Source organism: Mchenga conophoros, linkage group LG18, assembly GCF_057382185.1.
Source record: "Mchenga conophoros isolate Kocher_MC1m ecotype Shallow Benthic linkage group LG18, M_conophoros_male_GT1.1, whole genome shotgun sequence".
Lineage (NCBI taxonomy): Eukaryota > Metazoa > Chordata > Actinopteri > Cichliformes > Cichlidae > Mchenga > Mchenga conophoros.
The window spans coordinates 32,501,222-32,789,579 of record NC_140543.1 but is presented as its reverse complement, the minus strand read 5'-3'; the positions used below and the strand labels follow the sequence as shown (position 1 = coordinate 32,789,579).

Here is a 288,358-nt window from a genome sequence, read left to right as displayed (position 1 = left end):
GCTGAGACGCAGCGGAGCGGAGGTGGAAGTGCCTGGCTTAAAACAGGACATATTAGCTGCATTTAACCTTCAGTTACTCTTTATATAGTTAGGTAGGAGTCAGACCATGTTTCTTTTTAGCTGAAAAACATTACACCAGGTAACCTGCAGTGTTGAAAACGTGTTTCCCGACTATGTTTGCTACCCTACAATCCGTCCTGCTCTGTAGTAAAAATCAGCGACATTTGACCGTCCTGTTGCTCCCATTGAAATGTATACAGCCTATTTAAAATCTAAAACTTAACATTGTCCGTAGCCTGCTGTTGTTACCACTGTCCTGTTTGAAATGGAATGAGAGAAACTGGTTATTTTGTCATATGTGCCGATATTGAACCCAAGGTACTAACTAGCTAACTGGCTGGATGCCCATTAACCTTATAACTCCTGTGTGTGTGTGTGTGTGTGTGTGTGTGTGTGTGTGTGTGTGTGTGTGTGTGTGTGTGTGTGTGTGTGTGTGCAGAGAGACAGCCAGGTTCATAATGGATATGAGGAAGTTTTTTCAAAAAAAGGAGCCACATTCAGGTAAAAGTGTAAAATCAAATGATCCATCATTAAAGGATAATGTTGGATCAGTGTTTCAATATTTGTATCCTTTATTAGATGTCCGTGTGGTTTGGTTATTTGCCTTTTGGTTGAAAGTACACTGAGAGAGGACTTTTTTATTAGTGATCTTAATAGTATTTTTTTTAATCTAATTGAATACAATCTATTTGTGTATGATTGTCAGTCCAAAGAGGGAGAGAGGAAAGAGGGGAACATGAGGACAAAGTCAGGAAGAACCAGGTAAGAAAACAGACAGGGAGTACTAACAGGCAAAACAGGAACTGTTAAACTGGCAAAGAAAAACAAACAAACAATTTTACTCGTACAATCTGGAAGTTGTGTTCTCCCTATATCAAAGCTGCTATACAGAATCTGCAAAACAAACTGGGTTGTCAGCCCTGGCACTGCATTACCATATTGAGCTTCAGTCAGAGGAAGTCACGGTTGGCAAAAACTTTTTGAAGCTCAAGAGTGAGGCTGGTGCCATTCCAGATATGTTAACATTGTACAATCTTTTGGATAATCAGATCTTCCCCAAACTGAAAACTATTATTCAGGTTGCCCTAACAAACCCAGTTAGCAGCTGTAGCTGTGAGAGGTCTTTTAGTGTCTTAAGTCAGCTCCATACCTGGCTGAGAAGGACCATGGGTCAAAGCAGACTCCAGCACCTGGCTGTGATGTCAGTTGAGAAAGAGATGCGTGAGAGACTTGACCACCAAAATGTGATAGACAGATTTACCAACCTCAAGGTGAGGGGACATAGGTTAAAAGAAAAGAAAAAAACTGCAGAGCCATAGTAGTATCTGCAGTAAAGATCTTTTCATACATTGTATACATTGTACCAAAGGCTAAGTTGTCTCCATTTTCTAATTTTTTAATAATATTTTGTATATTTCAAGGACTCTTCTATGTTTGGAGTGTATTTTTTATGTATCTGTATTGTATTATACAGACACATTAAAAGTGAATCTCTGTCCAAAAAATGCACAGAGTTTACTTTTTACTCACTGTGAGCATCATTCATCATTTTCCCCAGTAATTAAGGTTAGGATATGTATTGCAGCATTTAAATAACCTTGATCAGATTTGATGGTTTTGTTACAGACTTTTCAAAAAAGTGTTTTGCTTTTCTTTCACAAATGTGGGATTAAATTGTGTTAAAATGTTCAAAACAATGATGTCATGTTTTGTGACGAGGACCCAGGCACAGAGAGACTTGATGAATTTAAGAAACTTATGATTTAATAAAGAAATTTGCAGACTTGCACAGAGAGGGTAAAATTATGATGACTGATAATGGAGATGAAGACAACAGATGATGAGGACAGGGAGGAACAGGGGTTTAAATGCACCAAGGAGACACTCAGAGGGAACTCGGGACAACTGGAGACATTTAAGGACGCAGGGACTGAGAGACAGGGAAGAAGTCTCATCGTGATGAGTAAAGTTTACCTTGCCTGGATGGGCAGCTCAGGTTCATTGGCTCAATCAACAAGCTACCTACAGTAAGTTCCAGTCCACACAAAGATCTTGGTGTGATCTTTGTTGCACACTAATAACAGAGATTCAGTGATTCCTATAAGCTCAGAGTAGACTAAAAGTGAGTGAGGCTTTCCCTGAGCATCAATGACTTATTGTCTTCCCCGGGCTACCAACTGATGCCTTTATTAGGGCACAAAATGTCCAGAAAGGCCTCGCTTGGTGGTCTGTTGCTGTAGGTACTCCTTCATTCATCTAGAAAAAAAATGAAAGGGGTCAGAGGTATAGTTTATTATGTTTTGGGGCAGGGGTGGCAACCTGCGGCTCAGGAGCCGCATGCGGCTCTTTAGTCCTTAAAGTGTGGCTCAGCGTGGTTTTGGGAAAATAAATTAGAAGTATTTAGCTGAAGTGTGATTTATTTATGTTAGTTCTTTTTAACTTGTAGTTCTAAATTGGAAGATTATTGTGATAATGAAATATAAAAATATAATTATATTCTATTATTTTTTCATCGCTCAAAATAAGCGTCACACTCGCGGAAGCTGGTATACCCGCAGAAACGGCATTTATCGAGACTTTCAACCCCAGGTAGGTCAATTATGGATCTTCGGATCCACATTATGTCAGCAGCTGTTCTCCACCGTGAACTATGTTAAAAACATACAGCGCTCACGCCTCACAGACGACAGCTTACAGTCCTGCGTAAAGATGAAAGTCACTTCGTACAGCCCCGATCTGCAGACGCTGTGCGCAGAGGTTCAGGAGCAGAAGTCCCATTGTAAACATACCACGGCAGACCCGACGATGTTTCCATGAACACACTTTACAGCATCTCTTTACTGACCACTTTTCAGACACGGCTGCTGTACGCATACAGACGGCTGTAGCTTTTCAGCTCACAGCCCGACACATACCAACAACAACACAACAGCAGAGAGAGCACAGACTTTAAGGCGGCGAGGTGTGATTGCGGGTGCCGCTCACGTGCGTCGCCTCCCCTGCAGCGGCGCTGCAGACCACGCCCCGCCACACACATTAACCAGGTAAAATACATATTTAGGCAGAATTTAACAAATATCTATTTTTAAGTTTTTTTTAGCAGCATAGTGCTTTTTACAATTATTTTTTAAAAGTCAGGTCAAGGCAAAGGTTGTATAAGGGTGGCGGCTCACAACAATTTTTCTTTGTTACATGGATCATTTTAGTTCAGCTTTCCTTTTTTTATATTTCTTTAAGAGTTCAAAATGTGTTAATTACCATAAATAAAATGTAATTTTCTCTGTAGCACTTCATGGATTTCATAAGCAACACACCTTGTTCACACAAAGCATAAAGGTAAAAACAGTATATACAGTCTTATCTTCATTTTAGATGTCAAAAAGTATCTGTGGCTCCCAGTGTTTTCCTTTGCGTGGAGACCGGGTCCAAATGGCTCTTTGGGTGTTAAAGGTTGCTTACCCCTTTTCTGGGGCATATTGATCCGGTTGGTGTTTGTTACAATCGGTCCAACGTAGCTTTCAAAGGAAAATAATTCTTTATACTCTTCTAAATAAACCTATAACCCTTAACCTTTCTAAAGTCACACACAAAACACGTGAGAAGGACTTCTAAGGCTTTCACATAGCAAGAGTAGTAAATATATGTCTGTCAATCAATCATTGCACCCTGCTTTCAAAAGGACTTCAAGTGAGTAATATAGGTAGTGAATTGCTCTGTACACTGCAGAGCACAGAGTGATAGAACAGACCTTTACCTGACCTTCACAGCTGATGAGGCCTGCTTGTATTTCAACATGCCCCTCTTCTGTATATGGCCCCCACACTAAAATCAATGACGCTGCTATCAGAGTTTTTATGTGATTCTTAGAAACCTGCCAGCAGCAGCATTGAGTGATTTGATTCAAAGGGACTTTAGGGATTAACTAATCCACAGGTAGCAAGCCGCAACCTATTGGAGCTCTGCCTGGGTGCAAATTCAAGAAGGTATTCTTCAGAAATCCTACTTGTGTGAGTTACAGATAGGGTATACGTGTGTGTGCTCACTGATCTAACATTCACTGCTGCCCTCTTGCTGAGCAGTGATAACCCAGTTTACCCAACAGAAGAATGTATGACATTTTCAGGTGGTGTAAAAAACCCTTTTACAGCCAAGTATTGGCAGTCTTCAGTTCCTTGCCATTAAAATATAAACAGCATTTTAAAATGTTTAACTTGCAGTCACTTTTCTCCTAAGGCCTCTATTTTGAATCTTTAGTGCAGCAGATAACATTAAACGTAGATCTTTGTCTACACGGGGGTGTAGTGATAGAGATAATACTTTTGTTTCCTGGATGAACACCTGGCACTCCTCACTGCTTGCCCAACTCTTGCTTATACAGCACACCTCACTTGTTTAGTACAGGTTTTTTTTAATTAGACTCAATACTTTAATCGTCTTACAGTCAGCATGTTGAGGTGTCTATGAGCAAGAAAAGCTATTGAACCCCAAACTGCAGTCAGAATAAAACATTCAAGAAAAAGCCTTTGACTAAAAACTAGTTCTGTCTGCTCCTTTATTTACAAGGGGTCACCACAGCAGGTAGCTCTGCATGTCTGATTTGGCAGATTTTTGCCAAATGGCCTTTCTGATGCAACCCCAAAAAGATCTGTGTCTCCTCTCAGGAGTGAATTTGGGATCTTTTACTTGTTGGTGAGTAATTGACTTTTATTAACCTTCTGTTGAGCTCCTGAAGATAATTGACTTTTTCTTACTCCTTCTGTTTAATGAGTATCGAGGAATTTTTTCTAGTAATTCTCCTGCACTGTTAGCTACTGCATTACATGGTTTATCTAATCTCAACATTTACTGAAAAGTATTTCAGTAGACAGAAAGCTCTCATTTGCTAAGAAGGCTTTTATTTTTGAGATAAGTGCAGGAACTGTTTTAGGAAATAAACCAAATAAGATTATCTAATGCAGTGGTTCTCAAACTTTTCACAATGAGTACCACCTCATAAAATATATGGCTCTTAAAGTACCACCTTTATGACCGACATTAAAGTACAGTAGGATAGGACTATATTTAACACCACATGCAGTTTACACAAGACAATTTTAAAAAATAAATGTTATTTATTTCAACTGTCATAAACAGGATGTGACAAGAGAAAATAATAACAACTGCACTGCATTAAAATATTAAAACATTTTTTAATGTTCAGATTAAGCCTCTAAAAACATTAAAAAATGCCCATGCAGCAGTATATTAATATTATTAATATTATATTAATATTATACCTTCTACTGGGGATGGATTATCTCAGTTGTTCTCCTGACTGAAGTTTGGTCCATTTACATCATCCCAACATGTATGACGTTATTTTTGTGCCACTATTCTGAGCGCACGTAAAAAACATTTGAGCGCACGTAAAAAAAAGTTTGCAGGTGCAAGTGTTGCATTTTGAGGGGAAATTTATTTTGAGCAAAGAAAAGCTAAATTTGAGTGAACAAAATTCATTTCTGCGTGCAACAAATGTATTTCAGTGTTTGCTATTATCCATACACACACACACACACAACAGCAGCCCCTCTCGCTCAGTTTTTGCATTTGCGCTTGCTCGCAATGTGTTGCTCGCGCTCTCAACATTTCTGCCCGTGCGCGCTCAACTCTTTCTTTACACCGTTATATTTGTGCCACAAAACCAGCCAATCGCAGACTTGGATGCAAAAAAATCTGATTGGCTGTTTTGGTCTCCAATCAGCTCGAAATGACAAAATGCAAAATCCCAATAACAGGCATCTCCGAAGCTAGATAGATATATATATATACTAAATGAGAAAGATGATCAGACAGGAAGAAGGCAAAGATGAGGTTAAGAGATCAATGACTGTGTAATCTATTTATAAACTTTAGAATTTATAAAATTTTGTCTCATGTAGTCTGGAAGATGAGTGGATGGTGGGGTGGGTGCAGTTTTCTCTGTGGTGGGGTTGGGTGGACTGTCCCGGGCTCTGTGGGGCCGGGGGGCGCTGCTGCACTGGGTCCCGGTCTGGATGGGCCTGGGGCCCCTTTCCCTGGCGGGTCGCGGAGTATGGGAGTGCCTACTGGGGTCAGCGAGGGAGCTGGCCCCAGGGAGGGGTCACCTGCCCCTCCCTTCCTTCCCTCCCCATCTCCAGCTGCCTCCCTCTTCCCGCTCCACCACAACCACCCACACATGCAGGGCCTTGGAGTAGGGGTATGTCACCAGGGTGCAGAGGAGGCTACCCCCCCCTCTGTCCCCTTCTGGCTGCCTCTGCCTCAATTTTATCCCACAACTTAGACATTCACATTACTCACACTCTCATTACACATACATATAGGATCTTGGGGGTGGGCACGCTACACGGAGTCCAAATTACCATCAGGGTGTACACCCCACCCCTGGCGTCGTTGCCCACCTCTCAATTTTGAATACACGTAGACATTGAGGGCTATCAGGAGGGACTATGCGCTTACCTGCTGTTCTCTGGCAGGTAGCTCCATGCCCTCCTGGGTTTTAAATGCACCTTAGAACACACATGCATCAACAGTACAATGAGCGGGTGGAGGGAGGTTTGGAGTCTTCTCTCACCCCCGTTCTCTGCGGCCTGCTGGAGCGGGGGGCTAGGAGGAGTTGGCCGTCCGACTGTGGTCTGGAGTGTGGGGCCTCCCTGCTGCTGCGGAGTCGGGGTGGTCTGCCTCCCCCCACCACAGGGAAAAGGATAACACCACCTAGGTCTGGGTGCAGTTCCCCCCCCTCCAGGGGCAAGGGTACCTAGACCCGGTTTGTAGAGTACGCTTGGGGAGTGTGATCGTGTGTACAGCGTCTCTTTATGTCTGTCTCCACGTTGGTTGAGTGTGGAGTGAGTGCATATGAGAGTATGAAGGTGGGAATGGATGTTTGTGTCTGTGTGTGCCTGTATGTCTATGTCTATATGTCAGGTTGGGTGTCAGGCGCCACCTCTCTGGGGACACCTCAGGCCCTCCAAGGTTTGGAGGCCTATCTCCACCCACCACCACTTCCCCTGCCAGTGGCGGACTCCCTCAGGTGTCGGTGCGTTGGTGGTTCTTTGTGTCTGGGGGTGGGCGTCCGGGTACACACCGGCTCACTCCTTGGCGGCCGCTTATCAGGGCCTGGAGCCTGGGGCTCGCTCGGGCCACTTTGGATGTGGGGTGCCCCCGGCCTCTCGGCCTGGGGCTCGGTCACTCAGGCACAGCTGGCTGCCGGCGGAGCTCACGGGCGCGACACTGCAACTCCCCCTGGCTTCTGCTCCGCGGCTGCTGAGTGAGCCCTCATCTGGGACTCTCCTCAGCTCTTTCTGGGACAGTGGCGCGGCTGCCCCTCTGTTGGTCTTCCTTGGTCTCTTGTGTTTTGGGGGCCTCTAGATGTCTGGAGTTTTGATCTCCTCCATACCTGCTTCATACCCTGAAGGACGGGGCTGTGGCTCCCCACACCCTCTAGCAGATCATTACATGAAGGAACCTTTGGAATGCAAGCATGCTGATCCACACAGGTATGCACACAGGTGTACACGCGGGTATTCACAGATGCAGACTACAGCTTTCTTGGCTGCTGCCTCAAAGCACATTGTGCGCTGTCTATCTTGCGTGCTGCACAATATCGTTTATTATTTAGTATCTACTGATATCTACTGCTAGCTAGTTTATTGTGATGGTGCCGTTTTTTTTTTATTATGTTGCTCTTTGTTGTTTGCTTTCTCTTCTGTTTTTTTTCTCCATACAGGTGACCCAGGTGTTTTTTTGTTTGTTTTTTTTCTTCCCCCCCTTCTCACCGTCTCTTCTCCCCTTTGGTTTTCTTTCTCTCCCTCTCTTTCTTTCATTCTTTCTCCCTGTCCTATCCCCCAGTCATGTCTGTCCCATTTGAAGCAACTGAAAATAAAATAAATTCATAATTATAATAAAGGTCAATCAAATGGACCAATATGGCAAGACCATGATGATCCACTTGGTAAAATAAATCCGCTTGGCATCTTTCTTGGCCTTAAGACAACAATTCTGATGGCTAAAGATCCAAACGGGACACAAAAAAAAAAAAGAAAAAAAAAAATAGAATTTATAAGATTTAACATGTGAGCATAATGTCAGTTAGGTACAGCAAGTTTTTTTTTAATGTTATTTAATGGCATGGAAACAATTTTGTACTTATAAATATATATATAAATATATGGTGATTTTTCTAGTTTGCATCTAAAACTACTGCCGACAAATTCTAATTAAAATTAGAATTAATCCATTTAAAATACATAGGAGGAAACCTCCATGTTTGCCTGCCATCTTGATTCACCCCTGCTCTTGCTCCCCCTCATTTACACTTCATCCTCTTCCTCCTCACCTCAAGGCTCATCTCCTTAACTGAAGTCAGGGCTCTAACACACAAAAACGTGCACGAGCATATTCACTTCTTTCTTATATTGTTGCAATGAACTCCCAAAAGATTTCACAGAAACACTCCCATCTCCAGACAGTAAACAATGAGCTGGCTAAACAACAACAGCAGCAGGTTAAAAGCTACTATTAAACCAGCTAATGTTAGGGTAAAGAGCTCACTTCCCCTCTGATAAACAGGTTTTTTCCATTCTCACATTAAGAGTTTTACTAAGTGTTTGACTCCAAGATTGTTAAATCGACTTTTCAATTCAATTCAATTCAATTTTATTTATATAGCGCCAAATCACAACATAAGTCGCCTCAAGGCGCTTCATAGATACAGAGAAAAACCCAACAATCATATGACCCCCTATGAGCAAGCACTTTGGCAACAGTGGGAAGGGAAAACTCCCTTTTAACAGGAAGAAACCTCCGGCAGAACCAGGCTCAGGGAGGGGCGGCCATCTGCTGCGACCGGTTGGGGTGAGAGAAGGAAGACAGGATAAAAGACATGCTGTGGAAGAGAGCCAGAGGTTAATAACAGATATGTTTCAATGCAGAGAGGTCTGTTAATACATAGTGAGCGAGAAAGGTGACTCGAAATGAAAAACTCAATGCATCATGGGAATCCCCCGGCAGCCTATGTCTATTGCAGCATAACTAAGGGAGGATTCAGGGTCACCTGGTCCAGCCCTAACTATATGCATTAGCAAAAAGGGAAGTTTGAAGCCTAATCTTAAAAGTAGAGATAGTGTCTCTCTATTCTACTTTTAAATACTCTAGGAACAACAAGTAGGCCTGCAGAGCGAGAGCGAAGTGCTCTAATAGGGTGATATGGTACTACAAGGTCATTAAGATAAGATGGGGCCTGATTATTTAAGACCTTGTATGTGAGGAGCAGGATTTTGAATTCAATTCTGGATTTAACAGGAAGCCAATGAAGGGAAGCCAAAACAGGAGAAATATGCTCTCTCTTTCTAGTCCCTGTCAGGACTCTTGCTGCAGCATTTTGGATTAGCTGAAGGCTTTTCAGGGAGTTTTTTGGACATCCTGATAATAATGAATTACAGTCGTCCAGCCTGGAAGTAATAAATGCATGAACTAGTTTTTCAGCGTCACTCTGAGACAGGATATTTCTAATTTTAGAGATGTTGCACAAATGGAAGAACGCAGTCTTACATATTTGTTTAATATGTGCTTTGAAGGACATGTCCTGGTCAAAAATGACTCCAAGGTTACTCACAGCATTACTGGAGGCCAAGGTAATGCCATCCAGAGTAAGAATCTGGTTAGATACCATATTTCTAGGCTTTTCAGGGCCAAGTACAATAACCTCAGTTTTATCTGAATTAAGAAGCAGAAAGTTAGCGGCCATCCAGGTCTTTACGTCTTTAAGACATTCCTGCAGTTTAACTAATTGGTGTGTGTTATCTGGCTTCATGGACAGATAGAGCTGGGTGTCATCTGCATAGCAGTGAAAATCTATGCTATGTCTTCTAATGATGCTGCCTAAGGGAAGCATGTATAATGTAAACAGAATTGGTCCTAGCACTGAACCCTGTGGAACTCCATAATTAACCTCAGTGTGTGAAGAGGACTGAAATGTGAAGCTCTGCTGCTACGTAATTATATAAAAAGATGTAAATTCTGTTTCAAAGTAAGTTTGTACTGTCCCTTATTTTAGATCTGTATACGGAAATTATAAAGCCTGTAATTACCTGAGATTAGAAAGCAATTAAAAAGGATCACTGTTGTCCCCAAAGCACCTAAAATCAAGTGGATACAATCTGCAAGAAATGTCTTGCAAATTAAAACAGACATGTTTGTGCTAGAATTGAAACAGCAGAATGTTAATTAACACAATAAACAATCAAAGCAATCATTTGGGAAGATGAAATAAACAAGAAGTGTGAGCCATGAATCGTCTCTGATGGTTTGATCAGCGTTAAAACCCACAAAGGTTCACACCGAGGTGTTAAAATTTTCCAAGGAATCTCTTGCTTTGGCTCTGGATTTGGTCCGTGGAGTACGATTGGCACTGTTAGGAAGCCAGTGAAGGAACAAGTTCTTTTTGAATTGTAGATCTTTAATCTATATCTTACATATTGTTGAAGTACATGCAGCTTATGCACTCTCCATGGTCCTGAAATTAGTTAAGTTAATATGTTACTGTTTATTTGAGCGCAATAAAACGTAAAAATGAGATTTCCCATGTCTGACACCCAACCAAGGCCTGATCTTTTTCAAGGGAGGGGCCAAAGTCCAAGTCTTCATCCCTCCATTCGCTCCATTCTGGCTTTGAACCCCCATTATGCAGGCTATTAAATTCCTGCCACAGAGCCACAGCATGTAAGAGCTGGAAGAAGTTTAATTGCTGCTGGTGCTACATTGCTCCGTTTTGGTTGGAGGCTTGATGTCATCTCTCAATTTACTGAGCAAATTTCAAGTTGGGTGGCTTGGTAAGCTGTATATTTTTGTTGTATTTTTTCTGGCATTCAAAATAAATTGAGTGGAGAAAGGTCTCACTCTGGTAGCACAGGCTCTTAACTCTCTGTGATGTCTCCTCCGTGCAGCAATAACTGCTGCTACATGAAGCACAAAAATAACACGTGCTGTTTTTTGTACTGTTTAATCTCAGTGCAATTAGCAGTACACTGCACGTTACAAAGATTAATAAATAAGTATGTGCGCTTAAATATTTTCCACACCATAACGTTGTGCCTTGAGAAATTACGCATAAAATTACTTACATTTCTTAGAATTACATATGCAAGAATCTGTGAACTCCCTCCTCTTACATGCCATCATGTCACTCCGCTCTCTTTGTAAGTACAGATTACTTTTTTGTGCCAAACCCAGTGTGTTTGTGTGTGTGTGTGTGTGTGTGTGTGTGTGTGTGTGTGTGTGTGTGTGTGTGTGTGTGTGTGTACTTAGTGAAAGTGAAATTAGGAAAGAAACTGTCTAAGTCAAGTGTGCACCACCTGTTCCCAGTACAACCACCATTTGTTCAATACAAAAGCTTTCTTGTAGACCTATTATGAAAGAGTACTGTCAGCTACACTTTAAAAACATTATACTTCCCAGCGGTGTCCACAGTACAGAGGTAGCATAGTTCTCCACAATTCTCGGAAGGAGAGAGAGTCCAAATTTATTTTTCTCAGGTTTCAAGAGTATTGTGTGTATTATGATATATTATTAATGCAAAAGAAAAAGTTTTGTGTGAATACTGCAGACAGAAGAGCTTACAGCTCCCCTTTGAGGAACCAATCCAACAGTGAAGTCCTTTCAGACACACTAGTTATGTGAGGCACATGGCCTCAGTCCAGCAGCTCTTCTAATAGTGCCTACTGAGACAACGATAATATGATTATAAGAAAGATAGTTAATTGAGCACAGGTGTCGTTCTTCTTGACTCTTCCTAGTCCTTCATCGTCAACCAATCAAATCCTGTTTACAAAATAAAAGGAAAAGAAAAGAAAAAAATTGTTGAAATATTGTCTGTAGATAATATTTTAGTTCTGCACAGAAGGATCCCAGAGCAACCAGGAACAACTTTTTATACATCAAACAGCAGTTGTACTGCAGTATAGCTGAGAGCCAAAGCTGTTGCAACAGCCTGAGCAAAGCTCAGTGTAGCTTTATCTGTAGGACTTTTTAACCACAATAGCTGCAGGGCTCAAGGGATTCCAGTGTGGGTGTGTGAGTCCTTCACTTTGGTCCAGACTGAAGTAGCTGAACAGATTTTGGATGTTATTTTGTACACATAATCACATGATCCCTGAAGGAGGGCTCCTAATGATGGTGAATTCCTGGCTTTTTTCTCATCACTCATTGAGTTAAATCTTCATATTCTTTCTAATAGCTGTGTGTTCTGTTGTACTCTGTCATACTTTTTCCTTTCGTTCTTTATCTTAATGCTAGTGATTACATTTTTTTGTATGTAATCTTTAAGTCTTGTATTGGTGATTTTTTTTCTTTCTATATATTTTTCCTCTCTTCTCTCAACTGTTCATGGTGGCTCTTTCAGTTTAATTCCTGCTTTTTTTCAAGGTTTATTCATCACGTCTAACCTGCCTCAATATTAAGTTCATGTCAGATTGAGTTTTCTTTTCATTAAGAATAAAACATGTTTTTGTTAAAACAAGGTTAATTTCATAGAGACTTGTGGTTCTACAGGATATACAGATAGTTTCAATGTTATGGTGCCACTGTCCTGTGTCTGTGACCCAGTGTTTTGACTTTTGTATTATTATTGATTGATTTCATCATGGTTTTTGACTGCTACTGTTTTGGTTTCTGTTTTGTATTTCTAGCTGTCCAGTTCTTCTTGATTTGTGATTTCTAGTTCTTAGGTTTTGGTTCCTGTGCCCCTCATGTTTAGTGTAGGTCTAGTTCTGTCTTCTTCTTCCCCAGTCAGTCGTGTCTCATGTCACTCCAATCCCTGTACTCTGTGTGCCCTCTGTTTACTATCAACTCCGTGCCTCTGTGCCTGTCGTGTGTTTTCTGTTTTACTTTGAAAGTCCGTGTCCTATGTCAATGTATTCTGTTTTGCTTCCTCCCAGTCTCGTCTCATCTGATTAGTGTCAGCTGTATTCCCTGCCTGTCTGCCATTTCCTTGTTTCCTCGTCTGTGTATATATAGTGGATGTGTCCAAATTCAGGGGCTGCATCCGAGAAGACTGAGAAGGCCGGAAGTGCGAGGCTGTGAAATGGGATGGTCTAGCCTTCAGAGTTGTCACCGCTGTCTTGGTGGAGTTTAATAAACGCAGCCATCTGCTCCTTGCTATCTAAAGTATATCAGGACATTAGAGAAAATTCTCGACAGTCTCCCACTTCTGTTTGATCAGCTTTCTGTTTGACGTTTATTCAGCTGTGTGAAAACTAACTTTAATCTCAGCCAAACTGATTTACTCACGAACAAATAAAACACTGAAAAAAGCCAAACAATAACACTTTTAAGTTATCATGTTTGACCTGAGTAGCAAAAGACTGCACAGGGTCTGAAAACAATGTGCTGGGAGTCCGGTGTTCTCGCCAGCTGTAGTGAGCCTTGACCACCCGGTCAGCTATCGAGCTGGTGGGTAACAGATGTCTCAGAAAACGTCAGAAGTTTACACAGCTACATTCTCACCTGAAAATATCTGCAAAGTTTATTTTGTGACCCCGAAAGACTATTTCAAACTCTTTAGCTGCCATTGCCACATTTGAAAAGTATTTTTTTCTTATTATACAAATATTATAAATAATAATTTAATTAATAAAGTATTTAACAGAGTAATAAGAGTAATATTACAACTAAGTAGCTGCCGCCATTGTTGGAAACTGGAATTGGCTGGGCCACACTATGAATTCTGGGATAGGCTGGGCCACAAAGGATACACCTGACCCATCCTTCAAATTCGGGAAAATAAAGGGCGCATTTGTCGGCCGTGTTTGGAGCAGCCTTCGAATTAGGACAGCCTTTGTCGCGTCGCTGTGACGTAATCAGCCCTCAAATGCAGCCTCCGAAGGACGCGGTCCTTTAATTGAGACACAGCCATAGTGTGTGTTCTCCTTTGCTCCTCGTCAGTCCGTCTGCTTGTCATCTCCTGCATTTCTCCTGTGGTATTTCTCCGTGCTCCAATGCTCCATGTTCCGTGTACCCTGTCTCAGGTTTTTCAATGTTTTATGTCTCAGGTTCCCGGCTTTTGTTCCTTCGTATCACTTTTTTAGTTTCACCCAGTTTAAGTTTGTTCAGTGTAGTCGCTGCAATGTTCAGTTTTTGTTTGTATTTCATTTTTGTCCCATTGTAAATAAAGTTAACTCACAATAAGTAGTTCGTCAGTGCCAGCACTTGGGTCCTTTCTCTCATTCCTTCCACGCCGTCTGGCCGACATATGGTTTAAAAATCAAAATCCCTATGGAGAATTTTATGATGGATTTTTTACTTCTGGAATCTCACTGTTGAGCTCTGAAGTTTGATATTGATTGGCATACTTGAATAGTTGGTCCTGTATGAAATAAATGAATAAATATCATTTTTTAAGAATACATTGGCAGTTGTCAGCTGGCAAGTCTGCACAAAAAAACATCAGTTAAATAACTGCAAAGAAAACAATTAGCATTTAACCACGTAGATATAAATTTTTTTCCTGCCCATTATGCAATAAAAACATCATCATTTAGCAAATTATAATAAACAATCAACATGGTATTGAAAACTTACATTTGTTTAGCAGTAACAGAATAATTAACAAAGCATATCTTTAAAGATTCCCTAATGAATATTTTTTTATTTTAACCCAATGTTTGAAAATACCTCAGCTCTGCAGAAAGCTCTAGAATGATTTAATGCATTGTTTTGGTATTATAGCCCAGAGATCTACTGCCATGGTGCACTTCTACCACTCAACTATCCAGTTATCCGGATCTAGAATTTCCAGAATGGTACTTTTCTGTCACTTCAAAATTGGGCATTTGGTTACAATTAGAAATACAAATATTAGAGATATTAATGCATGGTGTAGACATTTCAGCTTTGGTCAACTTCTCTTGTACATCTATGAAATAACCAAAATGTGTTATCATCTGTGGTGTTTTATCCAGGTTAAGGTTAAGTTATCTGGCCACTAAAAGATATATTGGTCACTTGCCATATTAACATTAAAGGGTAATGGTGCTGTTGAGTGCAGTAGCACAACACTGACCTACAATAACATTTTATCTCTGAGCCATAAAATCTTAAACTGCACAAAAAGAAAAAGCAAAGAATTCTTTCTTAAAATATGTTTGCTTTTGTCATGACCTGTGGCAGCAGGGGGAGTCAAACGCAGGACTCTGAGGTAAAAGTTCACAGGTTTATTTACAACAAACTAATGCAAGGAATCTGAAGGCTTTCCTGCAGTCAGGTTCAAGGCCAGTCAGACAGGGACGTCTGCGGCTCCCATTTTCTCCAAACAATTTTCCAACCTTATCACTTTGAGTTTCTGCACAGAAGAGAGGTGAGTGAGTCCAAAACACAAGGAGTAAAAAACCCCACCAAACTGTTAATCCTATTAACAGCTAGGAGTGGCACTTGATGTGGTCTGGTGCTGTAGCCCATTTGCATCAAGGTTTGATGTGTAGTGCATTCAAAGACGCTCTTCTGCATACCTTGGCTTTTAAGGGTGATTATTTGTTACTGTCGCTTTCCTCTCAGCTCAAAGCAGTCTGGCCATTTTCTTCTGACACTCACTGGAACTACCGAGGCGTGTGTCTGACACAACAGATCAGCAGTTTCCTCTATCGGTAGCAAACGATTTCAGCTCCCTTTCCCATCCCTGTAAACAAACGTTCTGATTGGCTGCCCCTCACAAATGAAAGGTCTGAACATCAGATGGGAGGGGCTGCTGTGCCTGAAATAAGCACACTGAGATGATAAAGAGCCAAGAGCAGGAAAAAAACTGACATATTTGTACATTCATTGACCTCATCATTTAAAAATCTGGCCATCCAACCTAGTAACAGTACATATATAAGATAGAAAATAAGAAAAAGAATAACCATCCAAATATTCATCATATATATACAATGTAATACATATTTTTTTAAAAAATATAACAACAACTAAAAATCAAGTTTATAGAAAGCAATAAAGGTAAAAACAAAGCCACCACGTCTGAAATCATTTTAAATGCATGAACAAATGAAAAAAATATCCTTATATTTATTTAACAAACATGTAGTTGTAGATCTGTTTATTTTAGGTTTGTTCCTTGTTATCCAGTTGTTGTAAGAGTTATTCTACAGTTTCTTGTTTTGATCAAAGTCTTTCTAATCTCTGTCTTTTGCTTTATATGTGATTACATTTTTACTGTCAAATGAAAAAAAAAAAAACATGTCATCTGACTAATTTGCCTTGGGGTGGGTGGGCAAGAATGGGATGGGAACATAGATAAAAATAAGGCTGAACAAATTTTTGTAATGTTATTGGTCACACTTGGACTACACTGTCCAAGGACTTCTGTTGGAAAGAGTTTAGCCATGGAATTTGTTACTATGTTTCAAAGTAGCATACAGTGTAAGGCCAAAACTGGCCTCTGGGTGAGACAGTTTCACTGAGTTTTTGTTAATCCAAAATTAATTGTGCTCTGAAAATGTACCAAGGTTACACTCTGGAATAATGAACTGCAAAATCTGGCCAATTATTCATTCCACAAATGTTATATGTGCACTATGTTTTGTGAGAAACAAAGAGAAGGGAAAAAGGAGAGAAGAGGCTTTTCAAGCACCATCCTTTGTGCCAAGACACTTCTATTCAGCTCCTAAGTATGCACTGTTCCCAGAGTTTGAGTTAATTTTGACAGACATTTCTATCCAAACATGTTCACTTCAAAGCTGAGAAGGCAGAGAGATTTTACTGAATCAGACTTGCTCGTTTTTAATGAATTTGTCTCCCATCTTCTTTTAGGATCATGAAGTCTGACCATGTTACCCAGATAGCAGAGTTTAAATATTTAACATATACTCATATGTCAGATACGAGTGTCTACTCTGCGTCTACTCACCTCATTGACATTATTATGGAATAATAAATATACTCTGACAATAATTAAATTCAAAGCATCATTATCTTTTTTCAAGTCAAATAAAATGTGTATATCAAAAATGTGTGGATTTGTTAAGCCTTTATGTCGTGTATCGAAAAAGCTTTTAAAAAGCAGTCAACTGCAGGGTGAAAGGCCTGGTGGATATTGATTACAATAAACTTTAGCACGGCATTGAATAAAGCCTACTGGTAGTGTAACCGTAGGTGGGAAAGGATTAGCCTGTGGTCTCTGACACATATGTAATATTAGAGAAAATATCAATCACATACTGTAGCTGATAATCATGTTGAGAAGTTAATATGCAACAAAAGCATTAGTTTGGCATAACAGATGAGTGTGTAATTCAATGTAAATTTAGTTACAGTTCTCACAGTTCTGCACACTACACAGCTCCCAATGCTTCTGGACAGAAGATTTGATAAACACAGGGGCTGAAGACACAATCGGAATCTAAGAAACAATGACCTATAAAGGCAATCTAAGCATAATAGAAATGAACTTCGATAATCTAATGAACTTAAATATAAACTATAAACATCGAAATATATTAAAACTCAAAATGCTGGGTCAAATGACCCAGATTTTATGAAAAAAAACAATATAAATTTCCTTGGTTTATTAGACAGTCAACAGTTTAAAGAATGGAATAGCCCTTTATTGTCATTGTACATGCACAATGAAATTGTGGGTGCTCCACACCAACTGAGGAGAAATAAAATATAAATAGTAAGACAGCAGAAACAAAAAACTAACAGGAGAAATATATACAATATATACAAACAAGAGAAAGGAACACATTAGAGGACAGGCTGCAAAGTGCTTGGAAGTACTTGGTGTGAGTAGAGTCCATGTGTGAGTGACCTGAGTGATGAGGGTTACTCAGACCACGGGCAGGGGTGGGGTGTGGGGGCGGGGTAATGTTTGTTAACAGTCCGAATGGCCCAGGGGAAGAAGCTGTTAGTGAGTCTGGAGGTGTGAGACCAGATTGATCTGAGGCACCTAGCAGAGGGCAGTGGGTCAAACAGGTGGTGGGCAGGGTGCAACAACTTAACAACCAGGCAAGGAATACACTTTATTTTCCCCTCATGATGAGTATTTGCCAGATTGATGCTGACTGGCCTTGTGTAACTGGACCCTTTGGTTAAATTATTAAGCATTTATTTAAGGCAGCTGCTGCCTTTTTACCAACAGAAATTTTGACAGCTTGACTCTGAACAGCTAGGTTGATTGCCTGTTAGTGTGGATGGTTGCCAGGCTCTGCCAGCCCTGTGGTTGATTTGCGAACTGCTCAGGGTGTACAAATTCTCTTGAACACTATTACGTGGGATAATCTTCTGTGAACATCTAAAAAGAAAAACTGGTATTGGTAATGGATAAATGGATAAAAGTACCACAGCAGGAAAAGCACAGCTGTAACTAACAGTAATATCATCCAATATCCCAGTAAAACCATTATAATGTGACAATGAGCCAAGATGCAGAACCCTAAAATTGAAGCAGATAATACAATTGGACCAGTATTATATCGTTACACCTGTGCTTTTCCTGCTGAGACATATTAAAATTTGCTTCTTTGAAATTGGCGTATTACACTACCTGGCATAATTTGGTAATTTCACCAACCGCATGGCCTGTGATTGTTCATTGCTCTCTCTCTCTCTCTCTCTCTCTCTCTCTCTCTCTCTCTCTCTCTCTCCCTTTTTTTTGCAGTGGTTTCACTGGAGCAAAGGCAGATATTTTCTGTTGCACAAAAATAAACCTCACATTTACATATGAATCATTACTGTAAGCTGCCCCTGTTATTTACTACTTCCCATGTCTGTGATGTGCTGTAATTAGAATGACATTTAAAACTTTAGGGAGCAGTGTATTCCAAAACCTGCATCCAGTTTTATGTGCAATCATCACAGGTACATCCAGGAATGTAAAGGGGTGGGGGTCAGAAATTGTGGTCACTGGGTTGAAGCCAGTATTACATGATATCCAACATTCAACTGCTGTTTTCGACCCATAACTGTAACTCATCTTCAAGCTTCCAAGCTGACAGTGGTGGCCAAATTACTGACCATCAGGTCTAGGCCTTGAGCTCATGTCTCCTCTTTTAAGCCACAGCCAGCAGGAGGCTCTTTATGCTGCCTCTCTAATCCTGCTCACAGCTGTTTTCCTCCCTCATCTCTCACTGCACCTCACATCATTTGTCAGTGTGCTACCTGCACAGCTAAAGACTTTCAGGAGAAGTAGCTGAAAATAAAATGTGCTCTCCCAGCAACAAGCTGACCTACCACCATTACGACCCACCTAGCTCCAATCTGTATCACTCTTGCAATTATTGTACTATTTTCCCTTTGTGGTGCCTTAAATGCAATAGCTAATGGCTGACTAACTATCAGTTATCTTTTAATCTAATTATAAACAGCAATTTAAAAAAAAACCAGATATTCGTATTTCCTTTGATGCAATTTGAGTAGAATGATTTTACGATATTTTATATTCATATTCCATATTTCTTTTTTAATGTAAGTTTTACTCATTATGCTCTCCAAGTGTTTTCTAATGAAGATATTTTTGGCCATTGAAATACTGAACTACTAATGTAATAGCATATGTATAGTGATTTTTTTGTCCTACTGTCCTACTCTTTAACCGTGTATCCATATAGCACTTCATTCTGCAGTCTTCTATATAAATATAACATCTGCATGACTGCAGTGTTTTTAAGTATTTGTCCTAACCTGCTGTCTCTGATTATGACGTTTAGTTGATCTGGGTCAAACCCTTGTGTGAGTTCTCCAGTTCCAAATGGACTTTGGAGGAGAGGTTTTGTTCAATTAGGAGGACACTAAAATCGTGGGTCTTGAATTGAGGATGAGAGCATAATGCAGTCTTATGTCAGTTTGTGAAATTGTGTTCAAGAAAACTATTTCTCATGTGTTTGGTCTCACATGTGACCTGATTAGAAATGGTGTTGTAACACTTTCCAAACTGATCGGTTTTTTGTTGAATTCTGAATTGTTAAGAAACTAGAACACAGTGTTTTGCTACCAGGAGATAATGTGTACTGTGTCCTTCTTTCTACCAAAAAAATTTGTACTAAAATGTACACATATATTTGACACATTTGTTTGTTTGTTTGTTTTAACCAAGGCGATTGATTACACTCTTTGCATACAGAATCTTGAGTTAGAACAGCAGGCAAAGCATGCATGCATGCCACACAGCATGTAGGAAAAAATGCATAAATATATACTATCATAAATCAACATAAACAAATTGTAATAACATGTAGTTGCAGATAAATGTGATCTGAAGCTGAGGTTAAAGTAAAGCAGCCCCAGAAATGTGAGATATTTTGAGTCTTAAATATGTAGTGTGCTGTAATCCATCATCCAGGATTAACTGCAGAGGCAGTAAATACTTCTAAAGTTTGCTGCTCAGACAGCAGTCGATCACAAACTAGGATCAAGTCTGTCAAGGCTGAGACAGATCGATGAAGAGCAAGCAACGATTTCATAAGCTAAAAATACACATGGGTGTGTGTAAAAATGAAAGACCATTAGCAATGGTTCTGTGTGATACTGAACTTTGTATGAATGCTAAGAGAAAGAGTATTTAAAACACCTACTTTATGCTTTCCAGATTTCCAGTGTTATGTTTTTTTATTTAAAGAGCGAGCAACTTTAGAAACAAAATATTCAGTTAGCAAGAATGCAGGTTTATGGATTTCTGCTCTCATCGCTCTGCCTCGGTGGAGCTCATTGCAAGCTTCCGCTTTTGGCTCACACAACTGCTCCTAATCACGCACCGGTGATTCATCATCATGTTTCCTGGCCATTTCTTAAGAAAGTGGCTGTGAGCTCCTCGTCCCTGGACTATCGAGTTTGACACGTTAGTGTAAAATCCGGCATTGTGAGTTCTAGTTTCTTCGCGTGTTCCTATTCGTGACTATTGTCTCCCTGTAAATACATTCTCCGGACCCGTCTTGTTACCCCGAACCTTGGAACCATGAGCGTGGATGGAGCAGAGCGAGCGACTGAGTATGTGGAGCACTGATTTGGCGTATGAGTGAGAAGGACCTGTTTTCCTTCCCCAAACCTTCCTGTGGACCCCTGGAATCCCTGGCTTCTCCCCCCTGTGTATATTCTGCACCTGGTGTTTTTGTGTGAATAAAGAACTGTTAATTTGTAACTTTCAGTCTGCACCAATCCGCCTGCCGTGACACTATAACTGTGAAAAAATTAAGGCAGCAATATGCAGCAGACTTGTTTACTCATCATAGTAGTCATTAGTGATTGCCTAACTCCATTCACATTTAAATTGTATTATGGCTCACTGCTATGGTTTTATGGGAGACATTAATGCATTCCTAAATAAGTGGGCTCTTGACTGACACAGGGCTGTAAAACATTTGCTAACCGCCAACAGGGACATAACACATTACAGCAAAAAATACAAATAAAAAAAAGAAAGAAACTGAATAATTACAGTATGTACTTTAGCTTGAAGGTTTATTCTTGACCTTCAGAACACATTCAGTGGAAAAAGTGCATTCCAAAGTAGTCCGAAGTAAGACTTTTGTTGCAGATAGTTACAGAAAACAATAAATTATTAGTGGAGTAAATGTTTTTAAGTCAGTGTGAATTTTAAAACTGCAACTTTTATTGTTAGTGTGAGAAAATAGTGAATGTGAGCAAATTGCTTGGAAAAGGCAGATTGCTAAGGGATGGATCAGCGTTACCTGAACCCTAACTATGAGCTTTATCATAAAGGACAGTTTCAATCCTAATCTTAAAAGTAGAGAGTGCGTCTGTTTCCATCCATCCATTCTTTTGCGCTTATCCTTGTCAGGGTCACCCTGCCTTTGACCCTACAGTAGCTGGGGTGGCTCCAACCCCCCGTGATTGTCTAGGTGACTTTCAAAAAGAACATCCAGCAGACACCAACACTGAAACCTAACTTTCAGCTTGGTACTATTTTTCAATCAAGACTAAAAAGATGGTCAGCCACGGTTTCTTCAACCCAAGGGTAGAAATGTTGGTATGTTAGAGCTGTAGACTAAACACCAACATTGCAATGACTCAGTCTTTCACTTCCATCATTCCTCAAAATGCTAAAGGAAACAAAAAACTTGAAGAAATAATCGCACAAAATCTAATAATACAGCATGGATATTTATAAGCATCTCATAAATGCAAAACAAAATAACCTCACACATCCCATAATTTACACAACAGAGAACAGAAAAAACAGAGCAAAAGTTGTAGCCAGTAAAGTTTTTGTGTCATTTTCAAATCACAGACAAAGTTTGTTTTGGCTGGCTTAGACAGTACAGTGACAGTAATAACGAATAGCATCGACAAAGACAGAATATGTTACCATGTGGATATTTTGGTTACTGGCGGTGCATGCGTGCAGCTGTGTTTGTGTCACAGGGCCTGCCTGACGTACTTATTGTTGAACGAGCTGATGAAATACTGACACGCCAGACAGAAAACAAATCATGTCAACCCAGAAACTAAATGACAGACACACAGCTGTCACACTCTAATGACTGTTAAAAAATAGATGTTGAAAATTGTTTGGCTGCCATGGAAATTTATGAGACTCCATGTGGCAATTTCCTTTGAAAAGTTTTTTTTCTTCCCCTGCAAAGAGCTGCTGGGAGAAAGGAGTCTGATAATAGAAATGATGATGACGATGATAAAGAGAAGTGATTTAATAACTGTTTAGCATTGAATGGCACTTTTCTGCAGTTGTTTATTTTGACACGGTGTAATTAGTTTGCACGTGATGGGGGAAAAACAGCCCGCTTTAATTTCCTTTTTTCTTTATTTTATTGTTGACCATAAAAGTGTGTCTTTTGCGTTTCACACAAAGATTTTGATTTATGAATTTCCACGAGTCCTGCTCTGTCCTTGTCTATGCTTTGACTGGAGAACATGAAGAATATTAATGCGGAGATAAACAGGCTACATATGAAGAAGCTCTTATTATGAACTACAGCCACAGGTCACGGATGAATAAGTTTGTTAGATGGGAGCTAGTGATGTCACATTTAGACAGGGCAGAAGTAACCCTAGTAACATTAAATATGAAGTCATCTTATTCATATTCAACATGTGAAACCAAACACTTGACCCAAATGATCTTTCCTAAGCACTAAACAAGTAGTTTGGTGCCTGGATGTAATCAAACAAGTGAAAATTCAACTTAAAACTACATTCTTATAATGCCAATGCACGAAGCGCCTCGGCACGAGAACCTTGACAATCTAGTAGTGGTATTTTTGGTGTTTACAAAAGAAAATGTCTGTTTCAGCGACCTAAAAAAATTGTTGGAGGGTGGTGGTTGCTTTTGTTTGCTATTTAGCAGAGTGACGTCTTTTGTATGTGATTTTTGACACCCAGTTTTGGTCCATTGAAGGGGTTTTGTAAGGATAGGCAATGTCTTTTTTTCTACATCTACTGAACGTTTAGTGTTGATGTCTGTAAGAACTTCATGTATGTCCTATTTATAGGTCAAATGTGTTTTCAATGTCAATCATAGACTAATTTTAGACATAGTTTTTCAACTGCTTCTGTTGGCTCTTTAGTCCCTTTTTTCCAGAGGGTGGAGGACATGTCTTCTATAGGCAACCAGTTAATTTTTCTGTAGTTTTGGTTACACTTTTATAGGCGTCTCCAGTTATTATCTGCGGCTGAGATAATCACTGAAGTTACTGAAGAATGATCGGGAACAGTATGACACCTTCTGAAATGGGACTACATCATAACAGTTATGTGTGAAGGAATGCAGAGTGATCAGCAGACATCTCCAACATGGCGTGGACTCTTGATGCTAAAATAAAAGCAGCTACACAGTGGATTAGCGCTTTACTTAGTCCCTAAGGACCCCAAAGCACTTTACAAGACATTCAGTCATTCACCCATTCACACACACATTCATACACTGGTGACAATCATCAGCTCTGTACAATAAAACAGGATATATATACCGACACACATATAATGCAATGTAATATTTCAAAACATTTTAATAAATAAATAAACATTTAAATTTAACCTGGTTACAAACAAACTTGATTAATTGAAATAAATAAACTATTTAAAGAACAAAACGGAAAATGTAAAATTACCACAAAAACACACATGCATATAATAAATCGTGTTTGTTTTTACTGTGTTTGTAATCTTTATTCATAAGTATCATGTTGATAACAATAATGTTATCACCCCTGGCGTCGTTGCCCACCTCTCAATTTTAAATACACGTAGACATTGAGGGCTAGCAGGAGGGACTATGCGCTTACCTGCTGCTCTCTGGCAGGTAGCTCCATGCCCTCCTGGGTTTTAATTGCACCTTAGAACACACATGCATCAACACTACAATGAGCGGGTGGAGGGAGGTTTGGAGTCTTCTCTCACCCCCATTCTCTGCGGCCTGCTGGAGCGGGAGGGCTAGGTGGAGTTGGCCGTCCGACTGTGGTCTGGAGTGTGGGGCCTCCCTGCTGCTACGGAGTCGGGGTGGTCTGCCTCTCCCCACCGCAGGGAAAAGGGTAACACCACCTGGGTCTGGGTGCAGTTCCCCCCTCCAGGGGCAAGGGTACCTAGACCCGGTTTGTAGAGTACGCTTGGGGAGTGTGATCGTGTGTACAGCGTCTCTTTATGTCTGTCTCCACGTTGGTTGAGTGTGGAGTGAGTGCATATGAGAGCATGAGGGGGGGAATGGATGTTTGTGTCTGTGTGTGCCTGTATGTCTGTGTCTATATGTCAGGTTGGGTATCAGACGCCACCTCTCTGGGGACACCTCAGGCCCTCCAAGGTTTGGAGGCCTATTTCCGCCCACCGCCACTTCCCCTGCCAGTGGCGGACTCCCTCAGGTGTCGGTGCGTTGGTGGTTCTTTGTGTCTGGGGGTGGGCGTCCAGGTACACACCGGCTCACTCCTTGGCGGCCGCTTATCGGGGCCTGGAGCCTGGGGCTCGCTCGGGCCCCTTCGGGGGTGGGGTGCCCCCGGCCTCTCGGCCTGGGGCTCGGTCACTCAGGCACAGCTGGCGGCCGGCGGAGCTCACGGGCGCGTCACTGCAACTCCCCCTGACTTCTGCTCCGCGGCTGCTGAGTGAACCCTCATCTGGGACTCTCCTCAGCTCTTACTGGAACAGTGGCGTGGCTGCCCCTCTGTTGGTCTTCCATGGTTTCTTGTGTTCTGGGGGCCTCTGGATGTCTGGAGTTTTGATCTCCTCCATACCTGCTTCACACCCTGGAGGACGGGGCTGTGGCCCCCCCACACTCCCTAGCAGATCGTTACATGGAGAAACCTTTGGAATACAAGCGCGCTGATCCACACAGGTATTCACACGGGTGTTCACTGCTCGTAGACCCAAATTACACCTTTCTTGGCTGCTACTTCGAAGCACATCTGTCCTGCGTGCTGCACAACAACATTGAATATTTAGTATTTACTGCTGTTTACACTTAGCTAGATTAATGCGATGGTGTTGTGTTTAGTATGTTGCTTTGTTTTTTTTTTCTGCTTGTTTTCTATTCTTCTCTCAACAGGTGATCCAGGAGATTTTTATTTTTCTCCCCCCCTTTCTCACTGTCCCTCTCCCCTTCTGTTTTTCCTTTCCTTCCTCTTTCTTTCTCCCTTTCCTATCTCTCACTCATGTCTGTCCCGTCTGTAACATCTGAAAATAAAATATAATAAATAATAAAAACAAAGATCAACCAAATGGACCAATACGGCAATGCCACGATGATCCATTTGGCAAAGTAAATCCATTGGGTATCCTTGTTGGTCTTCAGACAACAATTCTGATGGCTAAAGAACCAAATGGGACAGGCAAAAAAAAAAAAAAAACAATAATGTTGATATTTGTAAATAAAAAATTATTACATTTATTAATCATGTAAATCTCCTGCACCTGTCATAGACGTCCACATGACGTCCAAACAAATTACCCAGTCCAAAGTTTCAAAAGTTGAAAGAGGTACATGGAGCCCTAGCAAAATCCAGTCATGTGTCTTTTTGTGAATGCTGTTGCATCATGTATCCACTCAGAAGACAATGTGTTTATACAGGCATTACAAGTGCAACACAAACAGTGTCTGTAGATGGAACAGCCGTCAGCAAACAGGAAGCATCCCCTAAGCTCTACCTCTTCAAAGAAAGCGTCCTCGCCAACACAGCTGTGGGTGACTGTGCGGCACCAGCTCCCTAAATACGGGCTTAAGCACAGATTGACGTTAATTTTTCAGTGCAGAAATAGTGATTGATTTTATATGCACACATTTTAGTGACAGGAATGGAAATCAAGTTTGTAAACATGTAGGATGTCAAAACATTCCAGGACAGTGAAAGCCGACGGACGAACGATACACCTCGAGCTGATTTACACGTGTGTGATGCTCTACAAAATGAGCCTGCACAGCTTTCTGTGGGGTTGAATGACTCTGGTTGCACAAGTCTTGATGACTTTATATCCACTTCCACATTACTGACAGACTCCAAGACACCTAAACCTCCACTGTCTGAGCTCTGGCTAAAATGCACCATTGTCTTCACCATCACCTTTTCATGTTTGCAGTGCAATTTCCTGCAGATGATTTCATCCCCTGCTAGTGCCAGTGAGGGACTCTGCATTTTATATAATAACCAGCGACCCTGGGACACAGGAGTAGGGAGGGGGTGGCTTTTGAAATGTGCAAATGAAGGAAACCGAGCCTGCAGCCACCAGCAGGACTCAAATTTCTATTGCGTGCGCACACACACATACACACACACACACGTATACAGTATATGCACACATACTATCTCCCGCCTTACAGCAGAGACAGACAGGCAGAGGGTGGCCTTATTTTCTATCACGATTTACCACCAGGATGTGTGGGTTGTCTCCTTTTCTATCCTTCTTTTCTTTTAGTCTGTCTCCTGCCATTCCTCTCTTCTAATTTACCTTGCAGTCACTCTCGGGAAGTATTTTTTAATCCATTGCCAATCTATTTCTGCGATTCATTCTCTCCTCGTTCTGTCTCGTTTTAAAAGAAAGCGCTCTTCTGTGTGTTTTCAATAACTGTACCATAACACCCCTTCTTATTACAATGTGCCACCGCACAGGTCTTTCTTAAAGTTCTCCTAAATTAGTCAACGTTTCTAAACTTTGAATTAAAAATCCCCTGTTTGTTTGTTTTTCTAACAGTTGAGAACAAATAGATGTGCATTTGCAATGGCCATTCAGTATCTTTCCCTGAAGAAAAAGAAAGGGTTTGTCTGATGTGGTTAGTCATCTCTGCTGATTACAGTTATTGTGGGAGGTTTTGGGTTTTTTTTGCCTTTTTAATGAAACCAACATTTCTTTCTTTGGAATAAATACGATACTATCTAATTTAAGTAATGTCTGGAAGTTTTATTTTAGTTCTAAATGAGAGTGGGTATAAGTTTTCCTGGAGTTCTTGTATTAAATCAAAATAACTTGTCCCTTCCAAGGGCACTGTTAGCCACCAGGAAAGTGGCTAAGTAACATTAAGATGGTCCCAGCAGCTAAGCAGGAACAGTGGTTCACCAGCTTGCCCAGCAAGTAGTCCCTGCTGAAGAGGGCAAAGTCACAGCAAGCCAAATCTGGCAAGCAAGGCTGAAAGGTGAGTAATGATTATGGTGTTCTGTCGCAAAGAGACAAACACCACAGTTTACGTTCTTTGCTTTACAATGGAACTCTGGGAAATTCAGACTGTTGTGGATGAATTGATGCTGCACAACAATTTTGTAAACCAAAACACCACGACGGCTCCCGATGTGGCTCCCATGGCCTGTATAAAGAAGGACATGGGTCCCATGATTTCATCCATTGGTTTCTGAAATCCCATTTTGAAGCCTTGAGATTAACACTTTCATCATCACCATCTGTGTTTCAGAAAAACACATGTGTTAAAGTGGGGGTGGGTCTGACTATGAAAACCACTTGCTCATTTGTTAACGACTTCTGAATCAGAAGTCATTAACCAGCAAACATAACAAAAAAACCGTGACAAAAAAAATTGTTTTCATTCAAAATGACCCAAAAGGAGTTACTGAGCTCATAAACTGAGCAGGAAAGTGTTTACAGAGGTCAAGTCAGAAAGCTGTTTTCCCATTTAACCTCTGTAGGACCAGGAGTCTTCTCGCAACCACAACTATCACCATCTAGTGGCCATCAAACAGAATGCAGGGTTAATGTATTACTGTATGGCTTTATTTTTCTAACATGAAACCTAACTCCTTGTTTGCACTGTCTGTGGTGGCTCCTTATCTGAAGTGTTTTCAGGTTTCAACTCTGCTAACTCTTTAATTAAGGACTGTCCTCTGGTTTCTGGGTCATAGCCGGTTGTCTGTCTAAAGAGTACAGAAAGTCCTTATGATTTCTTGCTGCCACTTATATATTTTTAGAGGTTGACAAGTCTTGGATAGCAATGCTTTTAAACTGACAGCTTTTGTCATTTTTCTAAGAAAACCTCCAACAACACATGAACTAAATCTCCAGCTAAAGTGAGGCAGTGAGTGATGATGTACAGGATGTGATATTGGGTCAGTATGAAAAATTATTAGATCCACCTTGTCATTTTAAAGTAGACATCACTACATATGGCTTCTAACAAGCTATCTCTGTCACTTCAGCTAGGTCTGTGCTCTCTCCCATTATAACAATCTGAAAGTTCAGGTTGAAACTTGAAATTGCTCAGGGTAAGGTAAGGCAAGCGCTTATGTCTCATCTCACCCAATTGACACCCACAGTTTAAAGCAGAAGAAAGGCTGGCTGCTGCTGTCATGCTGCTTTTTTCTTATTCCTTAATGAGAACATTCGAGGGAGAGGCGGACAAAGAGACAGAGGGAGCGAGGGAGGAAGCATCGGTGTGAGCTTGTAGGCCCAACAGCTGGTATCACAAAATATGGCTCCTCAGGTAGCTTGGCAGTTGGATCCTGCCTCAGTAACAAGACTAGAATAATGAGCTCCTTCACCCTCATCATCCAGTTCTCGCAAAATGCAAAAGTTAGCGTTCACGTCCCAGCCACACAGGGAAATATGAAAGTCCTACAGCACTCATCTTACACTTATACTCACTGGCTGGTATTTATCTGGCAGTTTTTCTTCTCACAAATACAAATGTGTGTTAATTTTTCTTCCTGATATTTATATTATTGAATGTGATACCAAAATTAGAATCGCACACGAAAAGTTCCGTTTGATATATCTCAAAAAAGACCTTACTTTACTTCATATCTCCGCTTTCATACTCACTTCTTTGCTCCTCACACTGACAGAAAGCACCACTTTAGGCAAAATCATAACTCAGCCAATGCTGAGGCAGATGTGTGAGCATTTTTCCACAAAACTATGAACCTCTTAATAGCTAGTTACTCTTACACCATTGCAACTGGGACAGTGTGTGCTGTGGATTAAATCCAAGAAAACGGAGTCAGTTTCCAAAGACTAGTGTAAAAGTGTGCAATTTCAGCCATGAAGATTGTATTTTTACAGCACAGTAGAAAAAAACCATTTGTTCATGCAGATTTCTATTACAGATCACCTGTAGGTGGGTGAATATGGATATAGCTAAGGCCTAAAAATAATGTGTAGCCATTTTTTTTTGATTGGTCACCATAGTCAATTCCTGTATCCCAAGCTTCGTTTCTGCCATTTCCAGACATTAAACTGGACTTCTACATTCTATCTGTGATGTTAGAGACTAGCAGATAACATGAATTCTAGTGTGATAGAGCCCATCCACCTATTCTGTGCTTCATTCTTGGTAAGTGAATTTCTCTTTATTTGAATGTTATTTAACCCTTGTGTGGTGTTCGTATTTTTGTTACTCAGCCAGTGTTCATGGGTCTGGTGGACCCGCTAGAGTTTTGGCTTTCCAAATTAACACTATCAAACAATTTTATGTTAAATTACTCAACAGATGTTTACTTCATCCCAATTACAAGACATATGAACAGCAAACATGGTTAATTTTTTCCCTTTACCTTTGTTAGATCACATTTATGAATTAATGTGCTTCTCGTTTTTCTTTTATATAAAATGTTATAAATAAATCAGTTATAATCAAGTGGAGTGAGTGGAAAGACACAACACATTTACACGTGAAAAAATAATTAATTGTTTAATTTTTCTTTTGAAAAAAACTGAACACGGGTCTCACAGACCCGAACACCATACAAGGGTTAATATTGATTAGCATGTATTGTTGGTTACTGCTTTCTACTAGCATTAGCTCAATGAACTCTCCTGGCTAAATACTCTCAATAATGCCTCACAAAGCGGTGGCCAAAACCTTAACACAATCACATTTATTCCCTATATTTGATTTATTTTTGCATTTGCACATATATAAAATATGGTGTCTTGGTGTCTGCGTTTCTTCTTATCTGGTCACAACCAGATAAGAAGAAACGCAGACACCAAGACACCAGACACCTGCTAATCTGAAGCTCTGCAGCAAAAAGGGTTTTTACCTTTGGTTAATCTATGATTTAATCTGTGAATACACTTTTTAAAATATTGACACACACCTACTTAAATTATTGCTTAAATGTTGTACTTAATAAAATTTAAAAACAAAATCAAAAGATTGCTCCGGTGCTACTGGTAGAACCATTGACTATTTCAAACTGGTAAGCTTGGGGGTGTAACCATATGTGCATTCAACCCCAGCTATTTTATATTTGGTTCCATCCAACCATCCTAAATTTTCTTTTGATTCTCCAGTTCTGCCTTGAGGGGGTGCTGGAGCCTCTCCCAGCTGTCATGGGGCAATAGGTGGGGTACAACCTGGACAGGTTGCCAGTCTGACAGGGCTAACACAGAGAGACAACAGCTACTCGTTCATACACTTACAACCAACTGACATGAACTAAATGGCTGTGATTAGGTGAATCACCAGTTAACCTAATCACAGCTAGAATAGCTGAAGAGAACCCAGAAAGACACAGCAAGAACATCCAAACTCTACACAGATGGAGCCTCAAGTGCATGTTACAGCGTCTTACAGTAGCTAGGCCATGTGATGGACGATGTACATTTTTCATTGACTATGATGTGTTAACTCACACAGCTCTCGAAGACTATTTAAGTTGAGTTTTAATTTTCTGCAATTTTCTGGTCACACTGTCCAGGTCCAAAAAAGAACCATTGTAAAGAACAGTGGTCCCCAACCTTTTTTTCGCCACGGACCTGTTTATGTCCGACAATATTTTCACGGACTGGCCTTTAAGGTAAATACAACAAATTAAAACCAGTACTGGTACCAAAAACAAAGAAGATCTATTTATAACACACGGGAAAAGACCCAGGGAAACAGAGTTAACAATAAAAATGACAAAAATTACCCATAAAAACCCTGAAAACCATAAATTTCACACCCAAGCCTCAACTCTTGCGGCCTGGTACCAAACGACTTACCCCTCACACTGAGGGGTAAGTCTGACACTGCACGGTTGGCTTCAATTGTTCATTTAAGTAAAATATGAAATTTCAATTGTCTTTATGGGCATATTTATTTTATTTCTTATATATTTGATAGTGGACAGTTTAGTTTTATCTTACTGACAGTTGCAACACTGTCAGTGTCATTGTTGTTGGACATAATATTATAAGAATAGTAATCAGTTTCTCTTTTCTAAAACAATAACAAAATAAAAAATATTCTGCTTGTAGAATCTGATCAAAATCAAGCTGCAACTTCTGGGGCTAAAGATGAAACCAGTGCAGAAGTGAAGAAATCTCCAGTCACTTGAAGCTGGCATCAAAGGCATGTCAGTCTCCATAAAAACCCACGTTAAACTGCGTTACTTCACATGAAAAAAAACACGTGTACAGCCTGGTAAGATTTCACTCTCTATGGACTTTCCCCCTTAAAACAACTGTGTGGTCAGTGGGGGTGTATATAATCTCACCCATTTGAATAGTCTTAAGGCTTAATGATAGGGGTGTAGCTGCTTTCATTGGCAGGTGTAGCCAACTGCTTTGTGATACAGTTTTTCCAGGAAGTGCGTACAGCTGAAATCCTAATCTGAGGAAAATGCCAGTATATTTGTATTTTTATCAGTCTGTTACTTGGCATTAGCATTATTTCTGGTTCAGAAACCAGCCAGCCTGCTGCCATCTTTTACTTAAAGTCTTTAAGGTCAAACCACCTTCAGATAATTTGACTTGAATCAACTAATTAGTTGTACACTTTTAAAATGTTTTAAATCTGTCTAGAAACAACATAGTAATTATCACATGAGCACAGAAACATGCTTAATGCAAATACATGATCATGTTTACACGGAAGGATCACTTCTTAATTCTTAGTGTGCTTTCAGTGCAGGTGATGGAGCATAAATGTTACAGCTGTCACTTTGTGCTGAAATTAAATGATGACACCACATTACAACTGCAGATTCTGTATCCCATCACTTATTCTAATCTCATCTGGCTGCCTGACTGTTTTTGAAAGCTGTGGTGTTATTTTGTAATTGTAAAAATCTGTGCATGCCATGTCTCTGTTTTTTAATTAGCAGGTTGGTGATAGTTGAGGAGGTTTTGTTACACTGTGGTGAACATGAAGGGTTGTTGAGGCGGCAGTGCTGCAGAGGAATGCTAGAAAATGAACATTCAAGCTGCATCTCTAAGCCTTAAAATTCCCTAATCCACCTCCCCCCAAAGCGCCATCCCATCTTTCTATGTTTAATATCACTGGCAAAATCATTACACAAGTCTGAGCCAGGTGATTAGCATATAGCCCTAAAGATGAATTGCTGCAGTCCAGCCATTACAACATTATAAAATTGCGATCTGTAAGCTGTAGGCTGCAGCTTCTTGTATAAGAATTTTAACGTATGTTGAAGGACTGCGTGGAGCACCCTTGGGAAAAGTATTTAACCTTCAACTGCTTCCCTTAATGTCACTCCGTCCCAGATAAGGGCCACAGCAAAACAGAGGGAGAAGAGCAAAATACTGTGGTGCAATGATGCCCCCATATGGCGGCAGAGAGAACAACACAGGCAAAAATACTGGAATAGTCTTCCTGTAAGGATTCTTCCTCAGTTAAAGGTAGCAACAAATAATGTGGGGCACACATTTCAGTGACTGCAAACAAATCTTACAGATTTACATTAAACAAATAAAGTAGAAAATAAAATTTTCACTTCCCTTTTAAAGGGTTAAATGTAGATGTAAATGTAGCCTATGCTAATGTTGGGGTGGGGGGGGGGGGAGATAGCGCATATTGCTCATGAATAGTATAAAAGAGCAACATGTGGAACATACATGTAGGATCAAAACCCACTGGTTTTGAGCTTTTTGAAGCCTCAACATTTTGTGTTTTGGGTGTCACCATGTGTTTTTTTGGATCAAGAAGTTACCCTTACACTGATAAAAGACAGGAGTGCTAAGTTATCGGCTAATGGTAGCCAACTACTTAGCAAGCTGCATACATAAACTGAGGCGATCGTGGCTCAAGAGTTGGCAGTTCGTCTTGTAATCGGAAGGTTGCCGGTTCGAGCCCCCAGCTCAGATAGTCTTGGTCATTGTGTCCTTGGGCAAGACACTTCACCCGTTGCCTACTGGTGGTGGTCAGAGGGCCCAATGTAGCTTGCCATCCCCAGTGTGTGAATGTGTGTGTGAATGGGTGAATGACTGAATGTAGTGTAAAGCGCTTTGGGGTCCTTAGGGACTAATTAAAGCGCTATACAAATACAGGCCATTTACCATTGGCTAATTGGCGCTAAGACTAATGAAACCCCAGAATTTCACCTATCCAGCTTTGGCAAATATATGGGATGGTCTGCAAGCCGTGCTCTTGATCAAATAATAATAATAATGTATTATACGAAGCATTTTGGCTTCAGTGTTGAAGCCAAAATGCTTCAAATGGCTTTAACAAACATACACAGAGTAGTGGACGAGGCTGAGCTGAGGAAACTACAGGGCTACAGCTGCTTTTTTATGTATATAAAAAAAAGAAACATTATTTTAAGGAGTAGTAGTAGGAAAAGCACAATAGATGTTGGCTATACAAGTGTTATAAAGGCACAGTGCTACATACTAAGTTTATTCTTAAAACTTCCTAAATACAAAAGGATTTATACAAGAGGTTGTTTTGGGACTGTGACTGATGGTGGGTGTCGCTTTCTCTTTCAATTAGGTAGTTTGGACTAACAGAAGCTATTTTAAAACTCATTTGGCCAGAAATTAATTTGCTGTGCCTTTGTAGAGTTCGGTGTTTGTACTTCCCTTTTACCTTCATCTTTCATGTAATCAAACGTTATGCTTATGCTCCCTTTTTTGGACAGTTTATCAGTTTTACTCAATTTACAGTACTGTGCAGAATTTTTGAGTCATCCCTCATTCCTTTATATTTTGCTTCAGAAAAGTCAGACATCCTTGTAATTTGTTTAAAGTGGTCCTGAGCAGTTCTCCAGTCTTTCTGAAAGTTTTTTAAAGTTTTAAAGTTAACATCGACTGAGTAACATGCATAAAAAGGCACCAATGAACCAGTGTTGTGTCTACACATAATGGACAACATAGCAGAGAACCAATTAAATGATATTTTGTCTTTAGGCACTTTATTACCAACAGCCTGTTGTAAAAGCACATTGTTTGCACCCATTTGTTTAGTTGACTCTGTGACAAATGTCCAAAGATAAAAAAGTTTGACAGATAATAAAATAGTATTTAATTGTCTGGTCGTTAAGAAAGAGGGGGAAATGATCAGTTAATTCATCTAATGTTCACTGAAGCCTCAGCAGAAATGGTTTCAGTAGAAGGGTAGCTGTCACAAACCTATTGTTAAGGAAGGCAAACAGAAAGCAAAGGCTCAGGTATACCAAATTACAGAAGAACTGGACTGAAAATCAGTGGAAAATCCCAATTTGAAATTTTTGGTTTAAATCATCCTCAGTAATGTGCAGAGAAGGTCAGGAGAGAGGTACAATAGTGTCTGCAGTCTGTAAAACACAGTAGGGGCCCTTTCATGGTTTGGTGGCTACATTTCAGCCAGTGGTGTTGGAGATCTGGTCAAAACTGGTGGAATTATGAATGCATAAAAGTACTGTCATGTTTTGATCTGCAATGCAATATAATCTGGAAAGCATCTGACAACTTAATTTTACAGCAATGACAATGATTCCAAGCACATTGCCAATACAGTAAAAGCATAAATGGATTAAAAACAACAACAACACACAATTATTTTCTCTATTCCCCTGTTTGCATGTTTAAGTACATTACTGTGCCTATTTCCAATTTTCCTAGTGTAAGTGACTCAAGACTTTTGCACAGCACTGTATATCAACTTGTGTATGTCTATTGTTGGGTTAAGTTTCCGTACACATGTGAATCATGTTGGTCCCAACTGAGTTATACAGATACCCCAATACCTCAACATGACCCCATTACATTTCTTGAGAGAATGTATTTTTCTTCTTCTGCAACTTGTTTCCAGTTGGAACAAGTTTCAAAATGTCCAAGGTTTGTGAACTGTCAAAAGACTGTAAAAATATCTCACTGCATTTGAAGTAAATATAGAATAAGAAGCAAGAAGACAGAGTTGCAGTGTTTTATTTGCCATTCCCTGTGGAAAGGATTAGTGAAATAACACAGACTGCAAATAATAACCTGTGGAAACTCTCATGCATTCGCAATGTGAAATATTTACAAAATGTGATTTTTATATGGATATACAGTGCTGAGAGTGAGAACCAAGAGTTACTCACGTCAAACATATTATAGGCTGTGTGAATACATTGGCCTTTAGTTGTTGGCAGGGTAAACTTACCCCACACATAAACACTGTCATGGAGCAGATATGATTTGCAGTGGCAGAGCTTACAGAGCTTTGTACAGCTGCTCTGGAAAAAAAGCTTATAGCAGCTTTCAGTGGCAGCCCCATTAGCATCATAGCCCTGTTCAATAGATGTGATGGAGGAATTTTCATCTGGATGCAAGCTGATCTTCTAGGCAGAGTGCCCGACAGACACGTCAACATGACATCGCCAACAAAACCTGGGCAAAGTCTTTTTTTTTATCAAAGCTGCTACATTTCAGACACATTCAGCAAAATGGATCCATTTGTCAAAGTTTGTTTCATTTAAAAGAGACCTTACTGAAAATATCTGATCTCTTTATTCAGAATCACAAAACACTACTTAATTTTTTTTTTCCTCGCTCAATTCCAAGAAGAGAAATACTGTTCCCTCTGCGGAGGGTCATAAGTTCCAGTCATAAAGTCTTATTAGGCAGAAACCACTTATTTATCCAAGTCAATGTTGCAAAGTAGTTTTTATAGTAAGCGATCTTACTTGCATTTCAAATGATTTGTGAGGAGGCCTGAGAGGAAATGTGAGATCCACTACTTCCTGCAAAACAGTTTAGACAGGAGAATGTTTCACTCCTCCCAAATTGTCGATCAATTTCATTACATTATCAATTTCAATTGCCTTTATCCTCTCTCCATGTGAGGAGGGTTTGCTTCTTCTAATGTAGCTAGAGCACTTGTCATTGTCTCTTTGCTTGCCCCATACTGTCTCTGTGGGCTGTCTTAGTTCTGGACTTATATATATAAGCATATAATTTATAAAAACACATCATGTACAAGTGTAATATGTGATTAAAATTAAGACATTACATGTAAGTGGTAAATTTGATGTTCATCAAGCAGCCCTTTATATATAACCTTCCTTGTCCTCTCATTCTTCTCTTTCTCCATGTCTGAGTGAAGTTATCTCTCTTACTTTATTCTCCTACTGAAGTACAGCAGCTGGACCTTCTGTTTGTTGAGCTGATAGAAACGTTGAATTTGACATGCACCTGCCACTTAAAACAGCATCACTCCCTTCATGCTTCCTCCTCTTCTGTAGAGCTAGCTAGATTCGGAATTACCACAATCACAGATTAATGCTATAAATTATACCTTTTAACCAAAAGTAACGAGTCAGTTTATTAACCTTAAATATTTGTAGCAGCAATATTCATCCAAATAAAATGTTTTCTACAGAATGAGTACATTAACATTTGGTATTTTAAATACAGTTTTCTGGTAAGAATTGTATAGGTTTCCATAATTTTTGATTGCATTGTTTCACATCTTCTGTGGCAGACGTGGAATGGAGAGAGTGTGGACCCAAATGCTGACAATGTAGTTGGAGTGAGGAAATTTACAAAAAGCGAGCCTTTATTTGGGGCTGCACAAAACTACAAACAAAAGCAGAAAACGACAAAGACTAAACTAACAAAACCTAATCTGGGAAGCAAATAAAAAACAAGCACATAGAAACTAAAGACCAGAAAACCTGAGACATGGACCATAAGAAACACAAGTGCACATATGCAGACGATCCAACAACAGGCAAAGAAAGACAGGGGACTAAATACACAAAGTATAATGAGGGGATGGGAAACAGGAGGGAAACACAGCTTGAGACAATCAGACAAACAAGACGGGGAAGAACCAAAACTGAACACACTGACATGGGACGTGAGATTGTCAAAGTAAAACAGGAAAAGTGAGACACGCACACACTAAGACACGGACTTGACACTGAGACTGGAAAAAAAAGCAGACATGAGAACGCAGGCAACTGGGGAAGACAGAAAGGTAACACAGAAGGCATACACAGAGACGATACACAGGCTAAGATGAACGCTGAGGGGGGGAGAGCTAAGATCACTAAGAACCTAAGACATAAAGATAAATAAAACCATGAATAACAGTAACCAAAGAATATTTAATCACAAACACAAGCTCTGGGTCTCCGGACCCAGGACTATGACATATTGTTTGCTGAAGGAATGAGCTTCTAAAACATTCTTCCACAACTCATCATCATTGCCTAATAGTAAATATGCAGTAATAGCAAATATTTATTTAGCTATAGACGTGATGACATTTTAGAATTTTTCAGTCAAGAAGGAGTGCAGAGGGGTGAAGCTGTCCTGGAAGAGTACAGCAGGCTGCAGGAGGTTGTCGACATTTCTGAAAGAATAAAAGCAGGCAGCACAAAACAGCATGTTTTAAACTTAGACCCCCGGAGAGCAGTCATTTTGGTTTTCTACCTTAGACCCCCGCGGAGTCATCATTTTGCGTTTCTACCTTTAAAAGCCGGAGAGCAGTCAGTCAAATGCTGGAGTCATTCATATGTATATTAGGTCGTTACCTAGGAATTCTGGAGGGAGGGGAGTGGGGGTGAGTGATTGAGGGGGTGGGGGAGTGGAGTGTTTCAGTTTGCCATCTTAGGGAGAAATCAACACATGTCCTTTGTATGTCCTTTGTTGCTGACATTTATTGATGAAAACAGTACAAAAAACCAACCATTTGTACACATATTTACAAATAATGATAAAAAGTGAGTGAGTACATTTCAACATTTTCAGCAATCACTCACAATCCTGGCACTGCCACGGTATCTGTCGTCTGCATTTACCACATGTGTACCTGTAGCAGTGAACACATCGCACAGTGGCCTGATTTTTTTTGCATCTGTGTTTGACCTGACACGTGGCCCTTTTTCCAGGGCTCGGTGTGGAGGGGTTGTGTCCGAAGCAACTGCTCTATGATTGTGCACCAATCATAGAGCACTGTGACGGGGCACTCCCCGCTTAGCGGGGCACACCCAGTGCTCTAAGCGGGGAGTGCCCCGTCACAGTACCCCGCTTAGCGGGGCACACCCAGTGCTCTATGATTGGTGCACAATCATCTCTATGATTGTGCACCAATCAGAGCACTGGGTGTTTTTTGTACTGGGTATATATATGACACAATCTCACTGCACTTAGCCTAACCCTTCATTGCCCTGAAGAATTCTGTGGTGTACGGACCTCCTCTCCAAGGAAAGAAAATGCAGAGAAGACTCACTACTCAGCAGGCGTTGGAAATGATCCTGACGGAAGTCGACCCTTGTGACTCGGATGGAGAAGACCTAGAAGTTCAGCCGGATTCGGACTCAGAGCTGTCTGATCAGTCTTCCGGTTAGTTTCATTTCATGTTATTTCCTTTTTCATTTCAAACAAGTAAGTGGATGTAGTTAGTAAGTTTGTTTGACCTTCCCATTGCTCACAATTTGAATTTGTTCACACTGCAGATGAGGAGACTGCTTCTCCACCGAAAAAGAGAGCTTGTTTGGGGACTGAGACAGTGAAAGATGGCACAGTGTGGCGTGAAGAACATGTGGGGACCCGTCTCCCTTTCACCCCAATAGAACCGTACGCTGCAGATGGAGAGCCAACGGCTAAGGCCAGGAGAAGTATCTCGAGTCGCCTTCAGAGCTTCCTGTGTTTCATCACTCTTGACATGCTTCATAGCATTCAAGAATGGACTATTCAACATGCACAGCAAACGGAGCATGTTCATTGGTTCATGGACCTCCCTGAACTAATGGCATTTATTGCAATTGTCATCTTGCGGGGGGTTCACAAGGTTCCATCTGTAAATGACTGCTGGTCAGCAAACCTGGGAAACCCACAGATAATTGGAACTATGGCACGAAACCGCTTCCAAGACATCATGCAACACCTACGCTTTGATGACAAGTCCACCCGCAGTGATCGAGCAAAGACTGATAAGTTCGCTGCAATTTCCAGTGTGTGGGGATCATTTGTCACCAACTGCATCACGTGCTACAACCCTGGTCTACATATCACCGTTGATGAACAGCTTTTCCCATCAAAGACTCGGTGCTGTTTCCTGCAGTATATTGCAAGTAAACCGGACAAGTTTGGGATCAAGTTTTGGGTGGCCTGCGACCTAAAATCCAAGTACATTTGCAATGTCTTCCCATATCTTGGCAAGGACCCCAATCGTCCCACTGGGGAGAGACTTTCTGAAAATGTAGTAATGAGGCTGATGGAACCATTCCTAGACAAGGGCAGAAATGTTACCACGGACAATTTCTTCACATCGCTTTCACTTGCGCAAAAACTTCTTGGACGGAAAACCACCATCCTCGGCACAGTCAACAAGATTCGCAGGGAAATTCCTCAATCCACTAGACAGACAGATCGCAATGAATTCACCACTCAGGTATGTTGCAGGTCTTTTGTGGTTCTATGTTTATGTGTTTCATTGTGTGTAAAAGGGCTATGGAAATAACAATTTATCTTATTTCTTAGGTGTTTTCAACCTCTGCTGCCACGCTGACGGCGTATGCGGCCAAACGGAAGAAGACAGTCTATATTCTTAGCAGCATGCACAGCGTGGTTCAGACTGATAACACTACCAAAAGGAAGCCAAACACTGTCACCCTTTACAACAAAACAAAGTGTGGCGTGGATGTGATGGACCAGATGGTTCGGGAGTACACTGTCCGCAAAGGAACACGGCGCTGGCCAGTTGCCGTGTTTTATAACATGATTGACATGGCAGCACTGAATGCACATGTGCTGTATCAAGCATGCACCGGGACGAAGGAAAGACGGGTGGACTTCCTGGTGGAGCTTGCAAGGGAGTTGGCTCACTCTCATGTAGCTGCGAAGAAGGCAAGAAAAGAACAGTTGCTTCGGACACAACCCTCCACACCGAGCCCTGGAAAAAGGGCCACGTGTCAGGTCAAACACAGATGCAAAAAAAATCAGGCCACTGTGCGATGTGTTCACTGCTACAGGTACACATGTGGTAAATGCAGACGACAGATACCGTGGCAGTGCCAGGATTGTGAGTGATTGCTGAAAATGTTGAAATGTACTCACTCACTTTTTATCATTATTTGTAAATATGTGTACAAATGGTTGGTTTTTTTGTACTGTTTTCATCAATAAATGTCAGCAACAAAGGACATACAAAGGACATGTGTTGATTTCTCCCTAAGATGGCAAACTGAAACACTCCACTCCCCCACCCCCTCAATCACTCACCCCCACTCCCCTCCCTCCAGAATTCCTAGGTAACGACCTAATATACATATGAATGACTCCAGCATTTGACTGACTGCTCTCCGGCTTTTAAAGGTAGAACGGTAGAAGCCTGGCAATCCCAGTTCAATTGTCTGATCAAACAGTGGAGGAAGTCCGGGGTAGGGGCTTCAGGGTCTCTGCTTGCCTTGCTGTAAAAGTCACTACACACCACTGCCATTCACTATAGGAATGCCTTAATTTCATGTAAACAGGCAACTGTGAACCTAATACTCAGGCCACTAAATGAATGTGACCCGGTGGATATTAAGAGGTTAAACCATCAGATGCGAGGATTTGCTTATTATCTCTGTTCAGTGTTGCTGTGAAGTCACTATCACAGGGATATGGACTAGAAGCCTTACAAGAGAGATATGGTACTTAAAGAACGGAATTTTATGGGAGAATGTTGATCCTTTATAAGCTCAAGAAACACAAACATGAAACACATTCATTACTCGAGTTTCCTGGTCACTAACCAGGTGCTCTTTTAACTTATGAATCCTCTGTTTTTGTTTGTTTTTATGCAATATTTCCACCATCTAAGTTTGGAAAGCAAAACTTTACAGTATGGTTAAGGTCTGGGCCTGTATGTTTTATTCAACATTAAATGATTAAATGTTATTTATTGGGGTGAAGTTTGTACTTTGCTAGATCTATGAAAGATTAAGTACTGCTATTACACTGATAGATATAGATATGTATTCTAATTTTTGCGTCATAACTTTTGCACTGTCCACTTCCTGCTGTGACAAAACAAATTTCCCACGTGTGGGACTAATAAAGGTTATCTTATCTTATATAATCACTGTGGGCAGCACAGAGGTTAGCACTGTTGCCTCACAGGAAGAAGGTCCTGAGTTTGTGTGGCCTTTTTGTTCTCCCTGTGTTTGCATGTGCTCTCTCTGGGTACTACGACTTCCAAAGTCCAAAGACGTGCATTTAGTCAGGTTAGGTTAACTGGTGATTCTAAATCATCATAGTTGGTGCCCACCCAAACACTAATCACAATCCTAACTCTAATCCTTTGCAGTGTGAGTAAGTAATTTTGCTTTTGTTATGTCATTCTCCAAAGTGTTGCTGGGGAACATAAAAGCTATTCTTTGTGACACACATTAAAATGTATTTTTGTTTTTTTTAAAATTAAAATAAAACAAGAGAGGTGAGGAAGAGAACAGAGTGGGTAAAGACGACTGTTAGGGGTGATTTGTGACCTGCTATTATCAATGCCTTAAAGCAGTGGTTCTTAATCTGGGTTCGATCGAACCCTTGGGGTTCGGCGAGTCGGTCTCAGGGGTTCGGCAGAGCCTCCACCGTGACATGCACGGCTAATTTTGTGCACCAGTAAAAACATATCTATGTCTTGAATTTGAAAATATCATATTTTATTTTTCACTAAAGAGGGGTTCAGCGACTGCGCATATGAAACTGGTGGGGTTCGGTACCTCCAACAAGGTTAAGAACCACTGCCTTAAAGACAGTGGCACCGACGAAAAAACAGGACTAAGAGCTGGAGGTGGCAGAGTTGAAGATGTTAAGACTTCCGCTGGGAGTCATCAGAAGGGACAAGACATCAGAGGGACAGTTCAGGTTGAGCACGTTGGAGACAAAGTTGGGCTGAGACGTTTGGATATGTGCAGAGGTGGGATAGTGGATATATTGGGCAATAGGATGTTGAATATGGATGTGGATAGGGTTAGATGGACGCAGATTATCAGCTGTAGCTACAGCCAAAAGAAGAAGCCCTTCTCCAAAACATAGGGTCTGAGAAAGGAAAACATAGCTTATGTCCAGGTGTGACAAGTTAATGCCAGCCTTTCAGCTATATCCAAACTTTTCTCAAGTTAATGCTTCACTCCTGTGTAGAGCCTGGGTGTATCTGTGTGCCTGTGAAACCAACATTGCAACAGTGTCACATACATTTTCCAGTTCCAGTGTCTTGAGCACATAAGAAAAGCTGCTGTTTCCACAGTGTTGTAGTGCAGCAGTCCCCAACCTTTTTTGCGCCACAGACCGGTTTATGTCCGACAGTATTTTAACGGACCGGCCTTTAAGGTGTCGCAGATAAATACAAAATAAAACCAGTACCAAAAAAAAGAAGATTTATTCGTGAAAACATTAGAGCACTTTTGCAAATGTGTGATGTCTTGATAAATCGAGCAGATATTTGAAGTTTACACAGCAAGCGCAAATACAAAAACTGAGCGAGAGGGGCTGCTGTTGTGTGTGTGTGTGTGTGTATGGATAATAGCAAACACTGAAATACAGTTTTTGCACACAGCAATGAATTTTGTTCAATCAAATTTAGCTTTTCTTTGCTCAAAATAAATGTCTCCTGAAAATGCAACACTTGCACCTGCAAAAATTTTTTTACGTGCAGTCAAAAAATTTTTTACGTGCGCTCAGAATTGTGGCACAAAAGAGGTTTGCAGTTACATCATAAGTTAGGACAGAGATTTCCCAGAGAAGTGTTTCCTGTGTATGCCAGCTTCGTCATCATAGGCTAACATCATCTCAAGATGGTGACCTGACAGATAAGAATATTATTACCAGAGTCTTTTACTTTTATACAACACTCCTTGCAAATCCCACGTGTCATACCCATCTCTGTCATTCTATCCTTGTTTTTAAAACATCCCAAATAAGTCCATACTTTTAGTTTAAATTTTTTAAATTTTATTTAAAAAAAAAAAACCCTCAACAACACATAACATCTACTGGACTGACAAAGCCATTAATTGCATTATTATGCAGTGACAGTCAAGAATTTTGCTGAGCCTACTGCATCGTTACTTCAAAAACTGTAGCTAAGCGAGGTCAACTCAAAGCTGTTCTCAGTTTTAGCTCTATAACTGTGGCATGAACTCCCCACTGAAAACATTGTTGGTGCATTACCACCTTTCATACTAAAACCCAGACACCCCAGGCAAGCACCAAGCTCCATTTTACTTCCTAACCTCTTCAACATACATGAAGTCACTGGCGATGTATCTAGTATAACTTCAAATCAATTTATTTCAGTTCAATTCACATTTATTTGTATAGCGGTAATTCACCACAACTGTCACTTTAAGGGTAGGGTTTAGGATATGCTAACGTCAAGAATGTTTACCTGTTTAAAACATCCCAATGCAAAAGTTTCTAACAGAAAAACTCTAATGTATGAATAATCATATATTTAATATTTCAAGCAAATTGACAGGCCTCTCAGGCCTATTTAGCTATCCAATTCCAGTAACGAAACCTATACCACCATCAAAAGATCTATAGATAGATAGATTGATTGATTTACTTCTATTTTCTCCTGTTTCAAGAAGCAAGAAAGTTGAACAAGTTTGTTGATAGCCCACAAGGACTTGTTGTTTGCTGGTATCAGGTGTGTGTTCAAGGCCACAGGCGGTAGTCCCAAACAGAATGGTTCTGGGAAGATGAAAATATTCTGCTATTCTCTTGCCTCTGTGTGGTGCTCCTGGTTTGTTTCAGCCCTATGTACGTAACTGCGTTTGCTCTGTAAGTGTGATATAACTGCACATGTGTTGAGCCATGTGCAATGTTTTTATTATGGGGATCTTTAGATGGTATAGGTTTCTAAATTGCCAATCTATGAGGTGCAAATGGAGTTCATAAATTCATAAATGAGCAGAATGTAATGGTTAATATAGGTACAGGAACACATTATGTGTTTCATGGCATTATGGAAGCCAAGCTGCTTTCTTCATTGGTTGCAGTCATAATATCCTGCAGTGCAGCGCTATTACATATACTGTTACATAAACATGTATGTGTTTCACACGTATTCTGGTATTTATAGGCTTATTATCAGAGGCAGTGCTGATTACACGTTGGCATGTCACTCCTCCCCCGATATGTACTCACACATCAGCTCTCCTCATTTCTCACGTTATTCTCTGACAGAAGAGTGGGAGGACTATTCATCTACAAAGAAATGCATGCAGCCTGTTTTTAAACTAGCAGTGTATGGACCACAGCTTGGCCAAAAATATTGATGTACCAAAAAAACCCAAATGTAAATGTTCAATCAGAACAAGTCACTTATTCCAATTTTATTTGATTATCCTTTAAATTGCACGTCTGAATCATGTAGACTGAATCTGCTTAACAGCAACAACAGCATAAATGTTCAGTTTGCATTGAACAAGTCATGTCTATTGGCCTGCATTCATGTCATGTGACTGTCACACAGTTGTTTCTTTTTACAACTTCTTTGTAGTTTCAGAGAGTTGAAGAGCCACAAAGACCACATTTGTAATTACATGATTTATCCTGTCTGCTTTTATTATTATTGTTGTTGTTGTTTATTGGGGGGGGGGGGGGGGGGGGTTGTCTATTGTTTGTTTTCAGTTTATTTAAGTTGCTGTGAATTAGCATGATTCTTTTTTTTAAACACGCTTTTGATGTTTTCAGTTGATATTTTGTTTAGAGTCAAGCAATAAAATACTTGATTATGTCTAGGAGAAGATCATGGCTCGAATAGATCCTTTTACGATGTTCGTGTGGCTCCTCTAAGCAGTAAGTGGTTGTTGTGAAAAGCTCTGCTTCCTGTAAGCAGCACTTTGAGGTGAGGGTGTGTCTCAAACAACCTTTTCATGATAAAATGTTTTTCACTAAGTGTAATTTCAAACATTAGCATCCACCACTTTAATACAGTCCTCTACTTTTCTTTTTCATCCAAAAGGATTTCATGCACCATAATTGGTCCACGATTTCCGTCTCAAATACATCATAAGACTACATCCAGCGTATCTGAATCCATCTTTCTTAAACAGATGGGCTTAGCAGATATTTTCATGTTTAGCAGGAGAGCACTTGATATTTTCAATCTTCAAGTTTGAGTTTCATTTTCTCTTGGAGAAAGTTGTTGTCCGGTTTTAGTTGTGGATTGTAACCAGCAGCTTTTAGGGGGACATTGAGTCAGTTCTTTCTATTCAATGATCTCAAAAAGAGCTGCTTTTGGAAGTTTTCATTGTTCACAAGAATTTTCCTGCTCCTTCTTCATGTCTTTACAGAAAGGAAACTTTTAAAGACTATTTTTCAATATAATTCATTTTAACTGTATAATGCAATATCACAACAACATTCACTTCAAGGCACTTTATACCGTAACCCTAGAAAAATACAGACACAAACCTGTCTGAGCAAGCACTCTGCCAGGTTCAGGGAGGGTCAGCCATCTGCTGTGACTGTTTGGAGGTGGGGGTAGGGAGACAGGACAACAGACACACTGTGGAAATGCAGAATGAAAAAAGGGGTAAGTATATTGTGGGAAGCACCCACCAGCTTGCAGTGTAACCAAGGATTCAGGGTCATCTCATCCAGCCCTAACTATAAAATGGAACCAAAAGGAAAGTTTAAGCCTAATCTTAAAGTAGAGAGGGTATCTGTCACCTGAATCAAAGCTGGGAGCTGTTTCCACAGAAGAGGGACCTGAAATTAAGCCTGCAGTGCGAGAGCAAAGTGCTTTTTGGGGGTGATATGGTAATACGAGGTCTTTAAGAAAGAGATGAAAAGCCACGGAGCGCTACCGATCTGTGAGTCGTTTGGTACCGGGTCGTGAGGCTCAGGTGTGAAATTGATGGTTTTCAGGGTATTTTATCAGTTTTTATCTTTAGTTTTTATTGTTTTTATCGTTAACTCGGTTTCCCTGGGTCTTTTCCCGTGTGTTATGAATAAATCTTCTTCAACGATTGCACAGCATGTGCTTTTAGGCTGCAACACAGGAGGATTTAAGTGAAAAGGCCTAAAATGTACTGTAGTTGAGTTTCTGACTGCTGACATAAAGCGGGATGAAGTGAACAGCGGGCAGAGTGAATAAATGACAGCTTATTTTGGTAGCGGGGTTCTTATGAGATGTGTATTTGTTGGAGTTCACTACAAACGGGTTAAATTCCAATTTGGTACCCTACATGAAGTCCTTGTGTTTTAATAAGGAGTTTCAAAGATTTGATCATTTACACACCAAATGCTGCATTTGAATTTCCATCGACTTACTGCATGGTTCTCAGAGGCTTTACTAAGCACAAAACAGCAGCCCTGCTGAGAGACATCTGATTAAAGAGCTCACATTTGGTGTGTGTGTGTGTGTGTGTGTGTGTGTGTGTGTGTGTGTGTGTGTGTGTGTGTGTGTGTGTGTGTGTGTGTGTGTGTGTGTGGACAGTGGGCTGATTGAGGATCCTTATCATCTGTTTACCAGGACAGAATCTCTGATTGCAGTACTAATAGTAAATGTGCTCCCACATCCTCAGCCATAATGGAAAATAAGTAATGGGGAATGCAGAGTCAATTCTGTTGAGAAGGAAGTGATTAAACTTTGTGCTGCAAATCAGCGAGTATTGAGATGCCTGTGTGTGCACAGCACAGGCAAAGCATTTCTCTGTAAGCTCAGAATCAAAGTGGACACAGAACTGAGGTATGTTCTGTTTACTCTCCTCTGGTTTTTGACTAGAACATCTCCAAAGGGAGTTGTCTCAGAACTGAGCAGTCGCCCTCTATTACAGAGGTTAATCTTGATTCACATGCAGCCATATCAGACATTTTCATCTGCTCTCTTTTCTCATTTGGGAGTTTGTGGTGTGAAGTGGAGGGAAAAAAATGCTGGGTAAATAATATTAAGTGAAAACAAACAAGTACCCATCCTGACCACCATCATCAATCGTCATCATCATCAATAAATCCAAGCAAGAAGGGCCAAGTTCTTGTTTTTTGGAACAGTGACCACCCGTAACCCCCAACCATTTGTTTTGGTGAAAAGTTTAAACCAAAACTATGAGCTAAAAGAGACCAAATGATCTGTGTAGAAACGTGTAGAAAAAGCTGGAGCTGATATTCTGCTGTTGTTACAGACATGTAGAGTTTATGTCATATACTCAGAGTGCTTAAAACACAGTTTATAAATCACAGCTGCTCTCCTGTGTATTTTGCTTTGTCTCCATTTTTTGTTTTTTTAGAAATGTATTTTAAAAACTACAGAATGAGTTGAGTGGAACTCGGGAAGATCAACACGGCAACAGATTGTCTGCATTTGCTGTTTGTTCCTTCCACATCTGTGCTTCCTTGATTTCTGGGAGTTACCTCACTCTGGATAGCACTTCAAGGTAGACAGCTTATCAAGATGACAGAGTGTTGGCAGAAAGCCTCAAGGTGAAGTGTTGCATATTGTTCCTTTCACTCGTTTAATAATAAACCTTTGAGTGAACATCTGAAGGGCTGACTCACTTTGCATTAGTCAGTGCGTTCCTTGTCTAGAGGATGTTAGTGCATATGGTTGTAATCCAAAAAAGCATCATATGAAAAGTCAGTAAAAAAAACAAATGTAATCATCTGTGTGAGACAGAATTTTATTATAGCAGTTTGAACTATTATTTTAATGCTTACAGAGAGCCTTATTAACCACTGTTTTTTAGACTTAGCAGCTCCAGGTCATGCTTTTTTTTTTTTTTCTTTTTTTACAATGGGACCCTTCAGAGGGCGTTCCTTTCTTCTTATCATCAACGCTGACCCAGACCAATTTGCAGCAGACTCTCTCTAAACCCTGAGGAGAGCCCACTCCATAATCAGCATGTCAGTATAATCAGCACTCATCACTCAGTGACCTTCATGATGTTTTTGAGAAGGAGAAGCCAAGACCAAATCCCAGGAGCTTGTCTGCAGCTAACTTTTGCATTGGATAAAAAATTAATATTTTCATATTTGGTAATGAAAGAAGATAAAACCGTATCAAGGAAAAAGTTTGTCAAATTGAATATATACAATGTGTTCTCAAAAGAATTTGCTCATCCACCCTCACACACATGAATTTGAGTGTTATACCATTCATAATCCATAATGTAATATGATGTCGGCCCACCTTCTGCATCTGTAACAGTTTCAGTTCTTTTGGAAGATTTTCCACAAGGTTTAGGAGTGTGTTTATGAGAATGTTTCACCATTGCAGCATGTTAGACAAGAAGGCCTGGCTCACAGTCTCTGCTCTAATTCATCCCGAAGGAGTTGTTTTGGGTTAAGGTCAGGACTCTGTGCAGGCCAGTCAAGTTCTCCCACACCAAACTCACTCGTCCATGTCTCTGTGGATCTTGCTTGTGCACTGGTTCACAGCCACGTTAGAACAGGAAGGGACCATTCCCTAACTGTTGGGAGCATGAAATTACCCAAATGGCGGCATGCTTTATATAGCTGCCTCCAAGCTTTACATTGTGCTTGTTGATGTAAAGCTTGGAGGCAGCTGCTGGGCCATGGAAACCCATTCCATGAGGCTCACTACGCACTGTTCTTGACCTAACCTGTAGACCACAGGAAATTTGGAGGTCTGTAGCGATTGATTCTGCAGAAAGTTGGCAACCTCTGCACACTATGTGCCTCAGTAGCCGCTGATCCCTGTTTTTTTTTTTTTTTTGGATAACCTCAGAATCAGTCAGCTAATTATAAGTTTAATCTATTTTTTTCTGAGGTCCTTTAAATAGCCAATATTATATAGTGCTAACCTGCCTGGCTTCTCTAATTTTTCTTAAATAACAGCCATTTCAAAAGCTTGAATAATTTTACTGTGGACTGAATGACTACCAAGGCCAGGTAGAATAAAAAGCTGATTATTTAAAAACTTTAAAAAAAAATTAAGTAATCAAAGTGTTGTAACTAAGCTAATGCTTCAGTCTTTCTCATGACACTGTTGGGTAGTGATGTCTCATTTGTTTTCACCACTGATCTGCCACTTAGTGTGTAATGTATTTTAGCAGATCTAGTGTGGTAGGTTATAGAACAGAGGTTTCCTATATCCATGATGTTTTTCATATATTGTTTGTTTGGCCTGGTGGCCTTGTTTGACTCCACCATCTGCCTGGGGATACACAGAAACTCCTTTCTGTGTGGAGTTTGCACGGTCTCCCTATGTTTGTGTGGGTTCTCTGTCTTCTTTCCTCCCTCTGCGTGTTGTAAATCTCAGTGCTTCACCTTGGTCATGTTAGACCAGTGTCTAGACTTCAGGAGGCCATGCTCTGCTACAGTACGTACATTTATCTAATTGCCAAATATCTTATTAATCAAATTCTGTATCTCAATGAATCATGTTCAGTCTCCGGATGCCTTTTTGCCAACTGCACTGTTGCCAAAAACCCAGTGTCAGATGGTCAATGTTCCTTCCTGCTGTATAGTGTCTTGGTGCAGTTGAGAGAGAACACTGGGTACTAAACCCTAAAATGTGATGCCTCCTGTTGTGCACCTGCTTACCTGCTTAGAATTTTTTGGAAGTGGCCCAGAGGGGCACAAGGAGAGAACTTTGAAGGGGAATCAGCCAGATTTAAATGAAGTATGATTTGTGCTTTTTAATGGGAGCTTTTTGTTGCTTTCTGATCACACCCTCCAAATATGTGGAAATCCTCTTCATTTTAAATGTCGCAGCAAGACAGTAGCACAGACTAATGCTACAGTCATGATGAAGACTTTTGATAATTTTTTTTAATTCACATTATTCCAAAACCCAAGTTGTTCTTTGCATTGCAAAGCTTTAGTAAACTGGATTTTCTTCTTTCTTTTTTTAAGTCTCTCATAGCTTAAATTATGAAGAATGGCACATAGCAAACAAAGCAAGAAGAGACTTATGTAATGCCTAATTTATGATATGGGAATATACTGTTTACCCAGCCAGGAAAATAAACTTAACTTTTACACCCTCAAGAGTTCATCTTCTATTCAGATATTCTCTATGGCAGAGGTGGTCAGAAACACGAAAAACTAGGCAGTGGATTGTAATTCTGGCTCAATGTTTAGGTTATATCTGCCAACACAATGCTGTAAAACCCCTGTGACACAAACATATACAGTATATACACTGGAGCAGAAACCAGATCCAAGTGAACCACAAAACAACATAAGTGCAATTGAGATTGTTTGGCATTGTGCCCAGAGCAAAGGTTTCATGGTAAGTGTATATTTTAGAGTTTGGGTGTGTCTTCTGGGACAGAAGCAGTGAACCAACGATGATTCAGTAAAGAATAGCCTGCAGCCACTGGCCCCGTATATATTTATGAGACAGTAAAAGGAGAAAGAGAAAGAAAAAAAAGCAATACTGTAACAAAAGGAGAAGCGAGGAGCAGTGATGTGTGTACAGTAAGTTCTGTAAAGTAAAAGTAAAGTAAAGTGTGCGTGTTAGTCCCCATAGGGAAATAGTTCCTCTGCATTTAACCCTGTCTTGTCTGACTGTGTGCTTGTAGGGGTGTCAGCTATCTGTCCATCTTTAGCTCTCCATGGCATGGTGTTGCTTCTGTGTTGCATGCTTTTCCTTTTCACTCACATACCTACCTACAATATTTGGACTGCAATATGGTTGCACATATGAAACCGATGCACAACAAAAGAGGAACCTTTATATTCAAATAACTCAGTAACCTTTGGCACACACTAATAGGAAGTCTCATTACATGAACTTTAAAGTGTATTTCTGTAGAAGAGAAAAGCACTCTGGAATTTATTACTTCAACTCAAAATAGGGGAAGGATGAACAGTACTTTGTGTTGGACCAGAGAAACAACACTGAACATAAAACATGTTCTTCTCATTTGCAGGTGTGTAGGCTTCACTAGTATCACATCATCCCCACCATCCTATCAGCTGATTTTAGGTTCAATGCAACAGTGTTTGAGTTAAAGCATATGTTCAGTTTCACTGCAGTGAATATGTATTTTCATGCTTGACAGGAGAGAAGTTAATCCGGCAGCCTGCTGGGAAACTTTCCTGTGGTTTGTCCAAATGCCTTCAGTAATGAATCTGTACTCGAAGCTGCCAAAATGAGTTTTAATGTCAGAAATATTATTATAAATGTATTGAGTTCTTTAGAGGGCATCTCAATGGATTTCCTCTCCAAGATATTTTTCACATATTGCAATTTTAGGCTTAAAAAACAAATCAATACTCTTTGAAGGCCAGACAGTAAGAACACAGTCTGCAAGCCTTGAGAATATTTTGTTACCTGCTGTGAAGTTAAATTGGAATCTCGCTGAGGAGCAAATTTTTGTTGTTGTTGTTCTCCCAGTCTGCTTCCCCACAAAGAAGAGCTACCCACCAGCTGATAAATATTTTATTTCTTGAATATTAATTTTCCTTAATGGGGCTCAAATGAGACAGGTGTGCTGACACAGACAGCAGCCGTCTGCTACACTTCAGCTCCTCTAACTCAAGTCAGCCTGACCTCATGAGCATGTTTGTGCCTTTAACTCACAAGTAATGCGGCCTGCTATGCAGCTGTATGACACTCTAACAAGCCTTTGCTTAAGCAATTCATTTGTTGTATTTTATATTTGATTTTTATAGATAAGCAGTAGACATGTGTCTGGGCACTGTACCCATACATTTCCATGGATGCTGCTTTACAAACCAAGGTTTCTAGCAGTAGTGTTGTGGAAATGCTTGCAAAACTTTAGGATAGTTTTAGAACAAAGCACAGCAAAGTTATCTGATGTTGTAACATTCACTAAGGTCTCTGTTATATAAACTGGATTCTTGCATAAAGATATTTTCCTGCAAAACCTCCATGAAAAGTGTCCAATGAAAAAATTGTCATGGTTCAATAAAGTTAGTTGAGTTTAATATATTTTATTCACCTGATTGATAAATTACATATCAATATGTTATATTTTTATAATTTAATACATAATTATCATCAATGGAGCTCCAGTGGAGAGGGTGCAGTCCTTCAAGTATCTTGGTGTCCACATCTCCTCAGACCTGACATGGGCTGCCCACATTCAGGTCCAGACCAAAAAGGCTAGGCAGCGCCTGTATCACCTACGACAACTGAGGAAGTTCAGGGTCTCTCCAAAGATCCTCAGGATCTTCTATACAGGCGCTGTGGAGAGCATCCTCACACAGAACATGACATCGTGGTTCGGGAACAGCTGTGTGAAGGACCAAAAAGCTCTCCAGAGAGTGATCCGTACAGCAGAACGCTGCTGCAGGATTGCTCTCCCCCCGCTTCAGGACACCTACACCAGGAGATGCTGGACTAGAGCAGCGCAGATACTGAAGGACCCGTCCCATCCTGGCAACAAACTGTTCCAACTTCTGCAATCTGGTAGAAGGTTCCGCATCTTCCGGGCAAGGACAGAGAGACTCAAGAGGAGCTTCTATCCCCAAGCCATCCGTGCCCTAAACACACACACCCGCCCTCTCACATCATCTATAACTGACTGAGACAGGACTCTTCCAGACACTAAACCAAGGCACAATGTACATTTCAATTCCTTTAATTTTAAATATGTTGATATTGTCTATCATGTAAAATAGTCAGATATCTATTCATATTAATGTACAGAATTCACCTGCTTGCTGCTACTACTGCACATTCACCCAGTGTATGTGTATGTATGTATATATATATATATATATATATATATATATATATATATATATATATGAACAGAAGTGAGTGGTAAGTGACGGAAGTGACGGACAAGGTAAGCGACCCATGTTGTAGGTGACGTCAGAGATTTTGGCGGAGAAAAAGCAAATGGTAGCATAGAGTTTAACAAAGGTTTTTCAAGCTTCAGTATTACCAAATATACTAATCAATTGTCATATAACTAACAACATCTGTTTTATCATCTCTAACACCCTGGAGGACAACGGGGAGAGTTTAGACGCTCTCCAAGATTACATCGACCGCTGTTTTCAAGATTTAGTAATGAAGAAGGCCCAGAGTGCATCTTCCCCGAAGAGATGTCGCCCGGCAGACTCCCCCGGTACAACATCGCCTGCCGGCAAAGACATCGCAGACATCCTGGAGTCAATCGACAAGCGATTGTCCAGTTTCGATGCGAGGCTGTCCCTGGTGGAGATTTTACACCGGGAATTTAAATCTCTGAGAGAATCCCTGGAATTCAGCCAGCAGCAGGTGGAAACGCTTGCCGCTGAAAATGCCACGCTACGGGAGTCGGTCAAATCTCTCACCGATAACGTGACCCAGCTAAACATTGAAAATAAAAAAAAATAAAAGAGTCCGTTATCGATCTACAAGCCCGTAGCATGAGCATCTTGTGTTTTCTGGTATTCCAGAAACTGCCGGAGAGGACGCAGAGGCAACGGTGAAAAGCTTCATTAAAATCCACCTGAAGCTGCCGGAGGACACCGTAAAGAACATCAACTTCGATAGAGTACATCGCTTGGGGGGCGCGCGGTCGCGGACCGGGAGACCACGGCCTATTGTGGCCAAATTCGGTCAATTCAAACAGAAGGAACAGGTGAAGAGTCGCGGCAGAGAGCTGAAAGGAACGGACTTCAGCGTGAACGACCAGTTCCCCAAAGAGATCCTGGAACGACGCAAGGTCCTGTTCCCAGTTCGACGTAGCTTCATCCAGAAAGGCTCCCGTGCTGTCATCGCTGTGGACCGGCTCTACGTGGACGGACAGCTCTACCGCGACCCCGGCACCACACCGTGGTTATATTGACTGCACTCCAGATAAGAACCCGCTACACTCTTTTCTTATTCATTCACACTTTCTCTTTTAACATGGGTTTAAGCTAGTAATATCAATATGATGTCATAGCAGATATAACACCGTCACCCTCCGTCATTGCTTTAATTGGAATGTTTCCGTTTCGTTTTTGTTGTTGTTGCTCACAGTTCATGTGGTTTCTTTCTTTCTCTTGTCTTTCACTGCTGTGATCACCTACTTCCCCACTCACCTACAAACAACACCCTCTATTTCTCCATATTTTCACACCACGATCACGCAAACACATCCGCTCAACGGCAGCACATTCACAACAGCCTCACAGCACGCACAGACTTGCAGGACACATAACACAAGCCACGCTTGTTCATATTAGTGAATATTCACACACATAGTCAGACTTATGGAGCCTCTCACCACACTTCTTTTTCTCTTTCTATTTACAAACAAGTGATGTTTCCATATTCTCTCCACCTGTCTAAACGAAACACCCAGCGTACATCATTAGACATACACGCACAATTATGGGCATGCTGAGGTTTGTCACATGGAATGTAAATGGAGCTGGCACCAGAGGAAAGAGGTTAAAGCTATTTAACCAGCTTAAAAAAAAAACTACAGGCAGATGTTGTTTTATTACAAGAAACTCACAGACCTGTCACAGGTTTAAACGAACTTAAAACACCTGAGTTTCCTAACGTGTTTGCAGCCTGTTATAATTCTAGACAAAGGGGAGTAGCAATTTTAATACATAAAAATGTTAATTTTACAGTACTCGATACAGTTATAGATCCAGAGGGTAGATTCCTTATTATTAAATTATCAATATTGAACAAAAAACTATGTATTGTAAGTATATACGGTCCAAATGTTGATGAACCCTCATTCTTCCACGGATTTTTTAGTGCACTCTCTGAACACCTTGATTGCACACTCATTCTTGGCGGTGACCTCAACTTTGGACTAAATGAAGACATGGATAGGCTCAACACAACAGGAACTCAGCGCAATTGGCAATCCACAAATATAATCAAACAGTATATGAGCGACTTTGGTCTTTGCGATGCATGGCGCTCTCTTCACCCCACCAGTAAGGAATATACTTTTTTCTCGCATGTTCATCACTCTTACTCTCGTCTGGATTATTTTTTGGTCAGCAGCTCACTGCTGTGTGACATTTCAGACACTGAGATTCATCCTATAGCTGTCAGCGATCATGCTCCTGTATCTTTAACACTAATGCACAAGAATAATACTACGCCAAGAAAAAACTGGAGATTTAATATATCACTACTTAAAGATGAAGACTTTATTAAATATTTTAAAAAGGAATGGACTTCATATTTAGACTTTAATGACACTCCCGGAATATCTGCTTCTGTTCTTTGGGAAGCAGGGAAAGCTGTGATGAGAGGTAAAATAATTTCTTTCTCATCACACAAAAAGAAAGAAGAAAACAAAAATATTCAGGAATTAGAAAAAAACATCAAATCACTAGAAGAAGCCTACGCGTGCGACCAAGATCAGGAAACATTGAACAAAATATGCAAAACAAAACTAGAATTAAATGAAATTATTAATAAAAAAAAACACAATTCCTTATACAAAGACTTCGCTTGCAGAATTTTGAACACAGTAACAAATCAGGTCGATTTCTAGCAAACCAGCTAAAAATAAATAAAGAAAAAACAACTATATGTGCTGCTAAAGATTTATCGGGGAACACAATATATGATCCTGGAAGAATAAACAACATTTTTAGGGATTTCTATGAAACTTTATACTCACCACAAATAAACCCATCTAAAAATGAAATTGATCTGTTTCTTGACAACGTAACTCTTCCAAAATTACTAGACAGTCAAGCAATGGAACTGGATTCGCCACTGACGCCAAGTGAACTCCAGGAAGCCCTGATAAGTATGCCCAATAATAAGGCTCCTGTCACGGTCTGCGGAGGCAGACCGTGCGGAAATGTGTGTGGTGGACCCAGGTGCGAACACAGGCGAGGATGCAGGAGTGGATTTAAACAAAAGCGAGCCGTTTATTATGGCTGATGAAAAGGAACAAAACAGAGTGAAGGCAGCATAAGAGTAACAGTTAAAACAAAACCCTAAACTGGAAATAAACTAAGGAAAAGCTATGGCTTGAAATACGGAACACAGAGGTGGTAACACAGACGACGCGACACAGACTGTAAGAAACACAGAGACTAAATACACATGAGGGATGATCAGGGGAAGTGGCCACACATGGGAACGCAGCTGACACACATGAACTTAACGACAGGACAGGAGGAGTGAAACTGAATACACTGACAGTGAATGCAGGCCTTCAAAGTAAAACAGGAAACATGAGACATGAACCAGGGAGAAGTAGTACGGGGGGAGGTGACATAACTGACAGCATGAACTTGACAGTACAAGACACACAGACATAAACACACGAAGGGCAAGGGAGACGTGACGCAAGGGTGATATATACAAATGGCTGGACTAACTCAATGAACCTAAATAATCAATAAACATCAACATAGACTAAACACAAAACACTGGGTCGCACGACCCAGGACCATGACAGCTCCAGGTCCAGATGGCTTCCCTGCAGAATTCTACAAAGAATTCTGGATAATTTTGGCACCAGTATTCCACGGCATGTTGCAGGAAATCGAGGAAAATGGCAGACTACCACCAAATATGAATTCTGCCAACATTAGTCTCCTGCTAAAACCAGGCAAAGACCCTTTATTTCCCTCAAGCTATCGTCCAATTTCTATTTTAAATGTAGACCTTAAAATAATCTGCAAAGTTCTCTCAAAGAGATTAGAGAAAATGACCCCCCTCTTAATTCATCCTGACCAAACTGGTTTCATAAAAGGTCGGCACTCCTCAACAAACACTCGTAGATTACTTAATTTAATAGACTAATCATACGATAAAAACATCGAAACCATAATATTATCTCTAGATGCAGAAAAAGCATTTGACAGAGTTAACTGGAAATTTTTATTCGCAACTTTACACAAATTTGGTTTTGGAAACTCTTTCATAAACTGGATAAGAATATTATACAATTCCCCAACAGCTCGTATCAGAACAAATGACCAGACATCCTCCAGCTTCTGTCTCCTGAGGGGCACCAGACAGGGATGCCCACTCTCCCCTTCACTTTTTGCAATTTTTATCGAACCTCTAGCAGCAGCATTTAGACAGGCTACAACAATTAAGGGCATAAAATGTAAGAACATAGAACATAAAATCAGTCTCTATGCGGATGATGTGTTGCTTTTTCTGCAAAACACACAAACCAACCTCTCTGAGGTAATTAGTCTAATAAACTGGTTTTCAAGAGTTTCAGATTATTCAATTAACTGGCCAAAATCTACAGTTCTCCCCATTAACTGCTCCTTCCATAATTCTTCCTCTGCCCCACTGCAATCCGGAAATATTAAATATTTAGGTATTAATGTCTCTCCTAAGCTTTCAGACTTAACTAAATTAAACCACATCCCACTTCTAAAGAAAGTAGAAGGCGATCTGACTAGATGGAAATCTTTACCCATATCACTCATGGGAAGGGTCGCCACTATAAAAATGATGATCTTGCCAAAAATAAATTACTTATTTTTGATGATCCCTAACAAATCATCACAAGATTGGTTCAGATCTCTGGATTCATATATTTCCAAATTCCTTTGGAAAGATAAACCCCCGCGTATCAGCTTAAAAACGCTACAAAGAACCAAGGATAGAGGAGGATTAGATCTGCCTAATTTTCACCAATACTTCTTAGCCAACAGGCTTCAGTTCATCTCAGAATGGTTAAAACATACCTTCTTAGTTGAGCCCTGGCTAGATGTTGAACAGGCACTATGCAAGGATCTAGAGATTTCAGACCTACCATTTATTAGCTCAAACATCAAAAGACATGAATGCTTTAAAAGTATCAACATCAGCTTTTCTCTGACAGCATGGTGGGAGTTTCTAAAAATAACGGAGTCTTCATTAATCCCATGCAAACGTACACCTATCTGGAATAACCCTGACATATTACAAAACAATAATATGATTAATTTCCCAGAATGGAGTTGTAAAGGAATTAAATACTTAGAACATATATTAGAGGGAACAGAATTTATTCCATTTGACAGACTAGTTGCACAATATGGGATCAACAAGACAAGGTTTTTAGAATATCAACAAATTAAATCCATAGTAAAAAAGAAATTTAACCTCAGTCAAGTTGAATTACAAACACCACTAAGTGCGGCACATTTTCTTACTCTTAAATCCCCCAAATTATTATCTAAAATATACAGAACACTTTCTAAATTAGATGAATCAATATCCCTTCCTATTGCAAAGTGGGAAGCAGATTTATCAGTCAGCTTAGACCAAAACTTCTGGTCTCAGATTTGCTTAAAAACCTTTAAATTAATTAAAAATCCCAGTCTGCAATTAATACAATACAAAATACTACATAGAGTGCACTATTCAGGTCATCGGATGTTCAAGATGGGCTTTACATCTTCCAACAACTGCTCACACTGTCAAGGCAATACACCAGACAATTACATCCACGCTCTTTGGTTCTGTCCACCAGTGCAGAAGTTTTGGCGCAAGATATGTGAAGACTTATCAAAGTGTCTGAAATGTAAAATTCCAACCTCCCCCTTAGTGTGTTTACTGGGCAGCTTAGATAATGTCACTTCAGAAAAGAATATAGCCCATATGATTTTCACTGCCCTATGCATAGCCAAGAAAACAGTCCTCATGAACTGGAAAAATAAAAATAATCTTAATTCTAACCAATATAGAAATTATCTATTAGATTACATTAGTCTTGATACAGCCTCTGCCACCACATCAGATCAATTGCTCTGGACTCCTTTTATCAGCTCCATCACCTAGTGGGGGTGGGGGGTCATAGTTTGGTCCCGCCTTCACTGTTGTGATTGGTGTGGGGGTAGGGACAGGCTTAGGGCGTCGGGGGGTTCCCCGGAGGCATCTTCCTTGGGGGGCTCAACCCGGGGTAGCGGTCATGTCCGGTTGGGGGCTCTGTTGGCTCTCAGGTGACTGTTTCCTCGCGGCTGCGTGCAGCGGGGCTAGGGGAGGGTCTGTGCTGACGGACGTGGGTTACTGACCTGGTAGCCTGGCTGGCCCTGGGTGGGTCCGGGATGGGCGTGAGGTTCTGGGGGCGCTCCGTCTCTGGGCTGGGGCCCGGGCCGGGCCTCGGGGGCTTGGATCCTGGTTGGTGTGTTGCCGGGGTTGTGGGCGGGTGGGTGCATGGGGGCCCGGCCCTGGAGCAGGGTGCCGCCGGTGCGTCGAACCACCTGGGGGGCTCTTCAACTGGTGGGGGAGATTGTCACATCTTGCAGGAGCTTTCCTCTCTTCAGGAACTCTTTCTGCAGGAGGGGGAGATACAGGAGAGGTGGAGGAAGATCTCAGCCTGGGCGTTTACTGTCTTATGTAGTCTGGAAGATGAGTGGATGGTGGGGTGGGTGCAGTTTTCTCTGTGGTGGGGTTGGGTGGACTGTCCCGGGCTCTGTGGGGCCGGGAGGCGCTGCTGCACTGGGCCCCGGTCTGGATGGGCCTGGGCCCCCTTTCCCTGGCGGGTCGCGGAGTGTGGGAGTGCCTACTGGGGTCAGCGGGGGAGCTGGCCCCAGGGAGGGGTTACCTGCCCCTCCCTTCCTTCCCTCCCCATCTCCAGCTGCCTCTCTCTTCCCGCTCCACCACAACCACCCACACATGCAGGGCCTTGGAGTACGGGTATGTCACCAGGGTGCAGAGGAGGCTACCCCCCCCCCTCTGTCCCCTTCTGGCTGCCTCTGCCTCAATTTTATCCCACAACTTAGACATTCACATTACTCACACTCTCATTACACATACATATAGGATCTTGGGGGTGGGCACAATCACGGAGTCCAAATCACCATCAGGGTGTATACCTCACCCCTGGCGTCGTTGCCCACCTCTCAATTTTAAATACACTTAGACATTGAGGGCTATCAGGAGGGACTATGCGCTTACCTGCTGCTCCTTGGCAGGTAGCTCCATGCCCTCCTGGGTTTTAATTGCACCTTAGAACACACATGCATCAACACTACAATGAGCGGGTGGAGGGAGGTTTGGAGTCTTCTCCCACCCCCATTCTCTGCGGCCTGCTGGAGCGGGGGGCTAGGAGGAGTTGGCCGTCCGACTGCGGTCTGGAGTGTGGGGCCTCCCTGCTGCTACGGAGTCGGGGTGGTCTGCCTCTCCCCACCGCAGGGAAAAGGGTAACACCACCTGGGTCTGGGTGCAGTTCCCCCCTCCAGGGGCAAGGGTACCTAGACCCGGTTTGTAGAGTACGCTTGGGGAGTGTGATCGTGTGTACAGCGTCTCTTTATGTCTGTCTCCACGTTGGTTGAGTGTGGAGTGAGTGCATATGAGAGCATGAGGGGGGGAATGGATGTTTGTGTCTGTGTGTGCCTGTATGTCTGTGTCTATATGTCAGGTTGGGTATCAGACGCCACCTCTCTGGGGACACCTCAGGCCCTCCAAGGTTTGGAGGCCTATCTCCGCCCACCACCACTTCCCCTGCCGGTGGCGGACTCCCTCAGGTGTCGGTGCGTTGGTGGTTCTTTGTGTCTGGGGGTGGGCGTCCAGGTACACACCGGCTCACTCCTTGGCGGCCGCTTATCGGGGCCTGGAGCCTGGGGCTCGCTCGGGCCCCTTCGGGGGTGGGGTGCCCCCGGCCTCTCGGCCTGGGGCTCGGTCACTCAGGCACAGCTGGCGGCCGGCGGAGCTCACGGGCGCGTCACTGCAACTCCCCCTGGCTTCTGCTCCGCGGCTGCTGAGTGAACCCTCATCTGGGACTCTCCTCAGCTCTTACTGGAACAGTGGCGCGGCTGCCCCTCTGTTGGTCTTCCATGGTTTCTTGTGTTCTGGGGGCCTCTGGATGTCTGGAGTTTTGATCTCCTCCATACCTGCTTCACACCCTGGAGGACGGGGCTGTGGCCCCCCCACACTCCCTAGCAGATCGTTACATGGAGAAACCTTTGGAATGCAAGCATGCTGATCCACACAGGTATGCACACGGGTGTTCACTGCTCGTAGACCCAAATTACACCTTTCTTGGCTGCTACTTCGAAGCACATCTGTCCTGCGTGCTGCACAACAACATTGAATATTTAGTATTTACTGCTGTTTACACTTAGCTAGATTAATGCGATGGTGTTGTGTTTAGTATGTTGCTTTGTTTTTTTTTTTGGTCTTTTTTTGCTTGTTTTCTATTCTTCTCTCAACAGGTGATCCAGGAGATTTTTATTTTTTTTTCTCCCCCCCTTTCTCACTGTCCCTCTCCCCTTCTGTTTTTCCTTTCCTTCCTCTTTCTTTCTCCCTTTCCTATCCCTCACTCATGTCTGTCCCGTCTGTAACATCTGAAAATAAAATATAATAAATAATAAAAACAAAGATCGACCAAATGGACCAATACGGCAATGCCACGATGATCCATTTGGCAAAGTAAATCCATTGGGTATCCTTGTTGGTCTTCAGACAACAATTCTGATGGCTAAAGAACCAAATGGGACAGGCGAGGAAAAAAAAAAAAAAAAGGAAAAGATATATATGAATCTTATAAAGTTTGTATCTGTCTTGTGTGAAACTTGTATGAAAAGCATACAAGAGTGAAAACAGATATAAGATCCCTTGAAAAATTATATAATGAAACTTGTATGTTTTGGATACTTACTAAAACAATGTATGAAAGTAATGAGAAAGTGGCCACTTTCATGAGTAATCACATATAAGTTTTTACTATTTCTTTTCCATATGGGAACACTCCACATTTGGGAAATATATCATTTAAAATAAAACCAGTGTTTTTGTTGCATTTTAAAACTCTAAAGAACTAAAGAGTCTGGCACAAGAGGTAATGACCATCCTGAGGCCAGGCCACTGCAAATAAATTAGCAAGTTTCAGCAAAGAGAGGGCTCGAGTCTGGCAGGTGAAAAAGCTGAGCTGTGTCTCCGTGAGTGGTTAGTCCTGGAACAAAAATGATTTTTTGAGTGATTACTGATTTAGCAATAACACAGATGTAGTGTTTTCAGCCAATCACCAAATAAACTTTTAGCAAGTTAATTGTCCTGCGAATGAAAATGTCTAGCAGTACTTCTGCTATAGAATAAAGCTACCTCGCAGTTTCTGTGTGTAGATTGCTTGGAGGGGAAAGCAATTTCCTTTAATCTTCCCTTTCCTGTGAATAATCTGTGAAATTCTTGCAATATTTCCTCTCATATGACCCTTTTCCACAGGGTGTTGGGTGTCTAATCCAGAGGCAGTTTAACACATTTGCTCCCCCCGAACTGGTGCAGGTGTAAAGAATAGAGGCACCAGCATGACACCATATAATTGCTGGGTCCAAAGTTGGAACCACTGAGTCAGTCACTAGCTATTGGAAGGGCTACCACAAGAAATTCACTAATGATTGGCAGATATATGTCACAAATTCTGTCATATGACATTACTAAAATATTACTGCAACCTCTATGAAATGCATTTTCATTTAACCAATAATTTGCCCATAAATGAGGCTTTTTAACAAATCAAACTGCTTGAAAATTGATTAAAAATTCATTTTTTAAAATACAAAATTCAGAAAAATAGCCCTAACAAAACACAGTGTGGGTACCTCAGTAAACATGTTTCATGATTTTTAAGTATAATTTTGCAAATTAATGGGCAAAAGAATGAAAGGGAGTAAACCAACTCACTGTAAGGCACTTGAAGTACAATTTTTCAAATGCATTCAGTGCATATTATATGAAGTTTTATTAAATTTTTATGCAGATGGGCTGATTTCTGGCATATCCCCCTATTAAGACTATCTTCTTGAGCAAGTACTGACAGATTCCATCACAGCTGCTTGTTTTAGATCTCTCAGCAGACGTCTCCTCGTACCTGTGCCTCTGCCGTGGACAGTGTTCTTCAGCGTACTGTAACAGTCGCAATTGAGTGGTGTCTCTTTAAGACAACCTAAGTTAATGTTTAGTGATGTCACAAGCATGCGCCACTGCCCTCTGGTGTGTATGGAAGAAACGTGCCTGCATATGGACACGTGGACTGAGATGGTCCTCATATCTTTACTTCCCTAACTCAATGTAGCGTTACATGTTGTATGAACACTGCTCGCCTCGTATGATAAAACGGCAGCCGTTCAATCGGGCCTTGTAAGGTTTGTGCAGAGTGTGTTTATTAAAGAACAATCACTGTGGAATAGCCAGTACCAGTGTGGCCGTGGGTTTTTGACTGCTGCCTCCTCTCAACCACTGAATACAACCCATGCTACAGTACCATACAGTGAATATTCAGCTTTTAGTGAAGTAGATGGAGACGCAGTGAGTTCTGAGTTAGTGTTGGCAAAAAACCTCTGCATTCTGAGTGAATTTTGAGGTGGCACAAGATGTGACATGACAGTTAAGATCACTTGCTATGAAGATTCAGACTCCACTCAGACTCTGTTTTCCCAAGAAAAACAGGATGTGTAATCCCCCTCTTCCACCCATAATTTACACCGATTGACATGACACCACAGCTTTGATGGGAACTCCAGTGGGGCCAGTGCCACACCAGACTACCTTTAGCCACACCCCTGGATAAAAACAGAGAAATAAAAAAGATCATTATATGAGCAACTTCTGTGACAACAAAAGCAAATTCTTCTCTGATCTTTTCTCTGACAACAACAAGAAAGTTAAAAGAAACACGATCGTCTGTTGTGCTGCTGCGACTAAACATCATTTTACTTCTCTTCTGTCATTAAAAAAAATCCTTTCAGTAGTTGGGAGACAAAGAGCAGGCTGCTGATCCTTAACCAGTTCTTGATCCTCAGTGGTTACCTCTTATCTTCTCAACAATAAATAGAATCAGAATCACCAAAACTAAACTGCAAGGGATGCGGAGCAGAGACCAGGGTTCAACTGTGAAACCTTGGACATTAGCAACCATATGGAGCTGTAATTTAATGGGAAACCAGTCTTGTTTTTGAAACCACATGGATAGCACCTGACCAATCAGTAATGGCCTGGAGCATGTCAAACTTCTGTGTTCTTCCAAAATTTCTTTATACCTAATCCTAAGCTTCTGGTTATAACTTAAAAAAAACCTAACAGTGGTAAGTTGATTGAAAAAAAAAAAACTAATGAAAGTGATGGTAAGTCCAATTCTAGACATGCACCAGTTGTCTTGTGTAACCAGTACAATTAGTAATTCAATATCTGTAATGTATTCAATTTTGATTTGAATGAATTAGGTATAAGAAAAAAGGGTATCACCAGTAGTTATGCTATTTTTTTTTACTTCTTCTGTGTTAATATAGCTTGTTTTCAGATCTACATTTCACTCTTAAAGTTTTCCTTCAAATTTTGCCAGATAGTGACTAAAAATGTACTCTTTTTTTGCAGTTGTCTGCTTGGCTCTTTTATGGAAACCAGTCCATTAAGTATCACGCCATAGAAATGCACAACCCTGTATAAGGGTGTATGCTTGTGCTCAGTTCAGTGAATTAACTCAAATCTCTTCATTGACCTCAACTTGCACTATAAATCTGAAAATGTTTTGAAAAATGTGTCACACAAAAGTCCTCTAATATGCTCCAATAACACTAAGATTGAGATTTTGATTTTCCATGTATTTCAATAAGTGCCCTGCAAAAGGCTAAATTATAGATGATATAAAAGATGGACGCAGCTTCTAGGTCTGAAAAGAGAAGTCAATGTGGAAGTCCCTTAAGCCTGAATTGTTTTAAAAAAACCATCTTGTTATTTATAAGTTTGTAGAGTATGACCCTACAATAATGCATTAGAGAAAACCCCAACAATCATATGAACACCAATGAACGCCCTTTTAACAGGAAAAAAAACTCCAACAGAACCAGGCTCAGGGAGGGGCGGGGCCATCTGCTGTGACCAGTTGGGGAGAGAGAAGGAAGACAGGATAAAGACATGCTGTGGAAGAGAGACAGAGGTTAATAACAAGTATGATTCAATGCAGAGACTATTAACACATAGTGAGTGAGAAAGGTGACTGGAAAGGAAAAACTCAATGCATCATGGGAATCTCCGGCAGCCTACACCTATTGCAGCATAACTAAGGGAGGATTCAGGGTCACCTGGTCCAGCCCTAACTATATGCTTTAGCAAAAAGGAAAGTTTGAAGCCCAATCTTAAAAGTAGAGATGGTGTGTCTCCCGAATCCAAACGAAGCTGGTTCCACAGAAGAGGGGCCTGAAAACTGAAGGCTCTGCCTCCCATTCTACTTTTAAATACTCTAGCAACAAGAAGTAGGCCTGCAGAGCGAGAGCGAAGTGCTCTAATAGGGTGATATGGTACTACAAGGTCATTAAGATAAGATGGGGCCTGATTATTTAAGACCTTGTATGTGAGGAGCAGGATTTTGAATTCTGGATTTAACAGGAAGCCAATGAAGGGAAGCCAAAACAGGAGAAATCTGCTCTCTCTTTCTAGTCCCTGTCAGGACCTAAAATGGCCTAAAATTAGCTAAGACTGCTGGGTCTAGAGATGCTTTTTAAGTAACGGTTTAACTACTGCTAGCTTGAAGGCCTCTGGTACATAGCCTATTATTAGAGATAAGTTGATCATACATTTGGACAGGTTTCTAGAAATGCTTAACCAACAGTTTTAAATTCTCCCTAATGTCGCCTGCTCTGGCCCCTGGAAGACAACTACCCGTGTTTGGTGGTGTAGCTTTGCATGTCTCAGAATAGAATTGCCAATTAGTTTGATTGCCGGGGGGTGTCGCTGAGTGGGGAGACAGAATTAGACACATGAACTGGTTGGTGTACCAGGCTTCTGTTTAAACTACATTTCCTCCTCACTGTCACCCAGCCATCCGGTTTCCCCAGCTGCTCAGGACAGTCTGCAGGGGGACAGCTATATAGGGGGGCCTACGCTACCTTCGGCTCCACAGGCTACAGGGACCTGGCTATTTTGAGGGTGCAAAGCAGAGTCTCCAGTTCAGTGATCCTGGCCTCCAGAGCTGCAAACAGGCTACATTGAAGTATCATTATTGCTAAAGGAGGCTGAGGGGTAATTAAACTTACTTAAACTTAGACTTATATCACTTTTAACAGAGAAAAAAAAAAAAGGAAAAGAAAAAGAGAGAGAGAAACCCTTCCGGGAAAAAGTTTAATCGTTGTCATAGTGAACATGGTGAGCTAAGACAGCTCGCTGATACACAAAAACAAACATCTGCAATTACAACCACGTTTTGGGTGAGGCTTCTCAAAAGGCTATCGACTGAAGGCTGGCTGACAATTATAATACAATGCATCATTAGTAGAACATATGACAGAAATACCACTCAGTCTGGGAACCATATTTCTCTTGCTTTGGTCTAAAATCTTTTCCAAAAATGAGGTTTGGTCTGCCTTGTGTACTTATAATTCCATCAATAACTGCTTCGTTAAAAGGTTGAAAAAAAAAAAAAAAAAAAAAAAATCATAGTTGTTTATAAATCAAGGACTTAACACTCATTAGAACAAGCATGCTGTCACACAGCTGAAAAATTGGGTGGTTTAAATAATAAAACATGCTTCTTACAACAAAATTATGACAACCAAAGTAATAAGATGCATGGACTCTTAAACTGAGTGGCATTTCCTTGTAATTCTGTGGCAGTTGAAAATAGCAAAATGTTTTTGGAAGAGTCTTCAAGAAGCAGGCAAACAGTTGTTGTTCAGCAACTGCGTATGTGTCACAATTCTTCAACATCCAAAAAAATAAAAAATAAAAAAATAAAAAATAATGAAATGGTCAACGATTCATCTTTTCAAGTGAGCATTTCTGAAGCATAAACATTCATTTTTTTTTTTTAAAGTGGAGCTCTGCAAAGAGTAACTACACAAACAGACAGCAGTTCTGCCTCTTGAAATCCTCCCCTGTGTTAGCAGAGAACATAATCCAAAAACTACCCAAAAAAATGTAAATAAATTAAAAAACAAAACAAAAAAAACAAAACAAAAACACCAACATTCAGGTTGTGACTCGCTCGCTTATGACATTTTAGTTTATAATAAAAAAAATAAAATAAAAATAAAAAAAATAAAAAAAAGAAAGAAAATAAGGAAAAAAGGATGTTTCAGATTCCATAGTTTAAAGTGCAGAGCTGCTGTAATGAGCTGCATGTGACACATGTAGTGTTGCATGTGGGAAAAGAAAACTGCTTCTGCACAGCATCAAGGCAGCGATGCCTGAAATGTATGATTCCCCAGCTGACCTGTGATTCTTTTTTTCCATCCCAATGTCTGGAAACACCTTTATAAAATATAATTAAGAAACAAAAGAAAAGATAAAATCTAAAATACATTACCAATCACAGTGCAATAAATTCGGAGAAGATTCATTCAAAACTAAATTTCACCATCTATTTAAACTCTGTGAGAGATCAGTTGTACAACCATGTACCACTCCTCATCTGTATCACCCTTTTCTGTATAAGTGCTGCATTATGAGCGTCCACCAGCAGGCGGTGCTGTTACACTGTATGATGACAGAACAAAAGCAAGGATGTGGGAACTGAAAGCAGAACAAAAATGGACCTATGGCTCTGTAAACAAATATATATTGTCACACTACTACGCACGTAGCAATTACTTTATAGTTAACAGTTCTATTCATGTGGTCCATCCTGTTTTACTGCATTTTTAAAAAGGCTATTCACACAACTCTGAAGTTTTGAAACAGAGACTGCAAAGAAGGTAACAGAACTCCAATTTTTTTTTCTCCTCCACTTCCATGAGAGATGCCTGATTTCTGTGATTAGGGACAGTATGGCTACAGAAGCAGAGTCCTTTCTGATTTTGAATTAATTACAACATCATTATGCGAGTCTGCGAGGTGCAGCATAAGTTGTGGTAAAGCTGTCACACAGAGAATCAGTTGGATGGCTTACAAACAGGTCCATCTGTAAGCTATCCAATGTTTGTAATATTTCAATATGATGATGATTTCTTTTTAAAATGAACTAATTTTATTTTATTTTTTTTTTTAATTGCACTGGCTATGGCTAAAAAGAACAGATTTCTCTGTGAGCTTTACTGTAATGACACGCAGACACGCCAATCAGCTGTGTCCACATTTGATCAGTGGGCTCAGTGTCCAGTACAGTCAAGCAACCCTGTTTGCTGTGCATCAGAGAGCGCTCCAACATCATTCTGTGTGTGCAATTTAAAATGCTCTTCAATTCTTTCTTTCTACACTGCACATTGAACAAAATCAAGGAAACTTCCTGAAATTGTATGCATGTTCTTAAACCTTAAATAAATTCAAACAAGATGGAATTCTTGGCAAAAGACTCTTGGTGCCGGCAGTGTGATGAAGCATCATCGAGTGTTCCCAAGTAATTTTTTTCCCCATGTAGACATTAACGGCTGCCTGTGCCATCTGTGATTGAATTTCTAGTACGCAACATCTTTACTCATATTTCGAATGTTCAACCATTGCTAATCAGCTAGCCTTGGCTATTCCTATTTCTGGTTTTCCTACTTCCTGGTCAAATAGACTGCATGGACAAAAGTATTGGGCCACACTTTTTAAACGTTGAATTCAGCCGTTTCCAGTTCTAGTGCTGCAGTTGTAAAAATCAAGCATCTAGCCATGCAGTCTGACTTCACAAACATTTCCTAAAGAGCTTATTGAATTTAAGCATGACACTGCAATAAGCCAGTTTAATGTTTCTTCCCTCCCAGATATTCCACAATCAACTGCAAGTCGTCTTATTCCAAACTGGAAGCATTTAGGAACTGCAGCCTCAGAGTGTTAGACCACATCAAGCTACAGAGTGAGGTCACCAGGTGCTGAGGTACATGGTGTGTTACCAACACTCGGTACAAAAATTGTGCGCCAGGAGATCATAGCATAGGTCTCTATGGCTGAGCAGCTCCTACGGGTATTATGGTAGGTGACCCAGTAGTTTGGTCCATAGCTGTGCAGCTGTTCTAGTCTTTGATGCCAGGCAACTTCCAAAAAACAAGCTCATCCAAATATACCATCTTGGACAGCACGAGTTCTTGTTCTACTCTGGACAACTGTCACAAGCTCGTCTCGACTCTAACCAGAAAATACAGTCCAAGATGGAGAGCCTTTTTGGGAAAAACAGAAGAAGTTCCTTTCATGGCACAAATCTAATCATTTGAAGTGCTGAAGTAACATTCGAGGTTGATTTTTGATGTCTCGGTCCACTTGGGGTGAATTACATTCTTCTAAATAAAACAAATAAAATCTTTAAAGACCTCAATCAACAAAAACAGCTACAGTACCAAAAATATGGTTTTCCTCTGTGTGTCCATAGTAAACATGCAGATGCCTTCAGAAGGAAGCTGCCTGACTGTTACTGATTAATGCTACACATGAGGCCCAGAGGAAAGCTGTACGGTTCAAAGCCTATGCCAAACGGAATGAGGGAGTTTGAGCTCTTACAGTCAGTATGCAATGTTGTATCACCAGGAAATCTCACAATGAAGAGAAAGTATGTTTGCCCACTGGGTGTCTGTTCTTTAAACTTACTGAAGGCGGTGGGTGGTCAGCAGCAGCAGTTTAGGGGGGGCTGCCATATAAAGCAAAAGGAAGATGAGCAAGGCTTTCGGCTGCTGTTAAACTTCTTCAGAGGACACTCACTCCCAGCAGCTTTCTTGACTAAAGGTAAGCACCGGTTTAAATCCAGACCACAACGCTTGGAAAATAACTTTGAAAAGGTTCGTCCTCTCTGAACTAGAAGCTTAATGGTACTTGGTAGACTTCCGCTCTCAGTGCACTTCATGGCGACCGTGGTCAGTCAGTTAATGACTTTGATTTGAGGGTTGGGGGTGAAGTAAAGTTCAAAAGTTTGTCCTTCTATTGTCGTCTCATCTCCCCGTCCTCCTCATGGTTCTCACATGTCCACCTGGTTCACAATGTTTCTTTTGGAGGCACAAGAGTCAGCCAGAAGAAGCGCCAGCTGATGAGAAGTGTGTGTGGAAGGAGAGGGGCGGTGGTGGCATTACCAAATATGGGATTCACAGTGAGTCATTTTAATGACACCCACTCCTCCACCTAACCGGCGGTAGTTCATTCCTCCGTACAACCTAGAAAGAGGAGACAAGTCAAAGAATGCCAACAATGCAAACACAGGGCTGCACAATTAATCCAAGTGTAATCTCCATCACCATTTTTGCTTCCCACAATTATATAATCACATTTGAGCAATATTTAAAATTCTTGCTCTGCCATTGAAAACACAAAGAAAAAGCCACTCAAGCACTCCCTAAAACTCAGCCCCTGTCCACATGTCTGCATGTACTAATCACAGCTGTTCACTGCGTCATGCAGCTTGAAGTTCCCTGCAGGAGTCTGTGTGGCTGCAACCAGAGTTAAGATTAGCATTTGTGTTCAGTGTCACAGCTATGAATTTATTTAACACATGTAGACGCACATCACATAGCTAAGTGTTTGACAGCTGTACTTGATGTATAGTAACTAAAGAACTGATCCTACTAGAATACCATTTACCTCCACGTGTTGGCGTCAGGGTCATAGACTTCTATAGTTTTCAGATACGTCGTGCCATCAAAGCCTCCAACTGCCATCAGTTGACCATTAACCACTGCTAAGCCCACCTACAGACACACATAGTTACTCCAATGCCTCATACAACATATGGTATCATTTAAGGTGTGCATTAAAATACATAAACATCCATCATCACTCTCCAACACACACTCACCCCACTCCGTCTGGACGTCATTGCCACTACAGGAGACCATTGATTGGTCCTGGGGTTGTATCGCTCCGCGCTGCTTAGCTCTGTGGTGTCGTCTCTACCTCCCACAGAGTAAATCATGTCCTGATAGACCGCACAGCCAAGGTGCTTTCTTCTGGTTCCCATGGGGGACACTGTGTGCCAGCGGTTCTCTTGAGGGTTGTAGCGCTCCACTGAAGAGGAAAGAATGAGGTGATTAAATAACAGGAGAAAATGGCATAAATATATAGACAGATTTCAATCATTGGTTCAACTAAGAACATCGTTCAAATGTGGTTATCAATGGGAAACAAGAAACACCACTTACATACAGTTTGGTTTGCTTTACCATTAACTTTAACCAATAAGAGTAAGTGTAACTCCTTAGCTATTGGTCATTAAAGATCATCATCATCATCAAGCCTCTGTAATTGTATTCAAGCCCCAAATTGCAACCCTAAACTGCTCCCTGTTGGTCAAACTTAACTGAAAAAGTTTCAGTTTTTATTACACTGCTTTTAGACATAAGTTACAGCATTTTGTCAGATAAAGTATCAGTTTTTACACACAAATATAATTCAACAAATTCTTTTAATCTAAGTATTTTAAAAATGTTGCATTTTTTTAAATCCTCAGCTTTTCAACTAAAATCTGTCTAGTTATGTTTAGTAATTATAGTAGTCAAAATGTGACACTGTGCACTGGAAATTGTTATAGCGATTCAACTAAAGAAAAAGAAAAAAAAAAAAAAGAAAGAAAGATTTAAGACATTTGACACCCATCCAAACTGAGGCATGTTTGTCATTTGTTTTAGTTTCTGTGTATTTTTGACATTTAAAATATTTATTTTTAGGCCTTTTTGACACTATAGAGGACGGGAACAGAGAGCAGTGAATGACACACAGGAAATGTCCAGAGCCAGACTAGAACCCAGGCCCCTGCGGCAGTCTTTATCTAAATGTGGCTCGCCTGCTCTGTGAGCTGTTCTGGCAGCAATACTTCAGACATAAAGACTTGAACAACCTCCAGGGAGAAAACTGAAGGCAATTCTGAAGTGCCAAAAACTGCAGTTCCCGAAGTGGCCATTTGAGCCTTTTCCAAACATTTGTCCATCAAGGACTGTTAAAATGTTAAAATAAAGTGCATAATAACAAAGAAGTTGTTTACACTCCTATGGATTTCCCCCCTTTTAAACATTACAGCGATCATTTTTGTGCTGCCATATGGGGCTGCATCTGCTTGCTGTTTGGTATAGACAATCTATGCTCTCATTTGGTGAGTGAAATGCCACTATTTGAGATTAGTCTATTACTTGGCACCAATTAGCAGGTACCTGATAACCAAATCTTGCTAAGGTTAGCAGATGACTTAGTATTTCTCCATCTTTTTTATACAGTCCATGCTTACACATGATTCAGTGCACACCTGTGTTTAATGGAGATGTCCCATCAGATCCTCCTACAGCATATAGAAATCCTCCCAGTACAGCCACAGCTACACCCAGTCGCCTGGTGCTCATGGATGCGACACGAGTCCATTTGTTTTCCTTGGGATCATACCTGAACACAGCCAGGTTGGCCATTTAATTCCAAAGAATCATTTTTGCATTAAACTAACTTTTATCTAGTAGCCACCAATGGAACTGGAAACCCAAATAGTATAGTACAGGAAATCTGCTACCTTTCAACTATGTTGAGACAGGAAACTCCATCCTGCCCTCCCACTGCATACAGATATCCTCCAAGTACAGCGACGCCAACACTGGTGCGACAAGTACTGGTGGGGGCCACATCGCTGCTCCACTGGTTGGTTTTAGGATCGTATCTAAAGTGGAGGTAATCATGTAAATAGTAGAACAAGACACACACACAAACAGACTGTTGGAAAGCTGTGAATATCTACAGTGAAAGCCTCAGGGACTTCCGCTGACCTCTCCACAGAGTTGAGATATGACGAGCCATCGTGACCTCCCACTGCATACAATAGATCATCCAGGACACTGACACCAACTCCACATCGCCGCTTACTCATTGAAGCTACCATCCGCCACTCATTAGTCTGCGGATCATAGCGCTCCACACTGGAAATAGCGTCACCGCTGCACCAACCTCCAACTGCAAGAGAAAGAAAGAAAGAAGAAAAAGTAAAAAATAAAAATCAGGCTTTTCCTACAAAATACCAACAGTCGACTGGTAAGGACTTAAATTAAAAACAAATAAAATGCAATATTAGGAAATCATGGTTTTAATTTCTGTGCCTAAGATACTGACCTGCAAAAAGGACCTCTCCACATCGGATGGGTTTCCTGGGTCGGGTTCTGGGACCCTGCATTAGCGGTCTCTCCTGTGGTAGCAGCAGGTAATTCTTGGCCTCATCCACCAAGTCTCTGTAACATTAACCCCAAAGTAAACAGTTTCATATTAACCACAATAGCATCAATTTCCTCGATTATATGTGCACAAGCAGGATTTTTACCACTACTCCCCTTACAAACAGCACTCACCTGCACTCCTCGTCACTCTTGATGAGTGGATCTGAACCCACTGTGCCCACGAGGAACTTGGGGCTGAGGAGTGGCAGGCGGACATGCTGTAGGACCTGCAGAGCAAATACAATTAAAAAAGTCAAGCTTGAAACATTAGTCAGACTAGAACAACTAACTAAAAATGTAGTTCACAAACTATCAGAAAAACACTCAAACTAAACTAACAAGGAAAAATGGACTAAGAGAATTAAACCAAAGGAGATGTTGAATGTACTGCAGGCTTCTAGCGACAAACCTGGGGTAGCTGAGGTCTTCGCTCCTGGATGCTGTATTTCACCCAGGCCATCACGGCATTGAAAACCTGCTCCTCACTCCGCACGTTCAACTCATCACTGGAGATTATGTCAATGAGCTGGTTGGCAGGCAGGAGCATGAACTCCTCACTTTCCATTACCTACAAAAATGAAGTGCAACAGACAGTCAAAGAGAGCACTGTTTATTAAAGGTCTCAGCACATCAGTCAGCAAATCAATTTTCATTACCATCAACGTCAAATAAATTGTATTCACACTTTTTAAAGCAATTCACCTTTCTCACAAAAGCATGATGTGAAATCTCATTTCTACACTAACAAAAGCAAAACCTGTCACGGGGAATAATCTCGCTCTGTCTTTTCTTCTCTCTGTTCTTTGTTTTCCAAAGACAAATTGGCTTTTAGCTGATGACATTAAAAATAACTGAGGTGAGGTGACTGAATAGCTCTCATCAGTTCATTTCACAATATTTTAGTTGGGCTAGCATCCTGACTTTCTCCACTTAAGATCATTGCCCTGTTGATGCCTGCATTGCCGTTGCTCTGTAAAATGTGTTGGCACAACTTTGAAATCATTGCGTGAACATGGACTGGAAGGAATCTGGGCCTTGAGGTAGCAAAGTGCAATTTTTAACATAATGGCTTACAGTACTGAAAACAGAAAATTCACTTTAAGACAGAAGTCTTAAAGGAGACCTACAGCACTGCTGTAACACTTTCTCAAAGTGTTACTGTGGACTAAGGTAATGCCACCTAGAGTAAGTATATGGTTAGACACCACGTTCGGAAGATTTTTTTTTTTTTTTTTTTTTTTTTAAAATGGGAAAGAGTACAATAACCTCAGTGTCTGAATTTAGCAGGAAATTAAAGGTCGTTCTTTATCTTTAAGACATCCTACAGTTTAATTAGTTTGTGTATTCTAGTTTCATGGATAGATAAAGATGGGTATCGTTGCATAGCAATGAAAATGCAAGCTATAACTTACAATAATATTGCGTATAGAAATGGCCCTAGCACAGAACCCTTTTGTGTGTGAACAAGACTCCCTATTTATTAAGATAAGATTCAAACCACTGTAGTAAAACATTGTGGTCAACAGTACTGAATACTGCACTACGGTCTAGCAGCACAGAGAATAAGAGTAAGATCATCTGTAACCCTCACTAGTACTGTGATGAGATCTGAAACCCAACTGAAATTCCTCTGCAGATGAAAGAATAGCTGTAAAACAGATAACTGATAAAGATTTTATTTTATTTTTTTAAATAAAAGGACGGGGAAAAGATTGGTCTATAATTAGCCAAGACAGCTGGATCAAGTAAAGGATGATGACACAGCTGTTCAAATATGTCTCTAGAAGGGACAATACTTTGTGTACCTTCTGAGAGAAAGGTTTATGATCAGGGATTTGGTAATTAGGTTAAATGACAGCTGTTTAAAGCCACGATTTTCAAAGGACGGTAAGGTCTTGCATCATGCATGCTTTGCACCGTGCGGGTATATTTGTGGTGTTCGTTGCCTTTGTGGAAACATGGTATTGACAGTTTGCAGTGCATGCTATTCAGCTTCTTTTTCAGACTTTCAAATTCAATTTTATTTATATAGCACCAAATCACAACACCGGTTGCCTGAAGGCTCTTGTGCCCTGTGATATGTTGGCCCTTTAAACAGCCAAAATATCTTCACCATCTTTTTCAGTATTTTCCTTGTCTTTGAAGCCTTGGGCTAATTCCACTGGCGCTTCAGTTTCTGTTTTCTAGTTTCATCTTTTATCTGCTCACACTCCTTACGCACTGGTATGTATAGCTTCAGTATCCAATAGCCACTTCCCTACACTGTATTTGTTAAACTAACTTGAGATGGCTATAACTCTGTTCCAACCACATGACTGATCTGGCAATTATTTATTTATCTATCTATCTATCAAATTTTATAGCAACCATGTCTCATATGAAGGTTATCTTGTGATAATCTTCTTTACAGGAAGTGCAGAATTATTAGGCAAGTTGTATTTTTGAGGAATAATTTTATTATTGAACAACAACCATGTTCTCAATGAACCCAAAAAACTCATTAATATCAAAGCTGAATGTTTCTGGAAGTAGTTTTTAGTTTGTTTTTAGTTTTAGCTATTTTAGGGGGATATCTGTGTGTGCAGGTGACTATTACTGTGCATAATTATTAGGCAACTTAACAAAAAACAAATATATACCCATTTCAATGATTTATTTTTACCAGTGAAACCAATATAACATCTCCACATTCACAAATATACATTTCTGACATTCAAAAACAAATCAGTGACCAATATAGCCACCTTTCTTTGCAAGGACACTCAAAAGCCTGCCATCCATGGATCCTGTCAGTGTTTTGATCTGTTCAACATCAACATTGCGTGCAGCAGCAACCACAGCCTCCCAGACACTGTTCAGAGAGGTGTACTGTTTTCCCTCCTTGTAAATCTCACATTTGATGATGGACCACAGGTTCTCAATGGGGTTCAGATCAGGTGAACAAGGAGGCCATGTCATTAGTTTTTCTTCTTTTATACCCTTTCTTGCCAGCCACACTGTGGAGTACTTGGACGCGTGTGATGGAGCATTGTCCTGCATGAAAATCATGTTTTTCTTGAAGGATGCAGACTTCTTCCTGTACCACTGCTTGAAGAAGGTGTCTTCCAGAAACTGGCAGTAGGACTGGGAGTTGAGCTTGACTCCATCCTCAACCCGAAAAGGCCCCACAAGCTCATCTTTGATGATACCAGCCCAAACCAGTACTCCACCTCCACCTTGCTGGCGTCTGAGTCGGACTGGAGCTCTCTGCCCTTTACCAATCCAGCCACGGGCCCATCCATCTGGCCCATCAAGACTCACTCTCATTTCATCAGTCCATAAAACCTTAGAAAAACCAGTCTTGAGATATTTCTTGGCCCAGTCTTGACGTTTCAGCTTGTGTGTCTTGTTCAGTGGTGCTCGTCTTTCAGCCTTTCTTACCTTGGCCATGTCTCTGAGTATTGCACACCTTGTGCTTTTGGGCACTCCAGTGATGTTGCAGCTCTGAAATATGGCCAAACTGGTGGCAAATGGCATCTTGGCAGCTGCACGCTTGACTTTTCTCAGTTCATGGGCAGTTATTTTGTGCCTTGGTTTTTCCACACGCTTCTTGTGACCCTGTTGACTATTTTGAATGAAACGCTTGATTGGTCGATGATCACGCTTCAGAAGCTTTGCAATTTTGAGACTGCTGCATCCCTCTGCAAGATATCTCACTATTTTTGACTTTTCTGAGCCTGTCAAGTCCTTCTTTTGACCCATTTTGCCAAAGGAAAGGACGTTGCCTAATAATTATGCACACCTGATATAGGGTGTTGATGTCATTAGACCACACCCCTTCTCATTACAGAGATGCACATCACCTAATATGCTTAATTGGTAGTAGGCTTTCCAGCCTATACAGCTTGGAGTAAGACAACATGTATGAAGAGGATGATGTGGACAAAATACTCATTTGCCTAATAATTCTGCACTCCCTGTAATCTTCTTTTCTTGACATTCATTCCATCATACATGCATGTGTGGTTTCAAACAAATGAAGGGGAAGGAATTACGGAAATGCCAAACTATAAAAATGAGTTTTCAGCATTCGCTTAAAAGAAAAACTAGAACCTCAGTTTTACCAAAACAGAGAGGAAATTAGAATACATCCAATTAGTAACGGCAGAGAAATGTTCCTTGAGGCAGGAGAGGCTGTTGAGGTTGTTGGGCTTGACAGAAAAATATAACTGTGTTTCATCCTGCAAAGCAGTGGTAAGAGATCCCATTAAAACCATTAACTAGGTGACCCAGGGGTAACATATAAAAATAAATAAATAAACAGAATTGGTGTAAGGCTTGAAGCCTAGGCACTCCACAAACGAGCGGTGCAGATTAGAGCATACATTGATTAATATGAATTCTAAAATATCTGTTTGATAAGTATGAAAAAAAAAACAAAAAAAAAACCAACTATTAAGGAGAAGAACCGGTGATCCCAACCCAGCTTCATAGTATGCTAATAAGTAGCATTATCAACAGTATCAAAGGCTGCAGATAAGTCAAGCAGGACATAAATGGATTGCTCACCTTTATCCGAGTGCATAAGGACATCATTAATAATTTTCAATGTGTCTGTAACCTGATTGGAATTTATAGAAAATATTATTTACTCTAAAATCCGAATGAGTTGACGACCAACAACTTTCCTAAGGATTTTGAAAAGAAACAGATTGGAAATTGGCCTATAAGTATTTAAATCAGTGGGCTCTAAGGAGGTTTGTTTTTTAGTAGAGGGACGACGCTGGCTGGAATCCAGCCAGATGAAAGGGACCGACTGACAGGCAGGGTCAAGTGCACAAGTGTGACACTATATTCAAAATATCTGTTGAAGAGATTATTTGAGAGAGACTTGGAATATGGAGAGCAGTCTTTTTCCGTCTCTGTTCAGCCTTTCTTCATTCTCTTCTTTGGTGAATCTGACTTTTAACAGTGCGACATGATGCTGAATTGAAGAGCATATATTATTAAACCAGTTAACTAAGTCACTGATATCTGAAAAAATAGTTTTTGATGCAGTTACATCTGGGTTGCACATCACCAGCTGTTAGTATCTGCACCTTCACAGCCCGTTTGTACTTGACAGTGTGTTTTTGCCTGAAGTGGAGAAAGTGATGCTTTCACCTTTAGCAGGAACAGATTTCTATTTTATGTACTGTGATTTGTTGGTCTAAAGTCTGAAGCTTTGAAGTAGCTCCAACTGTCGTCTTTACCTGCATTTGTCTTCTTGTTGTGCGCACCACAGAACGTAAATGTATGGCCTTACTATACCAACAACACCATGATATGGCACTTTTAGATCATTTACAAATGTAAACCATTTTTATAACAGACGCATTTGGCACGACAGAAAGAAATCTCTATATCCTAAATGTATACTAACGTATGTATACTAAATGTAAATTTTGCACATTCAATCTAAAGCAACATGTAGAATCATTGTAACACGTAGCACTATACAGCGATTATAAACGACCGTGAACAGTTGTATGTGGGTTCTTACCTCCTGAAAATTGTGCTGGGTGAACTTATCTGCAATGCGGAGCAGCTCGCGGCAGGAGTGTGTGTCAGCAAAGGCCCTGATGCCCAGGCAGTTAGATGGATCCAGCTGCCTCTTAAGGAACTCGCAGCACGCCTCCTGGATCTCAGCAAGCTGGAGGAGGCAGGCTGCAGGGAGCAGCGTCTGGACATTCCCCTCCTCTACAGTCACCTGAAAGGGTGCAGATCAGGACATCAGATACACTGAGTTTTTTAGCTTTAGCAACTGATTGATCACAATGTGTGGTCTCCACAGCTCCTCCGTTTTTATGCATTCAAACTGTGGCTCCATGTCAGTCTCCTCACATCTTTTGAGAAAGTTCTGCTATAGTCAAGGTTATAGCCAAGAAACATGTTTTTCATTTTAATCATAGACCTTACTGTACTCTGCAGGAAACAAAGCCGCCTGCAAAGGTTTTGCTCTCCTGATTCGTACTTTTGGAAAACTTTGCCATAGACTTGTTTGGACAGGTTTTTTTACATTCAATATGCAGTTTCATCAGTTTGTCTTTTTTTTTTTTTTTTTTTTAAACTTAATGTGCACCTGCGGTTAATTCTAACAGCATGCTACCATCCCTACCTGTGATGTATAAGCAAAGTCAATCAGCAGCTCCATGGCTCTCTCATCAATGTCACGAATAACCACTTCCGTCTGCCTGCTCTCTGCCAGCTCTCCAGTAAACATGGCCCTGAAGAAGAACGGGAAAAAGAAAGATGACATTATTTTTTGTGTCACAGCAATCACTGGAGTCCAGGAATTTAGCTGTAAATAAACTAGCCTGATGTGGGATCACACAGTGTCTCCTCATACCTGAAATAGGGGCTGCAGGCAGAGAGGATCACACGGTGCGCGTAGATCTTCTTGGCACCCACCACCAGCACCACGTCACAGAGCTCCCGGTGTTTTCTCAGCAGGTTGATCACCTCCAGGGTCTGCCTCGGGTGTTTGTCTGAGACGTAGGGCATGCGTGCAGGCTGGGGGACCCCTTCAGGGAGCTTGTTGGGGTCCCCCAGAGTACAGCGGCTGGTGATGTCCATTCCAGTGGCGTCCTGACGTGCGCTGGTGGCCCTGACATTAGCACATATCAATATACTCTTAGTTACATTAAATTAATTTCAATTAGAATAAGCTAGCCAAGAACCCACAGTGATGGTAATGCTGAGAGAATGCTGACCCCAGCCAGGCAGTCGGACCACGAACTTTAACAGGTAACAAAAGTGATGAGCAGTCAGGCTGCGCCCTCCATTTCTACCACTCATGTTTCTAAAGTACAATCACTGTGGTGATCACTCTAAAGTCTCTTTGTGCTCATTTTCATCTTTGCATTGTATTAATATCTAAATACTACGGAAAAGATCATGTGTGTTCTCATTAGGATGTGTTGGTGTGTGAGACTGTAGCTTATAGGTTTATACTTGTAAATGACAAGTGCGAGACAAGGTGTTTCAGGACATTTTGCAGAGAAACACATAAGTAACAAAGTACTTTCTCGTGGGAGTAATTAAGTTATATAGTGCATTACTTTACAAGAAAAGTGTTCCGAGTACATGCTAGGGCTGTCACGATTAGTCACGAATACGTCAACTATTAAAATCGTCGACGACTGATTTAATAGTCGACTTGTCGTTTAAAGCTTTGCAAGATCCCGAAAGACGCAGGAATAAGTAGTAGGATTTAAGAGTGTAATAACGGACTGAAACAGAAGACGGCAGCACTGCATGTACAAGGACCTCATATCACCATATCACCCCCCCTCCAAAAAAAAAAAAAGAAAAGCACTTCACTCTCAAACTGCAGGCTTACTTGTGGTTCCTAGGATATTTAAAAGTAGAATGTGATGCAGAGCCTTCAGCTTTCAGGCCCCTCTTCTGTGGGCCTAGCTCCTAGTTTGGATTCGGGATACGGACACCTACTTTTAGGATCAAGATTAAAACTTTACTTTTTGATAAAGATTACAGTTAGGCTTGAATTAGGTGACCTTAAATCCTTCTTTAGTTATGCTGCAATAGGCTTAAGGCGCCATGGGTGGCTTTGCTCACAATGAAAAGGAGGAGAATAGGTCAAAACATGAAGCCAAGACTTTGTTGAGTGGTTTTGGGTTTTTTTTTGCAAAGTTATTTGCACAAACGAAACTCCTCCCCCTTTGTGTCTGTGTGTCTCTGAGCTTCTGTACAGGATTATCAATAAAATACCGGTAAAAAGTGGCTAGATCGTAGCCGCAGCAGTTCTGACAGAGGTTTCTTCCTGTTATAAGGGCGTTTTTCTCTTCCCACTGTTGTCAAATGCTCGCTCATAGGGGGTTGTCTGGTTGTTGGGGTTTTCTCTGTGTTATTGTAGGCTCTTTACCTTACAATATAAAACGCCTTGAGGCGACTGTTGTTGTGATTTCATGGTATATAAATAAAATTGAATTGAACTGAATACAGTGTCAGTCTATGGCCATCAGCTGAACCTAATATAGCAAGGTCAGTACCCTGCATGTGCCTCAGCCAGTGTAAACTTATCCACACCGGTCGGTTGACTTGGTGTACCCCTGCATCTTTTTAAATCCCAGGATGACTTTGGGTTTGGGATTTACTTCAGCTCATGTTCCCAGTACTGGTCAAGAATTCCTAACACCTGAACGCATCCTCTTCACTTTGTGTCCTTACCATTACAGATGGGAGAAATGACATCATTGCACATACATGACCTTTGTTAAAGACGTTTTGTGGATTGTATTTAATACATAATGTAAAGTTTCAAATCTTAGTCAAAAAAAAAATAATCAGCAAATAAATATCCTTTGAGTGACATATTTTCACATAATAATGTGAAAATAAAATGCAATGTAATACAGGGCAACTCAGCAACAAGACAAAACTGCTGTGATATTTTTAAAAAAGGAACTTCATCTAGCCAGCATTCACAGGAACTGTTGGCCTGAGGAGAAAAGGTCATGATACACTGAGCCTCTAATGCTTTCACTCAAAACATTCTGACCTTTCATTATGTCATTTGAATTGCCCTAACAGTAACAGTAGGAAAAGTACAAAATTAAAAAGCTTAAGTAGGTGTGACGTTTTAAAGACTGGAGTCAAAGTAGTGGGGTAAATGAGGAGACATAAATGCTGCACCTATAGAGATTTTGATTTAAATTTAAACTGCTCCAGACTCTTATCAGAGACATTCGGGAAATTTTTTATACTCCTGTAATTGGATGATGTCAGAGTAGGCGCCATTCCTACACGATTAGCTTTGGCTCTGGCGACACCCCACCGATCTGATGTTCAAACCTTATGTTTATAAGTGGCAGCCAATCAGATCAAAGTCTCTTAAAATGTGGGTGGTCTTTAGAGGGCTAAAATAGCTCATTTCAGACAGAAGATGAACTGAGGGGCCACACCAAGGTAGTATAAGATAAATAAGCATCATTTTGAACAATGACTCATACAAAACTACTCCAGTAGCCAAAGATTACAATTATGGACCTGAAAATTGACCTAACGAGTATCCTTTAAAGCTGCTGGTTGCACAACACAGGCAACTTTTAACTATAAAGCATAAAACAATAATTAGATACTGTCTTAGTGTTAACGTCTTAAATTAGGTCCTACCTACCCAATTACACACAGCTATTTTAGTTTTATATGACAAATGTAGAATTACGCTGTTTCATTTCACATTAATGACACTAAAACTGCCTTTACAATTAAACTTCCGGAAAATCGGGTCAGGATATTTTCTTTCCTCAGACAGAACAGAGAAAAGAGTTCACCTCAGTCACATTTCCAGTATTCTGTGTGGTTTCTGCTTGGACTGCACGAGTTCATGGCTGCAACACATGCATGAAACAGCTCATGTTTATAATCTGGATGGGACCTCAGCCCTTATACACTATTATGTTACATTATACAAAAATGCTAATGTTGATCATTCTTCCCCCACCCAAAAGAGAAAAAAAATAACCTAATGTCCATCCCGTTTCACCTGTAACATGCACAACAGACTCCATGAACACAGTTTTTCATTTTGCATAGTGGCTCTGGTGTTTCCCCTTACTGTGAAAAGTTTATTTTTAGCCAGTCTTGTTTCACAGACTCCTGCTCTGCATCGTGACACCACCTATCTTCTCCAGTGGGCCATCAAACCTAAATTTAAAAGCCCAACAAAGCAGCAGAGCTAAGGTCAGTACCACCAAGTGCTATAGAGAGTTCTGGGTAGAACTTCTATTGAACCAGCCCCTTTGATCCCGTAAAGAAGGGATTTTTCTGCCTTTTAAGCTTATGTGGTGACATAACAAGGTGTCAATGAGCCATAGAGGATCTTTAACGCTCACACTGAAGGAATTTGATTGAGGATTTCCGTGACTACCACATCTGATATAATACTGCCGTTAAAAAGAAAATTGGTAAACAGTAACCAAAGAATCTGGAATTAACAGCCACATACTTTTGCCATTCTTCCCAGAAAACTACCACACTTACCTGCGCATTGGCTTTGCATCCATGCACTGAAGAACAATGTTTGGTCCTATACTTTCAAGTTAACCTGTGAAGAAAAACAACACAAATCAGCATTTCCTGCAGTTAGTCTGACCCCCACAAATATAAGATAAAAACTAGTATTTTTTTATATCTGATTTGTGATTCCTGCCTGCTGATGGGAAAAAATTACAACCTCTTGTGACAGCAGAATAATCATTTTTTCCTGTGATTTACTCCACACCACAATCCTACCTACCAAATTGACCACTTCTGTCAGCAAGACTGAGACCAAACAATCTACTGCTATCAAATTATGATCCTGCAACAAAACCTACCTTTGTATGCGTTTTGCTGACACTATGTGTGTGCAGCCTTCTCTCTGTAAATGTTCAGGAACTGGTGACTCAGTGTCTTTCCGCTTCCTTCACATCTCACTCCACTATAACAAATTCTTATAGCCTTCTTCCATTCCATCAATTATTTCCTATCAAACACTTTTATCATCATATCAACCAGTATCACCCCTCTGCTGCCAGTCTTAATTTAAGTTTTTTTCCACATCCAATAACTTTTTTGATACTCACTAAAGCATGGCTCTCTATAGGCAATCATAGTCCTCTTTTCCTCTTACCTGAGGCACACCTACACCAACCCTGGCTGGTGGGGATTGCTGTCATTTTTCTTTTTAATTTAATGCATTCCCATTTTACTGCGTAGTATAACTTCATTCGAACATCTTGGCTTTACCAGAAAACTCTGAAGACCCTGGAATGATTTCAATATTTTACAGTCCACCTAGGCCAAACAATGTTTTACCCAAGAAGTTATCATACTTTACTCCAAATTATGATCAAATTCTTATCCTCAGTGATTTTAACATTAAAATTATGTTCTAACTGGTCAACCATCAATGACCATTCTAAATTTCCCTATATGAATGAATCCATCCAAGCATTCATTCATTCATTTTCTTCTGCTTATCCATTTCATAAAAATCACACACTTGATTCTAAAAATAAAATATCAATAGTGTAAATAAAAATAAATATCTCAGCACTGCCAGCAGCTCTCTGTCTCACGAGTGGCACAGAATGCTAAGCTGGCTTCCACCAACTGTTGAGTTAACAGACTGCTATCTATCTCCAAACATACTACAAGTAGCTCTCACTGTTTCAAACTTCAAACACACTGCTACCATTGCAGCGAGATGGAAAGAGACAGCAGTAAATGCTTAAGCCTACTGTAATTAGTGAAGATCAGTGGACAGAAATGAGCTGAACAGCTGAAGTTAAATATCAAGATTTTTTTTATGTATGTAAATAACAGTTAACTAAAAAAGTAAGCTAATTCATTACATTGTTTAACGGTTGCACCTTTTGTCTAAAAGTAAACCTCTAAAATAAAAACCCCCACACAACAACAAAACAACAACAACTGGCCTTACTTCCAGTTGATGTCACTCATTCAAAACCTGGAGTCCCTCCTTCACACACACATTCTTTCTTCCTTCTCGTTTTTGTCATATGGTTACACTGAGGTGTCAAGTGTTTCAGCCAGCTGCTGCTGCACTAGATTAAATTAACCCAATCAGAGAGAAGTCAGAAAACAAGACCCCAAAATGGAAAGCGCTGTGTGGGTTCATCCAGACAGTAGCGGGCTTAGAAGGCTCATTTTAACGTAAGCTTTATTTCAAAAATATCCCCAATATTACTCCATCGGTCTACATTAACACAAGGCAGCTCTCTATGAGTTATTTATTTTTAGCTCTTCGACATGTAGCTTAGCTAAGACACGCTAATTGTTGGCTGATAGCTGCATTAGCAGTTACCAGACTGGTTGGCGATTTATGATTTCCAGTGCTGTGGTAAGAGTTGTGTTAGTATGTGACTTAGCCAAAGAGGAGATAAAAGGAGAAGTAACGTCTTCCGAGGCTAAATGCGTTCCAAAAAACTGAAAATCGGGACTAGCTTCTTAACGCTACTTAACTTCCCGAGGATATGTGGGAAAGCTAGTGCTACAGCTAGCACTGAGATAGGAATTCCCTTCACAATACAAACGTTAAAACAACCTAATACAAGCAGAGACAACAAATTTAAACTATAAACGACATTCAAGAATAATCCAAAGCGTTTAGACTATTTCTGGTCGTCAGAGATGCTGTTTTAGCATCAGCCCACAAGCCACGGATTGAATATTATAAACTGTAGTGCTAACATTAATTAAATCAGTAGTGAGCGGTATATACCGATACCATAAGCAATGACAACTACGTAGGAAAAAAGCAAGAGTGTACGAAACGGGTTTTACCTTAGAGTTCCATCCCAACCACAGACATTAGTCAGCCAGGCTCTTAATGTTTACAGTTTTAAGCCGTCGGTTGTTGAACTCCGCAGCTTTTCTTCCTCGGTAATATGCGCATGCCGAATGTCAAGCGCCACTTCCTGATAATTTGATTTCAAAATAAAAGTAGGGGACTATGTCATCGCACGTAAAGATAAATAATAAAAAATAAAATGTACCTGAAGTACTGTGCAAAAGTCTAGTGTAAGGGTCTATAAAGTAGTTTGTACTATTCCAACGAGCTTGAAAGTCAACATTTTGTTTGAGCATCTTTTTTCTACAACACAGCCTGTCCGAGTCCAACAGGACAATGCCAGTGCTGATCGTGCTGATCGTGCTGATCGATGTAGCGGTTCCGAATGACAGCAACATCAGAAAGAAGGAACACGAGAAGCTGGAGAAATACCAAGGGCTCAGAGAAGCGCTCGAGAGCAGGCACGTGCAGGGGGGGGCTTGAGGGGCTTGAGCACCCGCCCCTTTCCTGATGAGTGCCCAAAGTGCCCTTTTGTTGAAGCAACTTTTCAATTTTTTTTAATTTTTTAAATTTATTTTTTATGTGTGTGGGCGCGCGGAGTCCTGTCTGTGCTCCTCAACAATAATATTTAACTATTAATCACAGTTTTGCTAAATAAAAGGATCTGGCTTGCATCAGTCACATGATCACATTTAACCAATGATCGCCCTTGACGGCAGAACGCGCTGGTTACGAGCCGGGAACGAGCTCACAAAGAGCACGCGCATTTTTTGCGGTCCGGAGCTGTAGGAGAAACTTACCATATTTCTTCCATACAGACTGATGCGACAAAACCAGTAAGTAGGTGTGCAGCGTACACTGTAGTGTATAGCACACAGGAGTGTTAGCTTATTACGTACACGTTGGTAAGCTGTCTTGTTGCAACTGACGAACTGAAACAAACGAGCGTGCTGTGTGTGCAACAGCGCGACAAACATTACCTGTCCTTTTATTAACTGCACAAGTAGTGCTGGTCATAGCTGCTGGCTACCTGTGTAAGGCTGTCATGGGTCTGTAGCTCTGTCACCGTTTTAGGGAACATATTTAGTTTTAAAGTAATTTTCTGGGCTTTTCCTGCCTTTCTGGAGGGATTATATTTCACTAAAAAACGATCTAATATGCATGTCCACATAATTATGCATTATTATAATTATAATATATTAAAAAACACACTGTATTTTACAGAACATACATTAAGAAGTAGATTATATTAGATTTATATTTTAAATAAGACAAAATTTGAATTTTACAGCAGTAAAATTATTGTATCTCTACAGTTTAAAAATGTAATAAGCTTTGCCCCTGCACAGAGTGGATAGTGAAACAAATGGAATCATCATAATGACATTATTTCATATTTATTACTTCCCCCTCCTCATTGCTTTATTATTGTAGCTCTAGTAATAAATAATAATGTAAGGATGCCCATAGTATATACAGTATTCTGAAGAAGGTCTAAAATGTCACTGTGTGTGCATGTGTGTTTTATGTATATGGATTTTTTAAAAGTATTACTCATGATATAACTTTGTCCAGACATGCCTGGTAAGGACATGAGGAGGAAACAGTAGGAGCTGTGTGAGGCTACTAAAGGCAGTGCTATAACATTTTTCTGTCATCATTTTATTATAGATTAAGTGCAAGAGTTGTTAGGTGTGGATAATTAGATTATAGTTTATTGCAATAGCAAGTTGTGCCTTGTTCTCAGATAGACAGCAAGTGGAGAGTGATATATGAAAAGATGGGATGGAAGGAAGAAGAGAAGCAAAGAGTGATTCACAGGCAGAGCCTAAATTATTTCTCACAGTTTTTTGTTGCCTTATGGTTCCAAGCGCTGTCACCAATCTTTGCATTTTGTTATTATCTCATGACACTTGTTTAATCAGCTACCATCCCTCCTATGGACTTTTTAATGTCAACAGTCTCAGATCAACACAGCCCTGCCCTCCAGCACTATCAGCAGCAGGAGCAGCAGAAACCCCTCAACAGCAACATTGTACCCATCAGGTAAAACATCGGCTAAGTTTGCTTTGCCTTGTTGCCCATATTAGATTCTTGATGAATGTGTGTTGTTGTTATTCAGCCTGGTTCAATGTGCCCCTTTTTAACTTTGAGCACCCGCCCCTTTAAACCTCTCTGCACGGCCCTGCTCGAGAGGATGTGGAGGGTGAAGGTAACGGTGGTCCCCGTGGTAATCGGAGCACTAGGTGCGATGACTCCCAAGCTAGGCGAGTGGCTCCAGCAGATCCCAGGAACAACATCGGAGATCTCTGTCCAGAAGAGCGCAGTCCTGGGGTGTATATACGTATATATTAGGAATGCAACGATACTCGTATCGTTGAGCGCTCAGTGGATCAGCGCTCGACAGTCGAGCGCTGATCCACTGAGCGCTCAACACAGACAGCATCGTCAGAAGGAAAGTTGATCAAATAAATTAAACATTTTGTATTGTTCGATACATATGCGTACCGAACCGAAAGCACTGTATCGAACGGTTCAATATCGATACGAGTATCGTTGCACTCCTAATATATACACGTGTGTGTGTGTAGTCCATTAAGGGGTTTTTGAATATCCCTGGTATATCAGTTACAGCAGTTAGCTGCTTTACAACACACACCCTTTATATAGTTTCGTATTCGTTCTTCTTTGTAAAAGCGCATACTCCCAAAGAATACCACGGTATAAAAACAACTTTGTTCCAACACCCATCACTCAAATTATCAAATCATAGTTTCTATATCCTACAAGAGTGCAGTGTAGACTTTTGATTGGCTTTTTGTATATTTGTGGTATTGGATATGTATACACTCACTCAGTGTGTAGTTCATACGAATTCTATTAGAATCTAGCATTCATTTATTAAACACATTTACTGTATTACTTTTTTTAAGAATATCACTACTGAGCAACAAGTGTTCATTTAATTGTAGTCAATAATACTTTCAGTGTCAGCTGGAGAATACTGACATTTTGTTTACATTTGCTTTTTAATATACAAAACATGTATTCTACATGTTTATCTTTGCAACAACAACAAAAAAAAGACTGTTAGTAGTGTAACTCAATCCTGACTTTTCTAGTAGTCATAAGACAGGGCAAAAAGCATTTTAAATCCCATCCCCAGTTCTTTAACCTTAACAAAAACATCACTCAAAAAAAAAAAAAAAAAAAAGCAAACAAGCAATTTTACATCATTTTCAAACAAAGTGCCTTATCTCATCAAATCCTTCAAATAAATTAAATTTAACACATTAACAAAAGTCTCATCTTACAGACATCAGTTTTCACATTAATTCTCATCCATTTCATTTCATGAAATTAATGCAGTAACTTGAGCTGATGAAGTGTCTGCTTACATTAGGCAGCAGTGTAAATTCAGTACTCTTCATATGCTGGACAATGAATTTAACCCATCCAGTCCTTACGAATTCATTTTAAACCAACTCCTCTCACTCTCTATTATTTGCTCATCATCCAACCATGAAGGAACCAGTGGCTTTATTTTTCAGGCAGCAGGTTGAAGCTTAGGCATGGCTGACTGGCAGTTGTGTCAGTGAATGGGACATGTGTGGCTGCAGCAGAAGTGGGTCTGGAGTTTGGACTGTGGAAGTAACAAACTCAAAGTTATTCAATGATCATAGATGTCGGTAAATAAGCATGGTTTCTGACAAGATCTCAGACTTTGATTTTAACAACAATAACTGATTCCCAGTACTGAAAATGGGATTCCTCCAAACTATCAGCAAGTGATGCAGAGATTACCTTAGCTCTGAGTTTCCTGCGTATTGGTAGATTCAAAGACTGATCAGCATAGCAATGACCGTATTACCATCAGTGTTGGGGAGTAACGCAATACATGTACCGCCATTACTCATATTTTGTATTTTAAATACGTAACTGTATTCTGTTACAGTTGCTGTTTAAGAAGGTGGTATTCAGAATCAGTGTTGGTCAAGTTACTTGAAAAAGTAATCAGTAACTAATTACTGATTACTTCCCCAAAAAAGTAATCCCGTTACTTTACTGATTACTTATTTTCAAAAGTAATTAATTACTTAGTTACTTTTTAAAAATGATTTACAACCTGAATAGGTGATAAAGCGATAGATCTTTCAGCCCAATTCTACTTTTTCTGCATAATCCATCATACAAAATGTAATCAAATGGAAAAGTCTCTTTTTTTTTTAACTTGTTTTATTAGTTTTAATCTTTTAACTTTATGCATCAAGCAAAAATGTAATTATATGCAACATTCTCTGACTGGAAGAAATTTGTTTAATATATAAACCTATTTTCTGCACATTCCAGCACATAAAATATATATTTTTTTGTGTTTACACTCACTCTTTCAAATAGATGCAAGTAAAACACAGCAGAAAGTAAATAAAATCAAAGACTCGTGGTCCTTTTGCTCTATTTTCACCTGTAAAGCAGGAGTGGAGCAGGCGGAGGGTTACCCTGGTGCAGGTGTGCCGCAGCGGTCAGTGGAAGAATCCGCGAGTTTCTCTGTGAGTTTCCCATTACGTCGTAGCTACTCGGTGCTTGTTGGAAGTTTAGGGGTTTTTTTCGCTGTAAAAAGAAGTTTTCTTCCCACGCACAGCGGACGCTAATGTTTTTGTCACTTTTTATGGAATCAAACTTAAAGGTCAGTACTTCCACGCTTTAAACGCTGCACGCTCATACGCTCTCCCGCACTCGATATATTATCCATTGTTGATCTGCAGACAGCTGTTGTCACGAACGTAGCACTTGCTTATGTCACTGTCATGAGACATTCTCGCAAAAAAAAAAAAAAAAAAAAAAATTTCACGGTTTTAGTAACGCAGCGTTCCTACGGGAAAGTAACGGTAATCTAATTACCGTTTTTGCAATAGCAAACCTGTTACTTTACTCGTTACTTGAAAAAAGTGATCGGATTACAGTACTGCCCATCTCTGTTCAGAATACAGTTACTTTGTTCAAATGAATGGATTACACGGCGATACTTTCCTGTTTCATATGTTAGGCTATGCCCTCTCTATTTTTAGTTTTCCATGCCGGTGGACACCCAAACAAAACGCGGATTAAGAAGCTCTAATGTCCGTGTCTCAATCTCGCGGCTCATGTCACCTCTACTTGCGGACCGCATAATGACGAGAAGAAATGTTTTTTTAAGAAATTATTCACAAAAATGATTTAATATGAAAGCATTAGGCAGCGTGTTACAGGCATCGCCTTAAAGAATGTAGCCTCATGGGCAGTGTAGTCCGTGCTGCAGGGAGAATGGACTGCCATACCCGTTATGTGTCTGTGAGCGAGGGAGGGAGAAAAAGAAAAAAGTACGAGCTGTCACGGAGCAGAAAGCGGAGCTGGAAGCATGTAAATATAATAATAACCACTGCAGCCAAGAAGAGTGCCTGACGAGCCCAGTTGTAAGTAAGCTATTAAGACTCAACTGTACACTGTGTTCGTGTTTTCCTCCGAAACAATAAGTTCCGTTGGAGCAGCCTTTCAACCAAAGTAAAGCTAGTTTTCAGCTACGAGCCCGACACGAACCCGACATATTAGCCAGAGTTCCCTTTACGGTTTTACGCCTTTACAGCTCAGAGCCGCGAACCTGTTTTACAAGTGTGGAATAGTTTTCTATACGAGATCGCTGCAAAAAGTGCAGCCTTACCTAATGTCAACCTACTGTTACTCATTTTATATTAAGATTTAAAATCTAGTTGGTATTGGTATGGCAGTAAAAGTAATAAATCACACAGCAATAGTACATTCATGTAGTTGTAAAAAGCATGAGAATATATTAAGTAATCCAAAGTATTGAGAATATGTTACTCTCATTGAGTAACGTAACGGATTACAAAATACATTTTGGGGCATTTATTCTGTCATCTGTAGTGGAATACATTTTAAAGGTAACCCTCACAACACTGCTTACCATCCATATAGGTCAGTGTGGTGAGGAGAGGTGCATCTGGAGAAATATAGGTGGTATACTGGAGATCATCCATCAACGGTGGAGACAGCTGACCAGGAGCAAGTGATGTCATCATTGTTGACTGGGCAGGATTTGGGTTAATGTGCTTCTTTTGACGAGCTCGGCAGTTCTGAAACCAAACCTGTATGAAAGAAGCCTGGATTAAGCGCTGGTCTTGGAGTGAGGGTTTCCCTTGAAAGCGCAGGGGATTGTTTTTCTTCACACAGAAAAATGTCTAGACATCAACTGTGCAAATACCCTGGATTTCTCACTATTCTCAACTTGAGGGAAAACGAACTTTGCAAGTTCATTATGTTACTTGCTGGCATTTTAAATTCTGGATTTAGCTCCAGATTCTAACTGTTTACATTAATCCAACAATTAGCGCGAAGCAATACACCAAAAGTTACACCTATGTTATGACCAGTTATGAAGAAATCTGACAGTTACTGCGAACTTTAAAATTCTTACAAAAATTGCCACCCACAGAGTTTAATTATGACCCAAAATTTGTTCACTCCAACCAACTAAGCATGCATTATTTCAAAGGGACTGCTAAATTTGCTCACTTAATCCTGTGACACGTTATTGCAGGACCTCCCTGCAGTCGTTTAGTATTGTCATTCAGGTCTGTTTTACCTGAATAACCCTGCGGCTGAGTCCAGTTCTCTCTGCCAGCTTCTGCAGCGTCTGTGCATCTGGGTTGTTATCTTTAGCAAACTGGGTCTGCATCACCTAAACAAGTGGAGATGACAGATGAGTAAATGTTTACATCACTGAAATCTAAGATGGGTTTCACTGTTATTTTAACAGACCATGGTAGCAGAGTGCTATGGTGTTCAAATGCCACTAGAGGGCAGAAAAACGTCAAAATAAGCTGAACAAATATCTGGCTTATATTGTTCTTTCCTCTGAACACACTCAGCAAACAGAGCCCCAGTAACATTCACTAGTCACCATACAATCATACACAGCCATCACTTTAATATTAAAACAGTAACTTAACAGGGTTCTCTCACAGAAGAACAAAGTATTCACTGGATATTAAAAATGTAGACATGAAAAAAGACAAAGTGCTATTATTTTAGTCATCCATGCTAGTGGTTGTACTTGTTGTGACACTTTTAAGTGTAAATGGTCTAATGGCAATGCAGGAGTTAGCACGCAGGAAAAAAAGAAGAAAAAAAAAAGTGGACAACACCTGTAACTGGTCCACAGTGAAGCTGGTCCTGGCCCTCTTAGCTGGCTTGGGCAAAATGCTAAGGTCATCTTTGTCTGCCATCTCTTCATTTTTTGGTTGTTCTTTAAGAAAAACAGGATTAAAGGACATTTTAAATGACTGGTCCCATTTCAGGTCAGATGCCCTGCGGACATCACCGGAACACGAGTTCCATCTAGAAGACCCATGTGTTAGAAAGGTGTCTTTTTGTACAGGGTCAGGCTATATTCTTCAGTATGTGTGACAGAGTGGTAACAGGAGGATTCAGCTGTCTCTCTGCAGAGTTTAAGGTTCGGTGTGATATTGTGACAGGCAGAAGCATTCGTGTTAGCAGTACAGATATATTTTCAAAGTGGGTGTTACTAAGAACTTCTAATATTTTCATTTCTATCCTTGAGACATTTATTCAAGTATTTGATGTTTGAGTGAAACTAAAATGCCAATGCAAGCAAGTATGGCATTGAACTGTAATGTCTGGAGTATTCTAACCATAGGTTTTTTTGGAAAGACTTCCAAAAAATAGTTTACATGGCAGCAGAAATGACATACCTCAGTAAGATGAGCATGTGGTCTGTACATGACATTTGCTCGTCTTTTACTTAACTTTAAAATTCAAAGTTGAATTTTTTTTATTTTTTTTGGGGGGGGGGGGGGGGGGGGGTGTAATATTCATTTCACAATCATTTTACTGTTTGCTGTAATTCAGATCGGACCCTTGTCCATCCATACACTCACTGTTTTCCTTGGCTCGTTTGAGATTCTCCATCATAATATCATAGTGTGGCCGGCAGAAGATTCGATTCTCCAGAAGTCCGCATTCTTCCCCTGTAGAAAGCTGGCGTTTACACGAGGTGCAGGAGAAACAAGCCAGGTGGAAGGTGCTACCTCTCGCCCGACGCACCCAGTCACTAGAATGGATGTTACGCCCACAACGGGCACAGCGAGTCCCATATCGCCTGGAACAGAGGGAAAAAAAGAAAAAAAAAAATCTGTATTTATCTATGAAAGACTTTCTTCAGGTTTTCAGTCCATCCTTGATACCCCATTTAAAAAAAAAAAAGTCATTTACATTTTTTCCTGTACTTAAAATAAAAACAAAAAAGAAAACGAAAACCCTCACCCAAACAAGATTTTGTTACCGATTATAATGTCTAAGGCATAATCCATTGACATTTTTAGCCTTTCCTGTCAGTTCACTGTACCTACATTGCCTACACGCCCCAGTATGTGTACCAGCCCGGCCCTGACCCTGCATGAGGGCTGATATCAATCATCATCTGAGATCAAAGTGCATGTGTACCTGATCGCAGGTGTGATGAATATAACCAGACAATCCATTTGAAACAAACATATTCTTCTCCAGTGATGCATTTGGGGATAAGCTGCAGCAGCTTGCCCTTCTTATCCCCTAACAAGAGAAGTTGATGTGTCATCAGAGGTGGGACCAAGTCATTGTTTTGCAAGTCTCAAGTAAGTCTCAAGTCTTTATCCTCAAGTCTCAAGTCAAGTCCCAAGTAATGTCAGGCAAGTCAGAGTCGAGTCTCAAGTCACTGGTGTAAAAGTCCGAGTCAAGTCACAAGTCTGAAACTTTGAATTTCAAGTCCTTTCGAGTCTTTAAAAAAAACAAACGAAAAAATAATGTTGCAGTTATGCTAAATGTAAATGTTAGACCATGTAATTTTAAAATCTGTGTTTTTCTCAACACATACAAAATAGTGAACTTAGAAAATATACACAAATTGTGAAATTGCACCTCTTTAAAATGCAGCTCAATTAAACTTAGCTCCAAGAATAATTTTCACCGACAGTTCTGAGATAAGCTGCATGTTATTCTTGGATGCGCTTGTAGGACCAGCTTTAAAATCGCATGACAAAAATATCATACACATTAAAAAAAACTGTATCACCAACGTAGCCTGGAAAACATTTGCTAGTTAGATGAAGTCAGCTATCTCATCTTAGCATATTTATATGCATATTTATAATTATACGGTTCTTGGAGTGAGTGCATACACTCATGAAGTTTAGTAACTTCAGGTCACTGCAACAAGCCCAGGTACAGTTTACCGACGGATGGGTGCAGGACCTTGAAATGCACCGTGTAGAAAGTAAAGACCATCGTACGTATCATAAGTTTACCAGTCTCACAAATCGTCTTCATAAATACACATTCGTTAACCGTTTATTAATAGGACCTTTGAGCTCAACGGTAATTAATTAGTAGTGGAAATAATTTCTGGTACCCATCACAGAAATGTAGCAGTGACAACAATATTGTATGCTGTAATCGTACTGGGCAATTAGTGATACAAAAAACCTGTTTTATCCTGTGAATAAAAGTATGTGTTTTTGTCAGTGTACCATAATAACAGAAGCGAAACGCAATATTGTGTCAGGATAATTTACTATTTATGCACAATAAACAAAGGAGCATAGCGCAACAATTTCTGTTCAGCGCCAGACTTGCTTGTAACCTATATCACCAATTATGTTAAGAAAAATGACGCATTAACTACAACAGCAGACTGACCTTTGTGTAAATGCTTGGAGCAGACTAACCTGTGAGCTGGAGTGTTCTGGGACGTTATATTTGATCTTTGAATGGCTGCAATCCAGTCGCCTCTTTGTTACTTCGGAAACATGGTTTGAACAATTTCTCTTCCACGACATAATCCGATAACAACCGATCTCTTTACCCGTCGGCTTCCCGTGGCTGTCATGCGACCGGCTATTGCAGTTAATAATACAACGGCTTCTTGACATTTTTGTGTTTCTTTTTATCGCTGTGTGACTGATTTTAATTGAAAGCCTGTGTGCGCTAGTACCGCTTGCCACGAGTTCCCAGAATCCTTTGCGGTTCTACCCGTGAATGACGTCACATTTTCAATCTCTATATAATATGCATGTTAAATTTTATATTTGGGGTAAAATATCAAGTCTTTTCAAGTAAACCGGTTCAAGTCCAATTCAAGTCCCAAGTCATTGGTGTAAAAGTCCAAGTCAAGTCACAAGTCTTAGAACATTTTTTCAAGTCAAGTCTAAAGTCATAAAATTAATGACTCGAGTCTGACTCGAGTCCAAGTCATGTGACTCGAGTCCACACCTCTGTGTGTCATACGTTATTCAGACTTCCTTAAGAGTCATGTTTTAGTCAGTTGGAATAGTCTCCCTCTGCCAAATATTAACTATTAGTCAAAATTTAAACAGGATGGAAATGACAGGAAGTTTCTAAACAACTGAAAGCAAAAGGCAGCCCAATTGCGAGGTGTTAAATATTTTCACCAGTCAGTCGATTCTGACTAAAATTAATTCATGCACGTAACACACAGATCAGATAGTTTTCTGCTCTTTGATATCATTACTTAAAGACTAGATGTGTACTATAAAAATATGAATATCATATATGCAACAAAATCTTATATTAAATTATATTAAAAAATTACCTGGGGGCATAGTCCCCACCTCTTTGCATTCGGAATGGTTTCCTCTGTTAGGATAAGCATCTGGTTAGGTCAGTTTGTTATAGTGTTCTTGTTCTTCTAGCCAAATTGTTTTGTTTAAGCTCATTTTCCATTCCTTCATGTTTTGGATAAAATCTTTATGATCTTTTGGGGTGAAGTGAAAGCTACATTTTTGTAATTGTAAAGCGCTTTGAGGGCCCCAAAAAGCACTATATAAATGCAATCCATTATTATTATTATTACTACATTTTGAATAGCAAACCTGTGTGTCCTTTCACTGCTTGACAGGAAAAGAAAAATCATATACCGATAATGTTAAACTATTCTTGAGTCCCAGATTCCCACAGTCTGACATTTTATAAAATTCACATTTAGAATAGAACTAACTGCATATAGGACACAGGTGGTGTGCGTGTGTGATGTACCTGAAGTAGTCGAGTTTGCAGAAAACCTCTTTGTCTCTGATGTAACAGCTCACGTGTCGGCCCAGTGAAGTCTTACACACACTGCATGAGAGGCAGCGCACGTGCCAGCACAGATTATTGACCTAGGATTTCAAATTTTGACAGAGTTTAGAATTATTTAAATACCCTTCCAAAGTATATTCTATCATCATTGCTAAAGACCATAGAGGCTCCTGGAATTATTGGTAATGCTTTTATTTTTCTGAATGCAATGAGATATTGTTCTCATTTGATAATTAATAAGCCTTTTGTGGTGTGATTCCAATTCCAAAATAATACCAAATGTACATCCAGAGACAGAAAAGCTTTAATGAGCCAAATGAATTTTGACTGCACACTCATCCATTCTGTCCTTATAGACACAGAAGTGTTTAAAACATTTTATTTATTTATTTTTCTTTAATTAATTTTCTACAAAGTTTTTTTTTTTTTTTAAAGCAGAATAATTATGTTCCTAGTGTTAGAAGTTAGTGTTAATAGAATTCCTTGGAGTACTTTAAAGGACAGTACAGATACAATGAGATTTATGCATCTTAATTTTACAAACACAAATATATAAAAAAAAATAAATAAAAAAAAGGTCAATGTATCAGCACTGCCCTCTAAAGCACAAAGAGGACCCCATGCCAAGGGTTCAACAGCTGTACCTTAAGAACTGTGACCCCAATGACAAGGCAATCATAAACCTACGGGCAAAATGAAATACTTTATTTTCTGAGGGTGAAGATTAGTACGAAGCATTAATGTGCTGTGTAAAATTGCAGAAATACTTGTTCTGCTTAGGCTAGCTCATATATTTATATCAGTTTTCAAAATTAATAAACCCTCAAAATGATTTAATTCCTCTTGTAGGACAATCAAATCCACATTTAGCTATAAAGAGAGGCAACTTTGCTGTACAACTCTATTAAAAGAAAGCTGACAAGTGCTGAAAATATCTGAACTACTTTTCCCCCTTTTCTTAGAATGATAACTGGACTGCTTTGTATTAAAACTGGCCTAGTTTGGAAATGTTGTCAGTGACATTTTGGCCAGACACAGTATGTTAGTTTGACCTTCAGGAGGTATCTGTCCACTATCTCCAGACCGCAGGAGGTGCACACCGGTTTCCCCTGCACACAGACCTCGGTGGGGACCGCAGACGAAGAGGACGAGGAGAGGGAGGACGGAGAGTAAGAGTCCTCATCAAAAATATCATCGGGACCAGAGGAGCCCTATTAGAAATAACAGTCCCCAGAGTAAAAAAATAAATATAAATCAAAATGATTAAAAAGGGACAGCAAAAAAAAGAACTTTACACTTTTAAAAATGTCCTCAAATGTGTCACGAAATTTAGGAGCATAAGTCAATTTAAAAATTAATTGCGTTTGTTTTATGTACATTTGCTACTCAAATGCGTACACTCACGCGTGCTCCTTGCAATTTCTGTGTCTGTCTCAAGCTGTTATCCCCACGGGAAAAAGAAAACGCAGTTAATTTGGAAGTGAAACACCTACTGTGTCGCTATAAATATGTCCTTGTTGTAGCTGAGTGAAAACAACCTCCGTCGATGGCGTTTCTTCTTCTGACATGGTGTCAGCCATAAGTCTGGAGTGACGCACTAGCCTGACTGGCACCTAGTAAAAGTTATGTCGTCCTCATATGACAACCATCGAGATTAGCCTTCGCTTTCTATAGGTATGAGTGTGCATTTATTTTATTTAAGTAGACATGGGTCCAGTCATGGTGTCGAGCTAAATATTATTTTTATTACGGAAGCCCACACATGACTTAAAATATTCTATTAGCATTGTGGGGAAAAGAGGACGTATATGTTCAATTAGCAGCTCGTGGGACCGCATGTAGAGCGGCCTCGCGCACAGCTGAATTTAATTCTGACTAATTGTGTGTTTAGTAACGCACGTGCACAGGCTAAAGACCACTGTATGCTTGTCACGCTACAGTCTGCACTTGGCTACAGTCTTCCAGAGTCAGGTCACAAATCAGGCTTCCCCCCCTTTCTATTACATTTTTGAAAGTGTAGCTACATGGCGTAGGCTACGAAAATATGAAACGTGGAGGTGCCCGTCTTTATTTTGTATTTATATTGCTAACGTCTGCATGAATAAATATTTATATTTTGTTTTATTTTATTTTATTTTATTTATGTACTGTGATGCGGAACTTATGCAAATTGAAGAAAATGTGTCACTTTTTTAGAAGCCTGTACCTGACTTTATCGAAAACAAAAAGTTCGCTGAACCCTCTAACTTCAAATATTGCATTATATTTGGGGTATCTTAAAAGTTCACTAAGCTAATTTAGGTCGCTGGCCCACATTCGTCAATTGTTCGTTGTAAATGAGCACTGGGATACAGGGCAGCTGAAATGTAACGAGTATGTTTGAAAATATTATGTAACTAATTTTCCGAAATAAACATAATAATAATAATGATGATGATGAAAATAATAAATAACTATAAGCTCGTACGAAGTTTGTTTTACCTGTGATTAACTTACAGAATGTGACTTAATGATAGATTTGTACTCACCACGCTGTTGGACACACAGTTAAACATTTTCATGAAGCATCCCCGTTCAGCCAGATGTTCACAGCAGCAGCGGTTCGCTGTTTTACCCTCCTTGTTTTATTAGTCCACCGCGCTTCTGCCGACTCGCCTGCTTTATTGTGACGGTCAGAGGTTTGTTTCTCTTCTTACCACTTGTTGCAAAAAAAAAAAAAAAAAGAAAAAAGAAAAAACCCGACAGAGAAAGACCGGCGCACCTCCCACTGCGTTAGTCTGAGACCGCCCGCTGTAGCAAGAACTCCATTTCGGGTAGATTGGTTTAAATCGTTAGTGTTAAATTAAGAACAAAAATACTTATATTGATATTGATGAATCGTGAGCTTTAAGGCCTCAAAACTTTAGATATCAATATCAGTCAGTGAAAAATTACAAATTGTTGACTGAAATTACAAAGAAATTACAAAGAAATGAGCCAAAAAGACATCCCCCCCCCCCCCCCCCCCATTTTTGCTTAAAATATAGGTCCAGTAAAACGAATTTGATTTGGAAAATTCCCATGACGCAATGTAATATACAGTTATTTACTCGAAAACGACTTTACAATATTGTACTTGGGAAAAATGTTAATATTTGCACGCTGACAGTGTAGAAAGGGAATTTACAGCAGACAGCTTTTCAGTCGAAAACATCTAACCCAGGATTTTATATGGAATCACAAGATTTCGGTTTATATCATTTAGTTTATTTCTCATAACCTGGAAAAAAACATACTGCAACACTTTGAGAAAATCTTCTTAAAAAATGAACCTTCATAAATCTTTTCTTGTGAGAGACACTTATAGGTTCAGTTAAGCCCAGCCGGACTTTATCACCACTCTTCATCTTTTCCTTCCTTGTCATTAGGGACCTAAAGAAAACATCACAGGTTGTGTTTGGGCGCTGAATTATATTTATTTAGACATCCACACCATCTGAGCAGCTGCTAAAGTTGTTGATTTAATCCTTCGAAACTGCTCACAGTACATTAGAACAACAGTTTTAATCAATTCAATTAAGTGACCCTGCTGTTCTTTTGCTGTGCAGCATTGAAATACAGTGTGTCTATATTTATAACTACAAATAAATATTGAAAGTTAAGCTATTTATTGCAATACTATCACAACACTTTCATGACTTTTCATGTACCTTTTATTGTCCCCTTTAAAAAAGAGATGTGCCCCCCACATACACACATCCATTCTTTGACGATTACCTTATGAGACATTAAGTAAAGATGAAGGCTGACCAGAAATTGGGGTCGAAAAAGCATGAATGAAAACATTCTCAGAGGGCACTTTCTGAATGGAGAATCAAGAGGCAGGTCAAGAATTCCTTCGGGTCTTATCTGCATATGCAACCCAATACCGCAGCCCACTCAGACTTCTAAAACTGTATCTTTGACGTGGAATTTAATGGCTTGATGTGTGCTTAACCCTGAACAGAAAAGTCTGCTTTTAAAAACTGTAATGTGAAATATGAAAGTAGCAGCACCACAAAACATTCAGTTATTAATGGATGTCATCTGGACCTTTTCTGAAATAGCTATAAGAATGTACGAACATATTAAATGGAACGGTCTTTGTCAGCACTTTCTAGGAACATAAACTTGTTAAACTGTCTAACAGACGGAGTATTGTATCTTTGTCATAAGATGATACTATCATTAAAATGAACATAATAACTTTTTCAGTGAAACAGGCATTTCTGATATTTTCTTGCCCTACTGGAGGAATGGCAAGTAACATTTGTGCAGTGGTTAGCACTCTTGTCTCTCGGCAAGAAGGTTCAAATCCACCATGTGACTGGGCCCTTTCTGTGTGGACTTTGCATGCTCTCCCCGTGTCTGAGTGGGTTCCATCCAGGTGGTCTGGCTTCCTCACACATTCCAAAAACAACCAAAAAGTTGAATGGGAGGCAGAGCTAATTGGTGATTCTAAATTGCCCATAGGTGTGAATGTGAGTGTGACTGTGTTAGCCCTTTGACAGACTGACCTCTCCAGGCTGTACCCTGCCTCTTGCTGGATGGATGGATGGAACTTATCATCATATCATTATAACTTCAGAGTACACCAAAATGACAGATAATGTTGTAAAAGGTTAAATCTAATAAAGTTCCTGTCTTTTTGTGTCTAGGAGTAATTGTAATTGGACAAACTCTTGAAAAATGGCCTAACCTCCCTGTCAGCACCCAATGTAGAGACCCAAAACATAACTCTACTGTAACTCATCTCTCTCTCTTAAACACACACACTGAAGCTGATGTAAGAGGATGTTTATCTCCCAGTGATGCTGATTACAGACATGCAAACCCTTACTTACTTCTTCTCTACAAATCTGAATGGAACTGAATGGTTCAGCTCCTCCAAAAAACAAACCAAAACTGCCCTGTTTGCATTTGCATGACATCTGACATTAAATTTGAAAATTTATAGTCGGACAGTCAGCGTGTGGTAACTCTAATAAAATCTTTGTAGCACAATTAGTTTGATCTTGCTTTTCTTTCCTTTCACTTTAAATATCCACTTTAAATGTTCTGCCAAAATTAGCTCAGGCTAATGAACATTTAGTAAAACTACAGTGTGTTCCATGCTAAGTCAAAGCCATGAATGGCTATCATTCTTAAACAGAAAACACTGTTTTTGCAAAAGAGTTACCCCCTGCACCTACTACAGCTTTCTTCAGGCTTTATTTATTTTATTTGCAGCAATATGCATTAATCTCATGTCAATGAAGCTTCCGTATGACTGTTCCCACCACTAACACATGACCCTACGCTGTGTTCACTGCATCATTCCATGTCTGGCACTGATCACCACCTGCACTCATGTATATATCTTTCTACGTAGCACTTTAATTCTTATTCTTATTTTTATTTTTTCATGTCTATTTAAGCGTAATTTATGAAAGTATGTTTGCACTGAAGCACTGCAGCAATTTCCTAATGTTGTAAACCTGCTCAACATTTGGCAATAAAACCCTTTCTGATTCTTATTCTGATTCTTCCAGTTGAGGACATGTGAGATGTTCTCAAACATTTATACTCATACATACTATGATTTACTGCAAAACTGCATCAACACTATGCAAGCAAATGTTTTATTTGTCTTAATGTCACTGTAAAATATTCTAATAACTACTGGCCTCTGTGCAGGAACAGAAGCCCAGTGCCCTGTCCCCCTCCCCTACACAGTGGCAAGTTTACTGTCATTAAGTCAGAGTTCGTGAGCAGTGGCAGTGTTTGTCAATGGGCTTGGTTTCCCTCTTTGGTCATAAACATCCCAGCATCATAAAAACACACAGTTATTTTTGGTTTAAGGCAGCTTTTGCTTTTAATTTGCACGTGACATGCTATGGCTTATCTCGCTGCTTGGAAGTTTTCTCAGTACGGGTGTGTCTCTGTACATCTTTGTGTGTTTGTGTGCAAGTTTATCTGAGATGATTTAGCTGAATGTCAGAGAGTTGCTGCTGAAAGATCGGTTGGGACTGCGTGCATCATGGCTGCTCACTGAACGTGTGGTTGAGAGAGGAGACCACCTTCCTCGCCAACTGCTAGGTTTCCATAGGTTATCTGACCCCTGGCAGGAAGTGTTGTGACAGGTATGGATGGAAGAACATGACTGGAAGACGGTGGTCCTTTCATTCTGTACACCGGAAACTCTACAAACGGTTACAATTAGGAAGGGCAGCACTTTGTGTGTGCGTGGATATATATGTGTGTGTGTGTACCTCTTTAGAAATCTTTGTGGGGACCAAAAACTGGAATTTTACTATACTTGTGGGGACCAAAGGTCACTTTGAGGACAAAAGTGCCTGTCCTCGTGAGTTTGAAGGCATTTTTGAAAGTCAAAATGTGGTTTTAGTGTCAGGGTTACAGTTAGGTTATGGTTTAGGCTAAGGGTTAGGGTTAATCCTTCATTTTTGATGGTTAGGATAAGCATTATGTCAATTACATAACCTCACTAAGATATAAAAATGAGAATGTGTGTGTGTGTGTGTGTGTGTGTGTGTGTGTGTGTGTGTGACAGAGAGTGGCAACAGTTGCCTCAAGGCGCTTTATATTTTAAGATAAAGACCCTTCAATAATGCTTCCAGAACGCCAACAATCAGATGACCCCATATGAGCAAGCACTTGGAGATGGTGGAAAGGAAAGACTCCCTTTTAACAGAAGGAAACCTAAGGCAAAGCTGTCTGATTCCACAGACAGCCTGAAAGCTGAAGGCTCTGCCTCCCATTCAACTTTTAAATATTCTAGGAACAACAAGTAAGGCCGCAGTCTGAGAGTGAAGTGCTTTATTTGATCAATATGATAATATTAGGTCTTTAAGATAAGATGGGGCACAATTATTCCAGACCTAGTATGCATTGAGAAGGATTTTAAATTCAATTCTGGATTTAACAGAGAGCCTATAGAGAATGCAGCGATAGAACGGGAGAAATATGCTCTCATTTTGATGCGTTGAGAGGTTTTGAACATTTTAGTTTAGTTTAGGGTAATGGCTGACGTTGGTTTTTAAATTCTTTAAGTTTTAGTTGATTTAGTATCACAAGATTATTGTTGACTAAATCTAAAGTTAATTCAGTTTACTTAAATATGTAGTGTTTACAAAGCCTCTTATTTTCCTTGACATCAAATGCAAAATGTGTCCGTATGTCTACGCTTCTCTTCCCCACAAACATCGATGTTTTGTCATGTTTCCATGAAAAACAGTAAGCATGGGGGTAAGGTCGCTGACATACATTAACAGTATGAAATTAACAAGTGATGTGATAGTTTTGAAGCCACACAACAGCTACCTAACGTTCAGAGCACAAGGTTCTTGGTATGTTCACCAAATGCAAAGTTTTTGTGACACGTGATTATTATATGGCTTATTAGTATGACACAAATTTGTGCGTGTCAAACCTTTTCAACTTGGGTGAAAAATTTGCGTAGCTCTCCAGGTGGGGGTTAGAGAGAAGTGAGCAGAATAATAGGATTCATCATAAGTTAAAACAAATACACTACTACAACCTCCTTGTTCTGTTGGCTGCTGAGCTGCATATTCATGGGTTTCCAACATGACTGTATTCAAATCAGTAATGGGTGGTGAAACTTTGCTTGTCATTTAGTGTGAACATCACTATACAAGTTTCTCCAAATGTCTCAAGTCCACTTTTTTTACTTTTGGACCAAATGTCTGAAATGTCTGCTCCACATATCAAGCCAGATTTTTTATTTTCCAGGTAATTCCACTAAAAATGCTCCAACCGGCACTGACGGGAGAATCACAGTCAATAAGTTTAGTGGACAGCAGGTTGCATTATTTCAGGAAAACCTGATAATTAAATCAGCCACACCACTAACTCTAGCACTGAGATCAATGATATAAAAACAATTCTCACACGTTAAGGTTGTTAGGAAGTTGTTTTTCCATATCTACTAGAATGTAAACATGCTTTCAAACATCCTGGTGGATAGGTTCACTTTTGGAACCAGACTTGAGTGAACACAAGAGGGCCAAACACCCAGATTTCATTTAGAAGTGAGGTACTAGGTCTAAAAACATGCAAGAGGAACCCCCAACTTGTTCAGTGTAAAATCAAAAAGACCATAAAGGAAATAATATGCAAAATGATAACAAAAAACATGATAGGATAAAGCAATTTAATAATACAGACTGCCAGCTAGAGCAGGGCGATATGACCAAAAATATTTATCACGATATACATTTGAAAATTTGCGATAACGATATAAGTGACGATATAATTGACACTAGACAAAATACTTTACAACTCCACAACTTTATTAGTGCAAAAAAAACCCCCATCAATGTATTTTCACTTAAACAAGCAGCTGTTTTTTATGTGCATTAAAGTTATATAAAAATTTAACAGTGCAAATGCAAATTCCTCGCTGACAGTTTAACCAAAAGGCATTTCCAGTGGAAACTGGCCGACATATCCTCAGCATAACCATGTATAATATCCACAAAACTTAAAAAGAGCTTATACACACACAATACGGCACTATTATGTTGAGGCACAGTTTGTATCACTCCGCGAGGCTGCCTACGATAGCTGTAATGCTCCGACAATCCATCAAGCGGTGCGGGTTCGTAGCTTAGCAAAGTCGTACTAAAACATTTGACAGATTTTTGAGCGCCGTGTACATAAAATCGTTTCGAGGTCAGTAAGCACAACCAGAGTTCATACATAAGGCCCATTGGATTATAAGGGGCGCTGTCGATTTTCAGAAAAATCAAAGGATTGATTTTAAGTGTGCCGTATTTTCCAAAAAACACGGTAATAACGACGGCCCGCTAGCATGCGCTACCAAAAATAGTGCTTTGTTGTGTAACTGACGGATGAAAGCTACACCAGTTCCACACCACTGAAGTTGCAGCATTTTTACAAACGATTCTGGTCCATCCGCTTCATTCAACGATCTGCTTTCGCCGCCATGCTTTTTCCGCTGTGTGCGTATGAAAACAAAGGCACTGCGCATGCGCGTTTTACCCATATTCTATCACAATATTTCATTTTTCTATCGTTGCCCAACATTATTACCGTGAACGGTATGATATGGCCCAGCCCTACTGCCAGCTAATGTAAGTGACAGCCAGCCGTATAGTCTATAAGCAAATAATGTTCGTCCATCTCTACATCATTACCTTCTCTTATTTTATTTCAGCTCCAAAAAATCTCCAGGACACTGGGACAAGTACAATAAACAGCACGATTCTGGGTACTGTATTGCTCTGACAAGGATAAGTTGGTAGCAGCCGGGGTAACCAGAGGAGTACCACATCTGGGCCTCATTATCTAGTGACAGATGAGTTGTATTCTGCCGGGCGACACAGCTTGGGGCTGGGTAGAGGTGTATTCTGACAGAGGGAAATGACATCATGCAGAGAAATGATGATGATTCCTGGGCCTCGGGGAGCCATTTCTGGTCTAGAGGCATTTCATTAAGTTTCATTTTATTGGGATTGTCATTAACTGATACAGTAAAGAGAGTCTCACTGCGGTCCTGAGCTAGGTCCTTGTTGTATTTCTTGTATTTCAGAGGATCAAATACACCCGTGTGCATAAATGTGTGAATGAATGAATGCCCCTCCTCTCGTTCATCATTTTGCTATTTTCTTCCTCCTTCATGTATTCCCTTTCAAAAATGGAAATGTATGAGATTGGAGGTTTAAATTACAGTATCTGTAAAAAGTTAAATTGTGTAAGGAGAACATTGTAGGAAATGCATTAGAACTTAGACATGGGTAAAGTAAAGTAACATTGACACAAGCATGATGAGCTGCTTTCTTGCATCACTTCACTTCAAAGACTAGCACAGTCTGATGGTATGGATACCGCAGCCGCCTGTGGAGGAGCTACAAGGCATCTGTTTCTCTAAAAGCCTGAGCTACTTGTCCTGTGTGTCTGTTTGTTTATTGGTCTGTTTGTTGTTAATTTTTTGGTTTTGCAATTTCCCACAAGGAAGAGCTGCAATGTACAAGAATATTCACATGAGTTTAGGACAAGTTCATCTTTTCTTTTTTCTTTTGCCTTTAAACTAATTCTCAAGACACTAAGGCAGAAAAATATTTTCTAATGATCCTTCAGTCCTTTATCAGGACAAATTTGGTAACAGAACACAATTAATCGATGCTCAAAAGGGACGTACACAGACAAATTAATCATTAAGGGGATTTAGGATTGGCCCGCCCCTCCCTGAACCTGGTTCTGCCGGAGATTTCTTCCTGTTAAAAGGAGTTTTTCCTTCCCACTGTCGCCAAAGTGCTGCTCATAGGGGGTCATATGATTGTTGGCTTTTTCTCTGTATATATTATTGTAGGGTCTACCTTACAATATAAAGCACCTTGAGGTGACTGCTGTTGTGATTTGGCGCTGTATAAATAAAATTGAATTGACAATTCTAACACTCATTTTTTATCACTTTAGTGATAAGAGGAAAAAAAGGTCCCAAAACATTTGGGTGGTAGTGTATGTGATCATGTTGTAAGGATCGCGAGTATATCTGACTGAGCCAACCACGATGCAGGTGTTTTTCTGTATACAGATTGCATGTGCAAGGGCTCTAAGTACATTCTAGGGAGTACTGGTCTGAATGTTGATAGCCCTGCAAACCCAAACAGAAGCGTGGAAAGATCGGCTCTCCAAAAACGGCATGTGCCTGAACATCAAGAAGACTGAGTACCTTGAATTGGGCCCCCAGACCAACAGTACCATCACTACGAAACTCGACCAGACGCCAGACTCCGAGTCAACGCAGCGTGGATGAAGTGGCGTCAGGTCAGTGGAGTCTTATGTGACAAGAGAATGCCAATCTATCTTAAGGCAAAAGTTTATAAGTCGATTGTGCGCCCAGTGGCACTCTACGGGTCAGAGTGCTGGCCAGCGACGACCAAGCACGAACAAGCCCTGCACACCATGGAGATGAAGATGCTGAGGTGGCCTCTGGGTCTCACACGACTAGACTGAGCAAGGAACGAAGATATCAGGAAACGATGGGGAGTGACACCGATCACAGACAAGATGCGGGAGGCGAGGCTCCGATGGTACGGCCATGTTGCCCATAGTGATAAGAACTCCATCGCAAAGACAGCCCAGCAATTAGATCTGGGTGGCAACAGGCCATGAGGAAGACCAAAAAAGTGCTGGATGGACCGAATCAAAGATGATATGAAGGCTGCGAATGTTACACCAGAAGATGCCCTGGATAGGAAGAAGTGGAGGAAGGCATGCAAAACAGCAGACCCTGCATCGCGGGATATGAACTGCTAGGGAGGAAGAAGACTGGCCTGAATATTGATGTGGTTGTAAGGTTTGTGTTGCATCTTGTTCTCAATTGTGAGACCGAAAATATTTTAAAGACTAATGTAACAATGGAAGAATTTCTTATTCTCATCAAGTCTTTCTATAGTTTTGTTTGTTATTAAAATTAACAAGATAAAAATTTTATAAATCTCTGTGGCAACCTGTCCAGGGGGTACCCCGCCTTTCAGCCTATGTCAGCTGGGATAGGCTCTAGCCCCCCACACTCTGCAAATGAGAACTGGATAAGTGGAAGAGGATGGATGCATACAATTCATTATGCTGCTGTATTCCAGTTCAGTACACTATCTTTAGCTGAAAGGGAGTGATGTTGTGCTGAACACTGTACAGAGATGTTGATAAAATTGATAATTACCAGTCTAAAGTTCTCAGGTGGCAAAAAGGAGATGAAAACAATGCAACGGACTGAATTAAGAGGTTAACTTTGTCTCCTGCTGTGTTACAAGCGTGAGTCTGCATGTGTTCTCTTGGCTTCAGTTTAGCTGAGATGTTTTGCTTACCCGTCATTCACATCAAGCTCACTGAACCTCTGTTTCAGCCTGTGGAGTTTTCAAAGCTCCCCATTCTGCTCCAAAGGAAACAGTGTGCTCTCCTCAGAGGCTAGCTAACGTGCTAGTGCTCTACTGAGATTAGTGCAGTCAGTCGTCGCCTCTGATTTTCAGTGGCTGTATTGCAGTGGAAACGAACAACAGTCTCTTTGATGTCGGCACTCACATATTGAAATGGAGAATGCTGTAATGCATCTGGGGAGGTTAAAAAGACCTGAATTCTTTGTTTTTATAGTATCCCTCTGTAACGACACACCGACAACCTGTGAAAATGGGCAGTGTGTAAAATGTTAAAAAAAAAACAATGCAATGACTTGCAAATTTCATAAAACCATATTTTATATACAATACTACATAGAAGTGTTTAAACTGAAACATGTTATTACAAATTTTGAATTTGATGGCAGCAACATATCTCAAAAGTTGGGACAGGGACAACAAAAGGCCAGAAGGATAAGTGGTACTATAGGCTGAAAATAATGTGTAATATTTTATCATCAGCGCTGAAAGGTAAATACATGCTGCCATCCGCACAGTGGGCCAGATTTCCTAAACAGGGCAAAATGGCAAGTGAGAGCAATCCCCAAATAGCGCTAACAGGAGTGATTCACAAAAGTTGTGTTGTCTTACTTGCAATTTTGTGACTGTGCTGTCTTTTTAAACTTATTTTGACTGCTGTATAGATAACAGGATGCTACATAGTGGTAAACATGGTTCTGGCCAAAAGCAAAAACGAATAGCAGAAACAAAGTAACGTTAGCTTGTTATTCAAAATGTACTTAAGAAGAATTTTCACATACTCGTTGATTCGCTTTACTTTAGAGCACTACCCTCATCACTGCATTTTCTGCAGCAGCAAATAGTTACTGTGCTTTTTAAAGTTTCTTTTGGCTGCTCCCTTATTCACTGTGTTGGGATCACTGTGGTGGCTAACTCAGCAAATTTATTTGGCAGATTTTGACACTTCCTAATGGGGTTAGGGTTAGAGATTTGTATCTCCTTCTGGAAGCAAACCAGGGATTTTATGCTTGTTGAGTTTAAACCACTACACTATGAGTACTACCTGCTTCGTCAGATTTTAAATAACCCTATAAAATTCTTGTTATTCCTGAAGATTAAACCAGCAGGTATGAATATTTTGGGGTGTTGCTCAATGACAAACATCACATCTGTGGTTGGTTTTCCACTGTCATTTGTCAGATGTCTGCAATGTAAACAGCACGTTTCAATGCCTTTCTCTGAAGTCAGAAGAAGAAAAATTATCCAATATTTAATTAAAAAGCACAGATCAGAATAAAGAACAAATGGAAGAAAATATAAAATTTCTAGCTGAACTGTCTCCTCCTGATCCCCCAGATTTATTTAGGCATTTGGTTAAAAGGTTAAGAACTGAAAGAAGTTCTGCATTACTACACTACTGCATTAGTAAAGTTTTACCAGGCTTTGTGTGTGTAAAAAAAAAAAAAAAAAAAAAAAAGTATTTTTGCCCCAAAGTCTTTTTATATGATAGAGCTGCATTTTTATTTTTATTTTATTTTATTTTATTTTATTTTTTGCCACTTTAGACACAGCAGTCTACATCTTTATGAAGTGTAAGGTTAAACTGAAGCATGTCCATCATCATATTTTTGATGGATTATATATAGGCATTAAATAAATGTTTTGTATTAAAAAACACATAAAAAATATGTAAAAAGTTTCAGACAACAGACAACTGTAAAAAGTTGTCTGTTGTTTTTAGGAATGAAGACTGGAGTGTCACCCAGCAGTTGTGAGGCAGGGTACACAGTGTGTCAGTCTGTGACACGCAGAGACAGACAACCATTTAGAATCACCTGTTAACCTCAGATGCATGTCACTGGACTGTAATACAATGAGTTTTGTACTGCACAAGATAAGCTACCAGTTGTGCTTTTTCTAAAATAACCTCACAGCTCACTCTGGCCATCAACCATCTGTTTTGTGAAGCTGGAGTTTCAGTGTTCGGCTCTTACTGTGATGTTAGATTTCCAGTAAAAGATTTACTAAAATGTTTGCTGTGTTTGTGAGCCTTTTGGGTGCAAACTGCTTCTTATATTTGACAAAGGGTTTGTTTGTTTGTTTAGTAATTCCAACAGTCTATATTATTTATTAAGGTGTTTAAAGGTCCTTCATGGTTAATAGTTTTTTTTCTCCTTCCTGCTCCACTGCATTTTGTATCCTTGTCTTCTCCTGTGGTCTGTCTTCCCCCTTCCTTTCTTTTACTATTTCTGTGCCACTGTGTCTCTGTCTGCTGTTCCCTGCTTTTTACCTGATGATGGTAGCCTGCACTACCATCATCACCTGCATATGCTGAACATTTCTGCATGCAGCACCGTGAACATGCATGGTGTGTGGCGACAGCAAGATATGCACCGCATTTACTGATAAGTTCAAGGACTAAATGGCAAACTAGTGCAAACATCTGGATGCATTTTATTGAGCTAAAGGGTTCATATAGGTCCTTAAAGTTTAAACACCACACTTATCCATTATTTTTCAGATTTTTATTACAGGTCCTGACCAGTATAACAGTACATTTATTCACATTGCTATTGCACAGTGACTATTATTTTCTACTTGTACACCTCTGAATAAAAAAGATTTTCATGCGTGGTTAGCATATTAATAATATTGAAATCTCATTTGCATATCTTACTATAATAATAATAATAATATTAATGATAATAATTCATATGATTAATATTATTACAGTACATTTTAACACTGTACTACTCCTGTCACCGTTTTGTTCCACAGTTTACCCACTTTAAAAGTTATTGCTGTTACCTTGAACTAAAACCAGAATCTTGCTGTATTTGTTGAGTTTACAGTGTACCTGTGGTCACAGGGTGTCCTTTTCAAGCCAATATTAGACAAAACAGTCTTTACTTCAAGTAAAACGCAAAGCAGCACAAGTTTTCTCAGCTCTCTTTCCAAGTCTGTCTTGAGGCCTCACTCTGATGCTGAGAGCTGAAACCTCAGCTTCAAAGCTCTGTCTGTCAGCTGATTGGCTGACACAGCGAACAAACAAACTCCAAACTCACTGAAAGCCTATTGCTGGTGCTGACAGAACATTTTCATCCCATTTCTGTATCCCTCCACTGGCACACACAGATATGTTGCTGTGAAGTAAAACACCCTGCTGTGTGTGCGTATGTTGGACAGAATGTTGGATTCCTATCAAGCTATGTTGGAGGATCTAAAACAGGCACTTCTTATTATCACTCACACTTTATTTAATACATCTGCAAAGGCTCCAATGCAAAACGAAATGGTATATACATATATATATAAAAAAAAAAAACACCCAGCACGCCCCTGCGGGCGGTTTATCCTTCAAGCTCGGGTCCTCTACCAGAGGCCTGGGAGCTTGAGGGTCCTGCGCAGTATCTTAGCTGTTCCCAGGACTGCGCTCTTCTGGACAAAGATCTCCGATGTTGTTCCCGGGATCTGCTGGAGCCACTCGCCTAGCTTGGGAGTCACCGCACCTAGTGCTCCGATTACCACGGGGACCACCGTTGCCTTCACCCTCCACATCCTCTCGAGCTCTTCTCTGAGCCCCTGGTATTTCTCCAGCTTCTCGTGTTCCTTCTTCCTGATATTGCTGTCATTCGGAACCGCTACATCGATCACTACGGCCGTCTTCTTCTGTTTGTCTACCACCACTATGTCCGGTTGGTTAGCCACCACCATTTTGTCCGTCTGTATCTGGAAGTCCCACAGGATCTTAGCTCGGTCATTCTCCACCACCCTTGGGGGCATCTCCCATTTTGACCTTGGGACTTCCAGGTTATACTCGGCACAGATGTTCCTGTACACTATGCCGGCCACTTGGTTATGGCGTTCCATGTATGCCTTGCCTGCTAGCATCTTGCACCCTGCTGTTATGTGCTGGATTGTCTCTGGGGCATCTTTACACAGCCTGCACCTGGGGTCTTGCCTGGTGTGATAGACCCCAGCCTCTATGGATCTTGTACTCAGAGCTTGTTCTTGTGCTGCCATGATTAGTGCCTCTGTGCTGTCTTTCAGTCCAGCTTTGTCCAGCCACTGGTAGGATTTCTAGATATCAGCCACCTCCTCTATCTGCCGGTGGTACATACCGTGCAGGGGCCTGTCCTTCCATGATGGTTCCTCGTTTCCCTCCTCTTTCTTGGGTTTCTGCTGCCTGAGGTATTCACTGAGCACTCGGTCAGTTGGGGCCATCTTCCCAATGTATTCTTGGATGTTCGTTGTCTCATCCTGGACTGTGGTGCTGACACTCACCAGTCCCCGGCCCCCTTCCTTCCGCTTAGCGTACAGCGTCAGGGTGCTGGACTTGGGGTGAAACCCTCCATGCATGGCAAGGAGCTTTCTTGTCTTTATGTCAGTGGCTTCTATCTCCTCCTTTGGCCAGCCTATTACCCCAGGAGGGTACCTGATCACGGGTAGGGCGTAGGTGTTGATGGCCCGGATCTTGTTCTTACCATTCAGCTGACTCCTCAGGACTTGCCTGACCCTCTGCAGGTACTTGGTGGTTGCAGCTTTTTTAGCGGCCTCTTCATGGTTCCCATTCGCCTGCTGGATCCCCAAGTACTTGTAACTGTCCTCTACGTCTGCAATGTTGCCTTCTGGTAGTTCATTCCCCTCAGTTCTGACTACCTTCCCTCTCTTTGTTACCATCCGACTACACTTCTCCAGTCCGAACGACATTCCAATGTCATTGCTGTATAGCCTGGTAGTGTGGATCAGTGAATCGATGTCTCGTTCACTCTTGGCATACAGCTTGATGTCATCCATGTACAGGAGGTGGCTGACAACTGCTCCGTTCCGTAGTCGGTATCCGTAGCCAGTATCCGTAGCCAGTCTTGTTAATGATCTCACTGAGGGGGTTCAGGCCTATGCAGAACAGCAGTGGGGACAGAGCATCTCCTTGGTAGATCCCGCACTTGATGGTGACTTGTGCTATGGGCTTGGAGTTGGCCTCTAGTGTTGTACGCCACATCCCCATTGAGTTTCTGATGTGTGTATATATATATATATATATATATATATATATATATATATATATATATATACACATACACACACACACACAGTATATACTGGGTGGTAATGTCACAAGAAAAACAATGGTGTGCCTGGTTTCAACGTAACTTTATTCTTTCATGAGTTATTTACAAGTTTCTGACCACTTATAAAATGTGTTCAATGTCCTGCCCATTGTGTTGGATTGTCAATGCAACCCTCTTCCCCCACTCTTCACACACTGATAGCAACACCGCAGGAGAAATGCCAGCACAGGCATCCAGTATCCGTAGTTTCAGGTGCTGCACATCTCGTATCTTCACACCATAGACAATTGCCTTCAGATGACCCCAAAGTTAAAATTCTTAGGGGTCAGATCGGGAGACCTTGGGGGCCATTCAACTGGCCCATGACGACAAATCCACTTTCCAGGAAACTGTTCATCTAGGAATGCTTGGACCTGGCACCATAATGTGGTGGTGCACCATCTTGCTGGAAAAACTCAGGGAACGTGCCGGCTTCAGTGCATAAAGAGGGAAACACATCATCATGTAGCAATTTCAAATATCCAGTGGCCTTGAGGTTTCCATTGATGACGAATGGACCCACTATCGTTGTACCCCATATACCACACCAAACCATCACTTTTGTTGTTCCAACAGTCTTGGAGGGATCCATCCAATGTGGGTTAGTGTCAGACCAATAGCGGTGGTTTTGTTTGTTAACTTTACCATTCACATAAACGTTTGCCTCATCACTGAACAAAATCTTCTGCATGAACTGAGGGTCCTGTTCTAATTTTTATTTTGCCAATTCTGCAAATTCTGTGTGCCGATCTGGGTCATCCTCATTGAGATGCTGCAGTAGCTGGAGTTTGTAAGGATGCCATTTGTGAGTAGCTAATATCCACCGAAGGGATGTTCGACTAATGCCACTCTCCAGTGACATGCAGCGAGTGCTGCGCTGTGGGCTCTTGCTGAATGAAGCTAGGACAGCCACTGATGTTTCTTTATTAGTGACAGTTTTCTTGCGTCCACATTTTGGCAAATCCAACAGTGAACCAGTTTCACGAAACTTAGCAAGCAGTTTGCTAACTGTAGCATGGGAGATGGGTGGTCTCGTAGGGTGTCTTGCATTGAAATCTGCTGCAGTGACCCGGTTACTGCGTTCACCAGATATCAACACAATTTCAATCCACACCTCACGTGTTAACCTCTTCGACATGTCAATGGCTGTGAACAAAGAGAAACTTGTAAATAACTCATGAAAGAATAAAGTTACGTTGAAACAAAGCACACCATTGTTTTTCTTGTGACATTACCAATAAGTTTGTGTCACATGGCCCTCTTCCTATTGAAAAAACAAAAGTTGTATCCAAGATGGCCGACTTCTAAATGGTCACCATGGTCACCACCCATCTTGAGGAGTTTGCCCCCTCACATATAATAATGTGCCACAAACAGGACTTTAATATCACCAACCATTCCCATGTTATTACGGTGTATCCATATAAATGGCCCACCCTGTGGCGGAAAATTAACACTGCACATGACTCTGAACACACCATCCCCACTGTCAAATATGGTGGTGGCAGCATCATGCTCTGGGGGTGCTTCTCTTCAGCAGGGACAGGGAAGCTGGTCAGAGTTGATGGGAAGATGGATGGAGCCAAATACAGGGCAATCTTGGAAGAAAACCTCTTGGAGTCTGCAAAAGACTTGAGACTTGGGCGGAGGTTCACCTTCCAGCAGGACAACGACCCTAAACATAAAGCCAGGGCAACAATGGAACGGTTTAAAACAAAACATATCCATGTGTTAGAATGGCCCAGTCAAAGACAGATCTAAATCCAATCAAGAATCTGTGTCAAGATCTGAAAACTGCTGTTCGCAAACACTGTCCATCTAATCTGACTAAGCTGGAGCTGTTTAGCAAAGAAGAATGACCAAAGATTTCAGTCTCTAGCTGTGCAAAGCTGGTAGAGACAGACCCTAAAAGACTGGCAGCTGGAATTGCAGCAAAAGGTGGTTCTACAAAGTATTGACTCAGGGGGCTGAATAATTACGCACACCCCACTTTGTAGTTATTTTTTTGTAAAAAATGTTTGGAATCATGTATGATTTTTGTTCCACTTCTCACGTGTGCACCACTTTGTTTTGGTCCTTCATGTGGAATTCCAATAAAATTCCAACACTGTCCACACCTTCTGTTTGAGAGGGCCAGCCACGAGGAGAAAGTTTGTGAAATGAAATAATCATACAGGAATAGGAGCTAAAGAGAATGAACTGAACACCTGCACCAAAGCACAGTATAAGAAAAAAGAAGGCATCACGCACAACTACTGTAGTAGAGTCCGAGAATAAAAAATATAGAGATGAAAATTGGTGTAATAAGTTCATTTTAAGTGTTTTATTTTTTTGATATTTGTGGCCACTCTGGGGGCCACTCCAGTGTTGCAGATCAGATGGTTCTGCAGTGTGACAGAATAAAGGAAAAGAACACTGTGCAGGGTGTTTTGCTGTCAGGTCTCAGTGACCTCTGTGATGAAGCATTCCTATCTTTATGGAACTGTTCTCTCCTGGGATGATAGTCGCCCCCATCGGTAGAGCACTCGGGCTCACCGAATGTCTGATTTTTGGAACATTGTCTTGGACAGTGATCTCCCATGTTTTCAAATTTATAGTGAGACCAGATCATGCAGAAATAATTGTTTATTTATCCTTACAACCCAATTGTACTTCAGTCGTAAAGATGATGAAAGAAACCCCCAAAATCAGTTACATCCATCACTATTATCAACAATGAGAAAAATCAGTAAGAATCAAAGAGAAAGAACACAGACGCACCTTACTAAGACACTAGCAGGGTATCAGTCACAAAAGATCATTGAGACAATGTTTTTCGTTTGTCTTTTGTTGGTTATATTTTAAATAAATTCTCTTTTCTTACAGTGAACCTGCTTGACTTTTATACTTACTATGAAACATACACCTACAAAATCCTAAAGTCAAAAGTCAAATCTTTAAATTATTATTTTCTTTTTAATTCTTCTAAAGAAATATTCAGATAATGACACATTTGTTTACTTCCAGCTGTTTTTTAAGGGTGTAATATTCTGACGTTTTTCATCAGACCTGGATGCTGATCAAAGCAGCGTCTGTCAGTCTGCTGACTAACGCTGCTAAAAACCATAACCTCTGAGTCACTTCTGTTTTAGAAAACTTTCATCGCTTTATCTGCCGGGGCACGCACCGCAAGCCACCGCTGTTTATCGAATCATATCATAATCACAACAAACCGCTTTGGAACTAAAAGTGGACTTCAAAGCTGTAGGAAAATATTTTTGGCTGCCTTTATCCTTTCTTTATTTCTTTCTTCATTAAACCATCTGGACCTTCTTCCTCTTTTTTCTTGATCTGTCCTTCCAGTTTCCTTCCTCCTCCTCTCTTATATTCTACCTCTGTCTCATACATTTCCCTCCTTAAGCCCACATTCACCATTTCTCCCTTATTTCCCTCTCAGCCATCCTCTTTCTATCTATCCTTCCATCTCTCCATCCTGCTCTCTCTGACATGTCTTTGTGTTTCCTGTCCTTTGTGAAACCCTCCTCTCTGTCACATCTTGTTTTCCTCGTTCTATCCTGTTTTAATCCAGTCCCCCCCCCCCCCCCCCCCCTCTTAGGACAGAGTCACGCTATTGGAGGAAACGGGTGAATAGTAAGCGCTGAGTGACAGGTTATTCTGGTCCGACTGTGGAGGTAAACATCTCGAGGTAATGGAGGTAAACGTCCGGTCCGTTGGCTGGGTGGTATACAAACAATAGGCCAGTAGGTTCTGGTTGGGCAGTGACACAGTCCGGATTGTCTGGTGGGCCAGAAAACTCACACAAACTAAATGAATCTAGTCTACTCTTCCACAACTAACTGCAAAATTCTTATTTTCATATCATAGCAAAACACTTCAGTGAATCACATTGTCCAAACTGGCAATGTAATTTTTCATTTAATTTTTATTAATAGTTTCTCAATGTTCAAAAATGTGGAAAGGTCAGACTAAGGACCCGGTAATAAGGTTTACTTATAGACTTTGATATTCAGGTAGTCAGATAGTCAGGAAGGGCATCCATGTAAACCTGATTACCTATAACAAACTTAAACAAGACAACAAAAAACCCCAAAAAAACCAAAATCATTTCCTGTACAATTAATACTTCAGTGCTGTTTTGTGGTGGTCGTTTAATTTCACTAACTGTAACTTTTTGTAAAAAGGATTTTATCCAAGCCACCAAAGTGGTTAAAATAAAACTAGGTATTATAGATGAATGCTAATATAAGGGAGTTCATGTACAACAAGATAGTTTCTTACATGCACAACTAAATTATATATTTAAAAAAATCTTCAGGTTACGTATGTGGCAGTCTGCTGTTCTTTCACAGGATGCTGGATCAAAGAACATAGCAGGTAGGGGTTGCTGTTGTTTCTGTAGTTTGACCTCACAGTAGCAGCTGGGATCAGCCCCTAATCTATTTATTATTATTAGTATTATTAAATAAGAGACAGTTACCTGCTTACCTCATCTTTTTGGTTTTTGTTGTTATTTTTTCCCCAGATTTCCGTTGCATTTGTTGACCTGCCATCCTGTTCTGGTGATGATAAAGTCAATCTGCAGGCTCAGAAGTCAAACTGCTACATTTGAAAGGTAAATAGGGGTCACGTGTGTAATTTTATGTGTGTGTGTGGTACGGCTGTCTGTGCAATAAGCATTCTGTGTGTACACGCACACTCTAGCAACCACACAAAAACATACTTTTCATGTGGGACGTCTCCATGTTATGGCTGGGTGCTCTCAGAGATGGAGAGTTAGTGGAGATGCTGAAGATAAAGAGAAGCAGACAAAATGTACTAGCAGTGCTTACAGCAAAGCCACGGCAAGAGGTTTCATCTGTTCTTCTGGGCTAGATATTCTCAGTTCAGATAAATGGTAACATTTATTTAAACAGTCACACATTTTTGCTTTCTTGTCAAACTATCCATTGTTTTTCAACAAGGCCACGAGAGTGAAATGTAAAACTGTGACCTCAATCCCTCAGACCACCCTGATTAATGATGCTGTTGCTTCACGACAGCAGTAGCATCGCGATCAAGTCGTAGTGGATCAAGTCACAGTCATATGTTTCATATTGATACTGTTGTTCGGTTAGTTAGTTGTTCCGACAATTAAAAGCTACAAAGTAGCCTTTCATTTTGCCTGAATCCTTGAATCTCTTGAATTTTCTTACCACATGAATTTTATCTTCCCCTGTTTCTTCCTCACTGCTAGCTTGTGCTAGCAGCAACAGCCTCCTGTGACTGAGAGGCCTGGTTACTAGTTGTTACTAGTTGTTGCTGGTACTACTGCTCACAGTGCAGCAGTTAACATGTTGGTTAATTTGACACATTCTGCTGCATCTATTTTCAGATTTTCAGCTCCACCTTTTCACCACTTGATCTACACTAAATTTATTCTACAAGCTCCGTGAGCGCACAGTGAAGGTAGTGGAGGGGTTGGTCTGATTGGGCAATCCAGTGTCAGTAATGAAAATAAGTGAATGGGCTGCTGTCAGTGCTTGTACAGCCAGTGTGCAGCAGTCCTTGAGGCTGGCAGATGCTGTCAGAATGACGTTTGGGGTTTAAATTGTAAGAAGTAAAGTTGAAAATTACAGAAATCTATCATTTAATTACTTTGGTGTATTGTGAATGGCCATGGTGAGAAAATGTGTAAAATATGTGAAAATACAGTTCCCTTCACATTTACCAATGTCATGCAGTGGGCCAGATTGGAGTCTTTGCCAGGCCAAATCTGGCCTCCAGACCTTATGTTTGATACCCCTGTCCTAAACACACTTCATGTTATTTATATTATTAGTGGATGAACAATGCTTTGCTTGATGAATTCTGTTTCACAATGATAATAAGAGTCGACTTCAAGGGGTCAAAGAGCAATTATCCCTGTGGTGTCCCTTTATGTTGCACTCTTAAACACATATAACTCAGTCTTTCTTTAGACAACTGTCTCATCATATGACCAACTTCTGATCTAAAGAGCAGAGTGGGAGTCATGACAAAATGGCTGTGCATTAGTGCACATGCCACATGCTAAAAGAGATACAGCGGTTCTGGAGATACAGAGGTCCCTGCATTTGCCAATGCCAAGCCTCCTACTGTACATTTTACTGTTATATTCTTCTTTTTCTTCTTTCCTAGCGGTTCATGTCCTGCTGGATGCAGGGTCTGCTATTTTGCACACATTCCTCCACTTCTTCCTATCCAGAGCATCTTCCGGTATGACGTTCGCAGCCTTCATATCGTCTTTGATTTGGTCCATCCAGCGCTTTTTTGGTCTTCCTCGTGGCCTGTTGCTGCCTCCGGTCTAATCGTTGGCCTGTTTTTGCAACGGCGTTATCATCAGTGGCTCGCCCTTGATGGTGATAGTGCCGTCAGTCTGGGGGCCGCATTCGAGGTACTCAGTCTTCTTGAAGTTCAGGTGCATGCCGTTTTCGGAGAGCCGATCTTTCCACACTTGTGTTCGAATTTGCAGGGCTGGGTGGTCTTCTGTTTCCGATAGGCTCACGTCATCTGCATACAGGAGGCTCCATGGGTGTGGTGATTGCAAGTCGGCCATCGCAGTGTCCATACAGAAGATGAGCAATAGGGGTGAGAGGGCCGAGGCCTGGTGGATGCTGACGGTGATCGGGAAGGCTGGCGATCATGGGACCACGCTTGTAACGTTGCAATAGAGCAGTTGAGTCCGTTTCACATAAGCTTGTGGGGCACCATGGGTTTGTAGCGATCGCCAAATCAGCTCGTGAGGGACCAGATCGAATGCCTTTTCCAGGTCCAGGAAGACCAGAACATTTTACTGTTACATTAAACACAGACCTTCCCAAAGTGTAGGGCCCGCCCCCCAGAGCCATTGCAGGGGGGGTGCGGTATGAAAAGGGGGGGAAAAAACCCAAAATGCTTAGACACTGCTAGCACGGGGCGCCCACACAAACGCAAAGCAGGAGATGAAGCATCGCTGAATATGTTTCCAAACCATCTTCATACTAAGCCAAAGACTAGAAAACATGGTGAAGCATATCTGCCCTTTGGTTTCACCTGCACAAGTGCCGAGGTAGGTCTCCCTGCAGGGTTGGTTTTCCCTTCGTCGGGAGCAGCGCTGGGCTCTTCAAATCACGGACAAACAGGATCCCACATTCTTGATTTTTAGTTCACAAACACTTGTTGTAATGACTAACTACTCCTGACATTTTGGAGATGTTTGCTCTTTATACAGTAAAGTCACCAGTGTGTGAATGTGTGTGTGAATGGGTGGATGACTGGATATGTAAAGCGCTATATAAATACAGGCCATTTACCATTTAAAGTTACAGTGGGATACAAATAACATCAGGCTGATCCTGCCACGATTTGTCCCCCGGTTCAAATCACGGACAAACAGGATCCCACAGTTGTTTATGTTTTTAAACCCATTTTGCACAGAGAGGCATTTTTGGAAAAATGCATTGACAGCAATTTTGAATATTATTACACAGGAAAAAAACAACTACATGTAAAATAATTACACCGTGACGCCTCTGCCTTTCTAAATGGAGGGACAGTAACTGTGTGTGTTTATATGTAAGCATGTAAAACCTGCAGACAGTCAGATTAACAGTATTGTGTCTCTATCTGCCATTCTGCTATTCATCTCATGTAAACAATAACGTGGCGCACAGCCTGACGTGAAAAAAGGCACATACCTTTGATGTTGCGTGACGAACTCTGTATTCCTCGTCCACACGTAAACGCAAAAAAGGAGTTTTAGAAAATCTCAGTTTTCTGTGATTCGAAACGCCGTTTACATGTGGACGAAACAGCTGCGTTTTCAAAAATACCCGTATAGGTGCGGACGTAGCGTAAAAGAGTTAGTAGTTTATTTTCTTACTACCTGTAATTTATTGCAGATTTCTTGTATTTCGACCGTGGCTCAGGGGGTTGGTTCTGTAACCAGAAGGTTGCTGGTTCGATCCCCGGACTCTCTGTCCTGGTCGTTGTGTCCCTGGGCAAGACACTTTACCCTACTTGCCTACTGGTGTTGGCCAGAGGGGCCGATGGCGCGATATGGCAGCCTCGCTTCTGTCAGTCTGCCCCAGGGCAGCTGTGGCTACAACCGTAGCTGCCTCCACCAGTGTGTGAATGCGAGAGTGAATGAATAGTGGCATTGTAAAGTGCTTTGGGTGCCTTGAAAAGCGCTATATAAATCCAATCCATTATTATAATTATTTCCTTAATTGTTTACTAAATGTTTCAGGTGTGAAATAAACCGCAATGGAGCAAAATAGGGGTGTGTGTGGTTGGAGGATGTGTTTGTGCGCATGCGTGCGTGCACGGGGGACGGGGGGGAACATTTTTCTTGTAAAACAAAGGGGGCCTAGCAAAAAAAGTTTGGGAACCACTCATTAAACATATTATTTGCACTTGTATTTACAGTTTTTCCACTCTTTAAGACAGAATGTTAGCGCTGTTATTTCCAAAATCAAATGCTAAAAATCACACCAGCTGTCACAAACACATAAGAAAGAGAAAAGAAACAGACTGTCAATCTTTAAAAAATGAAACTGACATCAATATCCTGTCTCTGCCTCTAGGTGTTAAGCCAAGAGGGACACACACTCACACAAAGGAAGTGTGTGAGGCCCTCTCTGTCTGGCAGAGTGGAAGATGATTCTCTTCAAGGAATGGGACCACTTAGTAATTTATTCACACTGGTGGCCAATACAAACCATCTCCTAACATTACACTGTTAGATCTAAGCATGCAACAAGTCTGTGATCCTACACACCAAGAACTACACTAAGACCTGAAATTTGAAAGAACCATTCACTGCCCACAAATGTGTGGAATTTACATCTCAGCCCTTTGCCGAAGAATATGCAAACTGTGCCTTAAAGTAATTTAAATCTAGACTGGTTTTAATGTTTTTATCTTCTGTGAAAAGCACATTGAGTTTGCATGTAAGCAAATGTGCTAATAAATAAAACTGCCATTGCCATTCTGTTTAGGTGAGAAAATAATGATTTGATGGCTTGGCACATATATTGTTGCAGGCAGAATTCCTTTCACTTTAATGTACATTTAAGTTTCGTTAGTTACACAGCTATTACAGCAACCAATGAGATGCTCCAACCAAAAAGCATTAAAAATAGTCCTCATAAATACAATTACAGTAGCTTTGAGACCAACATCGCTATCAATGTGAACCAATTTTGTTTCATTTTCACCTTTTAGTTCGTGCAAGCATATGCCTATAAAAATAACTGCAAGCTTGCTAACGCTAGCTTTACTTTATCTGCAACTTAGATTCATCCGGCACGGTTTATAAATCACAGTTCATGTCAACATCCAACTCAAATCGAGAATCAGTGGCTCCTACGCAAGCTAGGCTTCCTAAATCACATTTCATCTTATTATATAAAACACTGCACCTCCAATCTCGTAACTGTTTTTAACTAACATCTGTTTAACCTCCTGGGACCTGGCATCCACATATGTGGACATCACATTTTGGGTTAAATTTTGCTCTACAAGGGCCTGATATCCACTTACAAGGACATTATACTGCTACTGTTCTATGAACAATTTTAAACAAATATCCTCATATGTGGCTCTTATTTTTCTTAAAAACAAAAATAAGGTAAAAAAATAATAAAAAAATCTGGTAATTCTTTGTTTTTACATTCATCGGGTCCCAATATGCCCAAATATCAAAGAGAAATTAAAAATGCATGCAGTGGAAGAGTTCAGGTCTTAGGAGGTTAATGCCTGTTTTATTCTGATTGTGAACTGATTTCTTAATTATTAATTACTGAATGAACATCAAGTTTTATAAAAAAACAAAAAGACTCTAGTGACCAAGAACATAACCTCGTTAGAGATCCCATCATATAAGCTGAGATCTTACTGTTTTTGTGACCACCAGTCACTACTTGGTGACCGGGAGAAAACTCCCAAACCCTGAAAAACCTGAACCATAAAATAATTTCCAGAAAATTTTAATTGTTTTAACTGAGCTGTTGATGAACCTTTTGACAATTCGTTGAAAGAAATTAAATCTTAATTTGTACATGTGACTTTTAATTTGTATCTTTTTTCTGTAATTTATTGCTTGAAAATGTATCATGCAATTTATTCAGGTTGTTCAGGAAAAAAAACACACTGATGGTGTAGAGGTCTTATTACATTACGTTACAGGGTTTAAGTTTTATAAAAACTATTTACTGCATGACAATCGAAGCTGTAAAGGAAACAGTAAAGTGGTGTCAAGAGATGTTGGAATTTCCTCACCCATTTGGACTAAAGTAAAACATCACCTTGTGTAACCAAAATGAAGAAACAAAGGTACCAGACAGCTACTGCTGCCGTGCTGCCACCTCCCCCAAAAGGTCTGGGTTCAGGAGGTAAGGGATATGTGGAGAGAGTGAATGAGGAGAGTGGGATACAGAGGGGTGAGGAAGGGTAGGGAAGTAAGAGGAGACCTCTGCACCTTCTTGGAGTGTTTATATAATGGTGGTAGGATATCCTGCTACATGGTGAAATCATTACAGACTTGTGTAGTCTTGGTTTGTGTGTGTGTGTGTGTGTGTGTGTGTGTGTGTGTGTGTGTGTGTGTGTGTGTGTGTGTGTGTGTGTGTGTGCGCCAAAGGTCAAAACTCTTTGTTGAATTTGTTGAATCAAACCGAGTGAGTGAGATGTGTTAGTCGTTGCATGTGCTGCACAGATCTTTATGAAGAGGAAACGTAACAGTTAAGACTGCACTGTAAAAAGTGAAGCTCAGGAATTCTAACAAAACAAACTAATGTTTTTAGTTTATGGCCATTTAAATCAAATGGGCATATTATGTGTTTAATATTAAACATGACCAATGTTTGTAGAGGTAATCCCAATAAGACCTCAGCCCGCCCTGCATTCTCCGATGTCCTCAGAGCAGATATGTCTGATCTTGCTACTAACTTACATACTTGAATTCAGCCTGTTTTAACTTTAAGATCCTTGCAGTAAAAGATGCATTATAGTGACCAGCTAAGCACTCACAAAAAGCGTCACAAAAAGAAAAACAGGTTTCAAATTAAATATATGCTGATATTTATGAAGTAATTACATGTCTCTGATTTTTTATTTTCTGTATTTGTTGTTGAGCATTCAGTAGGACGACTTCAGTTTGTTCAGAATGCAACAGTCAGTTCTGACATTTACTACATTTACTGAACATATTACCCCAACATTCAAGTCTTGTCACCAGCTCCCAGTTTGATACAGAATTCCCTTTAAAATTCTTCTGTTAGTTTATAAAGCTCTCTGCGGTTTGCCCCAAAGGAATATCTGTGTGCGTGTGTGTGTGTGTGTGTGTTTGTGACGCTTACTTTGACCTTTCAAAATAAACCTGCAGAGCTTGTTGTCAGCATGTTGTCAGTGACACAAACGCTGACATAAAAATAAAATCTGATCATTAGCATTGAATCCATTATATTGTGTTACTAACTCGCTTATCTGCTGCTCATACATGAAGGATGTCGGTGTGTCTGAGCACTTTGAAGGGGATAGAAAGGTCACAGGAAAGTCTCTAAATCCTTTAATCTTCACTGTTAAACCATTTCCATTGTAATAAATAAATGTGCAAACAGTCAGACATAAAAGACAGGAAATAGCATTCGTTTCTGTGGCTGTGCTACACTAATTAGATCTTACACACACTCACTGTGGTTCATAGTTCTTTTTCAGAAGAGATTGTTATTGTTTTTATTGTTAACTCGGTTTTCCTGGGTCTTTTCATGTGTGTTATGAATAAATCTTCTTTTTTCGGTACCGGTACTAGTTTTATTTTGTTGTATTTATTCGCGACACCTTAAAGGCCGGTCTGTGAAAATATTGTTGGGCATAAACCGGTCCGTGGCGCAAAAAAGGTTGGGGATCGCTGCCCTAGGTCAGCTCAGATCCCAGTCATATAAATTTTGTCATCAGACTGTTAGCATGATAAACCGATGTTAGCAAACAAACCCAGAGCCCATTTGGTGTACATCAAGTGTAGCCACAGAATTTAAATTACAATATACCAACTACACGGATGACGGATATCAAGTTGATGTCAAGGAAGCAGAACAGGAATGAGTATTCGGCCGTTGGGTCTTCAGCAATCAGTGTCTCTAATAGAGTTTAATGTACGCTTAAGCAGACCTTCAGCCGCACAACATCATCCTCTGCTGCTCAGAGTTCTGGAAAACCAGAGTCGCTCTGCTCCACACTGCCAACAGTAATAAAACATTTTCCAACCACCACTGAACAATGGACAAGAAGTAGTTATCAAGTCAAAAAAAACAACCCTACATTTAAAACTAATTCCAAAAAAGGTTCTCCCTGTATATTAGGCCTTTTGAAATCAAGAAGACATGAGTTTCTGCGACCTCTATCTCATCAATATGATCAATACTTGCCATGTTATGGACAAAACTCTTTTTTGTTTAAAATTAACATTGTTGTTAACAAAAACTTGCCAAAAACGCCCAATGTATCAAATGTGATACAAAAAATATATAATAAATATACAATAAAACTATATCGTACACAAAATGATATACCAAAAAAATGTGGATTTTGTTATAAGGGTTAATAAACATCTCAGTTCCAAAAAAAAAAAGAATTTGCTGGCTATTTTTTGATGGGTTGGGTCTTACAGGGTTAATTTAGTAAAACTCACATTATCAGTAAGAACTTGCATTGATAAGACATGTACCTACATTTTCTTTCATTAAATCTGACATTTATTCGCGTGTAACATTCTTTGTTACACGCTGAACTATGTTTACTTTTTTAAGTTAAAAAACGGACCTCACAGCCCATTGTTGGCTAGTGGTGCTGGTTTCAGTATATGCAGTATATGCAAATATACTGTTTATAAGGTTAGGGAAACCTGTAGTGAGGTGAGTCTGGAGAATTCACTGGGATGATGACAAAACGCTTCTCCCACTGAAAACGCTACGTCCAGATGAGGGTTTTTTTTTAGTGGCATGGTACTCACAGGATTTTGACTAATATCAAATAGTATGCACAGTATTGTCTTAAGTTACTTTCATTTTCATGTTTGGTTTAATCACCAAAATGTTTTCCTTCTTTTACACAGAAGCACACTGCATAACAGGTTGGATATGGTCTTTATCACCACTCCCCATACTAAAAACACAGAGACACACTTCCTGTGCTTGTGTCTCACAAAGTTGGTAGATTCTTTGAGGCCGTTAATGTTCTCTTTTTGTCTCTCATGATGTGAATGTGAGTGTACAGTTGTAATGGCAGACACACTCGTGCACATTTCCTCGCCCTATCTAGGAGGAAGTTTTACATTTGTCACTCTCATGTCTGTCTTCCTACCTTGGACGTGTTGTGTGGGGTGGAGGGTTTGTTCTTTTGGGGGGCTGTTTGTATTCTGACTTGCACAAAGTAATGCAAAGAGTGGAAAGGTGCTGAAAAGCAGAGAGCTGTAACGTATTCAACAACGAAGCATGGATCCCCCGGAGGCTTATTCATACAAACACGGAGCAGGAGAGGAAACAAGAATGAATGGATTGATGAAAGAATGAGAGAGAATGTAAGAGTCTGTGCGGGAAAGAATGTTAGTCCTGCGTGCCTGCAAGAAGCCCGACCGACACATCAAGGCGTATTCGGTTACCTTTACTTTCTACATTTCAAAATATATATACCGAGTGCTTTGAGAAGCAATTTAGACGAGAAATTATCTAAATCCAAATGGCGTAGATGCATTTTAATGTTTAAAGTTGAACTAACAATAATACAGTTTTGAACTTAGCAGATGGAAGCTGATGCTGACTCGATTTCAATATAAGTACGGTATTTCCAGGGTTCACAGTCACTGAAGCCTTTAAAGTATTCAGTTTAAGGCATCTAGCATGTTCATGTAGTTCAAGGTTAGAGTTCAGAAAATGAAAATGCTGCCCTACAAAGGCAGAAAGCAGTAATTACACAAACAGTAAAGTGAAGAAAAGGCCATGTAAATAGGTTTATCCCAAATGTAAACCATAATATAACTGGAGAATGCATTTCCTGATGAAAATGCAGTGCAAATGCTGATTTTTAGCTGAAATCCTGTAATTGCTGAAATATTTGGGAAGCTTGTTAAATTTAACAGAAATACACTGTATTTCCAAAATCTCCTATTCTTTAAATCACGTTAAGAGTGGAATGATGTATTTTAAATGAATATTTGAAAAAAAAGAATATTTGCAAAACATCTGCTGTGTGTGTGTGTGTGCGTGTGTGTGTGTGTGTGTGTGTGTGTGTGTGTGTGTGTGTGTCAGTGAGTGAGTGAATTACAGAGTAAGAGTCACAGACACTGACTAAATCTAATGTACTCCTGACTCCATGGGCTCTGATGGGGACGTGATGTCAACATTGTCCAAATAGACTTTGAAGCATTAGGAGAAGCCTTAGAGTAATTTCTCAGAAATTAGTAAGATATTAAAAAAACACAAACAAAACGAGCCCCTGGCTCCATTTTACTGAAGGTCAAAACGTCTACTGGGAACTTTAGATAGCAAAAGGGAGCAAAGAACCACATATCCAAGATCTTCAAGCCTCCTTTTGAAACTCCACCAATGTCCAATGTACTTCCCAGTGAAGAACCTCCTTCTGAAAGTCCACCAATGTCTGATGTTCCTCCAGTTGAAGTTGAACGGTTTAATCCCCCAAAAATGTACAGAATAAAAAGCCCCTTTTCCATTAGTACCTAATCAGTACCTACAAGCATGCAAACAAGGTACTACTGGGTTGTAATGGAAAACTAGTTGATCCGAGTCGAGTTGTGACGATTCGTGGCGAGTCGACCCCAGTAGGTACTAATTGAAAAGGGTCTAAAATAACATCTCAATACTGTGAAAGCTTAATCAGCATTCACACTAATAATATAAAAAAAATCAGAATAATCAGTTATTTTCCAACAAATAAATATAATAAAACAAATAGATATAACATATGACATGCAATAGTGACATACAAACACACAAGAAATAAAAGCAGAGGAGTGGCGTGCTCCTCTTCTTCCAGCGCATCACAGGAAGAAGAGGAGCACGTAGCAGCAAATAAGACCAGAGCCCCAAGTGACATCAAGAGTAGGGCCACGTGTTCTGACCAATAGTTAAAAACATCACCATGTAAAAATGTTGTAAATACTTCACTCACCAAGTAGAAGTTATGGCTTGAGCTATTTTTCCCAACTTGTTAATAACATTACTGTAAGGTCACTACAATTAATGTAGTTTGTTGGAAGTGAGTTATAGTATATTAAAATAAAAAAAATAAAAAACAACAACAGTTCTTTAACAAAATATTTTTGTCCTATGACGCCTTTCAGCAGCTCGGTAGCGCGGTGGTAAGTATTGTTTACTCCACCAGCTGGGTGGGGCCTCTCTGTGTGGAGTTTGCATGTTCTGTCTGTGTTTGTGTGGGTTCTTCTCTCCACGCACTCCAGCTTCCTCCCACAGTCCAAAGACATGTAGTTAATGAGGTTAGGTTAACTGGTGATTCTAAATTGTCCTCGGAATCAGAATACTTTCATAATCCCTACGAAAACTATGGGGTTACATAGGTGTGAATGTGGTTGTCTGTTTCTTAAGTGTTGTTGATGTTTTGGGGTTTTTTTATTTTAAATTTCTTATGTTTTCTGAGTTTACAAACCCCCATAATTGTTTAAGAATTACAGATGAAAGCTGCTCAGTCTGATGACCTGCGTGAACAAATCACTTTTCATCACTAATAAGATGACCAACTTTCACTGACACGAGATGGAATAAAGGATCATTTCACTTTGCCTTAAAATATTAGAAATTAACACTGATTTTCCTGCAGACAGTCAGACTGTATACCACATCATAATTATCAACCTGTCTTTGATTGAGCAAGTGTCAAAGATAAATATCATGTAGCAGGCAAAAAATATTTTAATCCATCCATTATTGTACTCACTTCATGATATGCTCTTTCGGCCCCTTAAAAAAGGTAAAATATGAAAGTATTATTTTAAAAAGCCGTAATCCCCCTATTATCCGCTAGGTGGTGCTGTATGTACCTCTCATATTAGCTCTGGTTTCGTGGCTTTTGAATTGCTGTCTCACAGATTGTGCTCTTCGTGTTTTTTCAGTTGAAACAGGAACTGGAGTTAACTGTTTCACTGGACTATATGAGGCAGATAAAATCATTCAAAGAAAGTAAAAACAAAATAAAAACAAATTTAACAATTATCTAATATCAGTCAATGTATTTATAAGCACATTTAAAAACAACACAGGTTGTGTACAGGTTTTTTACTGTGTACAACAGTACACAGTAAAAAAGTAAAAAGTAGAACAAACACACACAGAGAATAAAACATTATACTCAGTCACTATTAAAAGCTAAAGAGTAAAAATGCATTTTCAGATGGGTTTTTAAAAGCCCGACACTAACCCTAATATGGTAAAGCTCTAAAGCCTACTGATTTGGGGCTATTGGTTGTAATCTATGGTAACCAAGAAAAAATGACATAATTTATATTAAACTATAACTTCTGAATTTCCTCAAGAACAGTTTTACTGTGAGCTGAATGAGAAAAGCTCAAAACATGTTTCCACTAAAATCCCTGCTGTTTGTAAAAAACAACAACAACAAACATATTCCACCATTTCCTTTTATTGCTTCTATTTTCACTCGTGCTTTTAATCTTCTCGGCTGCCTCCCTTTTCCCTCTTTATATTCCTCCTCCTTACCCATGCTCTGTAAAACTAAACTGCTGCATATCTGCTGCCAAATGCCAGCACTGTGAGTCCCTTTTTTTTATTCATATATTCAGATAATCTTATTTAGATTTTAATTTTAAAGAACAAGCAAAAAAATATTGGGTTTCAAATCCTCTCCATTATATTGTTATTGTCAAACATTCATACAAAGTCATATAAAAGTAACGCCATGTAACAGACATGGAAGGAATGAGCAACAGACAAAAAACATCATAATAAGTATCATTACACAAAAAACCATAGATATGCAATCTAAATAGCAATAAATGTTTGGCCTAAATCTGGTCCATCTGCAGTTTTCTATCACTATATTCAGTTCAATTCAATTTTATTTATATTATTATAGTATTTTTATTCTTATTCTTATTGTTAAGTTAAAGATTCTGCGACAATAGAAGGAAAATCTCAGTGACCTGATGACCTGAGCAATAAGCAACAGTGAGGAGAAAGAAGTGCCTGCTAACAGGAAGAGACCTGAAGCAATAATAGCTGAAGGCTCCGCCTCCCATTCTACTTTTGGAAACTCTATGAACCATAAGAACTCTTAACTCTGAGAATGTATGAGCATTTGTATAAAATATTACAATGAGATCTTTAAGGTATGATGAGGCCTAATTGATTTAGGACTTTGCATGTGAGGATGATTCCATATTCAGTTATAAGATTAAGAGGAAGACAATAAAGAGTATCTATACGGTAAATTCCAATAGCTTTTCTGGTTTCACTTTACTTGAGCATGAAGAACGTTTGCTTTTTACTATCTGTGATAAGTTATTGTTAACTGCATGGTGAAAATAATGGTTTACTTATTATTTCTGAGTGATATGAACTTAAAGCAAATGAATAAGAATAAAGGAATCAATGGCATGATCTCACCAGTGGAGAAAGTAATGCCACTGAATGGTACCCTGTTTAGGGGTGTCACACAAACTCTTTTAATGTCCTCCTTAAGTATATCCATGAATTTTCACTATGGTTTTCTTCTACTTCGCCTGCTTTGAAGTTCCATCTTCAACATTTTTTGTTCAGTACAGTGCTCCCTCGTTTATAGCGGGAGTTCTAAAAATAACCCACAATAGGTGAAATCCGTGAAGTAGCCAACGTTATTTTTTACAATTAGTATAGATGTTTTAAGGCCGTAAAACCCCTCACAACACATTTTATACACTTTTCTCAGACAGGCCTTGACATTTCCACACTTTTCTCTCGTTTAAACACTCTCAAAGTTCAAACGTTCGTAGAAAAATAAGTCCAGTATTATAGAATGAAACCAAAGATCAAACCCTATTTTTCGGTCCAGAACATGGGAATAGAGCAGCTACGAGAGAATTCAACATCAATGAATCAATGGTACGGAAGTAGAGGAAGAGAAGAATGAGTAAAGTTTGACTTATCTGACTGTTTTGTTTCGCTTAATGCGTCTTATGGTCCAAAACATACGGTACCTTCTACCTTCTGTAGTGACAATTCCTTTTGTTTGACAAACCAAACGTCCCACAATTAGAAATCCACAAGCCACTGTTGCACTGAGATAATATTTTGTACACAGGCAAAAGAAGTCCACTGTCCAAACTTGAAAGTTGTGTTTTTATGGTTTATTCATCCAGTTTGGCAAGCAATAACAAGATCTATTTTTTGTTACTTCCTGCTGCTTCTCCTGCTCTGGTAAAAAAAACAAAAAAAACATAGACCCACCCCAGTGCATGCTGGTCCTATACCAGTCTCTTTATTTATAGAAAAAATGGCCCTACAGTTCTTACTGGCTGACTTAACAAGGTAAACACCAAAACAAAACAAAACATTGAAACAAATATTAACCTACAAATAAAACTTTTAAATAAACAAACCAAAAAAATATAAGTAAACTAACAACAAAGTTTAACAAATTTCAAAATAATAAAAATAAAAAACAAATAGCTCCAACACTCCGGCCTCTAATTGTGTATACAATCACAATTACTTCAAAATCCCAAAAGGAGGAGCTATTCCCTTAAGCAGGTCCTTAATCTTCGTTGATTATTTTCTTCAAGATGAGGCTTCCAGTAGCAAAAGAAGTTTTGCCACTGGCCTTTCCAAAACACTGGTCTTTGTTTGTAGTCTCACAGAACGCACCAAGCCTTTTGCATCCTGGTTTACATTTAAGACTTTTGCCATCATCCACGATCCTCTTGGAGCTGTAGCGTCTGCAATCAAAACAACATCTTCAGGTATAAGACATCTTTTAGTTCTCGTCCATTTTTGTCTTTCTTGCATCAGAGGTAGGTACTCAGAAAGCCATCTCTTCCAAAACAACTCTGCCTACAACTCTGTACCTGTTTCCACCTTTTCCTGACATGAAGATCACTTTGATCAAACAGTCCTGGTGGTAAAACTGGTTTGTTTTTCAGCAACAAGAAGTGATTGGGTGTCAGTGTTTCAAGATCATTTGAGTCATCTGAAACTCTGGCAATGGGTCTGTCGTTCAACATAGCTTCAACCTCACAGAAGACTGTTTGGAGTCCTTCATCATCCAAAACTTGTTCTTTGAGAACTGAGGCAAAAATACTCTTTATGGAGTACAGAGGCGCTCCCACAAGTAAGTAATGAATAAGATAGTTGGTAGGATTTTGTAATTCCTCCACAATGACATTCACTGTCAGGTCCTTTTTGACCTCTGGGTCATCTGCAGAAATTACACTGTACTCCACATCCAGTTTAGGCCATTCCTCCTTTGACTTATAGAGAAATTCTGGCCCATTCATCCATGTCCTACATTTGAGGAAGTCCCCAGCTCTCATGCCTCTGGATGCGTCATCTGCAGGATTCTCCTTGGAAGAAACATATCTCCACTGATTCACATCTGTTGCTTCTCGAATGACAGCAATTCTGTTTGCAACAAAAGTATTAAATCTTCTGGTTTCATTGGAGATGTATTTCAGTACTGTTGTACTATCAGTCCAAAAAACAGATTTTTCCAACCTTACCTGCAACTCTTTTTGCAGAAGCATATTCACTCGAACTGCAAGAACGGCAGCCATCAATTCTAGTCTGGGAATTGTAGTTTGCTTGGGAGGAGCAACTCTAGCTTTTCCCAGGATAAAGGCAACATGTGAGATGTTATGCTTTTCCAATTTTAAATATGACACTGTTCCATAACCACTTTGACTTGCGTTTAATGGTTTGGTTTAATGCAACGTTCCACTTTGAAATCAGCTGGAGATCCTCCAGCAAATCACGCCACTGCTCAGAAAGAGAGTGGGGAATAGCTTCATCCCACTTCAAATTTTGACAGCAAAGCTCTTGTAGCAACAGTTTATACTGAAGGGAGACAAGATTCCCAAAGGATCATACAGTGAGCTGACCACAGACAAAATGCCCCTTCTGGTTGTTGGACGGTCCTGCAGGGAGGTTCTGAACTGGAACTTGTCTGTTTCTATGCACCACTGTAAACCCAGTGCTCTCTCAACTGGAAGTTGATCTGTGTCCAAATCCAGATCCTTCATTTCCTTTGCTCTTCTTTCCTCTGGGATTGACATGAGCACTGTGCGACTGTTGCTGATCCATTTTGAAAGCTTAAATCCTCCTTTAGTGCAGATATCCGTCAGCCTCTTCACCATGTGCACTGCCTCCTCTTCTGTAGCAACTCTTCTGTAGTAACTTATAAAGGAGCATCATTGAACAGTCAATGATGCTCCTTTATAAGTTGTTCCACAGTCAAATACAACTCTCAACTTGCCCTTTGTGGGATGATACATTCCATGATGAGGGATGTACCACACTTTTCCATCACTTTTCTGCAACTAATCTGCAGGCACAAATTCAGCATATCCTTGTTCAAGCATGTTGTTTATACATGCAGTGTATTCATCCTTATAACGAGCATCCTTTTCAAGTCTCCGTCTGAGACTCGGATGTTAATTGGCAAGCTGGGACCTTCTCTCCTGAAAGGCAAATCAATGTGATAATGATTTCCAATAAGTTTTATTGAACTACTAACAATATCCATGAAACACAGATCCTCTCTGGACATTTCAGTCTGCTCCTCTGATGATCTTTCATTAAAATCATGATTGTACTGTTTAATCAACATTTCTTCAAGATGCTCAACCGAAATCCTATTGGCTGTTACAGCAGTGGGGTTGTTTTTATTTCTGCTGTTACTTCCAGTGGACAGGGGACCATTTATGACCCAGCCAACTTTGGTTTCTACAGCATAAGGTCCACCTTCCACACTGTTTATCACCTTCCATGGCTCTAAAACGTTGGAAGCACCAGTAGCTCCACATCTGCATCAATGTTGTGAAGTTTAACATATTATTATTCAACGTAGAAAATGGCATGGTCTTTTGAGTCAAAACATCTGGCAACGCCATGAAATCATTGGCTCCCAAACCAGACACTTGTGCACTAACGATCCTATTTTGACTCATTGTTCTCGAAAGGATATTGGTCTTTTTACCCTTTAGATTCAGTCTTTTTGCCAGGGTTTCTGTGCAGAATGTACCTGAACTTCCAGGATTCAGAAATGCGTAGGTTTGCAGAATTTTATTGCCCTTTTGGCTCTTAATTTGAACTGGAACAATAGAAAAAAATGCATCAACTTCATGAGTGGTTGCAGTTGAAAAGTTGACATAGGAGCTTGTCTTGACATGCTCAGTAAGGATCGGTGAGTACTGATCCGTCACTATCTTTTTATTTTTTTGTTTTTGTCTACATTATATTAAATGTTTCATTATCGGAAACATTTTAAGATATACTTATTATTCTTAACATCTCAACAGATACTGTGACCCGTAACTATCGTAAAACGCTTCGACCGGAAGTAGACACCTTTCGCGCATGCGGGGTACGGATCGGGTAGTGACAGTGCCTGTTTGAGTTTTGGACGAAATGGATTCTGGGATATTGCATTTCACCATTTCGAGCTGATTGGAGACCAAAACAGCCGATCAGATTTTTTTGCATCCAAGTCTGTGATTGGCTGATTTTGTGGCACAAATATAACGGTGTACAGAAAGAGTTGAGCGCGCACGGGCAGAAATGTTGAGAGCGCAAGCAACACATTGCGAGCAAGCGCAAATGCAAAAACAGAGCGAGAGAGGCTGCTATTGTGTGTGTGTGTGTGTGTGTGTGTGTGTGGATAATAGCAAACACTGAAATACAGTTTTTGCACGCAGCAATGAATTTTGTTCACTCAAATTTAGCTTTTCTTTGCTCAAAATAAATTTCTCCTCAATATGCAACACTTGCACCTGCAATTTCTTTTTACATGCACTCTTTTTTTTTTTTTACGTGCGCTTAGAATAGTGGCACAAAAGTAACAGCATACCAATCAGCCGCCGCCAGCTCTTTAAAGACATACCACAGAACAAATATCCAGCCGGCCAGGGCCATAACATGGCAATTGAAGATTTATGTAAGTTTGACAAGCTGAACGCACTGTACTGTACAGGAGACACTGCACGGAGGAGACTGATTGATCTGCAGCCAATTAGGACACAGAACACAATGCACTGAAAAACAAAAAAATGCAAAATTGCACAAAAAAATCCGCGAAACAGCGAGGCCACGAAAGGTGAACCTCGTTATAGGGAGGGACCACTGTATATCCACTATCTCTCCTCCTCAAAGGTCCAAACCATCTCAGTCTTGTCTCTCTACTTCTATTTCCAAACGACTCCCATTTCAATTTTCCATCCTGGTGACTTCCAATGAAAATCCTAACATCTTCAGCTTTGTCACCTTCACCTCAGTAGTCTCCTTTTGTTAGTACCACTGTGTCCAAACCATACATCATAGCAGGTCTCACTACCATCTTGTAAACTCCTGCAGCTATCTTTCTGTCACAAATTGCTCTGACACTTGTCTCTACCTACTCCACTTTGCATTCTCTTCTTCATCTGTCTTGTCCACTTTCCGGTGCTTAGGATGATTGACCCCAAGTATTTAAACTCATCTACTTTCACTATCTCTACTTGCACGTTTCCACCTCTCTCCCTCTCATTCACACACATGTATTCTGCCTTCACTCGGCGACCGTGGCTCAGGGGGTTGGGAAGCGTATCTGTAACCGGAAGGTCGCCGGTTCGATCCCTGGGCTCTCTGTCCTGGTCGTTGTGTCCTTGGGCAAGACACTTTACCCTGCCGCCTACAGGTGTGGGCCAGAGGGGCCGATGGCGCGATATGGCAGCCTCGCTTCTGTCAGTCTACCCCAGGGCAGCTGTGGCTACAACTGTAGCTTGCCTCCTCCAGTGTGTGAATGTGAGAGTGAATGAATAGTGGCATTGTAAAGCGCTTTGGGTGCCTTGAAAAGCGCTATATAAATCCAATCCATTATTATTATTCCTCTTCTCTCCAGAGCATTCCTCTACCTCACCAGTTTCTTTTCCACCTGCTCCCTACTCTCATAATTGATCACAACATTGTCTACAAACATCATAGTCCACAGAAACATCTGACCTCATTTGTCAACCTGTTCATCACTCTTGTAAGCAAAAAGGGGTTCAGAGCTGATCTACACCTCAAAAGACCCATCTGTCAAAATTGTAAATTTTGCAGATGACTGACAGTTACAGACAATGCATACATATGTGGGGTTCCGCAGCTGGCCCCGTGGTGCACACAGAAAAGCCAAGAGTTGAATAAACTGTAGGCATGACAGAGGCCCCTGTCCATTATCCTCCCTCACCTCACTCAAGTAATTACTCAAGTCTAAAGTTATGCCGATCCAGACGTAACCCAGATTAATAAGGTCCGTATGAGGTTCTCAAGATTTAAGAATTGGACAGCAGCAGGTCCTGACACAGTTCACACGTACTGACTAAAGAAGCTAACTGCACTCCATGAGCACCTGGGCACCTGTCCCCCAGAAGGGACCAGTCTCATCCAACTATTGGCCAACAACCTCAGCACAACATGAAAGCTCCAGTTAGGTATAATATCAGCTAAGATGAACAGGCTCCATACATGAGTGGGGCCCAGAAAGGAACAGGCAGGAACACCAAAGGGGCAAAACACCTCCTTCTGATAGAGCAGTCACTCAAGACTGTGAGACCAAAATGACTCTCCTGTGAACTACCTGGATTGATTACAAGAAAGCCTGTGATTCAACGCCCTACACATCGATCCAGGAACAGCTAGAACCATACAAGATCAACAAGAGCCTAAGAGCTTTCATTAGGAATTCGATGGGGACATGAAAGAAAACCCTAGAAGCCAACTTCAAGCCAATAGTACAAGTCGCCATCAAGTGCGGGATTTACCAAGAAGATACTTTGTCCCACTGCTGTTCTGCTAATTTTTAATTGTAAAAAAAAGTTGGCCCATCAAAAAAAGTTTGGGAACCACTGGGTGAACTGGAGATTCTCATTTTGTTAGGCCTGTTGCTCCCTAGAGTGTACTCCATGAGAGCTGGCACAAGCTCCAGACCCCCATCTCAAGCTTGAATTGGATGAGCAAAAGAAAATAGATGAATGGAGGTTGTATTTCAATCAGAAAAATGAAACTTAGTGAATCCCAAATATTTCGTATATAGTTTTTGATCTCAGTACTCAGTAGCAATCTGAGTTTTGGAAAAAAAAAATTCCAAATGAGATTATTTCTGATATTATGAGTTGTTGTAGGTGTTTTATGTTGTCCCATCTCAAATCACCAAAGTTTTTAAATTTTCAGTTGTCTAGTCTGGTAGCTCCAGCTTGGCTAAAAATGTATGATCCAAAGGTTGCACATATAATGTTTGCTGTGAAATTTTTACTTCTTACAGTACCGATCAAAAGTTTAAAACCACTTGAAAAATGGCAAAGAAAATCATGTTTTGCATGGTTGGATCTTAACAGGGCAGAGCTTCAAGATGCAACAAGAAGAAATGGGAGTGAGATATAACATTTTTTGGAGCATGTAATTTATTGAAAACAACACTTAAACTGAAACAGGCTGTTTTACAGCTGATCAAAAGTTTAGGATCACACCTCCAAAAGAAACCCTGTGAACCCCCAAAACAAAAGTTCCAAACATGAACTCAGTAATGAGTAGCTCCACCGTTTCTATTGATCGCTTTAAAAAATTGTTGCGGCATGCTTGATGCAAGAGATTCCATGAGGTGAATGGGAACATTTCTCCAAGTGGTGAAGACAGCCGCATGAAGGGTATCTAAAGTCTGGAACTGTTGTCCGTTTTTGTAAACATCCCTTGCCATCCATCCCCAGGGAAACACGCAGGGTGGTCCAAAGGATCACCTCCTGAAGTTTCATTGTTCCGCTGAAGGAAAAAGCACCCCAGAACATTATGGCACTCCCTCCACTGTGGCGCATAGAAAACATCTCAGGTGGGATCTGCTTGTCATGACAGCAACGTTGGAAACCATCAGGGCCATCAAGGTTATATTTTTTCTCATCAGAGAATAAAACTTTCTTCCACCTTTCAGTGTCCCATGTTTGGTGCTCTCATGCAAAGAGAACAGAACAGTCAGCTCTGTGGCGTTCAAGGAGACGAGGCCTTTGAAGACGTTCTTTGATTTTGAAGTCCTTTAGTCTCAGATGCCGTCTGATGGTTATGGGGCTGCAGTCGGCACCAGTAATGGCCTTAATTTGGGTCAAGGATTATCCAGAGTCTTAATGGATACCCAATTGGATCCTCCAACTCAGTGCTGGTGAAATTATTTGGGGTCTTCCACTTGACTTTTTTGTTCCATAACCCTCAGGATCATTTAAGAAATTCCAAATGACTGTCTTACTGTGTCACACCTCAGCAGCGATGCCGTGCTGAGAGAAACCCTGCTTATGCAGTTCAACAACCCGACCATGTTCAAAAAGGGAACTTTTTTTTGCTTTTGCCATCAGAATGTCATGACAGTGTGACTACCTGACAGAAAATAACAATAAATCCACATATCTGCACAGTTTTGGCCTGTTAAACACATGTGATCTTAAACTTTTGATTAATAAAAAATAATAAAATAAAAATCAATGACTGAGCATGAATATCTCAGAAACTAAAGATAAAAGCCTAAAATTTTCACTGGTCATTCTTACCATAGAGCAGAATCGAATCAGTATCTGTAATTTGGGGCATACTTAAAAAAGCTTACAATTTCACAGCAATCATTATGTATATCTAAACTTTGGACCATAAAATTTTTACAGAACGGACAGAAATATCAGAGAAAGCACAAGACTAATGTCAAGGATCAGCTGCAGTCAAAATAAAAACCTACAGTGAGCCATAACCAACCACATCTTGTATTTACCTATTTGCCTCCCTGTTCCTCACCCATGCTTTACAGTCTTCACTTCCCTCACCCCCTTTAACCCAGACACCCCCTGTGTAGCCTCGCCCCAAATCCTTTCTCTTTTCTAAATCTCCTTCCTACACAACCCAGACCCTTTCAATGCTGCCAATAATCAAACCAGCTCTCCTATAATAACCTTCAAATGTTTTTATATAATGCTCCAAAAACAGCAAATGTGCCATTTTCATGACATATTACTTATCATTATCCATAGATAGAGAGAATGCTTCCATGTGTCCACTGTGTTTTGTTTAAGCCTTCATATAAAAGTGATTTTATGCGTGAGCCAGAGTGTACATGGTATATCCATAGAATTAGTGTGTCAATCCCTAAGTTAAGCCTCAGCACTGCAGGGGTTCACTCTTTATTTAGGTCATCAGATGGTTATAAAGTCAAACCCCTCCAGATTGGTGCAAACTGAAAAAAAGACTGATTGCAGCTCCAACAACTGGTCTGTGTTGCCTAAATCCTGCATGGGCCCTCATATTCAGAGGTGGCCACCGACTTTTTGTTTGTTTGTTATGCAGGATTTGATAGCAGATTTTATGCTGAACTCCTTTTGTATGATTATCTTCTGCATCTGTATTAAAATGATCAGTAGTTGAGCACCAATAACCAGGACATATGCCTGTATGTGGAAAAAGGAGCTAGTTTTCAAGCCAAACTTCGTCTACATGGAACTTTACAATCATATTCTAAATACATGAACAGAAGCATCAATATATTACATTGTTCACGACAGAGTGAGAGATGGGGTACATCCTGCACAAGGTGTCAGTTTATGACAAGACTACCATAGAGATATGTTGTTTTTACAGATTCTATTTCTGAATAGAATCTATTATTGAATTATTCCATGTATAAGGAGCATTGTAAGTGAGTGAAGTGTGGTGGTTTTTAAAAGCATTGCATGTATTTATTTTGATAATGAATCAGTTGATATTATTATTATTGTCTTGCATCCCCCCCCCCCCCCCCCAATAAAATTATGAATTATCTTGCATAAATAGGCTGTTGATTTTCTTTACTCATTTCAGTTATTACCAGCAAAATACTTGCATGTTTAATCATCTGGGAATCAACCCAAAATTACTCATTTAATTAGACAGAGATCTTTGTCAGTGCTGTGTTGGTGTATTGCAATCAGAAGCTGCCTTTTATCTGCTAACATCAAGTAGCTACGTTAGAGAGCTGTATACCATAAACTGTGTGGACACGAGGCAGAGACGCACAGACTTATGTTGCTGGAGCACTGGGTCACTGTGCTCACACCCCTGGATGATGCATGGTACATGGACTGGTATTTATATAGCAGTTTTCTACTCCAACTGAGCGCTCAAAGTGCTTTTTACTTCAAGTGACTGTGAGCAACTGTGGCTCAATATGTACAGCTTATTGTGTAGAGGTGGAGGAAATATAAAGAAAATCACCTTAAAACTGAACTAATATGAAAGATGAAACTTTTCGAGTGTACCCGGCTACAAATATGCTTTTCAAAGAGTATTGTATCATGGCAGCCTATGATCGCAGACCAACCCTTGGAGCCAGCCTCAAGTGGCACCTGGAGAAACTGAAGTTTTTGCTGCATTGGCACTGGCTTCATATTTCAGCTGCAAAGATTGGTTGTCATTGATGGCGACTTAGACCTCAAAGGAGGACCTTCAATTTAGAGTAACTAGATAACAGTACTTGTCATTAAACTGCAGGAACTCCAACTGAATAGTTACTTAACAAATTCATTAAATAAAAGCTTTTATGATATTTGAATTCTGATGATGTGTAAGAGAAGGGCTCGTTGCACAGTGGCAGGAAGAGCAACTTTAAATGTCTTGTCATGTCTTTTACTTTTTAATGAGAGGATTTTAGGAATGGGACAAAATGAATAAAACTGTGCAAAAAGAAGTGAGATGGAAGAATGATACAGCAGAAAGGAAAGAGAGAGACTTCAGCGGATAGATGGTGTGACAGATTGAGTTTCGGTAAGGCAGGACCAGAGATGCTGATGATAGAAAGAGAGGAGGGGGGATGATGCACATAGACAGGGACATTACATAACACTTCATCAGAGCAGAAGAGGAAAAGGGAGGGTAATAGGAGGAGAGGCTGTGAATGAGAAGAAACCACTCCTCTATTCTGCAAGAACCTTGAGGCCATGCCCCCTGGTTTGACCCATCAGGAGTAACTACAGCCGAGAAAGGAAAACAGAAATGGATGAGTTCAGAACAGGTTTAAAGCTAGAACTTTTTACTTTTTCAAGGATGCCCTCCTGATAATCACTCAAAATTTTATTTGAACAAATAACATTTGTTTTTTTGTTTTATTAATACAAGAACAGATCAAACTGGCACATGTATTATTGATACGATACTAATCAGTATTTTATGTGTAATGATGTTATTTTTGAATCAACAATGAATAATGAAAGAACTGCTATTATAAACGTTTCTCTCAGCTCTTTTGGGGATAAAAAAATGTGTGTCTCCAAATGGATAAAAAAGTTCTTTGCAACCCACCTCTACCCCCAACATCACTTGCCATACTGTTTCTGACTTAATCAGTGTAACATATCTGTTGTCACTGATACCTGCTCTGTTTTGTGCTGGGTCTTGCTATAGCTCTCTGGCTTTCAACATGTGAATCTGGAGCTATGCCACCAAACAAAAATTACTGGCAATTCTGGAACTGACTGAAGCAAGAATATGCCGATTACAGCAGCTACTTTTATTAATGAACATATCAAGTTCTTCATTTCATTTATTTTATTTCATCATTTCATAACAATAGATGAGATTATGAAGTAAGTAATAGATAGTGATTGGTGTCAGATGAATGGTGCCGCCAACTGTGATGAATATATTCATAAGAACAGTCAACAATAGGCGCTAACAAATCCTGGCTTAGGGGATCAGTTAGGTACATGTTGTTATCAATCATATACAAAGATTGGACATGATTATTAGTGTCTGAATTGAGTTAGACTGGTGGAAATACACAATTACTTTCTGCAAGGAGAGTTCTATAGGAACTTTGTTACTTTGATACTTTGCTTGTTGACCATTTTTGTGCTTGTGTATTGTAAACAATATGTGTTATTTGGAGATTACAAACAAACTGCACTGAATCAAATGGAAGGCATAATCCTAGATAATCCTATAGAAACCTCTGTGTCCCCCAGCAGCCACTCAGTCCTCTGGTTCGCTAGCAGCTCACACAATCATCTTAACAAATGTGAAAATATTAAAAGTTAAAGGACACAAGGCAGGCAAAGCTGATGGAAACTGCAGATCAAAAAGATAATTTCAAACATTTTATCACAGAATATCCCATGTACCTGGGTAACCTGAGTCTAGAATGTCCACTAGCAACCAACACTAGCTACAAAGTGAACTAGCCCTCTTTGTTAATGGGGTTGTCTGAGAAATAATATGACTTACTGCATGGTTCAGCCCATGCAGAAGGTTTGTGGTTCAGTTTTAATGAGTGAATATTAAATATTTTTATTCTTCATTATGGTCACTTATAGCACTAATATTAGACTTTAAATTGAGAATTTCAGAAACCAAATGTCCATTTTTATATACAGTCTCTGGTTGCTGTGTATGTCTCTTAATGTCAAGGATAATTACATTTATAACACAAGATTTAGTTGTATGAAATTATAATTCATTTTCATATTTGGGATTGAAAAATACATCTTGTTGAAGAAAAAAAATGCATATTGAGCAAGTAGCTTACTTAAGAGACTTCTTTCATCACGTTAGAAATTACAGGACAAAAATATTCTCCCAGAACAACTTTTTATCGTCCCTTTCCCAGAAGGAGAGAAGCAAAATGCCCTCACACATAAAACAGCAACCAGAGCCCCTCAATGTGGAGACCAACGGTTGCATATTTTTTCTCTAATTTGTCACCCACTGTACGTGTTTTCATATTAACACGCTCCCCCTGAGATGTACGATTAAATCTCTAAATAATCAAGCCAAAACAAATAGCGCTGTCACCGGCGGTCCGTAAAGGCGGCAGCTTCCCCTCCCGCATGCAGACTCTGAAGACTCCTCGCTTGACGCTCCAGGCTCCTGATTGGTCGAGCTGTTCGGGGGGAAGGGGCGTGGCTTGCGTCTCAGTCCTGGCACCAGTTTGCTCTGCAAGCACCGAAAGGTGGAGAGATTTTCCCCATCACACACTCTTACTGTCAAACACACACGTTCAGCGAGAGACTCGGGACGCATCCACACGGTGAGTTTCACTGTTTTAACGTGATTCGGGACGTGTCATCGCGTTTTCTCTGCATCCTGGCGATGCGCCAGCCTCGCGTGGGCCTTTATAAATGAAATGTAATTGGTGCCATATTTATATTCAGGTCTGCAGGCTGCAGTGGCACGGATGCAGGCCTATATTTAGCTTATGATATGGCGGAATCATAGTCGGAGACATCGCTGTGCGCGGTGTTTCCCATCCCAATGGGGAGTGGATGGTGGGCGTGTGAGGAGGAGAAAGAGTCGGGGTGGCGGGGGGTGAGGGGGGTTCAGTGTCTCATGCAGAGGTCCGTGGATTCTTGTCTCTTTGTTATGGTGGTGCCGCAGAGTCGGGATGATACACCCCTCCTGCTGAAAAATCACTACAAAACAGATTCCTCCGATAGTCCTGCTTTGGCTCCTCATTAGTAAGCCAAGAGTAATTGTAGTGGTCTCAGTGCAGTTAGCCAGCACCTCTGTCATTACAATATTCCTACATGGGACCGTAGTAGGTTTTACATGATGTTTATCTCTATAGTGAAACAGATGCATCTCCAGTACAGCGAAGGCCTTGTTATATAAAGAATAGAAGAGTATCTGATTTTTATACATAGTACCCCCCCAGTCGAGACACATACACACTTACACGCACAGACACACTCTGCATGCTGTGTGTGTGTGGATTAGAGCGCATTGTTTCGTCTATGCTCATTTTTTCTCCTCTAGGGCTCTTTCTGCCTTTTCTCTATCTCACATGTGAACCGCATTGAGCTACAGGACTGTAGACTGTCTGTGGGAATACTATGGGAAAATGGTTGTCTCCATTCTGCACTCAAAGTAGAAATGGATTGAAGGTTCAAGTAAACGGTGCATATCTGCTCTGTGTGTGATAGCTGGAGCCAAAGAAGCTACATGATGCAATGCTGAGTAAAATCTCTAAAGCCGAAGAACGTGGCTGCCCCGTTACATAAAGTGGGCATCATCTGTAGCCTGGTACACGGTACAGAGCATATGTCACTTTGACATGCTCAGTGTGTTTGGGGAGACAGACATCTGAAATAATGTACTCTCATTACACCAGTCAGACTCATCTGACACTGTATTTCAAAGTTGTTGTGTGTTTGTTTATAACTGACATTTCATTAAAAACAGATCGCTGTTTCTGTTTGATCAGTTATTTATTTGCTCTATAGATTGTGAAGATGCAGAAAATCGTAATGTTTAAAAAGGGGAAAAGACTTTGCCATTTGATTGATAGTCACCATGGCCACCAACTCATTTCCAGAGGTTTCTCATATCACTTTATTGTCATTTTGTTGCTGATTATAACAACAACAAACTCATACTACAATGTCACTGCTCCGCATTATCATCTTAAAATTATTGTATATAATATCGTTCAGGTATTTTAATATTGTGATATTGTATTTGACTTAAAAGAGGTTGATGGATCTTTCTTTTCTGTGTTCTGAGTTAAAGAGGTAATTAAGCAAAGTCACATTTGCCAGTATTAACATATAATAAATGGACTGATTCTTAGAGAGCGCTTTTCTACTCTACTTGAGCACTCCAAGTGCCTTATACACCTTATTCACACAAGCACTTTTTTGGTGTCTAAGTGCTTTCTATCTAACACTCTGATCAGTGTATTAGGGACAGGCCACTTGGGTTTCAGTATCTTGACCAAGGACACTTTGGCATGCAGACTGGAGCAGCCAGGCATCAAACTACCAACCTTCCAATTAGATGGCCTGTTCTACCTCCTGAGTCACAGCCACTCTTGTCGTAGTCTAAAAATGTAATCCCCGAGATCTAAATAGCCCTAAAGCTGACCCTTAACTACAGCATGTGATTTCTTATTACTAAGACTTGGAAGAATGATTATAAAAATTGTTCTTGGCAATCAGGAGAACCCCCCAAATATTCTAACTGACATACTTTAGGATTAAGTTTATGACAATGAGCAAAGACTGTCATTTAATCTGAAATGACTTAAAATGTCCAACTCACTGAATTGTGAGAACAGGCCAAGTACAATATTTGTATCCAAAACGACCAAAACTTCCAGTGGCTTATTAGTTAAACTGTTCTCATTCCAATGGTGTCATGTTTGGCTGTTTTGTCAAAGCCCCTGGTGTCTCACAGCCCCTGGTGTCTCACACATAGGCGTAAGATATCCTTTGATGATGGTATTATTGGATGCCAAAGGCAAATGCTAAAAACAGGACCAGGAGACTGCAGTTTTTATCTCTTCTCACTTCTTAGCTTTAGGCACCAACACTGCTTACTTAGGTTTAGAAAAAGAACTCTATTTGGGCTAAAACAAACCCATTCAAAGTGTTAACTATGCATGCTAAAAAATAAATGATGCTAAAAGGATAGCCAGTCACCTCAAATTTGACAGTAAGGCTACGTTCACACTGCAGGCGAAAGCGCATCAAATCCGATTTTTTTGACCCTATGCGACCCACATCCGATCATGGTATGACAGTGTGAACGGCGCAAATCCGATATTTTCAAATCCGATCTGGGTCACTTTCGTATGTGGTGCTGAATCCGATACATATCTGATGTTTTAGAAAGCGACTGCTGTTTGAACGGTCATGTCGCATTAAATCCGCCTTTTACGTCACCGACACAAGACTGAAGCCAATTATCAGCGCCAGAGAAGACATCGCGAACGCTTCCTGGCCATCCAGTGTAGATGTCAGTGAAACATACTATTGTACATACTATTGTTTGAGTACTTACGATTGTTTTTTTTGTACTTTTTATATTTTACATTTATATTTATTATTGAAACTTGCACCAAGGGAGTGGCACTCCAATTTCGTTGTACTCTGTACAATGACAATAAAGGCTATTCTATTCTATTCTATTCTATTCTAAACTGTTGGGAAGACAACGTAAACATTTTATTTGTACTGTATAATCTGCAGATTCTGACAGAAATCTGCAGCTATCCTTGGAAGCACCGCTCCTCTCTTAAACAGCAATAAGGATCATTATTAGGTTATTTACATTATTATGTAAATAACAAAATAACTTAAAGCAAAAATTGGGAAACGTAAAGTCCGAAGTCTTTATATTAACGGCCATCAGTCAAACAATACTGTTTGCTCTGGGTCTAAACAGAGCGCGTTGTGTGTGACATCTTCTTTTGCGCATGCGGGCCGCTTTGAGCGTTCACACTAGAGCGCGTTTGCTGTCGCATTTTATTTGTAGTGTGAACGAGCAGACAAAAAAATCGGATTTGATCAAAAAATCGGAATTGAGCATTAAGACCTGCAGTGTGAACGTAGCCTAAGAGACCTGAAGAGTGTATATGTGATGAGTTCAGATTAAAACTGAGCTCAGATATTCTAAATCTTTGCAAACAGGAAGTAATTTTTGTAGGTGAGAGTGCAGAGAACTACACAGTCCAAGTAACCGCAGAGTAGCAAATCAGGAGAACATCCAGATTCCAGACCAGGTGCATGAAAATTCCAGATCATGAATATATAAATGAAAAAGGCATGTCAGTTCAACTCCTTTGACTCCTTGAATGTTTGAATCACAGAGATACTAAATGTAAAAAACGTAAGGCCATTTTTTGCCTGAGACTGCTGGCACAGAAGCTAGATGGATTATCAGAGATGTTTTAATGCATGAGCGTTGTAATGATGATGATGCCATAATTTCTGCCTCAGGGATTGGTGGGATTACATCCAATCCCTCTCAAAGGGATCAACCAAGTAGCCCGGAAGTCAGCAGGCACCCAGCTACAGTGGGGCAAAAAAGTATTTAGTCAGCCACCGATTGTGCAAGTTCCCCCACTTAAAATGATGACAGAGGTCAGTAATTTGCACCAGAGGTACACTTCAACTGTGAGAGACAGAATGTGAAAAAAAATATCCATGAATCCACATGGTAGGATTTGTAAAGAATTTATTCGTAAATCAGGGTGGAAAATAAGTATTTGGTCAATAACAAAAATACAACTCAATACTTTGTAACATAACCTTTGTTGGCAATAACAGAGGTCAAACGTTTACTATAGGTCCTTACCAGGTTTGCACACACAGTAGCTGGTATTTTGGCCCATTCCTCCATGCAGATCTTCTCGAGAGCAGTGATGTTTTGGGGCTGTCGCCGAGCAACACGGACTTTCAACTCCCGCCACAGATTTTCTATGGGGTTGAGGTCTGGAGACTGGCTAGGCCACTCCAGGACTTTCAAATGCTTCTTACGGAGCCACTCCTTTGTTGCCCGGGCGGTGTGTTTTGGATCATTGTCATGTTGGAAGACCCAGCCTCGTTTCATCTTCAAAGTTCTCACTGATGGAAGGAGGTTTTGGCTCAAAATCTCACGATACATGGCCCCATTCATTCTGTCCTTAACACGGATCAGTCGTCCTGTCCCCTTGGCAGAAAAACAGCCCCATAGCATGATGTTTCCACCCCCATGCTTCACAGTAGGTATGGTGTTCTTGGGATGCAACTCAGTATTCTTCTTCCTCCAAACACGACGAGTTGAGTTTATACCAAAAAGTTCTACTTTGGTTTCATCTGACCACATGACATTCTCCCAATCCTCTGCTGTATCATCCATGTGCTCTCTGGCAAACTTCAGACGGGCCTGGACATGCACTGGCTTCAGCAGCGGAACACGTCTGGCACTGCGGGATTTGATTCCCTGCCGTTGTAGTGTGTTACTGATGGTGACCTTTGTTACTTTGGTCCCAGCTCTCTGCAGGTCATGCACCAGGTGCCCCCGTGTGGTTCTGGGATCTTTGCTCACCGTTCTCATGATCATTTTGACCCCACGGGATGAGATCTTGCGTGGAGCCCCAGATCGAGGGAGATTATCAGTGGTCTTGTATGTCTTCCATTTTCTGATGATTGCTCCCACAGTTGATTTTTTCACACCAAGCTGCTTGCCTATTGTAGATTCACTCTTCCCAGTCTGGTGCAGGTCTACAATACTTTTCCTGGTGTCCTTCGAAAGCTCTTTGGTCTTGGCCATGGCGGAGTTTGGAGTCTGACTGTTTGAGGCTGTGGACAGGTGTCTTTTATACAGATGATGAGTTCAAACAGGTGCCATTCATACAGGTAACGAGTGGGGGACAGAAAAGCTTCTTACAGAAGACGTTACAGGTCTGTGGGAGCCAGAGATTTTCCTTGTTTGAGGTGAACAAATACTTATTTTCCACCCTAATTTACGAATAAATTCTTTACAAATCCTACCATGTGAATTCATGGATTTTTTTTTCACATTCTGTCTCTCACAGTTGAAGTGTACCTCTGGTGCAAATTACTGACCTCTGTCATCATTTTAAGTGGGGGAACTTGCACAATCGGTGGCTGACTAAATACTTTTTTGCCCCACTGTAGGTATAGTTAACATTTTTGCATCATTTGTAAGGCAATAGGCTTTTCTAGGCTTTTCCACTAAACCAAGCAAACAATATCATTGTAGAGCTTGTCAAACCTTGACTACATATATAAATCGTTTTACAGTGTAGCATTGACAGTAATAATCAGTTGTTAGCTGGAAATGTGTAAGCTCTGTTGTCATTCAGTAAGTCAACAAGTCAGCCAGGCAGAGCTAGTACTGTAGAGATACGATCTAATCATGTTGTAGTTTCTCCAGGCGATATCATAGGCCTGGCTTGTAAAATAAGATAAGATGACCTTTATTAGTCCCACAGGTGGGAAATTTGTTAAAATGTAAGAATTATGTAAAAAATGTAAGATTATGTAACAAAACATGGAGTTATCTCATAATGTTTGTGCCCAGCATGAAACCAGGCGATATGAAGAGTGATAGCATTCTGTAGCCATTAGGTTTTTCTGGAACTTTAAAGAAAATCTATGGACTACAAGATGAACTTCATTTGTTATCCAAAACTATGATGTTTCCTATTTTTTTCTGTTAAGTAAAGAGGAATGGAACAGTGGAAAAGATGACTAGATTACCAACAGTTAGTGGTCTACAAAAAAAGTAGTAACGGTTGTAAATAATATTGCTAATTATTAAAGTCCTACGGTCAGGAGGAGTCCTAGGTAAGGAGCTTCTGGAGTTAAGGAGTTTTCCTTTAACTCTGGGCTTCCGTACACCTCTATGGAAATTTTACCCTATTGTAGCAATTTGTTTAGCTTTTCAGTTCAATTCAATTAAGTTTAATTTATGTAGTACCAAATCACAACAACAGTCATATCAAGTTGCTTTATATTTTAAGATAAGGACCCTACAATTTATAAAGAACAATCCCAATGATCAGACTGTGAGCAAGTACTTGGCGACAGCAGGAAGGTGAAACTCCCTTTCAACAGGAAGAAACCTTCGGCAGAACCAGGCTCAGGGAGGAGCAGCCGTCTGCCACAACTGGATGGGGGTGAGGGGAGGAAAACAGGACGAAAGACGTACCATAGAAGAGAGCCAGAGTTTAATAAGAGCTAATGATTAAATGCACAATGTGTAGTCCTTTCCAACTGATTGCTGTTCTATCTCTAAACACCCATGTTTAAAGGTGCACAAGGGATGTGTATTCACCAAAAACGTTTGGGTAACACAAACACCAACCAGCAGTCAAAATAAGCAACTAGCTGTTGAAAATAGTGTGAATACTAGCTGAAATGTCAGACCAAATAACATTAATAATAAGGATAAAATTACCGTAGGTAAATTATCAGATAATGAAACAGCTAATGAAAGATAATACTGCTTTTTGTATGCTGGCTTATAAGCCCTTGGTTTGTGTGACAAATTTGGGTTTACAGCTTGCTGCATTGCTTTTAAGTGACAACACAAGTCAAATAATGCAGCTGTGTTACTCACACATGGAAAATAAACTGTCTATCAAATTCCACAAACTTTCATCTTGACGCGTTTCAAAACATTATGTTAAGACTAACTGTAAATCCACTGAAATGGAAATTGTGCTTGCAGTCTCACTCCTGCTTAGTGATGAATTCACAGTGAATTAACTTTTCATTAATTCTATATATTTATAAGTTTCCCCCCTCTGAATATTTTAATGTTATCCAGTCAGCTTTTCACTTTGCTAATATATGGATCCACACCAGTCACTTTGAGAATTCCTCTAAAGACTTTCAGCAAACTTCACTATACTTCATTTATTATTGAAACCAATTTTATTGCCAGATTGGGGACAAGGTGCGTTAACTTCCCTCAAACATTTATTATGTCTGATGAAATATATCAGTCACTGAAAGAAACATTATTGTTATGTAGTGTTTTAATCCTGCACACATGTTATCCGCTACTGGAAATATCAGGTTATGTGCTTTGATTGTACTGTTATCTTCAAATTATTTGGTTCGTGTGAGGATTGGTGAGGAGGTGACCATGTTAAGCAGTATGAACATAGACCTGGTGCTGCTGCCTTATTTGTGGTTACCATAGTGATCTGCCTTGGTTAAAAGTGGATCACATTAAAGCACTTTTCCTGCTTTGTGAGACAGATCTTTTAAGAGAAATGTCGTTGCTAAATCTCAAAATAAACAGCTCAGTGCATTTTTAAAGGTTGATTGATAGCTGTAACTTCAAGATGGAAAGAGCAAAGAGCTTAATTGGTCAACCTCTAATAGTTAGCAAGACAGCAGTTCTTCTGTGAGGACTGTCAGTTTGCTTGAGGGCTTGGCGTTGAACAAAAGTGCTTCAAATGGGAATGCACACCAGATAACACTGTGTATGAAACCTTTAGAACGGGAAAGGCCGGTGTTGTATTGGATGTTAAAGTACTTGCTGTATATGATGATCAGTCCCTGTTACATCCAGGGTATCCAGTGGCATCTGTGCATTGACGGATGGGTTAACATTATAGATTGCATTTAAACAGAGCCTTTAGGATTACTAATAATACCATTACTAGTAACTCAATTATCCATTTACTAATTTACACATCATGATCTTTATCAGATCACCCAGATGAACTACTTAAATGTGACCAAGGTAAATACCAACAGATATCAAGCACAGAGCAAAAATTATTGTCCATGTAGCCTTTGGAGTGAGCCAACTGTACAGTAGAGGTTCAGTGAATAGATCAAACAATGGCTTCAGAGGCAACAACAAAGGTCAGTTTTTCCTGTGGAGAAAAGAGGCGGAGATTCAAATCAGACCTGACATCATGTGGCAGTTGAACCAGGAATGATGGAAAACACTGTGTCCCTTTCTCATCTTCATATTCATCCTTCTGAGAGCTTCCATTATTATGTGTTCATGATTTGAAATAAGCAAAGGTTATTTCTGTCCTACTGAGCTTAAGATCAGACCAGCCATCAGCCAGTACAGCAGAGCGAGGCAGGAATGAGTATAAAATGTCCCCTTCATTTAAAGCATCAAAACATGCACCCTGCTCCCAGGATGTAAGCAAGAGTACATTATTTAAACCCAAAGTCTGGAGTGCAGTCACAGTTCATCCCAGTTAAATGTTTGGGTGCAGAAAAATGTTAGCTGCTCAAAATAAGATGAAATTTATCCAATCCTTCCATATCCATCCAGTCACAATGTTTATTTTTAAACAATAAAATAAACAAATCTCAGTGGTCCGAAACGCAGTGTATTCACTGGCTGAGTCATCCCTAATGGCTTTTCAGTTAAATGGAACCGCAGTTCTGAATACAAAAGGACACATGAACTCAATGTAATTGTTCCTCAAACTGAATTCATTATCAATCACATGTCACTAAGCACACGCAGTATGCTTAGATGAGTGACTACTGTGTTGTCACTCAATTAGCCGAGTCCCATTTTGAAGCCTAAGATGAGCATTTTTGCTGTTGCTGCTTGTTTTTGCAAACAGACGTGATGAATTGATCTGATAGTGAAACCACACATTCACTAGCTATTGATTTGTGACCTCTCAGTCACAAGCTTGGTTTGATGTTTGACATCATATGACAGAATATCTCTTGAAGTTGGGTTGCAAACTTGGAAACTTTATTGGTAACTACTAGCCTAACACAAAGACATTTCTTATTTGACTGTCAACTGCTTAGTTTAAATGTATCAAGCTTTCATTTATGAAAAGATGAATGTGACTATGGCCATTTACAGTTCAACATTTTTACTTTTAGACTTTACTAGAGTAGCTTTGCATGACTCACAGTTCAAAATAAACCTTATTCTTACTCTTGGTACCATTTCTTAAGTAATCATCCATCTAAAACAAGATGTTAAAGCTCCCTTTTTTCCTCTCTTTAGGCCAAATTCTTGCTAGTACATAACATGTAGCTGTGCACACAAACTGGCTGTCTTAGCCATATCCTCTCTTTTGACATCATACTGAACAAAAAAGTAAAAAAAAATACTGAGCCAAGTTTTTACAGTCTAATGAGCCTCTGCTTTTTTCTGCCTTTTGCTATTTGTGCATACATCAACCTCATTATTAAACCTTGGCCATGTTTAAAACGAACCTCCACCACTGAATCAGTATATATGTCTCCAGAAAAAAAAGCACAAGCATAATAGTCCCACCTTAATGGACCAAGAATGAAAGAAAGTAACAGAAACAGTGCTCTGTTGAATGAATGTGCTACAAAACACAGAAAGAAAAATCTATGAAATCAGAGTATGCACACAGCAAGAAAAAAGTGAGATGGAAAGATACAGTATCATTTCATGCAGATCAGTTTCCATTTGTTCTCCTCTATTCAACTTCACCAGCTCATATCATCTGTGCACTTCTTGTTTTCTTGAGTACCTTGACAACACACAAACACACAGAAACTGAAACACAACACAAAGTCACACTTGACAGGTTTGCGCAGTTAGTAATCTGGATTTAGCTGACTTGTCTGCACCTACCCTCATATACTGGAACGTGTGTGCGTGTGTGTGTGTGTGTGTGTGTGTGTGTGTGTGTGTGTGTGTTATCAGCGGTAATATAAACTGCTGCTCATCAGAGACAGTCTGTGCATGTATGTGTGTGGGTGTGTCAGAACTTGTGCCCATCAAGGAGGAGACAGTGAGGAGCTGCTGAGTCACCATGGCGACTGGCTGGGCAGCCATGACAGGATTTTGTTAACACGTTTTGATGGCATGAGTCTGAAAAACAGAAACCTTCTTATATCACTGATATGATGTTTTTGTCCTGATTCTTTAATCAATGAGAATGGTTCTTTATAGTTACCTATAGGGCTGCCACGATTTGTCGACTAGTCACGATTACGTCGACTATCAAAATCGTCGACGACTGATTTAATAGTCGACGTGTCGTTTGAAACTTTGTAAGATCACAAAAGACGCAGGAATAAGTGGCAGGATTTAAGAGTGTAATAACGGACTGAAACAGAAGATGGCAGCATTGCATGTACAAGGATGTCACCTACCGTTAAACCCCGAAGAAGAAGAAGAAGAAGAAGCAGCTGTGTCCCAGAATTCATAGCGCGGCCCAGCGCAGTTTCCAACAATGGCGGCAGCTAGTTAGTTTTAATATTACTCTTATTATTCTTTCTGGGTCACAAAATAAACGTTTAACATATTTTCAGGCGAGAATGTAGCTGTGTAAACCTCAAATATCTGCTCAGTTTATCAGGACACCACATATTTTCAAAAGCGCTCCGACGTTTTTGGAGACATCTGTTACCCACTAGCTCGTTAGCGAGCCGGGGGCTAGGCTCACTAGCGCCGTGAGAACACCGGACTCCCCACAAATCGTTTTCAAACCCACCGCTGTCTTTCGCTACTCAGGTTAAATATATATGAGTCACTTAGATAACTTAAAATGTTATTGTTTGGCTTTTTTTTTTTTTAGTATTTTATTTGTTCCTGAGTAAATCAGTTTGTCTGAGATTAAAGTTATAGTTTTTGCACAGCTGAATAAACGTCAAGCAGACAGCTGATTATCAGAAGTGTGAGATGCTCCAGAATATACTCCAGTGTCCTGTTATAGTTTAGATAGCAAGGAGTTTATTAAACTTCACCGAAACAATCTGCAAATTTCATAAAAATTTAACAAACTATCATCTTGTCTTTACTTTTAGTGAGCACAGACCTTAAACACTTAAAGCTGTAAGCTAATGATAGTTATATAAGAGCAGATGCTGCTGGTGCAATAAGCTGTAGTTTTACGTCTAATGGATGATGATCTGATTAGTCGACTAATCGCAAAAATAATCGGTGACTAGTCGACTATCAAAATAATCGTTTGTGGCAGCCCTAGTTACCTACATGTTTCCTGTTTTCATATCACATTGTTTTCCTGCTGTCTGGACCAGGGTTTTAATAGTTTTGCAATTTTCATTAGTTTTTATTTTTATTTAGTTTTGACTTCAGATTTTCAATTTTATATCAGTTTTAATTAGTTTTTACCAATTGTTTGCTAGTTTAGTTTAGTTTTTATTTTTTTGAAAATCCTTAGTTTCAGTTTAGTTTTGATTAGTTTCAGTTATAGTTTTAGTTGTGTTTGCAATAATTAAGTGTAACAAAATCCCAGTTTCATCATATCAGTCATTCTCTTCTGCTTATCCTTGGGTATGTTGCTATTCCAGCTACCATACCCTGCACCCTGGACAGGTCGCCTGTCTGTCGCAGGGCTAACACGCAGAGACAGACAACTCACATTCCCACCTATGGGTTCTTTAAATAAATAAATAAATAAATAAAGGCAGATGAACAACCATTGATACCAGGCAACTATAAAATGTATATCTTGGCCCCAATGAGACTATTAACTCTTGCGGCACCGGGTGTTCGTAATTTTGGTTCAAGTGAATTGATAAACTTTTTGAAGGCAATTGACTCACACAGTTATGTAGATGTCCCCGTCCTGTTGTCTCGGGATGCATCATGCTGCCTTGCCTGGGGTTAGCTTCTGTTTCTGGTGATGAGGTTTGAGTGTGCTCCCTTACCTTCTCAAGGTAAGCTAGGTTAGCCTTCTTGTGTGAGCTTTTCAAGTGCACTTTAAGGTTTGTGGGATTTTTTTCCTTTAGAAATGTCCCTCATAATTTGTCTCTTTCCACTACAAGACACTTCATCCAAAACACAGTCATATTCAAAGTAATCCCAAATTGGACTCTGGCGCTTTCTCCCGACTTTTCCTGACATGATTCTGCGCGTGGACGGAGCAGCAACACAGACGACTCGACTAACGTACTGCCACCTGCTGGCATAATGAGACAGCAAGAAAAAAATCTGGAAACTAAACTTCATCTTCACCCTTGACTATTGTATGACACACACACATCAATGAAAACTAAACACATTTTTGCTATAAATTCAGTTAATTTTAATTAGTTTTGTGAACACTCATTACAGTTTTAGTTAGTTTTCCTTCTTTTGTTTTTATTTTTATTTCCGTTAACGAAAATGTTTTTTCACTTCTAGTTTTCGTTATTTCGTTAGTTTTCGTTAACAATAATAACCTTGGTCAGGACCATGCGTTTGTCACACCAGGTTTTATTAAAAACATAAAAGGAGAAAAGCAAGAAAACATACGTAGTATGATGAAACCACGATTGAACTGGTATTTCTTTCAGAGTCAACATTTCTAAACCAGTTAATGGACTCTCAGACACATTTCAGCTCTCTAGATTACTTGCTCCCAATTAAATTAGGGAACATATTTATCCTCCACATCTGCCAGCTTTGTCATCTAGCTGTTGAGAGGAGCTGCCCTGTCATTGTGGGACAGATCCCTGCTTGGCATGTAACCACGCAGATGAAATCGACGTTGTTCACCAAGTAGTGAGTGTGGATGAGCTCCTTCTATTTCCCTAAAGCTGCACATAGCAATTTGTAACTACTTATTAGAACTTATTTAACCTCAGATGTTACTGCTTGCTGTGGAGTCATCATTCAAATGACTTGCTTCACATTAGATATACAGTAGTTGTTTGATCTTTCATTAATATGAAAGTTTAGATCAGTAGAGCTTCAAAATACATATGTGCATTGTGTTTAGATTGATGATATGGCACCATGTGGTTAGTCTCCAATAGAGATTTGCAGCTGTGATGGTGGAAGAGCATACAGCCCACTGTCCCTTAACAGACGTTGTTGTTTTTTTTATTACTTTGAGCCAGCTGTTTTCCTACTTTAAGGTACAGATACATCAATCAAGTCATGTTTAGTTCCATCTGAAATACACACCTTGTCTTAAGGTATTTGATGTCACTAGTACAAATCTCATACCAGTGTTAAATGAGTTTATGTTTTGTTCCATTTGCGTTTTTGTTTTTTTGTTTTGTTTTTTTGTGCAAAGTGCAAATCTATATGAAACAGGTCGATGGAGATGCAGCCAGGATTCAAATTTGGTGGAATGCAATGTCAAACCAAATTACAGTGTCCTTCTTGATCTTAGATCTGGAAAATGACAATAAATTCAGTACACACATTTTCCATTATTCTTTTTTCTTATTACTCCTACTTTCAATGTCATGGAAAGTGCTGCTACAGCAGCGATGTGCTCCTCTACTTTTTTGTGAATGAGCCTGGATGCACAGATGTGTATGAATATATGTGCTATGTTGACTCATAAAATCTCATAATAAACCAGAATCCTGAATATAACCATGTGTTGGTAACTGCACTTAATACTGTAGGTACAAATATTTGTGGTCTTCTAAGCCAAACAGAAGTGCAAATGCATATGATTTTTTTGCCATTTTTAGCCACCAACGAGCACAGTGAATGTGGGAAAGTGTATCTCCCCGGGGCCACTAACCTCTCCATTCACTGCTGTTACATCATTAGCACAGATTTAGATATTGTACTGTGAGTCATCACAGAGCTGAATTGACCTACAGCTTAGCTGAAAACTGACTTGTATCTTTCTGTGTAATGAAAACAAGTGTTTTCTAGTCTATGGTGAGATGATAACTTGACCAGATGTGTAACAAAATCAGAACTGTATTCATTCCAATTTTGTAAATCTATTTTAACCCACATACAGATGAGAAGTGAATGAAAAAAAAAAAGGGGGCTCGTCCCTTTTCGTTCGTGTGATTGGTTCGTTTCCTTTTTGCGTTTGTGGTGGGGGGGAAAACGTCGTGCGCGAGTTTTGCGGCTCTGGAGTGCGCGGATGCGGTTGGGTGTCTGCGGAGTTGTGTTTTCCTTTTTCGCTTTGCTCGTGATGTCGTTTGACATGGATGATTTTGCGCAACGTCCCTCCATTGAAAAGTTGGAGCGGTGCACAAAAGCAGATTTGTTGGTAGTGGCTAACTTATTCGGGGTGGATGTTCCGTTGAATGCTAAGAAGGCGGAAATTAAACACTGTTTGGTGGAGAGACTGGTGGACAGGGGAGTGTTTGGGGGGCAGAAAACTCCTGCACCAGGAGGGACCACCTCATCAGCCTTTGGTTCGAGTTCTGCATCCGCATTAGGAATACCAAGGGATTGTGGTCGGTATAAACAATCACAGGCGAGGGACTGCCACCGACATACACCTCGAAATGCTGCAATGCGAACAGCAGAGAGAGGGCCTCTTTCTCAATCGTGCTGTACCCTCGCTGATGGACATTGAATTTCGTTGAGAAATAGCCGATTGGGTGATCCACACCATGATGGTCTTCCTGCAGCAATACGGCACCTGCCCCGTTTGCACTGGCGTCCACTTCCAACTTAAAAGGGCGTGCAAAATCAGGGGCGGCCAGCACTGGCGCACTGCACAGGAGAGTCTTAACAGTCCAGAACGCACTCTGACACGCAGAGGTCCACACAAAAGGTCTCAACACACTAGTGAGGCTAGTGAGAGGTGCGACCACGTCCGCGAAGTTTTGACAGAAACCCCGGTAGTAGCCCACCATGCCGAGGAAACGGCGAAGCTCACGCCTAGTCTGAGGGGCGGGAAAATCCAGTATGGCCTGGATTTTGGCCGAGATAGGGCGCACTTGCCCCTGACCCACCTGCTTTCCTAAGTACGTCACCATGGCTTTACCAAAATCACACTTGGCGAGGTTGAGGGTGAGGGATTCCCTTTCCAAGCGATGGAACACATCAGTGAGTGTCTCCGTATGCTCTGACCAGGTGTCTGAATAGACGACAATGTCATCCAAATACACTTCACACTTGCAGACGCCGCCCAGCACGATATTCATGAGCCGTTGAAATGTGGCAGGAGCGTTGCGCAACCCGAAAGGCATGACAGTGTACTGGAGAAAATGGTCAGGAGTAACAAAAGCAGAGATTTCGGCCGCACGTGATGTTAGGGGAACTTGCCAATAGCCCTTTAACAAGTCCAGCTTGGTAACGAAGGTCGCAGAACCGACCCTATCAACACAATCCTCCATTCTGGGCAGAGGATAGGAGTCAGGCTTGGTCACACTGTTCACCTTCCGAAAATCTGTACAAAACCGTGGGGTCTTATCCGCTTTAGGCACTAGGAGACATGGGGAACTCCACGCACTAGAGCTAGGGACAGCAAGACAATTCTCCAACAGATAAGAGACTTCTGTCTGGAAAAGAGCACGCGTAGTGGGATTCACCCGGTAGGCATGCTGTTTGATTGGAGGATGGTCCCCCACATCGATATCATGCTCCAACACGGTGGTACAGGATGGAGTGTCCGAGAAAAGATTAGGATGATTTTCAATCAACCGACACACGTCATTTCGGACATCATCGTCTACCCCAGTTAAATGTGACCTTAAATCACGTAGGATTTCAGAATTCCTAAGTCGTGCGCAGCCCACAGCACAACCGAAAACCAAATCGTCACCTACTGGGTCATACCGAGTTTCGGAAACCGGCACCCCCACAGTCGCAACTGTTGACACACCACCAGCAAAGTAGGGCTTCATCATATTAATATGACACACACGGCACTTTTTCCTTCGCTCTGGGGTGTCGATGACATAATCCGTGTCACTCAATTTCGCCTGCACTGTATACGGACCACTGAACTTGGCCTGGAGGGAAGATCCAGGGACCGGTAAAAGTGTTAAAACTTTATCACCAACCTCAAATTTTCGCTGCACAGCCTTCACATCAAACTTCCTCTTCATCCTACCTTGTGTTGCACTGAGAGCATCCCGTGCAATTGCGCACGCTTTATGCAAACGCTCTCTGAAAGAGCTCACATAGTCTAACACATTTTCCTTAGGGGCAACAGTGTCGGACAGGAAGTTCTCCTTAAGCAATCGCAAGGGGCCACGCACTGTGTGACCGAACACCAGCTCAGCAGGGCTAAATCCTAACGACTCCTGCACACTTTCTCTCACTGCTAAAAGAAGCAGCGGCAACCCCTCATCCCACTCCTTTTGAGACTCAAGGCAAAATTTCCGCATCATCGATTTCAATGTCTGATGAAACCGCTCGAGCGCACCTTGCGACTCCGGATGATAGGCACTAGATTTCCGATGTTTAATGCCAAGTGACTGCAAAACCTGAGCAAAAATCCTAGACATGAAATTAGAGCCTTGGTCAGTTTGAACAGCTTTTGGTAAACCAAAAATAGAGAAAAAGTTCACCAATGCCTTAACAACTGGTTTAACCTTAAGGGTGCGCAACGGAATTGCCTCGGGAAAACGGGTAGCAACACACATCAGAGTCAAGAGGTACTGGTGACCCGATTTTGTTTTAGGGAGCGGACCAACGCAGTCGATGAGGATGTGTTCAAAAGGTTCCCCTAAAACTGGAATAGGGTGTAATGGAGCGGGTGGAATGACTTGGTTAGGCTTACCACTAATCTGACAGGTGTGACAAGAACGACAATACTGAGCAACGTCATTCTTCAATCCTGGCCAAAAGAAATGACGCAGAATGCGGTGATAGGTTTTCCTAATACCTAAATGTCCAGAAAAACTGTCATGGGCAAGACTAAGAACTTTGGGTCGGTACTGTTGAGGCACCAGAACCTGTTTAAACACATTCCAACCCAAATCACCAGCTGTAGGCGGATACCAAGTACGCATCAACACGTCATCCTCGACACTATAAACACGAGGGTACTGGTCGCTAGAGTTGGCAGCGGAAAAACAACTCACAAGAGTCGGGTCACTCTGCTGTGCCGAAACCAACTCCTTTTTGTTGATTTCCAAAGACAGTTGAGGTGTCACTGATGGGCTAATAGGCAGCATCGCCTCAGAGTCGCCCGTCAGTGGAACACGGGTTTCAGATTCAGACTCCGGCCCACCACCAGCACAGAGAAAAGAATCAGATAAATCCACGTCACCGTACTTGCGCCTATGCGCACGAGTTACCGCGCAAGCAGGAAAAACAGAGGAGGAACGCTCCTCAGCGACAGGGTTAGATAATGAAATATCAGGCACCGGTATCTCAACCACTCTCGGGGTAGAAAACACTTTTCCGTTAGCCAAATCATTCCCCAGAATCATCGCAACTCCGGGCACTGGCAACTGGTCGCGCACGCCAACCGGTACCGAACCCGAAACGAGCGGCGATTGAAGAAACACATTGTGCAGTGGCACACGCAGTACATCCATTTTTACACCCCAGACAAGAGCATCCGAACCACAAAAAGAGTCATCAGAAAAAGGTAGAATACCCTTCAAAATAAGAGTCTGCGCGGCCCCAGTGTCACGCAGAATCATGATCGGCACCCGATCCTCCTCTTTTTCATTCAACGAAACAAACCCCTCCGACACAAAAGGGCAGTAGCTCTCATCAAAGCCTTCACTTCCCACTCCATTGCTAGGTGAAGTGGAAGCTGACATAGAACGAACGAAACCCACACTTTTCGGCTTCCTCACCGTGTTGGCCTGCTCCCTGCGCTGTAGTGATGGGCAAGCAGCAACGAGGTGCCCGATTTCATGACAATAAAAACATTTGCGATCTGACATAGGAATAGCAGCAGAACGTGTCTGGCGCTTAGGGGAAACCCTATAACTTCTGACAGGACGAGGTGAGGAAGTGTACTCACGGCGCTCTGTCGAAAGTGCAGCACGATGAGTTAACACAAACTCGTCGGCAAGGACCGCGGCTTTAGACAGTAACCCCACCTTCTGCTCATTAAGATACACGACAATGTTTTCAGGGAGACATGTATTGAACTCTTCCAGCAGGATTTTTTGTAAAAAATCACTTTTTTGCCCCACTGTATGTGTGTCTGTGTGTTACACCGGAGCTCTTTAAAGGGGGAAGCTTGACAACCAAGCTAGCTACCATTAGCTGACAACTTAGCACTGATGTTCTTTCACTCAAATGATGTTACTTCTGGTTCCAAACATACAGCAGCAACAGCTCTGAGAAATCAAATAATAAATGATGACATCCATCTTTTACACTCTTAATGATCAGCATGAATGGTAGATATAGACTACAAATAAAACTTGCATATGACTCAAATGCGCAAGTTGAGTTTGATATATTTTTGCAATGTGCACTTATCAGAAAACTGTGCCAACATTGAAAACAGGAACTGCTGAGATTGATAAGAATTTGGAAGCTCTTCTCAATTCCAATCCCTACGCTTGTTCTCAACCAAAGCCAGACTGATAGTTCTGACAAAAGCAGAAAACAGTGTAAAAGAAAATTGTGTGAATTCGATCTTGACAGTAACTGATAGTGTCCTGGAGTCCATCTCTCCACCTGGTTGCATTGAGTCTTCTGTCATGCAGACGTCTGTGGTGAACAAAACAGTAATCACATAGTCACGGTTGCAAGCGTGAAGTGTTAAAGTCAGCGGTGTAGAGAAGCGAATCACCAGTTTTGCTTGTGGCTGAACTTGTGCTGCTGCTGTAGCTCAGAGGTTTACTTTACGTTATGGACGTAGCTGTGTAGTAATCACGCAGCAGACCACAGTCCACGGTTCAGTGCTTTTCAGCATACTTGCTTTATTAACGGTTGCTGTTCACACACTCGTGCTGCAGCTTTACAGCTCAGCCGCACACACTATACTTCCACTATACTTCAAGCCCCTGGCTGTCACCACTAATCTCACAATGTACTGGGCCCAGCTGCTTGTCTTCCTAGGAACACTATATGATATAATACTATATAATAATATATTAACAATGGAAAGTTATGTGCACACTGACATATGTTTAGGACATGCACAAAAGTACCACATTTTGTGTAAATCCCATAATAATCATTGATTATGAATGGTCAGTACAGTCACATCAGTGATGTTAACTTGGTCAAAACACAACAAGGGCAAGAGATGTTCAGCACCAACGGCCTGATAGCGAATTGAGTCTTAGTCCAACTTCTCAGGCACTCATGCTACCTGTCATCATCATAGAATCAGTTTCAGCTGGGTCTTCATCTCTCTTTTTAAAATCTAGCTAGCTAGTATTGTTTTCCCTGATGCCTCTGTGTTGCATCAGAATAAAAGTGGTCAAGTTGTTTTCTGCTTTTGTCAGAACTATCAGTCTGGCTTTGGTTGAGAACAAGCGTAGGGATTGGAATTGAGAAGAGCTTCCAAATTCTTATCAATCTCAGCAGTTCCTGTTTTCAATGTTGGCACAGTTTTCTGATAAGTGCACATTGCAAAAATATATCAAACTCAACTTGCGCATTTGAGTCATATGCAAGTTTTATTTGTAGTCTATATCTACCATTCATGCTGATCATTAAGAGTGTAAAAGATGGATGTCATCATTTATTATTTGATTTCTCAGAGCTGTTGCTGCTGTATGTTTGGAACCAGAAGTAACATCATTTGAGTGAAAGAACATCAGTGCTAAGTTGTCAGCTAATGGTAGCTAGCTTGGTTGTCAAGCTTCCCCCTTTAAAGAGCTCCGGTGTAACACACAGACACACATACAGTGGGGCAAAAAAGTATTTAGTCAGCCACCGATTGTGCAAGTTCCCCCACTTAAAATGATGACAGAGGTCAGTAATTTGCACCAGAGGTACACTTCAACTGTGAGAGACAGAATGTGAAAAAAAATCCATGAATTCACATGGTAGGATTTGTAAAGAATTTATTCGTAAATTAGGGTGGAAAATAAGTATTTGGTCACCTCAAACAAGGAAAATCTCTGGCTCCCACAGACCTGTAACGTCTTCTGTAAGAAGCTTTTCTGTCCCCCACTCGTTACCTGTATGAATGGCACCTGTTTGAACTCATCATCTGTATAAAAGACACCTGTCCACAGCCTCAAACAGTCAGACTCCAAACTCCGCCATGGCCAAGACCAAAGAGCTTTCGAAGGACACCAGGAAAAGTATTGTAGACCTGCACCAGACTGGGAAGAGTGAATCTACAATAGGCAAGCAGCTTGGTGTGAAAAAAATCAACTGTGGGAGCAATCATCAGAAAATGGAAGACATACAAGACCACTGATAATCTCCCTCGATCTGGGGCTCCACGCAAGATCTCATCCCGTGGGGTCAAAATGATCATGAGAACGGTGAGCAAAGATCCCAGAACCACACGGGGGCACCTGGTGCATGACCTGCAGAGAGCTGAGACCAAAGTAACAAAGGTCACCATCAGTAACACACTACAACGGCAGGGAATCAAATCCCGCAGTGCCAGACGTGTTCCGCTGCTGAAGCCAGTGCATGTCCAGGCCCGTCTGAAGTTTGCCAGAGAGCACATGGATGATACAGCAGAGGATTGGGAGAATGTCATGTGGTCAGATGAAACCAAAGTAGAACTTTTTGGTATAAACTCAACTCGTCGTGTTTGGAGGAAGACGAATACTGAGTTGCATCCCAAGAACACCATACCTACTGTGAAGCATGGGGATGGAAACATCATGCTATGGGGCTGTTTTTCTGCCAAGGGGACAGGACGACTGATCCGTGTTAAGGACAGAATGAATGGGGCCATGTATCGTGAGATTTTGAGCCAAAACCTCCTTCCATCAGTGAGAACTTTGAAGATGAAACGAGGCTGGGTCTTCCAACATGACAATGATCCAAAACACACCGCCCGGGCAACAAAGGAGTGGCTTCGTAAGAAGCATTTGAAAGTCCTGGAGTGGCCTAGCCAGTCTCCAGACCTCAACCCCATAGAAAATCTGTGGCGGGAGTTGAAAGTCCGTGTTGCTCGGCGACAGCCCCAAAACATCACTGCTCTCGAGAAGATCTGCATGGAGGAATGGGCCAAAATACCAGCTACTGTGTGTGCAAACCTGGTAAAGACCTATAGTAAACGTTTGACCTCTGTTATTGCCAACAAAGGTTATGTTACAAAGTATTGAGTTGTATTTTTGTTATTGACCAAATACTTATTTTCCACCCTAATTTACGAATAAATTCTTTACAAATCCTACCATGTGGATTCATGGATTTTTTTCACACCAAGCTGCTTGCCTATTGTAGATTCACTCTTCCCAGTCTGGTGCAGTTCTACAATACTTTTCCTGGTGTCCTTCGAAAGCTCTTTGGTCTTGGCCATGGCGGAGTTTGGAGTCTGACTGTTTGAGGCTGTAGACAGGTGTCTTTTATACAGATGATGAGTTCAAACAGGTGCCATTCATACAGGTAACGAGTGGGGGACAGAAAAGCTTCTTACAGAAGACGTTACAGGTCTGTGGGAGCCAGAGATTTTCCTTGTTTGAGGTGACCAAATACTTATTTTCCACCCTAATTTACGAATAAATTCTTTACAAATCCTACCATGTGAATTCATGGATTTTTTTTTCACATTCTGTCTCTCACAGTTGAAGTGTACCTCTGGTGCAAATTACTGACCTCTGTCATCATTTTAAGTGGGGGAACTTGCACAATCGGTGGCTGACTAAATACTTTTTTGCCCCACTGTAAGTGCTGCGTTTGACACTGTGGATCACTGTATTTTATTGGATAGGGTTGAACATTTTATTGGAGTTACAGGAAATATTTTATCATGGCTGAGATCTTACCTGTCTGGGAGGTCTCAGACTGTTAGTTTTAAAAATGATCTCTCCGAGACCTGGGCAATGAGGCATGGGGTCCCTCAGGGCTCTGTACTTGGACCATTGCTGTTTTCTATGTATCTGCTGCCTCTTGGTGTTCTTTTACGTTCTTTTAATGTAACCTTTCATTGTTACGCTAACGACCTGCAGCTTTATGTTCCTCTAACCTTTGGAAATTGTGCTGAGGTGTCTAAACTAGAATCTTATCTATCTGCAATTAGGGGCTGGTTATCGGATAATTTCTTGCTCCTAAACACTGATAAGACAGAGTACTTGTCAAAAAACTTCAGTACTTGTCCCAAAATTTCATCTTGAAAATTGATGACATAAATTGCAGGGACAAGGTAAAAAACTTGGGCGTGTGGTTCGACATGGTGCTCTCCTTCAAGTCTCATGTTAAAGAGATAACAAAGACTGCCTTGTATCATTTGAGGAACATAGCCAAATTCAAAATCAACTTTTGCCAACGACATTGCAGAGGTTCTTGTCCATGCATTTGTGTCTTCACGTATTGATTATTGTAATGCTCTTCTTTCTGGGCTACCAAAGAAAAGCTTTAGAGGTCTACAGATGGTGCAAAATGCAGCTGCTCGCATTTTAACAAGAACTGGGAAATTTGAGCACATTACCCCTCTACTGAGATCTCTTCGTTGGCTACCTTGTTAGGTTCGAGCAGATTTTAAGATCCTGCTGCTCACCTACAAGGCCAGTGGATTGGCATCGTCATACCTCTCTGACCTTTTACACCTTTATGTTCCATGCCGTGCTCTACGATCTTAGGACTCTGGCCTTCTAAAGGTTCCCAGAGCCAGAAAAAAGACAATTGGAGAACGTGCGTTTTCTTTTCGTGTACCATATTTGTGGAACAACCTCCCTCAAGATGTTAGGCAGGCATGCTCTGTGGGGATTTTTAAAATTAAGTTGAAGACACATTTGTTCAACCTATCCTACATGTCTTAATTCTAGGCTTTCTAGTTTTTAAATTCGTATTGTTTTTAACTTGTATTGTGTTTTTTACTTGTATTGCTATGTATTGCTTTTATTTATTTATCCTTTTAGTTTCAAATAGCTGTACAGCACTTTGTTTATTATTGTTGATAGTTTTGTAGCCCAGGGATTGAAGGCTACAATGGGCCTACAGTTGGATTGTAGACCCATTCTAGGTCCTGACATCCAAGTATATGTAGCTCAGGAAGTCCAGTGGCATATGAATGTGTGGGAATGTTAGATAATATGCAAATGTGTACAGAAAAAAGTGCTTGTGTGAATGAGACAAGTTGTATAAATTGTTTTGACTTCTCAGAGTAGAAAAGACCTATATAATAACTACTTCATTTACCATATGACTGCTCTTTGGTCTTGCCCATAGTGGTGGAGAGGCTGGAATTGGAAATTGATTCTGTAGACAGGTGTGCTTTAATCACATAACAAGTTGAGATCAGGACTATCTACAATTGATTGAGCCAATCTGTGGGAGCCAAAATTCTAGCTGTATTGTAGGGGATCAAATATTTCACTCAGTGACATGCAAATTAACTTCTAACTTTTATATAATAGTTTTTTGGTTTTTTTTTTTTTTTTGGGGGGGGGGGGGGGGGGGATATTTTGGTTTATCTTCTGACTCTCTCCAATAAGACTGCATTAAAAATTAGACACTAATTAGAATTTGGATGTGAGCTAACTTACAAATTCAATAGATCAAATAAACTGTGACAGTTAAGAATGTTGTAAATAAACACTTTCCAACCAACTGATAGTTTAATTGTTGATTTTGATTGTTAAAAACTTTTTTGCATCACAAATCTTCATTTATCTTCATTTAAGAATGCATCAGCGTCTATAGCAGAAATGTAACAGTATACATTTTTAGTTTTAGTATGACATTTCCCTTTTTGTTTGGTTTTATTGGAGCAGATTATGTGGTCTGACTGAGCACTCTAAGCACTTTAGACAGCATAGCTCATTCACCCATTCACACCCACTGATGCAAGCATTTTTTTTCTACTTTTTTCTACATAAATTGTTGTTTAATGTTGTAGTGATTGAAATGATGAAAAGACATTTTTGTTCAATGACTCTTGCAATTCTAAGAGTTACTCTATTTACTGATACTTTAAGATTGAAAAATCTATAATGCAAACTCCTCCCAGAAAACTTTGTCAGCCTGGTCAAAATAATTACAAAACCTAGCTAATACCCTTTTTATGTAAAGCAGAAAAAGGCAGCAATTTGGAAATAGAGCTTAATTGACATTAGGTTTCGCGTTACCTCACACACAGTTACAAAAATATCCTCAGGTTAATCTCAGTTGTATTATGACGGTACAGCAAAGTGTTTAAATTCCTGCCAGTGTGTGTGTCCTAGCTTGTGTGAGGACTGCCAGTGGTTTGGAGGGTGAAGTGATTACGTAGCAGACGGTTGGCTTCAGACAGGGAGAGGTGGTGGTTTTCGGGTAGAAAGACAGTTTTTAATCCTTCAGACCTGAACAGCTCACTCAACAGTCTTACCGTCACTATAAGCTTTTTCTTTTTTCCTCCTTACTTTATGTACTGCTTTTTCTTTGCATAGTAACATAGTAACATGATAATACAGATGTGTCGCACTGATGTTAAAGTTTATTCTAAGAGGGAACCCACTGATTGTAGCCATCCTGTTGAAATAATGTTGTTTGTAAAAAAAAAAAGAAGAAAAAAAAGAAAATGTGATTCACAGAATGTTTATTTGAATAGAAATAAATTTTCACATATTTTAAACTTAACTAACTGTCTCTGTTTAGTGCAACTTTCTTGTAGTTGTCCACTATATTTCAACATTGTAATACAGTTCACAGGTATAGTAACTGTTGACTTTGCAGATTACATTTTTAGAAAACTACCTAAAAACAAACAGAATATATTATTCTGCATCTAAAATGATGAGCATGACCAGCTGTTAACTTTACTTTAAAATTTTGGAGTGCACCACTTTTACTAGTACTAGTACTACCTTAAGATAATGTTATTTCATATGTATTATACATTGTGGGAAGAAATATTGAGAAATATATAAGCCAGATTCACTCTTCTTACAGCTCAGCTGTAATACAGCTATTACAGCTTATTCACTAGCCACTCATTAACTATGCATGCTGTAGAGGATGTAATGCACATTGGTTTTATCAGAGCTTTTTCATCTGAAAATATCTGCGTACTGCAGACATAAATAGACAAAAAGCAGCTTCAAACTGAGCAGAACTGCAGAGTCCTGTGATCATCTTTAGTGTTTTTATCATTGTTTTGAGTAATTCTCTGTAAGTAAATCTTCGTATTGAATCTAGAAATTATATACACTGTTGCCTTCAAAACGTGAAGCTTTTCCATAATTGGGATTCTGGATAAGCTTCTGTATGGGTTGTATTTCCAGACACAAAACTTAATTGTTATTCTGTATAATTCTGTATGTCAGTAATGATAAAAAAAATGTCTGCTATTGTGAGTAAAAACAGTAGATAGACAGATTCAATGAGGCAAAAAAAAGCCCCCCCCCCCCCCCCCCCCCCCCAAAAGAACCCCAAGTTCAGGCCTCTGAATGTTCTGGCTGATGAAACCTGTCCAATGAAGCGATAAATATTGCAGTATAATACGCTAGGAGGGCAATGGAGGCTTCTATTTAGGGATAGTTCATTTTAAAAATTAGAATGATGGCATTATTGAGTACATCCTGATTGTGTTTGTGTGAGGAAGAGTCAGGAGGAATGTGTGACTGTGACACAAAGTACTTGGAATGAGCACTTTTGGTAAAAATGTATGTTTATGAGAAAAATGAGAGGAGAGTGAAAAAATAATACATTTGCATGTGGATTAGCGCAACAGTGAAAACCAACAAGAGAAAACAAGACTGTTAAAGAACCCCAAAGTGACTCTCAGTTTGGGAATGTTGTGTGTGGTGACCACTGTAAGGTGTCTGACCCCTGAAACAATGGCCTACAGTTCTTCTCAAGGCCTGCTAACACTCTACTGTATGTCCTCATCCTGGCTGCTGGCCACAGAGTGTCAGTGTGTGTGTGTTTGGTACAGTTGCAAGACAATGACAGCTTGTTTGCCGCGAGTGTGGATGGAGGGATAAACAGAAATAAAGGACAGGGAGAAAGAAGAGTTTGTAATAGGGTCATGCTGTCTAAGTGTTGGGCTGCAGTGTGTATTTGTGGGATTTAGAAAGTTGTAAGGGGTAATTTCTTAACTGAACATATTGATTTAAGTTATGTCAGGATGAAGTGCATTTCATATTCTTATTTCCTTCCTTGATGCATCTTATTCCAGAAACGGTTTGTCAGTCAAATTGTGCCTCTGTGTCATGGATTAGTTTGCATCATATTTGCTTTTTATGCTGTACTGTATATTACCGCTCTACTTTTCTCCACATTGGAGCTTGCTGAACAGGTGCTTCAATTAAGCATTTAATTAAGCATTAAGATTCCTTCCAAATTAATACGATTCCCAGTAGGGCTGTTCGATATAACGATATATATTGGATGCAATATAAAAACATCTATCGTTTCAGTTTACGCTATCGTTTGTTTAGTGGTGTCGCAAAATAAACTGTTTATGGCAATATTTTTTCATCGTTTTGATGGTCACTGTAGTGGCTGTATTAATTTCTTAAAGTTCTCTCTTTCTCTTATATTTAATATAACCACACTACAGACGGACAAGCGCCTGTTTTTATGCGTTGCCGTTAGCAACAACGACAGTAAAACCATCGCGTGTCCGCTTGTTTATTTTCCACATAACCCTTTCACAATAAAGCTCAAGATCCTGTTGAGACTTTTCAAAATAAACTGAATCACGTGAAAGAGTATGCAGAGTATTTACGGATGAGAAGCAAAAAAGAGTCGCCAGGTGCTAAAAAATAAACCTTAGACTCAAACGTTAGAACAGCCTTTTTCCCGCAGCACGCCGTATAATAAATACCCACAAAGAAAACGGTGGCCGTTACAACTTATGTCTAAAAATGTATCGCTTCATGCATCGGTTAAAACACTCGACTCCAGGTACATGACGCCCAGCTGGAAACACTTAACGCAAGTCGAGCTGCCCGAGATTCACAGCATTTACAGAAAATGTTAAATCTTTGTGATTTATATCGTTAAGGGGACGATATATGTCTTATATTGGGATATGAGATTTTGGTCATATTGCACAGCCCTAATTCCCAGTTCCAGATGCACTGAAACATCCCCACAGCATAATACTCCCACTACCATGTTTCACTGTGGGGACGGTGATCTTTCTTCTTTCTTCGCACATAAGCAACATATCTGTGCTTATAGTTTCATCTCATCATCAGTAATTCTTTTTTTTTTCAACTCTGAACTGATTGCTTTTGTTTTTGGCACGATGCTTTCTCAAGTAACAGTGAAGCTTTTATATTGTGTGTAAAGATACTCCTCAGTTTTGACTAGATTTTTCAAGCTTTGAGCATTTGAAAGGTGCTTAAAAAGAAGTAAATGGTTCAATAAAAAGGTCTGTTTTCAAGTTGCTTATTAATATTTACCCAGGTCATTTTTTCTGAAATATGCCTGCTACTTTCTGTAGATAAGTAATTTAAGTTTTCTAAAAAAGAAGTCATATGTTGAAAATCCCTTGCTCTGTTTAAAAAAAAACTTGGGAGATTTTTTCCCAAAAACTGCCTGATAAAGTTTATAAGTGTAGTGAGCAACATGGGCGCCTGACTAAAGGTGAAGAAAAATATCATTAAGCAAAAATTTATGTAAGTAATTTTGTCCCTTTTCTCTCCAGTAACGGGACTATGGACCTGAGCCTGCGAGATGCTCTGGGTGGGGGTGGCGGTGGCGTCCAAGGTGGGGCCCCTGGTGATGCCCTCCTGAAGAGAGACTTTGTGGCTTCACTGGAGAAAGAGAGCTACGATGACAAAGTTGGGGAGACGGTCTCCAAGAGTGACTACCGACCCTTACTGGATGGAAAGGACACCAAGAGCGGTAAGTTGCTACAAGCATTTAAACATAGTCATAGTGATTTTCTTCATGTGATCTTCTGGCTGAATGGGTTGGTTGGTAACCCATTAGATATTTAGATATTTTGGCATCACTAGAGTTCAATTTAAGTTGCCTGCCTCACACTGGCGTCCAGTTCAAACTGAAAAACACAACCTGTATTTACCAGTTGGTTCTGTAGAATGAGCCATCAGTTGATGTGTGCTAGCACTGAGATCAGCTGGGATTGCAACTAAGCTTGACTTCATGGCCTGCTTGAAATAACATTAGGCTTGCAGTGCTTTTAAAATGAGTTACATCTTATCAATCTGATGGTAAGTGAAAGCTTAATAATGAAGCTGTGCCATCTGTGTATGGCTGTTATTGTAGTGCGCCATATCTTAAAGTTATTTTAAAGTCTACCACATATCTATATGATAATATATGTAATTTAATAGCAACAGAAAGGCAACATTATGGTACAGGACTCGGTGATTGGATTGGAGACTGTATGCTGCTTAGTTTTTTTGTCACGTTAGAAACCTGATCACTTGAAGAACCTCTGGCACTCAGCTTGGATCCAACACTTACTATAATTGTGTGGATGCCCTCAATGGGCATCCACACTATTGAGTTCCTGTTTCTCTTTATTCTTTATTATTCCGGGTGTTTCCGTACACTTTTCGCCGTGGAACTACTCCCACAGTTTTCATCCGATTTTCGCCATTCAAACTTTAAAAAATTCTGCTCTTTCTGCTAATGCCGGCTATGACTTTTGTTGCTCATAACTTCTATACTTTTTGAGATATTGAATTTTTTTTGCAATATTTTTTGCCCATTTCTGCCATATCATCAGTGGCCTCACTGATTTTCCTTGCCGGCTTGACCTGTGTTTTAGCTCAGTGAGATGAGCGTCCGTTCTCAGACTGGGTGGCCCGGGTTCAAATCCCGCTTATGGCAACATTTCTTTCAGTCAATACTTAAACTTTTTTAACTCTTTTCAACACAAATTTAAGCTTTTTCACCCCTTTTCAGCACAATTTTGAGTTTTTTCACCACTTATCCTCTTTTCAGCAGAATTCTTCTGATTGAACTCTTTTCAGCAAAATTTGGAGTTTTTTCTGCTGTTTTCAGCACAAATACCAGCTTTTTCAGCTGTTTTCAGCAAAAACCTCTTTTCAGCAGAATTCTGCTCATTCAACTCTTTTCAGCAAAATTTTCAGTTTTTTCTGCTGTTTTCAGAAAAAAACATTTTTCAGCAAAATTCTGCTGATTGAACTCTTTTCAGAAGAAATTTTGCTGATTGAACCCTTTTCAGCAAAATATTCAGAGTTTTCACCTCTTTTCTGCCCAAATTCTGCTTATTCACCTCTTCTGAAACATTTTCAGCCTTTCCACCTCTTATCAGCACAATTCTAAGCCTCTTCTGCTCATTTCAGCACAATTGTCAGTCTCTCCACCTCTTCTTTGTGAGAATTTCTGTGGCGCAGTGAGATGAGAACCTCCCTTGAGTATCAGAAGGGCCAGTTTCGAATCCCGCTCAGGGCAATATTTTTTTTGTTTTTTTTTTCAACTTTTTCAGCTTTTTTCAGCAGACATCCTCAGCATAAAGGCATCCACACAGCATTTTCGCAGGAAATGCAATTTTTTTCTAGTTCAGTTTGACACCATCCGTTTTTTAGACAGTCCGTCTCTGGGTCAAAGTTCATTTTCAGACTTTACCTCTTAAAGAAACACAGAAGAAATAATTAGTTATAGAAATAGAAGAAATAATTTCCCAGGCTGCGTTGTATCCTTTGTGACTGCTAACATATTATTAACTTGACACCTTTTGAAGATGATCGGTGAAAGAGTCACGTCAGATTTGTCCAAAGCTGTAGGAAAACATTAGTTAGTGTGGAGGCGGCTGGATCTCAGGGAAGTAATGTAGCACAGATAAAGTTCTGTTAACTGTTCATAATATCAGACAAAATGTGCTGAAAAAGTAAAGCAACTTGAAGCTGACTTGGCCTCAAAATGATAATTTGTCACGCAAGCCTGTGATTCAAATGAAAATACCACCAAAGCAAGGTTTGACATGACCATGTTAATCTTCCATAGATGTTGAGTTGATCAAAACTGTGTTATGAAAATGGTGGAGTACAACTGTCCTGTTAGTTTGGTAATGTTTCCTGGCTTGCGGTACTATAATATGGAGAACTGAAGACATATCACTAGATGTTAAGAACGACTGGTGGATAGGGGAGGAGATTTCGATTGCTTTTTGTCAGCACAACGTGTCTGATACGCTTGGTTACTGACTTTTAATAAATAAATAAATCTGAGATGCTTGTAAAAACGTGTATACAGCAACTGTTGCCTGAATATTTTTCTGTGATTCATTCCCTACATCATGGTAAATAAATATGGTAGCAGTAGATATTATATAGTGGTTTTAAAGTATACAAACATTGTCTATGAGGGCGCAGTGGAGAGATAAGCTTTGAGACTGCTTGCCTTCCTTCCATAATTGAACCATAGAGAAATGAAAGAAGGAAATGTTAGGGCATCAAGGTTAAGAGCAAAGCTTTTCATAGAATTGGAGTTTATAGCTATTTGGTTAATGCTACCATGGGGCCAAGCTAAAGAGGTACTTGGAAACCAAACAACCATTAAGAGAGAAACTTAGCCTTCTTTAGACAAATGATTGGTATGAACCAGATCCAGCCAGATGGTTGGATAGTAGGAAGTAGCCATTTGCAAATAAATAAACAAAAAGAAATAAAGAATTAAGAATTTAATGCTGGGCCCCCAAATGGGCAATCAGAAATATGACCAAAACCAAAAAAAAGAAGAAGAAACAAGACAAAACAAACAAGAATTAACAATGTCACATAATATTGCACAGATATGAATTTAAAAAATACCACCGTATGTCCTTATTTTACATAATCACTTATTTCAGTTATATTTAGTTAGCATTTGTTTCACAGATTAATTGTCTATAGATTTAGGGAATAATGAATCTAGTAACGAACCTCGTCCCCTATTCAGAAATGCATGCTGGCTGAAAAAAGAATAACAATAACATTTCACTAAATAATTCATTGTTAGTTATCTTTTGCATGATAATGAAGATACAGGGAGTGCAGAATTATTAGGCAAGTTGTATTTTTGAGGAATAATTTTATTATTGAACAACAACCATGTTCTCAATGAACCCAAAAAACTCATTAATATCAAAGCTGAATGTTTCTGGAAGTAGTTTTTAGTTTGTTTTTAGTTTTAGCTATTTTAGGGGGATATCTGTGTGTGCAGGTGACTATTACTGTGCATAATTATTAGGCAACTTAACAAAAAACAAATATATACCCATTTCAATGATTTATTTTTACCAGTGAAACCAATATAACATCTCCACATTCACAAATATACATTTCTGACATTCAAAAACAAAACAAAAACAAATCAGTGACCAATATAGCCACCTTTCTTTGCAAGGACACTCAAAAGCCTGCCATCCATGGATCCTGTCAGTGTTTTGATCTGTTCACCATCAACATTGCGTGCAGCAGCAACCACAGCCTCCCAGACACTGTTCAGAGAGGTGTACTGTTTTCCCTCCTTGTAAATCTCACATTTGATGATGGACCACAGGTTCTCAATGGGGTTCAGATCAGGTGAACAAGGTGGCCATGTCATTAGTTTTTCTTCTTTTATACCCTTTCTTGCCAGCCACGCTGTGGAGTACTTGGACGCGTGTGATGGAGCATTGTCCTGCATGAAAATCATGTTTTTCTTGAAGGATGCAGACTTCTTCCTGTACCACTGCTTGAAGAAGGTGTCTTCCAGAAACTGGCAGTAGGACTGGGAGTTGAGCTTGACTCCATCCTCAACCCGAAAAGGCCCCACAAGCTCATCTTTGGTGATACCAGCCCAAACCAGTACTCCACCTCCACCTTGCTGGCGTCTGAGTCGGACTGGAGCTCTCTGCCCTTTACCAATCCAGCCACGGGCCCATCCATCTGGCCCATCAAGACTCACTCTCATTTCATCAGTCCATAAAACCTTAGAAAAACCAGTCTTGAGATATTTCTTGGCCCAGTCTTGACGTTTCAGCTTGTGTGTCTTGTTCAGTGGTGGTCGTCTTTCAGCCTTTCTTACCTTGGCCATGTCTCTGAGTATTGCACACCTTGTGCTTTTGGGCACTCCAGTGATGTTGCAGCTCTGAAATATGGCCAAACTGGTGGCAAGTGGCATCTTGGCAGCTGCACGCTTGACTTTTCTCAGTTCATGGGCAGTTATTTTGCGCCTTGGTTTTTCCACACGCTTCTTGCGACCCTGTTGACTATTTTGAATGAAACGCTTGATTGTTCGATGATCACGCTTCAGAAGCTTTGCAATTTTGAGACTGCTGCATCCCTCTGCAAGATATCTCACTATTTTTGACTTTTCTGTGCCTGTCAAGTCCTTCTTTTGACCCATTTTGCCAAAGGAAAGGACGTTGCCTAATAATTATACACATCTGATATAGGGTGTTGATGTCATTAGACCACACCCCTTCTCATTACAGAGATGCACATCACCTAATATGCTTAATTGGTAGCAGGCTTTCGAGCCTAGACAGCTTGGAGTAAGACAACATGTATGAAGAGGATGATGTCGACAAAATACTCATTTGCCTAATAATTCTGCACTCCCTGTAGTTCAGCATCATCATTAATTCACATATATTCACAGATTTTTCTTTAATTCAGAATGGTTTAAGTTCATATAAACAGGGATAGCTCATGTTCCTCAGATTATACTCTACATATCCAGGCTATCAGGGATCTTCCTGGGACTGTGTGTCGCTTTAAAGATTGCTTTAAAGTGTACATGACACTTTGGCTGACCTTGTCTAGACTGAAACTGGCTGTAGGATTGTCTGTCTTTTCTCTCAGGCTTGTTCTCTGCATTTTTTCATAGTTTCATTTTTATTTCACTTTCTCTTTCTCTCAGTTTCTGTTCCATCCCTCTTTTTTGTCCTTCTCCCTTCGTGTCATTGTCATGCTGTGTCGGTCTGGAGACAGTGCTGCCTTAGCATCATTGCCTTCACACACACACACACACACACACACACACACACACACACACACACACACACACACACACACACACACACACAAAGCCATAATTAGCACCCACCTTGAGGCACAGCCTCATCCATCGAGTTGAAAGTGAACCTGTCTGGCTTTTAATGTTTTACTTGCAATAATCCAGAGCTTTAAGGAGCCAAAATAATGCATAAACCCTTGTCTATGGCACTAATATGGCATGTTGGTAACTAAAGGACATATACTCGATCTTCCCCTTGCTCATACCCGCACACCCAACCCAGTACTGTATCTCTCTTTAGCAGAGTCAAGTGATGTCTTTTCACAGACGTCTATACAGTCTGACCTTTGCAGCCAGAGGAGTTGTCCTCTGTTGGGTATGAGAAACAATGGAGTCTACCTCTAACAGGAGTTAACCCTGATGATATCAACATGGTTTGATGATTTATAAGCAGTTTATTATGTTAACATTTTAGTTTGCCTTGCACAATCAGTAGTCTGATACAAAACTCTTACTCTGACCCCCACAAACCAAGCCTAGTCAAGTGCTACAGGCAAACAGAATTATGACTGTCAGAATGAATGCTGCAAGAGTTGTGAAAAAGCTACATTTAATGTATGTTTTAATGTATGTTAGGCCTGTAAATGGTAAGTAGAGTTGATCTCAAAAATGAAAAATATGCATATGTTTAGTACAGTTTTTCCAGGCATAATTAGTGCACTACTAATATTTTAGCTTTTTTTGTATTTTCTTAATTCATAGGCTGGATGAAAGTATAGTTGAGGGAGACACAACAACGAGAACATCTAAGCATTGGTGACTATACGCAGTAGGCCTGTAGGTCATATGAGTGTTCCTGTCCAAGAGAGAGGATCATACTGTGTCTGAGAGCAGATGTTTTACCACAGGGGTTTCTCTGATGTTGTCATATCACAACTCCTCAAATGCATCAGACACACAAGTGAGACCTGAAATGTCCATTCGAGGCTGACTTTTTTCCATGCCTAATTGACTTGGAAAGAAAATGCAATCTAAATACAAAAGTTGCACCCAAGTTAAAATAAGTTATTCATATCTTGATTTGCTGTTCGATGTTCCAAACTTCATTAATGACAAACCTGTCAGTAAACTGTTCAATTTGAGTTGCTCAGTCCAGTTGTTAGACTTTATTATACACTGCTGTCTTCTTTTATAGAGTAAAAAGTAATCGAAATTGTATAAAAATATTAGCAGCGCAATTTTCAGATATATAATAGTTTAAATTATGGGTGGGTGGTATAAACGGTATACGGTAGAAACGATATGAATTTGGCCAATGGTAGAGATTTTGACTATACCGCTCTACCGCAATAGCGTATGTTGATGGTGTCATCAAGCTGCGCCTGTTTTGGTTGAAAGTATTGCAGCGGCTGCAAACAATATCATCTGCAAATTATGCCGGGTGACAGTAATAGCGAAGAGATGAAACACGTTTTGGAATATGAAGAAAGCCAAAAACTGCGCTTCCTCCACTTCCGTACTATTGATTCATTAATGTTGAATTCTCTCGCAGCTGCTCTATTCCCATGTTGTTGCAGTATATTAATGACTAACCTCGTATTGTGGATGGATTATCTCAGTTGTTCTCCTGACTGAAGTTTGGTCCGTTTACAGCATCCTGCCATGCGATTGCATTTGTCCCTAACCATCGGGAACCCTCACGTTAACTTGTATCGAGTGGAAAAAAGTTAGCGTTCATCCTTCAGCTTCACTGTGTTTATGTTACGCTAACATAGCTGTGTCGCTAGCGATCATGTAGCACATCATTATATACCAGCTAGCCCAACTTCAGTAACCCTACAAACGTCACTGCTGTTTATTTTCTGTCTTCATTTGTGTTGGAAGATGAAAGAATTTAGACAGTTTTTAACTCTCAGTGATGCTGCAGTGTTTGTTTGACTTTGGAACCTATAAGTTTTGGACCCAGATTACTCTGCGAGGCTCCTGACTATGGTAGCTGTAATCCTCCAACAATCCATCAAGCGGTGCGGCTTCATAGCTTACCAAAGTCGTACTAAAACATTTTTGACAGATTTTTGAGCGCCGTGTACCACATATAATTAGTTCGAGGTCAGTAAGCACAACCAGAATTCATACATTAGGCGCACTGTTGATTTTTGAGAAAATTAAAGGATTTTAAGTGTGCCTTATAGTGCAGAAAATACATTATGCAGAAGAAAAGAATAGATCGCGATATATATCATTACCGCACATGCTTCAAATTATACCGCAATATGGATTTTAGGCCATATCGCCCAGCCCTAGTTTCAATAGTAAAACAATTTAATAGTAAACATAATTAATCTTGTATTTAGAGTAGTAGTTCTCTGGAATTACAATTCAAAGACTACTTTCTTAAAGCAACTCGGTAGCATAATTCATAAAGGACATTGAACGCTGTACTCTTTGACCTGTTCATTAAGAATAATTTTTACAACTGAATAAAAACAACTGTCTGCACTGATTACAGTGACTTTGGTTGTTTTTTGGTTGATCAGACTAAAAACCTACATGGCAAAAAATCTGATTCTGGATCGTCAGTAGTAGCCAGGCCAGTCAGTAATTTGAGTGGTATACCAGAAAATACATTGCATTACATTTCCAAAAAGTAGAAGATTTCAAAGTTAGGAGTTTTTCTCCAGGAGGATTTATATCAGCACTTCTTCCAGTTTGGAGGAGCGCTTATTTGATAGGAGAAGAGGAAAGAGCCAATATACAATCTGTCAAATGGACAAAAATGAACTCTAACAGCTGCCTTAATGTTATACAGGATAAAATGCTGCTTTAACATGGTCAACATTAAGAGAATAACACAACTTGACTGCAGTTCAAATACATTCTATATTAAGAGGAACTTGGTGAATCATTTTTACATAATGACTTGTTAGACTGGCACATTGACATCTCTAGGTGGATGGTGAAGACACGTCAGACACAATATCAATCAATGTCTCAGACAGGGGAGTTTCTCTTCAGCTTCTGTTTTCTCTGCTTTTTTAACTGCATTGTTTTTTCCATGTCCTCCGATTTCTGTTATTCAGTAGTAGCAGGTGTTTACTCTTCCTTTTGCTGTGCTCAGCTGGGATGAAGGCCTTTAATACACCTTTTTGTAATATGAGCTGAATATGAAGCCAGGTGCTCATGTGTCCTCAATGTCACTGAGGACAGCATGTTTTAGTTCTGCCTCGTTTTCATCCTCACACCTCATTTTACTAAAACAGCACCTACTTTACTGCTTTAGAGTGGACTGAACATGAGTGGCCTTATCTCACTTTACACATAGCAGCGGAAAGATCAAGACCAGTACAATCAGAATTCTAATTCAAGAAAGAAAAACAGAGTATTAAGTGTAGTTCAAACAAATAAATATCATATATAATAAATACTTAAATAAATAATTATTCTATTAAATTAATATAATAATTATTATTATATTAAATTATTTAATTAATGATGCCTTAACACCAATTTCTTGTCATCTCCTCTCAACCAGGCACATGATAATTTACCAGTGCATAGTCATGACCCAGTGTGGAGTACTCTCAGCTTTTTTTAAATCTAGATTTAAACATATATATACTCTTTCAAGTCTAAGGTTTGACGCATCAGGAGTTATACAGTAAAAAGAAGTCATCTGGACCTTCTGCAACATGCGCACTGTAAGCTAAAGTAGCTTTGCATGAATCATGGTTCAAAATAATCCTTACTTCATGTTCTGACCTACAGTAGCATCCTCTCCACTGTGCTGCAACATAAGCCCACTGTAAGTACAAAATACTTTCACAGTGTTGAGACTAAAAGTCATACAGAAACATCCTCGCTTGAGGATCAATAAGCTATTGAAAAATGGGGTACACTTAGTTTACACACCGCTTCTACATTTTGTTCAGTAAATAAAAACATGATGTAATATATCATGTGTTGTTTGTCTGATGTTACATTTAAAGTAAGGTGATTTTTTAAATTAAAACCTGTATATTCTTTTTACAATAACAAGAGATTAAAAACACTTTATTATGTATCTTTTAGGCCTGATCTTGTCACAGTTATTGTACTAATTGTGTATGTTTCATCGTTTGTAAGCACAAATATCTAAAACCACTTTATAGAAAAACATAATTGTAATGAGTAATGAGCTGCCAATGTCTTCTCTGTAATTTTTTAGTCTTTTTTTCTGTGGAAGTAAAATTTCTTTGTAGTGTTGCTTCTTTTTATTTCTTTGGTAGTTAAATGTCTTTACACTGAATGAAAGGGGAACAATTTGGAGGTGTTTTATTGAAACGATTTATTAATTGTAATTTTAGTGTTCTGGCCCAATTTAGGATTAAACTGGACTGAATGTGTATAGTGACTTTAACAGCAGAGTGAAGTTTACCTTACTGTGGGCTCATGGTGTAACACAATGGATAGGAAGCTACTGCAGGCAACTCATGTTTTTATCAAGCTGGGATGTGGCTGTGTTTGTTGAGGCATACTAACACACCCCTGCAGGAGTATGCTTTTACTGTATGTGTGGTATCACAGTACAGGGGAGGGAGAGAGGAGTGACCTTCTTGGAATATTGTGTGTGTTTGTGTGTGCCCGTGTAAAAAGAAAACACCCAGTGAGAGTGTGCGTTTGCATTTGAGGCGTTTTGCATTCCTGAGTGCATGCACTTGTATGTGTATGTGTGTTGTGCTACGGGACCTTGAGGTCATATGCAACTGCAGTACAGTGGAGGAGCAAAGGCAGCAGTGAGGTCATCGCACACACCTTGGCTGTCACTGTCAATAATAGGGATGTGTGTGTGCTGAGTTCAGCTTATCTGTTGAAGTGAATATGACATAAGCGAAGCTTTTACAGCACTTCTGGAAATGGCTGATTGACTGACAGCTGAGCAAATGTGACATCCTAAAGCCACCAACACAGACAGAGCAGTTTTCAAACTCAGATGGTTTTTACTGCAAACTTTGATCTCTGTTAATAATAATAATAGTAATAATATTAAGAATTATTTTAAAAAAATATGAATAAAAGAGAAAAAGTCAGCTCTAAATTAAAATAATTCAATTGTACTCCACAAGGTATATTCTGACACATGGGGGCATAGTGAGATCTAAAGCAATATATACACTTTATTTATCACCAAAACTTTGGTGACTGTTAATCAACCAAAACATGAATAACAAGCAAACTTAATAATAGAAATAAAATAATTTCAGATTCAGTTCTCACCATTCGGTTTCAGTTCCAAAATTCAGTTTTTTGGGACTGACATCCGGTTCCGGTTCAAGAGTAATCAACCGCAGATTAGTAAAACTATGTTTTACTAGCGGACCGAAAGTGTTACTGACGGGAATCTACAGCGTCTTGAGCTGAATTAAGACTTCAGAAGTCATTCGTCATGTCGAATGACCAGCGGATGAACTCTCAGGTTGGTAATAAATGTATTACATGTATAAGACCAAGCGTCATGTTAACAAATGATAGCCGTACAGTAGCTTTTATGCTTATTGTAGCTGTTAGCTACAATAAGCATTGAATTCAGCTTTGACAAACAAATATGATCGACTGTTTCTAGTAGAATTCCAAAGTTGTCATCTTGTACCCTGTCAGAGCCCTGACAGGGTACAAGAAACTATTTTGTGCAACTTTTTTGTATTTTCAGTTTTGAGGGATAAGCCTCTTAAATTTCTCTAACCAGAAATATATGTTAAAAAAAACAAAAGATTTTCAATGTTTTTGTAGTTTATTGCACTTTTTTGCAATTTATGTAATTACTATGCACTTAATGCATACATATTATTAACATTTGGGCTATAATGGTTGTATTGATGTATAGCTCCCAAAAATGGCACTACAGCATGTAAAAATATAATATAAGCTCTGGCGGACTTGGTTCTATGGTAGGTCTTAAAGGGTTAAAATAAGATACCATTAACACTTTGAGTGCAGTTACAGTTAACAGTGAATATAAATTCTACAAATACATTTATTGCATAGTGTTACCCCCCTCCACCATTAACAAATGGTTCAGCCCATAGCAGGACCGGCTTTTTTCTTGTTTTTAGCAGCAAGCCATGCCTATGATTGTGCCAGAGCACATTTTGAACAACACCGCCCCATGTTGTGTAGCTTTCTGGATTTTATACTTATTGGGCTACATATTTATTTATTACACAGGCTATGCAGTACATAGGATCAAAATTCAGTTGTTTTATGTGGACTTTATGTGAAACTAACATGTTTAATTATGTGGGCTACAAAAAATAATTAAGTTATAGACTATATTTATATGAAAAGCATGTATACTTACTGCATTTGAATCACTTTAACCATATGTCACCACCTGCATATGTGTTTGAAAAAAAAGGCTTTGATTTTGCCACCCCATTTGATTTCTCTGCCACCCTCATGCCACCCTAAGAAAATTTCTCTAGATCCGCCCCTGCTCCAAGGCACACATTGCCAGATGTGAGCACAGAAGCCCCAACCAGTCAGAAGAAGCTTACAGTAGCTTATCTTAGCTCAGTGGTTCCCAAACACCACCTCCCCACCTAACCACACACACACATATTTTGTTTTCAAACTCCATTGAGATTTATTTCACACCTCAAACATTTAGTAAACAATTGAACAAATAAAAGTAAACTGCAATAAATTACACGTAGCAATAAAATAAACTACTAATTCTTTTATGCTACGTCCACACCTACATGGTATTTTTGAAAACGTAGCTGATTCTACGTAGCTGATTCACCTCCCACAGGTGTGTCCTGTGGGAGGTGTTGCGGGAGTATGGGGTGTCTGGCCCATTGCTATGGGCCATTCGATCCCTATACAACCATTGCAAGAGCTTGGTTCGCATTGCCGGCAATAAGTCGGACTCGTTCCCAGTGGGTGATGGGCTCCGCCAGGGCTGCCCTTTGTCTCCGGTTCTGTTCATAATTTTTATGGGCAGGATTTCTAGGCGCAGCCAAGTGGCGGAGGGCTTTCGCTTTGGTGGCCTCAGAATCTCATCTCTGATTTTTGCGGATGATGTGGTTCTGTTGGCTTCATCGGGTGAGGGCCTCCAGCTCGCACTGGAATGGTTCGCAGCCGAGTGTGACGCTGCGGGAATGAGGATCAGCACCTCCAAATCTGAGGCCATGGTTCTCAGCCGGAAAAGGGTGGAGTGCCCACTCCGGGTCGGGGATGAATTCCTGCCCCAAGTGGAGGAGTTCAAGTATCTCGGGGTCTTGTTCGCGAGTGATGGGAGAAGGGAGCCGGAGAGCGACAGACGGATTGGGGCTGCAGCTGCAGTAATGCGGACGCTGCACCGGTCCGTCGTGGTGAAGAGGGAGCTGAGTGTAAAAGCGAAGCTCTCAATTTACCGGTCGATCTACGTCCCTACCCTCACCTATGGCCACGAGCTGTGGGTAGTGACCGAAAGAACGAGATCGCGGATACAAGCGACGGAAATAAGCTTCCTCCGAAGGGTGGCTGGCCTCTCCCTTAGAGATAGGGTGAGAAGTTCGGCCATCCGGGAGGGGCTCAGAGTAGAGCAGCTGCTGCTCCACATCGAAAGGAGCCAGCTGAGGTGGTTCAGGCATCTGACAAGGATGCCCCCTGGGCGCCTCCTGGGTGAGGTGTTCCAGGCATGTCCCACCGGGAGGAGGCCCCGGGGCAGACCCAGGACACGCTGGAGAGATTATATCTCTCGGCTGGCCTGGGAACGCCTTGGTATTCCCCCGGATAAGCTGGAGGAGGTAGCTGGGGAGAGGGAGGTCTGGGCCTCTTTGCTTAGGCTGCTGCCCCCGCGACCCGGCCTCGGATAAAGCGGATGAAGATGGATGGATGGATGGATAGCTGATTCTATGCGTTTGGACCTGCGTTTCGAATGAACGAAAACGGCGATTTTTTTAAAACTCCATTTTTGCCTTTACGTGTGGATGAGGAATACAGAGTTCATCACGCAACGTTAAAGGATTGTGCCTTTATTCACGTCACGCTGTGCGCCACGTTATTGTTTACATGAGATGAATTTCTACAATTACAGATAAAGACAGAGTGGGCGATCGTGGCTCAACACTTGGGAGTTCGCCTTGTAATCGGAAGGTTGCCGGTTCGAGCCCCGGCTTGGACAGTCTCGGTCGTTGTGTCCTTGGGCAAGACACTTCACCCGTTGCCTACTGGTGGTGGTCAGAGGGCCCGGTGGCGCCAGTGTCCGGCAGCCTCGCCTCTGTCAGTGCGCCCCAGGGAGGCTGTGTCTACAATGAAGCTGCCATCACCAGTGTGTGAATGTGTGTGTGAATGGGTGGATGACTGGATATTTAAAGCGCTTTGGGGTCCTTAGGGAATAGTAAAGCGCTATACAAATACAGGCCATCTACCATTTACAAAATACTGTTAATCTTAATATCTTCAGTTTTTACTTTACTGTATAAAGAACATCTCCAAAATGTCAGGAGTAGTTAGTCATTACAACAAGTGTTTGTGAACTAAAAATAAAAAATGTGGGATACTGTTTGTCCGTGATTTGAAGAGCCCAGTGCGTGCTCCTGACACAGGGAGAACTAATTCTATCACAGAGACCTACCTCAGCAGTTGTGCAGGTGAAGCCAAAGGGAAGATATGCTTCACCATATTTTCTTGTGTTTGGCTTGGAATGAGGTTGGTTTGGAAACATTTTGGCGATGCTTCATCTCCTGCTTTGCGTTTGTGTAGGAGCCCCGTCAAAAATCTGTCCATTATGCTAGCAGTGTCCAAGCGTTCTTTTTTGTGTGTGTGTGGGCCCCACACTTCGAGAACCTCTGTCTTAGCTAGTGGAGTTGGGCAGTTAAAACAACTTGTTTCAGACTGAGGTTGAACTGAGAGGCTGCACTAGGGCCCAACATAATTGGCCTGTATTTATATAGTGCTTTACTAGTCCCTAAGGACCCCAAAGCGCTTTAAATATCCAGTCATCCACCCATTCACACACACATTCACACACTGGTGATGGCAGCTTCATTGTAGCCACAGCCACCCTGGGGCGCACTGACAGAGGCGAGGCTGCCGGACACTGGCGCCACCGGGCCCTCTGACCACCACCAGTAGGCAACGGATGAAGTGTCTTGCCCAAGGACACAACGACCGAGACTGTCCAAGCCGCGGCTCGAACCGGCAACCTTCCGATTACAAGGCGAACTCCCAAGTGTTGAGCCACGATCGCCCCGAAATTATAAGGATTACTTTGAACCATCAATCATTCAAAGCTACTATGGCAGAGTCAAAAAACATTAAAATAAACAATGTGTAAAAACTTTCAGGGCAATAAATGCACACATTATAATGCATTTTTTTAACTGCATCTCCAAGGTGGATATTTAGCTTGTTGTTAGATTTTAAAGCTTCAATAGCCAAACATTTTATTGTATTTATTCATTGACTAATGGACCACAAATTCTAGGTTTGCTTTCTGTTCTCGCTAAGCAAATTTGAGACCACTGCCACAGCTTTAATAGGACAGTGTACTTACTCCTCCCAAAGTTTTAATCCTGTTAGGTTTTTTTTAATTGATTATGCTCATTATTAACTATGGGCTTCATCTATTATTACAGAGCACCTAGAGTGTGAGTTCTACAGAGGAAAGTAGAACTTCTGTTAGACCGTTCTTTTGCTCTGTGTCATTCATGTGATTTCTGGTTAATTTGTCTGTGCGTATCTTTTTATATTAACAACAGTTAATTCAACACATCTCCCATTTCCCCCGGCACCATCTGCTTGGTTTCTGTCATCTGTTGCCCCTTCTTCTTTGTACTGCTAAACTTTGTCTCTGACAGCAGTAAAACATAGCCAAGAAGATTTCAAAACTTAGTAATCTTAAAGCGCTGTGGTGCAAGGAGTGATATTCTAGATATTAATATTGGTCAACCCATGAAAAAGCTAAAACCAACAAAATAGTCACTAACTTGAGCACCATAGGCACAAGGTATCATGTTTGCCAGTGAGGACTTAAATGCGGGTCTCAAGGTTGTCACAGTTAGGTGTGCTTATTTACAGTGCAATTACAAACTGCTATATACAATGGTGCTGGTAAGGAATGGGACTCCAGGGATCCAGGGAGAGGTAACAAACATCCAGTCATCAAACACTCTTCACAGAACAGAACAATCACTTACAGAAACTCAGGCTTTCCACAGTGAGGGAAAAATCCAGGGAGGTGCCGCAGTGAGGAACCCACAGTGAGTACCACCCAGGTGGGGAGAACAAAATAAACAAAGAGCAAGGCAAAGGAGGGAAGAGAGAAAAAGAGAGAGAGAGAGAGAAAAGAAAAGAGAAGACAACAAACAAGCTAACAAGCCAGGGAGGACCCCCTCCTTGTCCCATGACTGTTCCTTACACTGAAGACTGGAGAGATATGGTTTTAGCTCGGAAACATGGAAAGCATTGTCGATGTGTATGTTGGGCAAAGACTTCACGCAAGCAGAGATGGGGTTAACCTCAATCTGGCCTCAATTTCATATGGAACCGCTAAAATTTGTGGACAGTTTCTTAGATTCTGCTTGAATAGGGCCCTAGTCAGGAGCCAGACCTTCTGCCTAGGAGTATAGGAGTCTGATTCCTTCTGGAGGAAGGTTGCTTGCGTGGTCTTCCAGATACGGCGTCACCTGCACAAATGATGCTAAACAGATGGGGCAGAGTGCTCACCTTCTATTCCCGGAAAGAGCGGGGATTGGTGGCCCAAAGAGGCCTCGAAAGGGAACAGGCCAGTTGCTGAAGAGGTCATGCAATTATGAGTGAATTCCACCCAGGCAAGCTGCATGGTCCACGCGGTTATTGGTGGAGACGATGCATGGAGTGCAGATTCCAGCTCCTGATTGTTTTGTTCAGCTTGACCATTGGTCTGGGGACGAAAACCAGATGACAAACTGACCTTCATGCCAATTGCTGAACAGATCTCTTTCCAGACCTGGGGCCCGCGATCGGAGAGAATGTCAAGAAGGATCCCGTGGAGGCAGAAAATGCGGTCTGTGAGGAGCTGAACCATGTCCAGTGCTGTGGAAGGTTTGGGTTGGGCGCCAAAGTGTGCATCTTTTGAAAAGCGATTTACTATGGTGAGTATTACCGTGTTTCAACTGGAAGGGCTCAGACCAGTCACACAGTTGAGAGTGATGTGGGACCAGGGTTGTCCAGGAGTTGGAAAGTGCCTGAGCAGACCTGCAGGAGGAAAGCTGGAAGACTTATTCTGTGCACAGATAGAACAGGAAGAGAAGTATTCTCTAGCATCCTTTATCAGTGTAGGCCACCAAAAGAGATGCTATAGGAAGGTGAAGGTCTAATGGATGCCAGGATGCCATGTAAATTTAGTTATGTGTGCCCAGTGGCATATACGGAAGCAGAAATGAAGAGCCGGCTGGGCAGGCCGTTACCGGAGTATTGCTGTGACAGAGCATCATGCTTGATGTTGTGTGAACTGTGTCTGTAAGTTATGGAAAAGTGGAAATGGGTAAAAAACAGGGCCCACCTGGCTTGTCAGGCATTAAGCTGTTCAGCTGTCTGTAGGTAGGCTAGATTCTTGTGATCCATCCAGACTATGACTCGAGCCAAGGTCTCAACACCTCCAAGGTGAGGACGTTGTCGTTCTGTTCTGCAAGAGAGAGACTGCAACAAAACTTTTTTTAAGAAGTTTGAATGCAGCTTTGACTGGGTGACACCACTGAAAGGGTATTTTGGGAGAGGTTAGTTGGGTCAGAGGCAAGACAAGACTGAAATCCCTGATGAAGCGATGGTAAAAATTAGCGAATCCCAGGAACCGTTGCAGCTGTCTGCAGTCTCGGACCAGCCAGAGATGCTGGTTCCCAGCTTGATATCCAGTGTTTGTTCCAATCAATGCAGGGGTTGTGTAAACATAGCCGGGGTGATCCAGAATGAGAGGTGCTTTGAACATGTAGAAACTATTCTGCTCCATGTGATTACCCGAAAGGGAGAGAGTGACAGAATTGGTCTTATGAGTGATGTCAGGTGTTGACCATCCAGGGCACTGACCATGGAAACATTACATTTTTGCACCAGGCAATCATTAAAGTAAAGGTGCAACATTTTGGCCACATGGGAGAGGAGTTGATGTCCCATGTGACCCTTCTTATGCATTATAAGCACTCACCGGCCGCTAATCTATGGTGGTGTTCAGCGGGGGTTTGATAAGAGGGTCTGAGCTGCAAAATCACTTCTCACCTTCTCATGTCTTTCGGCCGCATCAGCAGTGCTTCTGCCCGAATCAACGAACTCTGGGAATTGGCGTTTTGCATCTCCTGATGTGCCCACATGTGATCATGAATCCTAATACACAAAGGTATAAGAGAGTCTAGGGAAGCAGGCAAATCTCAACCACTAGTTCATCTTTTAATTCATTACAGAGGTTATTTAATGAAGTTCCCCTGAGGGCATTCTTTCCCAGCCTCTGTCCTTCGCTCCGTTTACCTTGCTTGAGGTTCAGCAGACCAAAACACAGGGCATGCAGTCAAAAGGGTCCTTAGCACATTTGTTTTGTGCAGTTCTTGCCAAAAACGAAGTCCAGTGTCTTATTTCAAAATAAAGCTGTTTGCAATTCTTTAAAGGTTTGTGACTTATATAATATAGAGGCCTGAAACTTAGTCCTTCATGCACCATACATCCTCAGGCATGCTGCTTTATTTGACTTAAACACGTACACACAGCAGATAAACACTAGCCAGAGAATATGAATTTAAGGAAATGCAATGCTAGTTCATGTCATCCTGTAAAATCACTACCACTCAGTGCCTTTAGAAGGCTTTTGCCATCTTTACAGAAGGAAACACCTGCCATTACAATAAATCTAACCTGTCTTTTCAACTTGGGCAGGCAAGCTGTCGCTTATCTTCATCATCATGTTTATTTATATTTATTCACATCAACACTGAACAATAACAAACAATAATATATTTATAATTAAATTACAATTGATCCTTCAGTTTAAAAATGTTTGTGCTTTACAACCTCTAATAGCTCACTGCCTCCATTACCATTTCTCTCTCCTCTCTTTTACATCCCACTGCTATCCATTGCCTTCTTGGCTTTCTTGTCCGCCCCTTTAAACTTTAAACTCGACTTAAGTGCTTGTGTCTCTCCAGACATAGTGACAGCTGTGACTGAGAATGTGCTGCAGCAGTTTGACTCTAACCTCTTCTGTCCTTGGTATGGAGTGAATATTAGCAGCATATGCGTGCCAATATTAGCTCCACAAACTAGTGGCAGGTAGCAGAAACAGGCCAAAGACAGCATGATAACATCGGGAAGATGATGGTAAAAGATCTCTCAATTTTGGGGGTAAAATACTGTCCCAGCTGTACTCCCCTGTGATTTGCACATCTCACCTAGTTCTAAGCTCCCTTCTATAATAGGCGGGCCCCTTTGAAAGCATTTGACTGCATTTCAAAACAAATTTGAAAAATGAGTCAGATTAAGAGTTTGCTCAAGACTAATCATATCTTTTCATTTTATGTCACAGGTCAGGGAACACTCAGGTGTTGAAGCTGGCAGTAATATCAAATGATCGTTTATTTGAACCTACAAATAATGTAAAACACAAAGCAGTGCACAGAGGTGGCAGGAGTACCAACCAGTGAGAGAGACAAACGCAGCAGAGAACTCACAATCAAGAGGAAAATTAGACAACAGCTTTTTCAAGACTAACACACCATTTCCTTGTATTGACAACATTTAGGAAATTATACTGTACTCGTATATAAGGATTCTAAATATCACATGTATATAGTTTGTCTTCAAACATTTGACCTCTGACCTCACGTTTACATTTTTGCCTTTCCTTTAAGTTGGCCCTAAACGAGTTCTTGTTCAGGACTACTTTCATACTAAACTTCCTAAACTGACCCGTGAGATGTCTATAAATACAGCAGCAGGATTGCCCTCAGCCTGGATGCAATTATCTGGAATCGTTACTCTTGAATAGACCGGAAGTGCATCTCAGTTCAGTATTGGTGGATGGTTACCTTCACCCCTGTAAGATACGGTCCAAGATGGGAAAAAGTGCACTTAACAAAGCCCAAACTACCCCAGAGGCACTGCACAGCAGGCAGCACTATATGCACTATGACATTGCAGAAGAAATGTTTGAGTTGTGGCTTCCTTCTCAACAACCTTAAAGTGGTATTCCAGAGATGTTCACATCTGTGCTTTTATAGGACCTGAAGAATGTTAATCCTTTTAAAGAACTGGAAATTTGGGTTGCAATGTGGTACGCAGATGCACTGCACCTTTAGGCAGACCTAGACAGCTTAAATGAAAGTCAAAAGAAAGCTGACGTGAACTGGCATTGAGATCTCCTAATCCAGCTGATCTAAAAGCATTGCAACTGAGCTGCAACAAATGCTTTATTACAAATCAAGCACAGAAAGCGTGATATTGCTGACTGTCATCTAAAGTCATTATCATACTAACTGTCTCATTTACACTGCAGTACAATTATTTTGAGAGATTGTTTTTGTATAAAAGTCTTGAATCTTACCCATATGGAAAAGATATATGTAAATCTTATAAAGTTTGTATCTGTCTTGTGTGAAACTTGTATGAAAAGCATATAAGTGTGAAAACAGATATAAGATCCCTTGAAAAATTATATAATGAAACTTGTATGTTTTGGATACTTACTAAAACAATGTATGAAAGTAATGCGAAAGTGGCCACTTTCATGAGTAAATCATGTAAGCCTTATATGATTTACTCATGAAAGTGGCCACTTTCATGAGTAATCACATATAAGTTTTTACTATTTCTTTTCCGTATGGGTAGCCTCACCTGTTATATCAATCTCACATGAATATGTATGTCATCTGTCTGTTATATTGGTATATGCCATCTGATTTGCATATGTTCCAGAGTAGTGCATTTTTTATCAGTTGGACTGTGACTTTAACCTGGCTTTTAAAGCGATTTCCTTCCCTCCATAACAGCTAAAATTTAAATAAGAGGCGCAAAAGTGCCAGACACTGTGGTGCAATAAGCCTATGTACAGCACAGTGGGAAGCCCATCAAACTGGATTCCTTCAAACTATGCAGTGAGGGCTATTTTAGTGGTGGTTCCCTGCTGCTATGTTTTTGGCTTGTTTCTGCTGGTAGAAAATTTTAAAGGGCTTCCAGTCCAGTGATGCAGAAATGACATAAAAATAATGTTTGAAAAAAAGGAAGTGTTTGACCTTGAGGCTTGATACTGGCTGCTATCCTCAGAGGGCTGTCTGGCCTCTGACTGTGCTTGCACGCACATGCTGCTGCTGCTGTGCGTGTGTGTGTGTGTGTGTGTGTCTGTGTCTTAGAAATAAGGGATACAAGAGGAGGGAAGAACAGTGAAACTTTTCAGACATAAAACAATAAAACATATTTATCATTTACTCACATAAGTCTATCGGCTGCATGCACCTTATATCTATGTAACACTCATAGCTTCTCGGTGACAAATGCTTCAATTTTTTTTCTATCGATGTACTGTAAACATGTGCATGTGCATCTTATACTGTATGAAAAAGGAAAGAAAAACAAATAAAGTTACCTTTCATTGATTTGGTATGTATTTTTTTATCAGTGATTCTGAGGAAAGCTTAACAGCAACTAAACTTGTTAACATAGTCTGTATATAAAAGATGGATGAACAATGCAGAAGCGCCTTAAAGCTGCAATTTTTCTAATGGCCAGCAGAAGGTGGCTCTTCTGGACTTCCAGTTGTACAGAAGTCTTTTGTTTCCTTGGCTTCCTGCTCCTTTTCTCATGGGCAGTTTTCCCAACTCTGCTCGGATCAGCTGGTTCATGCAGTGACAAAGCATAGGTTCATAGAAGGTTCAAGGAAGTTCCTTTGTTGGAAATGTAGCTTCGTTTTCTAAGCGGTGAACATGGCAGATTTGGTTCCAAATTATCACTGAGATGTGGATCATCTAATAGGTCCATCTTTCTCTTTAAAGCGATTCACATTAAGTAACTTCGTAATAACACAAATACAAAAGTAAGTAAAAGTGTGATAGTAATCGGGGGGAAAAAAATATGGGAGACTGGCAGCTGAAGAGAAATCTACTCAAAGGGAACCCAGACAGAAAAAGAAAAAAAAAGCTGTGACGTTGTGTCTAGAATGACTCTGCAGTTAGTGCTTCTGTGTGTGTTTCTGTGTGTGCTGCTCTATACTCCAAAAATGGTTGCAGACACAAAGGAACACTGGCTCTCAGAGACACACTCATCCAGTGGACCAAAGCTTCCCTTTAATGCACACTTGTTAATTATTCACAGTATCCACCATTACAGTGCTACTGGGCCAGAGCCAAAAGTATGTGTCCCTGTTTTCCCACAGTACATCTGAAAACAAAAAACAGCTTTTCAGTCAAAACCAATGCATGTGCATTCAGGTATACAAAGCAACAAGATGTTTTATTTTCGGCACAAAGCAGCCATTTGTGATGTGCAGCTTCAGTCAGTTTTGGTTTTCAGCTGCAGTGCCAGTTTTTATGTGTATTTCAGGACCACGGACAGATACATATTAGAATTGGTGCTGTTTGTGCAAGAAGCAAAGATCACAGTTCATTTTATTTCAGCTTCTTTCAGCTTCAGCTATTTTCATTTTGGATTGCACTCAAGTACCTTTGCATGTTCCTAATAATACTTATCTTATTCTGGGTTCTTAGTGCAGCCCCTCAGTTCATCCTCTCCCCTTTGACAGACCTTTGTAAATGGAAAGCCTCAGTTATGTATTAGTTGACTGTATTATATATTATATGCACTATATGTTAGAATCCACCACCATAGTAGATCTCGTTGAAACCAGCTGGTTTTATTTGTTCAACATGGTTTTGTGATTGTCAGTAAAATAACTGTGCAAGTCAGACTTGGAGTTAATGATGTAATGGCCACTGGTAGAGTAAATATTGTATTATTTAGTTAATGCTTGTGTTTCATTGTTAAGATGACAAAATTATTATGTTAAGCTAGTTTTATTTTCGGCTGCTAATGGGAATTAATGGATGCAAATCCTCCATTTATTTTACTTAACAGATTATATTACCCTTTCAGCTTCTTTCCTTTTGCAGCACTCAAAGGAGCTAAGAAAGTCTGGCTCTTCGTGTCCCATGTGTTTGTAATAGTGGTGATGTTTCTGTCTTGTATATGTGCTTGTGAGTGTGTTAGTTCAGTCCTGGCGTGTGCCTCAGCTGTTGGGAACATGCATCGATCCTCTAAGACACGTCTGTTGACAGGTTGTGTTGCCAGGGGAACCACAGATGCTGTCATCTTCTACTTGCGTAACCATGGTGATAGTCCCTTCAGCAGTGTGTTGTGTCTGCTTGCTTCACTGTCAAATGATAGGACAAAGACATACACAGCATGTGGAGGCAGGATTTGCGAAGCAGCACCCGTTTGATGGGCAGACATCTGACAGAGCAGAGCTACATACAGACTGACTGAGGTGCACTGTCTCGCTCTCCATGTGGAGCGCTCTAAAAGGACCCAGCTGAGCGCTCTGTATGATAGGGACAATGGGAAACTACAACTAGTGCAAAAGTAAAACAAAGAAAAATAAATATATCTCCTGTTCAGTGTAATGAAAAACATAAAGCTGTAACAAAGGTTCTTCATATACAGATACGCTTTGCAAATCTAAACCTAGAAAACTAAAGAGACAGTCGTTATATTCTTATATATTCAGCTGAGGATGACAGTGATAATGCTCTTTATTTCCTCAGGTCCAGGGATGATGTCATCAATGATGTCATCAGGAGGACGCCAAGACCCACCAGGACAGCCTGCCTTCAGCTCTGACTACCTGTCTGGTGAGGGTGAATGGACTGAAAGTCATGTAGTAGATAGTAATTTTATCACTCTGCCTACAGTCACAGGAGAAAACCTCTGTAAACACTTTGGTGATTCATTTTGGGCTCAGTCATCCACGGCATTTTCTAAAATCTGGTCATTCAAATTGTCAGAAAGGAGGTTTATGCAGGGTATGCTCATTGGCTAATGGCGTGTGATTGACAAAACGAGCTCTCACTAATCACATTGTGATCACATTCACCCCTTCACATCCATTCATACAAGCACTTTTTTCTGTGCTTTTTTTATGTAACTGCTTTTTATCTAACATCCACACACCCTCACACTCCGATGGATACAGCAGAGAGCAACTTTGTGGTTAATATCTTGCCCAAGGATATTTGGCATGCTGACTGAAGCAGCCAGGGATCAAACCATCAGTCTACCAATTAGTAGATGACCTGCTCCACCATATGTGAATTAAATTCAAAATGTAGCTGTTAAAAAGTTTGAAGCTAACAGAAGACTTCAGCAGTTGACCTATGTACCAAAGTTACATATTTATACCATAAATTGAGGTTACTGTGCCTCATTCAGGATTTGTTGCTTGTTAAAATGCAAAGAGGAATGTTTTTCCTTTGAAAGAAAAGCTGTTGGTTAACCTGCAGCCACTTTACTGAGCAAAAACTTTGCATTTTCCAATCTTCTCTGGTGTGGGGATTATAAAGTAAGTATGCAACGCAATTTATTATCATGCATCAATTGCACAGGAATCATGTACAAAGGAAACAGCGAGGAAAAAAACATCCATTTTCAAAGTATCCTGTCAAAAACCATTACTGTGTGGTGTCTGAGGCTTTTGTAAATTTTTTGTTGCATATATATCTTTGTATTCAGTTTTTGTTACTCCATGCACCAAAATAAAATGCAGGTAGAGTTAGATGCTGATTTTATTTGCATTGGTTGACATTTGTTCTGCCCATTTGTTTGTTTATGTTCTGTCCCACTGCTTTATTTCTCCCTGCTCCTCGTCGTCTTCTTCTTTTTTCCACTCTGTTCATTTTGCTTCTCTCTTTGACTCTCGGTCCCCACTGTCCTTTCTCCATTTGCCAATTTTCTTTGCCTCTGTCTGTCCGGCTCTTTCTCTTGGTCAGGTCCTATGCGTGGGATGACAGATCAGTGGAGCCTGAACAAGACAAAGGACAGCAGCAAGCCTGACTCATTTCTAGGTCCATTTTACTTTTTCACCTTCTGTGCCATGAATACCTTTAACTGCAAACTAAGTAGCAGGTCACTGTATTTTGTCTCTTCTTGCTTTGAATCTAAATAAAATAAAAAGACTCAAGAATCTGTTGCAGATTCTGGTATTTACTTTAATGTGGGGGTTTTGAAATAAAGATGGGGTTAAAATTGCACATACATGGTCAGAATCCTGCATATAGCATATCTAATATTTGTTTAAATATGCCTTAGTAAGTTTTACTGTCACCGGGCACTTTTAGTACTAATCGAAAGCTGTAAAGGCGTTTGGCAGAATTATAATTGGATGCATTTCATCCATTTCACCACTGGCTTCTATGTGAGTCTGCCTCATTCACAATTACATCCACTCTGTTCTGTGTACTTGTGCCACTGGTACAAAACAGCCCCTGAACATGATGCTGCCACTACCATGCTCCAACAGCTGGGATAATATTCTTGGGGTTGAAAGCTTTATCATTTCACCTCTCATCCGAGAAACCTCTGCAGTTGTTCAGTTCAGAATTGAAGTCTTTTTTTTTCAATAATTGAAACATGCCTACTTTACACACACAGTCATCACACTACAAACAGTTTCTACCTCTCTGTCAGTGCAACACAGCAGCCTACAAACCTATTGAAGAGATGTGGGCAGCTAATCTCCGAGCAGACAAACCGCTTAGACACTGAATTAATTACTTAATTAATTAATGAATTATTAATTATGTGACAGAGAAAGTGTTCATAGGAGTTTTTGCAGGCATTTGACAAAACTAAGTACACCCCAAGAGGGAGAATCTTTTTCACACTCTTCTTTACAACATCGCTTCAGTTCTTTGTGCTTTGCTGGGATTTGCTTATGCACAGCTCTCTTAGGTTCCTTCCTCACTATTTCAGTCAGGTTGAGGTTTCCACTGGGTATTTGCATCACCTTAATTCTTTTCCTTTTCACCGTTGTGTTGTTGCTAGTGTGCTTGGGATCCTTGTCCTATTGCATTACCTAATTTTAGCTCTTGAACATGTAAATTATAGTCAAATGTGAGGCAACATTTTTATAGAGAGGCGTTCTTAGCTTTCTCAGTGACTGAAAGGTAAAACAAGGCTAAATCATCACCCTTCCAAGACAGTGCTTGACAGTTGGAATGAGGGATTTGTGCTAATATGCCAGGTTTGGTTTTTGCCAAACATGGCAGTCAGCATTCTGCACTTTGGTCTCTTCTGGTCAAAGGACATTATTTTACAAGTCTTGTGGTTTGTTTAGATATAACGTTACCATCAGTATTTAACTTCTCTCCCAGCTGCATGTGGTATGAGCATATAAAGTATACAACATTCAAACAGACAGCTTCCTGTTGGTGATGTAGCTCCTTGCTGTTTCTCTCCATCAGGCTTTTCTCAACCTGGGATTGGAGGGACCATGGGGTCCAGTATGCCACCCTTCCAGACCAGTATGAGCACTACTCTTGGCCAGACTGGAATGAGTCCAGCTATGGACACCCAGAAAAGTTCAAGCCATTTTGGTGTGGAAAGCAAAACCATCAGTAACACCAGTGGGAGCAGTCCCTTTAAAAGCAGCGATCCATTTTCTTCCGGTGGCATGGGAATCCATTCCATGAATCACTCTGCAGGTATCACACTGGAGCTTGGTTGCACGTAATACTGCATTCTGGGGCAGCAGGGGAGGGGGGAGTGAAGGACCAGTGAATCAAAATGTTAATATTGATTCAATATCGATAATATATAAAGGACTCATAAACTTTCCCAGACCAAATGGGTTTGGTTGCATGTCTAACACAGCTATAGCAACAAGTGGAGATCACGGATGGAGTTCACGGTCCGTGAACATCACATTTAATTTAATAAAAGCTGAGATGTTATGCTATTCTTGCTTTAATACTACTGAAGAGACGCAAAGGCAGAGCAGGAGGGAACAGTGGTGACAGGAGAAGTAACACCCTGATCACACAGGCCATGCTTTCAGCAGCAGAGGGCAGTCTTTTCTAGTTTTCACCGTCACTGGAACACTCCCAGCTCTGCTGTTTTGTTGCTGGTGACCTTATTGCTTTACACTCTGTGCACCCGGCTACTGTCCTTATCATCAATCGACAAACTGGATCAACAGACAAATGAAACAGTGACCATTTTAAATAATGTAGCTCCACACAGTGTTCATTAGTTCCTGCAGTGAAGAGAAAATAGTAGCCTAACGTAGATTTAGTACACCACATGACATTTGTAGTTGTCTTTATTATGAATTTCTAATGTTTATCATAATCAGTAGCAACTGGGTGTCAACTAAATTTGTTGTTGCCAGGTAACAGAAACACAAACCCAGAGTAGTGCATCAGAGTTTTCCTGCTCATGTAATTGTACATTTTAGAAACTAGAATAGAAACATGCATATTCTCCTGCAAATGCTTTTATATGTCTTCATTATGTTGTCATCTACATCTAACTCTAGATTCTGCCAAAAATCAAACCCTGCTATCAAGAGTCAAAAGAAAATGGCCTGCAAAAAAACAACTAAAGGGCTCTAAAGCCCACACTTGAACTCTTATACTGACTTTCCAAGTTTCCATTTTAGGCAGAACTTATTAAACATTTAGTAATATTTTTATTCATTAGCTTTTCTGTATTCTGCTTGTTGGTGTACTAAAGATAGTCCTTCTAGCTTAAAGCCAGCTAACAGTTATGTAACAGCTTCTATTGAGTTAAGTCCCTGTCTCTCAGCAGATCTCATGCATCAATGACCCAATGAATATATATACTAGATACTTTCAAAATTGCTCTTCTAAAGCCAAAGGTGAGCTCAGCTGTTAGCCATTAAAGGCTACTGTAATGGATGCATTTGTACACCACAATTGTTGCAGCAGCTAACATATTTTGCAGATAATTACAGTTTGTTGAGCCTTATCTATGTTAAATTCTTCTCAAGTAAGGACAACAAACATATGTTCAGAGAACATCACAATGTGCATTATGTCAATACCTGATAAAAATCTGAAGCTGTGAGCTAGCTAGCTTTATTTGGCTATTGATGAAGCTTTCTCCTACTGGCTGAAAATTGGTAGTTGGTCCTTCTCCTTTTACATCAGTGTTTCCAAACCACTGTGCCGCGAGAAATGATCGGGTTTGCCCTGGAAGATTATCTGGTTCTACCTGATTAGGACTCTTAAGCAACACCACCAAACCAAAAGTGTCACAAAAAGCAATTTGATGATCTTCCCCCGCGCACCAGGTATAGCAGAATGGGCTCAATTTGTCCCCAGTATACCTTGTATGCTTTCTTCTGACCATTACTCATGCTAGGGCCTTCATCTGGGTCAGAATTTTCTCCAGGACTCAGGTCAGATTGACTGCTTTATCTTTTCAAATATTTATCTATTGCTATTATAAGCTGCATGGTCTCAGAGCATGACTATTATGTAATTTCTGTTTTACTGGCAGTTGGCAACCCATTTAATTAGAGCAGGTAGTTGTACTGCCCTCTAGTGGAACAGAATGTAATTGGTCTGCCCATTAGTCACGCTGGTCGTTTAGAGCAGCGGTCTCCAACCTTTTTTGCGCCACGGACCAGTTTATGCCCGACAATATTTTCACGGACCGGCCTTTAAGGTGTCACGGATAAATACAACAAAATAAAACTAGCACCGGCACCGAAAAAAAGAAGATTTATTCATAACACACGTGAAAAGACTCAGGAAAACCGAGTTAACGCTAAAAACGATAACAAAATAACGCTGAAAACCAGACATTTCACCCCTGAGCCTCAACTCTCACGGCCTGGTACCAAACGAGTCACGGACCGGTACCGGTCCGAGGCCCGGGGGTTGGGGACCGCTGGTTTAGAGTACTCATCAGGTGGAATCAGATAATCTTCCACGGCACACCTGATCATTTTTCATGGCACACCTATGTGCCGCAGCACAGTGGTTGGGAAGCACTGCTCTAAGCGACCCAGATGAAGGCCCTGGCATGAGCAGTGGTCACAAGAAAGCAAAAAAGGTATATTGGGGACAGACCGAGCTATACTTGGTCTGCGGGGGAAAATTCTCAAAATGCTTTTTGTGACATTTTTTTTGGTGGTGTGCCGTGTGATGTTTCTAAAGTGAAATATGCGCCGTGGCTCCAAAAGGCTGGGAAACACGGTTTTACATAACCAAGGTGAAAAAATGTAACCTTCCTGCTTGACAATCCTGCTTGTCCCCTCACTCAGAACTCATCTGCTGTCCCTCAATTTCTCTTAACAGTTGTTAACAGTAAAGGACAAGCAAATGTGATAAAAGTGCAGACTTTCAGGTTTAATTTAAGAGTTTCACAAAATATATTGCATTAAGTGTTGGGATGAGACTCTATGACAGAGACTCTATGGAACTGCAAATATGTGGTACAATGAGATACTGATGCAAGTGAGGAAAGGCCATCGTCAGACTGACAAATCCAAATAAACCTGTCAGAGAGATAAAAGAAGCTAGCAAACACTTTCAGAGTGGCTAAATCAACAGTCTGCTGCAAAAGAAAAGATTTTCTCAAGGCAAAGAAATAAGATATTCATCTAGACTTTCATCCAGGCGTTAAAAACGGAAAGAAAATGGGGGCCTATGTAGTGTAGAATTCCTAATGTAATTCATCTGTAATTCCTGAACAATTAGTGCAATCCTTTTGTAAAACCCTTGAATAAAAGTCTACACTTTAGTCACATTTTGATTGAATTATTTAAAACCCACTGTGGTGGTGTCCAGAGGCAAAGACGCACTCTAACTAACTGTAAGTACGAAGTGAGAAAGCAGTAATGTCATTCCATTGACGCTGAAATCATAATTTCCTGTCGACACAGTTGCCAGAAACATCTTAAAAGTTTGTTTTTTGATTGTCCCACATTATCTTTAAGCTTCAGTGAGCATGAATAACTCATCCCTGTCGGCAGGCAGAAAACAGAAACCCAAATTTGGGGTGATGGCGAGTCATGCCCCTCCACTTCCTCCTGTCTCACATCACTGGGTATCTAATGAAGCAACAATAAAAGAGCAAAAAAACAAAAACATGTTACTTAAAGTCACAGGGGGATTAAATTGGATCTGTCTAGGCATTGGCACAATTTAGGAATTTACATTCATGGAAGTGTCATTGCTGAGGTGCTTTATAAGTATGGAAAATAGTCATTTATAACACAAATTCTGTGTGTCTTTTTAAGTTGTGTCTACAACTCAGTGTGGGGATATTTCTGCAGGATACTGATGACACATTTTCCAAACATGCTTCTATTCTTCTGCGTTTACTATCCTGTGTTTAAGGCTTGCAGTCCACTGCGCTCCTGCTCTGTCTGCGGTAAACCTTAAATAGAATTTGGCAAATTACAGCTCATACTGTGTTTTTGCATGGGTCATGTGTTCAAAGCAGCCCATGCTCCAACCTTAATGTATTTCATGGCGGTTTGCCAGAGTCCAGATTAAGAAGTACTCCCATTAAATATGTTATCCTATTAAATATAGATGATAATATCCCTGGTCTTGTCTTCCTTTAGTGTTGTTTATAGCAGGGCAAGCATCAGGTTGTTGGGAGAAAATAGCCAAGTCAATCAATTAAACCATGCTGGGAAAGGTGCCAGATTTAGAGAGGATTGCACCTTTTTCTGGATTTCCATTAATAAGTAGTGATGTAAGACTGCAGTTAGGATGATGAAAACTAGAAAAAATAATAATATTTTAGACTGGAAGAAGAGCCGATGAGCAGTCATAGACTATTTTACAGTTTGCCTGTTTCTGTCTGTTCATCTTACTGTTTCTTGTTCTCTCTGAGCTGATGACGTGCTTGTCAGAAATAATTGAGAAATATGGATTCAGAGGAAAAAGCCAGAGCCAACTGCGATGCCTTCATTCCTCAAATAAGAGAAGATAGTGGGAACAGACAAATAAGAAGATCATTTCAGTGCAGGCTGAACATTTTTTGCTTTGTCTGCCATTTGATCGTTTTGTGATTCCGCAGTGCGTTCCTAACGCTTAATGTGATTTGAGTGCGTTTGAATGTGCACTTAGTAGACACGCATGTTTTTAATTTTGTTCTTGCATGCTAGATCCTGTGTTAACTGTGCTTGGTATATTTGTCTGTTTAAGTTGCTTCAAGGTTGCATTGCTCTCACAGTGTGCTTATTTTTCTGTGGCGTGTGTGCGTCCTCCCTCTAAGAGCAACTTTGTATCCTGGATGGTGGTGATGATGATGTTTAAATATTCAGAATTATGCATATTTGTGCAAAAGGACACTTGCATCACACATTTACTGGTTGACTGGCACTTCCTTTCAGACTTCACTGGCAATTTGGAAAACAGAAATCTACACCAAACTATATGACCAACTTTCAGTTTTGACTTCCTCTCATTTTACATTATAGTTATTATCATAAAGAGTAACAACTAAAAACAACATTACCCTTCATGCACACAAATGTGCATGTCAATCACAGTCTAACTTGGTCCTAAAAGGTTCCCTCAAACGTTGTTGTCAGTGAAATTTTAGTTTACAGTATATCCAGTCAAATCCAGGCAGCTGGGACACCAAGCAAATATATCTAATGCCTGGTGTAAAACAGCATCTATAAAACGTTTTATGCACGTGTGATCTATTATAGTCTTTACAGAACCATAGACAAAACAACAGGTGAGTAAAGCAAATACAGGTTGAATGTATTTATAAAAGCAGGCACCATCACATACAACTTACTGCAATAAATTGTTGAAAATGTTGTGCCTAAAAAGAGCCTAAGAGCAGTCAGACTATGGTTACTATCACTGGAAACCAACCCAGCAAAACAAACTTCACTTCATGATTTTATGTGCATTTCCTGGTTGGCATGTGGCATACCACTAGTACACAAGGCGGGAATTTATTGCGTATTATAGCATGTAGCCACGTGTGCTTTCCAAATGCATTGCTAATACATCTTCTATAGTACCAGCTTAGGTGTTTCTCCTGTCCAACCATATCATGTGATGTCACTAAAAATAATCTGTCTTCATCCGGTTGTTATTTTACAGTGTATGTACACCACACCGAAATATTTCAGCAGGTAATAAATTTAAACGAGTAACATTTTAAAATAAGTTATGTTCCACAAAAATGTCTGTTCTTTGTTTTTTGGGGGATGAGTCAAGGCTCCAGGTGACAGTAATAACAGACGTTTATTATTTACAGTATTTGTTAAGCAATGAGAATAAGTATAGTTCAGTAAGATAAACTCATAGAAGACACTTATCTCTACAAATAAACAAATTTAACATTAGTAGGAAATTAGTCCAGCTTTGCTCAATTAATGTGCATAATTGAACTTATTAAAAGGATGCGAAGAACTAAAAGCTATCACTGAATGTCAGAGATGCCTCTAACTTGCATTGCAGAGATATCTACTGAAGTTAACTCTCATCAGGTAGTCCTCATCCAGGGACTCATGTGATACCTTTTTGGTACCCAAAGATGGCCTAAAGAGTAGGCTGCCCTCAGTGCAACTTGAAAGGACCAAGAAGTAGCGCTGCCTAAATGTGGTATTTTTCTTTTGTAGAGTCTGTAGCTATTATCAAACCTGAACTTCGAACAATTTTTAGTTAGCTATGTTGGTGTAGTTTTCACACACGTCCTTTCTCACATGTAGCACACATCAGGGAATACTCTGGATGCAAACTACTCTAATTACTTTGGTTTAGACAAAAAAACTACCTGAATCATGTTGAAGGACAGGTAGTCAGTGCAACAGTAAGGACAGTGAGGGCTTAAGCTCTTGTAATGCACCCACTAAAGAGCACTATTAACAAGACAGCTTGCTGGTTAGAGTTTGTTTTTAGCCTAAAATTGTGTAGCTTCTTTAACGTATCGTCAACCACAATGGTCGTTAAATCATTTTGATTGTATAGCAGCGTCTGGCAATGGTAGACATAACAGACTGGGGGTTTTGATGAAGTTAAGAAATGTCAGCCTGGAAAGCACAACTTAGGATATCAAGCACCACTGAGTGCTCTTGTGAAACCACAGAAACCCTTTCTAAGGTAAGATACATATCTTGCATAAGTTAACCCAACTGCGTAAGAGGGGGGAAAAATGTCTGCTTTAGCTTATTTCATAAAAACTCATATTTCAACATGAATTTAGAGTAATCCTATTATCTTCACTACATCAACTTACTTTCACTGTCATAGATGCAAGAGTTATTTACCAAAATAGCTGGTACACCCAGTTAAATCAGATTTAAACCTGAAATAACGAGTACAGCTATAGTAACCATAATCTGATGGCTTTTTATCAGGTGTTTCTCTGACACAGTATGTGATTGGTTCCTCCTCTTATAAAACCCTCCCCCTCGGCAGCTCCCATCCTCTCTCCCAGCGGCTCAGTGGATGACAGCAGTGCTACATCCTCCAACTCTGAACCCCTCAGCCCTGACAGAGCAGGGCCGGGGAACGAAGCCGGCAAGCAGCAGCAGCGGCGACGGAAGAAGAAGAGGAAGGGCCGTGATGAGGTCTACGACTTCTTGGATAGCCAGGAGAATAACATCAGCAGGATGCAGGATAAAGGCAGAAGGGAGGTGGAGGAGGACGAAGATGAGGAGGAGAACTGGGAGTGGGAGATCAGAGAGAGTGGAGGAGGGGGTAGGGTAAAAGGCAGAAAGACTAAGAGTCGGGCAAGACTTCCAGAGGAGTGGGGAGCTCCACAGCAGCCTGTCTCTCCCACACCAGCTACAGTTGCCCCTAAGTGGGCTGCAGGTGCTGACATTGGCTCTAGTGACCCCAAAGCTCCAAACTCCATCCCCAGCCCCACTCTACCCTCTGCCCCTGAACAGATACCCACAAGTTTTACCAACTGTTCCCATGTTGGCCAAGTATCAGATTTGTCTTCGCGCTCCTACGAGCCTATGTGTTTAGATGACTTTTCTGTGTCTGTTAAAAATGGGCAAAAGCCCATTGAAGAGAGAATGTCAGCCAAACCTGAAAACCATATTAGCACAGCTGCTAGTACAGTCACCAAGAATAGTTTAGCTGGGGATGTCAGCGGTAGCCTAGCACTAATGACAGGGGACAACCTAAGCCCTGTCTCCCAGACCTTCTCTTTCCTTGATTCAGTTCTCCAGACCCCACCGGGTTCCACTCCCGACTCCCAGACAACCACCCCCATCACCAACACAGCCTCACTTGCTCCTGCTTCCCTCACAAAGTCAACCCCAGTAGAAACCACTGTCCCTGCTTCACAAGCTGCTTCTGATTTCAACCCTTTCAAGAGCACTTCAGACCTTCCCCCCACTGTGTCCACCAGTCCATCACCTTTAACTTCAGCAGAAACATATCCTTCAGCAGCCATAGCTGGATCGGCCCTCAACGTCGATGCCAAGCCTTTCATCCCCTCAGCCACACTAATGTCCTGCACAGCTACCCCCAGTAATTCGGAGGCCACTCCTGTTGTTAGAACAGCAGCAGTGGCCTCCACGGGAACCGCCGGTCCTGCATCCTCTACCACTTCAGCCACACCTCTTAATTCCTCAGCTGCTTCCTGTAAGAAAGAAGCCACCCCTGCATCGTCATCACCAGACACTCCCCCCAAATGCGTACCAGTGTCCCTTAGCTCAGCCACACCCCCTCCTCCCATCACCCAAGCAGCCCCTCCCTCTCTCCCTGCACACTCAGACCACCAGGAGTCCTCGTCGCCACAGCTCCCCCCATTGGAAGGTTGGTGAACTACAGGGAAGATTATGAATAACATGGAGCTAATTTAAAGAAAAGTGATTGTAGGCTAGAATAGCAAGAAGTAGTGATGTTTGTCTCCCTGTATGCATGGCTCTTTGCCTGCTTGGTGCTCGATCCTGTCGCCTGCGAATCCGAAATAACCGGGGCCCGACAGATATATCCAGAACAGCTTCTGTTTAATCAGCTTTTAAGATATTTACCTTTACGACAGATAAACATCTGCTCTTTGTTACTACTGCAAATATAATCTGGAAAATATCACAGACAGAAATTCATTTGTGTCCAAATATAATAATATCCTATGCTGCCAGCATGACTATGGGACACAAATGTACTGTGCTGGTCGGGCCCTACAAACCTGCCAGGGTAAACTGTCTGATTGGATTTTCCTCTGCCTGCCTCTGTGTATCTGTTACTGTGATCATAACAATTTGATAATACTTGACCTGCTGCTGATAGCTGCTGCCGTCTATGCTTGCTCCACTGTCTACTGTTTCATGTGATTGTCAGCTGCTATGTAACCTACCACTATCTCCTTTTTGTCTGTAAAAACACACATAACCTGGGTCGCTGCATGGAAAAGCCAGTTTGTCAATGCCTTTCAGATTCAGTCAGTAACTTTGTAGACTTTAATCATCTGCATAGAGGCAAATTAGTGTATGTAGAAGAGGCAAGGTGTGGCCGTGACCATAGACGTCATATAAAAGATGGACAGGATGTAGCCACTGTGATGCCATTTGTTCATTTGCAAACTTTAGAGGTGTGTTTCTGCTGTCATGCTGCCATCTTGTCTTTTTGATGCCAAACTGTGAAATTAAGCAGGACTGCAGTCATAGGAATGCAATGTGTCAGTCAAAATCAGGCTGGAACTAAAGCATAACCTTGTTATCTGAACTAATAGTGACTCATCAGAAAAATGTCAGCTGAGGTCACAGAGCGAGGGAGCCCTTAGACTTCTGTACTTCCTTTTAGACACCAGGAGTTACCACTTCCTGAGTATCAGAAAGCACTTGATTTTTCAGATGCAAAGGCTATGCCCATCTTTTATACACAGTCTATGGTTGTGAACAAGAAAACTGGAAAATGTGTTACAAATTCATCTTTCATTTATTTATTAGGTCGATAAGGCACAAAACCCAGTTTTTTATTTTTTCACCTCTAAAGTTTTATTTTCGCAGTGATTTTCAGTAGTGAATTCTATTGCAGGTGTTTATTATAAACTATATATGACGTGTTATATGTTAAAGATGCATTACTCCATTCAGCTATTTTCTAAATTCTCTACAATGTAGTATTTGACCCAAAATGAACCAAAAAATCCTCAAATCTCTACTACTTTGAGCCACAGGATGTGACCTTCATCATAAAGTTACCCATGTGTCACCTGTGAGTGACCATATTTTCACATTAAAGTCAAGTATCGGTCTCTGAACCATTTTCATGTCCCTCATTGTTAGATTAAATCTTGTAACAAGGGACTTCAATTTATTCTTTATATTTCATTGGCCAAGAATTAGGGGATCTAAAAAAAGATCAAACGGTGGCCCTCACCGCAGCAATGTGCTCCGATGTGATCAACTCAAGAAAATACCAGCAAAGAGGAAAATACTGTAAAACACATAACAGAAGTTGGATAAAACACAAGTGAAACAGAAAAAAACGGCACAAAAATACCAACTTAAAAACACAACAGAAGTGTTTTTGGGGAGACAACAATGTGGATGCAACAGTTACAAAATTCACAAGCTAACAGTAAACTGCTAATAGCAAACACATATGTGCAGTTTTTATGTGAATCATATGATAAAAACACACAGACTCCTCTGTTTCTCTCATGCATGTCTCAGTGCAGTCCTTCACATGTTTTGGTTTCTGTCACATTCATATCGTAACACTTCTCTGCTCTTGTTTTGTGAGATTTTTTTCTAGTTCCACTCTGTTTTATTCAGCTTCTGTTGTGTTTTGTGTGTTTTTGTAGTATTTTTCTATTTACTGGTATTTTCTTAAGTTGCAGTCTGTTTGACCTCTCAGGACCACCAATCTTAAACATAGTTAATTTGTAGGTACGGAGGAATTTATATTTTTGCTCAGGTCATACTTCAGATTACAATCTTTGTTTTTGCATTATTATCCTGATTAGAAGTAACCTTCATGTAACAGGATTTTCCCCTGTTGTTATTACAACAGACAGGCATATCCATCCAAATCTAACCAATCACCAGCCACATAGTAACCTGCAGTTTACTGTCCAGTGCCTGGTAAGGCCTGCCTCCTGTAACCTGAGAAAAACCCTGATGGCACCTCATTCTAGTACTCCTTCCTCTTACTTGAAATGCCTGCATTCTAGCCTGATCACTCTGTCGCTACAGACTACATCTCGTACCCTCCTTATGAAGATTTACTTTCTACTGTAATTCCCTGTGCTTCGCTTTAGTCCCGACCTTAAACCACCCTGACACTCCTGGTGAAATATGTGTTTAATGCTCTTTAGATAAAAGGTTTTGTCAAGTAGCTAGAATTGCGTCTGTCTCTTCCACACAGATCTTGGCCTGAGCGAAAGTTTTCAGGTACATGACTCAATACTCGAGTCTTATTTTAGCGAGAGAGGTCTTAAAGCAGAGGGATTGTTAGAGCTGACGTTGGAGAATTGTGTATAAGACAATGGAGTTAATTCTAAAGCGAGTAAACTTGATTTTTTTCTCTCTCCCTTTCCATTTTTTCTTTTTCATAATGCCACCAACAATGTAACCTCCACAGGTAAGAACAAGTTTCCCTTTTCCCTTTTTCTTCTTTCTGACCCAGGAAGTTTGCACATCCTTATGTTAGATCATTTTGGGGATGTTTAGTATGCTTGTCCCTGTGTTTGTTTGTGGATGTGGATGACAGTGAAGTATTTAAATACACAGAACACAGAAAATGTATTTTATTTCTAAAAGTGAACTGAGGGATGTTCCTGTGGTTTAAGATTCTTAAAGCTAATTTGAGATTTCATCCACCTAGCCCAGCATACATCACCACATTACCTTCTTTAGGTGAAAACTGTACACTGTATGTATCTCAAGTCTAAGGTTCATTCCCTCCTTTGTAAGATGGGGTCTGACGAACTCACTAATGTACATGGAAAGAATGGCTAGATCTGTCCATTTATAGTCCAGTTTTGACCTGGAGACTAGAGATGGACCGATCCGATATTACGTATCGGTATCGGTCCGATACTGACCTAAATTACTGGATCGGATATCGGAGAAAAATAAAAAATGTAATCCGATCCATTAAATATCACGAAAGCACCTCACAAAACTTGCAACACGCCGTAACTCACCTCAGAACGTTAGCAGTCGGAGCAGTATGCATCACGTGATAGAGCGGCTGTGGCATGCAGGACCTGTCGGTGGTCTGGATAGCATGTGGAGCTTCGCTAGCAACCCGGCATTTCATCTCCGACAAAGTTATCCCCGAGAGAAGTAAAGCAAGTGTGTAAGTCCATCTCTGAATGTTTGTAAAGCATTCCCACGTTAAGCTTAACAAGCGACTGCCCCCCCCTCTCTCTCTCTCTCTCTCCTGCTGCTACTTCAATCATGAAACTGCTTAAATCAGCTGATCGGCTTTTCTGTCGCAGTCCGTGTCTCTTGTTTGTTTTTGGCCCACTTTGCACCAGAAAGAGGAAACCAGCGGCTGAACAACAGCAGAACGTTTAAGCTTGATAAGCTGTTGTTAGAATTTATTTAATATTACTTTCTACTCGAGGATCTTTTTCTACGTAGCTGGTAACTGTGCAGGGGCGGATCTAGCAAAGTTTAGCCAGGGGGGCCGATAGGGCATGAACAGGGAAAAGGGGGCACAAAGACATACTTTTCTTTCTTATTCTCATTTAAAATGTCGAGCTTTTAATAAATAATTATCTGACACCCAAAGTTTTAATTTGATGTAAAATGAATAGAAGTCAATTACTGTATATAGTGACTATTAAGTCTAATATACCCTAGTAAGCTATAGTACTTTTTACTTTGGGAAGGTACCATCTGTGCAGTCTGCAATTTTGTTGAAGAAAGATGTTGAATCTATTTAATATTTCTTGAAAAATAATTGATTTCTGTGCATTTTTTTTCACACTGCATCAAATTAAGGTTGATTACGTCGATTAAGCATCATGAGGTGGCGCGTGAGGGGTGGTTCCCTATTTTTTATTTATTTATTTTTGTTGTTGCTGGGAGTTGGAACCCTATTAGTTAGGTTGCTTAATATTTACGCTAAGTACTCTTTAAAATACCAGAATAGGGAGGATGGTGTAGGTCTAAGTTTATTAGATTGATCAGTATTGCTGAACTATGAAATATTTTTTTTGTATACAGGTATAACAGAATAGCTTTAGTGTAGTTGTTGTTTTAAACTTGAGTATGAACTTGCAGACTTGCAAAATGCAGCAAGATATTTTAAAAAACAGTTTTGTTGATTAAAAAACACTATATCGGATTCATATCGGTATCGGCAGATATCCAAATTTATGATATCGGTATCGGTATCGGACATAAAAAAGTGGTATCGTGCCATCTCTACTGGAGACTAATGTTTAAACCAGAAATCTCATAGAAAATACATCTATAATTCATTTTCATAAAGATATAAGTAAACAACCAGTGACTTTGAATGACTAAATAAATGTAAGTGATGATACTTGGCACTCTCTAAATGGGTTGATTTTTATGGTGCCTAAGTCAGCCCCACATCCTGTACGACTCTTCAGCATTACAAATACAGTGATGATGTTTGCAGGGCTGCGATGATTTTTCACAGATTTTTCCTTAAGTTTTTATTCCACAGTTCAAATTTGAACTGCACATTTCCCATTGTGTTTGCAGAAAACTTTATGGTTTGTTATTGCTACGATTTAGTGTTACCAAAAATCTCAATGACATTTCCTAACAAAAGCTGGAAACGACTGAAATCACAAATTTATTCAGCTGTTTGTTGCAGGATGTGTTTAATGTGGTTCACTACACATTACAGTACTTGGAAGACAGTTGTGTTGCATTTGACATGTATTTCGCGTGGTTTACTGTGAGACTGACATCACTATGTAAGGCATAGTGATGTATTGATGTTTTTTTTGAATGACCACAGTTATAGTGAATCTTTCTCATCCAACTTGTATCCTGTAGCTTGTATTTCTGTGTTTGCTGAGAGGCAAAAACGCTAATGCTGGAAATAGAACAGCTCTAATAAATAATTTAAAGTTACTGTGAGAGTCATGTCCACGGTGAGTGTATGTACATTTTTCACCACAACTGTACATTATTTCCTTTGGGAATTAGTAGAGATCAAAAATGGAGTTATTAAAGAGTCTGTTTGAGTTTACCTGAAACACAACTTCTATGTGACTGCTTAAAATGGGCAGGGTTGTATCCACAACAACATAGAATCAGTGATTGCAGGTTAAATGATTAAAAATATATTTTTAACAGTAGTATTTCAGTAATATTAGAGACAACCAGCCACCCTTCCTCCAAAGGGTGTCTGGTTGTATGGTTGCTGCTGTGCTCCGATGTGATCAAATATTAAATATTAGATATTAAAAATTGCTGCTGTTAATGACCTTGTGTGTTAGTCTCTTCACTCTGTGTAATTTGGCCCAGACTGCGCAGGTTGTATGTTTTTATTACCCAGCCAGTCTGGGAGTTTCTCTCTCCTGACTTTATCTTGACTCCATCTATTTTTAACTCTGCATCTTTCTCTCATATACAATATTGATGACAGTGACTGTTTCACCCTTATGTAAGGCGAACACACCCTCATTTTTTCAATGTGCATGTAGTCCGAAAGAAAGAAGAAATTGTTGTCGTTCCTGCTGTGTCAATGTGTGTGTGTGAGACAAAGAGTCTCTGGTATGCAAAGCAAAGTGGCAACCATCTTTTACCTGATGCTGTGTCCTGGATTCGTCCTTGAGAGAGAGCCAGGGAGATTAAATCAAAGCAAATTCTAGAAATTGAGATAACCACCGGGAAACCCAGTGTGTTGTGGTTGGCTGTGTAACACTGCATACAGTCATGTTGCAGTCTGTGTCGGCTGTTAAGAAGGTTGCTGTTGTAGAATCTCAGCCCTGCTCACTGGCTCCATCAGGTGCCTGCTACAGAAATTACACCTATGAACCACTGCTCTCTGAAATCATCACCAAGAAACATGTGCAGGTGTCATAATATTGTCGTGTCTCGGCATAACTGTAAATATTCTTTTTTAGTTTTTACAAAGCATTGTTTCGTCACATTCATTTGGCAAAAATCCAATTTTGGTTCTATTTTTGAAGCATTTTATGGTCTAAAATGTAGGACAGAGGACAGAGAGGACAGAGTCCATCTGACTGAGTCACCTTAGTGTTGTTATCAACTTTTTTCATTAGAAAAAACTGGGCTGCATTTCATTTTTTATTCACAAATGTGCTCCACATTTATTTTCAGTGTTTTCAGTGTCAGATTTTTCTTTTAACTGGCAATTAAGATTGAGTTTGTTTTGCATGTGCGACTGCTATCCACTGACAAAGCTGTCACCGCTGCTTGTCTGAGCACTAATTAGGAAAATTTGAAGAAGTGTTTAAAGCCATTGCTAACTGTTTCCATGTGATCGGTGCAGACTTGTTTTCGTAACAATAAGCAGCAGCATCACTGGTGCCAGGAGGCTAACACTGGTACAGCAACAGCTTTGCTAAATTAGACAAACACTGCATTAGTCAGATATATATGTTTCCTGAAGTTGCTGGTAATGGTTCCGTTTACGCATAACTAACATTTTACACACAGCAGCTTTCATTTAGCTGCATTTGTTTTACATGTGGACTGGCAGACCGGGGTGGTGGTCCCCATCTTTAAGAAGGGGGACCGGAGGGTGTGTTCCAACTACAGGGGGATCACACTCCTCAGCCTCCCTGGGAAAGTCTATGCCAGGGTGCTGAAAAGGAGAGTTCGTCTGCTAGTCGAACCTCGGATACAGGAGGAACAATGCGGTTTTCGTCCTGGTCGCGGAACACTGGACCAGCTCTTTATCCTCTCCAGGATACTTGAGGGTGCATGGGAGTTTGCCCAACCAGTCTACATGTGTTTTGTGGACTTGGAGAAGGCATTCGACCGTGTCCCTCGGGGTGTCCTGTGGGAGGTGTTGCGGGAGTATGGGGTGTCTGGCCCATTGCTACGGGCCATTCGATCCCTATACAACCGTTGCAAGAGCTTGGTTCGCATTGCCAGCAATAAGTCGGACTCGTTCCCGGTGGGTGATGGGCTCCGCCAGGGCTGCCCTTTGTCTCCGGTTCTGTTCATAATTTTTATGGACAGGATTTCTAGGCGCAGCCAGGTGGCGGAGGGCTTTCGCTTTGGTGGCCTCAGAATCTCATCTCTGATTTTTGCAGATGATGTGGTTCTGTTGGCTTCATCGGATGAGGGCCTCCAGCTCGCACTGGAACGGTTCGCAGCCGAGTGTGAAGCAGCGGGAATGAGGATCAGCACCTCCAAATCTGAGGCCATGGTTCTCAGCCGGAAAAGGGTGGAGTGCCCACTCCGGGTCGGGGATGAGTTCCTGCCCCAAGTGGAGGAGTTCAAGTATCTCGGGGTCTTGTTCGCGAGTGATGGGAGAAGGGAGCCAGAGATCGACAGGCGGATTGGGCCCTGGATAAAGCAGATGAAGATGGATGGATGGATGGATGTTTTACATAAGTAGACAGCCCACATCAACTAATGGCTCAGCATCTTACTGAGTATGTGCTAGGGCGTTCTATCTCAGCTCCAGCCCAACAGACTGACGACCTGTCTAGGTTGTACCCCAACTACTGCCCTGTTGCTGAGATAAATGACAGCCCTCCCGCAACCCTGAATTAGATAAGTTGAAGAAAATGAATGATTGAATTAATAAATAGGTCACATTAGCTACCTACCTTACTCCTTTCATGCTGTTTCTGACTTAATCACTGTCACAAATGTCTCAGAACAGCGCCTGCCACTAAATATTAATGAATACAGTATCAGTCTTCTTTTAACTCTAATGGTCTTGAGTAAAATGTACTTTTGAACATTTTGACATTGTTAGCCATAACCAGAGAGCGCTCAATATCAAGGTAAACGTGATCACTCAGCACCAGAAGCTTCATTATAAGGACATGGTGAATTTGAAAATTTCAGCTATGTTAGAATTAAGTAAGATTGCGTAACCAGTATTATCTTTTCTATTGGTAATGAATAATTATGTGCTAATTATTTCTCATCCTAAGTAATCCTGGTCCTTCATACTCTATGACCAGAAACTGTGAAGAAATTCTGAGTTAGGAGTGATGTGATCTATGTTCGCTTTCACCATTGTCGAGTGTAGAAACTCTAGCACCATATCACAGTAACAGTCACCTCAACGCGCTTCATATTATTAGATAAAAATATGTCTGTGAAGGTTCTCAGTCATCCAGGTCATCATAGTCTAAGGAGCTAGGAAAGAAAAGCTTCTGGACTTCTTTGAGTTGCTTGAAGACGTTTCACCTCTAATCCGAGAAGCTTCTTCAGTTCTAAGGGTCCGTTAGAACTGAAGAAGCTTCTCAGATGAGAGGTGAAACGTCTTCAAGCAACTCAACTTCAAGCAACTCAAAGAAGTCCAGACGCTTTTCTTTCCAAGCTCCTTAGATTATTAGATAAAGTTCCTACAGTAACACAGAAAAAAAACAACAACTATGAGATCTCTGTGCAAGCGCCTGGCGGCAGTTGAAAGGAAAAACTCCCATTTAAAAGGAAGAAACCTCTGGCAGAATCAGGCTCACTGATGGACAAAGGACACACTGTGGAAGAAACGTAACATGCACCCAACCTTGAGATGATTGATACTACTCTCATATGTAACAAATATGTAGCTTCAACCTGTTAGTTTATCTTAATGTAGAGACTGGAAACGTGTATTTCACCTAACTATCCATGCTTAGATATCTGACTGCTCACTCATCATGACAGCTCATTTGGTTCAGTCACGTGATGACTATGTAAGGTTGCTTATCTCTCAGTAGTGTTTAGACTCTCTGAAAGGCAGAATTTTACTCACAAGTGAGCTCAACATAAGACATAGATCCTCTAAAGAACAGCTTTGGACTGAAGATTGACATCTTTACCTGTCTTCTCCTCTGCCCTTTGCATGCCAGTGTTTGCACTATTCCTCCTTCTCCTGTATTTTTATAATTTTTTCACTCCTTCCCATCTGCTGCCTGCAGATCATCTGAAAGTCGCTCCATCTTCCTGCGTTCCTGCCAATTCTGACTCACTGGCACGTAACAAAAATTGCAATGTAGAGGCTAGAAGTATCTGCCAGTCTTCTATTTGCTTATTTGGGTCTCAAAATGTATCTTTTTCTTTCTTATTTTAGGACAAAATATATTGTCTTTGATGTTTTATCAGCTCTAATTTTCCTAATTAAAAATCTCTGTGGTGCTTTTAAATTAATTCCAGTCATAGGAACAACAAGTGGGCTAAGGGGGAGGTTTTGGAAATAATTTTTGTTTCTTGCCCTCCTTTTCTCCCGACTTATCACCTCCATACTTCACCCCAGTTTTCTTCTTAGTAGCCTCAATCCCCTCTCTGGTTAAGTCTCTTCCTCATGTATTAGTTTTATTTAATCTTTCTATTCCTACCGTTCTCCCGCTTTCTCTTCTACCCTTTATCATGTCTCATCTTTATCTTCTGTCTTCCCCATTCCCCCGTCTACCCACCCTCCTTCTCTCTATTTGTCCTTTCTTTTAATGCCCTCCATCCCTCATTTTCTTCCCCTGCCTCCTCCCTCCCTCTTTGCCCTTACTGTCTCCTCCATCCACATCACGTCTTTCCCTCTCCCTCCCAGACTCCCCGCGTTGCTGCAGAACCATAATAATCACCGCATCGACAATTTGGGTGTGGGTGGGGGCTGTGGGGGTGTCGGCATTGATGGTAGTTTGGGAGGGAGGAGGGTTGAGGAGGGCGTTGTCAGGGAGACATGGGAGGCGGTTGCCGTGGAAACACAGAGACTCTGCAAGTGAGGGATGGAGAAGGGGTGGACTGGGTGTGACACTCGGTGAGGTCGAAGAGTTAAAAATAGAAACGCTCTGACAAGATCCCCCTCCCCACCACCACCACCACCACCACCACCACCTCTCCACACTGCTCACAGTTTCTCTTTCACTCTCTCTCCCTTTTCTGATCTGTGCCACGGGCAACCAGCTGTGGCATGTTCTGCCTTCATCTCCAGTTTATCCTTGACCTTCAAAAAGAGAGCTGTTTGTGACCTCCACCTCCGATAAACTGCGCCACAAGACTAGATAAGATTTCATTTGCTGCTTTGTCTACGTATGTGATTTTGTTTTGCTGCCTCAAGCTTCTATTTGTGTCCCCAGTGGCTCTGTGGTTGAGTTGCCAAAGTTTTAGTCAAGTACAGATTTTTACATTTACACTCAGGAGGCTGTATTTAACAACTTCAAATTTCTAATCATCAAACTTTCCAGAGATAATTTCTCCAGGCTGAATTTGCATTTACAGCAGGCCTTTCATAGGCAAAGTACAGCCATGTACCATTAGCATACTAATGAAAAGAAAGCTTGGAAAGGACAGGAAGGAGCTGGAGTAAAGGAATGAAATATTGGAGCTCATTGCTATCGTTTCTCTTTTTGCCTATGAAGATAATATTGAAAATATTACTTAACTTTAATTTCATTTGCAAAGAAAAAATGTCTTTAACAATGTGCATAGGGTTAGGGTATTCTGAACAGTATTCTGCCTTAAAAATCACAACAGTAATTAAAGTATGCTAACATAGGCAAAAATAGGCCTAATAATGCCAAATAATTGCAGCTATTAAGTCTATAAAATTAAGATTCTTTAATTAATGGCTGAACTAAGACTTAAGCAGTCCATGCAAACAAAGTAACAAAGGCAGACACGAGGCAGAGTACTAGAAATATTCCCAAAACTCCAAAAAAGCAAAACTCATGGGAATTATGCAAAAGCAGTGGAGTTGCAATGCAGTTGTGGAGAGACAATCTGGCAAGGAAGAAATGGAAGCATGAGGTTGTACCTGTAAGTATCGAGTGACTCACCTGTTGGGAAAGGTGTGGTACAAACAGCAAGAAAGTCAAAGTAACGGCAGTAAAACCAGGAGACAGTTTCTCAACGTTATACAGGTCATCACATTTTTACATAATCATTGTTAATAAATAGTAAATAATAGTTAATTAAACTTCAGTATCTTGTTATTTTGCTATTGAAAAAGTTCAATAATAATCATTTTTAGTAAGGTTGTAATTAATGTTTGAATGGTTGTGTCATTAGTCAAATGTCAATTCTTAGTGAAAGCAGTGAAACAGAATTTTAACCGATTTCAGTTTTGTAAATGTCATCCAATAATGTTATTAGACCCACCACACAATATTCATTAATGAAAAATTGCTACTTTACAAACTAACTATTAATCCGTTTTTTATTAGTATCATTCCATTTTTAGCAGTAAAAAAACCTTTTCAAGTGGATTTTAATTAACTGTCAAGTTCTCAGAGTAACTTGCAAATATTGGATGTTTCACAGCAGTTCTCCAAAGCCCCTCTTCTCTCAGTCAAATAGGACAAACAGCAGAGATGGATGTCAGGTTAGGGAGAAAAATAGGTCGCTAACTGACATAGAGACCTCATTTTGGTTCATATCTGCATATAAACTGATCTGATATTCTTTTTTAACGACACATGCAGTACTCTGCAAAGAAATGAGCCACCCTTCATTTCTTCATGTGTTGCCTCCAAGGAGCCAGACTTTGATGTCATTTTTTAAAGAACATTAATCCACAAAACTGTAATATTTGGTAAAAGAAACAATCCATGCTGGAATGGTGGTTATGTAGTTTAGCCGAATGATTCAGCCTTCTAATTAACTTGGTCAGAATTTGGAGCTACAGTGACTTTTAAACACGACTCACTGAAGTAATTCAGGTAATTAGAAACTTTAAAATTGATCTAATTTGTGTCAAAGCTCTGAGCTATAACTCAAAGCTCATACACATATTTTTAGAGCGAGCGTCAACTTTCTCCACACTTTCTTGATCGAGGCTGCTATGGTATCGGCAGAGATATTGACTCACAGCTCATGGAGCCAATTAAGGTAGAGGGTTTCTCACATCACACGTCAGTCACAAGGAGACGATTCTCATATTTATAAATTCAGCCTGACTTAATTGGTAGGAAAAAAGCACATGATGTCTTTATAATTATCTGGTTTCCTGAACTGGTAATAAAATGGGATTGAAACTTTGTGTCAATTACAAGTGTAGAAAAACACAATGTGCTTAAGCTAACATCACTGACTGACACTGAGACACAAAAGAAACAGGCATCATGTAGATGTGCAAGATTCTGCCCAAATCTGAATGATCCAACTTTTGTTTCATTAAAAGATTGTTTCATCTCTGCTTTAAAGGTTCATAGTCCAAAGTCCAAAATAATCTGTATGTATCTGTTTATACTAAGCCTTGGTTTAGCCATTTAGTTCATTGATTGATTGAAATGAGCTTGATTGCGTCACAGTAGACACTAGTTGTAATATTCTTTTTTGTACTAGAGGGAAACGAAGTGTTGAAAAAACAAAGCTGTGAAATATTAACTATGTGTCATCATGGTGAACTGCACTGTACTCTAGCAACACAGTGAAACCTGATGTATGGAGTATTGGCTACAGGCCACAAATCCTTCAGATCTGATAGTTCAGCAGGTACCTACAAAGGACTGAATACAAAGTGGAAGTCGTCATCTGTCACACTTTAAACCTTGAACCCAGTTGTGAGTTAAACCATACTCAAACATAAGTGGTGCCTGGATCTTTTGCATAATACCTATCCTTTCTAAGTCTGTTGAAGCTATGCAACGGTCTAATGTCTTCCTCTCATTTGGTTACACTAGACAAATTGTTTATGGATAATTATGTAATAATACTCATTCATTTTCAGTCACGCTTGATGAGCTGTTCTTGCTCTTTTGGCACAGGCCTGGCATCTATTAGGGGTGAAGTGGTGTTTGATGGAGACACTCGACTGCCCCAAGTTGCTTTAAGAGGCAGATTATCTACTGTCTACATATTCAGTAGTGCTTTCTACTACATTCTCTGTCTTTCTAAAGTACTTTTAATCGTTTAATATTATTTTAAGTGTTGAACCATTGGCAGTACAAAAAGATGAAGGTAGCTTTCGGTCTGAAAAGTGAAGCCAACAAAGAAGTGCCTGGTGTCTCCTGTGGTCTTTTAGAAGACTATGAGAAAAAGGCCCTTGACCTTGACCTTGGTAAGCTAGTTTTGTAAATTCATTGTAAAATAATGTTATTAATCCTATCATTCATAACATAGAGTTTCAAAACACAGAGAAGATGACGGCAAAAATGCTCATCTTCAGGTTTCAGAATGGGACTTGGTCTTTAGGGGTTAGTGTTACTGATAGAATAGGATTAGGTTCAGTTTTCCATTAAAGTTTTGCCTGGAACTCCCTAATGGAAAAATTCTACACTAATAGAAAAAATGTATGAGATTTAATTTGTAATGTGATATCTTGTAGTTTCTGAATATTTGTCAGTTTAGCATGTGGGTAAAACAAAATTCAAGGCTAATGCCACGCAGGTTGTTTGGTGACTCAGATGTTAAGATGAAGGTAACACTGCTGGCTGATACTACTAGAACAAAACATTAGCAGGAGACAGCTGCCTGGGGACTGACGTCTAAGTCATCATCGCTGGTATCCCTAACCCCTTTTTTGAGGAGGGCAACTTGGAGGACTTTGATCTCAAAGGGTTAAGTCAATTATGATTGCTAGTTCTTAGTGGCTTCCACCTCTGTATGTACTCAGTGCTGCTGATCAGAAACACCCTGCTTGCCTTGCCATTTTGGACATGCTCCAACCCAGTCATCTAGCAGTTGTGATTTGGCCTCGTTCCAAATCAGTTAGGCCTTAACACCTGCACATTTCCTCCACATACAAGATACTGAGTAAGAGAACCAACTGTCATTTATTACCTAATATATCCAGGACTTTCACATTCATCGCTGCTCCAAGACAGTCATCATTGCAGTTTAGACTTCCATGACGTACATACAGGATATTATGAGAGCTATATCCCCTTTAAAAACATGACCTTGGTCCTTTGGAAAGGTTACTTCTGCCTTTAGGCAACCATAAGAATCTCTAGTAGATTGTGCCAAGAGAGAATGCTGAATTCCAGATGGTTGCACTCCTTGAAGTCAATTTATTCTCACTGCAGTGCACATGGTGTTTGTGATATGAGTGCAGCACAGAATGTCAGGTCACTCTGGAAACAGCATCATTTGAATGCCTAGAAAGTGCCTGGAAATTTCACTTTGCTGAACAAGCCTACAGAGAAATGTAATGTAATACTGACAGCTGATGAAAGAGTTCTATTCCTCCTTACAAAGGTTTGTCCCAGGCTGAGACCACTGCACAACTCTTAAAAATCCTTTTTTATAGTCTACGTCAGCTCCAAGTGTTTGGACTTCATCTTAATTTAATTATTGGTGTGTTGTGGATGTCATTGTAATAAGGGCACCATTGCCTTGTGCTTTGAGTATTACACAGGCATGCAGAGCAATCAAACCTAATGAGTCGCTCTTGGTGACACTTAATACCACCGTGCACAAAAGACAGCCACTACTCACTTCGCCATGACCATGTTGCATTAACAGATCCAACCAGTCGCCTTCAGGCAACTTTTGTTGTAATTTGTCCATATATAAATAAAAATATCGTGCTATATTTCATAAATAAAATTATTATTTTTTTTTAAAAAAAATTTTAAACTTCCTATCCACTCTCTTATATACTTATCTGCCCTAACTTTAAATATAGATATTCTTTAAATGGTAGATTTTACATGATGAGATATCCATTCATTCATTTTCTTATTTAGTCTTAATTGGTCAGATCAGTCAGATCTCTCACTAGTCCATTTTGCATCACTATTAATATAAAACAAGCACAATGTTCAGTGGAATTTATTACTCATCTGGTCAACATCTCTTATACTAATATATTTAGCTAAATGTGGGACATGTTTTTGACAAGTTACTTTTACCTCAGATAATTTAGCTTGAGTTAGTGATATATGTGCTACATGTGCACAGCCACCTAAAACATTCACAGTCTACTAGGGATTCAATTCAATTTTATTTATATAACGCCAAATCACAGAGAGGTCTATTAATACATAGTGAGTGAGAAAGGTGACTGGAAAGGAAAAACTCAATGCATCATGGGAATCCCCGGCAGCCTATGTCTATTGCAGCATAACTAAGGGAGGATCCAGGGTCACCTGGTCCAGCCCTAACTATATGCTTTAGCAAAAAGGAAAGTTTGAAGCCTAATCTTAAAAGTAGAGATAGTGTCTGTCTCCCGAATCCAAACTAGAAGCTGGTTCCACAGAAGAGGGGCCTGAAAACTGAAGGCTCTGCCTCCCATTCTACTTTTAAATACTCTAGGAACAACAAGTAGGCCTGCAGAGCGAGAGCGAAGTGCTCTAATAGGGTGATATGGTACTATCTCTTTCTAGTCGCTGTCAGGACTCTTGCTGCAGCATTTTGGATTAGCTGAAGGCTTTTCAGGGAGTTTTTAGGACTTCCTGATAATAATGAGTTACAGTCGTCCAGCCTGGAAGTAATAAATGCATGAACTAGTTTTTCAGCGTCACTCTGAGACAGGATATTTCTAACTTTAGAGATGTTGCGCAAATGGAAGAACGCAGTCTTACATATTTGTTTAATATGTGCGTTGAAGGACACATCCTGGTCAAAAATGACTCCAAGGTTCCTCACAGCGTTACTGGAGGCCAAGGTAATGCCATCCAGAGTAAGAATCTGCTTAGATACCATATTTCTAAGCTTTTCAGGGCCAAGTACAATAACCTCAGTTTGATATGAATTAAGAAGCAGAAAGTTAGCGGCCATCCAGGTCTTTACGTCTTTAAGACATTCCTGCAGTTTAACTAATTGGTGTGTGTTATCTGGCTTCATGGACAGATAGAGCTGGGTGTCATCAGCATAGCAGTGAAAATGTATGCTATGTCTTCTAATGATGCTGCCTAAGGGAAGCATGTATAGTGTAAACAGAATTGGGATGGGAATTGATAAGGATTTAGTGATTCCACAATATCACTTATTCATTTAATTCCTTATAGATTCTCCTATCGATTCCAACTGCTCCATTTTGAGAGTCACCACCATGACTGAGCAGCACAGACATTAGATTCTTGCAAATGAATTACAATGCTGTGGGTCAAATGTTTGTGCCTGTTGGAGGTTTTTCCCCTCTTTGCTGTGATCAGTGTTGGGGTCATTACTCATAATAATTATTACACATAATACACAGAAAACTTTTTGTAAAAAATAACGCAGTACTTGACTTAATTACAGAAAGCAGAAAGTAAGTCATTATGCCGCTTGTTACTTTACGTTCATGTTACTCTCTAGAATCACCTTCTGACACATAGTCTAATAATCACCATTTATACCATCATACCATCAGTCCCACACACCAACACCAATCCCTATCCTAATGAGGATACACATATGTTTCTCCTAGTATTTAAATATGAACAAAAAGAGACTTTAAAGTAATCGTGACAGTAATTTTACATTAGAAACATGAACAGGTAGAAATGGATCTGACTGCTCATCTGCTTCTCACCTGTTGAAGTTTAGTGTCTGGTTGCTGGCCTGGGGTATTCACTCAGCTTTAACATCATGCGGGTTCTTGAATAACTTAGGGTTAGCATGTTGTCTGTGCGGGTCCTTACAAAAAACTGAAGTTATGTTAGCAGTAAAATGTGGGTATTTCTGCCCTGGACGCTCTTGTCCTTTTATGCAAGAAAAATGAAAGTAATGTTCATATCTGTGCTGTAGACTGTGTCACTATTGTCACACGAACTGAAAACACCTCATTGTAATGCAAGTACAAGGGGAACTGATAAGCGGGATCAACAGGCAAGCAGACATATAATTCTGGGAACCTGTTCTGGATATCCATCCCTGCATTCAGTACAGCAGTGTATATTATTTCATATGCAAAACTAATTTTGTTAAATGGTTATTATTCTTATTTGTGAATAGAAGAAGAATTCTTATTATTGTCCTTCTAATTAATAGGAATAACAATCCTTTTATTGTTACTTGTTTTGTTTTTTGAATTCCAGTAACAACAAGAAAAATGGAGGCAAGCAAGAGCCTTAAAAAATATATAGCACTATATATTCCAGAAATTTGAATCAAAGAACATTTAGCCTTGTCTAGTAATGGTTATGAATGCAGAATCGGTGGCACTTATGTTAATCCCATTGTAGAGACATTGGCTGCAATTCATCCGGAGATGCTTCAGAGGTCACTTGCAAGATAATTCTTCACGAATAGAAGTTAATGGAGCTAAAGGGCTACATTAAAAAAGGCCAGAGTGTGTTGTAGGTTTTGCAAATATACTATTAAATATATTTTAGGATTTAATACTTATGCCCTTTTTGATCTCTTGTTTTTGTTTTTTTGACGAAGAAGCCCATTTGTCCATAAAACACCCGCTAATGTATGCTGATCCATCTCTTAACAATAATAACAGGAGTAATTGCGCTACAGTTACAAATATGTAGTGACTTTCATTACAAAGTTAAGTGCAAGTTAGCGGATAAGAAGGAAAAAGAATAATGTGTTTTCTTGCTTTAATCATCTGGTTTCAGTTTATTTGCCGGGAGGAGTGAAATGGTTGAGTGATCTACAGGTTTTGAGCGGTGAAAATATTTCTTTTAATTTTTAATGCACAAAAGTAGAAGATAAGAATGCAAAGTGCTTTCAGGACAGAAATAACTGCATTATACTACTAACACAACTTTGGTTAATGCTAACACAAAGCTAGTCAACATGTAATTAAGGCAAGTGGTGAGCAGTTAGCAGCATTGTAGCCTCCATTTCTACCTGTTCATGTTTCTACAGTAGACTCACTACAGTACAGTAGAATTTCAAGTGTCGTTGGTCTGTTTTTTTCAGAATCAGAATACTTTATTAATCCCGAAGGAAATTAGGGTTACAGCAGGCAGCACGCTAATGGCGCATGCGCACTTACAAAGGAACCTTCAAACCTTTTTTAACTTTGCTTTGTATTGTTGGTTTTGTTAGTGTGTGGAGCCATAGCCTAAGGTTTATAGTGTTAACTAGTAACTACATGACAACTACTTTAACATGGGCATTTTAGGCAGTAGCATGAATAACTATCCCAACACTGCTCACAACTGAAACTTCCATGCGTGTGCAAGAAGTAGCTGGTTGTGGTGTTTGAAGGTAATGCTATCATGGGACATCCCCAACACTAAAAGTGAAAATGGGCCTAGATCCGTTAAAAACATGATGAAAATGTCCAGAGGATTTCCAGATTGTTGGCTAAAGCTCCATTGGGCTGCATGCTGTTCTTTCCAAACCCCATGTCTGGAGTTCAGAGTTGTCACATTGTCATTTGTTGTTAAAATGTCAGCTATATTTGGCCCCTTTATAAATTAATTGAACCTCAGTTAAAGTAATAAGTGTAATGAAAGGATTTGATTCAGTAATTCATGTCAAGTGGATAAAATCTTTGCACAGGGAAAATGCGAAAAGCGCAAAACAATTTAACTGAAGGCACAAATTAATGGAGACAAGAGTGCAAGGTTCAGACGTAAATTCGTTTGTGTGGCACTTCACGACGTCACTGTGGTAATTTTTATTATGTAGTTTGTCTGCTTTTGTGGCCAGTCACTGGCTGATACAACAGGGAGACGAGTCTCACCAGGATGATTACAGTCTTCAGCGTGTCTTTCGCCATGTATCAACATGTGAACACTGGCTGTCATTTGGCAGACGAGTGACTGTGGCAGCCATTGATCTGGTGCTTGCGCGCATGTGTGCATGCATGTTCCCCGCATGTGTGTATGCAATCTTTGTCTTCATGTGTGTATGCCTGTGCATGTTTGTCGCTAGGGGTTGGATGCTGAAATCTCGCTCCAGCGAATGAGGGAATATTCCTGGCTGTCATGTGACTGTGTGATGTCAGTGAGAGAGAGAGAGAGAGAGAGAGAGAGGAAGAGAACAGAGATAAAGACATAGGGAGAGAGTGTGAGCGAGAGAGAGAGAGGAAGGTGCAATTTACCCCCACAGCTGATCAGTGCAGTGCTCAGAGAGAAGCTGAGACCACTAGACTCACACACACACTTCTTTTGGCTCACTTATATGCACATGCACTGCACACACACACACACACACACACACACATGCACTTTGGGCATGTCAACACACAAACTGTGAGGCATCACTTTAAAAAAGAAAGGATGCATTGCTTCCTCTGCTTTCTAAGCTCATGATACTTTGGATACCGAGGACAGATCTGCCTCCTGGACAAGAGTAAAACGATTCTTACTGGAGAGAGCGAAAAAACTCTGAAGAAGAAAAAAAAACTACACAAAAAAGGACACGCAATACCAGCAGAGATTATTACTGGCAGCAGCGGGTTTGGACAACCATTCAGTGGGTATTATCAACAGCAGCTGCACCAGCAGCAGCATCAACAACACAAACCTTCCAGCACTCTCTCTGGCGTTAGCGTCCCTGCGCTCCTGGCCTCCTCTCCACTGTTTCCCTCCAGTCCAGTCTCTATGCACCACAGTGACTGGTACTGCCAAGGCCAGATGGCACTGGGGGGGCAGGTTGCAACTGCAGCTCAGGCAGGGTCCAGAATAACTTTGAAGGAAGATCAGGTGAAATTAGGGCAAGCCAGGATGGAAGGTACATCGTCCAGAGTGATGCCCGAGGCTCCAGGTGCCCAAACCTTCAACATGCCGGCACAGAAAATCGATGATGAGGAGTTCAAAGGGGGGAGATTGAGGGAGGGTGGACTTAGGGTGGGGGAGGCAGGAGGGTCATTAGGAAGTGCAGCACAAAGTCCCAACAGCCCCCTGTCCTCCCACTCCTCCCTATCTTCTTCATCACCCTCACCTTCTCTCTCACCTGGGACATCCATTCTGAATTCAGCCTTGGACCCTAAACCTATACCCAAGCCCGACATTGGCCAAAGTAATCTGCAAGCAAAAAATACAGGCAACAAAGATGATTTGGCTGTCCAGGGCCAGGGCTCACTTTCTCCTGCAAAACAGACTTCTGGCCAAGGCACAACAAGCCCTTCCTTCACTGGAAGCACCAACTTAAGTCTTGGAAGTCAAGACGATGAGAAGAAATCATCTGGGAACTTACTCGGAAAGCACAGAGAAACTTTTCCTGCAAGTACAACTGGAAACCAAATCCTCAAGCCATATTTAGAAAAGCAAAGTGTTCATACACAACCTGGTGAGACTGCTCTTCCATCTGCTGACTTAACCCTGAGCAAATCTGGTCACACTGCTGCACAAACCACAGACCCACCTGCAGCCTCAGCCAACAAAACTACCACTAGTGTTGGACAGAGTGGATTGGAAAGAGAATACTCAAGCCATACTGAAAAGAGAACGTCAGGATCGTGGACATCAGAGGATATTAGTGTTGAAAAAGAGCACGAGGTTGCAAGTCCCAGAATGTGCCGGGATTTAAATGGCGCTGAGGATGGCAGAGCGGGATCGTGTCGTCCATGTAACAGAGAAACAAAAACAAACCATAGTAGTGATGCTCCACAGCGGGCTGCAGTGAGACGAGCAATGTCTGACTGTTCACATCTGGCTGTTCCCATGGTAATGGCAGGGACATACCCCACCAGTATGGGAGGCTCACCAGTGATGGCACCAAATGTGCTGAATTTTACCATGACAGGAACAGCATGCCTGACCAGGGCGCCCTACCAACACGTGGCTGTCCGGCGCTCACTTACGGTCACGGACGGCACCGAGGCGGCTGCTGCAATGGCGACAATGATGGTTTCCCCATTAATAACATCTCCTGTTTTGCCATCTTCCCCACCCCCAAAGAGACATCATGGAAGCTGCGAGAGCAATTTTCTAATTCCTGTCCCACCCCCTGTTGGAGCGTCAGCTAACGTCTCTCAAGATAGTAAGCTAAACACAGCGGGTAAGACTTCTTGACTCCCTCTATGTGTGTAGTTGTAGTCACTGGAGGCCATGACTATGCATCAACCAATCAGCACACAGTTTTGCTTGACTGAATAATATTTACGTTCTACTAAAAAAAATCAGTTTATACAGCGTATACTTGTTTTGTATATTTCTCTACATTTTGCTGACATCTAGTAGCATGTAAAATGCCTCATCTGCCAGAAGGTGAACTTAATATAATCCAGTGTTTTGGTTAATAGTGTTTCCCAAATACTATTAACCAATAAAAAAGAATGCCATGCGCGCAAGAATGCTTCTGTGTGACATAGTGAGATTAGATGCTGCTGTGCAAACAGAAAAGTAGAAACATGCGAAGCAAAGACTATCGCAGCCATCAAATGGCTCTGTCTTTAAAAAGTCCATCAATGGTAGATCTCACTGTGAGACCTAGTGACCCTGCATGCTCATTTTCTAATGGCTTGGGTAACAAACGCAAGCCGTTTGCCAGTGAGCACATCCTGTTGTATCCTCATTGTGACTCCTGTTAATGTTGACTTGAAACTAGTGACTAAACCCACAAAGTCATTAGCTTACTAAGGCCACAGGCTTCTATACAAAAATTTAAGTTTTAGGCACTTCTGCATTGGCTTTATTTATTTCCATGCTGTGTACTTGCATTCTTGAAAAACTGTGACAATGTAGTAGCTACGCCCACTGCTTTCACAAAAATGTATATGCATTTGGTGAGATGGACATTGCAAACTTGTTGGAGCAGCCCAAGGTAGTTAAATTAATAGTGTTACTTCAACCCATAGCCACATTGTATATTGAGGGGCATCCCACACTAGCAAAATCAAAACCATGAAGACTAAATGTGTAGAGGGTTTTGCCTTGCCAGGAGAGTTTATTATCTTCAATTAAATTTAAAATCTTCCTTATGTCACTGGAGCATTAACATTATACACCTAAATTCGTGAGTAGCAGCAGATCTTTCTTTGCCCTTCCTTCCTCTGCACTTCAACTGACCACATATCATTACAGCACAATTACATTTGGCTAAATTTAGCTGTCTGCTGTGGCTTCCTTTCAGACAATAAGCCAGAGTGAAAAGAGATGCATTTTAAATTTCAGTAAGAGGCTTTATTTCTTTATTAGGCTGCCATATCAGTTTCAGTTTTCACAGAAGCCAGTTTTTATCCACAGCGTACATCTAGTGTCATTCTAGTTTATGATAGCAGTTAATCAAGTTAATGAGCTGAGTTGAAAGGAGTGTATGGCAGTTGCACATGTCAATATGTGGAGTAATGTGTAATAAAGTAATGTAATAAAGGTATGAGAGGGTTATCTTACACGGCCACTAACTTAAGTTTGGAATCAATGTATAGCTAAGTTGCATGGCTAGTAAACACACTGAAAATAATGTGGACAGAATGACAAAGAATAAAGGAAATGACAGCAGACAAGAGCTGTTTAACCAGGTTATAAGATTTCTTGCAAAGGGGGAGGAAGAATTACGATGTTGTATTTGAAGTAGAGGTATGATCCATAACCAGGTCAGTGTTACATTGAAAGCTGTCTGGCCAATAGATGTTCTCCTCCAGGGGACTCGTACTATAAAAAAACGTAAAAGGTTGAGTCTCTTTTAATTGACATCTTCTCCTAACAGGTGATGGAATAAGATAAATCAGTCTGGGAAATAACATCACATCTTTATCGTGTTTCATCTTATCTGATGAGTGTCTAACATAGATCATGGTGCAGAATTCTTTTATGAGTGCCTAGAGATATTCAAAGGACATTTTCACAGGTTGAGACCGATGGTGAAACAAAAGCATGTGAAGAGAACAGGCAGAGGATTATGGGAGAACTCTTTTTTATAGCCTTTTATCTATAACAACAAATCATCTATAACAGTGTTCTGCCATAATCTTCTGCCTGTTCTCTTCCCATGCTTTTGTTTCATCATCATTGCGGGGTGGCTGTAGCTCAGGAGGTAGAGCAGGTCATCTACTGATCAGAAGGTTGGTGGTTTGGTCCCTGGCTCCCCCTGTATGCATGCCCCAAATTGCTCTCTGAAGGATCCATCAGAGTGTGAATGTGTGTGAGTGTTAGGTAGAAAGTATTTAAAAAGCATAGAAGAAAGTGCTTGTGTGAATGGGTATGAATGGGTGAACGTGGCGCTTTGAGTTGAGTAGAAAAGCGCTATGAGGAGTCAGTCCATTTAATGTTCCGAGACTGAGTAGAGAGGCCCTGCTCTGCTCACTTTTTGCACCATACCTTTATTTTAAGACTACTAAAGTAGCTTTGCATGATATATAGTTGAAAATAATCTTCGTTTATCTCAGTCAGGGCCTTAGTTTACTTGAAGGCTTATTTTTGATTAGCTGCCCTACGTGAAAGGTTTGATCAGCCAGAGTTGTTTTCCTGCAATGACCTTCTAAGGATATTCGCTGTCACTGATGTCATACAGATGCAAGAGTAGGAAAAACTGCCTGAAACATAGTGTTTAGTGCAGTCTAGCCTGATCCAGTTGCTCGCAGAGATTACTTGTACTGACCTCATTATTTGAAACTGTGTCCATGTTTAATGTGAGTATCAGTCATTGGAAGTGTTTGTGTGACAAAACATAAAAGAATAGGCTGAATAGACCCAATCTGAGATTATTTAATATGTACCATTTGCTCTTATTGTAATGGCTTCTGCTGGTTTACTTTTAGAATAACTGCATGCCTCTAACTGTTTAATCCATCCATTCAGTGTGTTGTTTTGTTTTGCAGCCTGCAGTTGACAGAAAGCTGGAACATTGATTAGACATTGACACTGACTGTACTCATTCAAATATAGAGCGGCTATTTCTAGAATTGTGTGTGTGCATATTTGTTCATACACACAGTATGTGTGTGTAGGTGAACAGCTTCCACTGACGTGAATCTTTGAGATTCTAAAGGCACACACCCACACAGACACACTCACAACAGACAGCATGTCTGCAACTTAAGGTGCTGTCTTCATTCAGCACAGAAGGGACTCACAGCTACACGTACCACACGCACAACAAAGTACACAACTGTGAAGGGAGGGGGCAGACAAGTGCAAGGCTCAAATCTTGAGCTTACACGACACAGACTGAAAATAAGCAGATATTAAGAACAGTTAGGCTCAGCTAACGGCAGCTTTCATTTAAGACACGTCTTTCAGCTGATGGCATCAAAAGCTTCGTTATGTGCTTGGACTCTCAAACAAGACACAGCTTACAGCAGCTGCCTGTGGTTTTTAGAGCTCATTCAAAGGACTGAGACTGGTACTTATATAGGTGTTTTGTGCTCGAACTAGGCACTCAAAGCTCTTTTTGGACTCTGCTAAATTTGGTAGTATCACTGGTTCCCGTTAATAACAGCAAACTAACGTTAAAAAGCAGCTGGTTCATCTGTAGCCCAAAACAGATCATGGTTTTTGTTTTTTAACTGGAGGTCAGAACACAATCAAATAAATCAGCAAAACAGTTTTTACATAAAATAAGTACTTTACTTCCTGGTTTGTTTGTTGTCAGAAAAGCTGGAAATGGCATCTTCTGGTCATGTTTTGTTAGTTTAATTTTGCTAGCTGAATACGTTTTGCTAAATGCTAAGAGTTATAACCACAAATGTTACAAAGTTGCTTTTTGTAACAGTGAGGCTAAAACCAATGAGGCACATTATACTTAAGTGCTTTTTAATTTGCAGGGTTAATGATGTGAACAGCATATATTTAACCCAAACCGTCATCTTTCATAAGTCTAAACAATTTGTATTGTGCTTCAGTGTAGCCACAAAGCCAGTGAAAGGAGTGAAACAAAGCTCTGATTTATTCCACCTTCATTTACAATTTACAAAATTTCATAAACACAATTTACTAAATTGTTAGTTTGCTACAATATCTGTTAACTGCAGCTCAATTAAGTATTAAATGTAATATCTAGTGTTATTCATTGTTTTAATTATTTTAAATTCAACATTAAATTTTATAATTTGTCCAACAGAAAAAAAACTAGTACTATATGAGGAAGTCAGGAGCAGTAAAGAAGTATGTGAGGGTGGTGAAGTAAGAGACTGGTGATGGGTCATGGTGGGGAGGGTATGACATTAGGTATCTACTTTGAGCCAAGGGCGTAGATTTGGTTTTGGCATTGGTGGGGACGGATGAGTCAACAACCGAACCTGCCCCGTTTCTCTTTTTTTTTTTTCCTTTTTGTCGTTGCTTCTTGATAACAAAAGGAGAAATATACTTGCCTACATATGCTATTCTACATGCTTTTAAACCATTTAAAATTACAATTCATAATTATATAATGAATTATATAATTATGACATATAATTATACGTCAATTTTATAATGTTAAATTACTATTAAACAAATGACTAAGTATTTTAGACTTTAGTTTACTTCAGCCATATTCCATATAAATCAGGTATCGTACAAAAATAAAAATAGCTTCAAATACAGTCATGACAATAAAAGAATATGACTTTAAGGACTTAACAACATTACTTCAGTTATAATACACCAACATCTCTGATACATTAGCACTAAGGGAACACTGAATGACCTGCTGGCTACTCATCTAAGATTACCACAAAAGATCTCTCAGCAAAAGTATGCAACATTTTAGGCACTACTGCTCCAATCAAATCAGTGAGCTGGGATTTTTTATTCTAAACATGAACTACTGTTACAGCAACAGACATTAATACTACTGGTGCCCCACACAACAACCCAATGTCCACTATGTGAAGCAGCCAAACACATGCCTGCTCCTCTCGTTAACTGAGATAAACTGCTGGCATATTGGTTTTGCATCTATACTGTCCAGGCTCTCCTGGTGGACACACAGCAGCATTGTTTAATCTCATTTGAGTCATTGTTGACCTTAGCCATCTTTTTAGTCTTCTGAGAGCACTGAAGCTTCTTTTAGCCTCAGTACCTGCGTTTTATCCTCAGATTAAAATTATTATTATGTGCGTGATGTGCCTCACCTTTGGCCCTGGCTCTTCCCCTCTGACTGCACTAAGACATATTGCCACCGGATAAAATAACACATTGATTCGTGCCATATAAAAAGTGAGACATGTCAATTCAGATTCTTTGTCAAATATACACTAATGAATCAATTTACATCAGCAGCCTAACAATTGTCATGATAATAAATACTAGTTAATCTATAGCACCAAATCATCAGTCAGTCACCTGTGACCTCGGCTCTTCACCTCTGAGCTACAACATGGCAGAGCTGCCTCTGTCACCTGATCAATAACAGTGAGACATTCCAAATACATGCAGTCACACATGAGCTTCAAATACAGTCATGAACCATCAAGTCATCATCCAATTTCACCTGTGATCTTGCATCACCATTACTCTCTGAGCTTTGTGTTGGTTCTTCTGTCACCTGACAAATAGGACAAACATGACAATAAGAATAAAATGTGCAGCTGCTTCAGTGTTTCTGTCACTTTGTGCAGATCTTGACTCATCAGTAATGTTTGTAGGGTGAGTGCATTTTTAAACAATTTGTGCAAACTGCACTACAAGGTGGAATATTTGCAAAATCATGACTACCTCATGATATTTTGTCTCAAAAATTAACCCTATGAATATGTCACTACCATTAGGATGGAATTATTGTGTCACCAACATTTTAACGTTAGACATATATTTTTAACAGCCTCTGTAAACTAATATCCTGGCTGCTCGAAGCTGCCGTTTTCTCTGACAGTTTCAATCAAAATTAGAAATGCTGCTCTGAGACTGAGAGAACTAATAGTGCTGCATGTGGTGCAGTTAGTTTCCAAAACACGTTATTCATGGTTACATACAATTTTAGACCGATGTGGGCCAAAGCCTAGCATAGCCTGTAACGTTACTAAGACGGACACATTTTACGAGTTAACTTGACTTTAAGTAACTTGCAGGTTTCTTTGAAAAATACTTTCTTATATCCAGGTTCTTCCTTTTTGCTGCCATCCTCCTCTCCTCCTTGCAGGTCCTCGCAGCGCAGACTTGCTGCTGCTAAAACTAAACAGAGCTCCCTGAAAGGCACAGCCAATCACATTGGCCATATTTGTCACATGACGTAGGACTCCAGTAGAGAACGTAATTTAACTCTTTCTGCACCGCTGGGTGAATGAGACGTTGACAGATTTTATTTTTTTTATTTTTATCAGGTTTGTTTTTCTTTACTCGAAGAGATCAAATTATTGGTGGGGACAATTCAATAATCACTGGATATTGGTGGGCACATGTTTTGAGCTCATTCTTGTTGGACAGGTTGACAGATGAGGTCAGGCAGGAGTCTCCGTGTACAATGATGTTTGGAGTTTGTAGACTTCATTGTGATCTGTACTGTGAGCAGGGAGCAGGAGGAAGAGAGCCTGGACAGGTGGAGGTATGCACCGTAGAGGGGAATGACAGTGAGTAGTATGGCCATGTTCTGATTTACACAGCAGTCAGCTGTTTCTTTCTCTCTCTGTTTTACTTACAGACACCAGCATGTGCAGTTGGTTGCTAGCAGCTGTAGCATGGTATGATGGTATGGATGATCTGATTTGTTCATGTTGGATGAGTCATATTGCTGGTGTGCCAGGGTGCAGTAATGTGACCGTGAAAACCGAGCAATAGAACCACCAGTTTATTAATCAGGGTATGAAATATAGTGGAAACCATAGAGCAGTCCTGATGTGTCTGCGGTCCATGTTGTTGAGTTTCTCTGAGTTTCACTGAGTAACTAAAGAATAATTTTGATGGTATCCTTTGTTCTCTGTATTTGACATTTTAGTCAGCAAATTGTATGCTGTGATCTACAAACACATATATCACCACAATGCAGTCCAGCCAACAAACACTAGCAATCTGAGGTCCTAAAAGCAGATATAAAATGGATAACACACAGGTTTCTACATACATAGCATTGCTGAGACAGCACAGATCCTCTTTGCCACCACTTTCCACATAAAAGGCTCCTTGGGTTCGCCTCCCACAAGAACACCTTTCTAGCACATTTAATACTTGCAGCATGTAGGTCAGATGACATATATATATATATAAAACACCCAGCACGCCCCTGCGGGCGGTTTATCCTTCAAGCTCGGGTCCTCTACCAGAGGCCTGGGAGCTTGAGGGTCCTGCGCAGTATCTTAGCTGTTCCCAGGACTGCGCTCTTCTGGACAGAGATCTCCGATGTTATTCCCGGGATCTGCTGGAGCCACTCGCCTAGCTTGGGAGTCACCGCACCTAGTGCTCCAATTACCACGGGGACCACCGTTACCTTCACCCTCCACATCCTCTCGAGCTCTTCTCTGAGCCCTTGGTATTTCTCCAGCTTCTCGTGTTCCTTCTTCCTGATATTGCTGCTTCTATCTCCTCCTTTGGCCAGCCTATTACCCCAGCAGGGTACCTGATCACGGGCAGGGCGTACGTGTTGATGGCCCGGATCTTGTTCTTACCATTCAGCTGACTCCTCAGGACTTGCCTGACCCTCTGCAGGTACTTGGTGGTTGCAGCCTTTCTAGCGGCCTCTTCCTGGTTCCCATTTGCCTGCGGGATCCCCAGGTACTTGTAACTGTCCTCTATGTCTGCAATGTTGCCTTCTGGTAGTTCAATCCCCTCAGTTCTGACTACCTTCCCTCTCTTTGATACCATCCGACTACACTTCTCCAGTCCGAATGACATTCCAATGTCATTGCTGTATAGCCTGGTAGTGTGGATCAGTGAATCGATGTCTCGTTCACTCTTGGCATACAGCTTGATGTCATCCATGTATAGGAGGTGGCTGACAACTGCTCCGTTCCGTAGTCGGTATCCGTAGCCAGTCTTGTTAATGATCTCACTGAGGGGGTTCAGGCCTATGCAGAACAGCAGTGGGGACAGAGCATCTCCTTGGTAGATCCCGCACTTGATGGTGACTTGTGCTATGGGCTTGGAGTTGGCCTCTAGTGTTGTGCGCCACATCCCCATTGAGTTCCTGATGAAGGCTCTCAGGGTCCCATTGATCTTGTACAATTCTAGGCATTCCAGTATCCAGCTGTGGGGCATTGAGTCATAGGCCTTCTTGTAATCAATCCAGGCAGTGCACAGGTTGGTCAGTCTGGTCTTGCAGTCTCGGCTGATTGTTCTGTCTACCAGTAGCTGGTGTTTTGCGCCTCTGGTATTCTTGCCAATTCCTTTCTGTGTCCCGCTCATGTATTGACCCATGTGCCTGTTCATCTTAGCCGATATGATGCCTGACAGGAGCTTCCATGTAGTACTGAGGCAGGTTATTGGTCGGTAGTTGGAGGGGACCGGTCCCTTCTTGGGGTCCTTGGGGATCAGGACCGTCCGGCCTTCAGTTAGCCATTCCGGGTGTCTCTCGTTAACTAGCAGCTGGTTCATTTGTGCTGCCAGACGCTCGTGGAGTGCAGTCAGCTTCTTCAGCCAGTAGGCGTGAACCATGTCGGGCCCTGGTGCTGTCCAACTCTTCATACTGGAGACCCTTTCTTGGCTATCTGCCACTGTGATGGTTACTGGACCCTGTTCAGGGAGGTCGCTGTGGTCTGCCCTCAGATCCTCTAGCCACTGAGCATTGCCGTTATGGGTTGCATCCTTCTCCCATATGCTCTTCCAGTATTGCTCCGTCTCCAGCCTTGGTGGTGCTGTCCTCTTATTGTTCCCTTGCCACTGAGAGTACACCTTTGCTGGTTCTGTGGAGAACAGCTGGTTTATTCTCCTGCCTTCTATCTCTCTGGTGTACCTCCTCAAGCGGCTGGCCAAGGCTGTGAGTCTCTGCTTGGCAGTTTCCAAGGCCTCAGGTATGGACAGCTTGCTGTATTTCTTAGGCACCTTATTTGTCACACCTTTCTGCAACTCCATTAGTTGGCTAACCTCCCTCCGTGCTACTTTGATCTTGCCCTCTAGCCTCCTTCTCCATGGAGGGTACTGCCCCTTGTGGCTGTTCAACTTGTAGCCAAGCATCTCACTGATCACTGCTGCCGTATTGTAGATCAGCTTGTTAGTGTCGGTAACCGTGGTTGTAGGTATTGTCCGTAGTGCTGCATTAACATCATCTAGCAGACCTTCTGAGGGTACTTCACGTAATCTTGGTAACCGGCTACGGGGGATCCAGGTTTCAAGCTTGGCCATGATCCTATTTTTCAGGTCAGTTCCTCTCGCACTCAACGATCCTTCTCCTATCGCACTTGGGGCTATGTACCCAATCTCGGGTGGGGGTGATGATATCGCCCCCCTGACCTGGCGTCCTGACTCCTCCTTGCCGTAGCATTTGTGTTGTACCTCGTCAATCTCTGGCGTGTAGTCTAACCACTACGCTATCCAGCAGCTGCTGGATAGCGTAGTGGTTAAACTACACGCCTTTGGAACAGAGGATCGCAAGTTCGATTCCTGCCTGGGGCGTCTGTATCCAGTAAGGGTCCTAAGGCTAGACCCCCTATGCTAAGCAAGCCTACCGCAGACATGAGCGAGACAGATAAATATGAAGGCATGCCGGCTCGGACGTCGCCCGGATCAACAAGGTCCGCGTCAGGTGTTGAGGAACCAGGGCACCCTGACGAAAAGTGGGCTACTGGAACAAGAAGGCATCGGTGGGCAAGGGACGAAAACAGGGCGTTGTTGGAATGCTACTACGCAAGTAACCCCGGCGGAAGGGGCTACATGAATAGGATGAGGGACCTATGGATTCTTCGATACCCAACATCCACAATGATGGCGAAACAACTAGTAGCTCAGTGTTCCAACATTCGAAAGAAGGGACTGCTCTCACAGCTAGAGATTGACGAGGTACAACACAAATGCTACGGCAAGGAGGAGTCAGGACGCCAGGTCAGGGGGGAGATATCATCACCCCCACCCGAGATTGGGTACATAGCCACAAGTGCGATAGGAGAAGGATCGTTGAGTGCGAGAGGAACTGACCTGAAAAATAGGATCATGGCCAAGCTTGAAACCTGGATCCCCCGTAGCCGGTTACCAAGATTACGTGAAGTACCCTCAGAAGGTCTGCTAGATGATGTTAATGCAGCACTACGGGCAATACCTACAACCACGATTACCGACACTAACAAGCTGATCTACAATATGGCAGCAGTGATCAGTGAGATGCTTGGCTCCAAGTTGAACAGCCACAAGGGGCAGTACCCTCCATGGAGAAGGAGGCTAGAGGGCAAGATCAAAGTAGCACGGAGGGAGGTTAGCCAACTAACGGAGTTGCAGAAAGGTGCGACAAATAAGGTGCCTAAGAAATACAGCAAGTTGTCCATACCTGAGGCCTTGGAAACTGCCAAGCAAAGACTCACAGCCTTGGCCAGCCGCTTGAGGAGGTACACCAGAGAGATAGAAGGCAGGAGAATAAACCAGCTGTTCTCCACAGAACCAGCAAAGGTGTACTCTCAGTGGCAAGGGAACAATAAGAGAACAGCACCACCAAGGCTGGAGACGGAGCAATACTGGAAGAGCATATGGGAGAAGGATGCAACCCATAACGGCAATGCTCAGTGGCTAGAGGATCTGAGGGCAGACCACAGCGACCTCCCTGAACAGGGTCCAGTAACCATCACAGTGGCAGATATCCAAGAAAGGGTCTCCAGTATGAAGAGTTGGACAGCACCAGGGCCCGACATGGTTCACGCCTACTGGCTGAAGAAGCTGACTGCACTCCACGAGCGTCTGGCAGCACAAATGAACCAGCTGCTAGTTAACGAAAGACACCCGGAATGGCTAACTGAAGGCCGGACGGTCCTGATCCCCAAGGACCCCAAGAAGGGACCGGTCCCCTCCAACTACCGACCAATAACCTGCCTCAGTACTACATGGAAGCTCCTGTCAGGCATCATATCGGCTAAGATGAACAGGCACATGGGTCAATACATGAGCGGGACACAGAAAGGAATTGGCAAGAATACCAGAGGCGCAAAACACCAGCTACTGGTAGACAGAACAATCAGCCGAGACTGCAAGACCAGACTGACCAACCTGTGCACTGCCTGGATTGATTACAAGAAGGCCTATGACTCAATGCCCCACAGCTGGATACTGGAATGCCTAGAATTGTACAAGATCAATGGGACCCTAAGAGCCTTCATCAGGAACTCAATGGGGATGTGGCGTACAACACTAGAGGCCAACTCCAAGCCCATAGCACAAGTTACCATCAAGTGCGGGATCTACCAAGGAGATGCTCTGTCCCCACTGCTGTTCTGCATAGGCCTGAACCCCCTCAGTGAGATCATTAACAAGACTGGCTACGGATACCGACTACGGAACGGAGCAGTTGTCAGCCACCTCCTGTACATGGATGACATCAAGCTGTATGCCAAGAGTGAACGAGACATCGATTCACTGATCCACACTACCAGGCTATACAGCAATGACATTGGAATGTCGTTCGGACTGGAGAAGTGTAGTCGGATGGTAACAAAGAGAGGGAAGGTAGTCAGAACTGAGGGAATTGAACTACCAGAAGGCAACATTGCAGACATAGAGGACAGTTACAAGTACCTGGGGATCCCGCAGGCAAATGGGAACCATGAAGAGGCCGCTAGAAAGGCTGCAACCACCAAGTACCTGCAGAGGGTCAGGCAAGTCCTGAGGAGTCAGCTGAATGGTAAGAACAAGATCCGGGCCATCAACACATACGCCCTGACCGTGATCAGGTACCCTGCTGGGGTAATAAGCTGGCCAAAGGAGGAGATAGAAGCCACTGACATAAAGACAAGAAAGCTCCTGACCATGCATGGAGGGTTTCACCCCAAGTCCAGCACCCTGAGGCTGTACGCTAAGCGGAAGGAAGGGGGCCGGGGACTGGTGAGTGTCAGCACCACAGTCCAGGATGAGACAAGGAACATCCAAGAATACATTGGGAAGATGGCCCCAACTGACCGAGTGCTCAGTGAATACCTCAGGCAGCAGAAACCCAAGAAAGAGGAGGGAGACGAGGAACCATCATGGAAGGACAGGCCCCTGCACGGTATGTACCACCGGCAGATAGAGGAGGTGGCTGATATCCAGAAATCCTACCAGTGGCTGGACAAAGCTGGACTGAAAGACAGCACGGAAGCACTAATCATGGCAGCACAAGAACAAGCTCTGAGTACAAGATCCATAGAGGCTGGGGTCTATCACACCAGGCAAGACCCCAGGTGCAGGCTGTGTAAAGATGCCCCAGAGACTATCCAGCACATAACAGCAGGGTGCAAGATGCTAGCAGGCAAGGCATACATGGAACGCCATAACCAAGTGGCCGGCATAGTGTACAGGAACATCTGTGCCGAGTATAACCTAGAAGTCCCGAGGTCAAAATGGGAGATGCCCCCAAGGGTGGTGGAGAATGACCGAGCTAAGATCCTGTGGGACTTCCAGATACAGACGGACAAAATGGTGGTGGCTAACCAACCGGACATAGTGGTGGTAGACAAACAGAAGAAGACGGCCGTAGTGATCGATGTAGCGGTTCCCAATGACAGCAATATCAGGAAGAAGGAACACGAGAAGCTGGAGAAATACCAAGGGCTCAGAGAAGAGCTCGAGAGGATGTGGAGGGTGAAGGTAACGGTGGTCCCCGTGGTAATCGGAGCACTAGGTGCGGTGACTCCCAAGCTAGGCGAGTGGCTCCAGCAGATCCCGGGAAAAACATCGGAGATCTCTGTCCAGAAGAGCGCAGTCCTGGGAACAGCTAAGATACTGCGCAGGACCCTCAAGCTCCCAGGCCTCTGGTAGAGGACCCGAGCTTGAAGGATAAACCGCCCGCAGGGGCGTGCTGGGTGTTTTTTTTTATATATATATATATATATACCACCTTTTTCACATTCACTAAGGAATAATTCAAGTAACATATAACTAGTAAACTCAGCTGAACAGTTAAAGGTAAACGTTCAATAGGTCTCAGTCACACAGGCATAGAGACTGGTCAGTGACCCTCGGGCAACCTCTGTTCACTAGAGAAATAAAAGACAAATGGCAACACCAATGACAGCAGACCAAGCTTGCTGTTTAGCAAGGTTACATACAGTCAAGACTACCTACAAAGACAAGATAGCGATGGCAATAATATATTTGTAAGAGTAGCTGGATCGAAAACAAGGCTAATCCTACTGTGAAGGCTGTCTGGCCAAAGGATATTTTCCTCCAAGGGGATTCAAATTTATTCTGGATGTAATTCATTTTCATTATTTCTAAGGTTAAGCCTCTTTAATTTGTCATCTCCTTCTCTAGTTTGAGATGTAATAAGACAATTCAGTGAGGGGGAATGGGTTTTCTTCATCATTGGGTTTCATCTCATTTGATGACAGTCTAACAGATATGATCTTGCACATTGGTTGATGAGTGTCCGGATGTATTTTTCACATGTGAAGACTGGGGCTTCAATTGCGAGGCAGATCAACTTTTTCTGGGGAAATCTGTTTTGTCCATAGAAGCCCATAGTCTATAGAGGCGAAAAAATGAGGACATTTGTGTTTATTTCTTGCAACAATGCTTCAGGCACTAAATTTTATATCATTGAAAAGCCTGTTTGTTTCCCCTTTTTATGGGTTGAGGACCAGAGTTGAGTATTTGGGTCGCACCCATGAAAAACTCAAGCTTGTCTGCCAGTGCCATTGTTTCGTTTACTGGATTGGATGATTGAAGTTTGAAGAAAGAGGATGTATTGGCAACAATTGATTCATTTAACGAGGGGGGCCTCAGTAGCACGTGGAAGAACATTATGCAGCCACAGCCTGGCACCTCCTCCTTGTGCTGGTCACCAGCTGTGTGACCAGCATTTGTTTTAAGTAAGCCAGTGTGGTTGCACATGCTATACCTCCCACAACCACTTGCCACCTGGTTGTGGACTACACACTTTGGTTACCAGGATATCACAAACCAGTCTCTAGGCTTGTATGAAGAAGGATTTAAGAAGGTTATTTAAAGCCACAGAAAGCTTGTCGCTGAATCTTGTGCTTCGTATTGCTGAACTATCACTAGTAAAGTTCTATTGTGGCTAAACGCAGGCACCACAGAAAAGGAATGTGTGGCATGAAAAGGACAGTATGTGTGCCTCTGCTCCACTGATTTTGATCTAATTGATCAAACTGGAACGTGTTAATGAAGTGTGCTGCCAACTCAGTATTCTTTTGCACTGGCTGGATTTCACTGTCTGTGAGAAGTTTCTATAACACTCAGTGTTGATTTCTGCCTTTATCGAAAGACTAAAAAAGACGCTGAGTAATATTGTTTGGAATAAGAGACACATTTTATGGACCTTTGCTGTTCACTGCAGCTGAAGACGTCAGGATGCCTCATTTCTTCTGTCATCAAATTCTCCTTTTAGTTTGTTTGCTGCTATTTGAATGAAATGGATAATATTGACTTATTTTCACCAAAATCAGACAAAGCTCTGCAATAAATCTCGGCCATCAAGGCCATTAAAATTAATTTAACAAAGAAGGCCTCTTTAAGAAGCCACTGCAGCAAGTTATGAGTTTGCATTAACATTAGCTTAACCTTCCAGGGCAGGAAGTGACTTCATTTACAGTTTGATAAACCACCACAAAATAAATCACTGGGGCAGACAACCAGTAAAAAGAGAGAAGCAGCAGGATAAATAGGACAGTAGCACTGAATGCTGAACATACTGTGGCACCTTACCGGCACACGTGAGCCATCCATGTGGCAACTTTCCGTGCTCATTACTGCTTGTGCCTGATTTGATCTCTACTGCAGGCTAGTTTGCAGCTCCAGTTAAGAGCAGCATAAGAAAATGGATCTTTTTTCATGGCAGCTGTAGATGCTGCTTGATTGTTGGAGAAAGCACAGCAGCAGCAAGCTGCCATCGGTTGAAAGGAGGAAGAGCAGTTATCGCACAGTAAACAGGGGGCAAGAGGGGGGGAGGCATTAGGGTACAGCACAGCCAGGCCTTTCCACTGTCACAGTTACATAAGATGTGTCTTCATGGCAACAAAAGGCCTCTGTCGTTTTCTGCTCCCAGCCCTCAGCCCCGCCGGCTGTGTCCTTAACCCCATCGACCTCATTAAATATTCCCCTCTGCTCTCCTCATGTATCCCTGTTTACTTTCTTTCTTTCACTTTATTGTCCTTTTTCCTCTGTGGATCAGTTATTACCGCCAAAGGTTCTTCATAACCATGTCACACACTGAAAAACACTGGAATTTATGTAAACACGAGTATTATTACAGTGGCATGTTTAAAGTTTCAAATAATGTGGAAATTTTTTGTAGAAGTATCCCTGTAGGCCAAACTTCAGGTGTTTTTTGTACTCTTTGTTCTTCATGATGTCATTCTGTCATTCTCGTAGTGAGAAAAACACGCCACATTTAATTTGAGGATTTTTACTCTTGGGAGAGGTGCTGAAGATAGTCTATTGATGAATGATTACAAAAATGTATTAGAAAAATACACTCCGTGATTGCCATATCATCCTCAGAGATGTTAACCAGATACGGAAGAACGGGGCCCATAACACAGCCCTCCTTTCACCGTCGTTGAAGATCATTTTTTTGGTCTCCATGTTCCACCATAACTCAGATCACAGGGCGCAAGCTATTTAAGTATCTCCCAGATTATTAAGGACTCAGTTGGTGGTAGAGCTCTGCTGTTGTGGAATAATTTATTAAGATCACCATCGAGACCTTTAAATCGAGACTAACAACCTATTAATTTCACTTGCAAATGCAGCTTTAAAACCTTCCTGCTGGAACCTCATTTTGTGTTTGCTTTAGTTTTATTCTCCAATCTGTTAGAGTACTCTGCACTTTGTAGTTATTAAGCATTTAATGATAGATGGTGTTTCTTAAAAGAAACGGTTTAGATATTTTGTAACAGTACAATACAAATAAAGACAAATAAAATCTAATTATAGATGAATCATAAGAGAGATATAAGTCATCTAGTTCATAAAAAAGATGACAGATCGACTCTTAAAAAGGGTTCAGGGTTGGATAGGGTTTGACCCCTCTGACATGGATTATTGTGAGGATACAGCCTCTTACATAAGGCAGTGCAATAAAATAGATGGTGCTGGCCTGTTTACCAGCCAGACCCAGAATCATCTGCTGCCTCGACCTACATAAAACCTTCCATGTGGAGATTCAAATCTATAAATAACAAAAGTGCAGTTGCAACCAGAAGATCATTTGATGTGATGGGTTTTGTTGGTGAACACAACCTTCAACATTAGCACTGTGTCATCATTTAGGTGCCACACTGGATTAAAGTTTGTGCTCAAGCTTGGTCCTGTTTGTATGTCACTGTATATTCTCACATTTCACAGGACAGAATAATCTTTATCATTTCACAGACATGGTTTCTTCATAGCCTCAGATGGCCTTTGCTTACACGGATATGACGAGGGCCATTTAACAAATAATGAGTGCACATTGTTAGTGCCAGAAAAAACTCAGAGAAGATCCGGGATGGGTGGATAAGTCAGCTTTGGTTTCTTTTACTCATTACTACATTTGTCTTTTATTTTATTTATTTTTTCAGCAGCGGTCCCCAACGCCCGGGCCACAGACCGGTACCCGTCTGTGAGTCATTTGGTACCGGGCCACGAGAGTTGAGATTTTCAGTTTATGGTTTTCAGGGTTTTTATCGTTTTTTTTTTTATCGTTAACTCCGTTTCTCTGGGTCTTTTCCCGTGTGTTATGAATAAATCTTTTTTTTGGTACCAGTACTGGTTTTATTTTGTTGTATTTATCCACCATAAATACAATAAACGAACCGGTCAGTGGTGCAAAAAAGGTTGGGAACCGCTGGTTTAAAACATACAGAATGTTTTAAATTATGCCTGGATGATTGATTTGTGAGGCTGATTTTTATTTAACCTTGTAGAAAGTAAAATGTTAAAACGGATTTATGCTTTCTGCTCAGATAGCACTTATCTTAAATCAGAATCAGAATCAGCATACTTTATTAATCTCTAAGGAAATTATGTGGGTTACAGTTGCTCCAGTATAAATATCAATAACAGAAACAGACAAGACTATTTAACAATACAATATGTTACAGACTTAAGAAATTTAAGAAATAGAACAATATATACAAATCACTAAATAATAAATATCAAGGATTGACGGAGGTGATTATAAATAAATGTCAAGAATGTTGACAGCAACATTACTGAGTAGAAAAGAGTGTGTGCAAAAAGGATGTAACTATTGCAGTGTTTACAGTGTGTTAGATGGAGGAGCTGTACAGGGAGATGGCCACAGGCAGGAATGATATCCTGTGTCATTCAGTGGTGCTTTTTGGTAATCTCAGTCTGTCACTGAACGTGCTCCTGTGACTAGCCAGCCCGTCATGGAGTGGGTGGGAGGTATTATCCTGCATTGTCTTTATCTTGGACAACATTCGCCTCTCCGACACCACCTTAAGGGAATCCAGCTCCATCCCCACAACATTACTGGCCTTGCGGATCAGTTTATTTGCATCTGCGACCCTCAACCTGCTGCCCCAGCATGCAACAGCATAGAGGATAGCTCTGGCCACAACAGACTCACAGAAAATCCTGAGCATTGTCCAACAGATGTTGAAGGACTTCAGCCGCCTCAGAAAATAAAGATGACTCTGGCCTTTCCTGTAAAGTGCAGTGGCGTTTTTTTTGTTTTGTTTTGTTTTTAAGCTAGAGATATAGAGATTTTGAGAATATGAACTAGACTGCACATAATATGTACATCCCCCTTTTGCTTACTGCAAAGCAGCTTTCAAAATCATGTTGTAAGTTGAACAGAATCTTGATATTTGATGACATTTATTAGAATTTTGTTACAATTTTGAATTTATATATGTGGGCTCTTTTGTCTCCAGTCACATCCCGTTACTCATTATGCAACAGGGTTTGTTAAAATAGTCTGACGCTAATGACAGCATTCTTTCTTTCGCAGTTAAATCTGACAACAAAGACAAGCAGGAGAAGACAGACACCGTGTCTGGGAAAACAGACAAGATTGACAACTTTGACAAGAAGGAAGAACAGCAGAAGGACTACGGCCCAGACAAAAACCAGAAGTCTGAGAAGATAATCAAAAACGAGGAAAAGCTAGAGAAGATGAACGCGGAGAAAAACAACAAGGCGGAAAAGGTGGACAAGCCGGAGAAGACCAACAAAGATGAGAAGAAGGAGGAGAAGGGTGTGAAAGGGACGGCCAAGTCTCCCACAGGGAATGGTAACAAGACCCTGGCGAGCCCTGACAGCAAGAGCAAGGTGGGTCACATACAGACACGCATAAAGAGAATAATTAGTGTCATCTACGCACATTTCCAGCACGCAAACTGCACAGTCATCGTGGTAAAAGCAGTCACCCGATAATAACAAGTCTGACCTCCCACAGTTGCAACGAAAGCCTGTGAAGTGTCCTTGAGCAAGACACACAATTGCTTACAAATGCTGCAGAAGCTGATCACAGAAATCACAGAAACATATTTCCTTTATCTCTTGTGTGTGTGCTAGGGGAGGTCTGTGTGTGTCTGTCCTAAGTCTTGGTCACACCAGTATTTTACCTTCTGAGGCCCATGACATCATAGGTGGTAACCCTAAGCTTGGTGTGAATAGCGTTTGAGGTGCGCCAGTTGGAATAATTGTTTTATTTTCTGATTGACAGGACTACATTACACACACACGTGCACACACACACACACGTGCACACACACGTGCACACACACACACACACGTGCACACACACACACACACACACACACACACACACACAATTACAACCATTTTGAGTTGCAATTTCACACACACACACACACACACACACATATATATATGCACATATATATATATATATATATATATATGTGTGTGTGAAATTTCACTGCAACTCAAAATGGTACTCAGTAGTATGCATGTCCCCCGTGTGCTTGTGTGCATGCTGCCAGTGAGATGGTATCCTGGTGGATCTCCTCCCAGATCAGGACCAGGGCATCACTGTGCTTCTGGACAGTCTGAGGTGTAACCTGGCGGTGTCGAAGGGACTGAAACCTAATGTCCCAGAGGTGTTCTTTTGGATTCACGTTAAGTGAGCGTTGGGGTCAATCATCCTTTATTCTCCAGGATAAATTCTCCTGCTTGCATACTCTTACCACTTGAGACCTGGCATTGTCGTCCATCAGGAGGAACCCAGGACCCACTTCACCAGCAGTGGGTCCAAGGATTTCATCCAGATACTTAATGGCTGCCAGGGTGCTGTTTCCCAGCCTGTAGAGGTCTGTGCCTGTCTTCATGGATATGCCTTCCCAGAGCATCACTGACCCACCACCAAACTGATGTTGAGCAACATGTTGAAGAATATTACAGACAGCAATATCTCTCCCTTAGAGATAGGGTGAGAAGTTCAGCCATCCGGGAGAGTCTCAGAGTAGAGCCACTGCTCCTCCACATCGAAAGGAGCCAGTTGAGGTGGTTCGGGCATCTGACAAGGATGCCTCCTGGGTGAGGTGTTCTGGGTATGACCCACTGGGACCCAGGACACGCTTGAGAGATTATATCTCTCTGGTGGACTTGGTGTTCCCCTGGACAAGCTGGAGGAGGTGGCTGGGGAGAGAGAGGTCTGGGCTTCTCTGCTTAGGCTGCTACCCTTGCGACCCGGCTCTGGATAAGCGGAAGAAGATGGATAGATGGATGGACAAACAGTAATACAGCCCACTAGAGGACGTCAGGCCCTTGAGCCATCCAGTGTATTTCTGATTGTTTGGTCAGAAACATTCACACCTGTGGCCTCCTGGGGGTCATTTTGTAGTTCTGGCAGTGCTCGTCCTATTCCTCCTTAGACAAAGGATCAAATACCGGTTTTGATGTTGGCTTAAGAACCAACCCTTTTCAGCTCTCCTAGAGTAACTGCCTGTTTCCTGGAATCTCCTCTATGCTCTTTAGACACAGTAAACCTCTGGCACTGGCATGTATTGATGTGCCATTCTGGTGGAGTTGGATACTCTGTGCTACCTTGGTAGGGTCCAGTTATTGTCTCATACTAGTAATAGTTACACTGAGGCTAGTAGTGACAAAAAAATGTTCTTGACAAAAAATATCTTGACCTGTAAAACCATTTGTATTGCCTCAGGTTGTCTCATTGTTTCCCCTCTATTGAACCTGTTTCATTAATCGGTTTTAGCTGCTTTACTGTTAATGAAACAAGTGTATACATACAGAACAGAATTATATACATAATAGACTATCACCTTTGGAGTAAATGAGTATAAATTTAGGAGTAAAGACAAAAACCCAAAGAACTTTAGTGACCAACTGGCAAATAAACCGCTTTCATACTGACATGTTCCCAGTAGGTAGCATTTAAGCTAACTGTTTACGTTAAAGCCACGAGGCCAGAGAGTTTTCATACAACTTTCTACATTATAAGCTTACACAAATGAAACTCACTGTCCACTAACTGCATGCTAGCTGACGTGTTTGTGAATCTGTCCAGTGTCTGACATTGAATTTCCATATTACATGCAGCTGTGGGCTACTGCTCATTTTATCTCACTTGAGGCCTGTAATTTCATTATTTAGTAATCATGACCTTTCTAAGCTGGTTATAAATTGCTTAGTCGGTTTTATAATTTATGGCCTGTTTTATGATTATCTATGGTTGCTGGCTGGGCTGCTATATCACGCTGTCATTGCAGTCATTGCTGAGTTCACTGCAGCTTTTTCTTTTTCTATCTGTCTTTCTTTTTCTTCCTTTCTTTTCTGCGCTGTCCTCCTTTTTTTACTATTATTTTGGCTTCTTTAATTTCATAATCACCAGCCTAATGCAGGTTCCACCAAACCAGATTCTGCCAAATCACGCCCATCCACTCTCTCCACAAATGGCGAGGCCAACTCGGCCAAACGCCCCTCCCCCACCACTGCTTCAGCCAATAAAAAAAGCCCTGTACCCAAGGCAACTACACCTACTGCTGCCAAGCAGCCGCCAACAGCAACTAGCTCTGCTAAGGCTGCCAAGGTAAGTATAAGACACAAGGTTACATGTATATCTTCAGTGCAAGCTATGTCTTTATTTGGTAAAGACTGGATGACTCTCAGTCTACATTAATATCTAGATATGTATTTCAGAGTTATAAAATAGGATCCTTACATGCCATTTCACATTTTAAAATATATATTTCACCCATACATGAAAGATCGATGTAACCACCACTGCCCATTAGATTATGGCAGGGGCCTCCAACTCCAGTCCTCGAGAGCTACTGTCCTGCAGCTTTTAGATCTATCTTTGTTCCAACACACCTGAGTCAGATTAATGGCTTGTTACCAGGCCTTTGCCAACCTTGACGGCACACTGAAGAGGTAATTCAGCCATCTGAGGCTGTGTCCCAATTCAGAGACCGCACGCTTGAAGTATGCATTTTGAGTGCGATTACGTCACCGCCACGCGACGACGGCTGTCCCAATTCAAAGTGTACTCCAAATGCGCCGTCGATTTCCCCAAATATCAAGCGTGGTCCGTGTCACTACCCGATCTGTACCGGAAACCCGATTGATACCCAGCATGCGCAAAAGGTGTCTACTTCCGGTTGAAGCATTTTACGATAGTTATGGGTCAGAGTATCTGTTAAGATGTTAAGAATAATAATCTCTTAAAATGTTTCCAATAATGAAACATTTCAATATAATGTAGACAAAAACGAAAAATAAAAAGATAGTTACGGATCAGGACTCCCGATCCGTACCGCGCATGCGCAGATGTTTTCTTCGTCTTCTTCTGTTCATTTAATGGCAGTTTATTCCTCAGTGTACGAGGATACTGCCCCCTGCTGACCGAGCGAATGAGCCCTATTGTAAACTGAATTAGCGTCATTACAAAACGTGTGTTAAATTTGATTTAGTGATAGTCGAGTGTGTTTATGCTTGTCTGTGTGGAGAGGATTGATTGGAATAGTGATGATGATGTCCGCTATCACTGTCAATTGTCAGTGAACACTTCATCTGGCTGATGAATCTTCACGTGACATATTACAAAGTCTGTATTATTAATTAGGCGCCATTTTTCTTATTTTACGGCGCTGTTGTTCAATCGGGGAACGCTCTGTGTTGAGGAGAAAAGCATGCATTTGTTTGTATACGGATTATCCATTGTTTAAATGTCCCCGTAGTCGAAAAGGAGGCAGAGCTGTTGAGAAATACTAGGTGCTAACTGGGCGCTAACCGTATCATTCAAATATATTGAATGTCGCAATGTTGGCAAAGAGAGGAAGTGACCTAAGATTTGCGCATGCGGGGAACCGATCGGGTTTCCAGTATGGATCGGGTAGCTACAGTCAATGGTAGCGACAGTCCGGTGCACGCTTCGTGGTCCCATATATCCCACAATTCATAGCGCAGCGGTGGGTGTGGATAATTTTACCGAAAAATACGGCAGACGGCAGAAGAAGAGTGAACTGTCAAAAGTAAGTACTGAATATGATGTCACTTACTTATGTGCGAATGTTTAATAACAAAGAACATTAAAACATTACTGTTGGCCACATGTCGGCAAAGTTATGTGACATTAGTGATGTTTGTACTTTCAGCGTTAACTTGGTTTTAAAGCCTCTACTTCAATATATATATATATATATATATATATATATATATATATATATATATATATATGTATATAGTTGACCTTAATCTTACAGAGAATGTGATGATTTCATGGATAATTAAAGTCAGTCATATATCCACAAACACAACAGGCTGAAAGTCAGTGATGCTGCTCGGTTTGCAGTCCTGAATATCACGGCACAAGCAGGATTCACTGCACTGTTAATGTTAGCTATGTTATATTGCTGCCTCTGTTCGGTGGTGTCGAGCCAAACAGACTTTAACGTGTGTTTGAACGAGCTGACGGTTCACTCCTTAAGCTGAAAGAAAGATGCTTTAATCACAGCAGTCACACATGTGTCCACTGTACCATCTGGGACTCTTCTTGTTTAGCACTCGTAATAACACAAACACTAAATCCTCTTGTTTGTAGCAGTGTGTACACCTGAGACTGTCACCTGTCTGTCTGTCCTGCACTCTCTCTCTTTTTCTTTCTGATTGTGGAATAAAAGTCTGAACATGTGTTTATAAGTTACACTTGTTTGAATCCTGCAGCTTATCACACATTTGATTTCCATGTGTGACAACTGCAAGTGTCCAGAGTGAGAACAGACTGAGGGACCCACTGCTGCACATCATCTGTGAGGCTTTGCACCCCTGATGATCCACCAGGACAAACTCAGCAGTGTGTGAGGAAGAGGAGGAGGAAGAGCCAGCAGCAGCTGACAGATGGAGAGAATAGACAGACTGTTCCCTGTTTGTGAAGGACTGCTAGGAAAGTTTAACATAACTAATTGTCTGTCCTGAATCAGTCTTATTAGGTAATGTTCAAGTAATTTTATCATCCCAGTGTTTTCAGTGTGGGAGAAAGTACTCAGGGCCTTCAAGTTACACACTATGAAAGGCAGCAACAAGTTTAATGTTCAGAAACCTAAAGTCTGTATCAGCAGCAGAATGGAGCTAAAATAAATGTTTGTTTCAGTTCTATGAAGCTTTGAGTATTTTGGATCAGTAGCACTGCTGTGTTTGTTGCATCATATTGCTGTAACTGTTTATATGCTTTATATATTCTGAGGTAAGTTGATCTATAGTGTTACATCATATTCTATAAGGATGTTATGTGTTTGTAGACTTTCTGCCCAGTTTGACCCATTTAGCAGAAGTCAGCCTGTTTAAGGTTCTGATATCTATTCTGTATGACTTAAAGCAGTTATGACATGGTCTGATTTTCTCACCCAATAAAGGAATATTTCATATATCAGTCTACTCTTCATTCTATCAGAAACAGTTATCACAGCTTGTACATTTTCTTTTTACACATATATGTAAGCAAGCTAAATGTAATAATGCGAACATATTAAGAGAACAATATTTGTCTCTTATGTATAACACATCTGTATATACACTGTCAAAGATACTTGTCTTTGACTGAAGATTTAAGGTGATAGGAAATATAAAATTTTATATATATATATATATATATATATATATATATATATATATATATATATCATACTAATCTGACAATACATATAATATTGGCCATATTATATTTACATTACCACAGTGAGATGATTTTAGTCTCATGAACAACATTAGCTAATTGTTATTTACTAGCTAATCTTAAAATGACTGTTCAGCACAGAAATGAAGACCAACAACAGTCATGTTTTACAGTCCTGTGGTCTCAGCCTCAGATACTCAACTAATCAAAGTGATGTCATGACAAAAATGAATGAGCAAAAAAACATTTTTCTCCTTCATTTCTGTCACACAAAGCTGTATGAAACGTTTCTCGTGGTTAGTATCATGGTTGCTAGGCAACCTGAACAGCGTGACGAAGGCTAGACCGTCCCATTTCACAGGCCTCTCTCTTCCGCACTTCTCGTACTTATAGTATGCACCGTACGTAGTACGCGTAGTGCTCGTACTTAAAGCGTGCGGTCTCTTAATTGGGACACAGCCTGATTCAGCTGTGTTGGAGTAGGGATGCATCTAAAAGCTGCAGGACAGTAGCTCTCGAGGACTGGAGTTGAAGATCCCTGGATTATGGACTCTGAAATTAAACATACTGTATAATCCTGTGGTCATGCTATTAATAATGTCCTCTTGTTGGCCATGCTTGGATGACACAGGTCTTCCACTGATTGAGAGCGTTTTCATACAAATCTTTTGCCTACTATCATTTTAAAAGCCCTGATTGTTCCATGTGGTTCCAGATATCAGCCACCATCTGTCGCAAATGTCCTTTTTAATCTCCCAATGTTAAAACGTTAGCCTCCTCTTTTCTCTTGTCACTTTCATTTTCTACTTGCATTTGGCTGCACTATAAAAGCCTGGAAAACACTCCTTATGCACACAGCAGTCATACACAAAGTCATACACGTAAAATTCAGGAACACAGCTGTTTATCTCTTCTTTGGTTTTTCTTCAGACTCCAGAAAATGGGGAAAAACGTCCACCTGTGCCAAAGGCCACGCCCGCTCCCCGTACAACTGCCAGTAAGAATGGCTCCTCTGCAACTGCTGCAGGCAAGACTGCAGGTACGAGGATACAGTGCAGCATCAGTTCCTTTGCTGCACCTGCAGCATATCTGACTGTACCGGTTTGCATGATATGAAATAAGATAAGATAAGATAAGATAAGATAAGATCACCTTTATTAGTATCTCAACATATTCTCTGCAACAGGAAACTTCACTCGCTGCTCTAGCTCGAACAGTGACTTGCATTGCACACTGGCGCTGCTCCAGGCTGCATCAACAGGCTAACTGAATTGCTACCATATGTTAGACTTAATCAGATTCAAGTGCTGGCTTTTGAAGAGCCCAACTGGTATTTTTGTCTGCACATGACAAACAGTATCTCACCTCTCAGAGCAAGGGAGATATGAGCTTTTTGTGTGTACCCTCACACAATATGATTCAGTCAACCAGTTCACAGCAATAGGTGTTATGTGCTGTAGGGTTTATGTTTCATTTTAGCTGCATGAGTGCTCCGTTACTCTTTGAGACTTTTGCCCCAGTGTCAACAGTTATGTCCAAGTCCATGATGTTTCTGTCACATCACAGCAGTATTACATACTGTGGCTTTATCAAAAACTGTACATACTGTTACTGGAAACTCATGTTATGCAGTTAACAAACTTCATGTCACCAGAAATTGTTGAGTTTCTGTCTGATTTTGCCTTTAAGCAGTCAGCTCTGCAATATTGTAGAAAAATAAATATCTATGGGCAGAACATATCAGTTAAATAATCACATCGTTGCCAATAAAACCTAAAAGTAGGTGTGATAAATTCAAACTACATCATATAGAAACATATAATATAGTGATAAACAATAGTCTACACTCACAAAGCTTAATTAAACACAATATTGACAAAACATTTTTAGTTTTAGTCTTTGATTATTTGATCAGTCTGTAAGTCAGCTGATTTGGTTGTCGGGTCTGTATAATCATATCTATTCTAAATGTATTTTACTTTGCCTAAATATTGCATGTAAATATAAATATTTGAAATACTATAAAAGAAACTAAAATGATCAAAACTAATCCCAAAAGTAACCAAAACCAAACGACACAAAAAAAAATGTGACAAGTTCATCCAAGTTTTCTTGTCTTTCGGAAATAACAAGTAAGAAAACAACTCTACAGCAAGGTAAGAATGGCAGAGCCGTGATTTAGCACTTCTAAATTTACCGTGTGTTAGTACGGTTAACAGTTTTCTGTAACATCAGCTAGACAGGAGGTGACAACAGCAGTGATTGTACATGTCTATTCTTCACTCTCTTTATAGCTTCGATTTGGTGTCCACAGACTTGAGAATAAACAAATAACTCATGAGATGCTGAATATTGAAGTCTCAGCTCAAGTTAGTCATTAATGTTGTCTGTCATATTATTGGATCATTACTATAATTTAATGTGAAAAGAAGTGTCCTATTCAACAGGGTGTTTTATGTATATATATATATATATATATATATATATATATATATATATATATTAGGGGTGCAACAATACAAAAAATTCATGGTTCGGTTCGATACTTTGGTGTCACGGTTCGATATTTTTTTGATACAAAAAATGTTAATGCCTTTTTAATTTGTCATTTATTTAAATTATAAATATATATTTTCACTCAAAAGTACAGTTTTTAAATTTAATGTTGCTGAAACAACAAAATAATAAAAAAATAAATCGATCTGATCGAGAAATCACTCATCTTTGGAAAAGAGAGTTTATTACAGAGAAATGTCTCTTTCCAAAATAAAAGCTATACTATACGCTTCTTCTGGGCTATATTCTCAGCAGCATATTAAACATATCAGGTCCCCATAAGGAGAATCATGTGCTAACGGCTGTCTAAATAACTCGGGTAAAGTTTGTAGCATGCGTGCTTGTTGTTTTTGTCTGCTTTCACTTGTCTTTGCACTAGGATGATGTTGGTGCAAATGTGCAGTCATATTCGTTGTGTTCCCACTAGTACTGTCAGCGTTAATCTGAAATGACGTTAATGCCACAACACGGCAAATCTTCGTTAACGAGCTACCGCGGATTGCCCAGTGCGTGGGGCTAGACAGCGTCAACACGTTAACGAGCAAACTGCGCTAATGCACTAGTTCCCACCCATGTAATTGAGCATTGTGTGGCACATCCGACATACTGTTTTGTCCATGACGCGCTTACCTTCAGGGTCATACTTCACATGAAGACCAAAATAGTTCCAAAGGCCAGATCTGAATGTACGGAGCTCCGCAGGGGATATGGGAGAAGAAAAAAAATTAAGACGGACTTTTGCGAGATCTCGCAAAAAAAACTCGGGATCTCGCAAAAGTTTTAGCTGCATTCTTCGGAGGCCGCCAGCTCGAAGCCAACCGGGAGGTCGAGGCACGATGTGCCGGGAAAGCGGTGTTCCCCCCAGCTGTAGTAGGTCTCGACCTCCCGTTAGCTTCGAGATAGTGGTGTCAGATCTCCGAAAACGTCAGAGCACTTTTGCAAATATGTGATGTCTTGTAAACCGAGCAGGTATCTGACAATTACACAACTACATTCACGCCTCAAAATATCTTAAAAGTGTATTTTGTGACCCAGAAAGAGTAATATTACAACTAAGTAGCTTTGTTGGATTTCAACTTTTGCGAGATCTCGCAAAAGTTTTGCGAGTCCGTCTTAATTTTTTTTTCTCCCATGTCCCCTGCGGGGCTCCGTATGAATGAGGGTGGGGGAGGTTCAATTTGCCATGTTGCAACGAGCTTAGCTTCTGTCTTGCTAGCTTGCGCTGCGCTTAGTGGATCAGCGCTCGACAGTGCAGCCTAGGCGGAGCAGTCGAACGCAGATCCACTGAGCTCTCAACACAGACAGCATCGTCAGAAGGAAAGTTGATAAAATAAATTAAAAATGTTGTATTGTTCGATACATATGCGTACCGAACCGAAAGCACTGTATCGAACTGTTCAATAGCGATACGAGTATCGTTGCACCCCTAATAAATATATATATATATATACTCCTTTCATGCTCACCTTTCCACTCTTTTTACTTAACCTATTTCCCAGAGGAACCCACCCGAGGGATTAATAAAGTTCTATCTAATCCAATATATATTCTATATTCCTTTTTTCCCTCTTCTTTCTGGAGCATTAAAATAAGTACCCTAACTCCTCACAACCTTAAGCCTATTTTTGGAATGGCTAGAGGGGCACCACCTGAGGCTGGAAATGCCTCATTATTTTTTTTGTATTGCTACCTAAAAATTATGGCGAAAAACCTGTTTTCTGTTTTCCACTTACAGCCAACAAGAACGACAAAACTGAGAGCAAGACCAGTGAGGCCAAGAAACCCAAGACTACACGTAAGAAACATAAAATACTTAAAATAACAGGTTAATTTTTTTTTTTGGGGGGGGGGGGGAGAGATACACAAACTACACAATACACATGTTTTCATGCAGTTGTAAGTTAGTTTCACAGACATCAATGACTACAAAAGCTCCTTGGGTATTTCCAGTACTTCTTCTACCAGTCAGGTCCCTGTATCCACTTCAGGACCACTTTGAGGTATTTTATCAAAGCAGGGACCAGCATGGTAACACAAAATTCTGGGCCCAAACGTGGGAGAAGGTTACCACCAAAATTTCAGATGCAGCCCGAAAATTTTGTCCTCCATGATTTTATTCAAACACTGGCAGAAGTGTCACAACACTGGTAGAAGTGGGGTAATATAGAGTAATAAGTATGTTAGATTAAATAATTAAGCGACATATTTTATTGTATAAGCATTAAATGTAATAGAGAGAAAACCCCAACAATCAGACAAACCCTGTGAGCAAGCACTTGGCAACAGTAGGAAGGAAAAACAATGCATACTTTCATAAAAAGTAAATGACATAGTGGTAGGCTTTTACATTTTCACAAATTTTACTATATTATACTAGAATATAAATTATTATACTATTATAGTGATATATAAATTATACTTATTATAATTTCTGTTTCTCTGTAGCCCGTCCTCGCCCAGCCTCAACCGCCGCTCCTGCTACCCCGGCTGCTTCCACCAATGGAGAATCCAGTGCCACTCACCGCCGTCGGGTCATCACCAAACCCCCTGTGCCCAAGCAGACTCCCCTGGATAAGAAACCAGCTGTTCCCCGTGCTCCCCGCACCCCCCGACCCATCAATGCTCCAACACCAGATCTAAAGAACGTCCGTTCCAAGATTGGTTCTATTGACAACATCAAGTACCAGCCTGGTGGAGGAAAGGTAAGACAAAGAGACAGCACAAGAGAGTACTATGAATAATTCAGGACAGTGATGTACCTGTCAAGATTCATGAATGCTTTTCTTGTAACAGCGAATGATTTGGCGATGGGTGGTTTGTACTTTAAATAGCGCATGTGTGTTATACAGCATAATAACATGAATTAATTCCTTTACTCTGGGATTGAGATTGGATGTCAGAATATATTTAATTTAACCTCTGCATATTTCATAGTTAATTTACAGTTTTTCTTTTTAATTCCTGGTCATTCTGAAACAGATAACATTTTTTAAATAGATAAAAGTAGTGTTGAAAAATGCTGAATTCAAAGTATTTCAAGTGTTTTACCTTAACTGTATAATAGGTCCTGGTACAAACTCTCAGAACAGCACTGCAAATCTTTCTCGCAGTAGAAGTGGATTTCCTGAAACATTGTAAATGTGTTCCTGGATCCTCATAATTCTGTACAAACAATGTCAGTGCCTGGAGTGCAGAAACGATCAGATGACTACATGCTCTGACTCTGCGGAATACACTGGATTCAGTTATATTTGCAGTGCCGTACAGCAGTGCCGTTGGCACGGTGCAGCTATGGTTAGACCTACAGTAGAGAAGAACACTAGTAATCAATCAATCAATTAAAGCTTTATTCGCCACATGCAGGTTGCCCTGCAGTGAAATGGGACCCCCCCCCCCACCCCCACCCACCCCACCCCCGACCTTACACACACAACACAGACATTACATGGGGATACAAGTCAGACATCGGTAGCGTTACAGAAAAACACTGAATATACTACAGTGGGAAAGTACGAGAGGAAAAAAAAGAGACCTCTACTCATGCTCTGCCTCCATGGTAGGACAGCATGAGAACAGGAAACAAAAAAACTCCTCTGCACAAAAAGCACATAAATGTCCACAGTACAACTTTGTGAAAGACATGACAAGCCACAGGATTGGGTGGGGGGTGAGGAGTAATCCGAAGCGAACACAGCAGCCGCCCTGCACAGCGTTACCATTCCAGCGCGGCACACAGACCCGCCGTGTTCCCCCGCAGGAAACAAGCATCGAAGGATGAGTGTGTGCTTATCAGTGTAAGTGTATGTGTGTGTGCGTGTCCATAGTTCAGCTGAGACAGTGTCCTTCGCCCTGCCAGGCTAAGTAAACAGTCTACCAGCCAACCCAGGTGGCCTTGCATGGAATGGGAAGGAACAGACTCAACACAGTGGTTATCAGGGTGTTTTTGTTCGCCTCCGGCCTTGAGCCCACAGCTGGCGCCGAAGGGGTAGCCACATCATAATGGTGATTTTTCTTTTAGAAACAACTGATGAGAATTTCAAGCTGTTTTTAACACTCCGACACTGGTCTCTCAATCTCCCATTGGATAGCTGCGAGTTTCTCCATGATGTTATTTACCTTCAATTCTGTGGTCTTTTCAGTCTTTTGCTCACAGAGCAGATTCTGAGACCTCACGACCCGCGTGTAATCCAGAGGTGTTGTTCCGAGTGGATTCTTCCCTGATGTAATCCAATATACGCTCAGAGGTGTTATTCTGAGCCTTCACTGCAGCCGTTAGCGCCTCCAAGCTCTTAACCATGCTGCCTTCAGTGAGCCCTTTCTGAGAAGCCGCACCTCGTCCCATCGTTTCAATCCCAGTGGGCAGCCTTGGGGGAGTTTGAACAGCCCGTTCCGCTTTCTTAATTTTCCAGCCAGGGCCAAGCCAGCTCCGATCAGCAAGAACCCTGTTATCATGGTTCCGAATAGGTAGATATCTTCAGCATCTTCGATCGACAGTCCCGCCAGGCACACGATCCTGCATGTCTGCCACCCGTCCATCGTGTATCCGGCAGGGAAAGTCCCTCCAGGGCACTCGGGCTCTCACGAGCCCAGACTTCTCGTTGAGAAAAGGGTGTCAATAGCATTCAGAGACCAGGTGATCAAATCCATAATTCTCTTTAGGTTTTAGAAACAGACTGTGAGAGTGTGTTCCAGGAAAGTGAAAAAAGCACGAGACAAGACAAGGACATAAGAAGCTAAGCAGGGAAGATAAGGGAGAGGAGAAAAGTGCGACCGCTGAGAGCCAAACGAGAAGAGAGTAAGAGAGAAAAGCAATCCTCACATGAGCTACTGAGTGTATATAATTTGACACCATTTGAAATAACAATAACTCAGAAACATGTCACTTCTGCACTGTGGGCATTTTAAAGGGCGTGTACATGTTAACTGAGAAAATAGCAACTTTACAACTCTATATTCGTTTTCCAGCGTCCTTCTAACATCAATCTTTTAACATATTCCTCTTTCTGAAATATCCAGTTTTTAACAGCATCTTGCTGCAATGCAAATGTTCTGACAGATGATGTTCTATCTCAGAATGACATACAGAACAGGAAGCATGCATGCTACCTGTATTCCACCACCCTAAAGTTGCCCAGCATGTCATGACATGGATCAGAGACATGACTGTGTTGTCCGTCTCCCTTCAATGTTATGTGACAGTGTGTCTAGAGGAAGGGGTGTGCCGTCGCTTTCAATCACAGGCATCATCCTCTCTCTGTCTGCCCTGCCATGTGAAATAATGTGTCCACTCTATCCATTATATCTTCTCTATTGTCCGTCAGAGAGTGGTTTTGCCTCAGAACAATATTGTGCTGAGAAAGTAGCCATTTTGGAAAATGTTCAGGGATTTTTTTCTTTCTTGTTGGGAGTTATTGAGAAGTTTGACGTCTCTCTCAGACGTTTTGAGCTTACTAAAGCTCGAGCTGGAGGTCAATTGGATAGGCTTGGAAAACAGAAGCAGGGAAATGGCTAATATGTGTTTTTTTACTTGTGAATGTTTTCTGTTTATGCACAGATAGTAGAAAACATGGACGTGGCTTCCAAATATGAAAAAAAACAAAAAAAGCTAATGGGGAAGTGCCTCACGCTGTGTACGTAAAGTGCTCTCTATCTGAGGGCCAGCGGACGGTGATTTGCTGTCTGTTTACAGGTTAACAGGCTCGTTCACTTGTTTTGGTTCATACTGAATAAAAAATTAAGTCACTTTTATAAAACTTGGTCATATCATGATTCAAAATCGAGAATTATGTTTATTATAAAATCACAAGCTAATTGGCTAATAACTTGTCATTAACAAATGAGTGTTTCGCACCTACAGCTCCTGGTGGCATCGTCTTTTGTTTTGCAGCCATGAAAATGGTTGATGTCGCACTAGCTACGTCCGTCGTAGTATTAGCTAAAGAGTAGCAAAATACAGTCAGGCAAATTTACATACGTGCACACACAATGAAATCGGAATAAAATATGTTTATTCTTGAGCTTCAGAGGTTCTGGTAGGGTTGAATGCTAATAACTAAGCTAATGGGTTCAAGCTTTATGTTGATCATTCAGATAATCGGGGCAGGGATAGCTCAGTAGGTAGAGTGGTGGCCCCATGATCGGAAGGTCGGGGGTTCGACTCCACTGAACGGCTACCCTGAGGTACCCCTGAGCAACGTACCGTCCCTACACACTGCTCCCCGGGCGCTGCATTGGTGGCTGCCCACTGCTTCACTGGGTGAATGGGTTAAATGCAGAGAAACTATTTCCCTATGGGGACTAACACGCACACTGATCAAGAACGTCTACTTTGCAAAATGTTGAATTATATTTAAATGTTCTCACAACTAATAGTTGCATTCCTCATACACTTGTTGACATTTTGTCCACTTGTTTGTATGTTTTTGTGTTTCTCTAGATAGTCAAAGTTAATTTGCGTTCTTTTGCACTAACTACATCGGTTTCATTTCCATGTGTCTGTAGTGACCTTTTCTGAAATTGCAGATACAAAGTGTCTTTCTGTGCACCAAAATAGGTGCACAATGATTAACAAATATTTATGTTAATATCTTCCTTTCACATCCATTACTTTCTCCTGCCTGGTCATACTGCAGTGTTTGGTTGGGTGTTGTTGTATCCAGCATAGACGTCGCCACTACTCCCATTCAGGGGAACACAATCCATGCACCTTTTCAGCAACGCTTAACTTCCACAACCTGTAGCGTTTAGTCATGATTGTATGGCCAATTAAAGTTAGATTACTGTAGAAAAGGAGCTGTTGCTTTCTGTGCAAATAGTTCTGTGAAATTGCCCTGACCTTGTACTTTTCTGTGTGTAACAAAAGAGCAGTCGGAAGGGAAAATATTGCTATGAACTGTACTTAACCGCTCCATTCACTCTTTCAGGCATTGTGTTTCACAGGAGCATCTTCCCTGCTTTTCAAAACACGCTTTTACTCTTTGAAAGCTTCTTTACACAAACACATCGGCGCCCTGCATCGTAATTACTGGCACTGACTCATTCAGTCTTTTGTGATACTAAATTGCTTATGTTTACATTTTCTATTCAGGAGCAGTTTATGTGACTAATAGCCTTTCCCACCTCAGTATTTAGCAATAATATCAGTGCTGTTTATGTGAGCAGTGGTACACTCCAGAAATGTGACATTTGATTTGTTGTTTTCAGACTGTATAAATAAGCCGACACTCTTTTTTTGTGATGGTATTTGATTAGCTTTTGTCACTAACAAAAGAAAAATGTTACTACATTTGTACTAATGTCATGTTTTAAAAAGGCTCCATCTGTTCCAGTTTTCTACCATCTGAATGCACAATACTCCTGATCTTCATGCTAAATTGTCCCAAAAATAAATTCTAACATTTAACCGGTGCCACTACTATCAATTATATAATATTATTCATACACCCACACATTTGGTTAATGTATTTGGTTCTTCGGCTTCTTTTTTAAGTAGCTCTAACATCCATTACACTCACACAATTGGTCCAGGCATTTGCATTCTTTTGATCACACCCATGTCGTCCACCTCGTTGTGGTGTAGCATTTGGTTGGTTGGAGGTTGTATTGACCAGGGGTGCTGGTTGTCTCCTCAGGTCTCTTCCACCCCGAACAACAAGACATCAGACCCCTCCACCCCTGCTGCCAAGGCCAGAGTGAGTCCTTGCCATTGACACCTTCACACCCCAGTACATTCACCCTTCTGTATGCATTCATCACAAGCACCACCTGCTCAACATCTCGAACAACACTCCACCTTGCTGTTCATTCCTACATGCACCTGCATATTCTGTCTGTTGATACTAAAGCAGGTTTCATTGTATGGTATATTTGTAAGAGACAAGTATAAAAAACAACAACTCTAAGACTAATTTCTAACACCAGTACCTTGATTAATAAGTGTAATTGTTTAAAATCATTATTGGACAATATCATATTATGTCATTATTGCAGTTCTGGACAGGCTCTAACTGTGTTATATAAAGTTTTAAAATCTCAAATTTGCTTGGAGTAAACAGTTCAGTGCAAAGGGAGTCTTGTAGTGTCTGACTCTTTCATGCAGTATATTCAGTGTGTTTATAATATTCTAGTGAAGTCTAAGAACTTGGTATACTATTTTAAAATGTTTAAAAATCCCAATGATTTCTTGGCTTAACTTGGATTGCCTCAATATAGAGGCTTGTAGGTGCTTTAACAACAAATCGTGAATAACCAAGAGGTTATTCAGGTTCAAGAATGAGATAAAAAAAAAAGAGAAATGGCAACAGAAAAAGGATGAATCTGTATGCAAATGGTAAGCAATGTGCAATTTTATGGCGTTATTTTTGTGCCACTATTCTGAGCGCACATAAAAAAATTGCAGGTGCAAGTGTTGCATTTTGAGGAGAAATTTATTTTGAGTAAAGAAAAGCTAAATTTGAGTGAACAAAATTCATTGCTGCGTGCAAAAACTGTATTTCAGTGTTTGCTATTATCCACACACACACACAACAGCAGCCCATCTCGCTCAGTTTTTGCATTTGCGCTTGCTCGCAATGTGTTGCTCGCGCTCTCAACATTTCTGCTCGTGCACGCTCAACTCTTTCTCTACATCGTTATATTTGTGCCACAAAACCAGCCAATCACAGACTTGGATGCAAAAAAAATCTGATTGTCTGTTTTGGTCTCCAACCAGCTCGAAACGAGGCAGCGGCGGAGGAACACAGAGTGGCGGAGTTTGAAATAATACTCTTTCTGGGTCACAAAATAAACTTTTAAGATATTTTCATGTGAGAATGGTGCTGTGTGAACTTCAAATACCTGCTCGATTTATCAAGACATCACATATTTGCAAAAGTGCTCTAACGTTTTCAGAGTTACCCGAGGGCGGCTGCTATTGTGTGTGTGTGTGTGTGTGTGTGTGTGTGTGTGTGTGTGTGTGTGTGTGTGTGTGTGTGTGTGTGTGTGTGTGTGTATGGATAATAGCAAACACTGAAATACAGTTTTTGCACGCAGCAACACGCTGCTGTCAGATGCATTCGTCAGCAAATGTGGCTGTGTTGGTCACTCTTGCATGAACAGCCTACCCAAGCTACCCTACCCAATCTGTGAGCGAACCGGTCCAAGATCACTACCTCCAGAGAGCCGTGTGTGGTTCTTCCACATGCTACTGAGCCTCCCCCCGGTTGTTAAATTGATAAATTGTCAGTATGTCTTGTTTTTTCAGACTTCAATCACCCAATCCAATAAACAACACCAAACAAGAGTCAATAGCAGAATAAGCTGTCTGGCTTTGTCAAGTTTTTCATGGGTGTGACACACAACCCAACTGCTGCTCTACCCACAAATGCTTTGTTCTTACAAATGTGACACCATTTAATGGGAAATAAACAGGCTTTCCATTGATATAAGATTTACTGCCAAGAAGCATTGTTAGAAACAAAGAAATAATCAACCAAACACAAATTCACTTACTCTTTGTGCTAAGATTTATCCACTGCAATGAATACAGAACATGGGTAGTATAACAGAGTGTGTACCATTAGCTAGAAAAGCTAGAAGACATGATATGTGTACAAATACAAAATGCAAATTAATCTCACGCATTATCTTTGGCTGAAATTGATGTTGCATTCTTTGAAATGTGGTCTCCTCTCATGGATAAGTGTCACTTGGTTGCCACTTTTTAGCGGTAATTTACTAAAATATTTTCATCATCCTACTTCTTTATCTAGCATAGCATGAGAATCATTAGAAATTAAGGAGACATGATGAACGAGAACCATGCAGCTGCTTGAAATCAATTAGGATATTTATGATGTGCTATCTGTGAGGAATACAAACTGAGGAGTCTGCTGCTTTTTGTCTGTGTGTTTGTGTGTGTTCGTGCTTACGCATTAAGTGTATGTGCACTCACTGCTCAGTGAGTCATCCTTTGCTGGTGCCACCTGCGTCATCATGCCATTTTCATCCTGGAGAAGCAACACTAAGACAAAGACAGAGAGAATGGAGGAAGGCGTCTTAGGCTTGCTGCAGGGCTTTTTTACAATGCAGCGACAGAGCCAATCAAAGTGATATCACACAAACAGGTTGGTGTTAGCTTATATAGAAGCAGGACAGGGTGGCTGCTTTTGATTCTTCATCATCAAAGTGGCTTATCTGCAACATCTTAAAAGCTTTGACTATTTTACCTGAGAAAGTTTTGGACACACTAGTGAGTCCAAAGTCCACAGTCCACAGTCCTTAGGTTGTGAAAAAGATGAAGACATCAAAGGGCAGCCTATTATTTCCATTTCTGGCTCTATATTTTTATTTTGGGAATTTACTAGAATAGCTTTGAATGATTCAAAATTCAAAATAATCCTTCTTTATCATATACTGGACCTTGGTGCAGCCCCTTAGTTTCTCAGCTGTCTGCAAGTGACAGATCATTGAAATTTGCTGTGTCGCCACGGCCATGCTTTTTGACGAAAACTCAAAAACTCCACATTATGACCCAGGTTTGTAGTTGAGACTAACCAAATATGAAGTTGGTCCTACAAAAAAACAAGGAGGAGTTGGCAAAAGTATAACAGCATGAATAATCTCCTGAAATGCCATCTTCAATTCAAAGGGCAAAATTTCATGAGTTTTCAAGCAGATTAAAGGCCTCAAAAAGCCATTAGAAGTGATTACACGTTTCATGCTCCGGCCATAATGATAGTAGTTGGATTAATTCTTATTAAAAGGTAATTAAAAATTAAAGTTTATTTATGAAGGGTATTTTTTCAAGTCAAGTGGCTTTATTGTCATTTCAACCATGTGGTAGTCACAGTGAAACCAGACAGCATTCCTTCAAAATTACGGTGATTTATATAACAGGCAGTCAACACAGGGAGTGCAAAAAAACAGTGCAACACCAGGCAGAACAGAACAATCCCACATAGCAAAATTGGTATGGATCGGATCTGGCCCACACACCGCAAAGAATGACGGCCTTTTGGTGGCCCAGATCTGGTTTGCCAGATGTGGCCCACACATGGACCAGCAGCAGACACACTGGTGGTCCTGTGCCCAGAACAGTTTCAGCTCTGGCCCTAGATGTCAGCCTAATATGTACCTTAATCAAGACATGTAATAACAACATGCGCCAGAATATAATAGTGGAAAAGTAACATGAAGAAACTCTGTTCAGACAATGAATGGATTGATTCTTATATAGCCCTTTTCACTGTCCCAGATTACTGAAAGTGCTCTAAGCAACATGTCACATTAACACACTTTGTCTAAACTGAGTGCTTCCTAACTACATTCATACTCTTGGCATGCAGACTGGAAGAGCCAGGGATCTTACCACTACCCTTCCGATTAGTAGGTGACCGGCTCTACCTCCTGAGCTACAGCCACACAATGGTAAACATGAGTAAACCCTCACTAGGTTTTGGATAAAGTTTACACTCACAAACCTGTCAAACCTGCATTTAAAACGTTGGCTACCACAGCAGTATAGTATTGCAACATGGCATTTGGGTCTTCTAACTAAAACAGGAAAATAGGAACATAACTAGTGCCATCAATGCCAGACCTGGCACACATCTGGTTGACATGTCAGTCAGAAGTGCCAGCTTGATGCTGGATCCGGGCCAGACCTGTTTTCTATAAGCCTGGGCCACATAAACCAATCCACAATCGGGCCAGATGTGGCATGCCATCACATAAATGGTGCCATCTATGCCAGGCCCATATCTGGATGACATATGTCTTACCATGCCAGAAGTCAGCCAGCAGTGCCAGCTTGATACCAGATCCGGGCCAGACCTACTTGCTACATGGGATAGAGATACAAGACAGTGCAAACACAACAACAATTTAAACATGCATTTCACTGACAGAAGTTTCACTGACAAATGCAACTGCATGGCAGGATGCTGTAAACGGACCAAACTTCAGTCAGGAGAACAACTGAGATAATCCATCCACAAAACAAGGTTAGTCATTAGTATACTGCTGCATGGGCTGGGCTGTAGTTACATCACAAGGGTTTAAAAACTGAGCTTTAAAATGTACAGTGGTAATAAAAACCGAGAGAGGCCGACAGTGATCCCTAACTGTTTTTAGGGGCTTGTTCAGATTAAACAGAACAAGATACAAATCAATTATAACATGTTAAAAAACATGTTTAGAAGTGACCAAAGTCACATTTTGGCAGGTTGAGTCAAGTTTGCTTTGCTCAAAAATGTCTTTTATCTGCAACATATTACTCAGCCCCAATTCAGAATATAAACCCAGATTGTCCAGATAGGCTTCACACCCAGAGAGACCCGCAAGATTCAGTTTTAACCAGCCTGATCAAGTTTAGTTATTCATTGTGCACTGCAAGCCCACTCTACACAATACTCCATCCTAAGCAAAGGGTATCATTCAGGCTTTGTCATGCTGTTCACTTTCTGGAATCAGTACAAATCTGATCTGACTTATTAGATTTCTCACTAAGAGGCAGGAAGAATCCAGGTTACTTAACTCTGAATTGTTTAACCTTCCCTGTATCGGTCAGCACTGGATGGCACTACCACAGGTAGAAGCAAACTTTTCTGGTTGATCACAGGCCTTCTACTGAGGGAGATTCAAGATTCAATGTCACATCAATCGGATCACTGAGCTCTTTGGCCCCACAGTATGGTATGCCTTCAACACATTAATTTTAGGACAGCCTTCTTTTGCAGTTTGAGGTTAGCAATCAGGTAGGTTCTCAGTCATCCAGGTCATGGTAGTCTAAGGAGCTTGGAAGGAAAGTGACTGGACTTCTTAAAGTTTCATGAACCCCCAAAAAGCAAACGGCATCAGATTTAAATTGGATAAGTATAATTGTTTTCTACTTATACCTCAAACCTATGTCTATGGTGTATGGCAAAGACACTGCAATAATTCAGAGAAAACTCTAACATCAGACAACCTGTTATGAGCAAGCACTTGGCAACAGTGGGAAAGAGAAACTCCCCTTTAACAGGAAGAAGCCTCTGGCGGAACCAGGCTCAGGGAGGGGCGGCCATCTGCCGCAGCCAGTTGGGGTGAGAGAAGAAAGACAGGACAAAAGAAATGCTGTGGAAGAGAGCCAGAGATTTTTACATTTCAGTTATGTATCTCATTTGTAGCCAAAGCTGAAATACTAAGGAGAGAAGCTGACCATATAACATGTTCTTCCAGCTTGTAGTGTACTGCTGAAAGCACTTCAGACAGAACAACAGGTTTTTCTGCAAACTAGTCTATTTTTGAATCTTTTTAAAACCACCTTGTGCCCTCTGTTGTTCTGAATCTGTCACTTGGGGTTGCTTTTTTGCTTTGCTTTTAGCAGCATGTGTTAACACAAAATTACTGTCCACGGCACTCTTGCATGTACTCTCTCTCATCTTTGAGTGTTTGTCTTACGCTTTTTTTTTGTAGCTATTGCTGTTTATGGAAGCGCTCTGTTGTTATTCACTCAGTATTCTCATCTTTTGCTAATTATGCATTCATTTTTGTAAGAATCTGCATTGATTCTTTCTAAGAATGTTTCCCATTAACATTCTCATTTTGATGGTTTGTCACATAATGTACCAAAAGCATTTTTGCTGTCTCATGTGCAAACCATCAATGAGCTTCTATAAAAAATGAATAGCAAAAAGTCTTCCATACTTACAGTACAAGGCTACTCTGTTTCCTGTCAACTAAACCTGCCAGCTGATCAGCTTTCTTTCTTTCTTTCTTTCTGTCTTTTTTTCTTTCCTCATGTTGCTTGTCTGTGTGTCTGCCTGCTTGTCTTTAGGTTCAGATAGTGCACAAAAAGCTGGACTTCAGCCACGTCACTTCTCGCTGTGGCTCCAAGGACAATATCAAACATGTCCCTGGAGGTGGCAATGTAAGTACTCCTGAAGCTGGAAGGAGACTCTCACATTTTATGCTAATTTAACCTAATTTGGACTATCTTGCTCTAAAGGTTGATCAGTTGGGAATGCCCCTTGTGCCTTGTACTCACCTAGCAGGTGTATTTGTTACAAAGAGATAAAATGGGAATTTATGTTCTTGGTATGTAAATCAGGTCCATCGTTGGGGGATGCATATTGTATTGGGTCCTTATTTACACATTCATACAGTATTGCTCTTGCAAAACAATATTCCTGTTCCTGTTTAAACAATTGCCAGATAATCTCATAATCTCATCGTAAGAAATTGAATCAGTCTGACTTATAAACATTGTACTGTCCTCCGGTGTTCTCTGATTGGATCTCTTCAAACAAATTTAGTAAATAGGAGCACCCATAAGATCTGAGACTGACAAAAATATTTACAAGGTTCAATTCCAAAAATGCACTTTGCGGTTTTGCCTCTTGGTTTAGTTTAACGTTCAGTAATTGAACTGACCGCAGGTGCTCATGCCTACCCTTTCAGGACTTGTTTCTACCTGGTCTGAAAACCTGCTTCACTATCGCCATCTCGCACAACCACAGAGTATATACAAAATATTAATTTAGTCTCCAAGTTAAGCCACTGTAGAAGAGCCTTTAAACCTCTAATGGCCATCAGGGGGCAACTCCTGTAGTCGAAAAAGAGGTCTGATTGTACAGAAGTCCATTAATACATTAACCTGCTGCTAACTGATGAGATTATGTTCTCAATTTAGAGTAAAACAGTTGATAAAGCAGGGTATAACAGCCAGATTGTCGAATCTGATGAATGAAAACCAGAGTCACTGTGACTGTTTCCATCTTTCACATACTGTAGTCTATCCTCAAAACCACCGCTTTGCTCTGTCAGCTCAAATAAACTGGGTTTTTTTTTCAGTGTGGGGACATGCAGTCATACTAAAAGGTCATGGTAAAAAGAAAGTATACCTTGTGTCATTTTTACTTACTAGTGCTTACCAACTAAAACAATCATTTGGAAGTTTATTGGGATTTGTCTATACACAGCTCTCTTAAGATCTGTTATAGATTTGCTGGTTTGCTTGGGATTATTGTCCTTTTACATTAAATCAATATGGCCAAGAATTAGCTGTAGCAGGCCTCATGTTTGACTCTAGAATACTTTGGTATGTAGAGCTTTGTGGTTGACTCATGGTGACGACATGGTGCCCTGAGGCCTGTACTATGAAGCAGGATTTAATCTTATCAAGGTAACTTCAGCGTTCATCCTGAGTTTTCTATACTAAGAAGATTATTCATTTCTTACTGGAGTATATTGCCATAGAAACTTATGCTGTGAACTTGAACTGCGAAGAAGCTGGTTATTTTCAGATTAGAGATCAACAGGTATGAAATCACCACTTGCTGACCAACAGCATTCCCCGAAGGCTCTTTGGACCTCTGCTGTGAGAGTTTGAGGGTTTAACATTTTTCAGCTGCATCTAAAGTCTTCGCATTTCCCTCATGAGCATCAATATTAAACATAGGTTCTTAGATACAACTTAGCATTACTAAAACACAATACACAGACATATCAAGTTTGTACATAGACTAGGCCTAGCCTTTTTTATCTTAAGTCTTTACTCTCAAACCTTTAAACAGCGCTGAGTCTCCAGGTGAGAGATTTAAAAACTAAAGCTGTTGGGAGCAGGTTATGTTGAGAGTGTTGGTTGAAAATCATCTGGATGTTTTCACTGTTTCTTTTAGTTAAAGCATGTTTTATACATGATGTAATACAGTTTCTATGCTGGGGGTTACATTTTACATCTGCAAGCTGCTGCACCTTAGTAGAACCACTGAATGAAGCACAAACTGTGTCGCATTGTCTTGGAGATGTGCATGAATTCGTTTGGTGATGAAATGTTACAGTGGATAAAATAATTATTTGAGCTCGTTCACTTAAAAAAGACATAAACACTGTCTAATTTTTATGGTGGTTTCATTTTAATGGAAAGAGACAGGATATCAAGGCAAAATCCAGGAAAAAAAAAACACCAGCATTTACATTTTCTGTATTTACTTACATCACTGATGTGTTTTTATAGTGGAAGATGACATTATGGATATTTAAACTGACTTTTAAGGATTTTAACTATTTGTTTCTATTCTTTAATATCCATTCACATTAGGGTAAGCTACGGGTCCAACAAAAGGTTTTGACAGTTTGTGTTACTAATAAAATTTTATCAGCAGAGTTATGGTCATCTCATTCTCCAGTCTGTCATCTTATATGTGAATCTGACTGATTTTAGCACATGTTGTGAGGCAGGTCATCGTGCCAGCTGCCAACTCTACAGTCATGGTGTGACTAGTTACAGCTCGTCCTGATTTATCTGCACAAACGGAGCGCTGCCGAACAAAACAAAAAGGCACCTTCTAAAATAATGAAACGGGTTAAAACAGGAAATCAAGCATGATTGGTAAAAAAAGCTGTGAGTCAATTTCACATACTCTGTTGCATTGTCAGGAATGTCACGCCGCTATATGAATGCGGCAGATGCAGTATAATGAATGATAGCGATTTTCTAAAGTGGCCTTGAGTGGACGCTGAAGTGAAAGTTGCATTGTACTGAATGACTTAGAAAATAAAAAGACAAGATTTTTATGTACTCCACCCCAGGTGCAGATCCTGAATAAGAAGGTTGATGTGAGCAAGGTAACATCCAAATGTGGCTCCAAGGACAACATCAAACACAAGCCAGGTCCATCCCAAAACATTTGTGCTTTTTCTTGCCATTAAACCCAAATGGCATCATATTAATTTTTCCTTATTTTTTTAATCCCAGGTGGTGGTGATGTGAAGATTGAGTCTCATAAGCTAAACATTAAGGCTAAGTCTAAGATTGGATCCGTGGACAACGTGGGGGCAGGAAATGGACAGACCAATGGACAAAAGGTCACTCTTAAACACAGTTAAACATGTGTTAGCAGCTCACAGAAAATTACCTTTTGTGGTTCTGCTGAGTCATTGTGCCACTACTGGCCACCATGTGCCACCATGAGTTTTCAAACTTTGTATGCCCATGTTTCTGTCTGACCCCTACGAACTGTGTGTTTATTTTTGGCTGCAGGAAGAGAAAACTGAGCAGAAAACATCATCACCCCCAAGTGTCACTCAGACAACAGGACCAGGAGTCACTGCTAAGGCAACAGCACCTGGAGGTGTTGCTAAGGAGAACAGCATGAAGGAAACCACACCCACTCCTTTTGGGGGAGATGGACTGAGGGAGCCCCTCAGTGCAGAGAAATGCATCACTGAGACAAGTGGGTGTAAAGGCACACACTCACACACACTGGCTTCATTTTTTATTGAGAATGCATACAGTTTACAATTATGACAGGTGTGCTACTGAAGTGCCAAATAAATGAGAATAGGGTTCTTAATCCTAGCCAGTCACTTCACGCTATGCTACTCATATCTGCGAACCTTTAATCTGTAAATGTAGGGACTTTAATCTGGATGGTTCATGTGTACAACTATAAGAAATCTCAGAAATTTTTTTTATTGTTCCTTAAAGCTTTTAATGCTGCTGCTAACACCTGTAAACTAATGTTAACAGTAAGTTGTGGGTTAAAACTCTTTCTTCTGCTCACTTTTTAATGCTTTCCATTGTACATTTGAAGTGACAATTACACTGTTATAACTTTGTTTGAAAACAATCAATAGATAATTTAACCAAGATTTCTAACTTTTTATGTATTTTCCAACGCCTGGCTGGAGCAAACCTCTCCAAAGTATTACAATCCCATCTAATGCTGCTTCAGTATATAGGAAAATCCACAGCTTAAATGGCCTACTGTGTCACTTATTAGCAATATGTAGCTTGAAAGTCACTGCTCTGAGAATTTGCAAAAACTCAATTGTAGTGTATTCTGTTGCATTCACTCTGTTTCTGTTTATACTGTGGATATAACACTGCTACTGAACCGCAAATGCCTTGCTTTGAATCAAGGATTTTCTTTAGTTATTTATCTGTGTCACCTTGTACCACCCAGGCATAATTTCTGCCTGAGCTATTTTGATAGTGCTTTAGATAAGGCTACCTTAGGCTACCTGCCTGAAAGCCTGGTGTTATTTGCTCAGAGCCACTTGTGCTGACTTTCTAAGAGATCTCGCCTATCAACACAGAATAGCACACAATTTGATTGTTGCCTGCAGGTGCAAAATAATAGTCTTAATACACTTTCAGCATCTGAGGAACTTAAGATTGCTATTATCTTTATGGCAATATCTTCAAAACTACAGGAAAATTGTCCAATGTGTGGTTTTATTATAGTTTGCAGACTTATGTTAGCATCTGTATGCTTCTCTCATACTTGCTGTATTCAAATTCAGCAGTCCTCTTTTACTTTCTCACTTTCTATTTCCAGTTAATAGGAAATGAATATGGCATTTTGGTCTTTGCCTTTCTGGGGTTTTAAAATATGCATGACTATATTTGGACAAGCAGGCAAAATGAATAGCTAACAGTAACATTAGCTGGTTAGGTTGGTAAGTAAGATGACAGAGAAAAACCCCAGCTCAAAACAAAATATATGTAAACTGAACACTATTTTCATATCTTTTAGTGTAACCAGAGAGTGAATATGTGGTCATATATAGTACTAACATCTCAATCACAAGTCTCTGCCAGATTCTATCTAAAAGATATAGCCTGGGAGCCAATGTTGAAGTCCCCTAAACCTACAGTCCTTTTAATGAAAAGCAGAGGGTGAAGGTTGGCCTTTCAGACAGTATGAACATGTAGTTTCCCTCAGATCTTTCTCACAGTGGTCACATCCAGTTTCAAAACAACAAGATGGGGGAACGTGGAATGTTTAAACTAACAAGGAAGTCATGCCACAGTGGCTACATCCATCTTTTATAAAATTGGGTGATTTGTAGAGAACCAACATTGCTTTATTGTTGTCATGTGTCATGAAAAGTGAAAAGAAGTACAGAGGGAAGCTACAGCATGACAACAGTAATGGGGTTTTTCAACATTAAAGCATATACACCTATTCTTGTAGACCCCTAAAATAAAAATTATGAATAGTGGTACATGTACGATAGGAGTAAATTAAAAATAGATAATGTAGATAGTGTGTGTTTATGAATGAATAACCACATATACCCGCTCCCTGCTTACATGTCGGATAGAGTAGTGAAGCCAGCTCACCTTTTTACCAAATTATGAAATGAAATAATGAGGAGACCTTCAGAGTGAAGATGAGCCAGTCATGGTGGATAAATTCATCTTTACCACAGCTTTACCACTCAGACTCCCCGAGTTCAGAGGGACAACAGACTGTTGCTGTTGCTAAACTCATCTTAATTGATGAATGGCTGTAGCACTAATACAATTTTAAAAATGTAATTTGCCCCATAATTCATATGAGCTCACAGCAGACATCAGCTAGAGCCTGTAAGGCTGATAAAAACAACAAACTTGTTTTTCATCCTATCATTTTTTCTTCGTTTTGCGCTTCATCTGTTTTTTCTTCTTTAACTTGTCTCACCTCAGACTGAGTCCCAATGACCCGCAGATTTTGGCGGGACACGCATGGCGCTCGCTGGCCTGCCAATCAACTACCAACCAACTACCACGGCGCAGTCACTTTCCTCTGATCCCGCCCTTCATCTTGCCCACTGCAGCACCGAACTGACCGATCGCCTCTCAGTGTTTCTCTGGGATCTGCCTGCCAGCTTCCTGCTACCAACTCTGACCTTTGGCCCCTTGTCACCCTTGGGTTGCCCCACCTACCACAGAGAAAAGTAATTGCTGTTTGTCCATGTTTCTCTGTGCAGGTTTCCACCAGCTTCTCCACTGATGCCATTTCCTTGTAAGCACTGACTAAGGTCATTCCAACCTTAAAGCCCAAATGTAACAACCCCAAAGCAATAATCCCACAATCAATCAATCAGTGCTCTATTAAGTATCTTGACCATAGCCACTTTTTCTCATAGAATGTTCACCCTACTAGTGAAAACAGTTGCCTCAGATCACAGTAATGGAGCTTTGTTCTAGACCCTCTGGCAGGCTTTGACATTTAAAAACCAAACTAACAAAAACAGCACCATTCGTAGGTCATCAGACGTCTCATTACAGGTCAGTCTACAATTCATCACACGTTACTTCTCTTGGTATCAGTGCACCAGTTTGTCTCTTCAGAGTTCTTCACAATAATGATTCCTTGAATTTTAATATTATGATGTTTGTAGTCGTGGCTGCAAAGAGCACAAAATGAATCTGGTCTCGAGCGGCTATGAAGAGAGATGTCTGGAAGCAAATCTGAAGATGGATTTTAAAACCAGTGCAATAGCATCTCAAAAGTCAGATGGTTTTAGTACAATTGAAATCATTTAGCGATGTAACTCGTGCATTATGAAGGCAGCAAGAGGGAGGATACAGGAGCTCTGCTGATACTCTGGGTGGTTTCGGCTCAAAGAGGATTTGGCACAAAAAAATCTGTGTTTGATCTCAGAGCCAAGTGTTTTTAAAGTTAAGATCTCTCTAATTGACCTTGAAGGAGTGAATATAAATTCCAGCTGAATGAGTGATATTGAAGGATGGTAATAAACCTTGAAATTAAACAGAGTGGCACAGAACACATGCACTCTATAATGTAATGTAGCACTTATGATGCACAGTGTCAATCACAGTGTCACAGGATTCTTTCTAAACATTCAGTCACACCAGCACATCAAATGTCTCCATTTCAGAGTCATTATAGTGTAGACCTGTGGAATCTGTGTGATGGTCTATGGTTGGCATGTCCATACAGGCCAAATGGTTCCTTGCAAATTTTCACTGCTGACTAATAGTAAGCCGTCTTGACAATGCTGAGAGAACAAAGCAGTTTTCAACTGAGGAAGCTACTGTAGGGATCCAGCTGTTTTTCAACATCAGCTTTTATTTCACCTCGGTACGCTCGGGAGCTTTTTTTTCCTTTTCTTAGTACTTGATTGAAATTATAGGGCACAATCTCTGGCACAGTATAAAAAAATGTAGAAGCTTAGAGAGCTGTTGTGATGACTAACTCTACAGCATGCTTTCTGCTTGCTATATTCCAGGCCACCTGCAGTATTAAGTCATTTGAATTTGTTAACATTTGTTCATATATCAGGATATACTAACAAAAACTTCTGCTTTAGACAAATGAGTACAATTCTTTTTCTTTCTCTGTTACTTACTGTCCACATTCTCCAGAGGAAGTTGAATACTTTGATTTGCAACCTCTTTTCCCAAAAAAGGCAGAAGACTTTGTAGATCATTAAAATGTCGTTTGGTGTTAAAATGTTCATTTGAAAGCATATTGTTGAGATATTCACTCAAGCTGAACTAGGGTTTAATGAGTCACTGTTAGCTTTATTTAACCAGGAGAGCAATTAAGAACACTTTGGGTAAAGGCATTTAAAAGGTAAAAGAACATTTCTACACACCTGAAGCCATTTCTACACGCTCACTGGTGATACACTGCCCCATAGTGGCAGAGGTTTTACTTACATTTTTCAACAATTACAAAATGTTCCTTAAGGTGATCCAACTTTTTTTGAAAAATCCTGCTGATGTTAAAAATGTAATGGCTTTTGCAAAGCACTGCATTCTGCATTTATTTACATTTTACACATGGCCAACTTTTTGGAAATGAGGTTGCAGATCAGTCCTCTGCAAAGTCATCTGATATATCAGCACTGCGGATATTTTGTTTTGGGATGGTGAAGGTATTCAAGTACTAGCTTAATCAACAGCTATTTCAAGACATACAAGTCATTATTTGAGCTTTGAAGGGTACTACACTTAAAATCAACATCATTGTTTGGCTCCTGCACTGATTGCAAACCTTCACACCCACTCATTCACCTGCACCCATCATGAGGGACCTCAGCAGTCACCCTGAGCTTGTATGGCATTTCCTGGTCATGTGGTTGACCCCAGTGGAGGGTTTGGGGCTGCAGACCAACATTCTCTAGTTAAATCCTCCCTCCTGCTGGTGCTTTGTAGAGCCCACTCCATAAAACCATTTAGTCTCACACACATAAGCACAGACTGATACAGGAAAGCACACATATGCTTGCTGGTGTGCATACACAAATAGACACACAAACACAAAGCACCACCGAAAAAAGGTGGTGTGCTGACGACAAAGCATTTCTCTGTTCTGGAATCAAAGCAACTCTTCATTGTTTTCCTTTTTTTGTCTGTCTGTTATTTTGGTGGTCCATGCCGATATTGTTCAAATAGTGATGAGCTGTGTCAGTGTGATGTTCCTATTATACCATTTTCATGATGGTATCATCGCCTCATTGCACCACCTCCTCATCTGTCACCTCTACCTGTGTCTCACTCCAGTTCTCTGACAGCAATACAGTGTAGGGAAAGCCTCCAGTTACCTGCACATGCACAGGGCGTTCAGATAGAGAAGGACAGACAACCACTGATGTTATCCAGTAGTTATGAGAGGAGAGAGATTGCGTAAATGAAATAATGTATTCATGGCTGATCTAACACCAGAGTTTCCTTTGTAGTGATTTACTTATACTAGACTGGACTGTCTAGTAGATTGAATTTACTGAGCGCTATTTAGCCACCGTGACTACCCACAGTAGCAGATGATGAAATGCCTTCTCTGGCGTATAAATGAGTTTACCCTACATCTGTAGTGTAAATAGAAGGAGCTAAATAGTTCTTGTTTGGTTTTTTGCTTAGTTTGTGTGATTTTTTTTAAAAAGTTTTGTTTAAGTAAAAACCTCAAAGTTAAAAAAAAATGTAAAAATTGAAACTCTTAAAGTAAACTGGACAGCGGGAACTGCCCAGCTCCAACATGCCATGAATGCAGCAGTATTTCAGCCAAGCACATCCGAGAGGAGCCTGCAGATACTATAATGAGGCCCACTGAGTGTAAGCTATAAAAATAATGCGCGGGATCACAGTACACACACAAAAAACCTGAATGGCTTAATGCTTTATAGGAAATAATCAACTGAAAGCCAAGTGTGCTCATTTTGTTGTAATTCCAGATACTATCTTAAGAAATCAAACATGTCAGTTTTAGGTACAGTTTAGATTCTAATAAGCCAGCACTGTGATGTGACTTTGATTTGCACACTGAAAGCATCGCGCCGTATCAGCCCAGTAATACGGACAGGCCCCGTGTGCTCAGTGTGCATTAAAAGGCTGGGATGGTCTCTGCTGAAAACACTGAGGGATTAGTGACATGTCTGTGGCGTGCTCCCATAGTTGTCAGATGTGTGAAGTGTTACTACTGCATCCATCCTGTAGAGAGTGCTGCTTAGCCTCTGGAACACTGATAGTCTGGCTCTTAACAAAGGCTGAGTGAAAAAGCTTACGTCACTATTAGAGATGCTGCAGAAGGCTTCCATTCTGCCCTCATTCAAGCTATCACTATATTATTGTGTCTGGAACACTAAATATTATCATAATCATACAAATTATGTACAGTTCCCCAGAAAACTCTAAAGTCTCGTGCACTTGAACATAGTCTTGTTCATTTTATTGATGCACTTAAGTGATATTAAAGTTGCTTCACTGTATGTTGGTAAACATTGTCAGCAGTGTACTGTACATGTGTGCTTCTGGGAACAAAACAGTTTTGGTAGCTAGATGACGTTATAATATTCAAAGAGCAAGTGATCAAATAGTCAACAATTAAGACAACTAAAAGCACCATTTAAGAATATTCAATATTGTGTTGTTCCCTCCAGATCATTCCCATGCGTTGCCTAAAAGTAACATGTCTTACATGACATATGCGTGGGTCATATGTGAAATTAATGATGTGAACCAACTTTCTTCTGGAGCAGAAGAACAAAAGTATGAAAGCACTCTGGGTTGTGGATCGTGTATATATAAGAAGTAAGGTGTAGCTCCATGCGTGAACATCTGGTGGGATGAGCTGATGTTGTGTGTCTAGACCTGGATTTTTGTGGCATTGTACTGTTGGCTACGATGATTTGACGCTCAGCTCTCCAGTCTGCTCTCATGTTGTTCCTGTTAACATTCCCTGCGTCTTATTTTCTGGCCAAGCTGCAGAGTAACATTCTGTAAGAAGTCCATTCAAGGTCTTTAATGACCTTTTGGAGGAGCCAGTGGGCCCCTTGTTTGATTTATTCTGAGAGCGCTGACTTTAAAACTATCTCTGGTCAAGAACAGGTTTCAGTGTTAGCATACAGTGTGTTAATGTTAGCATACAGTGTGTTAAATAACAAAAGCTGATGTTATGAAATCAAGACTGTTAAAATGGCCCTTTTATAAACATGTTGAGCTCCATATTTATATTCTTGGACTAGAGTAGAGTTCAAAATAATGCTTGCTGGTCTTTTGCTTGTGCAGTCCCTCACTTCATCCTATACCTGAAATAAGCCTTTAAATCAGCTTTGTTCTGATTGACGGATCCTATGATTTGGACAAAGTAATCTCACGATTTTTTTCTATTGTAAGGTAAATATTCTAAAGTAATACAATTCTAATGTTATTCAAGTTAAGTTATATACATTGACAGAAAATACAGGAAAGCCCCACAGACCCTCTTTAAAGCCTGTTTCATTTTGCAACACATTAAATCAAAGAAAGAATTCGTTAACAACAGAAAAATTCAAAAATATTTAAGGCTTTCCACCCTGGCAACCAGTATTTGTACACAATTTTATTTGTATTTATGAGTATACACAAACTTTTCAATGTGAAAAAAGACTGTTAATTTACAAAGTTCTTTAGGAGCAGCTTTTTGGGACCATTGATTATGAGCCAGACAGTAGCCTACAACATGCTTGTATCAATGCTCCCAAGTTAGCAGATAAAAAGATTGATGGTGGAGCCTACTTGGTAAGTGGGTTATGAAAAATTTAGAGGCAGACATGTTAATTTATATATATAATATGGCCTTATCTTATAAATGAAAAGAATGTGTAGATTTGAAGAGCTCAAATATTCTTATCAGTTTCAAAAATGCAATCTAGTCCAGCTGAGGTTTTTGTGATTTGAGTCTTGTCTTTGGATATTCAGTAAGGAACCCAATGGACCCTTCAGTTAGTAAAGTTTTAATAGAACCATGGGAATGTGCTCAGTGTTTACTACAGTCATCAGGAGTGTGATACAGTTAATGTTACTTTGGAGCTTGGACAGAAAGTAAGAGTCAGATTCACTCTGATGTCCGTTTGAACTCCCAGTTATTGCACTCAAATACCACCCTTCCACTAGTATTTCACACTGTATATAGACACCATCACGTTTTTATCACTCCGCGTGTAACTCAAATTAGTTCAAATGAAATAAAAAGAAGAAAAAAAAAATCTTACTTCTTAACAGGGTGTAGTGGATGTTGATAGACGGGCATTTATGTTCATAAACCTAGTTAGAGTTGAGGTAAGACATTCTGGTAAGACTGAAAGCATAGGGAAGGAAAAGTGTACTTTTTTTTCAGAGTCTGCCTTTTTTCCATCAAGAAAAGGGCTGCTGAAGTTTCAAGAATGTTTTAAAAATGTATTAAAGATGCAAGATTATGAATACATGTATGAGGTTTGTCTCTGTTCTGTTTTGGAAGATAGCTCACATATGGATAACAATGTTTACCAGATTCAAACTGACAGGCAGGAAGAGAACCAGTGTGTGTCCACTTAGATATGATCTGAAGAAGCTTTGCATAAAGAGAACATGAGGAATTGGCAACATTTGGTGTGAACTGCACTGACACACACTGGTGAGCCCTTTCTTCTCCCTACCACCACCACCAGAAAGTAATACCCTTTATTAAACAGCTCCTATGTAGACACCTTGACATATCTACCAACATGGGACTGAATTAAGGCAAGTCATGGACCAAATTATCTTCCCACTGTCAATAACAACAATAATAGACCATTCTGAACCTCTTTGTAAAGTAACAGAAAAGTGCTTCAGAAGCAAAGTTTCAAACACTTCAAAAGTAGTGTTGGTAGATATATCTGGAGCCCCTAACCACGTCTCCCACCTGCAGTGGCTCATCAGCACCACAGCACTGAAAAGCAGCTGATTTTACCTCTGTCCTTTACCATATATACAGCAGCTACCAATTAAACCAGTATTCCAGCTGTTTAAATGTCAAGTGGAGTGGAAAATTACAAGTGTGTGTATTGTATTCTGGTCTTCTGCTTGCCCTTACTCAACCTGAGAGGCAGCAGGCAAAAAGAAGCTACTTTTCAGCACTGTAGAATAAACCCACTGTAGTGTGTGTGTGTGCTGTATTACTTTGTAGGGCGCAACACCATAGCAAGAGCATGCAGAAGACAACAAACCAACTGCTGGTTGTTAGAGGTATCTGTCCTATTAGATAGAGCTTATCTCCCCTTTCAATTCTGAATATTTGGTATGAAAGAGATGTTAATTGTGGTTAATTGTTAACTAGTGATGTGAATATTAATCAAGAAATAAAAAGATAAGCAAAAGTTCACTGTTTTGTCATTTCTTCACACATTTCTCTCACATATTGACAGATTGCTTTCCACCAGCACAAGGCCATCAGCAGCTGTCAGTGGATAAGAAATGTTAACAAGTTTAAACCATTGATGCGTTTGGTGGTAATGAAATTAATAACAGCTGCACTAGAGGGGCAACAAAGAGACAACCCACAAAACAGGGATGTTTTACAGGTGAGGTTTTCAGGTGTCAAGGTTTGTTGTGTGTCTCAAGAGTATTGAGGCGATTCCAGCAGACAAGCAGTTACTGTAGGAGAGCTGGACAGGGTTGTAGATGGTTCTTAACCCATCAGCAGGACCATTATCTTCTCTACTCCGTGCAAGGAGGAACAGGATGAGCACTACCAGAGCTACTAAATGACCCCCAAACCACTGGTGTGAGTGTCTCTGACCAAAATCAGAAACAAACTGAGGGCCCAACATCCTCTGGTGGGCTCTGTGCTCACTGCCCAATTCTATGTAGTCCAACTGCTATTAACCAAGTACCAGAATCTACTAATGGTGCTTTTTACAGATGAAAGCAGGGAGATCAAAACACCTGGGGACATGTAATAGATAGTATGCGATCTATTACATGCTATCAGCTATCAGCACACACAAATGAAATTATACTTCAGTGAATCAGTAGATTTGAACATGTTAATTGATGCTAGCAAAAATGATATTAATCAGAAACAACTAGTTAATTGTAAATTCATTGATCTTAATGTTATTTTAATCTAACTTTATGAAATCAGAAAAAAATACTTCAAAACTTTTTGCTGTATTAACCACATGAAATATTAGCAAACTATAACATTTTGGCATGTAGTTTTTCTGGTCTGTTTAAGCAAATGTACCCACTTTGAACGAGTGTGATATTTTTGGCTTTGTCGTCCTGTTGGCTGCTACCTTCTGTGTCATGTTACAACCCACCTGATTTAGATAGCAGAAGCATAGGAGAGCTGGAGGACCCAGATGAACAAAGCATTTGAAACTAAATAGGAAAATTTAATAAACAATTAAATTCTAAATATAATTAAAGTTTGACTGCAGTATTAGTGTGTATTGTTTACATAAATGAATAGTAACTGATGGTACTTGTCAAACTTTAAAATCAATTTACCCAATTTAGGATGGGTAATGAAAACCCTACCTCTTCCCATAATGCATTTACCTGACTGTATTACCACTAAAATACAATGAATTATTAGTACTGTTTCTATAGTTCTTTTTAATCGTGGATGATGAAATTGGACAAGGGTTATTCTCTGACTCGTCAACTGCAGAAAGGACAAAATGAAAACATGTTTAACTGGAGTCGGTGCTTGTCGGGTACTCTTGATGTCTTCAGTAAGGAAGACTTTAGTTGCTGCAATAGAAAGAAGACAAAAAAGTAATTTGATGACACAAATCAGTGGCGCAGATAAAACACACTTTAGCTGAAACATAGCAAAAGTGCAAACTGTTCTGAGAATGTGGGGACATTGCTGTGACTTAACCTGAACTGAACTGCTGTGACTTAACCTGTGACTTAACTACCTTAACCTGAACCTTCTGAAATGCTGGTCTTTGGACATGTTTAGTTGCTAGAGCCAAAGAGTTGGTCTACTTCATTAGTTTGGTGTGTTTAAAATTTCTTTTGCTTTTCTAGGCTAATTAGGCTTCATTATGTGTTTACATTACAGCTTCAGTTCCAGGTGACTTCAAGTCAGGATGTGTCAGAGAAAGAGAGCAAAAAGAAACTGTTAAGACAGTGAACAGTGAACATCTAATTAAAAAGCCAATGTGTGATTGTGGCGGACAGAGGGGGTGTAAAAAGAGCATGAAGAACCAGGTAAGCAAATAGGGAGACAATGAAGTTGGGTGAAAAAACAATAACTATTTTTCACAAAACATTTTACATGTATCTTATGAATGGTTTATGCACTTTCCAATAGTACTCATAGAAAATACCAGTGAACATCCTAAACAGAACTTTGGACATCCACTGAGACAATCGAAGTTGGGTGTGGGTTAATAATGGTCACTGTTGACCACAAATATGAAATTAAATAAAAATGAATAATAAAGATTAGCTGAAAATAAGCCGTGTGGAGACCAGAACTTCTAGAAGTCAGATGTCCACTTGCTTCTCCCCTCGTCCTTGCCTTCTGGCATGGCATTGTATCTTTGAGCACAAAGATAACCTGTGAAATTCCTGCTGGCTGCCTTCAGCGCGGTGATGATTTAGTGGAAAGTTTATGAACCACTTCTGACGCACAGCAGAGGAGCAAACAGAGAAGCTGCAACAGGTGATCATTAAGTGACGGACAATAATATACTGTACAGCCATTTGAACTAGGGAACAACAACAATGTATACTGTACTGTACTGTCCTGTTCAACAAATGCAAGAAAGGGCAAGGCAAGAAGCAACCTATTTTAAATGTGAATTTTATATAAAAATTACACAGACATGCTTGTGAGACAGTTAAACTTCTGCAGCACAATCATTTTGTAATTGTATTTTTATCATCCAATTAAAAATGATGGCTTACACCATTAACTTGATGCTACCAATTGAAATACCTCTGTTATGCACAAACCCAATAGTTATGTCAACAGTATTATCATATTTGATCCTGTAATGTTTTAAAGTCTCCAACCACTTTATAACAAGTCCAATGTTACTGAAGGACTTATTCCGACACAAAAGGGAGACTTCACTTGTGTTTTTGGTGCCAGCTGCTGTAGGAATCTCAACTGCTTGGCGCAACCTACTCCTTTGCAGCCACTCCAACTCAACTCAGTGCTCCTCTTTCAACCAGTCCCAGCAGACTACTGAAATAGAGAAGGCATCTTCAACTAAAAGCAGCAGATCACAACCTGTCACATACTTCCACCACCTGACTTAGGCCCAAGAGCCGTCAGACCTAACCTGCCACTATGGATGATAGCATCATACACCACCAGATAGGTGGCAGCATGTACAGAGTGCAGCAGGTGCACTCTGTTCATGAGGCGCTGGAAAGGGACTGGGGATCCAAGCAAGCTGAAAGTGAGCGTGACGAATTGGTAGAATTTGCATGGTGTGGAGAAGGATGTTTTTTTCTTAGTCGCTCTTAGTCTCTAGTTTTAATATCTCTTGGTCAAATCCAGCATAATAAAAAAAAAAACAAGCAGTGCCTAGCCGGTCCAGGAGCTCACTGACCCATATAGACCCGTCTGTCTTTACCAGAACTTCAGGGCTACACCAAGCACTGTAGCAATCTTTTATCACCCTCATGTCCAGCATGCCATGTGATCACACGGCAAGTGGGCGATTTGGAAAGAAACTTTGAGCTGAAAGAAGAAAGCAAAAAAAGCACTTTGTCCCACGGTGAAAATTGTCTGAGCATTGTACAGGTGCTGCTGACAATCCTGGCCCTGACCGTATTTTCTGGTTGATAACCTACCCATCATGCAGCTTTGGTCTTAGGTCCAGGGCGTACTGAATTTCAATTTTGCTTGGGCTTGGGCTTTCCTCTCAGTTTTCTTTAATTAGGTCCAGGAAGAAAATCCAGTAGACGCCTGGGGGACCACCCACACTGCAAAACTGTCCAAATCAATGTTGAATTCTCGCGCAGCAGCTCTATTCCCTTGTTGTTGCAGTATATCAATGACTAACCTCATATTGTGGATGGTTTATCTCAGTTGTTCTCCTGACTGAAGTTTGGTCCATATACATGGTCCATCCTGCCATATGTCCATAACCATCAGGAATCCTCCACATTAACTTTTATCAAGTGGAAAAAGGTTAGCTTTACTGTGTTATGCTAACATATGCTAACATAGCTGTGTCGCTAGCGATCACATAGCACATCATTATATACCAGCTAGTCCAACTTCAGTAACCCTACAAAAGTCACTGCTGTTTAGTATTTCTGTCTGCATTTATGTCGGAAGTGATAGCAGAGCTGTATGTTTTAATTTTTTCAGAAATCTCTCAGTCAGAACATGCCATATTACGTTTAGGTGGAAACTAGCGAGCTAACTTTTTGCTAACTTCTAACTCTGTTAAATTTAATAAATTCTGTTTTCATGGATGCCTGGATATTAAACTTAATTGTTACACCTGGTAACAGTGGCGGTCCAAGCCTTTTTGGCGCCCCGGGCAAACACTCCCTCTGGCGCCCTCCCTCTTGGATTTATAACATTATGAATGAAATGTGCTCTATTTGGAAGCAGCCGACCCCCTCCCCTTTCGACAGGTTGTGTGAGACTTTAAATCATCAAACTGTAAATTATAAATTTTAAATTGTTATTGATCCCTTTACCTCTGGTCCTAAAGTGTATATTTATTTTCTTACTCTTCTTATATATATATTGTTTGTTTACTGCTGTAACTGGAGCCTCGTCGTCTCGTCTCTATATACTGGACTGTATGTAGCGGAGATGACAATAAAGTTTACTTTGACTTCAGCACCGCAGGCGCACCGAGGGCTCTCGCGCTCACTTTTCGCGTATAGAATTTCGAAAAAAAACATCGGTGCAAATTATAAGTCTGTATCATGTCTGGTGTTTTCGTGTTTGTTGGTTTGTTTTTATTTTGTTTTATTTTGCGAGTTGGTTATTAGATGCTGCTCCAGCCAGCCAGAGAATCCCCCGCCGCCCCGCACTCTCCTCCCTGTGCCGCAAGCAGCAGGCGCACCTCGCAAACGGAGGGCGCCCTTACTCCCAGCAAATGGGAGTAAGGGATAGAAAACCGATCGGTGCCTATGCCATTCCCAATATGCGCTGGCTGATGTCGGGGCAGCATGAGTACGAGCAATTTTTTATTTTTATTTTTTTTGCCGATGCCTGTGATGCCGCCCCACCCCCGGGCAACCGCCCGTGTCGCCCGTATCAAAAACCGCTACTGCCTGGTAAAGCAGCAACTCTGATCATGTTATTAGAGATGAAAGAATTTAGACAGTTTTTAACTATCAGTGATGCCACAGTGTTCATTTGACTTTAGGACCTGAAGCGGATGGAGTTTTGAACCCAGATTACTCTGCGAGGCTTTTGACTACGGTAGCCGTAATGCTCCGACAATCCATCAAGCGGTTAGGCTTCGTAGCTTACCAAAGTTGTACTAAAACATGTTTTGACAGATTTGTGAGGGCTGTGTACCACATAAAATTGGTTTGAGGTCAGTAAGCACAAACAAGCTTCGGCAAGCGCGTACGCTAAATTGGATACGATACAGAGAAGATTAGCATGGCCCCTGCGCAAGGATGACACGCAAATTCGTGCACGGGATTATAAGGCACACTGTCGATTTTTGAGAAAATTAAAGTATTTCAAGTGCGCCTTATAGTGTGGAACATACGTTAATTTCTTTTCCTGCATCCATCCCCAAACCCTGACAAAGCCACCATGTTCTAAAGATGGCTATAGACACCCACTGTTGTACCTGACCTCTAATGGATACATTGATTTGAACTAAAAATTTCAAATTTGGGTTCATCATTTTATCATTCTCCGCTTCTCTTCCTTAAGAATGGCATCTTGATAGCCAGCAAGTAGTAGATGAAGAACTGAAAGGCCAGATGCATCTCTCAGGTCTTTGCTGTATTTGCTGTAGTTTTCATCTGAGAATCACCTTGCTGGAAACAAAATGCCTAAAAATACAATTTAAAATGGGTTTTTTTTTGTGAATTGATTGTTATGATGTTAAGTGGCTTCTCCGTGAATCGCTACCTTATCGTGGTGGAGGGGTTTGTGTGTTCCAGGGATCCCAGGGGCTATTTTGTCTGGGGGCTTTTGCCCCCTGGTAGGGTCTCCCTTGGCAAATTGGTTCTGGGTGAAGGACCAGACAAAGAGCGATTCAGAAGACCCTTATGAAGAAAACATCGCCCTGCAGCCAGGCCCGGGGAGGGTGCCCGAGGGCGAGCGTCTGGTGGCCGGGCCTTAGTCCATGGGGCCCAGCCGGGCACAGCCCGAAAAGGGGACATGGGCTCATCCTCCCGCAGGCCCACCACCCACAGGAGGCGCCATAGGGGTCGGGTGCATTGTGTGCCGGGCGGCGGCTAGGAGCGGAGGCCTAGGCGGACTGATCCCCGGCTGCCAAGACTGGCAATTGGGACATGGAATGTCACCTCTCTGGTGGGGAAGGAGCCTGAGTTAGTGCGTGAGGTTGAGAGGTACCGGCTAGATAGTCGGGCTCACCTCTACGCATGGCTTGGGCTCTGGAGCCAGTCTCCTGGAGAGGGGCTGGACTGGAGTTGCCCCGGTGAGAGGCAACGGGCTGGGGTGGGTATTCTAATATCCCCTCGGCTTGCTGCCGGTACGTTGGGGTTTTTCCCGGTGGATGAGAGGGTTTGTTCCCTGCGCCTTAGGGTCGGGGAACGGGTCCTGACTGTCATCTGCGCTTATGCGCCGAGTGGCAGTTCAGAGTACCCAGCCTTCTTAGAGTTCCTGGGTGGGGTGCTGGAAGGTGCTCCACCTGGAGACTCTGTTGTCCTGCTGGGAGACTTCAATGCTCACGTGGGTAATGACAGCGAGACCTGGAGGGGCGTGATTGGGAGGAACGGCCTCCCTGATCTGAATCCGAGTGGTGTTTTGTTATTGGACTTCTGTGCAAATCACAGTTTGGCCATAACGAACACCTTGTTTGAACATAAGAGTGTCCATAAGTGCACGTGGCACCAGGACGCTCTAGGTCGCAGGTCGATGATCGATTTTGTAATCGTATCACCAGACCTGCGACCATATGTTCTGGACACTCGGGTAAAGAGAGGGGCTGAGCTGTCAACTGATCACCACCTGGTGGTGAGTTGGATCAGGTGGCGGGGAGGACGCTGGACAGACCTGGTGCACCTAAACGCATAGTGAGGGTGTGCTGGAAACGTCTAGCAGAGGCCCCAGTCCGCGAGATCTTCAACGCACACCTCCGGCAGAGCTTCAACAGCATTCTGAGGGAGACTGGGGACATTGAGTCTGAATGGACCATGTTCAGTGTCTCCATTGCCGAAGCTGCTGCATTGAGCTGTGGCCGCAAGGTGGTTGGTGCCTGCCGTGGTGGTAATCCCTAAACCAAATAAACCAAATGGTGGACACCAGAGGTGAGGGGAGCCACCAGGCTGAAGAAGGAGTCCTATCGGGCTTGGTTAGCCTGTGGGACTCCGGAGGCAGCTGACAGGTATCGACAGGCCAAGTGGCTCAGGCAGTGGCTGAAGCAAAAACTTGGGTGTGGGAGGAGTTCAGAGAGGCCATGGAAAAAGACTTTCGGACTGCCTCGAAGAGATTCTGGCAAATCGTCAGGCGTCTCAGGAGGGGAAAGCACTGCACTGTGTATAGTGTTGGCGGAGCGCTGCTGACTTTGACTGAGAAAATTGTCAGGCGGTGGAAGGAATACCTCGAGGACCTCCTTAATCCCACTGACACGTCTTCCGAGGAAGAAGCAGAGTCTGGGGATGAGGGGAATGACCCGCCAATTTTGGGAGGCGAGGTCACTGAGGCAGTTAAACAACTTCTTGGTGGCAGAGCCCCTGGTGTTGATGAGGTCCGCCCCGAGTTCCTGAAGGCTCTGGACGTTGTAGGGCTGTCCTGGTTGACACGCCTCTACAATGTTGCGTGGAGATCAGGGGCAGTACCCCTGGACTGGAAGACCGGGGTGGTGGTCCCCATCTTTAAGAAGGGGGACCGGAGGGTGTGTTCCAACTACAGGGGGATCACACTCCTCAGCCTCCCTGGGAAAGTCTATGCCAGGGTGCTGGAAAGGAGAGTTCGTCCGCTAGTCGAACCTCGGATACAGGAGGAACAATGCGGTTTTCGTCCTGGTCGCGGAACACTGGACCAGCTCTTTATCCTCTCAAGGATACTTGAGGGTGCATGGGAGTTTGACCAACCAGTCTACATGTGTTTTGTGGACTTGGAGAAGGCATTCGACGGTGTCCCTCGGGGTGTCCTTTGGGAGGTGCTGCGGGAGCATGGGGTGTCTGGCCCATTGCTACGGGTCATTCGATCCCTATACAACCGTTGCAAGAGCTTGGTTCGCATTGCCGGCAATAAGTCGGACTCGTTCCCGGTGGGTGATGGGCAGCCAAGTGGCGGAGGGCTTTCACTTCGGTGGCCTCAGAATTTCATCTCTGCTTTTCGCGGATGATGTGGTTCTGTTGGCTTCATCAGGTGAAGGCCTCCAGCTCGCACTGGAACAGTTCGCAGCCGAGTGTGAAGCAGCGGGAATGAGGATTAGCACCTCCAAATCTCAGGCCATGGTTCTCAGCCGGACCCACTCCGGGTCAGGGATGAGTTCCTGCCCCAAGTGGAGGAGTTCAAGTATCTCGGGGTCTTGTTCGCGAGTGATGGGAGAAGGGAGCCGGAGATCGACAGACGGATTGGTGCAGTGGCTGCAGTGATGCAGACGCTGCACCGGTCCGTCGTGATGAAGAGGGAGCTGAGTGTAAAAGCAAAGCTCTCAATTTACCGGTCGATCTACGTCCCTACCCTCACGTCCCTATCCGCCAT

At 40.8% G+C, this 288,358-nt stretch overlaps 3 protein-coding genes and 1 non-coding gene across 11 annotated transcripts; 2 read left to right on the top strand and 2 right to left on the bottom strand.

The window, feature by feature from the left end:
- Positions 1 to 63,893: 63,893 nt before the first annotated feature.
- On the bottom strand, positions 63,894 to 85,973 carry klhl20 (kelch-like family member 20). 2 transcript variants are annotated; one of them, XR_014889412.1, is made up of 15 exons: positions 85,840 to 85,973; positions 83,533 to 83,596; positions 79,877 to 80,134; positions 79,646 to 79,754; positions 79,031 to 79,237; positions 73,919 to 74,077; positions 73,642 to 73,736; positions 73,409 to 73,524; positions 73,069 to 73,252; positions 72,819 to 72,962; positions 72,564 to 72,697; positions 71,124 to 71,332; positions 70,910 to 71,016; positions 69,929 to 70,485; positions 63,894 to 63,996 (listed from the first exon to the last, which is right to left on the bottom strand). XR_014889412.1 is itself a non-coding variant. In XM_085253610.1 (14 exons), exons 2-14 carry the CDS (start codon positions 83,553 to 83,555, stop codon positions 70,401 to 70,403), a joined length of 1,830 nt encoding a protein of 609 aa, XP_085109736.1. In that variant the 5' UTR covers positions 83,556 to 83,596; positions 85,840 to 85,973; the 3' UTR covers positions 66,537 to 70,400. The 2 variants fall into 2 exon arrangements, 1 of the variants encoding a protein (XP_085109736.1); XM_085253610.1 differs by lacking the exon at positions 63,894 to 63,996 and having other exon boundaries at positions 66,537 to 70,485.
- A 2,476-nt stretch (positions 85,974 to 88,449) lies between these two features.
- Positions 88,450 to 99,974, bottom strand: LOC146554219 (LIM/homeobox protein Lhx8-like). Of its 2 annotated transcripts, none has more exons than XM_085254856.1 (8): positions 99,523 to 99,974; positions 98,047 to 98,205; positions 96,953 to 97,074; positions 93,802 to 94,022; positions 93,049 to 93,149; positions 92,487 to 92,582; positions 91,809 to 91,989; positions 88,450 to 89,489 (listed from the first exon to the last, which is right to left on the bottom strand). In XM_085254856.1, exons 1-8 carry the CDS (start codon positions 99,553 to 99,555, stop codon positions 89,413 to 89,415), a joined length of 990 nt encoding a protein of 329 aa, XP_085110982.1. In that variant the 5' UTR covers positions 99,556 to 99,974; the 3' UTR covers positions 88,450 to 89,412. The 2 variants fall into 2 exon arrangements, with proteins under 2 accessions (XP_085110982.1, XP_085110981.1); XM_085254855.1 differs by lacking the exon at positions 99,523 to 99,974 and adding an exon at positions 98,488 to 98,868.
- A 44,189-nt stretch (positions 99,975 to 144,163) lies between these two features.
- LOC146554218 (uncharacterized) lies at positions 144,164 to 279,878 on the top strand. 6 transcript variants are annotated; one of them, XM_085253207.1, is made up of 17 exons: positions 144,164 to 144,296; positions 171,831 to 172,030; positions 194,836 to 194,922; positions 196,057 to 196,131; positions 197,530 to 197,769; positions 204,493 to 205,845; positions 244,821 to 245,140; positions 247,686 to 247,883; positions 251,898 to 252,006; positions 255,259 to 255,318; positions 255,969 to 256,225; positions 261,155 to 261,214; positions 267,319 to 267,411; positions 270,075 to 270,156; positions 270,241 to 270,350; positions 270,526 to 270,718; positions 272,959 to 279,878. In XM_085253207.1, exons 2-17 carry the CDS (start codon positions 171,841 to 171,843, stop codon positions 272,961 to 272,963), a joined length of 3,432 nt encoding a protein of 1,143 aa, XP_085109333.1. In that variant the 5' UTR covers positions 144,164 to 144,296; positions 171,831 to 171,840; the 3' UTR covers positions 272,964 to 279,878. The 6 variants fall into 6 exon arrangements, with proteins under 6 accessions (XP_085109333.1, XP_085109334.1, XP_085109338.1 ...); XM_085253208.1 differs by lacking the exon at positions 196,057 to 196,131; XM_085253212.1 differs by lacking the exon at positions 204,493 to 205,845.
- A 5,168-nt stretch (positions 279,879 to 285,046) lies between these two features.
- Positions 285,047 to 285,152, top strand: LOC146554217 (U6 spliceosomal RNA). The gene has a single exon (XR_014889721.1). It is a non-coding gene; the product is annotated as a U6 spliceosomal RNA (small nuclear RNA).
- The last annotated feature ends 3,206 nt before the right edge of the window (positions 285,153 to 288,358 follow it).

Bases quoted from the DNA above. Each gene is read 5' to 3' on its own strand.
- klhl20 (XM_085253610.1), bottom strand. From the start codon at position 83,555: ATGGATGCAAAGCCAATGCGCAG. The intron at 71,333-72,563 runs GTGTGCACTGAA...TTTCCTCTTCAG, and splicing joins GACATCTCCATTAAACACAG to TGGAGCGCTACAACCCTCAA. The intron at 71,017-71,123 runs GTGAGTGTGTGT...GTGTGTCTGTAG, and splicing joins TGACGTCCAGACGGAGTGGG to GTGGGCTTAGCAGTGGTTAA.
- LOC146554219 (XM_085254855.1), bottom strand. From the start codon at position 98,574: ATGGCTGACACCATGTCAGAAGAAGAAACGCCATCGACGGAGGTTGTT. The intron at 94,023-96,952 runs GTACATCACACA...CCTCTGTTCCAG, and splicing joins TGCAAACTCGACTACTTCAG to GCGATATGGGACTCGCTGTG. The intron at 89,490-91,808 runs GTAAGCAGTGTT...TTACTTCCACAG, and splicing joins CACACTGACCTATATGGATG to TCCAAACTCCAGACCCACTT.
- LOC146554218 (XM_085253207.1), top strand. From the start codon at position 171,841: ATGGACCTGAGCCTGCGAGATGCTCTGGGTGGGGGTGGCGGTGGCGTC. The intron at 256,226-261,154 runs GTAAGACAAAGA...TTGTCTCCTCAG, and splicing joins ACCAGCCTGGTGGAGGAAAG to GTCTCTTCCACCCCGAACAA. The intron at 261,215-267,318 runs GTGAGTCCTTGC...GCTTGTCTTTAG, and splicing joins CCCCTGCTGCCAAGGCCAGA to GTTCAGATAGTGCACAAAAA.